Below are 227218 nucleotides of genomic sequence, written 5' to 3' on the forward strand. Positions count from 1 at the left end.
CCAGTCAAGTTTTCCTATGATTAGACTTTCTGCTAACTAACAGATATGCACCACGTATTTCCAGTTTGGCAGAGTTAAAGTTTCATCATCAGATTCTTTCCATTGCTTTATATCCTTTTTCTCCTGCAGCGTTTTGGACCTCTCCTGCTTTGGTAGAGGAACAGATGCAGTTTTCTTCAGGTCAGCTAATATTCTTGCATGTTGCCCTATTCCAAATAATCTGTAAGAGCTGGTTTTTGGATATTTGGATTTGGTTGACAGGCTTCTCTACATGTGTAGCAAAACGGGAAAACTGAGACTACACCAATTTCTGTTTTTTTTCTGGAGAGAAATCCCAATACTTCGAGGAAGGAAGTATTTTCTGCCATAACATAAAGCAATATAAAGTTTCTTACATTTTGGAAAATCAAAAACAGAAGCATAATAAAACAAAAATACTAACATAGTATAATTTTCTCACTGTAAATCCAGTTGACAATAAAATGCAATACAAAAGGCAATAAAATGCAATATAATACGCAACGGGGTCGTTCATTTAAAATCAGTACCCAGGACCTTTCCTTCACACCAGAGGACCACTGCAAACATTCAACATGTGATCAATTTCCTCGGGGGTCATCTACTGCATGGTTTTCCATCCACATCATTTGATATTCTGGATGATGTCAGTCACTGTTCTCCCCACTTTTCTGCTGCTGTGGAAAAGTGTAACACACTTTCTAAGGCCATGCACACACACTGACCCTCAAGACAAGCTGTATCAACAGCCTCCAGCATCTCAAATAAAAGCTGAAAAAGAAAACAAATGTGAGGTGAAGCCAACGCGGGGATGATTTCATTCACCAATGGGGATTCCCAAGCCAAAGAAAAAAAATCCAGAGGACTCCCATCAGTCCGTAACCCATCCATTCCCATGAATCATGCCAAAGCTCCATCACATCTTTGGTATTAAAAGAAAAACTTTCCATCTACTCTTTCTACTCACTTTCTTTACTTTCACTACTCTACATTACAGTTCCTTCAAAAAAAATAAACCTAACTCCTCGACCTTTCCTGTGTTTTACAGGAAAGTCCTTTCCAAGCGTCGCTCTTTCACACTCTCTCCTTCTCCCTCTAGCTATAAATCTCTACATGCCACTGCCTCTCTCTTACTCTCAAATGAAAACAATAGCTGGCTAATTGTGCTTGGTTGACATAATGGACTAGTATACACAGCTGGAGGGCTGAGCGCGGACCGCAGATCCCACCTGTGCTGAGTTGGGCTGGGGCTGATAGAGATCTCTAGCACCGACACGTCTCCAGCCTTTTTGTCTGAGGAATTTGCTGTGTCATCAGCAGGCTAAGCAAACCACCTTACTTGGCTCTTTTGAAGAGTTTCGGGTGAAATATTAACTGGTCTGACGAATGAAACCACCTAATGTGTCTTTGGTAAAAATAAAAACAAACAAAAACAACTGAATCTCGCACTAAAACGGCCTGTTTCATCAGGTAACCTCGAAAATGTGAAACAACCAAGGTAAAGAGAGCCAGGCACATTCCAGGACTGTGAGATGGTGTCTGTGCAATCTCCCTTCACTAAATGCCCCACTAGGTGAGTCCCTCCAGGCTCCTGGTGCTGCCAGCAAATCTGCGCTTAACTAAACCACCTAAACTGCTGACAAACCAAACTATGTGCTTAAACACTGACAAAGAACACAGAGGAGGTCTCTCTGAGGCGGCATATCTGTGTGTGATTCTTCTTGTGGAAGGATCGGCGGGGGGGAGGAGACGAGACTGTTTGATCTCAACTGTCTGAGATTGACCTTTGAACCCCAAAACTATTAAAGCTAGCTGAAGGCCCTGGGTCTCTCCACATTCACAAACAACATTTTAATTAAAAAAGCACAACTGGTGACAGGTTGGCCTGGCTTTTCCCTCCACTTTACGGAAATGACATACATAATTCTTTTTTTTTTTTATTATGAATCAAAAAAGGCACTTCCTACATATTCCCTAGTATCATACACATATATAGGACATACACTTTTATGAAGGTATATTTGCCTGCGTGTTTTACAAGCGCAGACACAGTTATATATGCTGAGTATATATATGTTTCTCATCGCTGAGCAACATAATTATATATGTCAGTTCCACACAAAGAGTTGGAGACACGGACTCTTCCAGTAACAGCCAGCGCCCACCAGTTTTCAACTAAAAGCTACGAAAATATTAATAAATAATCAGCAATGTCAGTTATTATTGGAACAAGACCCTGGTTTGTTTCTTTTTTTTTTTTTTTTTAAAGGAAGTAAAGATCACAAAAACATGTGCTCTGTGTGAGTTTTAAGGTGCTTTTGTAAACTCAAACTCAAAATGGGTGGTGTACAACGAGAGCCAACCAGTTTCTGGTTGCTGCGTTTGTGATTCTAACTTGCCTTCTTGCTGAATATGTAAACATGTTGAACACAGCAAAGTCTATGGGCGGGCCGAGAAAGCAGACTGGGTGGCATTCTCTCGTGCCAGCTGAAGTGTGTACATCTGTGTGTGTATGTATGTGCAAGAAGTATCATTTCCATCAAGATCTCGGCCCCATTTGGAAAACCACCACTTCCCTAAAGGTGTATCCCAGTAACACACTGGTCGTTAATGCCACCTACAGTATTACACATCTGTACACACACATACACACACACAGTCAGTTCCCTCTGCTTCCTCTCTCTCTCTCTCTCTGCCACCCATCTGTTAGGTGAGGTTGCTGCTGATGTCCAGGGCTTGCTGGTACACCTGAGTCATGTCCTCCAGGTCCCCCAGCAAGGAGAAGCTGCCATTGTCCCCCGGGGAGCCTTTTGTTTTGGGGCCACGGCTGAACTTGGGTCCCTGGAGCGGCGGGGCTGCCTGGAAGCCCTTGAAGTTGGCGAGCTGCAGCAGGTTTTCAGCCGAGACGCAGGCCCTGATGTTCGGGCGGAGGTTGTGGGTGGAGGGATGCCACTCGGCCCCGCTGAGGGAGCTGGGTGACAGGGACAGGACGGAGCTGTCCTCCCCAACTATGCTGGAGGGCCGACTCTGACTGCGAGACAGACCAGAGTCAGTTGAGGGAGGAGGCTCGCCAAGGGCTCCAGCCACTGCTGCCGCTGATGGAGGCCCGCTGTAGGTGGAGTATTTGCCGTTTCGCTTCAAGATGCCCTTTCTCCCCATCACTCTCTTTGGTGGAGATGTGGCGAGCAGAGACATGCTGGCACCCCCTAAAAGCTCGGAGGACTCGCTGCGCTCTGGTGAGGAGTAGTACCCTGATTCCCGCTGTTGGTTGTTCTTCAAGATGCCTTTCTTTGGCAGGGAGGGCACCATCTTAGCTGGTGAACCTCCTCCCAGACTCGGCTCCTCCTCCTCTTGATCTGGGCTCGTGGCTTCCTCCCCCACTTCTGCTTGTTGAGGCAGCGCTGCTTGGCCCAACTCCACCTCGTCCAGACTGGCAGACCTCTGCTCCTCAGTAACCCTGGTCTTTAGGATCCCCTTGGGTCTCTTCAGACCTGGCTTGTCCTCTGCTCCACAGTGGGCCTGTCCTGCCTCCACATTTTCCTTCTTGGACTTTTTGGGCCTCTGGCGCAAAATCTGGGGCATGGCTGCAGCCTTGGCTCCAGAACCACGTGGCTCAGTGCGGTTCTGCCAGTCGATGAAGTGGGCCAGCATGGGCGAGCCTCCGTGGTCACGTTGGGTCTCGCAGTCACACACACTGTTCTTCCAGCCCCAGTTTACCCACCAGTGGTTGGCTATGTCCTCCACTGTGGCCCGGCGCTCAGGGTTCACCATCAGCATCCAGCGGATCAGTCCACGGGCATCTGGCAGGAAACAGAATGAGAACAATCTGTAAGCCATCTCATACCACACACCTAGGGTTGCAGCAGTATACTGGTGATATAAAAATTGATGGTTATCATATTGTGTACATTTGCATTTCTTCGATATTGGAAAAAAATGCAACTGGAGAGAGAATCTCAACTTTATTTTAATAATTTTTAAAAGAGAGACTTTTTACACAAACATCCATTTCAAACATCAAAACATCAACATCAAAAAAAAAAAAGAAAAAAAAAGGTTTCAAGTGTGGTTGCAGCGGTCAATCTCAACTTTATTTTACCCTTTTTTTTTTTTACACAGACTTCCATCAAAAAACTGGTGCCAGATTTCAATTACAGTAATAAAACATGTTCAACCAAAAATAACCTCTTTTAATTCCTTTAAGGGTAATTTTGACTTAAAATGATAATAATACTCCACTTTTTTCCACATTTTTTACAAAACTTGTATCTTCAACTGCAAATCATGTCACAGAAGGAAAACTTTGTCAACATCTGTTTTATCTCATAAAATAAAGTTTTCATTGGTTCATCTCACTTCAGACATTTTAATCGCACCACAATGTATCTAGTGGGCTGAAAAAGCAATTGATTTCATTGTTCTATTAGGCTACCAAAAGTTTCATTTGTATTGGTAATATTATTAATTTATGCTTTAAAAAATATTCAATTAAATTTGATTTTATTTAGAAAGCCCACTGTCACAAATCAAAATTTGCCTCAGAGGGTTTTTTACAGCATACGACATCCCTCTGTCCTTGGACCTGACAATGGATAAGGAACAACTCCCCCCAAAAAACCCTGTAACAGGGAAAAAAGGGCACTTGATGAATGTGTATCGATATAGTACTGCAATGCTAAATATCACACTATACTACTATGCAGTATTGTTAATTTCCCCCACCCCTTCTGGATATCGTCTTTTGGGTATCGTAACATCATGAGTGTTGTCTTTTCCTGGTTTTAAAGGCTGCTTTGCCGTAAAGTGGTGTAATTTTAACTGTTTGCCTTCACCTGCTTAGTCATTACATCCACATTATTTATGATTATGTATCAAAAATCTCATTGTGTAAATATTTTGAGAGAGCACCGATATAGTCACAATACTGATAGAGGTATTTGGTCCAAAATATCGTGACAGTGAATTCCCCTGTTATGAGCACTAATGAGAAATGCATTAAGAATTAAACTGTCTGGGTCTGTCTACATTCACAGATGCTTGAAGTGGCCCTGGTTGATGTGGTTTTTCATCAAATAATGGAATAATTAGAGATACATGTAAACATGTGGTGTTATAATTTTTTTGACATGCTACTTTTTTTTAAGCATAAGTTGCAATTATTCAATCTGGAAGCGTTTTATTTTTCTATTGTTCAATGTAAACCACAGTAATGTATCCTCAGTTAAATAACACCGCAAAAAATGACAGTGACAAAACTCACACCATGTGAGCATCTTAAGTTGACAATGAGAACTCAATAATAATGGGAATCAAAACTAATTTTTTCCAACTTCATTTCTGCATTCGATTTTTTCATTTTTAAATTGAGTCCTTAAACAAATATGACTTCAGATTAATAAACAATGAATAGGCTGATATGTAACAAATCAGACGTATGACAGGTTTGTAGCTTAGGCGATAAAATTTACTTTCTTTAAAATGTCAAAACAAAAAGAACATCATCCGTAATGGACCATGCAGATTCTACGATATCTGTTCACTGAGAGCACTCTGATCCATATTCCATTAAACAGTTTATGGACCAATGTCTCAAAGACTTTCGAGTATTTTCTGGAATTCAGATAAAGAAGTGAGTCCTGTACAATTTATAGACAGAGAGACAGGGGTCAATGGTTTCAGTTTCTGACAAACAGTGTACCTCGCTGACTCTATCTGCGCTCCAGCTGAACGAGATTTGCCAGGTGTAGTTTATGATACAAAAAGTAGTTGGATCAGGTTTGTTTTCCTAGCGTGACAAAAAGCAGTAGAAATACAAACAGAGGTTTACAAACAGGAGTACCTGAGGACTGAGTGGGCTCTTTGTACTCGCCGTTGCTAATCTGGCGAATGAGGTTCTTGTGGTCTCCCCCATCAAATGGCATGGTTCCATAGACCAGGGTATACAGCAGCACCCCCAGAGCCCAGCTGTCCACCTGCGCAAAACAACAAAAAAAGGTTATTAATGGTTTCATTCAGTCAGCGCACACACTGCCTATCAAATAAGGCATGTGGGCTGTATGCAGCTGGCCAATAAAACAAAATATCGAGGTGTGTTAGATTGGGTGTTATGTAATAGAAACACAGTCTTCCCAGTCCTGTTTTGATTAGTGATTCATGGCATTAAAATGAATGTTGTGGAATGAGCTCAGCTCTGCTCAGCATCAGGCCTGAGCTGAGTTATACTCTTTAAGTTTGACATTAAGAAGCACCATATCACTTCTTCACGCCAACATCACACAAGAACATCTCTGTTAAAGAGATTGTGATGCTGCGGTGCTTCTCTGGCGAGCTTTTCATAGAAATAATGACAAATGCCGGCACTCTGGGAAATGGCTAGTTTCCACACAGATAAATCCTTTTCCTCCAACCTCCCCCCGAGTCGCTCCTGCTCTGTCAAGCAGAAGCAAGCACTTTCTGACCACCAACCTAATGCAATGTGGCTTCCTAAGTAAGCGGTTACATAAGATTTTGTGTCTGGGGCATGAGGAGGTGCAGAGCCACGTGGGAAGTGGTGGGAGTAGAAGAGGGTAATGAGTCCAACAGAGATGGCAGAGTCGTGATATCCTGGCCCCTGATGACTCGCCGGAGACACGCTGCCATTCAGTGATCAGCAGATGACCGCTCTCAGCGTGTGCCTGTGTGTACGTGAGAGTGTGACAAAGACAGAAATGTGATGTGTGTGTGTCGACTGTGGTTAGGAAAGGATGAGATGTCCAGAGGAATGTGGCTCTGATGGCGGTGGCTGAAGCTTTGAGACACAGTCTGGGAAGAGGAAATCAGATAGGGCCAGTTAAGGAGCTAGTGTACTTCCTCAAAGGATCTGGACCCACATCAAGAATGCTTCTCTCGCCTGTTACCATTGGTCCGTTCCCGAGGGCGAGACAGGGCACGCACTATTGTTTTGTTCTATTTTTGTTGCCTGTGTTTGCTGTAATTTGTGGCCTCACCCCAACCGGGGTTCTGTAATTTCGATTGCAATCGGACTGCTGTAGTTTTTAGCACTCTGGAGTAAATTATAGTGAATTACGCTAAATTGAACGGTTGGACTTGAATATCTAAAAATGCAAGTTTTTCCCCCTCTGTTGCTTTGTTTTATGTAACTGATGCAATTTTAGAGACGACGCCCTTCAGAGTGAGTCTGGAATTGCCAGATAAGTGGCTTTGGGGAGACATTTTCACTCTTTCTTTCACCAAAACTATTTGACTTTGACCATGAGCGTCTCTTTGAGGCTGTGGAGGCTCATTCCGATCCCATTAAGATGAAGAGAAAGTGAGGAAAAACTATCCTCCAGTTCCTCACTTCAAAGGAGCCAGACATGGTAGGCAGGGGAGGACAGGGGAGGGATACAGACAGTATCTGAGCTGACCTACTGTGGAGTTGCAAGAGAGACCTCCCTTTGACTGGAGACTAACAGTAATCCCATCAAAGAAACAGAAATAAAGCCTATCCACTTCTTTGTGTAGGGCCTACATGGTGATGATAATCACTAGTGAGATAATAAGGATGAAAGCTATATAAGGTGAGAAATAACAGCCAGGGAGGACAATGATGATGATGATGATGATGGATACATAGAAGGAAAACATATCCTGGAAATTAAGTTCACACACAAACAGCTGGGGCTTGAGTCATTGTCATTGTTTGGTTCAGTGGGCCTCACCTCTGGGCCACGGTAAGGTCTCCCATTGACAATCTCTGGTGAAGCGTAGAGTGGGCTGCCACAGAAGGTTTGCAGCAGCTTGTCCTTGTGGTAGAGGTTGGAAAGCCCGAAATCAGCAATCTGTGGAAACAGGGGTACGTGTGGAACTTACGTCAGCCATGTGATTGTTAACCCTTCACATACAGATCACTTGAGACAGGATTAGGCCTGTTTAATGGTACAAAATTTCACCTCCAAGCTCAAATCTTTAATTCAAAATTTGGCCAATAAAAACAGTCCAAGTGATGCCTCTTGCGACTAACAGACGAGGTAAGCAAAGCTCCTGGAACACCGCAGCTACCTCCATAATCCTGGGGATGGACAGCAAGGGAGCCAGGTGGTTTGTTGTTGGATTTACAGAGTTGAGGGTTAAGTTGTTGGAGGGTAAAACTACAAACGACAGACTTTTTTGGCTTGCTGCTAAAGGTTGGCAAGCTAACGCCTATCAGGACCGTGTTTCTTCCACTCCGAAAGCACAGCTGCAAGCTTCCGATAAACTACGTTGTGCCGTGTTTGAAGTGTTTTATTTTTCTTCAGACTCATGCAAGTAGGCAGGAACGGAGAGAAAAAAAAGGAGGAATCATTGCATCCAGGTTTTATGATGGTGGGGAAAACCCTGCTGTTTGTGGCATCACGCTGACTAAAATGTTGGTGACATTCTCATGTAAACACAACAGGCAATATTAAGGTCAGCAAATTGATTGAGCTCATGTCCATATATTGTACGGTAACTTGATAAAATAATTATCATGACAGACAGAGGTGGGGTATGATAGTCCTGTGGGTTTAACAGATAAAAGGCCAGACTTACCTTAATATTACAGTTTTCATCCAGTAGCACATTTTCCAGTTTCAGATCCCTGTGCACCACTCCATTCTGAAAGACAATAAGGAAAAAAACAAACTTATGATTGATGTATCTATTGATGCATTATTTACCAGAGATGGATCCAAGTCATAAACAGCCCATTGTACTGAGAGATGATTTACTCTGACAAAGCCAGCCTGTGGCTCTCGGGGGAAATCAAGGCAGCCTGTTGGTCTAGTACTCTTTAATTGGTCCTGTCCCCTCTGGGGTCTTCACGCTGACATCTGCTGTGATTTTGCTTTTTAAATCGGCTCACATGTGTCACATAAACATGAGCCTGTAATTACCACATTGTATGACTGATGTTCTCACAACATCATGGGATTAAAAAACAACTATGCCGTTAATGCTTAGGTTAAAAAAAAAAAACACCCTGGAATTAACATGTGGTATGCAGACAGACAGACAGACAGCTCAGATGCGGAGGAGTGACATCACCCGTCACTCCACCCCCCTCCGGGCTGCGCTCTGCGTGGCATTTCCCATTGGTTAGTGCCTGGCAGGCAGCTCATGTTCACATGATCCTGATTGGTGGATACAAGGAAGAAGTGGTTGTTTGCTTGTTGTGTCAGTGACTCACACCACCCCACCCGGTGGGAGGTTGTGCTTGGTAGTGATGATTCATCATTCATGGCTGTCTGGGACTCTCCTATCTGAGGACCATGACATCATCCCCTATCTCCAGCTGGGAAGAGGATGACATGAGGGGAGCCCAATCCAAACAAGAGCTGAGACCTTGGGGTTTTGATGGGAGTTAGTGAGGTGTGGGACAGGGGGTTGACATGTCATGGGCGTGGCTGGAGCTAAATCTCCGGGGAAAAGCTTTGGGGGTATCTGGGGACATTCATCAGTGTGTCAACAGAGGAGGACCGAATTAATGCAGGGACTGTTTGGCGCACTGTAATCGGAGTGTAAGCCTGAATTAAACTGGCCTGTGTTCCATCTTCGCTCAGAAACAGATGACTCCCTTATACCGGCGCCAAGAAAAGCATACTGTGTAGGGCCTGCAGATTAACTGGCTATATGGATGACTGCGGAGGTTCATGGTTAATGTTACAATAAGCATGCTGTGGCCTAGAAAACAAAATCTGGATGCGTGTGAGAGAGGCAGAGAGAGATTTCAGGTGACCAAGAGAGTGAATGTGTGTGTTTTTTCTCTCTATGTGCACAGCGTGGTATGGGTTTTCTCACCTTGTGGCAGTGGTGCACGGCGGAGACTATCTGTCTGAAGAAGTGTCGTGTCTCCCGCTCGCTCAGGCGCCGGCGCTCGCTGATGTAGTCATACAGCTCACCCTTGCTGGCATACTCCATCACGATCACGATCTTGTCCTTGTTCTCAAACACTGAGAAATGATAAGAAAACAATTGGAGTCCATTAATACTTCCAGAGATGGGAGGACAGCTTGTAAAGTCATTCCAGGTTCATTCGATCATGTTAAAATCACAAATGGACGTTGTTATGTAAAAAAGCAGAATAAACCAGTCCCCCCCCCCCCCCTCTTTAGTTTTGGACCAAGTATATGAATTCCAGAGGAACACATAACATCTCTGCATTTCTCCCAGGGTTACATCACCCAAACCCCACCTCATGTGTCTGGCTCCTTCACAACATTGCAGGGAGGGGCTGTTAACTCAATCAAGCCCACTCCTCAGAGACCGGAGCGAGTGCAGAGCAGCGAAAACAGAGAGGAAGCAGGAACCAAATCAGAGTTAGCTTTGCAGACAGAGAGTACACTGCAGGGTCAAACGATGCCCTTGACACATCACACTTCTACTTCACATGATGTCGACACATTTCACAACACACTCCCACATTCTTACCCCCCCCATACTGAGTGTCCATATCACATAAATTACTGCACAACAGTTTATTGTGGCAACACGGTGCAACTTCCCCTTCTCTCAGCAGAACTAGTCTCATATCTATATAAACTAATGCATGACTCAACTGTCTCATGGATTTCTGTGTTTGAATGATAATGGAAACCAAGCAATATTCATGTCACTGTCTTCTGTTCAGTCACGTAAGTCATACACTGTAGCTACAGTTTTACATTGTTGGATTTTTATATGACCAAAACAAATCAAGATAAAAGCTAGGAAACAACGCTGGATAATTCATCTTCAATCTGACTTTTACAAGAAATGATTTAAACCTTTTTTTACATTAAAGGGGAACAACTAAATTTAGAAATCCATTAGGTTATTTCTGTGGCCGAGGAAAGTTTAATCAATACTTGTGAACATGAGCTTCTCTCTCTCAAAGCCAGTAACCAGAGAAGTGATGCTGCAGTCTTCTACAAGACAGAAGTCAATAATGCCAAGTCACAAGTCTGGACTTCCAATCTAATGCGTCCCAGTGCGTCTGTTCGGGAAAACATGCAAACTAGTGGTTGTATGTCAAGTTAATGAGCTTTAAAAGCATTTACAGAGTAACTACCTCAATTACCACAGCGTCATCAGCAAAGAGAAATGCCATCAAGTACAATTCAGCTGAATATGAGGTTGTTACAGCACGTTTCATAAAACAAACATTACATATAATACTAAGAAAAGGTAATTCTGCTTGTGCTTAACTGTGTACGCTGCCATGTTGCTGTGACTGTCAGGTTTCCGACTTTCATGACTGTCCATTGCACTTTTTGTTGTCAGAGGTTGTTTTCTCCAAGTTCTTCCCACAATGGAGTGCAGGGTAAGCTTTAAACTTTGGATGTCATCAAGTATAAAGCCAGACAATAAATGGGAGCCTGATTTTATGGACCCCAAAAAATATTTGTTTCTTTTATATCCAAATAAGCTTTGCTCTATTGTAGTGTTCCCAGTTCTGAAATAAAAAATGCACCCATGTACTCAGAACAATCCTCATGTGCTCTCAGTGTCATCTAGAACATCTTTCCCAATTCATTATGTAAGGAGCAGCTCCACACTTGATACTTGATGACATCACAAATTTTACTTTTAGATCTAGAAGAGAGTTAAGTTATGATAATAATAGTCATGTATGAATTTTAAAAATGGGTGTACTTCTCCTTTAACTGACAATAACACGTGAATTAAAATGGCGACCTGTTACACATCTGGTGACCGGAGAAAGTAATGTTATTACAGTTGTACTGCTGTAATGCATTCCTGTCCAACTGGAGTCACCAAACATATCATTCTGTGTCAGTATTTAGCCTTCTGGTGTATACTTTCAACTTGGCAACATGCTTCTCTCCCAGCCAGCGCCTTGGCATGAAGGGAATGAAAATGGTTAGGGAGGGAGAAGGGGAGAGAGGGAACACTGAGGGGATGACAACAACACAGTCAGCCATGTTGCTAAGTATTGTGTGGGCTGATTTTCCCACACAGCAGGGTCACCGGGGGTGAGGGCCTCTGCTTTTTGCACCCTTGAGTGAGCACCTTCATAGTTTGTCACACCACTTTCCTCACCCCCCTCCCTGGGTCCTTTTAAAGATATAATCCTCTACAAAAACACACAGTTGCTGAGTGATGGTAATGCTCCCTGATTGTGACTGTCTGGCTACTCTGGAAGTAACAGAGGGGATGGAAGCCAAGCACCTGGGAGGTCGGGATAGATCCAGCCCTCTGATTGGTGGACAGAGTGGTGACCTGGGCTGACATTCGGTGATCCGTGGTGGGGCTGTGCTTGGAGAGCCAATTCTCAGCTTGCGCTCGCATTTACCTTTGACCCCCGGTGGTGAAGTAATTACCTGGCTTACATAACTTGTGTTTGTTTCGGCCCGTTGGGTACGCCAGCCGCCACTACAGCCCTGCTGTCACTCATCAGGCTTTGTTCACAGATCAGGCCCTCATATCTTGTCCTATTGCCTGCACTGATGATTGACAATGTTGCAAGCTTGTAGCAAGAAGAATATGATTACAAAGTGTAATACAGAAGAGAGGTGGAGTACTATTGATGCAGAAAATAAATAAGCAAGCACTGGAGACTTCACACCTCTTGATTTAGAAGGTTTTATGCGGATTACCTAACAGGTTATTTACTGAATTTGTTATTGACTGAACGGAGCTAGCACAACAAAAAGATCCTCAGAGTTTAAATTACAATCTAGGCTTATGTCACCTTTAGAGAATGCAGTATAATGAATGCAATAAAAAATTGTGGTTCTTCGCTCAGAGCAGGGTGAATGGTTTTATGTCTGGTCTAACTTAATATCTCCTCCTTATTTCCCTTTTTCTCCTAAAGTAAAACTTCAACATTTTAGGAAATATACTTATTCGCTTTCATGCTGAGAGTTAGATGGGGAGATGATACCACTCTCATACCTGTATGGCAAATATGATGCTGCAGCTAGCAGCCGATTTGTTTAACTTATAGGGAAACAGCTCTCCTGGCTCTATCCAGAGGCAACAAAATTTGTCTACCACCACTTCTAACACCCACTAATTAACATGTCATGTGTTGTTCGGTTAATCCGCAGAAAAACATGTAAAAACAGCAATTTGTCTGACTATTTTTTTGCCTGGTGGTGTGAACTCTAAAAAGTCCCAGGGTTCGGCTGAGCTAACAGCTGTTGACTACAGCATCAAATTCACTTTACAGACATGAGAGTATTGTCATTTAGGTTTGGACGACATCACAGTGTTACATCACAGGGTATTGAGAAATCCTGACAGTGTAATTTCAATAATGTAAAAAATACAGACACTTCTATTTCTATTAAACTGATACAGAGATGCTGTATTGAGTTGATGCAGTGCACTGCGTAGGCCACCAGAGGTCAGTCTCTACTGGTAGGACAGGCAGGTGAGCTGCGAAGAATGGCGACTGGGAGTGGTGGGGTTAACGTTACAGGACTAGCAATAGCTGACCAGCTTCGTCACAGGAAGACCGTGTAGACAACAGTATATTTTCATATCTAACTCAGGGAATTAAGGGTTTATTTTGATCAAACAAGAGCTTGTGATTTTGGTGATTTTTTTGACTAACTAAGGTGATTTTGGCAAGCTTTATTTTGTTTCTGTAAAGCTTGAATTAAGTGTGGTTTATGATGAGTTGCCATGGCAGTTAATCTAGTCTTAATGTGGCAAATACTTTTCTGTTAAATAAGGAATAAATAGGTGCAAGAATATTTGCTTTCTTAACATTTGTTAGTTTATTTATTTTGTTTATTTATTAGACTTTATTTATTAGACAGCTTGTGGGACATAGGAACTTGCCTGATGTGGGGGTTGGGGTGGGTTACGTCACAGGTACAGTATACTCCTGTGAAATGTCAGGAAGGTAGTATGAAGTAATGAAAAAAATCGATACGACCCAAGCCTAGCAGTAAATATCTCTCGTAACTCTTGCAAAGGAAGCAAATGAGTGTACATTACGCATATACTGTGTATACTGTTTAAGTTATTGCTTTAACTTGTGTCAGTTTTGTCAGGCTTAGCTTTACAGCGTCAGTCACTTCTAACAATGTAGTTGGTTAGATGCATCATTTTTTGCACTGGCAGCATTCTTTGGGGTTGACTATTTGTTTTAAAAGGTGGGTGCTATGTTACCCAGTTAAGCCTGAGGAGTGAAGAGCGAAATCCGCTCTTAAATGCCCCGCACAGCATGCTGATGGATGCAGAATGTGAGGGAGTGGTAAAGACTCAATCTTCACACACACATCTGGTTCAGCTTTGCTTCACACAAGGCAGTTAGCAGGGGCTGTTGAAGAGGGTGTTGCCGGATACACAAATCTCGGGGCCTCCTATATATCTCTAAAGCAAGGCTGGGCGGAGGCCAGGCCACAACAGTAAACGCTGGGTTTGAGGAAACACACCAAAGGGCGAGAGCAACGAGTCTGGTCGAGTTTGTTGGTGGAGCAGTCTGCTTTTAAAGGAAGGCGGCGCACATAGGAACACCATACAGCCTTGTTGAAGTTTATAAAGTGGGGTGTTCACTTAATCGCTCTCATACAAAACACTTAAAGCTTGGCTGCACTTCAGCCCTCCAGCTGACTACTGGCACGTTCCCATGACAAATAGTGATGTTTGTCACTTATTTACATTGCTGATAACAACCTGGGACTTTGACACTGAACAAAGGACAGTGGCTAAGCCAGTTTGGGCAGTGGCACACAACCGGCTGCCATTGTGCCAGAGCAGCTCTCCTGAAAAGGGCAGTGAAACTGTTGCTTTGTTGACACGGGCGTAAAAATAGTCACGAGTCACAAATCATATGAACACCGCAGCGCCTTGTGACTTTAATTGCCTGCACATAGGCCCAGACTATATAATAAGAGATGATTTATTGCCAACGATATGTTGAAAGAATTCAATGGGAATTGTTTAACCTTTACACTGCCCATTAATTCTAATCTGTGTTTTCTCCCAGTAACGTTAAGGTCATTCAAAAGGACTCATATCAAAAAAGGGGGCCATTTAAGCCTGACTTGAAGGCTTTGATATTTAGAGTTGCTTCCTGGGGTAGATATATTGATGTTGCTCCAGGGAAGGCTTAAGGTCTTTCCTCCTTCTGCATAGCACTGGACCAGAGTCAGACAGGGTGCAGGCCTGGGTCACTAGGGTCAATTCAGTGTCTCCTTGGCTACACACAATTGTGCACACAGGCTCATACATAGACACAAATATACAAAGACTCACATATGTGCAAACACACACATACACAAGTACAGTCTGGTTCCCAGCTGCAGTTCTCTCTAAGTATCAGCAGATGTCTGGCCCTGAGATCAAGACCAGAGAAGACAAGAGATGAGACCTCTTAGATGTGGGAGAGGCAATCCCTCCGAATACCACCGCTCTTACACACAAACGTTCAACGCACACACACACACGTGCACACACACATTCAGAGAGATCCAGACGCACACCGTCAAAGCCATCCAGACTTTTACTGGCCCAGGCAGCCAGACGGAGCAGAGAAGATGAATAACATCCCAGAGCTGTAGTCCAGGTCTTATTATGACATCTGCATGTCATAACATGACAATCCTGCAGCTTGGCCACAAGTGCTGAATGAGCTGAGGGAGGGGGTCGATATCGGACATGTGTGTTTTTGTTTATGTGTGTTCAAGGCGAACAAGTGTGTATGATTTGTCATGTGTGTGTTTCCAGGCATGCAGCAAACCCTCACCTTCATATATCGAGATGATGTGTGGGTGGCGGAGGGATGACATGATCTCAATCTCCCGGCGGATGTGAACCATGTCCTGCTCGTCCTTGATCTTCTCCTTCCGAATTGACTTGATAGCCACCTGGAGACAGAGGACAGAGGACGCTTTGATCAGCTGACTTATCACAACGTAAAATTTAGATTTCGCAGTCACAGATAGCTCGGGTGCATCATGTGCAACAGTTCCACCTAAACTGATTACATAAATATGTTGATTTAATTTGGAGCTGTGAAATAAGACTGAGGCACATTCATGTCTCGTTCATTATCTTATCAGTGAACTTTAAAATGTGCATGGCTCTCGCAGAGTACATACTGTACACCATGTGACATCTGCCTGTCTCAGTTAAAACATGTGAGCCAACTCAGTGAGCATTGCTACATATCTTTCCCTAATAAACTCAGTGTACTTCATCAACCTCATTTACCTCCCCTCCGAGGGGTCTCTCTCTATAGCAACCTTCGACCTCCTCACCGGGCCTTCCTGTTATGACAGCCAGATGAGTCAAACAAGAAGGAGGCGTCATCTTAGTCTCACACTGTGTAATTTCCTCAGTCTCTTTTCTGTATGAAGCAAAATGAAGGTGAAAAACAACCTGACACATGATGCTATAATGGAGGCTTGCTTTGCAAGCCCAGGGTAGGCCCAGGGCCTGGGCCTACATTTAACCAGGTATTAGACAGTGTTTGGGCTGAGTCTCTGACCTGGACTCCGAACCTGTCTCAAAAGGCTCTGACACACCAAACCGACATCAAAGAACTAGTGGAGATGAAGGCAGGCTGTTGTGTTGCCCCAGGTTGCTTGCGTCTCGGCGAAAAAGTTGCAGTTGAACACACCGCAAAGACTACAGCTAACGGCTAACTAGCACCTGCGTGAGAGCAAATACCTCTTAATACCAGCAGGGGGTGGTAATCTGTATTCGTCATTCAAAAAGGGAAACCAGAAGGCCATCAGGATGGACTCAAAATTCTAGTTAGCCAGTTAGGACACGTTTGTTTGATCTCACACCCTTTTGACTTCAGCCATTTATTTGCTCTCCTTACTTCTGTTTCTCTTCTCATGCACTGAGTTCAACTGCCTATCAGAGTGATTTCCTTCACCGATGGGCTCCACCGTTTGAGACGCCGATTAAACACACTGAATCGGCTGAAAAACAAAAGCCGACAGGGGCTGATGGTGTGGGGCACACCGCAAAAACTAGGACAACAGACGCTCATTGACAATGACCAACAGCCAGGGCCTTAACAGAGAGATCAGAAGTCAGATTCACATGGTGAAACATAGTGTTTCCATAGCAACCGTCTCTCTGGAAGCAGCTGAGGACGACGAGGCTCATGATAAAGAGGTAAGCAAGGTGTTAAATGTTCACAGTCTCTGGAGGAAGACAGGGAGGTCAGAGTGTTCCTCCATTAATCATATGTCAGTATTAACCTACACAGCCGTGTTTCCTCCCCTGTCAAAAAGTCCTCGAGGAGACACTTACATCACCGCCCGCTCTCTTATTTTTAGTCATTCTGATTAACAACTGCTAATGGCCTACTTTGAAATAGCCTGAAAAGCTGGCCTGCTGGGAGTTTTATGGAGGAATCAGGAGAATGGGCAAGGCTTGAGGAAGTGATTCAGTCTACTTGCATTTCAAATGGGCCTGCTACAGGAGGTTCAGCAGTCAACAAGTACACTTCATTTGACAATTTTTCACTGTCATGGCAATGCCACCGGGGGTAAGAGTCCACCGCAACTGGATGCATTTAAACCTCTACCCTATGTGCTCTTTAAAATGAGAGGTTACCGGCCTTTTCCAAATAAACCCATCGAGAGCACACAGTCTAGCACATGTCACTATAATTGTAGCCTAAACATTCTGGATTGAGTCCTGGGTTCGCTTTGATCAGGCCTCTATAGAGTCTGTTTCGCTCTGAATTCTGTTAGTTTAAACTTTTGTCCTCTCCTAGCTAAGCGGTAGTATTCTGAGGAGCCCAGCTTTATTCCATTCAGCACAAACCACAGGCAGTAGCGAGTGCCAAGCTAATTACCGTGTACATCAATAAAAATAACCCCAAACCGGAATAGTTCCCTTCCAGAGCGTGCCTTGATTACATAGAATTTAGAGAAATGATACCGTAATAAACAAGACGGGGTCCAGGGGGTCCACATGCTGGGCTCGTAATTGGTCAAAGTTGTTTGTGTCTTAACACTGATGTTTTCCTTTACCTCATCAGACTCATCAACATTTTATCACAGATCCCCAAACGGGAGTAACATTTCTGACTTTGGAGTCACCTCCTGGATTTAATGTAGTAATTAATTCAGGAATTCATTAATGTAGGCAACAACTGAGAAATGACCTATGCTGCAAAGGCAAGTACACTTTAACTGCTGCCTTAAAACAAATAGTCTTTTCTCCCAAAAAAAAAAGGGTTGTAATCAATCTTTAACAGCCATGATCTTCATTCCACGCTGTAAGTTAACTCACTGAATGAGCCAGCTCTCCCACACTGGGCTTGAGACAAAGCCAGGTATCTCTTGTGTATCTCCTCATGTTCCCCTGCCCTGACCCTGATGTGGATCATTAAACAGGACTGCAGATCAGCCACTTGCCAGCTGGCGGGGCTGGCTGACACAGCTACGCTTGTCCTTAAGTGGATCCCTATTACTGTCACTCACAGTAAACAGGCGCTGCACGGCTGCCCACGCCGGCTCCTGCCAGGTATGGGGCCAGCCTTGTCTGGGACCCCCCCGCCCCTCCCTCTGGTTCGCCACAGAGCTGTTTGAAGTGAAAGTCCATGTTTCGCTTCACTAGAGCCTGACATCTTCCTGCGCTTTCTCAGGCCATTAAAATAGATGAAGTATTCATCACAAGCTCACTCTTCTCTGCGTTCTCTGAAGATCATGATCATCTGCTGTGTTGAATATCTGTGTGTGTGTGAGTCTGAGTTAGGGGGGGAGAAGGAGAGAGTGAGTGGGAGGAAGAGGCCCGTCACTTTTCCAGAGAACTATATTCTCCAAACACAGCCAGGAATCATAATACCTCATCAGCGGCACCACATATAGCAGAGGAATGTCAGTGTTTTCCCCTCTTGCGTACCTCTCTAGTGAATCCATTGTTGGGGAATGATGTAATCTGGTGCTTTAAGCTCATATTAATATGACTCTCTAACCCCTCTCTTGTTTTGGTGGTGGGCTTCCCTGTGTCTCTGTGCTAACTGCCCACCCCCCTCCCATCTGTGATGGATCCCCCATACAGGATATTAACCTTCCCCTTCAATCTCATTTCCTGCTGTGGATGGCCTTTCATGTGTCACTGCCCATTTTGGGCCTGGCTGTCACCACAACCTTTTTACTACAGTCATCTAGATGGCAAATATTAAGACACACACAGTATCTTTCTGTCTCCCAGATGAGTATACAAACATGAAACCCATCTTTTAGAGCCTTGTGCACATGTCACATACCCGCACTATGATCTCTATGATCAATTGCACTCCATATAATGTTGGGTTTCCATTGAACTGCCAAAGCACTACGACATATGGCTTTGCAGATTAAAGTAGACAGTCACTCAGTTCCACTTTCGCTGACACACTGAATGTGCCCACATCTAATCAATCTTCCTCAAGTGCCTTCAGCTCATTCCACACATGTGCATACAAACAGTCACACACATAACTTCTCTCTCAGTCTGTCTCCTCACTTTGCTCTCTCTGCTCTACTCATTTGTTTTGTGGGATGAACCAGGAAAAGGTGCAGGGATTGCATAACAGTCAACACACAGCTGCATCTGCTGCACGGACACAAGGGACTAACTTTGAGTCAGAGGTCAAGTAAACTCTGGCAACGCAGTGCCAGACACACGTGGCCCGTGAGGTGGCTGACAGTCATGCTCTGTCTGGACTCTGCTGGTACTCCATGTGCAGAGGCGCTGATTCTCAAAGGACTTCCCTAAGATATACAAACTCCCATGTGAAGCACAGTGGTGCAAAGAAGTCCTATACTTTACTGAAATGCTATTTTAAGTTTCAATGCTATGCTCAGGACACTGCAGCAGATTACAGGAGAAAGGAAGCCACTGGGCCACTGAGTTTGACCTACAAAGAATTATTTGTTTACTGACAGGTGTTCCTATCATGGCAACCCTATTTATATCAGTGAAGGCGGGCTAAATAAGAGAAAGAGCTCTCTGTGTAATGCAGCAGAGCTCAGTAGCACCACAAACTACATCCTCCAAAAATGTCCATGCAGTTGAATTAACATCACTCTAAAAAAGTTTCAACAAAAACAATCATTTTAACCCTTACAATGATAGGAGTTGTTGCAGGAGAGTTGTACTAGACCACATTAGTTTTAGATCTAATAAACCTGCAACTGAGTTTGGGAGTACCCCATGGAAGGATTACTTAACAGGCCTAATAGGCAAAGGAACAGGGGCCTAAAGTTGGAGGGGGACCCTCTTGCCCTAACCTGCAAAATATTCCTCAAATTAACACATACTGACCAGGAAGAGATACAAAACGACAACAAAGAGATGCAAAGGAACTGCAAATAGACACAAAATAACTATAAAAAGGAGCAAAACAACCACAAAGAGACACTTAACGACCAAAAAAGACACTCAAAATACAAAAAAGAGACACAAAATTGCCTGAGACAGACACAAAACTACAAAAGCATGCATTGCAACTACAAAGAGATGCAAAGCAATGGCACAAAAACAGGCTAAACACTTATAAAGTGTGTGTATTGCACCCATGTAAGAAAGGTGAGGGGGCCTTTTGCACATCTGTGCCCGAGGGCCCATTGTCTGAATATCAGCCCCTGGTGTTCTTATGTACTTTCTTGAAGATTTTGGTTGAGAGATGTCTAAACAGAAGGGCAAGCTCTAGAGCTTTGTTTTAGGAACACTACAAATGTGGAATCTTGGGTAATTGTCAAATACTCATTCAGACAATCCATTTTAGAGCGAAAAAACCCATCTTCAATTAATTACCCAAAGCCAAAAATCTGAGCCAATTGCTTTGGGAAATAATATCTCAAACTCACTCTAGTCAAAGTAATTTATTCGAACCCTTCCAGACAATATGCATTGTGCAATTTTACAGTTCTAGTGAAAGTAAAACACTTCACATTAGAGCTGCTGCCATGGTAATAATAAACAGGGAAAACATACCGAAGAAAGGACAAGGAGCCAAGTGGGACAGGCCAGTAGAGAGTACCGGAGGGTTTATGGTCCCCCTATCAAGCATGCATGCATTTGCCAGTAGCTATGAAACCATTGGGGGGACATTGTTGACCTATACTAAGTTTCCCCCTGGTATTCACAGTGCACGGAAAGTTCCTCGTGGCCTGCCAGGATGGGCACAGGGGTCAAATTTTGCCACAGGAGGAAATATTTGGAGAGATTTGTTGGTCTGTAACAGCAGATGGTGAGTTTATAATGGCAGACAGCCAATGACTTTTTTATTGTTATAAAGAAACAGAAAGTGTTGGATTGACCCCTGCGAACACACCCACACAGCACAATAAAAACAAAACTGAAAGGATGTGGCCTGTGTCTCAAACACTGTCTTAAAAAAATGTAAGTGGTCCCTGGTAGTATCTCTGGGGGACAGTTAGTTGTTTTCCATGATGCTTTTACTGGAATCACTAGAGTCACATCAGTCAGTCAGTAGCTGGATTTGCACTCAAGCATCCGGTCGTGAGGCCCCGCACAGGACAAGGCGTGTGCAAGCCACAGCTCCCTGGCCCCATGGGCCCTTTTGAGCACGAGGGGGAATTCCCAGGGGACAGGAGATACACACGCCTATTGGAGCAACAAAGCACTTATTTTTAAGACCAGTGCTTTATAGAATTGTGCATGTAAAACAGGCCCCACTAAAAGCATCAAGACAGATGTTTACAGCTGCTTAAGTGGCTCACCTCTCTGCCGGAGTGTCGCTCAATGGCCTTCTTGACTTTGCCATAGGTGCCTCTTCCCAGCGTCTCCAGCAGCTCGTAGCGGTGTTTCAGGTTATGCTTGTGGTGGTGTTTCTTCACGCCCGAGTTCCTCCGTCCATCACTGCTTGCCGGGGTGACTTCGGGTGAGTTGCCGGCAGGTAGGGATGGAGCTTGGGGCGGATATGGATGTGGAGGTGGAGGGGAGAGGTCACCCCCCGCCGGTTTGCCCGCTGAGGTTTGGCCCCTCTGGGCCTCGGGTCGGGTTGCCCCCCGGTGGGGCGATAAATAAGCGGTTTCCATCTCACTAGGGAAGTGTTTAAACAACCTTCCCACTGTTAAATATTTCAAACTACCTACCTAAAAAATAAATTGATAATATAATACTTATAGGTCTAATAATAGTAATAATAAATAAATAAATTACAAAGAATAACACGCAGCCTACTAGTCATATCATTACATGTGGAAACTAACATTTCCAGATTGTCTTGTTTGATCAATTGGCTTTGATCAAAGTGAACAAAGATCTCTCATCCTACCTATTCATGTTATTATCGCTATATAATCAGTCTACTAATGGATTAAGCACATTATCGGTCCATAATTACCTGATACATAGTCCTGTATCACTGGATGTGAATTAATTCTAGTGTCAATATGATAATAAAATATGTATTCAGATTTCGACAGCAGGCAGCATGCCGGAAGCGGAACACACGTTGGATTTAAAGATGATATACTGGCTATAATGTATGTGCAAGCTGTATCCCAATAAAAGAAAAAAAAAAAAGACTAAATCAATCTGTCTGCTCTCCTCACTCCTCAGTCGACTTGCATGATCTAGCTGTGGTTAACTGTAGCTCGTTCACCTCATCTATCGTCCTAAACGCTGCCAACATCACCGACTCACATCTAAAAGGCGAGAAAGCTGCGACGAAACCGGCGTTTTGGATGAAGATGACCCTCATTTTGTCCACGGCCCAGGTATAGCTCCTCATTCATCTGGACTCTGTCTATTGTGCGGCTGCATGCTCCGTGCAGTGGTCGACGGTGGTAGAGGTGCGCTGTGGTCGGACACTATCTCAGGCTGAGACGTTGTGGATATTGCCATGGTCGTTTTGCTGCTCCCCTCTCTTTTCTTCGTCCTCTTCGTCTTCGTGTGTGCCCTTCTTCTTGTTTCTCCCCTTTCTCTCTCTATCTCCAACGTGAGAGGCTGTGAATAAGACTTGCGAGAGGATCCGAGACCGGAGGCGGGGTTTACGCAGACCTCCTCCTCCCCTGTCTTTTCTCTGCCCTTCCTTCTTTGTGCTTTCACATCTCAGATATGACTGCCGCTGATCAGGGGCGTAGCTGGGAATCATGTGCACAGGAGGTGACACCCCCACCCCATCCTCCTCTTCACTGTCTTATCCTCAGTCATCCATCACTGTCAAAAATGTCTAATCATTTACAGCTAAAATATGGATCCAAATATTTAGGCAATTAAACCCCTTTCCCATTGCACAAAAACCTGCTGACACCCACTAACATCTGGCTTTTTAATGCAATATGAAAGGTTTTAATTGGTATTCACACCCAGGTCAAATGACTCCGCAGTAGTTGCGGGTATTTATGAGCTTTGGCTCAGATCAGCATCCATGGGAACACACCCAGGTGAATGTGCTAACGGACATTTCGCCCCTTTGCAAAAGTCTGACAAGCTGTCGCAGTAAGCATGGAGCCCACACTGTAACTAACTGCACTCCCTGAAGAAATATTATCATATTTTGGGAACAATGAAGGAGTGATTCCAGAGAGAAGCAGACAGAGGGGTCTACAGTCTGTGTCTGAAGGATATATCCAGGATGTCAAACTGACTCAGCAGCAACAACAGGTTAAAAAGACAAAGATAGTTAGAAGCTAAAGCCAAACTATAGGCTACAGATCACAGTGTAAAAGTGAACCACCACATCACTGCTGATCGCAACACAAGACAATGAATATAAAGGGAAACTTTGCTGATATTGAACCAGCTGTGTGGCATTGCAGTGTGTGCAGATGAGCAGTGTTTCGCGTCGCCCTTGCGTCACTGACAGCACCCAGATCTCTGCTGCTGGATGGGCAGGGATCTCCGAGGGAAGTCAAACAACGTTCATCTGCACACACTGCGATGACACATAGCTGGTTGAATATCAGCAAAGTTTCCCTGCTTCCCTTCACTGGTTCCTGTACAGCAGGGTCGGTCTTTGTTTCACTGTTATAATCATTAAAAAGCAAAAGCAGCATGTGTATACATTCAGTAGGCTATATCTTCAGTAGCTAGCTAGCTAACCCTACACTTTTCAGGTTTCTATTTTGGTTTTGGAACAGGGAAGAAACAACCTCTCCGATGTCAACAAAACCAGCCTGAAAATGAAGGATATCTGAAACGACTGCATTAGAGTCAATGGGCCACATCTGTGTTGTTGTCGGACCCTGGTCTGAGCCAACCTGATGCTACGTTATATTTGGCTGGTCTGCTTCTGGGGGCGGGACTTAGCGAAGGGTCAATTAGTCTGCACTGAGTGTGAAAGAGAGACAGAGTAAGAGACATGTAAAGAGGTAACCATTGTAAGGTTTTCACAGGCCTCCATGCTCCTCTCTACTGTTTACCTGTTCTCAGGCCAGTCCATGATGTCAAACGCGACACACCAAGAAACCCACACACCCACAGAATGGCACTCTTGTTTGCTGCAGAGCCGTGTACACAGGTCCTGTCTACTGGCAATGGGAAAGGAGTCTACGGCCTATTTTTAGCGGGTTTACCCCCGTTTAAAAAAAAAAAAGACATGTACACACATGAATCAGGGTGGATTAGGGGAACTACACACCCCTTTATACCCCATTATTTCCTTCACCAAAGAAGTGCATGTTTCTTTCACATTTGTTTAAACATTCACATCCTCAAAGGAATAGTTTGACTCTCCCATGTCTGTCCAGTAGATATTAAGCCAAAGCCATCAGCTAATTAAATAAGCATATCAACTGGAAATAGCTAGCCTGGCTCTGTCCAAAGATACCACAATCTTTAAAGCTCACTAATAAAAAAACTACATATTGTCATTGTTGTGCAGGACTATTTCTTGGCATGGAGTCTTTTCTAAAAAAAAATTCTTAAATTAATTTGAAGTGTACTGAAAAAAATCCCACACACTGTTTTATGATCCTAAATATGTAGACAAAATTGCCAGTGGTTCCATCAAAGCAGCACGATCTCATCCCAACTCATCATATTTTGCCACTTGGGCAGAAGCCCTGGCCTTATTATAATGACACCTGGCTTTTGAGTAGCATCTCGTTGCAGACAGAGTCAGCAGTAAACTATGTCAGCTGCTCTGATCGTCTAAGAGTGATGCAGGGTTTACACATAAAGCTCACTGTGTCTCACACAGATGCTAAATGGTGTCCCCCAGTGTCATTATAGTGCCTCAGAACATAATTTGATGCCCTGGGAGTAAGAAAAGACTGACTGAAGATGGTCTTTGTCAGGTAAAGTTGAGAGTGTGAGCACACCTGCACTTTTGACATTTATGGATGAAATTAATAGATAATTGACAATTAAATTTCATGCCTAGTTTTCATTGTTCCACAAAAACAATTGGAAACAGCTACCCAAATGGGTCAGTAATACCACAAAGAAGAAAAGAGTTCAGACTGCTAGATGCAGAAAAGTTAGAACATTTAATATGCTTAATATATGCACACAACAAACAAACACTTAACGGCATGAACACAAGAAAGCTCAGAGTGGCAGCTACGCTGGACTGCGAGGAAGGAAGTGATAAATGTTATAACAGAAAACTGTAAGGACAAAACAATAGTAGGATGCTGACACTATAGGTAAAGAGCATTGTAGGTATGACCCTCTTACATAATAAGTTAGACACATATATCGGTTATTTTCACCAGTGGTTCCCAAGTGGTGGGTCGCAGGTCAATTCAGAATGGACCACAAGTGACAAAAACACACTTTATTTTTAAACACAGTGAATTTCAGGCACAAAGCTTTTATTTTGAAGTGTTGATTATTGATGTAGAGTGAGTGACCACTTGACGGGGAAAGCAAACTAGAAGCTGAAGTATGTTGCCAAATGTATTAAAGTGGACCTGGAACTACTGACTAAGGAGAAGTCTGGACCCTGTGGCCTGACCAGTTGGGAACCACTGATTTACGCTATTCGTGAGAATACTCTTCAATGCTCCACACACTCACAAATTTTGGGATTGTGTGATTATTCCTTAACTTTTTTTTTTTTGTCTTTATTAATAGTTTGCAAAAATGTTATAAAAGTATAACATATTTCAACAAAATTTAGTGGAAATTTATGTAACACAAAATGCAAAAATGGTTTGTTGTTGGTGCATATTCACTTAAAATAAACATTACATTTTAAACCAAATCCTAACCAAGTGGAAGTCAAATGCCAAAAACTGCAGTTCCTCAAATGGCCACTTGAGGCTTACACCAGAAGTGAGTCAATCCCTATAGACCCCCATATTAAAATGCCCAACTTTACAGCAGAAATAAACATGTTTACAGCCTGGTACCAAAACAGTTTTGGTCTCTATACCTAATTTTAAAATTTATGACTACTGTACAGGGATTGAATTTTCATGTAACTCATCAATTTACATTTTATTAAGGCTTAAAAATATGCATAATTAAGGCCTTGGCTGCTTTGATAGGCTATCTGTAAGGCATCAGTACAGTCTGAGTCAGATCCACCACTCACTCCTCGACTGCACCACCCTCTCATCCAAATATGGTCACTTCTGGCTCAGATAAAACAAGTTGGCAACAGCCAAAATGCCAAACTCAAGGCTTCAAAATGTGTGTCTAAAGGCCAATGGGTGACATCATAGTGTCTGTGTCCATTATTTTATACAGTCTATGATCTTAACATTTTAAGACGTGGCATTTTTGAACATTTTTGCTGTCATGAGCTACTGCACATCTTCAAATGAAAAATCTAATTTCCATATTTCCCATTACTGTCAGTCTCTGTGTTTCTTTCAGTTCAGATCTGGGCTGAGATGCAGATAAAAACATCTTTATTATGAAAACAACAGAAGGGTTGTGCAACCGTGGTGAAGGAGTGGGCTCTCTGACTGCTTTAGCTGATAACACAGGACTTGGCAAATATACTGAAACCACTAACTGGATTGTTAGAGGCATCCATAGTTGCATAGTGATCTTCAGAAAAGGAATCTGCTTCCTGTCTCAAACAACAGCTGCTGTATTATACTTTAAAGGGAGCTTGCCTGCAGTTTTATCAAATCTAACCCAGGAAAAGTCAAAGCACTGTGAAACAAAAATATAAAACAAGTGAAATGTATACACTGTGAAAGACTTTGTAGGTATGTAATGCTATACGGTACACCGTTGTGCATTCATTCCATTATAATGAATAACAGACACTGACAAATATTGGCTCTGTTTGCTGTTGCAATGTTCCAACACTTCCCCTGTGTTTTATACACATGCATCATGCCAAATAAATTTCTATTTGCATCTGGTTTCCATACTGGGACAGAACTGAGACGAATCTCAGAAGGGATTATCTAATTAATCCCATTTATTCATGTGGGCTGCACCGCAGACCACTGTAAACACAGATTTTGTTTGTTACCTGAACAAACAATATGCGTTTGATGGACTGTTAACTGAAGAAAAAAGTCCTGTTTAGAGTTTAATAACTCACAGTTAATTTTCTCTCTATACTTCTATTGGATTTATGGGGTGTCTGTGGTACTCATTTGAGTTTACAATAACCTGTCTGTACTTTAGGGCATTTTATAGTTTAAGGTGTACTATAATATAATGATAGTGTAATATAATTTGGTTGTAAGATTTTAATATCCTGTAATAATGTAGGACTAATATAAAATAATATATTTAAAATATTTAGGTTATTTTATCATTTAAAATTTGTCTGAAAGCACTTTATGTTGACATGCTCATTCTCTGCAATTCGGGCAGGAAGCCAACACTTCTACAGGCACCCAGGAAGGTAACCTGCTGTGGCCAAACTCTGTCCAATAATCTAATTGTATTGATTATATTGGTACTTGTTCATATGCTTGTGTGTCTTCGCTGCTAATTACAGAGGGGGGAGTCTAAGCTCATGTTAAGCACCTTCTGATTAAGGAGGGAATCTGTTTTTCCCGGTGCTCCTCAGAATAGCTGGCATCATTTCTGAACATTTGTGCCATTTATTGTCATTAAACAGGGTAAGTAGAGTGTCCAGTTATAGCAACACTGACTCTGAGATTAGTTATCTGATCTGATTCCTCCCTTGGCCTCGATTGCTCTGAGCAGCAAAGACTGGAGTTGTTTAGGTGCAGAAAGAGTGCCGCCACTGCCCTCTTGTGGTGGAAGTAATGTCACAACAACGTCAAGAAGAAAGTGTACAAAATTAAATAAAAAAAATGTTTTTCACCCTTGTTATTAGTCATAACACACACACATGCACATGCATTGATGTGGAGCAGTGGTCCTCAACATTTTTCATGTCAAGGACCTCTAAATTGATACACATTAGGCCACGGCCCCCGCATTTAATAAGCTTTTGCATCAGTGGCCTCCATCTGAAAAGATTTTGGTTATTAGATATGATTACAATCAGAATTCTATAGCTCTCAGTTCTGCAGTTGAGCAGGGGTGCAGCCAGACGTTGTAAAAATTTGGGGCTCAGTCCAAACTTACAGGGGTCCAGGGGTATGCCCCCGTGGGGAGATTTTGTTCCATCCATGGCAGCTATATGCACTGTTTTTCAAGCAATTTGAGATAATAAATGATGAAAAGTCTGTACATTATTTGAAAAAACAAAACAAAAAATACTTAAAGAAAAAAATCCTATTTTGTATCTAATTGTTGCCCAACTGTCTTCATCATTCTGAGACCAAAATACAAGTGTTAAGGATGACTAATTTTCAGTCCTGTCAACTATAGAAAACAGGCAAAATTGTCAGATGTATTATTTTAAAGTTACATTACATAGGTATGGTAGGAATTGGGCATAAACAGGGTGTCTGCAGATGTCAGACACTTAAATTGAATGTTTTTTAAGACCTTTTTAAGATGATCTTAACTAAATTAAATACAGATTTTTCTATAAATTATTTTTTATTGAAGAATGAGGAAAGAAATACACAGTATAAAGCTAAGGAGTAGCCTATATATGTGGTCCCGTGCAGAGGTAGACAAGTTAGATTAATCTACATTTTGCCAAAAGGTCAGCACGAGTATAAAGCTGGTTGAGTGATATTTTTTTTTTTTTTTTTTAGAGATTTTTAACATCAGAAATTTGGACTTTCAATCACACGAAGATCATGACTCATTTTGACAAATATAAACTGAAAGATGGATAAATTAAATATATGTTTGTGGCAATTAAGACACCACAAATTAAAATTAATTCTTTTAATTCTTAATTAAAATGAAGACTAATGGCTAGTAAGACCGAGAATTTATAAAATTTAAGACTTTTTAAGGACCTGCAGACACCCTGATAAACAGCATTACTAATCGTGAAACATATTTTTGTTATACTATGCTGGAGTAGAGTTCACAAAATGAATGTTTAGCTGATAAATCTGATTTATTTGAATCAATTTCATTATAATCTGATTAACAACACCCCCAAGAATGCAAAGTAAATGTGGCCTTTAATACTCAGAGGAACATGTACATGTAGATTTTTAAGGGAATATCTTAGTAGGATTAATAGCCTCTGCAGTTGAGATCACCATGGTCAGAATAGTAACTTTTATGACTCTTACTCGCATTGAGCTCACTTATATAGTGAATTAAATAGTAAAAATAAACTATTTCCCATTTTTCTGGGGACCCTGAACTCCCTCAAGGACCCCTGGGGATCCCCGGACCCATGGCTGAGAGCCACGGCTTCAGAGGGATGCGAGAGTGATGGGGCTGATACATAGTCAGTGCTCCAAGCAGCGGTTCAGTTCCTTACTCAAGAGCACCTCAGCAGTCCCCAGAAGGTGAACTGGCACCTCTTCAGCTACCAGTCCAAACTTTATAACATGGTCTGAGCTGGACTACAACCACCCAAATCAAGTCCCTATGGATGGAGCTACTAATGCCAAATACAAGACAGTGCAAAACCAAAAGCGTCTTGACAAAGTTAAACAATGTATTGAGAGTGTCCTAAAATATATGACAAGATCATTAAGGAGCCTGGTTGTTGATTCACTGTATAAACAGCTCTCATTCAGCACTCAGAGAGATAAACATTAAAGTGTGACTGCCTCAAGTACTCATGAATCTGTGAATGATTCCAGGCAGCACCCGTTTAAATGGTTCAAATAGAAACTTGCAGTGATAATGTGCTATCTCTTGCCACAGTCCGCTGAAGGCACACAATTTTAAACCACCTACATAAAATGCTTTTTGGGAACAGCAGTAAATCAACATAACTGCTCTGCCATATAGACCGTATCAGTGTTTTTGCATGTTTTACTGCTTTTTGCAAGTCCATTAAGTACAAATCATACGTAGCCCTCACTTGACTGCAGCACAAGACAGATGATAAATCACAGTGAACACCGTGCCCAGGTTTGCTTTTGCCAAAGATATTGCTGCATGACAGTCAGGGCACTCATAATAGTAATATATACACTGATCAGCCACAACATTAAACACACTGACAGGTGAAGTGACTAACATCGATCATTTTGTTACAATGCAATATTCTGCAGGTACCCCAGAGCCAAGTCTGATCCACCGTGGGGGCTCCTTGGATCACGCTTGGCTCTGACCTGTTGAGGCATGGACACAGGACCTCTGGGGTTGTCCTGTGGTGTCTGACCCCAGGGCGTTGGTGGCGGATCCTTTGAGTCCTGTGGGTTACAAAGTGGGGTATGGGAATGTCCCACAGATGCTGGATCAAATTGGGGTCTGGGGAAGGCCAGGTTTATAGTTGTTTATCTGTCTCTGTAGTCATTTTTTGTTCCTCTGTGGTTGTTTTGCCTTTTTTTTGTAGTCTCGTTGCAGCTGTTTTGCATCTCTTTGTGGTTGTTTTGTGTCTCTTTTTGGTCATTTTGAATCTCTTTGAGTGACATTTTGCAGGTGAAGGTCAAGGGGACCCCTTCCTTGTTTTTAATAATTTAATAAATTTAATAAAATGTTGAATTCTATTTTTTCTTTTATTAAAACCCTCAGAAAACTTTTGAGAGATTTTTCTGGTGTCTCGTCAAACATTTCTGAATCTGCGCTGGGCCAATTTGGACTCAAGACCTCTGTATTTTTAAAATCCTGGCTACAGCCCTGGAGGCCGTAAAAGTTAATTCAAACATCTTAAAAATATGTGGTACAATTTGCGAGGTGGTTGGCAGTAATATAAAGTATGTGATGTGTAGTAAACGGGTACGGTCCTCAAACATACAGCATGTCTTAACTGACACTAACAGACATCACAAAGGAGCCTATGCTTTCACTGTATGCTTGCATATCATTACATTCAGTTTAAGCTATGAAACTTAATATCAACACACTTTTACAGTGAATGTCAACAACCCTGATGTGTATCTAAATATGTTTTAGGAGACATAAGTTATAACAGCTCTTAACATCTACAGAAAAGCTGCCAGGAGAAAGAATATTTAAAGTTTATAGTCAGTGATATAGTGTATGTTACACCTTGGCAGTGCTGCCCGACATAAATTTTCAAAGTCTTGAGTTCAGACACTGAAATGATTTATCCATGGAGAGTTAGAATCCCCTGGGCCATTGGCATTACTCGAAAAACCTACATATTTGGCAACCTTGGTGGGCACACTGTGAGAACCTGATGTGAAATATGGTTCTAATAACAAGACATAAGAGAGTGAAGGCTGTAGAGATCAAACTTGGCAGCAACAATATATTCAAAAGGTCAATGTGGCCAAAACTTGGTTTGATCTTACACTGGAATAATACGGAGTGGCACAAAGAGTTTTGGGTAGTTCACTTTGACAGTGTCAAAGGAGAGGAGGATAATGGCGGGGGATATTTCACACTATCAGATGAGCAGACTGATGACTCATGAGTACAGTTTGTCATAAATTCAGTAGATCAACAGGCAGATGTGACTGTGATGGCACTAATGTGCAGTGGGGTGTCGCTGAAAAACAGTACAGTAGATGTTTTCCTTCCAGGTGTGAAATCTTCCTAAGATGCACTAAGCGCCAAAAAGCAGCCCATTTGAAAGAGCAGAGAGGTGAATGAGACATTTGGCGGGTACACAGATGGTGCTTTAATGCTCAAATGTGTCGACAACGTGAGCTGGATAGCTGTAGTTTCTGATTAAAATTATACTGCAATGCATTCAGTAAATTTTTACAAAAGCACAAGGGTTCACAGCGGATTCTCTGTATGAATATGGATATACAGCATATGGTGTTTGCCATCTGTTAACAACTTCCAAATCTGTATGTAGGCCTGTGATTTATTTCATCTCACAGAATAAAATGTCAGACTGATCAAGCCAAAACAAACAACCGTGGAGAGTATGGCAAACTTAGAAGTTACTGATTTATACAGACATTTCAATGCCTGTCTGAATAACACTTTCAGGTGTTACAATATATGTCCTTCATTGAAGAGACAGCAAAAGCAGACAATTTGTAAACTTTCATTTTATATTTAAAAGAGCAGTGTGTAAGATTTAGGGGGATTTAGTGGCATCCGGCATTGCAGATTGCATCCAGCTAAAACTAATCCCTGTTAGAATTCATTCAGGAGGTTTTTACCAGGGGCTGAATTATCTGCAGAGGCATCTTTCTCTCTCCGAAACAAACGGACCAGGTGATTAAACCTGGTAAAAACACTAAGTAAAGCAGTTTCACGTTACAAATCAGTTCGCCTCGTTGGAGACAAGCCCAGCACCTGCTAACGTGTGCTCACCTTTTTTCTCTGATAACTTCAGATCCAGATGTTTAGGAGGTTTTAACCAGGAGACAGATAATCCGTAGAGGTCTCTTCCTGTCTAAAACAAACAGAGCTGGTGATTTAAAGCAGTGAAAACAATGAACAAAGCAGTTTCAAGTTAAAGATACTCATGTTTTTCCAAGGCTGCTCGTCACAGCGGGGCTGCTGACTATGGTGGCCAACACGAGGACACTAATGGCCCTATCTTGAGCCAGTGTTTGGTTTGTCCATTCTAGGCATCTGTAGAAACATGGCAGTGCAACATGGCAGACTATGATGAGGACCCCCTCTCTATGCAGATACAAACGGCTCATTGTAATGTGATGTTCAAAACACAACTATTATTATTTTCAAGTAATTATAAACTAAATAAAACATAGCCTACTACTGCCCCAAGAATTAAAACCTGGAAATGAGTTAGCATTTCAGCACCCCTGGTTCCTTCGTCTCAAAGTAAATGGGTTTTTGGTTAAATGCCTGACATAAGGTCGGTGGTTAACAGAAAGCTTTTATGTGTCTTAAAAAAGGTGGTTGCTTCCAATTTAGCCCCCTAAACCCTATAACCTGGACATTAAAATGATACCTAACATAGAAAGGGTTCTCTTGCCTCATGTAGCCTACCTGGTGCGACCAAAGTGGTTTGGCGGTGAATTATAGGAGGCACAGCACACCTGTGGGAGGGTCATCAAATTTCTCTTGGCACCTGCCTTCATCATAGGCTGAACCCAGATGTCGGCACTTTACCGCACCTGCGGACTCGCGGGCTTTGCGGGCGCGTTTCCGGGAATTCCGGAAGTGCTGAGGGCTGTTAAAGCATAGACATATATACATAGACGCCGCATCGACTGCCTGAGCGCGTTCTCGCCGGCCGCCATCTTGGATTGGTCTCGCTTCGCCTCCACAGTGCATTCACTTCTATTGAGGAAGGGTCTGTATGCACAAGTAAAATAGAATAACTCACTGAATTTTCAACTGATTTTCACGCGGTTTGGTTTATTACAAACGGCACACATGTAGTTATGATACAGGATGCTTTCATACATTAAAAATGCGGGATTTCATGCTTTAATGCTTTCTGCAGATAGCAACAGCATGTTATTTAGGTCACAACAAGTTCTTTTATTCACCTCAGCCCCAGAGTGGTGTATATATATATATATATATATATATATATATATATATATATATACAGTATTTATATACTGTATAAACATACTGTATAAACACCATATACACAATACAAAACACAGTATAGCATATTATGTATAGCATAATATGTAGATCTGAGGTTTGCTCAAACTGTCAGCTCCTTTAAATCAGGGCTAAAAACACTATTGTTTACTGAAGCGTACTCTTAGATTAAATACTTACCTGCTGTATTCTGCTGCCCGTACTTTTTGACTACACACTGCTGATTTATGCCTTTTATTATTTTACTTCTTTTCTAATCCTGACGGTTCAATGTATTGAGCCTGTTTTTATTTTATGTTACTGTATTTTATTATTATCACTATCATTCTCAATTTCTATTTCCCTTTTCAATCGACTGTTTTTATTGTTTTAAATTGTGTCTTGTTGCTTTTAATGTCTCTGTAAAGCACTTTGAATTACCTTGTGTTGAATTGTGCTATACAAATAAACTTGCCTTGCCTTGCCTTGCCTTGCCTAGCACACCTTTGTGCACATATTCACTTTTCCACCAGCTGTGCTGCAAATATCCCCTGCTGCTCATCCTTCTGTATCTTTTTTCAAATTATCTTGACCACAGTCCCATTTTCATAGTTATAATAATAATAATAATAATAATAATTCAAATGTGCATCAACATTAGGTGTGCAAAGTCATCTAGAGGGTCAGATTGGACCTCTTGGCAGGCTGGTTCTGGCTCCTGGGCCATATGTTTGACACCCCAGGGTTAGATTTAAACATAGGCCTCTGTCACTGCTCAGTCTAGCAACTCCCAGTACCATAACAAGACAGCTAAAGAGATGCATCAACATTTGGACTCTGGTTATTTGATAAATATGGGGCTTATATACAAAGTGTTGTATGTCCTGTTACACCAAACCCTAAAAAACAAACTTCACTGACACAAGGTGAATATAAACTGCATATTGTTTGCAAATTCATGCTGGAGCAAAACACAGGATTCTCACCCTCAAAGCTTTCCATCCCCCTTGGGCACCACCTCGTACTGCTATGCAGTTCACCACATCCCCTTCTTTCATTGGCATCCCGCCCAGCACCTCTCCACTGGTGAAGTAGATTGCATCGTCTATCATGCCATAATCGAGGCACAGCTGGGTTACCACACTGCCCCGCAGGTGGCGAATGTCCTCCATGTCTGACAAGCATAAGAAATTTGGACCAAAGAAGACATGACGTCAGTCCTGCTGGTGTGTTGCTACAGTCATGTGGAAATGTGTCAACTTTATCAAGATGACGTTACACTTAGTGTTGCATTTACCTGCTGTACCGGAGAAAATGCCTTCTCCATCCACCTCCACATTCCTCCACAATGGAGACACCAGCTTTGACAGCATACACTTCACAGCTGTTAGCATATCTGCAAAATGGTGGCTGAAGTTGCTGGCTATGGCTATCCACACTAGGATAACAGAATAAAGCAAGTTTTTCAACAAGCATTACGTTATTTAGATTAAGTTACTTGTTGTGTATCATTGCTAATGTTTCCCTCCTGGCTAACACGTCCACGATGCGAAAATAGCTAATTAAAAGATAAAGTCATCTCCAAATAATCAAGTTCCTCAACTTGCATAACATAACGCTAGTTCGTTAGCTCAAATCAACGTTAGCTGAATGCTAATGCTAGCTACAAGTTGCCTTACCTAAAGCGCGACAGGAGGTGTGAAGATGAAAGTAACGAAGAACATTATTTAAGAAACAAAGGGCAGGTTAGGTCATTTCTTGAGTTGCCGTTCTCAACACAAATGTAAGCCGAACTAAGGCTGTAGTTCACGTGTTGGGGAGGAGACCTCTTCACTGTTTCAACCAACCCGAACGCAAAGGGCTTCACAAGTACGCGTACGTGCGCGGGAGCGCTGCGTCACACAGTCAAACTCACTGCTCACTAGATAGTCCACTATATAGTGAGTTCGCCATTTTGTAGTGCTGTTCATGTATTTATCATAAATATGCATATCAGTATTTGTTATGGACGGATCACCAGCATGTCACTGCTGTCACATTCATATTTCATGAGTTGATTAAAAGTGCCTACTCATCTGTCCCAGCAGATAACAAGCTATAAATCCCATATAGCCTTTTTGTGACTAAATAAAAATGTATTAACATATCTTGCAATGAATTGTGGGTTATTAAATAAGTAAAGTCAGAGATATTGGATGATCATCAATATCTCTGGTAAAGTCAACGACGGTGGCTAAACCAGTAATCCAGTATCTTTGGTACAGTCCGCTGAAGTCTGCACCCGAAGCGGAAGTCTGCTTGAGACCCCTTAAAGGGCCAGTGTGTAATATTTGGCATGGTTTATTGTCAATCTGAATCTGAATCTGAATATTCTACCCATAAATATGTTTATACAAGTGTATAATCACTATAAAATAAAATTCGTTTGGTTTTCGTAGCCTTATAATTATGCTTTTACATATATATATAGATAGCAAGGGCCTTGCTTTAGAGAGGTTGCCATCTTGCTCCGCCATGTATGTATGGCAGACCGAGCGGACAATCCAGCCAGCCAGAGAACGCTTTTGGGACCGAGTCTTTTACCCCCTGGAGTGTTACCGGAGTTTTTGGAGTGCTCAAATAAACTGGCCTTTTTCCTGAACGCTCTTCTGGTCTCCTGCTTGTGAGGGATTCATTACAATATCATAATATGGTTTAGATTTCTAAATAAATATTCACCTCGTAGCTAGATAGACCTACTCCTGAAAAACTCGTGCGCACGGCTTTTTGTCCCTACGAGGCCACCGTCATTTACCCGACGGGAGGGGTGAGTGAGTGAGCCCTGCAATCTAGAATTTGACCACTGATGTCACTGTTTTCAACCCATTTTACACACTGGCCCTTTAACACATAGACATATATACATAGACGCCGCATTGACTGCCGCTGCCTATTGGAGCCGACGTCCTCGCCGGCCGCCGTCTTGGATTGGTCTCGCTTCGCCTCCACAGTGCATTCACTTCTATTGAGGAAGGGTCTGTATGCACAAGTAAAATAGAATAACTCACTGAATTTTCAACTGATTTTCACGCGGTTTGGTTTATTACAAACGGCACACATGTAGTTATGATACAGGATGCTTTCATACATTAAAAATGCGGGATTTCATGCTTTAATGCTTTCTGCAGATAGCAACAGCATGTTATTTAGGTCACAACAAGTTCTTTTATTCACCTCAGCCCCAGAGTGGTGTATATATATATATATATATATATATATATATATATATACAGTATTTATATACTGTATAAACATACTGTATAAACACCATATACACAATACAAAACACAGTATAGCATATTATGTATAGCATAATATGTAGATCTGAGGTTTGCTCAAACTGTCAGCTCCTTTAAATCAGGGCTAAAAACACTATTGTTTACTGAAGCGTACTCTTAGATTAAATACTTACCTGCTGTATTCTGCTGCCCGTACTTTTTGACTACACACTGCTGATTTATGCCTTTTATTATTTTACTTCTTTTCTAATCCTGACGGTTCAATGTATTGAGCCTGTTTTTATTTTATGTTACTGTATTTTATTATTATCACTATCATTCTCAATTTCTATTTCCCTTTTCAATCGACTGTTTTTATTGTTTTAAATTGTGTCTTGTTGCTTTTAATGTCTCTGTAAAGCACTTTGAATTACCTTGTGTTGAATTGTGCTATACAAATAAACTTGCCTTGCCTTGCCTTGCCTTGCCTTGCCTAGCACACCTTTGTGCACATATTCACTTTTCCACCAGCTGTGCTGCAAATATCCCCTGCTGCTCATCCTTCTGTATCTTTTTTCAAATTATCTTGACCACAGTCCCATTTTCATAGTTATAATACCAATACCAAAATTAATTTCAGTGTTTATGTAAATACTGAAAATGTTTTTTACTACTTTTGAGGGATCACAGCAGTCAGTGTAATAAGAATAACTTTACTAATCCCCGAAAAGAAAATTTCAAAGAAGTCTGTAAGATCATCTATTTAACAAAGAATTATGAAGTCTGATGGCTGTGGGTATAAAAGAGAGTGGGTGTGTGTGAGAAATAAACTCAATCAACAATAGAGCTTTTTCTTTATTAAAATATATTAATAAATTCATTAATATGCTATACTATGTTTTGTATTGTGTATATTGTGTTTATACAGTGTATATACAGTACAGGCCAAAAGTTTGGACACACCTTCTCATTCAATGCGTTTTCTTTATTTTCATGACTATTTACATTGTAGATTCTCACTGAAGGCATCAAAACTATGAATGAACACATGTGGAGTTATGTACTTAACAAAAAAAGGTGAAATAACTGAAAACATGTTTTATATTCTAGTTTCTTCAAAATAGCCACCCTTTGCTCTGATTACTGCTTTGCACACTCTTGGCATTCTCTCCATGAGCTTCAAGAGGTAGTCACCTGAAATGGTTTCCACTTCACAGGTGTGCCTTATCAGGGTTAATTAGTGGAATTTCTTGCTTTATCAATGGGGTTGGGACCATCAGTTGTGTTGTGCAGAAGTCAGGTTAATACACAGCCGACAGCCCTATTGGACAACTGTTAAAATTCATATTATGGCAAGAACCAATCAGCTAACTAAAGAAAAACCAGTGGCCATCATTACTTTAAGAAATGAAGGTCAGTCAGTCCGGAAAATTGCAAAAACTTTAAATGTGTCCCCAAGTGGAGTCGCAAAAACCATCAAGCGCTACAACGAAACTGGCACACATGAGGACCGACCCAGGAAAGGAAGACCAAGAGTCACCTCTGCTTCTGAGGATAAGTTCATCCGAGTCACCAGCCTCAGAAATCGCAAGTTAACAGCAGCTCAGATCAGAGACCAGATGAATGCCACACAGAGTTCTAGCAGCAGACCCATCTCTAGAACAACTGTTAAGAGGAGACTGCGCGAATCAGGCCTTCATGGTCAAATAGCTGCTAGGAAACCACTGCTAAGGAGAGGCAACAAGCAGAAGAGATTTGTTTGGGCCAAGAAACACAAGGAATGGACATTAGACCAGTGGAAATCTGTGCTTTGGTCTGATGAGTCCAAATTTGAGATCTTTGGTTCCAACCGCCGTGTCTTTGTGAGACGCAGAAAAGGTGAACGGATGGATTCCACATGCCTGGTTCCCACTGTGAAGCATGGAGGAGGAGGTGTGATGGTGTAGGGGTGTTTTGCTGGTGACACTGTTGGGGATTTATTCAAAATTGAAGGCACACTGAACCAGCATGGCTACCACAGCATCCTGCAGCGACATGCCATCCCATCCGGTTTGCGTTTAGTTAGACGATCATTTATTTTTCAACAGGACAATGACCCCAAACACACCTCCAGGTTGTGTAAGGGCTATTTGACCAAGAAGGAGAGTGATGGAGCGCTGCGGCAGATGACCTGGCCTCCACAGTCACTGGACCTGAACCTAATCGAGATGGTTTGGGGTGAGCTGGACCGCAGAGTGAAGGCAAAGGGGCCAACAAGTGCTAAACACCTCTGGGAACTCCTTCAAGACTGTTGGAAAACCATTTCAGGTGACTACCTCTTGAAGCTCATGGAGAGAATGCCAAGAGTGTGCAAAGCAGTAATCAGAGCAAAGGGTGGCTATTTTGAAGAAACTAGAATATAAAACATGTTTTCAGTTATTTCACCTTTTTTTGTTAAGTACATAACTCCACATGTGTTCATTCATAGTTTTGATGCCTTCAGTGAGAATCTACAATGTAAATAGTCATGAAAATAAAGAAAACGCATTGAATGAGAAGGTGTGTCCAAACTTTTGGCCTGTACTGTATATACACTGTATAAACACAATATACACAATACAAAACATAGTATAGCATATTAATGAATTTATTAATATATTTTAATAAAGAAAAAGCTCTATTGTTGATTGAGTTTATTTCTCACACACACCCACTCTCTTTTATACCCACAGCCATCAGACTTCATAATTCTTTGTTAAATAGATGATCTTACAGACTTCTTTGAAATTTTCTTTTCGAGGATTAGTAAAGTTATTCTTATTACACTGACTGCTGTGATCCCTCAAAAGTAGTAAAAAACATTTTCAGTATTTACATAAACACTGAAATTAATTTTGGTATTGGTATTATAACTATGAAAATGGGACTGTGGTCAAGATAATTTGAAAAAAGATACAGAAGGATGAGCAGCAGGGGATATTTGCAGCACAGCTGGTGGAAAAGTGAATATGTGCACAAAGGTGTGCTAGGCAAGGCAAGGCAAGGCAAGGCAAGTTTATTTGTATAGCACAATTCAACACAAGGTAATTCAAAGTGCTTTACAGAGACATTAAAAGCAACAAGACACAATTTAAAACAATAAAAACAGTCGATTGAAAAGGGAAATAGAAATTGAGAATGATAGTGATAATAATAAAATACAGTAACATAAAATAAAAACAGGCTCAATACATTGAACCGTCAGGATTAGAAAAGAAGTAAAATAATAAAAGGCATAAATCAGCAGTGTGTAGTCAAAAAGTACGGGCAGCAGAATACAGCAGGTAAGTATTTAATCTAAGAGTACGCTTCAGTAAACAATAGTGTTTTTAGCCCTGATTTAAAGGAGCTGACAGTTTGAGCAAACCTCAGATCTACATATTATGCTATACATAATATGCTATACTGTGTTTTGTATTGTGTATATGGTGTTTATACAGTATGTTTATACAGTATATAAATACTGTATATATATATATATATATATATATATATATATACACCACTCTGGGGCTGAGGTGAATAAAAGAACTTGTTGTGACCTAAATAACATGCTGTTGCTATCTGCAGAAAGCATTAAAGCATGAAATCCCGCATTTTTAATGTATGAAAGCATCCTGTATCATAACTACATGTGTGCCGTTTGTAATAAACCAAACCGCGTGAAAATCAGTTGAAAATTCAGTGAGTTATTCTATTTTACTTGTGCATACAGACCCTTCCTCAATAGAAGTGAATGCACTGTGGAGGCGAAGCGAGACCAATCCAAGACGGCGGCCGGCGAGGACGTCGGCTCCAATAGGCAGCGGCAGTCAATGCGGCGTCTATGTATATATGTCTATGTGTTAAAGGGCCAGTGTGTAAAATGGGTTGAAAACAGTGACATCAGTGGTCAAATTCTAGATTGCAGGGCTCACTCACTCACCCCTCCCGTCGGGTAAATGACGGTGGCCTCGTAGGGACAAAAAGCCGTGCGCACGAGTTTTTCAGGAGTAGGTCTATCTAGCTACGAGGTGAATATTTATTTAGAAATCTAAACCATATTATGATATTGTAATGAATCCCTCACAAGCAGGAGACCAGAAGAGCGTTCAGGAAAAAGGCCAGTTTATTTGAGCACTCCAAAAACTCCGGTAACACTCCAGGGGGTAAAAGACTCGGTCCCAAAAGCGTTCTCTGGCTGGCTGGATTGTCCGCTCGGTCTGCCATACATACATGGCGGAGCAAGATGGCAACCTCTCTAAAGCAAGGCCCTTGCTATCTATATATATATGTAAAAGCATAATTATAAGGCTACGAAAACCAAACGAATTTTATTTTATAGTGATTATACACTTGTATAAACATATTTATGGGTAGAATATTCAGATTCAGATTCAGATTGACAATAAACCATGCCAAATATTACACACTGGCCCTTTAAGGGGTCTCAAGCAGACTTCCGCTTCGGGTGCAGACTTCAGCGGACTGTACCAAAGATACTGGATTACTGGTTTAGCCACCGTCGTTGACTTTACCAGAGATATTGATGATCATCCAATATCTCTGACTTTACTTATTTAATAACCCACAATTCATTGCAAGATATGTTAATACATTTTTATTTAGTCACAAAAAGGCTATATGGGATTTATAGCTTGTTATCTGCTGGGACAGATGAGTAGGCACTTTTAATCAACTCATGAAATATGAATGTGACAGCAGCGACATGCTGGTGATCCGTCCATAACAAATACTGATATGCATATTTATGATAAATACATGAACAGCACTACAAAATGGCGAACTCACTATATAGTGGACTATCTAGTGAGCAGTGAGTTTGACTGTGTGACGCAGCGCTCCCGCGCACGTACGCGTACTTGTGAAGCCCTTTGCGTTCGGGTTGGTTGAAACAGTGAAGAGGTCTCCTCCCCAACACGTGAACTACAGCCTTAGTTCGGCTTACATTTGTGTTGAGAACGGCAACTCAAGAAATGACCTAACCTGCCCTTTGTTTCTTAAATAATGTTCTTCGTTACTTTCATCTTCACACCTCCTGTCGCGCTTTAGGTAAGGCAACTTGTAGCTAGCATTAGCATTCAGCTAACGTTGATTTGAGCTAACGAACTAGCGTTATGTTATGCAAGTTGAGGAACTTGATTATTTGGAGATGACTTTATCTTTTAATTAGCTATTTTCGCATCGTGGACGTGTTAGCCAGGAGGGAAACATTAGCAATGATACACAACAAGTAACTTAATCTAAATAACGTAATGCTTGTTGAAAAACTTGCTTTATTCTGTTATCCTAGTGTGGATAGCCATAGCCAGCAACTTCAGCCACCATTTTGCAGATATGCTAACAGCTGTGAAGTGTATGCTGTCAAAGCTGGTGTCTCCATTGTGGAGGAATGTGGAGGTGGATGGAGAAGGCATTTTCTCCGGTACAGCAGGTAAATGCAACACTAAGTGTAACGTCATCTTGATAAAGTTGACACATTTCCACATGACTGTAGCAACACACCAGCAGGACTGACGTCATGTCTTCTTTGGTCCAAATTTCTTATGCTTGTCAGACATGGAGGACATTCGCCACCTGCGGGGCAGTGTGGTAACCCAGCTGTGCCTCGATTATGGCATGATAGACGATGCAATCTACTTCACCAGTGGAGAGGTGCTGGGCGGGATGCCAATGAAAGAAGGGGATGTAGTGAACTGCATAGCAGTACGAGGTGGTGCCCAAGGGGGATGGAAAGCTTTGAGGGTGAGAATCCTGTGTTTTGCTCCAGCATGAATTTGCAAACAATATGCAGTTTATATTCACCTTGTGTCAGTGAAGTTTGTTTTTTAGGGTTTGGTGTAACAGGACATACAACACTTTGTATATAAGCCCCATATTTATCAAATAACCAGAGTCCAAATGTTGATGCATCTCTTTAGCTGTCTTGTTATGGTACTGGGAGTTGCTAGACTGAGCAGTGACAGAGGCCTATGTTTAAATCTAACCCTGGGGTGTCAAACATATGGCCCAGGAGCCAGAACCAGCCTGCCAAGAGGTCCAATCTGACCCTCTAGATGACTTTGCACACCTAATGTTGATGCACATTTGAAGGCTGAGAGGCTTCAGGAGCAATTTAAACAGTGAGCAGATATGTCATGTAAAATACTGCTTTAGGGGCTTTTCCACTCTGACCAGAATACAGCTCTCTTTCTGTGGCCATATTTAATGATATTGAACATAATATTATAACAAAATATTGTCAACCAGCAGCTTTAGTACAAAAGAATCTGTGTCAGACTTCTGTCTTAAAACAATATCAGTGGAACCCTGCTGGTGAGGCACTGACAAAACTTGAGATTGTAAGGCAGTGGATGAATTAACCTGCTTCTTCAATAGCTTCCACCTAGTGGAAAATTATGAAGAAAGTCACATGTAATGACAGTGAGTAGTAGACTGACTGAAAGTGGAAAAACTAAGACATACTTTTGGATTTGCACATAATTTTTCTTTCTTCATTGTTTGTTAAACAGATGAACGTTTTCAGAATTTAAAAAAAATTGAAGGGGTTGATATTTTAGGTTCTTATGCAGTGGTTTCAGTGGTCTGGCCCACTTGAGATCAAATTGGGCTGTATGTGGCCCCCTGAGCTACAGTGAGATTGACACCCCTGATTTTACTCATACTTGTTTATTGTTTCTTCTACTTCAGTGAATACTTAAGGAAAATGATGAACATTTGTCAGACATACACCATTTAATCCTGTCATTTAGGTGGAGAAGAGCGCAGATGCCTGGGAGGAGGGAGGAAGAAACTCCCTAGAAGATGACACTATGCAGCTGCGACCGCTCATTGGAACAGTCACATCATTTGATGGAGATGGCGGCTACATAAACCAGACAACATATTTCCCACGCAGCAGTCTATGGGAAGGTACCGATACTCACTCTACTTCACACACTAAAGTTGTGAGCCTCTTGACCCCATGATGCCTTGCACAGTGGTTTTTCAGTCCCAGAACTATTCAGTATTTTAGACAGATTTTACAGCTATATTTTTACAGTTGATGTTTGGTTAGCTCTCAGACAGAGTAGATTAGACAAACTAACAGCCATACTAAAATTTATGAGTACTTGGCTAAAGACTGATGTTAATGTTCCTGCCTGTTGGCACACTTTGTGTATTTTCTCTTCTTTTTTTGTCAGGTTATGAGCCAATGAAAGGAGACTGGGTCCAAGCAAAATATTTTATCAATCCTAACCAGTGGACCACCCAGGCTTGTTCTGTGGCCCCTTTACGCTACTGCCGCCTAGATCAGGTAATTGCATCGTTGAACATTTCTGGCTGTACCCAATCATTACAACGACGTCCTTTCTTTAGTACTTAAGTTGCATTTGTGAAAGGCATTGTGCTTAATTCTGAGAAAGTGTTAATGCTTAAAAGCCTGTCAAATCCAATTGAGTAACATTAAAACCTCATTAAGTTATGAATCTAATGATTTTTTTCTCACTCCTCTGCTGTCCTCTGAATGATCTTGTATCTCCAGGTGCAGGTAACTAGTGTGTATGGTAAAATTGGAGTGGTGGACGACAGTGTGTTCTTCAGCCTGGACTCTCTGCTGCTGCCTGCCCACTATCAGCCTTTACCAGGGCACCTGGTCAACCTGGTAATGGTGGAAAGCAGTCAGTCCTTCTACTGCTGGAGGGCCCTGTGCATGGCACCCTGCCTTCAGAGGTACTGGACTTAAATCTTTTATAGGGCTGCAATTAAGGATGGTTTTCAAATGACAGAAAAAGTAAAAAACAAAAAAGCCAGTCATAGCTCTGAAGAGCTGAAGAAGATGCCTGGAGATGTATTATGTAGTCTGAGTAAAGGTCCAAAACTGGCGAAGCTGGAACCTGATAGATGGATGGATGGATGTAACTTTATTGATTTAACAGTGGTCAGCTGCTCTCACACACAATAAAAAACATATATTCAATAGAGATCAAAATATATGATATTTATAAAACTTTTTTTCACTTTTTTTAGCTTAATAAATGATCATAATCATCTCAGCTCTATTTCTTAATCAGAAGTGTAATCATATTTTCCATATTTGTTAAAACTTTAGTGTGGGTGATACAGATCATAATGTTGATGGCTTTTTTTGTCATTATTATTGCAGTGGGAATTCTTCAGCTACATGTTTCCCAGAGGCTGAACTCCAGAGCATTTTGGAAAACAAAGGCGGGCTGGATGTAACAGACTATGGCCAGTTTGGGGATCTGATGCTTGGGGAGACACAAGAGCTGGTGCTCTGGATACAGTGAGTGACCAAAGAACCAAGAAAAAATATTCACATCCAGACTGAAGCTAAATTAAAGCACTAGTTACAAACCCCTGTAAAGTATAGGTATAGTTCTTGAGATAAGCATTGGTTATTGTCTAAGAACATTCTTTATACCTCGTCAGTCTCAAGAGCTGTGGAGGCATTATGTTTTTGGGTTGTCTATCCACATGTTCCATTCTTGTGAATGCAATGTCACATGAAAGCCCAGAGGGGATTTTCAAATTTGTCACAAGCATCCACTTGGACTCAAGGATGAACTGATAAGAATTTGGTGTTCACAGGTCACATGTTTTTGGCCACAAGTCAAGAATTCATAAGCTAATTATGACAAAGTTTCACACAAATATCTAGTAGGATATAATGATGAAGTGATGACATTTTAGATTCAAAATATCAAAGGTCAACTTCACTGTGACATCATGATGTTGTGCAAAAACCCTTTTCTGGCCATGATTCAACATCTTAAGTCAGGGGCAGAAGGTTGGATACTGAAGTGGAAATACTAATCTTTGGTGTCGACCTTGAAATTGTGCTGATTGCATGGATCTCCTGTGCTGCTGGGTTGAAGATGTATGTTTAGAATTTGTAGCGTCTTTGCAGCATCATCCATATTTGAAGCATCGTGTACTTTAATAGCCACAACTTGGTAATTCTAGTGTATCTTTGCAGCATCATCCATATTTGAAGCATCATCTACTTTAATAGCCACAACTTGGTAATTCTAGTGTATCTTTGCAGCCTTCATTGGAATTCTAGACACTTTTTGTACAAGTCTTTCAAATCAGAGAGAAAATGAGGACATGTTACAGAGCAAATCACTATTTCCCCACATAGCACAATGTATTGTGTAATCTTGATCCTTTTTCTCGTCACAGAAACAAAAGTTCAGAGAGCCACAAGCTGAAGTGCTGTGACTTTGCTGGCTGGGACTCAGAGGAGCAGTTCAACCTGGTTACAGTCAAAGGCCCCACACCACTGACACGGACACGACAGCCTTTGCAAGAAAACTGCTCAGAGTCTGAAAACTGCTCTGAGTCCTCAATAAAACAAGTCAGTGATGCAAAAGAGACAGACAATGAAAATGGTGAGGTGCTGAAGGAGACAATCCATCCCCCTGCTGTAAGGAGAGAGGAAAGAGAAGTGGATATTCCACCAGGAGAGAGGTTGTCTGTTGTAGTCGCCTGCCAAGCAAAGTAAGTTATTCTTTTAAAATGGTTTTAGTGATAACACAAGCAGATCAGAATAATTAGATAGATAAAAATCTTGCTATATAAAATAAGCTACAATGAGGTGGGAAGTGTAAGTGTGAAACTCGGTTTACTATGCTGTCTGTACAACTAAATTCCACGTGGGAAATTGCTCAGGAGTCTGGGAAGCTGTGCGGAGCTGCTGTTGCTGCACTTCTCCTCTTTCACCATCGGGAGGCGCCTGGATGTCACAGTGGGTAGTAAAGAGGAGGACCTGCTGCAGCCCTCGGTGCCCTACAGTCCCAGAGATGCTCGGCTGGAGCCTACAATGCCTGCTCACGTGATCACTGTCACTGCTCCAAAAGAAACAAGGTATCAAAACAACCTGTTCCATTAACACCTGGGGAACTGAATTGCTTACCAATCTATAATGCATAAATCTAACCCTGATATGAAATACCAGTATAACCTTGTAGTGTCATCGTTGCTGCCATTAACAAAGATTTTTAATGTCATAGTTTGATTGACTTCTGTGTGTAATATTGTTTTGTTATCTCTAAAACAAAGAATGATATTTTATACAAAATTAACTCCTGATGTCAGCTCTTGTTTGAGAATGAGTTTCCCACCTGTAGACTTACCAAGCGGCGGCTGCCAAACTTCCTACCTAACTACCCGTTGCCTCAGGCTCTCAGAGACTGTGTGGAGACACAGAGCGACGTGCTGGCAGTTCAACCCTGCTTAGGAGAGGTGAGCATGCCTGTGCTAAAGTTTAGTTGATTATGTAGAATAAGATAATACAAGTTGCAGGTTAAGAATTGGATTATTAGGGCTACCTGCCAATATTAATTTACTCTTTAAATACACTGCTTTCTGAATCAGCAGCCTTACAAAGCAGTGAATATCTGGGATATTTCATGAGCAGGGTGATGTGTGATGTAAAAGATTATTTGGAGGACACAGATTGACAGAAAACTGGCTCAAGTGGCTGCTGTTTTGTGTCTTGTTTCCTGTAGTAATAGAGAAAAAAAATTTGCCTCCAGGGATCAACTGAAATATCACATTTTCTTTCTGCTGATGTGCCTGTTTGCTCAGGTGCTGTCACCATCCAACATGCATTCGCGTTTCTCAGTCCTTCTGTGGCTGGAAGAGCTGAATGCAGAGAGGGAAATGAGAGAATTCACAATCAGCGGGGCCCTTCTCAGGAAAGGCGCGGTCTACCTGCACCTAGAGGTCCTTGGGTCGGCCGAAGGCAGACCCAGTCTCAGTATAGGTGAGGAGGCCTTAGGTGTCTTTTTTCAGCATTGTTGAATTGCAAAAGTTCATGTTGGAAGTTTTTTGTGCAACACGAGGGGTTTTGACAAGTTTTTTTTCTCTGCAGGTGACAAAATAGTGTTGAAGAAACCACAAAGTAACAGTGTGGTAATGGAGTACGTTAGTTATATCACAGAGGTACGGAGATGTTTGATACTCTGAATCATCTTTTAAGTTATACGTTATCAAACAGAAACGTTATTTAGATCCAATCTAATGCTCTGCTTTGACTCAGATCAACGATGAGACTGTGAGTTTAAGGGTGAACTCAGAGTTTCAGCGCAGCTACCTTGGAGAGCCTCTTGATGTTGAGTTCTCTTACAACAGGTTAGAAAAGAGATTGTGTTTTTGATTTCATAAATGCAGTTTACTCATGTTTTTCCCACAAATAATGTGTCAGACTTGTAATACAAGCATTTTGACTGCTTGCATTTCCAGATTGACCATGAGGCGCTGTCACAATGCACTTGATCAGACGAAACAGTTTGGGGAGAGTAAGTTAAGGTTTTATTCGTATTGCTTTAAGTCTTTACACAGTGTGCTTCCTGTCATTTTAGACATGATAAGGAGGACAGAATGTCATTTTCATACATGATATGGCATGTTTTAATCGTTTGACAGCAACAACTTATTTAAAAGTGCAGAGACAATGACCCAAGTAGTGGTTGAAAGGTTTTTCATGATGGAGATGAGCTCACTATATAGTCCTATGTAAAACTATACACTATATTGAAAAATCATCCAGAGCACACACTGCCACTGCCACAAACATGCCTCTAGAGGATGCTGTTTGTGTGTCACCTCGGTTTTTTGTTGTCCCTAGTGAGAATGAGAGAATGTGATTGCCTCCAGGGATGAATTAATACCACATTTTACTCTTCCAGCTTCTCTGACTTCCTGCTCAGGTTCTCAGAATTTTTTTGACAACCTAAAATTACATGCCTTGATAGCTACGGAGTTTAATAGCCAAAATCCCAATTTAAAACTGACAAGGTTAATAAGTCTTTGTTTACACCTCTGTTTTTTTTAATACTGGAGAGCTTAACACAAGCTTTCATGGTGGTTAGTTTTGACAGAAGTCCATTAAGATTTAAATTGCTGTCACTTTCACATTGTCGTGCAGTTCTCTTCCCCTCCAAAGTGACTGTTCAGACCCCTCAGTGGACAGGAGAGTGGATAGACGAGCCAGACCGAGACAAAACAGTGGAGGACAATGAGGTAAAAGAAATAAAAATAAAAGGCATTAATGTCAGTGAGTCTAATTTTAATTAACCCCAAAAGCCTCTGACCCATCTCTACACTGGGAGGACAAGGAGGAAAGTGAGGAGAATCCTGGCAGATAGCTCCCATCCTCTCTTCAGCCAGTTTGAGCTCTTGAAGTCTGGGAGGCGCAACAGAGTTCCTCTGGCTAAACTCTACTAAGTGACTAAACAACAGATAATGACATGAACTGCTCTACCGTACTTTTATAGCACTGTATTTCATCTTATTTATTCATCTTTTAAAAATGTATCTATATGAATTTTTATCTTGTGTTTTGGCTTTGTTCATATTTTAGCTCTGTTATGTGTTATGTTATGCTACGTCCTCTATGTTGGTGAGCCGAAGACAATTTTCCACCCTGGTGGACAATAAAGATTTATTCTGTTCTATTCTATTCTAATTAAGTGTAATTGTATCCGAATAACAGGCTCCAGCCATGGAAAATGGACAGGCGTCAAGCATTTCCATCGACATGAAGTCAAAGGCCACACAGACGAAAGGTACGCATACAAAATGTTTGATTTATTACAAGCTTTGTCTGCACATATCAGATAATACTGAGAGCACCAATGACAAATGTGTAATTGCTTCTAGATGGTAGAGTGCCATCCAAACCCATCCCCAGCCAAGGGCACTTTTTTAACCCGGACTTGAACCCCCCTCAGAGAGAGGCAGTGAAGAGGATCTTGGCAGGGGAGTGTCGGCCCATTCCTTACGTTCTGTTTGGACCTCCAGGCACTGGAAAGACCATCACCCTCATAGAGGCCATACTACAGGTACATACAAATTCTCAGAGTTTAATTTTAAAACTCTGTTTGTGGCCACAGTTATAGGACACTGAATTCGTAAAGAAAACTTCACAACAACTTATTCGCCTGTCATGTGAATTCAAATTCTGGTCCCCTGCTTGTGTGACTTCATAAAATCTTTCCACCCTCAGGTTTACCACTTTGTGCCCAGTAGTCGGATACTCGTATGTACCCCTTCCAACAGCGCTGCTGACCTCATCTGCATCCGCCTCCATAATAGTGGTTTCCTGCATGCTGCAAGTTTGGCCCGTGTCAATGCATCCTCTCGGCAGGAAGAGGTACTTAACTGCATCAAGGAAAAGAGATTCACTGCAGTTTCTTTGGCAGCATTTACAGTGATTAATAATTTACAGTGTGTATGATCAAAGGGAAAATATGCATGCTCCTGTGTGCAGTAAGGTCGGTCCAGATGCCACTGCCATTCGGCACCGTGTTGGGTGGTACAGTTGCCAGTAATACTTTTTAAATAATAGATGAGGTTGTGATACTGTGCCTTGTCTGCATTTACCTTTCGCACATTGCTTTATCATCTGAAATTCATGTGCCATGTTGATGTTACTATTTTTATCTTAGTCTGTCCCAGAAGTGCTTAGACTGTACTCGAAGGCAGGAGAGGACATCCGTCATGCCTCCTTTCACAGGATCGTGGTCAGCACCTGTTCCAGCGCCGGCATGTTCCATAATATCGGACTACAGTAAGGCCCACGCTGTAGTAGGGGAAGTTGTGCACAGTTTAAATGAGCAGCTTTTTTCTTCACCTCTATCTCCTGCTGTCTCAGTTCATTAACTGTGGATTTGTTTTTCCTCAGAGTGGGACATTTTACCCATGTGTTTCTGGATGAAGCCGGCCAGGCCACTGAACCAGAGTCCCTGATCCCCATGAGTTTTGTATCAGAGAGAGATGGACAGGTCAGCAGGAACACACATGCACTGACTACAGTCACACCTTAAAGGCTCTCTCCAGTGCCTCTGTCTTGTGTGCAGGCATGTCATCATTAGATATCGGATGTAATTTACACCAGCCATGTTTCCGGTGTGGATCAAGTAGAGCCACGGTTGTACTTTTTAAAATTATTAAGTCTTTTCTCTAGTGAGCCATAACAGTCAGATTGTACATTTGTGTTCTCACACTTTGACTTTTTTTTTAGATGAAGAGAGGGTTGCAAGCCACAAACAGTTATTTCTTTGCCCCTTTCCAATCAGGCTCCTTAGATCAAATCACTGACTGTATGGAGTCACCCCTAAACAAAACAACACAAAATTCATTATCGAAAACCTGCCTGAGCTTTACAGATTTAATAATGACTTTTTTCCCCCTCACCTGCTTAGATAGTGTTGGCTGGAGACCCCTGCCAGTTGGGTCCAATAGTGAAGTCCAAGCTGGCAGCTGCCTTTGGCCTGGGGGTGTCTCTGTTGGAGAGGCTGATGGCCAACCCACTGTACTCCAGACACGAGTGGGGATACAACCCCAAGCTGGTTGGTGCACTGTGTCCAAAATCTATTTTTTTGGTTTGTTTTTTAAAGCTTATTTAAGGTGTTATTGGAATCAAGTTATTACAGTGACATATATCAAGATAATAAAAATGTTTCACATGCATGTATAGCATTTTTACCTTTCTTAATATATTTTAGTGCCATTGTTGATAACAGTTAGTTTCCAGTGTAACAAGGTTAGCACAGTAGAAGTGCGTAGAGGAATGTTTCGGAGAATACTTGCATGTACTGTTTGCATAATTGTGGCTGATCAAGCTGCTCTCTTACTACCACAGGTGACAAAGCTGATCTACAACTACCGTTCCCACGAGGCCTTGATCATGCTGCCTTCCAAGCTCTTCTACAAGAATGAGCTGTGCTTTAAAGCTCAGAGGGCTGTAGTAGAGTCTCTCTGCCAGTGGACATCCCTGCCCAAAAAAGGCTTCCCGCTCCTCTTCCATGGAGTCAGGGTGAGTGGTCTTTACACTTACAATGAATTATAAATATTTGCATCCACACTGAGTCACCAGTTTATCAGGTAGGGCCCTATCTTACAGAAGACTTCCTAGTAAGAGGAGTTATGCAGCGTAACTTCATTGATTATTTCAGAAGCTAAAAGTTTAGCTCTTTTTCCTCTGTCAAGTTTATAACTGCACTAAGTTGTTTTTTAGTTTTGCTGCTTAAATGTCCCATGGTATTCACTGCAGTCACATTACTGCTCTTAAGACAGAATCTCAGCAGAAAACTGCTTGCTACTCCAATTTGATGAATCCGCCATGTAATAGTGATGTAGGCACACCAGACTGTGTAAGCGAATGAGAGATGACAAGTCATGTTACACCCTAAACACACCTATGATTAATTAAGGAACTAAATACAGCCTCTTTGCTGTTTGTGCCTTACTTTGCACCCAGATTATGCACCGTTTAACTAGCAAAAGTAGAGTAGATGAGCCTAAATGCATGTATGCCATGTACTTTATAGCACCATGCACTATACATAGTTTAAATAGGGCCCTAATCCTTAGACTTATTAAATCACTTAAGTTACTTGGATATTTGGCTGCCACATTTATTCCAGTGATTTTGCTCTGCCCTAGGGCACAGAAATGAGGGAAGGTAACAACCCATCATGGTTCAACCCCATGGAGGCTGTACAGATCATGCTCTACTCCTGCCAGCTGGCCAAGAAGCTCTACAACCCTGTGGACGTCTGTGACATTGGCATCATTGCCCCCTACAAGAAACAGGTAAGACTGTACTGTACTGTGTGTTAGGTCAAGTCTCCTATCAAAGCTTTAACACACTTAGTTGCATTAGTAAGATATCCTTTATTTTTCCATCTTAGTAGAGTTAGAAAAAAGCTATTTCAGTGTCATTTCACATTCAACTCCAAGGAAGCTATAATGGCTTCAGATTTTTTAAATGCCCTTGAACATTGTAACTCAGTAGTGTCCTTGTTTTTTTATTACTCTCCAGTGTGAGAAGATACGAGTACTGCTGGGTAAGGTGGGCCTGTCTGACATCAAAGTGGGCACTGTGGAGGAGTTCCAAGGACAAGAGTTTCTCGTCATCATCATGTCTACGGTAGGCAACAACAGAGTTTGGTTAATACAAGTTACAAACATTAGAATGTGCTTTCTTCGAAATGAGAGATCCATTGTTTGACTTTGAGTGGCATCTACTTTATTTAAGTGCAGATTCTGTACAGCAGTGCATCACTTTTTGTGATTACAAGTATCAAACTTACATTTAAATACATTTTTTGGCTAAATCCAGACGTCTCAGATGTGGAGGAGATTGTGTTCTGAATGCTGTGAAAACCAATTGTGTTTAGTACAGACTTCAGGAATGGTGGTATATCGGGGCGACCTCTAGCTGGTATTGTGCACCCCAATGTAGTCCTTTGCAGCGGCCTGGGTTCCATTCTGACCCATTGCCCTTTTCTGCTTGTCATCCCCACTCTTTCTCCCACCTTTCCTGCCAGTCATCAGCTGTCCTGTCGATAAAGAAAGAACAGAAAACGGCCAAAAAAAATCTTTAAAAGAGAGACAATGGTGGTACATTTTTAAATTGTTATAGCACCACCATGTGGTCAGTTCATGTATTTTTTTTCTGGGGAGGGGATATTGAACCTACCTCTGCCAAATTTGGCCAATGTAGGTGTTGCAGTTTCTGAGATCCTGATAAATTTAGTGCAGAGGAAAGGTTTTGTACTAATATCATATACAGATATCTTAGTTGTTGTGGTCAGATAAAAATCCATCTTTTGCTTTTGCCTAAATCACAGCTTGTCACTCTATTAAAAATGAGTTTGCTGAGTTTGGGAAATGAAATGACTTAAGCTGTCCGTCCTGAGTGTTGGAATTTGTTGATTTGTCAGTGTTCCCCTTTTCCCTGTTTTAAACTCTCAAGAAAGATGTTAAGTGGGGTTGGGGTGTAGTGACTGTGGCGGTAGAGGGGAACAAGGCAGCACCTATCTCTGTTGCTTGTGCAGCCAAATGATGCGTGAGCTTGTTGCTTCACATACAGTACAATTTCATCCAATAATTTTTGTATGTTTTCAGTATTCCTGAGAAATCACTCATCACCTTTGGCTAACTAAAACCAAAACTATGCCTTTTTTATCATATTGGTAGTGTTTGCTTATATGCAAGATGGAAACTAATCTTCCAGGAAGTTGGTGGCTGGTGAGATGACTGAATTCCTTTATTGTGTGTTTTCTTCTTGGTCGACTTTGGTGTGGAGCAGCACACTCTGCGGCATGCTGAAAACATTCAGAAAACATGTTGGGGTCGGGTTTTTCTTTTATTGAAAATGCAAATGACGCCATCCATTTCAGATTAAAAAAAAAAAAGTGTGGAGCACAAACATCAATCATAGTTTATTCCCTATTTTAGCAACTACTCAGGTCATTTCATTCTCTTATAATATAGGTGCGCTCTAACGAATCAATACAGAGCAATGATTTGCAGAGTTCGCTCGGCTTTCTGTCCAACCCCAAACGCTTCAACGTGGCCATCACTCGTCCTAAAGCCCTGCTGTTAATCGTTGGAAACCCCCACCTTCTCATCAGGGTGAGTGACAAACACTTCATTTGATCCTGCATTTTAGAGAATATATATTTTTATTGATATATGCATGTTATAAATCCAGCCTTTTAAATGTCCTAATGTCTTTGCAGGATGCATGCTTCAGGGCTCTACTGGAGTACTGTTTCATCAACGGGGCCTATCTGGGCTGTGACCCCCCTCCCTCCCTAAGGGACTCTCAGATGTATGTAAACTGATCAGCCATCATAAAGTCTTTATCCATAATGGATATTTACACTCAGAGGCTGCTTTAGTATCCCCACATGTACAAAGTAATGAAATCCAGTACAACTGTTCCACTAAAGTCTGCTACTATAATGTCCAGTCATGTTGACACTGTCACAGGTGTTAATAAATAATGTTTTAGCATTAGTTGATGTTGTACAGTACTGTACTGCATTATATCCAGAGTTTCTAATATTCTGTCCTCCTCATGTATGGACATCTAGAAGGACAACAAAGGGTAAACGTGTATCAATATAATATAGTCCAGTATAATGCCACCTTCTAACTGTGACCTCAGTGATAAACATAATTGAATTTACACATTTCTGACAATGTCAACAAAGAAAATGAACATTAATCTTCACATTTGTAGCATTTATGGCAGAACTGTTCCGATGAATTGCAATGGATTGAAGGGGGGTTCCTAATAAAGTGGCCCCTGAATGTATGATTATAATGCTATACAGATTAGATCCTGACCCTAATATTAATTGACCTTTTGCTAAGCCCTGCCCCTTTGCAATGGTCTGACAAGCTCTCACAGTAAGCATGGAGCCCACACTGTAACTAACTGCACTCCCTGAAGAAATATTATCATATTTTTAGAAAAATGAAAGAGTGATTCCAGAGAGAAGCAGACAGAGGGGTCTGCAGTCTGTGTTTGAAGGATATATCCAGGATGTCAAACTGACTCAGCAGCAACAACAGGTTTAAAAGGCATAGATAGTTAGAAGCTAAAGCCGAACTATAGGCTACAGATCACAGTGTAAAAGTGAACCACCACATCACTGCTGATTGCCACACAAGACAATGAATATAAAGGGAAACTTTGCTGATACTGAACCAGCTGTGTGGCATCACCGTGTGTGCAGATGAACGGTGTTTGGCTTCACCCTCGTACCGCTGCCAAAACCCGGACCTCTGCTTCCGGATGGGCATACAGTGCTCATCTACGCACACTGTGATAACACATAGCTGGTTTAATATCAGCAAAGTTTCCCTGCTTCCCTTCACTGGTTCCTGTACAGCAGGGTCGGTCTTTGTTTCACTGTTATAATCATTAAAAAGCAAAAGCAGCATGTGTATACATTCAGTTGGCTATATCTTCAGTAGCTAGCTAGCTAACCCTACACTTTTCAGGGTCTGATTTTGGTTTTGGAACAGGGAAGAAACGTATATCTTTTTCCAACCTCTCCAGGTAACGAGTATCATTAATACACAACGTGCCCCAGGCACAACATTTAGCTCCAAATCCACAAAACCAGCCTGAAGATGAAGGAAATTAGAGTCAATGGAGCACAGCTGTGATGTTGTCGGACCCTGGTCTGAGCCAACCCGATGCTACGTTATGATTGGCCAGTCTGTGTCTGGGGGCGGGACTCGGCAAGGGTCAATTGAAAGCATGAATTGCTGACAAACCAGTGTTTTGTAGGAACCAGGTTCCAGCCAGGTTCTGTACTTTTGGTGTTTTTAATTCCATTAACAACTAGATATACCGACTGTAAATATATTTTTGTTTCGGTGAAGTTAAATCTGCTTTAGGTTGTAAACATTTCCAAGACAAGCATTTATTTAGCATACTTTATGTGACCCAAGTAGTGATGAACCCACGTCTATATTTTCACCCACAGAGTTGCAGAGGAGCAAAGGACTGCATGAGAGGACGATGTAATCATGGATGGTGCACCCCAGCTCCGTCAGCCTGACTGTCTTATCGTGTTCTAAGTTTATTTTCCCGTCACATTTTGTTGCCTCTCTTTTGACTGTTTGCAAAGTGATCTGAAAGCTGTCTTAATCAGTGCTGACTGAACTGGTTTGAAAAGAGAAATTTCTTGTTTCAGTGAAAGCCAAACGCAGTTCCATTCGGGGGGGGGGGGGGGTAGGAATAAAGATGACGCTCATGTACACGGCACAATTATTTCTGTGTCCTGTGATTATTAAGTTGATGTGCTTGACTGTGCGTAAGATTTTTTTTTCAATTAAACTGTCGCAGATTATGGGTATATTATTGTGAATTGCGTCATAGCAGCTCTGCATTGTTCATCTGCCAAGGCTGCACAATAATGCTACTGAAATGATTTGAATGGCAGTGGCCTGGTTTTGAAGAGCGGCAGCAGTTTCCCAGAATGAGCTCTCTTGAGAGTTCAATATTAGTCACACAAGTCAACATTTTATGTAGATAAGAGACTTTTATTGAACCCATACCAGGGGGATTCACTTGATACAGCAGCTCAAGAGACAAAAGCAAAGGAAAATGTGATTGGGAGAAATTGAAACAAGATAAAAACACGCCAGAAATAAGCTTAAAATATTAAAGCTACACAGACTATATCCACATTTTGCTTATACAGACACTACACAGATACTATTTGTCCATGATGAATGTCAGACTTCTTATGTTCAGTGTGTTACCCTGGGTTAGCATATTGAGTCGATCCACAGATGTCTCTAGTTTCCGGGGGCAAGTTGTCTGCTCGCCTCGGCGTGGCAGCGTCTGCCCACAAGGCCCGGAGACTGGATGTGACAATTGAGTGCTACTGACAGTCTGCACAGGGACTGTCAGTCCTCCTGGAGCCCAGCAGGATGGAGAGAGGGGAGGGGGCGGGTTATAGGAGGAAGAGAAAAGAGGCAAACGGGGGTTCCACCTCTTAAGTTAATGAGTCTCTTATGTGCAAGGAGAGCTTTTATCTGAATTCACTGTGTTGTAAGGCAGGCCAGCTCAGACACCTTGTCCCCCCTCCTTTCCTTCTGAAACACACCTCTGTCTTTGATGTGTGTCTCAGGTGTTTGTTCTGCTGTCCTGCTCTGCCAGAGGAGACTGTACTGTAGAGGGAAAATACTCCAAACAGAATTTATGTTATTCTTTTCAAGTGTTTTTGGCAATAACTTGCATCTCTACAGACATCCTTTTTTAGCTGGGTATTGGAGCAGTAAGAGTAGAGTTGACAAGATCTTCAAGGGACATGTTTGAAGTTGGTCAAATGTCACTACTGTGGGGACTCACTGCGCTTTTAGAACCTTTTAATATAGCCCTTTCAAGGCTTTATTTTAATGTAAAATTACTACCTGTCTCATCGTGTGCTTTTTAAGATGACATTGTTTTATAATTTACTATGTATGGAGCCGCCACAAGATTTCTCTCTAAATGAAAGCACCACATCTTGCCTCTCTATTTTCACCTTAAATGGAAAGTTTCTCAAAACTGAGCCGTGATGGTGAATGATTGTCTTGTTTACACCGTGCAAAAACAGACATTTTTGTTGTTGTAAATATGACACATTTAGCAGCTATCTTTGCTAAAGATGACTGAATTTGGAAAGGATGATGTGCACCAGCAGAAAAGATCCCTGAATGTAGTGAATACATTGACTTTGTAGTTGCAGAGAGAAGCATAGACGTGTTTTGGTTCAGTGTTTACCGGCCTTATTGTTTGCCCTGCCCTGACCTGTTCCCACTTTCCTACTGTCTTCTACCTATACCTGCCCAGTTCCTTTGTTCTTTGATCCAGCTCAAACCCGAGACTGGATTATGTGATCTAACTCAATTTCAGAATCCTTTTTTTTCCCTTCTTCTTCTTTTGAACAACCCATTTTCAGGATTTGATCCCATCCGATAGCTGAAATCCGATCAGATTGTTTCTGAACAACTGACACCATCTGCTTATGTGCCCTTGTGGTTTCCCTAAGTTCTTGGTTATTTTCCTGCTGATTGTTCCTGCCTGTTTGCCTGTCTATCTAATGTTCACCTCATCTACCTGTAAGCCTGCTAGCTTCACGATAAGTATCTTTTTTTTTTTTTGCATCCACCTGCCTGCTGTTCTGCATTTGGGTCCTCCATGCCTGTGTTGCTCCAGTCAGCTGTGACAAAGATACACACCGACATGGAAATATGTTATATGATAGCAATTAATTAATTTTAGGGTGGATTTCTTTTAAGTTAAAGTCCTGATGCAACTTCTGGCAGCGCTGAATCCAAAGAATTACTTCATACAGGGTTCCTGCCAATCATTAAATAGTTTTAAAAAGCATTATATTAATTGATTATTACAAGAGTAAGGCCTTAATTCAGTGGTTCCCAACAAGTGGGTCACAGGCGGGCCCACTCTGAATGGACCACAAGTGACTCACAATTGTGTCAGATTTGTAAAAAACACTTTTTTTAAGTACAGTAAATTTCCAGCACATAGCTTTTATTTTGAAGTGCTGTTTTCTACTGTAAAGTGAGTGACTAACAGACAGCTACTTGGCAGAGACAGCAACCTAGCTCGACAACACGGCCAAACGCAAGTATGACGCTAAATGTATTAAACTGTGGGACCATTAAAAAGTCTGACTTGCCTTTAGTGGTAGCAGCCCTGTAAGTACAAAGTCTGTGAAAATTAGTGTCTTGTATGTATAGTGAAAAATGGCAATGCAGTGTTGTGATTTCAATATAGATTTGGCCAGATTTTTAGCCCAAAATATACAGTTTTATAGCTATATGAATTGGAGTGGGATGACATTCAGTAGCAAAAAGGCCAACGCATAAATCCAATGTATATGTTGACTTTGAACCTGCAAAAACAATGTTTGATTCCGTGTTAAGTAAGATGCAGCAGTTCTGTCTGTCGTAGGGGTGAGGCATGTTTGACAGACAGGTGCCTGACCATTCATCTCATACTCCTATCACCTTCTCATTAACTGCGGCAGGGGCAGGCAACACATTACCAAGACAGACACAGTGTCTACAGGGCAGCCATTAGGCTCAACAACAGACCCCTGCTGGGCTCCTGGCAGGGGGAGCTTGTTAAATGTGTGGGCCTATTGTTCTCCTAAATTGGTCTGTGACTCTAATTGCCCAGTTAGTCCCCCACTTACAGGCTGCACTCGTCTACCCGAACTGGAACCAGCCTCCACTCATCAGATCAGGCTGTAAAAGTTGGCTTCACTGGGGCCGATGGAGGGCTCTGGCTGGCTGCGAGAGCACAGACCCTGCTGCAGACAGAGCCGGTATACAGGCGCAGAAATGAGAGCAGGGCCAACTTGAATGGGGTTTACTTTGGCATGTCTGAATCCACAATAAGCATGGCAGGCTGGGTGGGATAGAGACCTCTGATTCATGAGGGATAGGCCTCAAAAGGCCCAGAGGCATTGGCCCCAGATACACATCTAAATCTGGAGACAGACGACATCCAAACAAATCCGATGATGCTGTAATGTAGTTCTATTGTTAAAGAGAGAGCGAGACAAACTAGCACTTAAGTCTGTGCCTCTGGTCTGCATCTCAGGACGAGATCTCTGGTGTCTTGCATGGGATGTTGGCATGTCATGACTGAGTGTGTATGCGTCTGCGTCACAGCAGACTGGCTATTTGTGGTGATAAGTACCATCCAAGTCATTGAAATCTCGTCTAAAGGACATTTATGTGTACATTACTGCATTAAGTCATCACACAGATCTTTGTGTCGAGTGCCATGTGCAGTACAGTGGCTGATGATGCATCAAACACATCAGCCTAAAAGGTAGCCTAATAGTATTTTGCATATGTTTGTGTTATTGGCAGATCAAAGCCAGGTGAGCCAAAAGAGACGCTGCTTTGCTAATGAGAACTGGAGGCTCTGCCGATAAAGTCCTCCAATTAGAAAGCAGGGACACATGAAAGAGACTAGCAATATGAAAGAGACTGCCTGTCTGTCTACAAAAACCTCAGATGCATTTTGTGACCCTCAGCAAAGCCTCTTCGTGGGATTTGGTTGTTTTTGAATATCAGCCAATGTGAAAAAAGAATATTTCACTTATTGTGCTCAAAGCACACATAATATAGGGAGTGGAGAAAATATCATTCACTTATGAGGTAACTGAGTCACTTTGAAAAACTGCAAAGATTGTGTGCCAAGTAGCAGCACTTAAGTTAGACACATATTGTAGATACTTTGAACACCACGGGTTAGAGTTTTCAGTTTCTTTTCCATGAGGTGTTCACATTATAAGTCCTCCTGGACTTACAAAAGCAAATGAAGCAGATTCTGTGACTGTACTTCACTCAGTGAAAGCTCTGTTGTGATTGCCCATTGTCCCCCCTCCCTACCCACTCCTCACACACGCCCTCCATCTGCTTATTACCCCCCCACTGTCTGCAGTCATCACAAAACAAGCCGTTGTCTCCAAACACATCGTCTCTGCGTCTTTGATAGGTAGTTGATAACAGACTTACAGACTGATGGGGCTGGCTGACCTTGCTGTATATAAAGCAGGGAGGGAGCTACACAGTCATTCAAGGACAGAAGACACTTCTGACAACAAGGCTCATCTGTCTACCTTGAGGACTCTGTGGATTTTGCGAACTCGTCAGCATGGCTGTGTTCTTCAGTGTGGTTCTCCTGGCTATGGCATGTCCCTCGATTGCGTTTGACATGGGTCAGTCGACTCGTTGCGTCACCATCCCCAACCAAATGAAAGTCTGCAAAGATGTTGGATACTCTGAGATGAGGCTGCCTAACTTCTTGGGTCACAGCAACCTGGAAGGCGAGGTGGTGCCTCGTTCGGAGGATTGGAGACCCCTGCTGCAGACAGGCTGCCACCCTCAAGCCCAGGCCTTCCTCTGCTCCCTCATTGCTCCTGTCTGTCTCGACACGTAAGGAGATTCTACATTATGTGTTCTTTTAACTCTCTTTATTTTCTGTGAACAAACTTTGCTTTTATTATTACAGAAATTTTGAGTACACTGTGTAACAGTCTGTCTTTCTTTCCTTCAGTTTTATCCAGCCATGCCGGAGTCTGTGTGTGGCAGTGAGGGACAGCTGTGCCCCGGTGCTCGCCTGCCAGGGTCACCCATGGCCCGAGGCACTTGATTGTGACCGCTTTCCTGCCGAGGAAGACATGTGCCTCTCTCCTCTTGCAAAGTTTAGCCACTTTGCCAAAGGTATGCATGGATCACAGACTAATTACTAGAACTCTGTTTTACTTTACTGCCTTGTCACTTCATTGCCAGAGAGGACTACCAAGTGCTTTCTCTGTTAGATTTTCTGTAATTACTCTGCCCTGCAGTTTTGTTAAATTATGTTTAATTTGTTATCGCAGACTTACCCAAACCTGCCTGCCAAAACTGCCCGTCTGTGGAGGAGGCTCCGGCAATGAAAACAGTCTTGGATGCTTTTTGCCAGAATGACTTTGGTAAGTTTCTGAATTATTTCACTGTGCTGTGGTTTGGTGGTGTGGATTCTGTTTGTGCATGTTTTTTTTCACAATTGTGTGTAATTTTCCAGGCGGATGATTAATTTGTTTTCCTCCTCTCCACAGCTGTGACTGCCAAACTTCATCGCCATCGCCTACCCGTGACAGAGCCAGAATTTGAGGTTGAGGGCCGTGTTGAGTTTATTCGCCAGGGACCTCTCCTGCCTTACGACACACAGCACCTACTCCAGCAGTGGCTCCTCATCAACCTGCGATGCGCTAACGCCCTCGTGCGCCCTGGACGCTCACAGCTGTACGTGCTGACTGGTTCTGTGCAGCCTGATGGCACCCTCGCTATCAGCCAACTCTTCCCTTGGCACAAAAGAGATGCTAACATCGCAGTGGCCACTCGCAAGTGGAAGCACCATAGATGTTGAGTGAACTGATGCTTACATGTAAAAACTGGAGCTCTGAATCTGTGTTTGAAGTGTAGACTCGCACAAGAACAAATACGATTCCACACCTGAAACACAGTTGATTTAAGACAAAATCAAGCAGCAGTTTTGAGATGGAGAGTGTAAGCTAAATGGATATAAGAGCAGAGCTGGACATCATCATCCTTTGCCTCCCTCAGCAGCTCAACATCTCATCCCTGCTCTGACAGCACACAGTAATAGAATGCACTCAAACCTGTACATAGTATTAATTAATGTAAATTGATTGTAGAATATATTTTCTATAAGAATATTGGTGTATTTATGACATCTTTGTATGTGTAAAGATGACAATAAATGTTTTTTTTTTTCTGCAAAATAATACCATTGTATGTGTCATGCTTAACAGTAACACTTTCGCTGACCTTACTGCTCAGCCCTCTATAGACCTGTGGCAACTCTGACATACTTTGTACAGCAGATGGTAGGAGTGATGAGACTGTTATCACTCATTTCTCCACAAGGGGGCACACTAATGGAGAAGCAGAGCAGTGGCTCATTATAATAGTACCATGCCCCCTTTTCATTGCAGGTATTGAAAAGGTTCAGAGATAATATATAATGCAGTATAAGAAAATTACAAAATGCATGCATTCATTTAAATGTGAATTAAACTCCCTTTTGCCTCGATACACTTTAATAATAATAGTAATACATTTTATTTATAGGCACCTTTCAAATCACTCAAGGTCACTTTACAGGTATAAACTGGTGGGACAGTGAGGGAAATTTTCTGCTTTGCATTTACAAATTATTCATTCCATAATATAGAAAATGGCTCTGTATAAGAATTGAACCTGTAAAGTGACTCATGACTGTATTCACTGTAGATGGCCTGTGGTCTTGGCCATACTATGCAGCACTAATGAGAAGATAAATCACCCACTTTGCATTTGAATAGCCTCGTTTTCACTACTAGGCTGAACACTTCTACCATGGGTTGTTAAACAATGGGGTTATTCTATACCTTTGTGTGCTACTATTATTTTTATTGTTCTGTTTTGCTGCTGATGGATGAGCTGTCTTTTAGTTTACAATAAATGCTGAAATGCTGAATGCTTTTAAGTGATTTAGATATTGTTAGTTGACCAAATTGGGCTACAAATTTCTCAGATATGAGTTAGTAACAGCTTGATTTATCACATCTATTATGCAGGCATACTGGTAAAACAAGACAGGACTTCTATGCAAATAAATCAGGAGGTTTTTACTGGGTGCTGACGCATCCACAGATCTCTTCCTCTCCAGAAGAAACAGACCCAGTGATTTAAACCACTTTTTAACACTGCTCATCATAGAGGGGCTGCTAAATATGCTGGCTGGAATGAAAACATGAATGGGCTTATTAAGAGCCAGTGTTTGGTTGGTGTGTTTTGGGCTTCTGTAGAAACATGGCGTACTCCATGGAGGAAGAGCAGCTCCCTATGCAGATATAAATGGCTCATTCTGACAGAACAAATCCACAATGATTCTTATTTTCAGGTGATTATACACTAAAGAAAACATACATGACAACATATTCCATTTCTGCCAATACATCTCCCTGAATCAGGGGTAGGCAAGCTTCTGCTCTGGAGCTACATGCAGCTCTGAGGACCCTCTCCAGTGGCTCCCTGTGGCTTTGATGTTATCTATATTTTTTAACATTCAGATTTTCATTTTTCATTGTCAAAGGCCTAAAGTGATTACTGCATTATACAGTTGTAAAATGTGTAGCCTTTACATAGAATAAAAGAAGTTTTAACGTTTCATCGACTAAAATGTGCGTCACACCTCTACAACCTGGTGCCATTTACTCAAAAAAGGAAAAGTTGTGGATTTAATAATATGTGGACAGATTAATTTGCTTTCACCACCAATGCTGCACGGTTAAAGAACTAAATAATTATAAGTAGCTCACTGCAAAGTAGCCACCTTGTAGTAAATCGTATTAATGACTGCACATTTAGACGTACTAGTAATATTGATGGGCTAATTTAGACTTCACAGGCTGTTACCTTTATTCAAATATGTCTTGCAGCTCCACACTGATTTTTTTACTTCTTTTTTTTTATCCAGTAATGGCTCTTTTAATAGTGAATGTTGAACACCCCTGCACTAAATCCTACACACTGGAGCCTGTATCTCCTTTTGTAGCAGATTTTATTACACTTAGAGAGAAGCACATTTGGACGAAGAGCTAAGCACAGTTATACAAGTTTTTGTTTATGTCATACACTGAAATGCTTATTACTTATTATTTTATTATTGCCTACTATGCCTGTCTACAGTGTGTAGTATCTTTTGCGCCTGGGTTCCCTTTGACTGCTCATGACTGAGCAGTTAATTAAGCGAAGCATATGACGTACAAAGAGAAGAATTTATCCTGTATAAACCAATTTGTTTAATCAGCAACTCCTTCACTGTGTGAGTTGGCCTTGGCAATAGTACCTCTGGTGGGAAAGGAGCTCTACTCATCATCTGGTCCTCCACTGCAAGAAAGGAACCATGAAAAAAGGTAAGATGTCAAAGTGACATATTAAATGCAAAGTTTTTATTTATATGTATTGCTATGATCTTAAGTGACTAAAAGTTTTTCCTTCCAGTTTGGCTTGCTGTTCTTTCGCTGGTGTACCTGGAGCTTTCCATGACTGTTGTCACTGCTCCGATCTGCGCCTATGGACAGGCTACATGCCATGTTCCTTCCCTGGCAGATCTCTTTGACAGGGTCATACAACAGTCCTCAAGAATGCACGGCATCTCCAGTGATCTGCACTCTGAATACGTGAGTTCTTTTAAGTCAGCCGTGACATTGACTATCCGTCACCATCCATCAATCCTTTCTACTGCCATTCATCCATCATCAGTCACCCTTGTTTGTGTTTTCAAGCACTGATATCACCACGTGTGATTCGTGTGTCCGTCTTTGCAGGAACAATATTTCTTTCCCAGGAAGAATCTTGTAGGAAAACACAAGTGCCACACATATGGCATCCTAACACCAGATGATAAGGAGAATGCTCAGAGGCTGGGGGTAAGCATTCGTCTTATTAATATTAGATATGATGATATCACTGCATGTTGTCAGAGATAATATAAACTTTACCGTCAGCTTATTCAAGCAGCTCTTTCATGTGCAGCGAGAACAACTGACGGAGGTGATTCTGAGTTTGCTGGGGGCCTGGGGCGACCCCCTGTCCCAGCTCTACCGCAGCATGTCTCAGGATCAGAATCAAGACTTCAACCACCACAGCAACAACAAGGCATTGGAGATCAGTGATATGGTGCACGAGCTGAGGGAGGGAGTGGCAATAATGGCTGAAAAGGTAAGGATCCACTCATGGTTGTAGTGATTAAATGTTACATCTGCAGTTTGTAACTTGTATAAAAATACGCTTTTGTCATATCTAAGACAAGTGTCCCTATATCCTGACAGTATTATACGAGACAGGTAATCTGTAGAAAGAAATCATGCACCCTTGCCTCCTCCTAGTGCCTTTAACAGTATTTGCAAGTATCCACTGCAGCTGAAGTAAAACAACCAATCAGAGCTGACAAATCTCTAACCCATGTCAGTCACCTGCTGCCAAACTCTCAAACTAGGCAGTGCTGATCAAATTTGAATTAAGATTTTGTGACTGCATTGCCTATTTCTCAAATCAAATGTTTTCAGAAACTTATTTTAGTGTACTGTATAACTGTAAAATGAGAAAGTTTGGTACCTGTAGCTAATCAGTACTAAAATATAGGCGAGAAACAGGCAATGCAATAACAGAATCTCGATTCAAATTTGATCAGTGCTGCCTAGTTTGACAGTTTGACCGCATCTCATGTGCAGTGACTGACGTGATTGATAGCTGGCTTAAGGATCAGGCACACTAAACCGACGTCAGAGAATGAGCAGCAACTAAAGCGGGATTTATACTTCTGCCGCAAATCAACGTGAGCAATAACTCATGCAGTTACAAAACATTTCTGCTCAAGAGCTCAATGGCTTAAAAAAATCTGATAACAACTCTGTCTTGACTCAATCTGTTTGTTTAATTTCCTCACTTGATTTGTACTTATGCCTTGAGCTGAACTGCCAATCAAAGTGACTTCATTCACCAACGGGGTCTACCGTCTCTGGTGGAAAAAAAAAAAAGCTAACAAGGGTCGATGAGAGCCAGCAGTGCGGGACACACCTGAAAAACTACGGCGACAGGCTCTCACTGACGCCCTGACACTGATCAACAGCCGACCTTCAGCTTGGTGCGACAGGGACTTTAGAGACTCCTCGGTTCTGATTGGTTGTTTTCATTCAGCTGTGCTGGGTTCTTGCAAATGCCATTAGAAGGACCAGAGGGAGGCAGAGGAGCATGATTTTTTTTCACAGATTATCCGTGTCATGTACCATTGTGTGGATATAATGGCAGTTTTAGCAAGTATGACAAAAGCTATTTTTTATAAACGTTACCAACTGCAGCATTAGGGCTTGTTTATTTGCAATGTATCTAATTTTACTTGAAATATATGACTTTATTCAAGTTTTTTTTTTTTGTGACACTGTATGTGTCCTAATGCATTCCTTTAAAACATTAATTATGTACCTGCAATGTTTCCTCTGTCTGCCTCAGATGAAGCTATCGGGAGTGCTCAGTAACACTGTGGGATCCATCGCTCCTGAGAGTGCAGTCCCGTCCTCTGCCTTTTCCTTCTACAAACAAGGAGAGCTCAACTCAGTGGACCATCATGACCTACTCCACTGCTTCCGCAGGGACTCCAACAAAATCAAAAATTATCTCCGTATCCTAAAATGCTCCATCCTTCCTGGACTGGACTGTTAATAATGATAGCAAAGCAGTCTAGTGTAGTATCTTCAAATATTAGCTGACTATAAGAGAGTCTTTTTTTGTCATTTGCCTTTAACTACATGTCATGTTCTCACTGTCCTGTAATGTGTGCATTCATTATAGAGGATTGTCCGTGCCTCTTGCAGTATTATGTCTGTATTATATTTGTCATAGGTAATCAAACAATTTTGCATTGAAGCATCGAGCATGAAAAGGCCAAAAAATAAATTTGAAGCAAGCATTATCGTTTATGGTCATTTTCTTTTTGATGGGGAGCACACGCTCTGTGTATTTATAGAAATGGTAGATGGTGTATACTGGAGTGTTCATCAACATGGAAATGTTTTTTTAAGCACAGTAAGAATAAGCAACATGGAAATGAGGATTCAGTGAAACACTTTATTTACAGTTGATCTAAGAATCCATGATCATGAAAAAATATATTTACAAAATATACTAAGTGAAATTTAACTTCACTTTTGGATCATGAGCAGAGCATTACTGTAAAGCTGACCATAACATGAAATAATAACATAACAGTCTGATATGCAGATGCTTGAAATGACGTGACTCATTTGCGCATTTAACTGATTGCAATTACAATCGAAGAGTGGGAATCTTTCCTGGAAAGACTTGTCAGTGTAATAACTAATAAATTGCTTACTGAAGCCAGCAAAACGCAATAAGATGATTGACTCAGCAGTTGAACCTAATTACATTTATGATGCAACAAGACGTCTACATGCATGGAAACGTTAATATCATCAGTGTTAGTCTTCATAGAAAGTGTATTCCATCCACATATTTTTAACACCCTCCCAGTATCGTAGCCTTTTTACTGGTTTTTGTGGATTTGAGGAAGTCCTTGGTTTACTTTCTGCTCATTACAGCCTCTCATGTGTCCCTGACACTCTTCTGTGATGGCGACCTCTCTGTTTTTGCGTCAGCGTGATGCTGTGATGGTTCTTCCTCTTCCTGAGCAAGACCTCGGGCCATGAGCTCATCCATTGGGGAACGGGTGTTATGAACCTCCTTCTCCTTACAGTTCCTCCACTTCATTCGACGGTTCTGAAACCAGATCTTCACCTAAAGCAACGGGAGAATGGAAAGGCATTGAGTTCAGCTATTGTCACGTCTGAGCTGTAAAATTAAAGGATGTATAGAGGTGTTTCTTTTTTCTGCTTAACATCTTTTAGAATCAGAGGTTAATCAGGCAAAAATGAATTGATTCCTTCCCTCTTTGTCTAACCTGTGACTCTTTGAGACTGAGATCAGCTGCCAGTTTGTTCCGGTCTGTCTTGCTGATGTATTTCTGTCTCCGAAAAGTTCTCTCCAGCTCCTTCCGTTGTTCTTCAGAGAACACAGCCCTCCTGAGGATCCCTCTGCGTGACTTAGGACTTATATCGGCAGACCACATTCGAATATTTGCTCCCTCTGAAACATAAATCATATGTTAAAGTCATACCCTTTTCCACCAGAATAAGCAGGTGTACAAAGATTTTCTTTTTAAAATAGGAGGCTTGCTAAATATAGTCAGTAGACTGCAAGGCTCTGCAGCATACAAGCATGCCTTTCTGGGTTTTTTTTTGTTTTGTTTATTATTGTTTAGTAGTGTATTATGTTCAACATTTGGACAAGCCTGAAAATAGGTTAGTAAACAGCAGGAAGCAGTGTGGAGGCAGGTGAAAATGTGATGGTGGTTAATTATTTTTATATTATTTTCCTATTAATCTCTCTTTCAGACTTGGTCGATGTTTGAGTATTGCTTGGGGCGGAGATGGATGGTATTTTGTGGAGCAGTGTTTTGATCCAAGCTGCCATATTATCATCAGCGAGATATGGGTCTTTGATCAGAAGTTGTCATTTGTGGACTGCGCAAAGTGAAGTAATATATATAACGGGGGTACAAATAGCAGTCAGGGGAATACAGAGGTTGTGTGTAGTGAATTGAGATGAGACAGCACATTACTGGCTAATCTGGCTATAGATCGTTTTGTCAAGGGTTTAATGATATAGACAGTGAGGCACAAATTTCAATTCTATCCGCAATCAGTATGCACACTTTACCAACCATACCACATTTCCTACCTTTTCAACCCTAGATCATGCCTGTTATTGTCACACTCACTTTATCACTCACATTTGATTTCTCTTTTTTCTATTTGTCCAATTTAACAAACTGGGGGTGACTAAAGAGAATAGAAAGCCTCTTCAACTGAGAAAAAGGGATTTGGTGAACTGTGAGGAGCAATCCCACGCTACTTCACTCACAGGTGCACGCACAACAAAAGTCAAGTGGAACAATTTATCCGATCCATTCAATGTTGCCTTTTTAATCTGTACGACAAATCTGCACATAGACCACCTCTGGGGAGCACATAACAGGTTTGGACATGCTTCTCACTTCTCTATTGGGACTCAATGGCTTTCACTTAAATAGCTGATTACCAGGTCATCCCTGGGCAACGTGTGTGTCTGCCCTAGTGGGCCAACCATAGAGCCCTGCAGGACACCAACAATAGAGCCGTTCAATGGAAATACCATTACTCGATGGCTCAGTGGCCCAACACTAAATCTTTTCACTTGCAGGTATGAAGCCAGTTTGTATGTGAAGATGAGCTCGAATAAGTCTATAAAAGTCACTTTCATTGAATGCTTTATGTCCTAGTCAAGAAGTCTCCAATGGGCAGGAATGAGAGTTGAAGGACAGGAGAAAGGAGGGGGGTTGGCGGACCAAGCTCTTTAGCCACACAATGGCCGGGGGATGTTCCTGGTCCAGCCCTCTTCTGTAGAGAAATGGACAAGTTTTTTGTGCTCAGCGGAGTTCATTGCTGCAGTGAAAAATTGCAGTGAGGTCGCGTGTGGATGGTGGAGTGAAAGTGCCAATTGGTCACGGCCAGACTTGGCATTGTTGTGTTGCTGGGCACTGTGGGAAAGTGTCAGCCTACTAAGAGGACTCCAGGGACCTGGGGGATGAAGGCTTTCTGATTTGTGCTGTTTTCCACAACATCTGACAGTCATCATAGGTTGCAGAAACTAATAACTTCCAATTGCTGTGGGAGAGTGCCAAAATAAGACAGCTGCTTGTCTTAATTAATTAACACTACTAGAGTGCGATGTAGCACTCTACTCAAGTCTTACGTTATATGAACTGAAACACTTCAAGCACAACTCAGAGGAAAATTTAAATATTTCACGTGCAATTACAGGTTTTCTGAAAGTTTTCAAAATTCATGAGCCTGAAAATTAAACTTGAAGCTGCTGGGATTCTCAACCAAACTTATTAATGTGCTGAGGGAGTGAGCTTTGAAACAATCTGCCCTATTCAGCAGTAGGAATTCACACCTGGTAATTATAATCTTAATATGACAGAAGACAAGATGTTTATTAGCTCTGCATATTTGTGCTAGTAAAAGTGTGTATTTGCAAGTACAAAATAGGGGGCCCCGGGGACTCTTAAAAGCCTTGCAACCCACCCCTCTTCCCCATCCTAAACAGCCGTGAATGGTTATGAATAGAGCCGTGCAGAGTTGAGCGGAGAATTAGCTCTTTGGCATTGCATCAGTAATTAGCTGTGGAAAGCATGGGAGACCCTGCTGCTAATGCTTAGAGAGTAGCTGAGGCATTGCTGATGAGGCATAAAACACTCACTGGAGAAGACAGGAGGGGGGCTGGACCCACCGCAGCATGCCAGGAGATACTGTGGGCTCCGCAGGAAAACACTGCTCAGTACACCTGCAAAGAGAGATAGGGACAGTCGGATATGGTCGTGAAGTAACCAGGTGAGGCCTTTATGATCCACAAGGGACTTTACCTGGATCACCGCCCACTTCTGAAGACACTTGGAGTCATGTCTTGTCTAACTTTTGTTATCTCAATGTTTACAGCATGAGCTTTAAGTGATGCATACTGACGCAACTATTTTTGTTTGATATTTATGTTTTTAAAACCGTGTAATCTAAGAGACAGACTCTATTTACAGATTCAGCTTGAAAATTAAATGTTTAAAAAATAACCCAACTCTGTCAGTGAACACGCTATAATCTGAAAATTAATTTAATCACATAGCTTGCACAGGTTTATAGTAATTTAATTTTAAACATTTATCTTATTTTTCTTTGCAGTCATTATTTCTTATCAAGTATCATGAATAATCTTATATGTATAATCAAAGCATTTGATCTGTTATCAAATATCAAAGTTAGAAAATGTTATTTGTCAGATTTTCTTTTATAAATTATATTTAATATATTTTACATTAAATTTCAATACATTTTGTTACATTTAGATGTACACAATCATATCAGAAGTTAGATTTCACAAAATTCTTACATCAGTGAATAAGATCTATATTCTCATTTGAAAATATGGTTCATAATGTAAGGTATAAGTTTTTCTTACTTTGGTAGTACCTGGTAATATGTACTAGGAATTTTTGCAAACGCAATGGAGGGAAATTTCAGTGGTTAATCATTTTTTTAAATCATCAAGTTATTTCATAAAAGTTGCAAAAATGGCAGCGTCTCTGTGACTTATGCTTATCTCTAACATCCTTTACCAAGATGCATATAATCTATCTAAATTCAGCTTTAGATCTATGAATAATTTCCAGCCTAAAATTGAAGAATTTATGAAATTTAACAAGTTGAACAATATTATCCTTTATATGAATATAACGAGTTAGAATGAAGAATTGTGGAAGAACAAAACCATAATTGCTATCAGCATGTCACACAGAGCAACTTTGTAACTTTTATCACATTTAAAATACCTGACATTATCTAAATATATTAGATTTAGTTTGAGGTCTGCTTGCATTAAAAAAAATTGTTTACCTTGCGGCACAAGTGGTCCTCCTAAATCTTTCCCCTGCTGGGGACTGTGGGCCTGGCTTTGGTAGGCTCCATGCTCAGACACCCAGGTTCTCCTCGGACGTTCACACGCTGCTCGTCTCAGGTATCCACCTGCCGTCCCCTCTGGACGGGCTGAAGGTGTCTGTGACTGCAGCAGATTGTCAATAAGAAAACTCTTTCCAGAGTTCCCAAAGCCTGGTAAAGCAGGAGGAGAGCCAGCCATATTCCTCCTGGTGCAGCTCTGAACTGAGACCATCCTGTTCACACAGTGACCCGAACACTTGAGTTCCCTCTTCAGCAGTCACAGCTCAGTGACACTAAATTCTCCTTTAATCCCTTCTTGAGTGACCAGGCCAACTTCATTAAACTCTGAGGAAAACAAAAGTTCTCTGCTCTTCCTCTTTCGGGCCTGCACTTTGCTACGGGGCTGCGTCGTGATTGGCTGAGAGGCTCTAATGTGCTTCTCAATTCAGATAAGGCTGGGGCCTTTCTGGAGTGGCAGAAGGTGGGTCTGGCTCATTCATTATGTCAACTAGCCTATTAAATGATAGACACCAGAGACAATGAACTGCTGGCCAAAGTTTAACATGCACCAAACAGTCTTCTCCAGTAGTAAATAGTTTTCTCTTTTCTCCTGCCTCCCATTGTGCCTCATTCAAACCCCTGAGCAGTTCATTTGCAATGTGCTTTTTTTCAGTTTCATTCCAGAAACATTGCTCTGTGAGGGTTTTCAAAATAATTAAAATACAGGCCGTGTTGGTGTGAATAAATATGGGGAGACAGGATAATGTAATTGAATTTCAAAACAGGACATTTTCTCCTGCATGAAGCTGATGAAAGGGAAAGTTTGACTTTCTTTTAAGAAATATGGCATTACACAGCCTTACAAGATGACTACATTATTTTTCAAGTAATTCTTCACCCACAAAATGACCATTTGTATATCAGTTAATCACCCAGTGTTACCCTTAATTTGTAAAGAAAACTTTTTTCTCGCCTGCCTTCATGGAAAACAGCACATGTATTATTGATTGATTTGGGACCACATTTAACAACAGCAAACTACATCAAACGTCCCTTTACAAAGTCTTACCCAACTCGTGCAGTATAATCCAAGTCTCATTTCTCCAGTTGTGTGCTTAGTACTTCCCAAACACATGCATTTTCACTTGCACTTTAGTATTTGAGTCAGGTGTTGAAGAAAGCAGAGATAAGTTTCACTTTCAATTTGGTTTAAATAGTAGTGTTTAACAAAAATCTTATTTTATTTATTTATATTTAACCTTTATTTAACCAGAAAAAACCTCTTGAGATTAAAAATCTCCTTTTAAAGAGTGTCCTGGCAAAGACAGGCAGCAACATAAGTTACAGACAGACAATGTGGAAGTAAAATACAGAATAAAAATGTAAATCTCTAAAACAAGCAATATAAAACACAAAACCAAAAAGTGTTAATATATACTAGAAATAAACCATAAAAATGAGAGGAACCAATGAGTGCAACTTTAAGCCCTTCTGCAGAGGATTCCACACATGAAGAGCTGCATACATAAATGCTCACTTGCCAAACTGAGAGAGAGAGCAGAGAGCAGCCATTTTCATTTTTTGCTCAATAGCTTTGTGAACAAGAAAATGCCAATGAAAAAGTCTACGAAATTGTAAAGAGAGCCAGCCAACCTGAGTATACAGGATACAGTGATGAGTTAGGGGCTTACAGTTGGTAATGATCTCTGAGTCCAAATCATGCAAAAATTCCATAAATTTCATGCATTTGGAAAGGACTGACCATACGATTGGATAAATTAGACTTGGATTATCCTGCAGGAGTTGTGTCAGAGTTTGTAAATGTATGTTTTGATACAGTTTTGCTGTTGTGAAAGTGGTTCCCAATCAATCAATAAATCATAAGGTTCCGTGGAGGCATGCAAGAAACAGTTAAAAATTCTTCACAAATTCAAGGTAGCACAGCATGATGGATTTACAAATGGGCATTTGGTGAGTGAAGTATTCCTTGAAAGTTTAATTTCTCAATCAGTTTAGTGTAAACCTAGCATTTTTCACTTGTGTGCAATGGCCACATAGGAATGATATTTATAATTCCATATGACATACTAAATTCTTTAAAATGAAAGTTATAAAATTGAACATTATATAGAAATTAAAATGTTTTTGTGGATGCAACTGTGCTTCACGTGATAGTCACAGACTCAGAGACAGTTTTGACATTGTGTGATGTTTCTATATCACAACAATATTATTGTATATTGAACAACACCATGTCACAACAAGATCTATTTAGGAATTAAAAGCATAATTGGTAACTTTTGGGCTATGTAGTTAAGTTTCCAGTCAGACAAAAGTTTTATTTTACCTTTACAGAGGTCTTTAAGTCCTGATAGGATTCAGTTCTAGGTTGGCATTGAGAGATCCATGCAGCTCCACAGGCAGCGGACTCAACCACTTAGATATTCAGTGCCAGTCTTCAGTGTAGTGGGGGCATATGCTCAAGGGCGTAGGTTTTGTTTCCACTTTGGAGGGGCACATATGGAACAGGGGTTGGGGGTCCTCTGCCAGAAAAGTTTGAGCATCTTACACTTGATTTTATGAACTCTGGTGAAATTTCATGCACTGATTTGTGCCTTTTCTGCATCAAATGTACTATTAATTGGGGAGAAACAAATGCACACATTCTAAATGTTGAGGAGGATGTGTCCCTGCAGGCCCCCCTCCGAAATCCACACATACACATATGCTGCATATTTGAGGTTTGCAACTGTAAAATAAAACCGGTCACGTGAACACACACACATGCATGTAGTAATGTTTTGGTACAAACACGTCCAATGAGAGGCTTGTGTAACCTTTCACACTGCAACTAATGATCCTCAGCATCATAATAGAAAGTCCAACAAGAGGGGCGACAGACCCGGAGTTTAGGCACAGTAAACAGGCATATCCACACTGGTCGGGGGGGTTGTTGAGGGGGGGGGGGGGTGTCAGGGAGCTCCAGTCTGCGCGTGTAGATACCTCATGCTGAGCATGGAAATTGGCCCAGACAGCTCGGCCTATTGTGCGATGGCCAGGGAGCCAAAGGTTGCTTGTAATCAAATTTGAGGTTTTATTCCTCAGACTGGTGGAGAAGGCATAGCACGCTGTCACATGATGAGTGTTAGCATGACTGTGCGCTATCTACTTTTGTTTAGTGAGTGTGTGTGTGTTAACATGCTCCACATGGAACGGTGGCTGTGATAGTACCCCAGGGCTTTTTGTTTGGTGGAGAGTCATTTGTTTATATGACAGAGCAAACAGAAGGGAACCCCAGACTGCTCTCTGTGCCTTTATTTACAGTATTTGTTTACACTTTGAACGGACCCTGATAGTGGTCAACATATGTTTTATGTGATAACATTGAGGATATTTGCTTAGTTCATTCTCACAGCCACAGTTTCTTTCCACTTCAGATAGCCTTTTAGCAACGATAAGAACGTGTAGAAACTTTAAAAGTTGTAACAAGCACTTCAAAACCAGCTAAAAGCATAATTAATTCCTTGTAGAATCATATATTTCTCTGTGTTCATCGACAATTTAGGGAGAACCGGTCTCACACAACTTCTGTGCACATTTTAAAAGGCATCGCTAAGAGCGTATCATCATTAAGATTCACCACTTTGTAATTAGCCAGATTCCAATAGGGCTCTCTAGGAGAGGGAGGTATAATTAGGCTATTCTTAAACAGTGGGTCTTGGAAACACCCTGAAGCAAGTTCATGTGAATTTATTTGATGTCCATCTCTTTTCAGAAATGGAGGGAAAAAAACAGGGGTCCCTTCATTCAGCATCCTCACAATGGCCCTGTTGAAAGCAAGCACTCTGCAGACCGGCTGAGATCCCTTTTCTCTCTTTTTTAACCCCACTAAAGCTCTTAAAAAGATACCGGCCCATTGCACACGCAATTGATATTCCACCACTCGAACTTAATATCGTGAATGGAGGGCCAAGCTCTATGAATCAGGAAGACAATGCGCTTAGCTTAGCAGCAAACTGGCACTTTGTGTGCGGTGTCTGTGCCTCAGAGGAGGAAGTTTCTAATGTGAGCCTCACAATTGTGTGTCTATAGAGTTCTAATGAGCTTCTGTATGCTGAGTGAATGGCTGCTGGCCATTCACCATGAGGGCCCAATGAGCCAGCTCACTGCACCCATTCACAATAGGATCCAGGGGGAATGGGAGTGGCTGTGTTGAGCAACTGCACTGCGTGGACAGTCTATAAAAGATCAACGTACGTGTAACCATGCTTCGATTAAGAGTATGTCCATATTAAGACGCTTACATTTAAAAAAATCTTTTTAGCTCACTTGCAGCCCTCTGTCCGTGCTGAACTAGTGTTTTTCCTCACCCAAAAAGGGAGCCTTTTCATAAAGTCAACCAGAGTGGGTAGATGTTAAAATGCCAGCTTGTTCTTTTAGTGTGTGTGTGGGGAGAAAATGGAGCTTTTCCCAAACAATGACGTAAGCCTGCCCACTCACACTTTGGGGGGGTTGTGCGATAGTAAAGTTGGGAAAAGTAAAAAAGTACATCAGCATGTGGCTTTTGGAGCATGTTAACGTCAAGCTCATTAGTGATGTGAACTTTCAAGGAAATGTAACCATAATTACTGCACACATTATATTATGGGGTTATTTTTAATTACTTAAGTTACAGTACTATTAATAATGGGTACAGTATTTATATTTAAGCAGCAGCATTATTGAGTTACTGGTAAATTATCATTTAATTGTCAGTGTTTAAGTGGAGTTAAGTGTGTTCCCTTGGGTATGAGCTAAGTGGTTCCTACCTGCCCTTGTTTTGTGGGGACAGGTATGAGTGATACTCAACAGTTACGAGACAGTGAAGTAAAGTTGCTGTACCCCAAAGTTGGGATGTGCTAGCACTGTCTTGTCGTGTTGGTAAAAATTAAATGAAGAGGAGGAAACAAATGTTGTAGCCTCGCTAATTACCCACAGCCCGGAATAACTTGGGAACACCAACGATCAAGAAAAGAGGGTTACAGAAATATGGAGTTGATATTTTACTGGATATCTTTGGTTTATTTTCATTCATTTATTTTAAGAAAAAATGCTCCTTAACCAAGAGAAAACATTTTTAGAAAACTTCATCCATTGTCCTGGACCACAATTTTATTTTTTACATTGAAACTGATTGATTGACAACATGAGGTTCCGCAAATTGCTCCACTGACATTTGGAAACTGTTTGCTGTTACACAAAGACACATAACCATATATGAAATGCCGGTACATGGCATTCATCAGCAATGATATCCTTGTGTTCCAGCATGATACTGCACAAATGATGTCATCAGGGTAAAGGTAAACCTTCTCTTGAACCGGTCCAAGCATCATCTAACCTTTAAGGGAGATCCTGGAGCACGCAGTCTAATTCTTGTCATTCTCTCACTCTCTACCTCATCCCTGCAGTTACTTTGTGTTGCCTGTATCTCAGGTCATCAAGTAGTTAGCCCTGGGATGGTCCAAGGGTGCCACTGTCTGTTTCACCTCAGTACTGCTCCACTCTGGTATCGTCACTGCAGTTCACCGCCATGCACACAAGATGGCACTGAGAGAATGAGAACCATGTGTATCTCAGTGGAGTGAATGACATGGCATAACATTGTTTTATATTGTGTATTTCTTATACTACATCTTGTTTTAATTTTCCCACACTTATTTTAATATTATTAATGCAGTTCTTTGTATTGCATTGTTTTGTTGTTCTTGTAGTCTTGCAGTGACCACACAAAATTATATACAACTGGTGGCTGTGCAATGACATCACCCATGCTTAAAGATATACTATGCAGGATTGTCAGTCAGTGTTTGTAGACACACTCGCCAGCAACAGTGAAGTAAAAGCCATCTCGTATTTGGCGTTTGGTCTCGCTTTATTTGTGTTCTTTCGGTGCCGTGTCTCTCGGATGCCTGCTGCTTACAGTCTGGCACCTGGTCGCTACCTTTTTATAAACCCCCACCTCACCTGAGCTCCATAAATGTCACACACACAGAAAATAAGGAGAAAATAAGACAATACAGGCAGAGGGGAGAGACTCTGCTGAACAATACACCGCCACAAGTGATAATTGAGAGGGATTACTGTTTGAATCTATACATTGTTCTTAGTGAAATCCAGCAGAGTATGTCTTAAACAGTGAGTCGTAATGTAGTCAGTTGTTAAATGTACAGACTCTCTTTTGTCAGCAAAGTTATACTTTTATTTCCACTTAAATTGATCATAAAATGTCAAAATGGTGACAATGAATATGAAGCACTTTATTGAGCAGGCAGACGTAATGAACCATTAGAGCGTACAGTTTTTAATATGACTCATGAATGTCTGATTTGAAAGACAGGCAAGGTCAATATAACATGGAATTATGAAACCAGTGAATCCCAGGAGAACCCTGTGGGAACAATAGGGCCAGTTTCTCTGCAGTTCATTCCAATTCTGGCACAGATACTGAAAGCAATTCCATTTTGTCTATGGCATTAGTGTGTCTATATGGCGCAGTCATGGCCAAAGTGAATAAGCCTTTGAGAGCTTTGCAATGCATCACCCATCTGGATCTTTTAGAAAAAAAAAGACTTCCACTATTCCACTGCCCTTGTCCTGGGAAATTCAGTGTGTGCATGTCTGTGTGTGTGTGTGTGCGCACAAACAGCAGGAGAATAGGTGTGTGTTCATACTGTGTGCGTTTATTACTTTTCATTCTTGGCTGGGCACATGCTTTAATGACTCTTATTTTCCTGATGGCACTTTAGGAAATGACAACTTGTGGGTAATACAAAGTAATTACATCTCCTGTGTCTGTACCCAGAAGAAATCTAGTATTATTAATAATGAATAGAGGGTTGGAGGCCCTCTCATACACCAGATGTGACACTCTGCCACTGCAGAGCCATTGCCTGCCTTTGTTTTATTGACAACAACCGCCTATTAGCTGCACACTGTGGACCTATGAACAAGTATTGGAGACAGATAAGGGCCTATTTGTCAAAACATGTCCGTTCTACATGAATCATTATTAAAACAAAACATGTTATTGGCATGAGTGAAAACCGGATCGAAGGGGAGGAAGGGAGGGGAGGACTGATATGGTGTTAATCTGGAGTCCTTGGGAAGGAGCTGAGCACCACACAGGATCTAGAGCTGTTCCTATAATCATATCTGCTGGCCTGCACTTGTTAGCCTACATCAACAGACCAGCACAGCCAACAAAAGACTTTCCCAGCAATCCAGGGATTGGCTGGGGTTTGTTATGGGATCGTCTCTGAACAGGCCATTACGAAGAGGCTTCGATTCATGTCCATCTGGCAGGAAATTTATTAGCATTCAGGGAAATGTAACTGTTCATCCTCCTCTTTTTTTTTTCTTTTTTTTTTTTTTTAGGAAAAGAACAAAATCATCACTAGCGTGGCATGGCCGCTGATAAAACGGTTATGTTTCAAAATGGTAATTGGTCCCTTGGATGAAGAAGATGCAAGACGCATAAACAAATATTCAAAGCACAAAGCATCTGTGCTCTATAAAAAGACATTAACAAGGCTGAGTCACACAGACAGCCAAGCACTTCATTTTAATTCATTTTCATGCCACCTGCCGAAAAGCCAAACTTCAGCTTTACTGGATGATTTAAGAAACTGAAAGAGCAAAACTGTACGCTTACAGTAGGTCATAACTCTGATCATAGGACAATTTAAATGTTCAGTGTGTAGGATTTAGAGGATATGTTGGCAGAAATGGAATATATTATAATAAGTATGTTGTTGTTTTAAGTGTATAATCACCTGAAAATAATCGTTGTGCTTTTGTTACCTTAGTATGAGCTGTTTATATCTACATAGGGAGCGGGTCCTCATCCACGTAGTCCGCATGTTGCATCGCCATGTTTTAACAGTAGCCCATAACAGACAAACCAAACACTGGCTCTAATTAGGGCTATTTGCATTCTCACATTGGCCACTGTAGTTAGAGCACGGTCTCACTCCGAAGTCGTCGAAATCTGGCGCTTGGGCAGTGACTTGCCACGCCAGAAACCAACGTAAAAAGGCGTCCTTTAACGTCAGCATTATACGCGGCCGGTTGCCTTTAAAGTTTAACGCTCCCCTGCATCAGGGGGAAACGCAGCAGGACAAGGACCAAAGTTAAGATGGCGAAAGTGTGGCTAGGGTGGGCAGGAGCAGTGGTGGATGGGTCCAACAAACACCGGCTTTCACCCAAGAGAGCGGTGTTTGTGTCCTGTAAGATTCTAAAGCCAAATCCTGTTCTTTTTTCCTAAACCTAACCACTCGCTTTTGTTGTTGAGAAAAAAACCCCCGTCAATTTGCAGTGTTATACCGATGTGGTGCGTTTATTTTGAAAGAGACTGTATGTAAACATTAAATTTCCTGTGAAAACGGAAGTGTATTTTAAAAAGAAGACAACGCATGTAACAGGCAGAACTTCACAGGGCGGCCCAGAAAGTCAACAACCAACGCACCCAGGGAATTTTACACGTCGTATGTGGACGTGGAAAGTCCATGAGCAAACATCAATATGTGATGAGGTCGGAGTGAGAATGTGTTTGTAGTTAGCAGTTCCTCCAGGATGAGCAGAACAGTCTTGAAAAAAACACTGTTTTCTTAATGTGAAACTACTTTTTCGATGTTTTTACTGCTTTAAATCACAAGGTCAATTTGTTTTTGGGAGGAAGAGGAAGACCTCTGTGAATATTTCGGCTTAGGGTAAAAACCTCCCAAACAGTTAACACTGGGGGAATCCTCTAAAAGGGAGTTCATGCTTGGCACATGGGAGAAGTTTCAACTGGCTGCAATCTGCAATCCTCACCACTAGATGCCACTAAATCCTACACACTACTCCTTTAAGCATTTATGGCACACTGGTAAACTTAATGCTTTAAGACAGTTGGTATTTTTGCTAACGATCTCTGTGCTTCATATGAAGACAGATGGTTGGAAAGATGAGTAAAGGAGGCCGTCTACATCAAGCTGGAACAACTATTCCTGAGCAGAGGAGGGTGTGCTGCAACACCACTTACCTCCTGCTCATAATACTGTCTCAACATTCCTTCTTTTTACAGCAAGTTCGAATTTCATTCATTAGACACAAGGCTATCATAATTGCCATTTGACTTTGACAACTTCCATGACCTCATGTAACATCAACATGAACCCAAGAAAGAGGTTTAAATGCTTGGCGGACTCTCCACCTGTCGGGAGAACAGGTGAAGCGTCTTGGATTAATGCTGGAACGTCTTCAAGAGACAGCAAACCCACCTGTTTATCACACTGAAACATACTCATAGAAAATAAAATGTGAATCAGAAAGACAGAACATTGTAGTGAAGGAGAAGTGTGTGCTCTCCAATTAAAGGCCTTTTTGGTCTGCCTCTCCTTCAGCAACTGCACAAGGCGTTTCACATTTCTGCTTTACAAGACATGACTCCCAACCCATGTCCCCTTCAGTAGACTGCTTTGCAGTATATTTATGCAACCCAAGAAAGCACCTCGTGGCTCGACTCTGGATAGTATTACTGTCAGGAGCATCCTTAAAACCTCATACTCCTGCAGCATAAAATAAGATTGAGCCAAGCCACTGAATCATGAAGGTTTGGAAATGTTGAAAAAAACAAGGTCAGGGCAAAATTTTATTCAACATGCTTCCTGCTGACTCCAGTACTGCCAATTTTTTCTCTCTGGAAAGCTAATATTTTTTTTTATTAAAAACAAGATATTTACTGAATGAATTGGTTTACTTAAAAGGCCTTGACTCCAACTGAAACAGGTCACATTTGAGCAAGTTGTTTCAGTTGCAATGCAGCAGCTGACAACTAATCTCTATGTGATAACTGTGTGGTAGGCTAAATTTAACTCATGAACAAAAGCTTGTAACTTACACCCCTGGCTTCATAATGTTTGCCTTGTCTGTAATAAGTCTGTGTTTTTACCCCCTAAATTTAACATTTGAACTTTAAATATTGTCATGAATATTAAGTTGTAGAGACATAATTCAGACTTCAAACTGTGCCAGTTGTTTTAAATACAATACAGTGATGCCAAACAATTATTTTTAGGTCCCTACTTCCCTAAAAACCTCCTAATATATATTTTTAAATATTACCCAAAAAATCTGGTACTAATGAAAGGAAAAGAGAAATTGTTATTTTAGTCACATAAAATTAGTTAGTTGTCCTGAGTTTAATAGAAATTGTTGCTATCCAGAAGATTTTATAATCGAAAGAACTTGATTTAAACCCAACTGAACGCTTTTCATAACTAATTTATTTTTGAAATGTGAGGATTTAATGGCATCTGGTGAGTTTACAGAACTGAAACCCTTCCTGTGCGCCAAGTGCAAATGTGTGAATCCTAGAATAGCAAAGGAATGACCCGCCCTACTCTTCCTCTGACTGGCTTGTACTCGTTGCCTTCATAGGTGGGATTGGTTAGGTTAAGGCCCCGTTCATTCCTATGAGAGTTGCTCAGTGGCACATGAAGCCAAAATAGTTCAACTGCAGTGTATAAAATTACCTGGATGATCGGTGCTTCTTCTGCATTGTGTGGCCCATAGAGCAGGCACACTAGAGACTTACGGTGGCCAAGTGCAGCCCAGCATTATACTTTTGCTGGCTGAACAGCTAACCTCTTGTTAAGTGCTTTAGTAAGTTGAATGGGGATAGCATGATTTAATCTAAATCGACTCTTCTAGGCTTTAGAAATCTTATCGGACCAATCTAGTCAAATCCTGATAGTGAAACGAGTCGAGATAAAAAGTATTTTTGGGCCGCAGGGCATCATGTGACAGACCCCGGAAATTACAGTACCACTTTTTGGCCACAACAAAAATTGGCTTCAAAGCCCTGAAAATAGAAGCCCTGAAATTCTACACACTGGACCTTTAACTCTTCATATGTTGGATTATATTAGCTGTAGACAAATGGCACACTTATACCAGTGGCGTAAGGAGGTCACAACGGGCCTTAGTGCACACTATCATGCATCTATTGTCTTGACACAAGTAGAGACTTGACATTAGACATCATCAACATATATATTACCCAGCAGTCATTGTTGCATATCTGACAAACATATCAAAGAAAGTAGGAAATTAATCATTAAATGTAAAAGTTTTTATGGTATATTCATAGATTTTGAGCTTATATAGAAAAAGCATGTAATTTTGTTTTACTGACTTTATAAAAAAAAAAAGATCACTTGCAAGGGCCCGCTCTCTCTATGGGCCCCTCCACCCCAGGGGCCCCTGTGCAATGGCACTGACTGCAGACTGTCTGTCTACACCCCTGCCTACACACTCCTCTAACCTGCTGTGCACTGCATTTAACTGGAATTAATCTGTCTAGATGTTATCATTTTGCCAAATCACGTAGTTGTTTCCAGGAAACCATTAAGGAATTTACCAGGAATTTACCGACCCGAAAATTATTTTCCCCATCGGGGACTGAAGTGCCCTGTAAATATTTTCTCCTCTTGGCAACAGGCGTGGCTGCGATCAATACGAGCAGCATAGTTTGGATTAATCAATGTTTTTTTCTTCTCAGGCCACAAGGGGGCTTCATTGTCCCTCTTTCTCTCTTCTTCCTCCTGTCTGACTCCTCGACAGGTTTCCCTCCCTTCCCCTCCTCCTCCTCTCATCCTCTCCCTCCACTCCTCCTTCAGCGGCCGCAGCTCTTCATTCACGCTGCTGTAGGAGCGTCTGTTCAGCTGGTGAGGCAGCGGCAGCTCGCTTTGTGCATCCTCTGTTACCCACCTGTGCCGCGGACGGTGCTGATGGAGCAGACCCTGCGTTACATGGAATAATTTGCACACTGTTACAGCTTTCTTCCTCTATCCGGATTTGCTTCCTGCATCATCGGGCATCTAAAGTTGTGATGATGCCTCCGCTCAGCATTTGGGATTGGTAATAGCCTTCTGCGCGAGGGTGATACATCATTCGCGTGTGACTGAACAATACTGTCTCTCGGAAGTGGACAAAACATGGACTAATTTTTTTATACATTCACCATGGGATTATTACAGCTATTTCTGGTTCTCGGCATATTTTGCGCCTCCTCAGGTAGGACACAGGGCTGTCACTGTTTAACCATCTCTTGCAACATGTAGCTGATAAGATGAGATAATTGCATGATGTGTTGTTTTGGATAATTTGCCACTTAGGTTTCTTAGAAATAACCAGACCTACTTGATCTAGCAGCTTGTACACAGTACAGTAACCTCCCATCTCTTCCCCTGACACCACCAGGGGATCATTTTTATAGCATCACAGGTGTCCTTGCCTGCTAATAACAATGACAATCTTGTTTTTGTGTTTGCAAATTAGTTGTAGGCTTTGGGGTTGACCCTGCCCTGCGCATCAGCGTGTTTGATGAACTAACGCTTGGAGAAGGCTTTGATGGAGTTACTCAGGTCCAGGGCTTCCACAGCGAGTCTAGAGCTTTCCACTTCCAAGGTACAGTAACACACACTCCTTGTGTTTTTGTTCATAGATGGAGAGATAAAGCTATCCAGGTGAGGCAATGTGCATATGAAGCAAAGCTGCTTTTAATGAAAAGTCACAAACACTGCTTTCCTTTTAATATGTCTGTTTAAACAACTTGTATGACTGACAGAATGCAACCCATTAATCCACAGATCAGCCCCTGTAGTGAGATGTTAAAATGTCACATCATCTGATAACACTGCAACCCTTATGCTTGTATTTAAGTCTTACTGTCCGTGGCACAACTGTGTAAGAGACTGTCAGCAGCAGCATGGATTTTCCTCTATAACGGGACTAAGCTCGGGGGCCCTCAGATTGCCACCTGCCTGAACAATAGGCAGTGTTATGTCTTCATGAAAAAGTGCGGGTGAGCAGGGCGAGCAGAAGGGGAGAGGCGGGTGAATCACGCAAAGAATCATTGACAGATTTAGCATAATCTGATTAGGCAGGGACAAAACCCTGCGTTCACGGAGACGCATGATGTGAGTCAATGGGCCCCTCGCTAGAATTTACCCACTGGTGATCTTCTGGAGTGTTAAAGCGGTCTGAACACTTACACTCTGTAACCAAAATATGAATGGGAAGAAGAGTGAGTCAGATGTCCGTGTTGTCAGTTGTAAGGCGGTGTGTAGGCTAAATACGTTATCATTGGCATTTAGTAAATGGCACTGTGCAAAATGGAGTTGTCAAAGCCGCGGTCGTGCTTGACTTTTCTATGCACTGTTTTTGCCAGTGTTACATCTCTGTCGCTTGATGTCAGAACTCTCATTACAGTCCAAATGAGACTGTTAACAGCTCCCATCACAGGGATGGAGATGTCTATCGTAACCCAGCCAAAAGTAGCGACAGAGGAAATTGCTTTTGGCTCCCCGGATCAGTGGCAAAACCAAAGACGTGGCAACATTCGAGTCTTCACAAGGAGGATCTCTCAACACAGATCACCAAAGTGACAGTGTTGTTGTGGGACAGAGAAACACCACAATCATTTGTCGACATTTTTTTTCTCCCTCCCTCCTCCTTCCTGATATCTTCTAATCTCCCCGCACAGCCGCTGAGACAGCAGCACTTCTGCATGGAGCAGCAACTCCAGCATCTCTGTGAAGGCAGGCCATTTGATGTCCTCTGTGTAGACAACACTCAGAAGTGCGCTACCCAGGCAGGTAGCAAGAGGGAGGGAGGGAGGCTACAAGGAAGAATTGGAGAAAAAGAGAAACAAAGACAGTTATAGGAAGAAGCTCCCACAGCTTTTGTCACGAAATAGAAAAAAACACGACCGGCACCTCTCTGTCATTACGCTCTCTTATTTCCCTGCATTACCTTTGCTAAGTACATTCAGCCACCCCGTGCAGAGAAGGCGCCGTGTTATTTATGGCAGTGCTTGCCTCCATCCTTCATTTGGGATGTCTATGTTAAGTCAGTGATGTTGGGTGAGGGGGAGGCGTGCCGGCAAAGCAGACCTGGGCCTCTGCTTGTTTGTGATCAGAAATAGACGGGGAGAGGCACATACTGTAGAGGTGCGGAAAGAGTGAGGGAGATATATGGAAAGAGAATGAAAGGAAAAAAGAGAAATGGGGAGCAGAGCTGTCTACCAGCTGTTTGATAGACTGTGCTGATTCCACATGTATGGATGCTCGGCTGGTTGGGACCAGCAGACAGGCCCACGGTGACATTCCGACGCTCATTAGATAGCAGGCAGAACACATCCATGGCTGTCCCCTCCACTGCCTGCCTGCCTGCCTGCCTGCCCGAAGGGAAGGCTGTTATCTGTGGGTACTAGGTGGAGGCAGGAGGAGGGGTAGCGGCTGAGAGCTGAAAGAGAAGAGGCAGGGGGAATATAGATATGTGTACATGTGCATGTGTGTGGATAAGCAATTGTGGTGTTCACGTTGCTGTATCTTTGTATCTCTGTCTGCCACAGTATGTTTTTGTGTATCTGAGAAAGAGGAGAGCAGTGAGCAGTGGGGGGATTGCTGTTTAGCGCCCCCCCTGCTGATGCTTTTGAAGGTAGCTGTCAGCGCTACATTTCATGGCATTAGGAGAGGTGGACCTCAGGGACGGGCGTAAAAGAGAGGGAGAAAAGCCCCCGGGCTATGCTCCTCTCATGTCCTGACGCCAGGTGATGCTCAGCCACGCCACAGAATCATCAGATCATTAGCACTCCCTCCCTCACCTCCCACTGTTTTTAATATCTAGACATCCAGATATCTATCTGTCTCTGTATAAACAAGCACAGGGGCCACACCCAGAAGCACTCCCTTCCCCCAACACACACACCAATACTCTCTCCCTTCTCTGGCTACAAGCGTATGGACCAAACTCATTCGAAGTGCAAACAACACAATTGCTAGAAGCATCCTTTCAGCTGCAGAGCAAGACTCCCCTGTAATTGTATCTCTGTATGTGTATGTGAGCCCTGTCAGAAGCATGTTCCCTGCTCAGACTGTTTGAACACTGCCAGCGAGGTGTTTCTGTGTATGTTGTGGTGATTATGTCCCTGGCTGCAGCGACACTGAAGTGTAACGGGATGGAAGAGACTCATTTATAATACAGCAACACTGTGTGTGCGAAGGAGGGAGGAAGACAGTGGGGAGTATGTGTGAATGTGAGTTTGTTATCCTGCATTAATATGTGTGTAACAGATTGAATAGGAAAGACAATCATGTGTTCCCACTGTAGGGGCTACACTTGCCAGCTGCTAGTAACTATACGATACACTGGAGTATTGGGCTGTATAGCAGGATGTAATGCAATGGGGTGGGAGGGCAGCTTAGTCCTGCAGAGCCCAGATTTAAGCGTCTGTATCAGAGAGAAGCTTCTGTACTCTGCTGAATTGTATTGAGCAGATACAGAGGGAGCTGTTTTGGAGCTAACTCAACACTAAAAGGAAGCACAAAAAAAAAAGCAGAATTAGCATTTACGTACAGGAGTCAATAAGGTAATTAGCACTGACAAAAGCGGTTAGTGTAACATTCATGGTAAACTCTTTTTGTCCTGCAAGGTGCTTTGGATTAGAGCCGCTACTGCCAAATGTCAGTGCACCTATGGTTCCCATGTTTAGTACATTTTGTCTTGTTGCAGTTCCTGTTGCACAATGCACTTTGAATACACAGAAAAAAACTCTCCTTATAGAAAGAAGCAAAACATAACTGAATGCGGATGTGTGCTAGTATCATTCAAATAAATATGTACATACAGTGAATAAGAAAAGATAAAGATAGCACAGCACTCTAGGCCTTAAAACTACTGTGTTAAATGACTTACTGCTTCAGGGATTTGGTATCCAACCTCCATAAAATTGGGTGAGTTGCAACAGAGAAGTTAAAAAAATAGCAGGAAAGGCTGCTAGTTTGTAACAAAGGTTTTTATTTGTATTCTCCAAACCCAAGTGACTCTGCTGACATCACTCAGGTTATCTTCTTTTAAACTTTCCCCTCCTAAACAACAGGCGGTGTCGTATTTGTGACGAGTAAATTGGCTTTGACTTGTTCAAATAAACACAAGAAATTTGTGCTCTAGATAAAGGATCAGCACTCAGGAAATAACCTCCTAAGCCCTATGATAAGCTATTATGGCAAGGCTTAACTATACAGACCAGTGAGCAGTGATAACTAACACGTCTTTGGGGTCATCAGGTGGGAACCTCCTTTCACTAGTGTTTCACCTAGTTGGTCCCACGACACCTCCAGGAGGCTAGACAGGCTCTGGCGTCCCAGAGACACTCCCCTAATGCCAGCTGTCACTGCTCCCCGCACCGACCCAACAACCTCCTTTACCTTACTTACACATGGCTTTCTCAGCCCAAACAGCACTGCCACCTTCAACAAACCCAGGCTCCGTTTATGTGAGCTCCAGGTAGAGACAGTGCCGATACTACCTTTCCTAGCACATTCACCATACTCTATTTCACATGCTACATATCATAACTCCAATATAAGCTAAAGTTAAAGGAGATAGACACTCACAGGCTTTCTCAGGCTTTTAAACTTTCCCCTCCAAAACGACAGGCAGTGTTGTATTCACCATGACGAGTAATTGGCTTTGACTGTCAGAGATTTAGCGTCTTTTGTTCGATATGAGAAATACTCAAAACAATACTGACATGCCAATGTTTACATCGAGGGATTGTTGATTGCTGATATTGTTCGTCCTGTCTATACTGTCTGCAAAGAGATCCATTCGATTTCAACACAATAGATGGGAATGTCAAAACCTACAGCTCTGTGTAAAGATTCACTCCAAAGTTTAGCTGAAGATAATGTGAGGCGTCTGCACACTGCGTCAGACAAATCAGTGATTTTTTTTTTTCTCAAAGTTTCAGACTTCTTAGTATGAAATTCCCTCTATGTGCCTCCACAGACAGCGTCTCCTTGCTGAGCTGCAGCAGAGGGATAGTAATACAAAGTGAGAATTTGCGAGTAAAAAGACTAACTTTTGAAAATACCCAACAGATTTGTGTAACTCATACTGCTGAAGCCTTGCGTTAGTTTAAGCTGATCTGGAGGAATGTGGATTTTGTCCCCTATCTTTTACATTGAAATTAACTTTCATTGTTTTGTGGCTAGTATGGGCAGGACAAATGTTAATAGCGACTCATTTCTGTTTCAGTGCACTTACAAGCATGTCAGTAATGTATTAGGATAGACTTGAAAAAATCGAAACAGGAGGGTTTAATGAGTGCAGAGGCTCATTGTTCCACAAATTGTAAGAATTAAATGGGACAGTGTGGCACAACTCAGTCGCCAGAATAAATGTTGGCAGTATTTCTTTGATTAGTCGACTAATCATTTTATAGAAAAATGTGTTAAAATGTTGAAAAATGTCAGTCTGTCTCTTTCAAACCCCCAAATTATATCATCTAATGTCTTGTTTCGTACTCATGGCAAACGGTTTCAGTTCACCGTCATGGGAGAGTGTGTAAAGCTGCCAATATTTGAACGTAAGAAGCTGCAATAAGAGTATTTTGGAGTACCTTTATAGTACTGACAAATGACTCAAACCGATTAGTCGTAGTTACCGAATATTTTAATAGTCGATTAGTCATCGATTAGTCGACTAATCGATCCAGCCCTAGTTATGTTTAGGTACAAAACCACTCGCATGTGGTTGGGAAAAGATCGTGTTTTGGCTTAAATACCTGGTTTTGGTTACACAAGGAGGGCTAGAAATGCTGCCAGTGCCTTCCTGAAATAAATAAATAATGTTTTGTTGTTTGTTGGTCCTGAACAGTGGTCTACCGTTATCTCCTCCTGTTGAGAAACTTAGCTAATATGCTTGTATTTATCGGTGAAGATTCTCAGTCATCCAGATCATGGTAATCGGAAGTGCTGTATCGTAGGCAACTGGACTTGCTTGCGTTTCTTGACGACTCACATTGTGACCTTAACGACTCTGAAGCTAAGAGCTCACGTGACCCCTATGACTCTGCAAGGGTTCCTACCCTCACAGGGTTTATAGTCTGCAATTTCGTACCAGTCATGTAGAACTGAAGAAGCTTCTTGGATGAGAGGCGAAACGTCTTCAAGAAACGCAAGCAAGTCCAGTTGCCTACGATACAGCACTTATGATATGCTTGTATTTAGCACTACAGAACTTTAGAAACGCTGATATGATAGGTATAAAATGTAAAAATTTAACATATCTGTGGTCTGCAGCAACGTGCAATGCCTGGTGACTGGGCTGTGTAGTAATCTGCCTTACTCTGTCACCCATTTCCACAATATTCTTGTCAATTTGTCTTGGGAACATGTTGAAATAATGGCACAGCGTGGCAGATCCGTTCAATTGTTTTAGGAGAATAAGACTTTAAGGACTCAGGGGGAGACAAAATGGCTTGAGGTTTCTCTGTGTGAGCTTGTGGTGGATGTTTAGCAGACAGCACATTAATTATCTAGTTAAAAAAGATAAGGCAGGTGACATTTACCTGAATTAAACCAGGTGCTTAGTCAACACTAAATAATCCGGTCCACACGGATTTTTAAAAATCTCAATAAAGGATTATCCACCTTACTTCAATATATGCTGTAGTTTTAGCAGTGTATTCTTTTGCTTTGCCCAAAAAGTTACCCAACCTTTCCCAAACTGTTGACTGACATTATCCTCAACTCCCTGTGGTCAGAGTCTGCTTTGCTTGCTGCTTTCTGAGGCGAGCCTGATCCTACGCTCCACACAGGAGCACCGGTGACCATGGAGGGAGAGATATTTCTATCCCCCCCAGGGCAGTTATACAGTTGGGTGGCTGGAAGGCTGTCATTAGCTCTGTGTATGTGTGAATGTCAGACAGGCGGTCACAGGGGAGGTGATCTGAGAATTGGGGAGAAATTGCTGGCCAAAGCAGTCCTGGAGGTGCCCTTGGCTCGGTTTAGTATTTGTTCCAGGAGAGTGGAGACACAGTGGGGGGAGATGGTCCGCCGAATGCAGATTGACTGAGCGCGGCGGAATATTCAGGAGCTCTTAAGATCCAGCTTTTGGGGGTCGGCTTGTGTGTGTGTGTGTGTGTGTGTGTGTCCATCTTTGCGTTAGCCCATATTTCTGCATACCTTTGTAGGCGTCTCTTTGTATTGACTCAATGTTTAGAGCTGTAGGCTAGCCAAAATGTCTAGTGTATGTGTGTGTGTCTGTCAGTGTTGCCGTCTACACCTGTTTGTGTGTGCGCATATGTTTTTGCGCGTGTGTTGACAGTAATGAAAGGTTTGGAGTTTGCTGCCGGTGGAGAGTTTATCATTACTCTAATCCCTCTGGAGAGATATTCTCTTGCCTAACCCTCCCACACATATCCTTTTCTGCGCTCAGACCGGCAGATAAAATGTGTTGTTTGAAATATGCTCTGTCACTTTTTTTTCAAATAAAAAAACATTACGCAATAAGAAAATAGTACACTTTTACTTGGTTTACCCTGGCATTGTGTTCCTTCCTCTGCTGATCGGATCACTGTGTTTATTCAGGCCCCTCTTGGCTCTGTGTGTTTTGTGCATCTCATGGCTCGCTCACTCTTAACCGGTCGTGAGATGGCTTATTTGCAAAATGTTGTTGAAGAGTTGTTGCAAAGACGTAGGAGGTGTTATTTTGTTCTGGCAATCCACTAGAGACCGAAGAATGAAAGTCTTCATTATTCATGTACAAAAGTGTCTATGATCTTCTTATCTAATATCCGTAATGCTGTTTTTAGTCACAGTTTCCTTTGGGAAATAATTAGATTAGAAGCCGAACATGTATTGAACATAGAAAATATACTTCTGCCTGTCCTTCAGAGTATGTTCTCTTTGCTGGGGGATAAAGGAGGAACTCTACCTCTTTCCAGTACAAGAACTTTCAGTAAATACAGGTAGAAGTGAAAGGAATGTGTGAGAAAAGGATTGTTGCAAAGCTGGGTGTATCTGGACTCTCAGGCTGTGCTGCAGGGCACCTGTTCTAAATGCTGAATGTGTGAGCAAGTGATTGGTGCAGCGCTGCCAATATACTTTGTGAGAATGCAGTGATGGGAGTGTGAGGGGATTACAGCTGTGTGGGTACCAGGGGTCAAACAAAATAAGACCACATTAGACAGTTTAAGATTAGAAATGAAGCCGAGGGATGGAAATCGTGGCCTGAGTGTAGCCATTAAAGCACAATGTACCCAGGAGATAAGATTAGGCTGTAGCCGAAAGCTACGCTTCCTAGGGATGCTACTGAGCCTGAGGCTTTTGGAGATCTCTAGTCAGCTGATAAAACTCTGTATGTCTCAAAAACAGTTTTCTCACAATCAGCCGCTCCTCATAGCCTGTAAACAACTAGGATGGATGACAAGAGCTGTGTTATTGTGCTGGAAAATGTGCTGATTGGAATTTTATGTGCTAGATCATCATTTTCAAGCTATTTTGTGTCAGTATCTCACATCAGAGTGGTAGTTAGGAGCAGGTGGTTGCCCCATCCAGGCGCCTGCCAATAGATAATCGACCAAAGGCCCCCACAGCAGGGCCACATTGATTTGGCAGAAGGGAAAGCTGGCCCTCTCATCACAGCAAAAACTGCTCTTTCATGTATGTTTTTAGGAATGCAGAGATGTTACCGCTATAGCTGTCTCAATCTTCGTTCGAGTGCCTGTCAAGAGTGTTGGAGTCATCGTGCTTTTCGTACAGGCAACTCTACACAGACCAATCTCATCACTCCATCGAAATGAGGAGATGTCTCCTCCCTCCAATCCCCCAAAGCCCCATTTGAAGCAACCCCATTCCCCTCTAAGTATAAAGACTGGTGATGAGAGTCATCCACTCATAGATCAAAGCCTCATGGTCGCCAACATGGGGAGCAGCCCAGTGGTAGAGGTTCCACTGTCCTCACCATCCCCCCCCTTTCCTCATCAGCCTCCTCTCAGTATGGACCCCGCCCTGACACCTGCTCCCACTGTGCTCATTTCACTCATGATTGAGATGTCAACGTACTCTCTGTTCAACACATGGCATGGCTAAAGACTGACCAGTGCATATTTCCATAAACTGTAAACTGTAAATCCTGCTTGGCTTGAAAATGACTAACTGCATTGAGCATTTTTCTAAAAAAATAAAATAAAAGACACCCAATTCCAGTTTTAATTACTATTCAGCAATTTGGATCAAAACATCCCTAAAAACCAAACTAATTTCTGAGATTATAGTCAACAGTGGTCATTTGGATTTGGTTATTAAGTGGGATCTGTTGATGGCAGCAGATTATTGCTAGGCAGAACTCCTGTTGCAGTCATTGGACCATCTGTCCCACCTTAGCCAATGACACTGGAATGATACTCCGCTGGCAATGCAAAATGCATGAAACTGTGCCCTGTGCTTCTCCTCTGGTGAGCGTCACATCTAGTGAGCAGTTTTGTTTAGAGAGAACTGACTCAGAATATGTTTTCCATCCGGAAAAGGCTAGCACGGCAGCAGCACCGTAAGTCCACGGTGAAAGCAGACATATTAAAACATGCTCCTCTCTTCAACATGCCGTCATTGCGTCCTCTATAACCGATGAGTACACAGTGAGCGGCAGTTGTCGTCATGACATTTTGCTGTTTCACATTGCATTGTGTTAATTGGTTACTCCCACCAGCTGGAAGTAATGTTAATACACTGAGGAAAAGCTGCCACGCTAGCTTCCTGGAGCGCCTAAGTGTGCCAGGGCATCTTGCATGCATCCCGTAGCTGGAAGTGAACTCTTTGATGTGATTGCTTCTGAGAAACGTTATCATTTATTGATGCTTCCATTAAAGTAGCATAGACGTCTGTGTGGAGTTGGAGAGGGAGTAAGGGGGCACGGTGGTGCAAACAGGAGCTTACGAGCTAACTACACAGAAAATGCCCTCCCATCCACACTGGCACCATTAGCCTTTCACTTCCTGTCCTCAAATCTGTAGCTCCATATCTGTAGTCCGACACCAAGCCAAGGAGAAAGTATCTGATCCACTGATCCAATTTTGGGATATCTGATACGAGCTACCACATGTTTGGTACAATGTTTGTTAGCATTAAGTTGTTATCTAATGATCTTAGCAAGTGGACGACTTCCAGTCTCGTTTGAGCTGAATGAGCTGACCTGATCTTGAAACCACTTAAGCTTCAAAGCAGCTCACTAGTTTCCTAATGCCTTAATTTGACAAACATCCTCATCATTATTTCAAGAAGTCTTGAGGCTACATCTACCATTTATCAAAACAAGTTGGAGATTAAAATGGTCAACCAACTTGCAAAACTGATTTTAATAACTTTAGTGCACAAAGTGTTTGGCCTGTAGCTTCCTAAAGTTTAAAGGGGACCTATATGCTCATTTTCAGGGTCAAACTTATATTTTGAGTTTCTACTAGAACATGTCTACATGCTTTAATGTTCAAAAAATACTTAATTTTCCTCTTACTGTCTGAGCTGGAACACCTGTAGCCACTCTGTTTCTCAGAGACTCCATTATAGCACCTGTCTCTTTAAACTCCCCTCCCAAAAAAGCTCTTTCTGCTCTGATTGGCCAGCATTTTGGGGTCTTCCGTATTTCTGTGTCTCTCCCAAGCCCCCGGGAACAGTGCCAGGCTTTAAAGCCATGTTGACATAGTGGCCAAACTGTTGAATTACACCTTCATGTAATGCCAAGGGGCCCAAAATGTTTTTTTTCCCATAGACTTACATTGTGAAAGGCACATCTGTAAATCAGTGGATACATTTTTTTGAGTACCGCCCCCATAAAATGACTTATTTCACTATCAGAATTTGATCTATTAGGTCCCATAACATTTCTAAAGTCTAGAAAAACTGCATGATGAAATAATTGTATCCTAATTTGAAGTAGCAGAAGGCTTAAACTGAAGTTAGCTGTTTAGTCAGCGCACGTTTCTAGCGGCTTGCTCTTTGGGCCCACTGATGCGGAAGATCCGGGGATTTTTATACCGGGAAGTTGAACTTGTTTGGTGTCATGTACCACTGAGCAACTTTCATAGGAATCAATGGGTTCCTGCCTCCAACACTGTGATTAAACTAAAATCTCTACAGCCCAGCATGTTGCAGCAGGATTATGATCCGAAATCAGAGAGAAATGACGTTAGCATGTAGCTACATGTAGCAGTATAGGCTACATGTAGCACACTTTGCAGTAGCATTGCCTGGAGCAGATGACCATGTAAAGACATCAGTCACGATCTAACATCAGCTTATGTTAGTGTAAAAATAAAGTAGAAACAGAGTGTTCAGAACGGTCCGAAGCCTGAGGTTTTTCTTACATACGTTTACCTCATTATTTGAAACTTGGGTCATGATTAATATGAACATAAGACATAATAATATTGTGAAAAAAAGGAAAAGCATAATAGATCCCTTTTAAATGAACACTGATTCGAGTCTTGTCATATATGTCATTATATCAAATGTTCACTGAGGCTATAAACATTTTTTAAAAGGACATATGAAACATTATGAAACATTAACATTACATTTTTATGTAAGAATGTGCAGCGTCTTGTTTTATCATTCATAAATTAAATTTCATTAAGACTTTATGTGAATACATCAAATATTTACAGCCCATGGCCTGTGACATCCCAACTGAATAATTTTCTTGTTTGATCATTTGCATCCCTAAAATGTCAGCACAACATTTCACTTGATCACAACATATTTCATACGCTACAACATATGCAACAGAATATTTTAAGATTGCCTAATTTTATAGCTGTCAGTTGCTATTGCTCATCAGTGTTTTCATTCCACAAATTAATGGGTTAAATAAAGAACGATCACTGGTGTATAAGTTACTGAGAGCAGGGAAGTTTAGGTTGACAACGTGTAGATTTTGTCTCTGTAAAATAGACATCTTACTCCACTGTAATGTGTGTTACATGACAATTCAAGTCATCCTGTCTTTATTATATTCAGTAAGTGTCTTTGTGAGAATAATAAAGCATATATATTAAGGACACATTGTTAATTCTAGTTTTTATTGCCATAACGGTAATGTTTTGAACCCTAAATTGCTCCAGATGGTCAGGGCAGCACCTTGCACGGTAGCTGGCTGCTGCCCGTGTGTCAGTGTCTGTGTGTGAATGAGAGGCGAATTGTAAAGCGCTTCTGGATAAAAGCGCTATATAAATGCAGCCATTTACATTTAGCCATTTGCATAATATCTGATATTTTCTGTCTCCACTGCAGGGTCTGCCAGGGAAGTGATGGCTCCTGTTGAAGTCTCAGAGCAAATGGTCCAGAAGCTGAGAGGCAAGAATGAGTTTACTGTGCTGGCGACCCTCAAACAAGATCACCTTAACTCTGGGGTCATCCTCTCTATTCATCACTCTGAGCACAGGTATGAATGCTTTACATTTCACATTATAATGTGGTTAAAACATGTTTTATTAAACACAGAAAAAGGCGAGCCAATGCCAGTCATTCAAGTCATAACCACATCTTTTATTTGGATGTACTTGCTAATATATAACAGCAATGCATATAGATCAAATTTTCAAATCCGTGTTGTATGCAAGGTGAAAATACTTCTTGAAAACATTAATTAAAGATGCGTATTTTAGCATGTGTGAGACAAAGCAAGAGCAGAAATGTCACATGGAATACGGTAAAGCTGTTTGTAAAGCCCCACTGATAAACCATAATTAAAGTTGTTTTCTAAATTTAGTACCACTCTCTGTTTTGTCTTATCAGCAGTCTGTAATATGTTGATTGAAACCTGAATATTTGTATTTGATGAGCATTTAGATGTTTTACACGCCAGTTGAGTAAACAAAGCAAATCACCCCGTATGCCAACGCATTATTCACAGTCCATCAACGATCCAAACATTGAGTCTGTAATCGTGGATCGAAAACTGATGAGACACTATCTGCAGTTAGCATGCTAATGTTTTCCATTAGTTTGTGGTAGCTGAGCCGTTGGATGATCAGAACGGCAATCTGAATCCCCGTAATGCATTGATTGAACAGTTTGTACATTAAAGTCAGTCCTGAGAAGAGAGCTCGCGGGGATGTTATTGACTTTCCCCGCTGCTGATTAGCTCTCCCAGCCATTCATATGCAACAAAGCAGCACTGCATGGTTTCATTTGAAAACACGGGAAACACTAACTCAGAGTCAGAAGTGTTAGCCTGTGCGTTTATGGAGCCGGGATGATCGTGCATGCATGCATGGCTGGGGGAGAGTAAATCTATTAGATTTGGTTTGCAGATAAATCAATTCTATTGCCACACTCGCATGAGTGTCTATTTTTCTTTTGAATAATGTTTCAAGCAAATGACTCCAGTTTAAATAAGTCTGTCTTTAAAGGCAGAGGGGATGAGTGTGTATTGGCAGCTCTTTCCATTAGTGTCACTATGCTGGGTGAATCTCAGTGGTGTGGAGAAGGAGATTCTGTAGGAATACTAATACGCCAATGTAAAGAGTTGAACCTCTACATGTGAGCTATTGTTGTGTGTTGCTGACGTTGCACTTAACAGCCATATAGTGCCATTATGCTTGACTAGTGATGTGATTAAATTCTAAATGGTGTTGCAAATCGGAGTGCACTGCTTGGAAATGAGTGACGTGTATCTCTCTGCACTGTGCTTAGAGGAGCCCTGACTTTGGTGATGCATGCATGTTTTTGTGTGAACAGAAATTAGAATGCGGTTCCAGTAATGAGACTTTAATGCAACGAGACGTGGTGTACAATGCAGCGACTGCAGATCCTCAGTGAAACTGTCATTCTGTGGCTGTTACTAGAAGCAGGTTGCTCGCACTTTGCAGGTTCTTGGAGCTGGAGAGCAGCGGCCAGCGCAGTGAGGTGCGTCTTCACTACCGTACCAAAGGCCAACAGCCCCACACTGAGGTGTTCCCGTACAGCCTGGCTGATGACCAGTGGCACAAGGTCTCCGTGGCTGTCAGCGCCTCTCATGTCATACTACATGTCGACTGCAACAGGTAAGATGCAGGGGATGAATTTACATAGTAGATGTGACAATAAAATGTTGAATAAATGTGTTGTAATTTAGAAGAGTACAAATGTAGAACATGATCCAGAAAATGCAAGTGTGTTCCCAAACTAACTTTAAATTCTGGATGCACCAATCCCATATAATGCACTGGTATCAGCCCCAATATAGATCTTATTAAGTGGATCAGGTATTGGCAGTGATGTGATCAATCCACATTATATTATGTTTTTTTGTCATTACCATTATATAAAACAGTGTCTCCGCTATCAGTTACATTCACTGAGTCATGAAAACCTATAGTGATACCTCCCCCTGTGTTACCTTAAATAAATCATTCCAGCGAGTTCTACGCAGTGAGTTAAATTTGGGTACCGGATTGGCACTTGTTATTGGCAGATAGCCTGAGTTGAGTTATTGGAATCAGGAGAGGGACATTTAGTTTGCTGCTACTTTAAATGATCGTCTATAATGGCCACATAGCATCTCTGTTTTTGTTCCAAGCTTAAAAATTTCCATGTCTTTGGTTAAAACATTTTTTAAAATTGATAAATGGAAACATTTTAGCACAGAACACTTTGCTGTTATACAGTGAATAGGAACTTTAAGACCCAGACACACCAAACCGACATCAAAGATATTTAGTGTTGTGTTGCCTCATGTTGCCTGTGTCTCAACCAAAAAGTTGCACACAAACACCGCAAAGACTACAACCGATGGCCAACCAACATATGTGCTCTGCGCCTGCGTGAGAGGAAGTAACTCTCCACACCAGCAGACGGCAGTAGTCTGTAATCATCATTCAAGAAGGGAAACCGGAAGGCCGTCTTGATGCTAGTTAGCCAGTTAGCACATTAACGACACAATCCAATGCTGAAGGAACAGAGCATATTTACTGTGTGCCAGTGAATAATAACACAAACCATCAGGAAACATTTCTGCTAAAGAGTTCAATGGCTAATGAAAAATATTCTTACCTTATATGACAAGCTTGTTTCAGTTTTCACTCCCTCTTGACATTAGCCGTTTGTTTGCTTTCCTTACTAACACTTCTCTTATGGTGTGCTGAGCTGAACTGCATATCAGTGTGATTTCATTTACTGGCGGGTTCCGCCGTCTCTAACGCTGATTCAACATGCTAAAGAAGGATGAAAAAAACTGACAATGGCCGACAAGGGCCAACGCTGCAGGACACACCCCAAAGACAAGGGCGACAGACGCTCACCGATGACCCGACATCAACCAACGCTCACTCATGCAACACTCCTGTTCTACCTAAGTGGCAACCTCTGGGACTGAAAAAATAAGCCAACATGGAAGTGCCGAAAGCTGCAGTTCTTCTAATGGCCACTTGAGGCTCATTTTGAAAGCAAAGCACAATCTCCATAGACCTCCACATTAAAATGCCAGACTTCACAGCAGAAATAAACACTGTCTACTGTGTGGTACAAGGAATGTTTTCGTTCTCTGTAGCTAAGTTCCCTCTTCATTACAACTGTACAGGGGTGATTTTTTTATATAACTCACCTGTCTGCATTTTATCAAGGCTTATTTGTATGCATTATTTAAGGACACTGAGTGACAGGCTGTCTGCTGATGGTGCCCTCGGGCTCTCAGTCAGATTTACCGCTCGCTCCTCCACAGATCCAACCTCTCGTTCAAATATTGTCTCCTCTGGATGGAGACAGCCAAAATGCCAAATGAGAATGTATGAAAATTGGAAGACTGAGAAGACTGGGAAGCCATTCACACCGTCTCAGTGACGTGGGTCACAATCACTGATCCAAAATAATGAGTCAACTCGCATCAGGCAACTCTCCTTCACTACCCTCCTTTTCGGGGTGTAATGTTGGCTGGATGCTGCCCTGCTTTTGTGAACTGGCTTTTCTGTCAGGGATGGAAAAATAATTTAATGATGCAGAATTTTAAACATAATTTAACCAACTCCTGGAGAGGAGAGGAGAGAAAGAGGGAAGAAGGAGAGAAGACAGGATGTGGGTGGAAAGAGATGAAACTGAGACTTATTTGCTAATTATCCTCTGTAATTAAATGTAATTCTGTGGTTTAGCAACTGCGCCACAGACTGGAGTCTTTGCTGACAGTGACACGTAGAGTGTAACCTCATTTAGCTGTCACATATAAATGGGTTCAATGCAGGTCAAACGCACCTTGAGTCGACACGCGTCGTATGTGCATCTGCTGTATGAAAGGAGTGTTGCTATTTGTGTGCTAAGAGCCTCCTTGGCACAATAAAAGAAGCAGACGGCAACACCGTGTGTATCAAGGAAAGCATGTGGCTATCTATACCCTCCTCAGGGAAAGAGTTAAAAGAAGGATTTAACAGGACAGGACCTGCAGTGCGGGAGGGACTTGTTATTCTAAATGGATGAAAATAGCTTCGAAATAAAAAGAAATATTAACAGTGATGTATTTGTTTTGCAGGATCTATGAGCGGGTGGTGGAAGCCCCCTACATGGACATACCTGAGGACGCTTCCTTCTGGCTTGGACAGAGAAACGCCGCTCATGGCTTCTTCAAGGTTGGCCCTGGCGCACAAACTTCCCTCTCAGAGTATGAATTTTGATGCCCGTCCCGATCTGCGATAAATAATACAGAATGGCAAGAGGGAGTAATGCATCTCAGCTGTTGCATCAGCTTCTCTCCCCTCACTCAATCTTGGTTTTATACTGTATCTTCTCCCTCTTTGTTTGGCTTGTTTGGTTTTATTTATTGTAGCTGTTGGATTTAATTGCGTGCATTTCTCAAGGCTTACCATTTTAATTTGAGGGTTGTTCTGCCCACCCTAGGAATTGACTTCTTTTTTGTGTCATTGTTTGTTCCCTTTCCCTTAGTCTGCAGCTAAGCCCAGTGCAATTATCTCAGCAACCCCCACAACGCTGATTTGGGAGAAATCATTAAATAGCCTCTGGACTATGCTCATTAAGCTTAGTCTATAGTATTGTTTATCAGGCGGGGAGACATATATCGCCTCTCCCAGACTGGACTGCACTCTAAAATTTCCTACCTGGGGAGACATACCGGGGCAAAATGTCAGCTTACTGGCGACTATAACTATTTTAATCAGTCCGCTGGTGACTGGATCTGTGTTTGATGGAGTTGGTGATGGTTGTGTGTGTGTATACCTGTGTGTATGTGTGTGTATGTGTGTGTTAATGCTTCACACATTGTGTCCCGGCTGTTGAATTTCCTCTGTGTTAATTGGTAGAAGGAGGAAGCCTTGGAGGTCACCCACTAATCTTGTCACGTAGCAGCATCTCTCCTCGCCACTCTCTGAAGCCTTGATTAGTCGCTAGGAAGACTCGTCTCCCTTTAAAACACGCTGCTTCATTAGCGCATATGCACTCACACACACACACAAACAGTTCTGTACGTGGGTGTCAGCTGAAGACGAGAAAACCTCATCCCTAACAGTAATAGTAAAGACTTTAATCAGAATGAGCGAATCTGCAGTTCTGCTCCACAGCTCGATAAATATCTTCTTTACAGTCCACACACATCGCAGGAGGGGCTAAATCTATTTTACCTCACTTATCTAGTGACAGAATTTTTGATTTTCATCAGTGGTGTGTCATTTGTAGTGGATTTGTATGCTGATGTAGCAAATTGTTCTACACCCCAACTGCAAAGGCTGAAAACAATTTACTTTTAATTCGGGCAAATCCCAAATGCGGCCACAAACAGAAACAGTTAAAACTTGCAAATCAGGTTTGATTTCACAGTCACATTTCATTCTAGAGTTATTTTTCAATCTAGCTGCGATGTATCGCCTCATAATTGTTTGTGTTTCGTAGAAAATGTATGCTCCTGCATCAGAAGTGATTCAGCCTTCCCTCTGCCTCTTGTTTTTCACAAATTCACATTTCAGGTACAGATGGGAAAACCGTCAGCATCCCACATGTTGCAGTAAACAGAGTGTCACCGACACAGAGGAATCACTTTGGAGAGTTCAAAATGTCTCGCTTTTTTACAGTTGCCAGAAGGTGCAAAGCAAAGTCTAGCAACTGGTTGTTTTGATAGTGCTGCATTCAAACACATCCTCGGCTTAAACACACAGGGAAATGAAAAATACATTTTTTGAGTTTCTAATCCTGTATCCCTTTGTTCAAATATAAAAATAATTTATTTTAGAGTATTGCTTTCCTTCCTGTGAAACATCAAAGTATTCTTTATAATCCACTCTTAACTCAGGGGTGTATACTTACATTTATCCAATCAATGTGATCAGGGGCAACTAGCTAATGCTGCCTATCATAGAAATCCACACTGGACCATTAGCTAGTTGATTGTAGGATGTAAGAGGTGAGTTTTCAGTTGGCATTTTTTACATTTCTAAATGAACGTAACTGACTTCTAATTTATTATAAGATTAGTGACAGCTCCTTATCTCTCTTCAGCTCTGCATCATGCCGTCTTCGGCCATTAGTAAGTATTTCAGTACTGCAAAGATGGTCCTTTCATAAAAAAGGCTGTCTTTGCAGTAGAAAGACACACATTTTTGTAATTGGTGCTACTAGAGACCAGAGGAAACAGAGGAAAAAGGCTGTGGCCTACAACTACCACAAAGCACTGCACCACACTGGACCAATAAACGCTCTTACTGGTGGGTGAGGTAATGTGAGCTTGTCCGTTTTGAGATAGGAAACAATATGGCTGCCACCTGGTGACAAGCGTTCTCGAATTACAGTTAAATGGTAACCTTAATGAAGTTTCTGAATATGTTTTAGGTGAAAAATAGGGAAAGCGCAACAGAATATTTGTCTATACTTTATCAGCACTTCTTAGTTTTGCTGTTTGAGCTCACATTTTTCAGTTTTTATAATACAGGAAGCAGTTTGGTGCCCACTTTCTGTTCACAAACTCTCATATTACAGCCAAACAGTGCACTAAATATGTTTCTGAAGACGTTTTAGGTTAGAAATAGACAACACAGTAACAGAATCTTGGTTTATATTTGATCAGCGCTGCCTAGTTTCGCAGTTTATGGAGTTTGGTCTGAGTTTTAGAGAGACAGGGTGGGTTTCTTTCTCGATCCACTTCTATACCCTTTGTGGCGGGCGAACAAAAATGAGGAAGTACAGTCTGTAGTTCAAGCAACAGCCAGCGAAAATCTGCCTGTTTTGCATCACCTGGTAAATTTGAGCTGGGAGATGAACGGGGAGATCTGGGTGCTTGTAAGATGGAGGGAAGTTTACCACAGTTCATTTACATGAACTACTGACACTGTTATGATACAAAGCTGGTTGAAAATCTGTGAAGCATCCCTCTAAGTGATCCAATCAAATTTAAAGGATCTTGCAACTTCTGTATGTCACATTACTGAAGATAAAGATGCATCAAATGCTGTTTGACTTAAACATCATACTCTCCAAAAAGCCCACATGTAGGTAGCATTAATGCAGTATTAATCACAGATTACTGTAGATGCAGGATGGAAAATATATGCGATGGCTGCAGATAAACGTAAAGTCTGATGGTTTCATTGCAAGTTTGACAGACACAACTCCAATCTGCTTCCATTTCAGCGTGTTGCCGTGAAAAATCAGCAAATCATTTCCGCAGGATTTTAAATTTATGGCCGGTAAATTGAAGTGGCAAGACAATTTAAAAAACAATTTCTCCTAAGTTGCACCGCTCCACTTCTGTAAGGGAAATAAATGCACTCAAGGAATGAAATGGCCCAGGTTGCCATGGCGACAGGGCACCCGTGTGCGTATGTGTATACGTGTATGTGTTTCGGCCACAGGACAAAAGGCTATCAATTGGGTGTTATGGACCAAATTGAATCTGTATCTGCTGTTTATGCTTATCAGAGGAGATTGTAGGGAAAAAAAATAAAAAATCCATCTCCCCACTAAAAGTCCCCACATCATTGGGTCACTTAACTTCCTGCTGGTGTCCGGTTATGAGATGATTCATCCGAGCGACAACATGGGAGACATATTATCTTACAACTAACTCCGCTGTCTCTCACTCCCCAGACTGAAAAATAAATTTGCACTCACTCTCAGATTTACTGCTGTTTCACTGTGTTCAGTTTTATGATTGCAGCAGTTATCAAGGCTCTCATGTACAGGGTTGTTGGTTTTGTGTTTGCATGTCTTGCGCACGCTCTGGTTTCACGTTATCTCATGTGGAAAATACACCATAAGCACACTTAGACACCACTGCCCCTCACGGTCCTTATCCACTTACTACACATTAACATGCTTCATCACATTTTTATTGCCCGTCTGCCTTCTGTAAGGTGTTGTTCTCCTTGATTGAAATGTTGGATGTGTGTCCGCAGGGGGTGATGCAGGACGTGGAGATCCTGGTGATGCCACAGGGTTACATCTCACAGTGTCCAGACCTGAACAGAAGTGAGTGCAGCCTCTTACTTAACACACTAAAAAAGCATTTCACTGAGTGTTTAGTTTAATTTAAATTAAATTACCTCTGGCACTTATTTTGCAAGGCACTTGATTACACTGATTTGCTTTTTTATTTAAATTTTTGAAAGGCTTTTTACTCACTGGATTAACACAGCCTTAAAACAGCTTCGCAATCGAGAAACAATTTTTCCCTCGATGAAACTTTGGTTAATAAAATGTTTTGCAAATAGTCAATCAGTCGGTATAATGGAGGATTTCCGCAGTCTGTCCTTAGGAGGTGTGAAATGTCTTTTTTTAAGACAACTTAGACAATGATGCAGCTTCTTTTGAGTTCATATGGCGAAAGTTCAGAGCAAAGCAAACTCTTATGTGTCCACAGCCTGAAGGTTATCTGTATAAGGTACCCATCTTACTCATTTAAGCAATTAGAATCATTAAAGAAGTGTATTACTTAATGAAAATCTCAATTCAGCATGACTTTAAGTATGTGGTAATTGGTGAATTTTTTTAAACCTTTATTTTATGATTGTCAGTATAAAACAAACGCTCAGTACACCATCTTAACAACTCGGTCACAAATATCTTAACAGGTAGAAAAACAAAAACAAGTGCTGGGACTTCAACATTACTTGTTAAATAAAATACATATATACAGCGACAGAGGGTGTACTGCTAATTAGGGCTGCAACTAACAATTATTTTCATTGTCGACTAATCTGTCGATTATTTCTTCGATTAGTCGACTAATCATTTTATAGAAAAATGTGTTAAAATGTTGAAAACTGTCGGTCTGTCTCTCACAAACCCCAAAATTATGTCATCTAATGTCTTGTTTCATACTCACGCCAAAGGGTTTTAGTTCACCGTCATGGGAGAGTGTGTAAAGCTGCCAATATCTGAACGTAAGAAGCTGCAGTAAGAGTATTTTGGGGTACTTTTATAGTACTTTTCTATGAAAAATGACTCAAACCGATTGGTCAACTACTAAAATAGTCACCGATTATTTTAATAGTCGATTAGTCATCGATTCGTCAACTAATCGTTGCAGCCCTACTGCTAATTAGTTCGATTATTTCAATTCACTACTCTTGAGATACTCGAGTACGTGACTCCAAATTCTGACAAATATTTGAGTCTTATTTTTGTTAGAGAGCCATAACCCTTCTCTCATCTGTTCATTTCATTTAAAATATGTCCCTTAGCAGCCGACTCTTAAGTCTGAGTTGTCCAAATTTCCCCCAAGTACCTAAACGCACCAGCAGTGGAGCCTGTCCCTGTTTTGCAGCTGTGTTGTCGAGCACGTTCATGTCTCTGCAAGTTGATTTTTATACTGAACTGACAAAAACTAAAACCAAATATTTGAAACTTATTCTTATTAAAAAAATGTTAACCTTTCTCAATACAATACATTCATCAGCTCTCCTATCCACATATCACATGTTGGTGTACAGTCTGACTTCCACATAAGTAGAATAAGTTTCCTTGCCACAACATACTAAATAAAACGGCCTGAGTTTCGTGGCACTCGTGGCACTTAGGACAGCAACTAGTGGGTGCTGCCATTTTTGACACATTGCAATTACCAGAGATTAATTTCTAGTGCAGCAACGCCCGTTTTCCTGGATGTTATCATGATACTTCACAGGTGGCACTATTTCCTCTGTCCGTTCCACCACAGTTTGCCGCAGACAAACTGCTTCTCCTGCTGACAGGAAAGACACACAAACATCCCACGGTTTAAAATGATTTTCACACAGATTTTATGTCCCCCACGCATCCAAAAGTTGCCAGAGGACAGCACTTAACTGCAGTTTACAGTAAATGAGGTGCTCTTGCAGAGAGGATGCCTCAGAATATGTTTCCAGTAATAGAAAGTGAAGAGAGAAATTGCAGCGAGCTGCTGCTGATGTCACTTGGAGTTAATTTGTGAGTAGATAAATAAAACAAATAGCTGAGTTACATGATGTTTGTGCTGTAGATAGTATTTATATACACAGATTTTTGACAGAATTTTTGTATTATTGAGTTTTAAATCCTATTTTTTTATGGAAGTTAATGCTAAACCGCTATGATATACGACTATGCATGCTAAATTACAGTATGCTGTCTTGTCTTTTGTATCTTAGCATGCCCAACCTGCAATGATTTCCACGGACTCGTGCAGAAAATAATGGAGCTGCAGGATATCCTCGCTAAAACATCCAGCAAGGTAATGTAATGTGATATAACGTGTCTTAATTTGACATTTAGCCCACAGATGTTGCATTATATTCAACAAACAAAACAGTAATTACAATTTAAATTGACTGTTACCATTGCAAATTGTGCTATAGCATAAAATATCCACTTGTCAGCGTGCTGCTGTCATTAACATTCATTGCAACAGGCGGTCAGTGACATCTTACCATTAGATGTTGGCTATTATTCAAGTATTTTCTGTTCTGATGCAGAGACTCTGTGTAAATGGGGTTAATGGTGCCTAATGACTTACCTTTGTTATGCCATTGGTTTGCTTTTGAAGCTCTGCTTTCTACATGTGAATATAGACACACCACGAGGCTGACTCTCATCTTCTCTCCTTCTTGCCTTTGTGTCTTTTTGGGGGGGGCTGGGATGGCGTGAGCAGCTGTCCAGGGCGGAGGAGAAGATGAATGGGCTGGATGGCTGCTATTGTGAGAGAACCTGCAGCGTCAAGGGGGTCGTCTACAGGGAGGACGAGGGCTGGACAGATGGCTGCAGGAACTGCACATGCACGGTGGGGTTTTACTGTGTGGGTGTGTGTGTGTGTGTGTGTGTGTGTGCTGGGTACATGGGTGTCTATGTTGGAGTAATAAAGAGCAAGGGAGGGCATTCAATTTTAATTAAGTGTGTGTGTGTGTGTGTGTGTCAGTGTGTGTAAAGGGAATACTGGATCTGAAATTATGTGCCTGTCATCCTGTGTGTGATTGTGTGGCTATTTCATGCATATAAACGTGTTTACAGGCATGTGTCATAAAATAAATAGTTATGTGTGAATGTGTGGGTGAATTTCCTCGTGTGTATACATGTGAGCCTGAGAGAATGGGAGAACATGCATTTTTCATCATGTCTGCAACAGTGTGTGTTGTTTTGTGTCTGTGTGACACATCAGTTGTGTGTGTGTGTGTGTGTCTGGGTGTATGTCTACATTTACACATTCGTCGCTCCCATTGTAGGTCGTGGCTTTTGTTTCGCTCCCGTGTTCATCAAGTGTGTGAAGGTGGGGGTGTGTGTGGGTGTGTTTTGGTGGGGTGGAGGTGCAGAGTGCAGGGGGCCCCATTGTCGGCAGCTTGTATTCTCATTATTTCCTTGCGTTAGAGGCGGGTTGCCCCAGTTACCCGAGAAAAGATACTGTATTGAAAACCTCCACAGTGCTCAGGATTAGACACATTAACAACAGTACTTAGTAATGCTCAGTTCTCTCAAGGGTCTACTTTGCGCTACATAAAGTGTGAATAATTGCCAAAAAAAGAGAATTAGAAGCGATGGGAGATCTGGGGCTTGTACCACATCAGCAAACAGATTTCACCCCCTGTCAGTCGACTCAGCTTTGGAACATAAAACTCATTCGCTGCTACTGAACTCCTCCAACCAGCCAATGGGATGCCTTTGCGCACCGCTACCTCACATGCAAAAAAAAAAAAGGAAATCACATATCTCTCAGTGCACCGCACCTAATTGCTCTTGACAGATGATAATTATCATCAGGGATTTGTTCTGCCCACTCATCCAATGAAATCGCTTCATTCCCCGGGAACGGTGCGTTGCGATTCCTGGGCCGCAATTAAAGAATTAGATGGGATATGTTCCTTACCTTATGTGTGGCAATTAGCTGTGACCTTTAAAATTCAAAGGTCATGCATTAAGATGTTATCAATTATGTGGATCAGGTCCATAGATGTTGCTGTCACAGAGCTTTCATCCGTGGAAGCAATGTTAATTACAGACACAGCCGGAGAAACACAGATTGTATTAAAATATATTACATTTACAGGTTGTGAGCAGGTTTACGACACAGGGATTCCACTGTTATAAAGAGAAAGCATGCCGTGATTTTTGCCATATACCTTGGGAATGGAATAATCTGCAAAAAGATCTAAAGGTAGAAACTTTAATATCCACTGATGAATTTAAGGGCTTCATAAAGACTGCAGTGATGGAGGCATGTGGTTGTTTTTCTTGAGAGGCCTCTGTGTTTAATAGCTTCAATTTTATTGTGCTTTTTGTGTATAATGTTGTATTTTAGTATGCTGTGATTTTGCACGGCTGCAACCTTGGCCAGGTCTCTCTTGTAAAAGATTTTTTTTTTAATCTCAATGGGGCTTCTGGTAACATAAAGGTAAAATAAAACTTTTCAAAATGCAACACAATGAGGGAGAAGCAGAGGGCCTGGTCAAACCAGCTTTTATTATGCTGAAATCAAAGTCCAGAAATTCAAGTACAGAAATGCCAAAGATATATTTTACGCCGGGAGCTATTATTATTTCCTGTTAGCCTATGCCTTGGGGCCTTATAATTTGATAACGAGCACCCCCAACTCGGGGCCGTTTGGTCCCAGGGGGCCCAAACCTCTTTTTTTGGGATGTGTTTTTGTTGAAATTATGTAAATGCAAATATTAGGGCACTACAATGGCATTAATAGTCATACAAGTATGAAATTTGGCAAGGAGTATCCTGACACAAAGGGAAAAGTAGCAAAATAAGATTCTGGTGCTTGCTGCCATTTATTTCAAAAATATCACACACAATGTCTAAAAAAAAACAAAAAAAATATGTGTGCGTTTGACACATTCTTATTAAAAATGATTATTTTTCATCACTTTGTGTTTAATATCACTGCTTCACTTGTACATTGAAAACTTCCCATGTTGATAAGCCTCATTTTGAGCCCAAGTTGACCTTTCTTTTAAAAACGAAACGCTGATCCTTACATTAAACATTTGAGGAGCTATAACAGTGTGCGGACTTCACCTTTTTTAAAAGTCTGTTTGCTTGTTGGTCCCGCACCTGTGATACTTTGGATGTGCGTGCTCTACCCTACTTTGTGACTTCAAGTTGACCTTTCTACCTTGAAAATTAAACTTGCTTTGGCCTAATTTGTCACTATACCTCATATCAGAGGAAACTGAATATTCAGTCACTGGCCTTCCAGAGAATCTACTTGCCAGCAATGTGAACCCAGAAGTGTTGAGTTCCCCAAAGTTTTAGGTTAGAAATGTACAGAATGGGTCCCCAGCATTTGGAAACTGGCAGATACTAACTGGCATATGTTGGGAAATTTGCATAATTAGCACTGATTAGCATAATCACCTATGTAGACTATATTTCAGCAAATGCTTGGCTGATTTGCACAGCATTGGAGTGGTTAGGGGGGTTATTGAGGATGCTGAATCCATCTCTGACATTCTTAAAATTCAAAATAGCTGTTTGAACCAGATGTATTCTTATTTCAACTCCCAGGGGGCTCATTTTGATTCATTTTAAGTGGATTTAGGCATTTTAGAGGTTGATTGGATTGGACAGATAACTTATGCATCTGAAATAATTAACTTTAAAATGGTTGTGTGTTACAATGAAAGCAATTCACTAAACGATGCAGAACATGTGCAGTTTTATTCACCGAACATTGCACTCTGAGGTGACTTACAATTGGCTATCAGAGGCAACAAAGGCAAGTACCACACCAGACTAGAATAATGTGACTATGGCTATAAATACCATCAGAAAAAGACAGATAGTAGTGTAAGTTAAAAATGATAAACAGGCACTAGTGTTGTCAGAAATGCTGATTTATCGATTCATACCAATACTGAATATTTGAAAAGGTTCATTTTCTGCAGTATTGATGCACCAGTACCAGCTCTTATTGCTGATGTTTACTACAGTCATTTTATTTGGCATCTTTGTACATAAATGATGTCTCCTTTACATTGTGTGTCCACCACAGTGAGAAGCTATTTTTCAGTTTTAAAATGTCTCAGTTAGTGCTGTAGACAGTGTGGTCACAGCTCAGTAATTACCAGTTTTAGTATTTATCAGTCTGAATGGTTTTGGTGTGAGTTGCAGACTGTTGGAGATATCGGCTGTAGAGACGTCTGCCTTCTCTTGAATATAATGAAAGTAGATGGCACTCGGCTTGGGGTGCTCTGAGTGCCAAAAAATATATCTGAAAATCTCAACAGCAACATCTCTCTCATGAAATCATGAGATAAGATAATCCACAGATCTTGTTGGTGAGCAGTTTTATATAGGAACTATTTTCTTTCCACCAAACTACACCTGCCAACCGTATCACTGTGCAGAGGGAAGCATGCATCTACTCATGGCCGAGAGGCTAGTGACAGCAGGAGATGTAACCATTAATGGCGCCCCCTTCAGCTGAGCTGTAACGTTAGCTAGCTCAGTGGTGCTAGGTGAGCTGACAGTGGACGTGTACTACCTTCTGTGCAGTTATAAGGTTTGTGGTTGTGGTTTGGTGGAAAGAAAATAGTTCCTACAGTGTTTCCCTGATATACATTAAGATGTTGCTGTATAGAAATCTCCCCATACGCAATTAAGGCTATTTCTACTGTAAGCAGCCACTGTCGGGATGAGCAGGATTTATAAACTGAGCACCCCAACCGATCGGCCACTGGTTGTTATTGTCCAATTTTTGTTCTAAATAGTTTGAAAGCCAATCAGAAGAGCCACTCAGACGAGCACACAAGACAATACCTGCCATTAAATTGGCTTCACTGGTCCGGCGGTTCTGATAAACTGTAGCTCACATTCATAGTTTACTGCTAACCCGACGTCCGGCTCACCTGCCGCCACGCACACACCACACTGAACGCTTCTGTAGAAGCTGCGAAACACTCCGCTGTTTTCTGATACAGCTTTGTTTTTACCTGTATGATGCCCACATGGTCAACATGGCATCTTTATGTTTACCAGCTGTATTTCATCTGCGTTTCTCCTGGATTTTGACTCATTTTGTCCCTGGCACGCAGGGTCAATTAGGGAAGACAATTTTTGGTTTTTATGTCATTACTCAAAAACCTCTTGAACTAGGGGCGTCCAGTAGCTCAGTGGGTAGAGCGGCAATGTCCCTGCCACAGCAGTCGCAGGCTTGAAAGCCCTCCGCTGCATGCCGTCCTGCCAAAGAAAGCAAAAGCCAAAAAATAATAATCTTTAAAAAACTATTTGAATACACTATTTATGTAGGTAACTTGTCTTGTCTTTGTTGTACTTGTAAACAGTCATAAATTGTTTTAACAACCAATTCATTATATTGATTTAAACACTAGATGTTACATCTGCCCCCACATGTAGGAGTGACTGTAGTGTCATATATGGTATAGGAAGAATTTCATTGAATGTTTTTTGACATGTACAGCTGTATAAAAATATGCATCTAAAGCCCTTCTCGCGTCAGCGGACGTGCTAAATATCCTCCGGCAGTGCCAAATAAAACTATGTGCATCAGCACCGCTGCTGGAAAAAAATCAAAGGGGAAACACTGGTTTTACCGTGAAACTGAAGGTCTGGGATTATCTTGAGTAACCAGGTCATGGTTTCTGGAAATAGACATTGCTGTTGAGTTTTTTCAAATGTATTTCTTTGGCACTTTGAGCACCACAAGCCGAGTGCCATCTAGTTCCATTATATTGGAGAGAAGGCAGACATCTCTGCTGCCGATACTCGGCAACTCACACCAAGAAATCTATGTTGGTAAATAACACTACAGGTAAGAGGAAAAATTCGTATTTCTATTTTGGAGTCAACTGTCTCTGAAAGGGATTCTTGTCAGAAACATTTATGTGTCAGAAAAAAAGAGAATATCTGCAGGTGTCTTCAGATTCTTTCACTGATATTGATGTAACATCAATATCAGCCTGAAATATCCAGTATCTGTTGGCCTGTAGTAGTCACTCTTTAAACAGCGTGTTGTGTTTCTCTCTCTTCACCAGAATGGCACGGTGCAATGTGAGGCCATCTCCTGCCCTCCCCCTCAGTGCCCGTCGGGCACAGCGCCTGCCTACGTAAAGGGTGCCTGCTGCAAGGAGTGCCAGCGTGAGTGGAGTACCCTTAACCTCGTCACCCTCCTACACTCATACAATCATGGACACAATTGCAGCACAAACACGCACACACACAACAGCAAAACAACCTCCACCACCACCACCACCACCACCAGATTTAGAGCACACATCACGCCTCCACAAGGGCTGCCTGACAATTGACCAGGCCTCTGCTGTGTTGCTAAGCTACCTCCTAACATGCCTCTTGAGATGAGTCCATCCTTTTGCATATACATGGACCAATCAATTATTCACTAGCTGGCTTCAAAACACAGATGGCCACCAGTCACACAGACATGAGCCAGTAAATCTTGGGATTGCTGCATGTGATGTAAAGTAGTTCCTATTTATGGCAGACATGTTGGGGCTGGGAGAAAAGTGTAGACGTGCGTAGAAATGTTTAATACCGGAGATGATGCGCGCTCTAAGTGGCGATAGTGTCGTCTAAGTGACCATTTTTTAACTTTTGAGCCTTCGTGTGTTCTTGCTGGATAAATAATTCTGTTTCATCACATATCTACATAGAGGATCTGTTTTTTTTTTTTTTTTACACAAGCCTCTGAGTTCAGCAATGAACTCTTATTAGCCTCCTCACCGCAGCACTCTGCATCTCATATTCTCTCAATTCCCCTCTCAATAAAAATGGATTTTAGAGGATATTAGCTTTCCTCACCCCATTATTCTTCTGGTATTAACCCAAATGAAACTTAAAGAAACGTAATGGATTTGCTTTTAAGAAGCCCGACAGAGCTGCCTGTTAATGTATAGAACAAAGGAATTAATTAGCTTAATTCAGTATTAATAAGAGCGTTGTCACCTGCGACAGTTACAGAGCATATGAATGACAGAAAATTACAGTACGCTTTATGCGTGTATATTTCCTAGTAGCTCCCGCTGCACATCTTGTGCAAGCTTACTTCACTCGATAACTTTCTCACCACACACTCCCACACACTGCTGCCGTTGCTCTCCTGCTTCCCTTGCAAAGCAAATAATAGACAAGATTTAAGTCTTTATCAGCAAGAAACCATTAGTCTTCGATTCTAATCAGCTTGCGTCGGCATCATTCCCACTGACCCATGGGTCGCGGCTGCAGCACAGGGGTTTTAAAATATGACTCCAAACCTGCTGCTGCGTTACACAAATATAAACACGTAGCTGGTAATCCCCTTAAACTCAACACCCCTGTGCTCACTTATCTCAACGAGGTAGACAAACACACAGCTAATTACGCATGCTCTGGCTTTGGGAGAGAAGAGTGCTGCAAGTTTCCTCACTACAAAGACATGATTCGCTCTCCAAATTAAAGCCTTATCTGGCAGCACAAGGCCTTGCAGGGAGGAGTTCTGAGTCTGTGGTTTTTTTTTCCTGTTTTTTTTTTTTGATGGTCTGTCAAGTACAACGTCAAATGGCTGTTTCAGAAGTCCTCTGCTTTCATGATACACCGCTTTGTGATAGGGCCTGACCTGCAGTGTCAATCATTTCTCTTCCTCATATCAGTCTGAATCTGTCTGACCCCAGCCGCTCATCAAACACAGACGTCCTGCCCATGTGATTATTTTTGCGCCCCTCCCGCCCTGGAATTATATGAAACGGATTCTCCTCAGTGCTGCAGTGAGGAGCGCTCTCTCTCTCTCCACGTGTTAATTATTTCATTACTTCCTTAGTTGCTTAATTGGGTTTGATATGCTTGATTTGGTTTGAGTCCATTTACCTGAGGACTTTTAAGAAGCTGTAAATAACAAGGACAGATTGTATCATACATGTAAAACAGTCCTGTTAGATAAGACCCCTGCTGGTCCGACAGTGGTCACAAAGAGGAGGAGATTTGGGTTAAGTATGAATATATTTGGGGGGGACGGTGGGATGAAAATGTGTGTAATTTATTTGAGAAGTTGCTTATTAAATCGCTTGACAAAATAGAATTGATTATGAATCTATTAATTGGGTAATAAATCAAGTAATTTGCTGTTGTTTTGTAAATTAATACAAAGATCTCACATTGGAATCTGGGACATGATGTATTTGTCATATTTTTTTACATTTCATAGACAAGACAATTAATCTTTTTTTGTTGTGAACAAAAAACAATAAAACTATATCGAATTAAACTGAGAATTTCTTCAACAACAGATTTAAATCACATAACATATATAAATCTTAAAGCAATGCTTCACCCACAAAATGATCATTTGTATATCAGTCACTCGCCCTGTGAATTTGCTTCTGTTTTTCTTGCATGCCTCCACGGTGAATAAAGAATCCCCCCAAAAAAGTAGAAACTTTGCAAGGAATTGGAGTCAAAGGAGGCAGCATTTGACAAAACTATATCAAAACATCCATTTACAAACCCTCACACATCCCCTGCAGTATAATCTAAGTCTCATTTATCCATTCATATGCTCAGTACTTCCCAAACATGAAACATGCATTTTCGCAAAAACGTTGCTATTTAAAACAATTCAGCATAAACAGTCTCAAACACAGACGAGCAGCGCGCCTGGGTGAATGTGTACATTTGAACTCTGCTCAGTGGAAGGCACGAGCAGAGTTTTGTAGTACTATTATTTTACTGCAGGAGTTTCTGTAAGTTCTCTGCAAGTTCAACGTCACATGTTGATGATTAACTGATATACAAATGATTATTTGTGGATGAAGTATTCCTTTAAGCTTCTGACAGCAACATGCATTTTAAATGTATTCCATCACAACATTCTTGGAGGGGTTATTTCATGTATTGCATTCACATGCCTTAAGATAAGATAAAACAATCTATGATATGAATGAAATGTGTTATTTTATGTGTATGTTTATCTTTGATGCGTCTGTGTGTTTATCTGCGCGTACGCTGATGATGTTTCTGTGTCTCCTACCAGCTGTCTGCTTGTTTGGTGGGAGAGAACTGGTGGAGGGGGATCAGAAGGCTGTGCGCGACTCCTCTGGCAGGTGCCTGCTGTTTGAATGCAGGGTAAGTCATGTCAGCGCTCACACATACAGTACACCTAGAGAGAGAAAGCGCGCACTTTCACATACTTATTCAAAATGATTTTATCAATCTCCCGCAGGAAGAGACACCACAATAACTCATGTAACCAAGCACTTCAGCTCTGATCATTTCCATGTAGCGGCACATGACAGCTCACTAAATACTCACTCCACAGTTACCTTGGCCCAACCTGAGAGGATAAATCAAGTCTCGATGAGCCAGCGTGTGAGATCGTCCACTTCAGCTGAATATCATTGATCTGGCTTGTCAGCGTTTTCTTTGTCGTGTAAAGAAATTGGGCAGATCCCTCTAATTAAGTTTACATTTGCAGAGCAGAACAGTGTACCTGTCAATCACAGAATGCCACAGCCATTCTTCAGAACCAATCATCAGATACCACAGTGGTCCCAAATGACAGTCATTTCCCAATTATTCAGAGTATTTGCTTTTGTCTGCCTGGCACACCAGATGGGTGGGTCGCTCACTTTTGGGAGTAATTCACTTGATGACATTATGCCAGGCAGGCCCAATCAATCACAGAAAAGTGATTTGAAGTTTTTAATCACCCAACTCAATCGTATCAACCGGCTCCTCCATGAATTCTGCAAAGCTCCATTAGAATCTGCAGTTTCAGACAGCTGTCTGGCTTGCTTGCCCACACCTGGCCCATCTGTAGTCCCAGCTAACTGACTGGCAGTCCCAGGCAGATCAAAGAAATGGGGACGGGGAGTGCTGTCAGTCAGCCCCACTGCTGCAGACTCCTGCAGGCTTCCCCTGACAGCTGCTTGTCACGCCTCTGATCTTCTGTCTGCCTGCTGGCTGCAGGAGGGGGTGCAAGTTTCGGGTGGTGGGTGGCAAGAAGTAGACGGTGCAGCTTGTTTGGAAAGTTGTTTGGGGACTTTTAGGGGAAGTTGGCCCAGAATTTCATGCGAGCATACTCTGTGTACCATATGGAGATGGTAAATGGCATTGCATTTGTATAGCGGTTTATAGTCCTGCGACCACTCAAAGCTGTTTGACAGTACATGCCATGTTCAGTCATCCACACACACATTCATAATTTGGTGGCGGAGGATACCATACTGCAGAGCCATCAGGAGCAATTTGGGGATCAGCGTGGGCACTTAAACATGCAGACTGGAGGAGCCAGGGATCGAACTGCCAGTCTTCCAGTTAGTGGAGTAGTTACACCTCCTGAGCCACAACTAGGGCTCGATATCATTTAAAAAGTCACAATACCAGGATTTGATACCCATTTTTTTTGCCACCACCGCTTCTCCCCATCAAAATGATTCTTACAGGAATACATTTTGAATTATTTAAACATTTATTAGCTAACTGTACTGCAACTCCATCAAATACACCACACTTGACTTCACCTGACCACAGACTGTATGGGTTGTAGCTTATGTGGTAGTGAGCCAATCATACATCACATTGAATTGAATGCTTGCAGTGATTTAGCTGCAAACAAAACCATACAACAAACATTTTTGTCTGGATGTGAGTACAAAAAGGATCAAATGCAGCTATCATTTGACTGGAGAAGTTTCAATACTACTTGGTACAACGTATTCAGTCGATATCTTAAAGGTGTCAAGTACGGATACCCAGCCTGAGCCACAGCCGCCCCAAGCACAAGTTGAGGTCATGACACCTTATGGATCTGTAGACCGAGTGGCTTTAAGATTATCCTTAAGTAAAATATTTGTGCACTACCAACAGAGGGAAGAAGCCTATTGTCTTTGTCCAACTGCGTTTAGTGTTAATGACTTTAAATTAGCATCAGTCAGAGGGACAGAGATGAGATCATTAGAGAGACCTGCCAAAGGCATGCTGGGAAAAGGAACCCCCTAATCAGGTTTTACACTCTGACTAAACACACATGCAGGGATAATCCAGAAGATTGATTCACTGTTTGTATAATAAAGATGCGTCATGAATCATGATGTAACTCATTGAGGATAGCAGGAGGAGAGAAGAAGACAGCTTTTATTTCCTTCCTAGAAGTAGTTTGGGAAAAAACTGCTATTGACCAATGGGTAATTGGTTTGTAATGAACACACAGGGGGGGCAGACAGAGTGGGAGAGTGAAAGAGGAAACACAATAGATGAATAATTACCTTTATAATTACATCCAGGCCCTTAGCAAATGAAGGGGGGCAGAGTGGACCTGAGAGGTGGCTCATGAGGATTGTTTCTCTGCCCATCACAGGACAGGACCATGCATCGAGTTGTCCCCAGTGAGCCTTGTCCCGAGCTCAACTGTGCAGAGTCGGAGCAGATCACTTTGAATGACAGATGCTGCAAAGTCTGCAGAGGTATGACGGAACATAACATCTTCCTATATAACATTAATGTTATGCCTTTTTATATTATGTTTTTATGTTGGAATATGATTATTCATTAAACATAGAAGTTATTTTCTCATTTTACAGGTTGTGTGGCAAAAACTTAAGTCAGTTGCCTGTAAAGTAGCAGGTCATTGAAAAATATGCAATAATACAAAGCATCTGTGATTTGTATCCAGTATTCTTATGATTTATTTCTCTTAAAGGGACCTATTATGCTTTCCCTTATTCCCTGTCATATATATAATGTCGGATGTTCATTTTTAAATGTGGCAAAAGTTTCAAATTTTAAGGTGAACGTATTTAAAAGTAATCCCTGTGAGGAAAATCCTCAGGCTTCAGACCATTCTGAATCCTCTGTTTTCAAGGTTTATTTCTACTTTTGAGACAAGCTGACGCCAGTTTGTGAATTCTTTATATGGTAATCTGCTTCAGGCACACTACTGCAAGTGTTTATGTAGCCTAAACTATACACTGCTACATGTAGCTACATGCTAACATCAGGGAAACATGAATCTTGTGTTGCTGATGTTGTTAGTCCAGCTGTGAAGATTTTTGTTTAGAAGTTTTTATTGGTGATTTTTTTCACAGCACAAAGTGGTGCTGTTTACTGTTACAGTTGTCACCTGGCTGCAAGTACACTGCCACATGTAGCTACAAGCTAATGTCAGGAAAAAATGTTATCTTGGTTTTTCCCGGTTTCAGATCATATACCTGCTGGAAAATATCTGGCTGTGAAGATTTTCATTTGGTAATTTTTTTATGGTTGAAAGTGCGGCTTTATGGCATCACAGTATTCGCCAGGCTGTAATGATAGTACAAAGAAGACAAGAGCGAGAGTGCAGATATGGAAGATCTGGAAATGCTGACCAGTCAGGGCAGACTGGGTTTTTTCTTGGGAGGGCTCAAAGAGACAGGCGCTAAAATGGAGTATCTCAGAGAGAGGGTGAATACAGGTGTTCCAACACAGCCAGTGTGAGGAAAATAAAGTGTTTTTTGAGCATGCAAACATTTTCTAGTAGAAACCCAAAATACAAGCGTAAACCTGAAAATGAGCATAATAGGTCCCGTTTAAAGGGAGTCTTTGCCAATTTGGATGTGTAAATGAACTGTCGTAATGGCTCTCTGGCTGTTGCTTGAACTACATTTGTACATCCACATTTTTGCATGCCTGCCATTACAGACACAAAGAGCGTACAAGTGGATCAAGAGAAACACCTGCCTCCACGCCCCTCAAATGTAGATCAAACTCAGATCAGACAGTAAAGCTAAGCAGGGTTGATCAAATATGAACCAAGATTCCGTTACTGCGTTGCCCATTTTTCACCTAAATGTCTTCAGAAACATATTTTAGTGCACTGTATAAATGTAATTGGAGATTGTTTGCTATGAGCCACCCACCATTATTTGCTGTGGAAAATGCCCCAAGCTGGCATCCAACAACTACCAGTGCAAGCGTTTACTCGTCTGGTGCAGTGCAGTGCATTCTGGTAGTTGTACGTTTTCTACCTCTTGAGCAAAAGCAAATGCCACAGCCTTTTTCCTCTGTTTCCTCTTGTCATAAAGCACCAATTTAAAAGTATTTGTGTCTGTCAACTGTATAGGCAGTCTAGTTTTATTAAAAAAACAACTTCCCAGCAGTGAAATTCTTCTTTAAGATCATTAAGTCAGACGCTTCAGAATGAAATACATCAAATTAGTGTCATTTTGTCCTAATACGCCGGAAAAAAGCCGCAGTGTGGCTGCTCAGAGAAAAGACTGCGATACTGTGACATAACCTTTCCACCAGCCCTGTATGCGTCCATCACTCCTCTCCTCTTCTCTCCTCTGGGTCTCAACCTTTTCCTCTCGTTGCCTCCTGCAGGTCATGACTTCTGCTCAGAGGGCCACGGCTGCGTGGAGCACTCCGACTGTGTGAACCTGGAGGCAGGAGACTGCTGTGTTTGTAAGGATGGCTTCCGCCCACTGCGGGACGATAATGCCTACTGTGAAGGTACAGCATGGCTCTGAATAACAAACCGTGACTTTTAGCTCAAGTTTATTTGCCCTCCCAGAGTGGATATGTGGTGTTTTTTTGTGATTGTGCCCATGGCGCATCAAAGGGGTCATAAGAGAAATCTGTTCTTTGCCTTTTAGGAGACCATGGATGTTATTTTTCAGTGTTATTTTTACACTGAAGATTTTACAGTTGTCATGGTGCTCTGCCTGCTCGGTCTCAGCCTGGTTTGATTCACTTTTATGAAATGAACTCAGAGATATTACACATATCTTCAGCATGACAGCGGCAGGCACATATGCCTCCATCACAAAATCATTACAGACAAGGAGAAAAACATGTTTGACCTTGAAAAACCATGGTGTACATGTGTAACATATGTATCTGTATATATAATGAGTTTATTTCCTTTAGCCATGCCCATATAAGCACAAACAACACCTTGCCCCAACCTTAAACAATAATACAAGCGATTTCTTTTAAATATTTATTACCATTTTCGTTGTTTCTTTTCCTCCTGCCGGGGTCATCTCACAGTAAGCATAGGAAGAGATGTGATGGCTTATTTTCCACCTTTCAGACTTAAGTGTTTTCTTCTTTTCATTCTGGAACAATATAAAGAACTTCCACAGACTTGCTTCAGGCCCAGGTTGGATAATCCAGCACAATACACTTTTAGTTATATTTCTTTGTTCTTGGATTTTTATTTTAATTAACATGTCACATTACTCTGCTGATCTGACACCTAAAAGAATTCCCTCCAAAAAACGTAATTGTCACTGTAGTGCCGTGTTTTTATATTTGGCCTACTTTTGTTAGTTTGACTGCATTTTAAATGAAACAACTGAGTGTTTAAAACAGAAATACGCACACAGTGAATTGTAAATGTAGACATTTTCTAAATACCCATGAAAACACTTTGTTGAATTCATGCATTTATCGCGTAATCCTTTTGTGATGGCAAACTGTAATCCCCTCATTATGTGTGTCCACGACACACAGTAACTGCTTTTCAGAACGCTTTTTGAGAGACTAATGTTTGTCCTCTCAGTCAGTTGATCAGTGTGCAATATAGAAACATGCTCAAGGCCTTCGTCTTTGCATGTACTTAGTGTCACCCTGCTAGGGGAGTGATTACTCTCATGGCATCTATCATCACTGAGGTCATTCACTACTTATTGCCAATAACGCTGTGGCTACATTGAAAACAACGGATGCGGACTGTACACAGAGTGGCTGCTGCAACACTACTCCTCCACTCTAAAGGCAGGGTTACACATGCACGAAATTAGCATTAGCGAATACTCACCACATTTACTTCCATTCAATATGAGTAAAGTGCCGAATAAAACTTTTGCTTTCGGTGGCAAGCAAATCGCATCTTTGCATTGCGTGGAGTTCAGCTTTGGTGACCTTTGACCAGCAAAGTCTCAGTCTCAACACTTAGCAAAGACATATGTGTGGTGAAGACACACCTGCTGATATTGAATGATATTGGCAATGAAACATACAAACTGCCCCACGTAAGAGATGCTGCCTGGCTGGCAGTGAGTTAGGAGACAGCCGTGGAATGTAAGAAAATGGAAAATGTACCAATGACATCATATTTCCTGGTTTTATTTATTGTCAAGTTAGCTAACATTAGCTAGCAAGCTGTCTTCCATGTGCGTCATACTCGGCACTGGCAACATTCAGCATGAAAATCGCCCCAGCAGGTGATTGTCACTCACCTGCATTCGCTCATGTGTGACTGTGCAACATGTAAGTGGTGCATTTTAGCTGCAAAAATCCATTCTACAAATGTAAAAATAGGCCAGTCCTCTTTTCTTACACAAGGTGTACACAGCCCTGTTACACAGAAATGGCTCTTAAAGTGTCTATATATATAAAGTACCAATATACATAAAATGACGTAATAATAATGGCAACAACAAGTTGATAATATATCTTAATTTTAAATCAGTATTTCCCATCAATTTATTATTATCTTACCATCGACATTTATTTTGCCAGTACCAGCTGGTGGTTGCTTAGTAACTTTATCACTTACAAAGCGTACTATAGGCTGTGTAGTATGAATGTTGACTCATCCATAGTACACAAACTTGATGAAAAAGTTCAAGTTTCCCAGCGCTGGCTCCAAAACTAAAGAGCAATCCCACACAATCCCAACGAAATCTTACTGTCTTGTTTTTCTTGTTACTCACACAATCCTACCCTGTATGTGTGCCGCAGGTGTAGTGAGCAAAAAGATACGTTCCAAGGCACATCTGCTTTACGAAAGGTGTGTACCTGTTGCGTCTTCAATGTCGCCAAAGTGTAAGGCCCAGATATCTTCAGCAGAGTCCTGCACAGGTCCATTTTTGAAAACCCCCACCCACCCATACCCGTAAAGCTCAGTACCAAAAGCAGCCGTTACCTATCATTACGTCTAAGTCAAAGCCACATCTGCCTGCACCCATTAGTAAAAGTCCCGTGGCCCGACTTGCACATGTGATTAAACACATAAAGGCTACATTACGGAGGAAAAGTCTCTTTCACTCGTTGCACTCGATGCCGGGATGGCGAACACGTTCTGCACAATCACTGCCAGGTTAGAAAACATTTTAGCATGCTCCTTCCACCGCCATAAAACCTCAGAAGGATCCACCTTGGGTTTCTTGAGCTCACTGTAGGCTGTAACCTCATCCGTGGGCTGCAAAGTGTCATCTCTGGAGTCCTCTGAGTCGATGACAAATGTGGAGATGGGGTCAAAGGTTCAACTTGCGTCACTGACTTTTAAAATAAAAGGAAAGGGAAAGGAAAGGTGATTTAGATGTCAAAATATTACACAAATACTGCACATCTTTTTTAGTTATTCCGAAAAATCCAACTGTCTCAGATGCAGGTGCATTGGAAAATATTGCTTCGGTCCTTGAACAGAAAATCCCGCACACTGCTCTTGCTCAGCTTCACAATTTATTTGTAACACTTGAAATTGTGATGCTGAGCAAGAGCAGTGTGAGGGATTTTCTGTTTAACGGCTTTTTTCTGAAAATGAAAAGATATATTTTTGTTCTCATCAGCTGCCAGCCGGCATGTAGTTCATTTTTACCTGTGCCCGTACCTGTATTTTGACCTATTACACAGCTTCTGGGGGGTTACCTGACCCGGTGCAGGACTCTGATCTCCCCCATGTTGCACTTTAAAGTGAAACCAAATGTGATTGATTATATCAGCACTGCTCTCTTATAGAAACAATGTTTCACTTGATAGCCTTTAAAATGTCCCACATTACATGATTGAAAAACATGCGCTATACCTCATTGAGCAGGTCATTTCACGTTTATAGTGAAGCTCTGAAAAACCTGCACAGAGTTCAAACGTTCACACACTAAATTGATGGTGCTCCAGCCGAATTCCTCCCATCACATCTTTACTGAATTCTACCAGATGCATCGTTAAAAAATGATAACTATCATCTCCAATGCTATCCTGCAGTAAAATATGTAGTAAACATCGTGTCATAGCTGCTACCCTCTGCATCTCTGGTATTAATGAGCAAACATGGCATCAAAGTTATTCAGATTCGTCTGCATATGACCTTGACAGCTGCCTTGTCAATATACAGCCTTCTTGATCTTCCTCCTGCATTGTGTGTGTGTGTGTGTGCAGTTTTTAGGGCATCTGTTTGTGAGTACATGCCTTGGCCTGTTTTTTTTTTTTTATCTACAGTCTACACACACACACCCTGTAATATATTTTCTGTCACCTTCATCAAGATGAGGTTTAAGTGTCAGTTGAGCTGCAGAGCGTTTTGTTACTGTAACCGGGGTGCTAAATGAAAGAGTAGCAGTTCACAGCTTCTGCAGCCCTCACATGTATTTACAGATATGCGCAGTTGTCCAGGTAATTAGACGGTCTCAGGGAATCTGCATAATTGAAGATACTATCTGTGTTAAATTAATGGGAAATTATGCTGTTGGTTGTAGGTTTTGATCAAATGGCAAAATGCTGGCCCCATTTACCATAACAGTGTTAAATAATGGTCTCTCTGAACACATCATTTAGACAGTGGTGGAAAGTAATTAACATTTACCCAAGCACAGTGCTAAAGCACGACTCTGAGGCCCTTGTAGTTTTTTCTCTTTCATGCTAATTTAAATTTACTATATATAGCGTACTCCACTGCATAGCAGATCTTCTTCAGATGCAGTGTTTTTACTGAATTACATTCATTTGACAGCTCCCCTAATTACTTTGCAGATTAAGATTTTATAGACAAAACATCTGTGAGAAAATGCCTTGATTTTCCGAGGGTATAGTATAAGTGGTTGAAAATTAGCTACACCTCAACCAACACCTTGAAACTGTTGCTTATTTGTATAATAAAATACATATAATGATTTAACGCTTAAAAACAGGAGCAATCCCGCATGTGTGCTTTTGCTTTTGCCACTTAAGTCAATTTTGCTGATAATCTAAATTTAAACTTTTCCATTTTTGAATGCAGGTATTTTGATTGTAATGCAGTTTTGTTTTTTTTGCATTGCAGTGTTGTTGCTTTTATTTTAAAGCTGCACTAATCAATACTGACAGTTCATTATTGCTTCATTATCTCTCAGCTCATTGTTTCAGTTCACTTTCACCACTTTCATCAACACATTTTCCACTTTCAGCAGGCAAAGGTTTAAAGTGAAAACCCTCTGTTAAACCGACTGTACACTTCTACTGTACAACACAGCAACTAGCTGGTGAACATAAGGGATCATTAAGCAGCTGAAGAGCTAGATATTTCCCTCAGGAGTTGGTGGATCTGAAAGCAGAGCTTGAAGGAGGGAATATTGGACCTACATTTATCATGTGTCCAGAAACACGACTTCCAAATGGAAGCTAATGCTCTCTGTGTCTGCTGGATATGGAAATAGGCAACTGCTAAAACATACACCATAGCAACTTTATAATGTTGGCGCAATGCAATGATCGTCCGCCATAAAATACCATCTGTCTCCATCTAAGCAGTGCTCACACATGGTTCCAAATTTAGTTGGCACCAAGTTTGGAAGAGATACTGAATAAGTAAGAAACATTAACATTTTCTATGGCCTCCATGCAGCTTTCCAATGTTTACTGGCCTGTTTGTGGCGTCTTTATAGAAAAGAAGTGTCGCACAATCTGGCGCCATATGCATTTCTTTTATTTTGATGATGATGATGTTTCGGCCTTTGGGCCTTCGTCAAGACCAACCATCATACTGAGATGCAGGTACACTGATTTGTTATATAGGCCACACCTTTGTCACACAGCTGATAATGATTAGATGATCATGCTACACCATGAGGTTGAGCAAATAACAAATCAAAGGTCCGCGTACACAGCTCTAGTCTACTGGCAATGGGAAAGCAGCTTATCGCTTATTTTTAATGGTTTTTTCCTCCTTTAAAAACTCATATACACCCCTTAATTTTGGTGGGAAAAGGACATGAGGTTCTGTCCATTGTTTGATTGAAAACTCTTTATTTATTTGATTTAACATGTGCAATTGTTGTCTGGTCACTAACACAGTGCTACAGTGCTACAACCAGCGTGGCATTTGTAGCACTGTGTTAGTGCTACAAATGCCACGCTGTAGCACTAACACAGTGCTACAAATAAGCATTTCTATTCTAACCAGCGTGGCATTTGTAGCACTGTGTTAGTGCTACAGCGTGGCATTTGTAGCACTAACACAGTGCTACAAATGCCACGCTGGTTAGAATAGAAATGCTTATTTGAGATAGGTCTAAGTCCAGATACAATGGCATCTGGAGACTCGTGGGATGGAGAGAGATGGCTGGTTAAAAAGGGGGATGCATTTTAGCCATTTGGCTAACACGGGATGGCTTCCCCACTCAAATCACCTACTGATTATAGGAACCCAATCTTAACACAGATAACTCCAGAGACATGCAATTGTGCAGTCAACATTATCTTCATAAAGATAAGTTAAAGCAAAAACTTTACTGTTTCCACTTTAATTGGTCCTGAGTCAAGGCTAGATTTTTGTTCCGCTCGCACATTAAAATTGCTTTGCCCTTAAAATGTGCTGAAAACAACCATTCAACATTCTAATAGACTTCTTTCCAGCTCAGTTGCTTTTTGTTCCATTGTTATCACGTGTAATATCCAAGGTCCCAAACATTTCAAGCAATTCATTGTTGTAGAAATAAGCATAGAACAACCCATTCCATTACCAGTGTGAAACTAAGTACAAGCAGACAGACTTGTGCCTCCAACATCAACACTTCAGACCCACACCTATTCATCTCGAGAGCAGCCTGACTTTCGCTATGAAATTGGATGGCAGTGTTTGTGGTGAGTGTTTGCATCAGAGACCGCACAGTGAAACCTGAAATTGACTCAATTTGCTGATGGAGTTCTCTCAAAAGCAATTGATTTTATGTGTGTCTCTGTAACTTACTTACTACATGATTGTGTTTGTGTCCTGTGTGGAAAATGAAAGAAAGTGTCTTGCCAAAACACAGAGGATCCTGCAGATTGAGAGAGTGTCTTCATATAATAGGTACACTACTTTGTGGCTGCAAGGAGATGTACAGAAAGATGAGTGAAATCGGCTGCTTTCAATTCTAGATGAGCTTTGTGCCGGCGAGATGAGATGAGAAGTCCGACTTAGATGCAATTTTGTGTATTGAACACAGCAGAGATATCATAAAGCAGAATCACATAGAGGCCTGCAGGAACATAGGTTTTTATTTACACACACCCATGCCCACACAAAAAACGTTTTTTGGGGTCTTGTCAGACGTAATGACAAACATCACAAAAAGCAGAGACAGATACTAGCTCTTTAAAACATTCCTAGGTCAGAGATGGGCCTAAAATAGCCGATGAGATCACTTCTGTGTAAATTTTTCATAGAAGCAGCAGTAGGGAAAACCCAGGGGGATACTAGCCCTGCCTTTGTGTAAGTCTGTGTGTGTATGTGTGCAGGTGCATGTCTGTGTGTGTTTGAGTGCCAAGTTCTCCAACAGAAAAAAAGAGCCCAGTTATTTCTCCGTCCTATCCTCCCGGTGCAGTCAGCCTGAAGGCCTATTTTGCTACATGCGTGCGTGTGTTTAGGACGGAATTAGACAGAGGGGCGAGCAGTGGAGAAGTGACAGACTGTGTGATTGTCTCTAAATTGAACAATCAGTATAGTTCAACGTGTTGAGATAATACCATTATTCATCTCAGCATTGTAGAGGACTGCAGACAGAGAGACATTTCCCATTGTTGTCTGGTTCTGAAATGCCCTACTTTAGAAAGTCTCCGTCAGGATTGCTCAAAAAGAAGGGCTGCTCGGGTGTTTTGTGTTGCATCCATATGGGAAATGTGAAATACAAAATGATATCCTGTAAAATCGAGGAAATGGAAAGAGACAAAGCATGCACAGGATTTTATTTTGATAGAAAGCATATCCTAGATAGTGTTATTTTACCAACTCAGTTTATCAGGGCTGGTGCACATTACTTGAGTTATGATTTCTGTGTACCACATTTAGATAGATAGTGTTAGACAGTTTGATAACAACATGAACATTAAAGGGTTGGTTCACCCAAATTACAACTAAGCATTTTTACGTCATGTCAAGCCATTAGGCCTTGGTACTGACCTCAGTTCTTTTAAAGGTATCAACTGAATTTCATCTGTACTACCAACTACTGACTCATGTTAAATCCATCTGTGCCAAACACCTACTTGAAAGCGCATCTGGGTTAGAAAGTCAAGTTTACACGAGGGGTGGAAGTGCCGTGAAGTGCCCCAACACCTGGAAGCCAACTGCGGAGCACTGCAGGCCACTCCATCGGCTTGAAAGCGTACCAACGCTATTGCTACAGAGCTGATCTGCTGCGATTATTTCGGCATCTGGCCTATTTTACTTTCTGTATCATTTTAGTAATAGCTAGTCACTGCTAGAAAAGCACATACACACATCGTTTGGGGCAAGGTGGTTATAAAACTCATGCTGTGTCTCAAATCGTGCTCTTCTGTACTTACACTTACTATTTTGAGTGCATAAGTGCGTTCACACTGAGAAGTATGGAAAAATGCAGTGCACTATGAGTACCCAGATGGTGCGCTCAAAACGGTCAAGAAGTTGAGTGTGGAACTATGGACACTTCTCGCCCTCAATGGTTGCCATCTTGGCTACGTAGCGGAAGAGGAGGGGCCACTTTTCAAACTGGAAATAGAGGCCAAGGACTGTGCGACTGTGAATGTCGCTGCATTGTAAAAATACATGTGTTTTTTGCACTAAGCTCCACTATACTGTTGTCGGGTATAAGCCAGCAGTATGTTTATTGGGTTAATTTAGCGGTCTGTAATTATTTGGTACCGCGAACGATAATGCGAATGCTAATGCTAGTTTGCTAACTAGCTAATTTGCTTTCGTCATTTCCGGTGAGTGCACAACGGCCGTGTTTGGTTTGAGACAACACTACGCTGTCGAAATTTGCGCACTACGCCAGTGAGTACATAGTGCACATAGTATACTACATAGAAGTGTACTAATGGAAGTATGTGATTTGAAACACACCATCAGTCTAAGCTGTCTGAAGTCAGTCTGTTTCTGGTCTTGACGTTCTGATAAAATCAAACGTGTATTGTATATTATCGTAACTTTTTAGTTTTGACTCATGCAAGTAGTGAAGTTCAGTGACGTGAATATTGTTGGCAACCAATAGCTGTTCTCTCTTCAGCACCAAACAAGAACCAGCAAACTGGGTAGACAGTTAACATGGAGGGGACTCCAAGGAGCCGCAAGAATGTGGGCAAGACTCTCTTCGTATGAACTGTGGAAAAGGAGGAGAAATTGGTGGAGCTGTTGAGTGAACAAGAGTCTGTGTTTAATTCAGCAGTTATGTGTACCACCAACCAGCACTTATTTAATGACAAATCTCAAATTTTGAAATGGCTTTCCTCTCATTCCCACAGTCTCCTCCCACTAACATAGTATAGCTAACCAATGTGGGCTGGTTGCTGAGGTGACAAAATTCAAACTAGGTTTATACGTAAATACAATTTATTTTTATGGATAATATTGATGTCAATTTGACAAGAATACTGTCGACATGTGACGCCTTCTGTCTTGTGTTTCTGGAGTTATGTGTTTTTGTGGACACATAAGGAATTGTTGGTAGGTCGTATTTCTTGAAGGGAGTTTGGTGTAATATTGGCGTAATGTTTTCTACCAGGAGCCAGATGGAAATAATTTTAAAAGGAATGTAATTTTAGTCTTGCATGTAGTAACGCTGCAAAGTCTTCTAAGGCATAACATGCACAGGCTGATGATTTGCTGTATTTTTATTTCCAACAAATCACACACAGTCCATCATTCAGTACTGCCTGACTTCCTGGACTGTGTGTCACATTCAGCTCCAAACCCATTACATCATACTGAAGATAATTATAAAAACAGAGCAGTTTCCATTTTATAAAAGGGTCAGTAATCTCCTGAAACAGCTGGACACCGAAGTTTAAAGCAGACGTTACTCAAACTGGACTAAAATGTGCAGTTGCTGGGGACTATTTTCAGCTGTGGATTATTAAACATTTAGTTTTCTGGTACGTATTCAGAGCACCAGGATGATGTATGTGGGATTGACTCAAAATAAACTACAGTGCCCATTTTCACCATAATGAAAGCCAGAGCATTCCTCGTGTGTGTGTGGTTCATTGAAGTGTTTTTAATAGATTTTAGGACATTAATTGAGCTCTGTGGCACGGAGCAATAAGTCATATCAGGCCTTGACTTCACAGGTGGTACTTGTTAGCAGAATCAATTAATTGTTGGTTTTGGTTGAGATTAAACAGTCAGCGTTAACTGGAAAAAAACTCCAGTCTGCTTTCACACAGAGTGGTTTTACCACCTCTAAGCCACATCTGAGTGTCTTTGTGCTTTTGTGTGCGCATATTGTGTGCGAACATGGACTGTTTGATTGCCGCTGCTGTCTTTTGAATGTCACAAGGTGGCAGCAGGCTAATTGGCACTGACTGAAGAGCACGGCCTACTCCAAAACCCAATCACTGCCGGGATGAGCCTCAAGCCTCTGGGCTCCCCACCTGCTCAGGCCCTGACCTCCCACACACACACACACACACACACACACACACACACACACACACACACACACAGATGAATCACACACATGTACACACAGGCAAACATATACACATTCTGACTGGCTGTGTGTGCTCATAGACACCTCACCTCTGTGACCCCGTTGAAATGTCACCCAAAACAGACAATCCCACCATCATCCAGACAGTCTCCCCCCAGTGTAAATAACAGTATCTGAGCACTGCTTAACCAATGTCCTTCAAATGCCACATAGCAGAAGTCTCCTTTCTGCTCCTTTTCCAGATGGGATCACAGTTAATTCATTGACTGCTTTATACTGAGGTGGGGGTTTCTTCATTTCACATGCAAACGTCCGTGACTGCTGGATGATTCTGCTGTACATACTTAAAAAGCGTGTTTATACCTGGTTTTAACATGTGTCTCAGGTGATCAATCACAAGTGGACAGTGCTTAATACAAGTATAACAGACCACCAAGATGTATTGTGATCCCATCAGTCAAACCACTTGTAGGTCTGGAACGCATTTGACCACATATCTTATGCAGTGTAAATGCTAAAAGACGACATCATCAAGGTGATGGTGTGCTAACGCTCTACAATTTGCGGATTTATGACGTGTTACATGAAGTGTTGCGTGATGGTCCATTGTTTTGCCCAGTGGAAGGAGACATGTTGGCTTCTGCTGACAGCGGTATCTTCAGCTGTATCGACACACCTGCTAACATGACTGGCAAGCATGCTAACAAGCAGCTAGCAGAAGTGTTGATGCAATAATAACTGTGCATGTGGCCCTGTGACCTCCTAGCATAAGTGCTGCAGGCAATAACAAAATCTGAACACAAGTGGTGAGCTGGAGATGCATGATAAACAGGTGTGAATAGCGATGTGTCTTGGCTGTCCACCTGTGTTCAGATCACTGTAATGCATGTTAATACCAGGTGTGAACAGGCTCTCTGTCATGATTAAGGTGTCATAGGTTTTGTGTAGGAAAAATTAAATAAATGAAGTACATGAAGAAAAACCCATAGACAAGATCAAAGTACATTTACTCATTATAGTTCTTAAATACAGTTTTCAGGTCCTTGCACTTTATTTTAACTGACAAACCTGCAGGACTTTTACTTGCACTGTAATATATTTTCCATGGTGGTGCTGCTACTTGTACTTCAGTGAAAGCAGTTGTTTATTGCTATATTATTGTGAGGAACTGAATATCGAAACATCTCATCGATGAATTAAGAATTATATAATGTAATTTAATCCTGACTAAAAATGGTCATCCTTGACCAATAGTCGTCATTTAGGGCCATTAGTCGACAAGTTGTCCACATGTTTACAATATTAATTGAATGATTAAATTATAAATTTTGGGCGGGGCAACACAATGGTTTGAGTTGAAGGTGTGAGAAAGAATAGTATCAGTAACATTGTTAACACTGTGCTACATTACAGAGAAATACAAAACCGTACTAATGAACCTTCATTAATATAGGCCTATATTTTATCTACAAGTGCACGTCACACACTGAGCGAGCTGCCTGTTAATGACGCTGTGGGCTAATGGGCATGTAGCTACTTCCATGTTTCATATGATACGTCATGTTTGTAGTCGACCAATGAAGATGAGTTTACATATCACCTTGGGTTCGTCCTTCACCTTCTCAAAATGATCCCACACTTTGGATTTCCTGCCCGACATGTTGTTAACTAGCCTGTGGAATAACCGCAGGTACCAGCCCTGGAAAATAACCTGACTCCTGTCTGACTGCTGAGCGTGGCCACTTCCTGTGTCTGTCCTTTCAAAATAAATTCCCACATGGTCCAGTCATATAGGTTTTGATTTCCTTTGACAAGATGCAGCTTCTAATAGAGTTTCACATTGAATTTTTTTTCCTGCAACTTGGCAACCAATGAAATCTTGCTGACTAATGACCTTTCTGGGTGACTTATGTTTGGCTGACTATTAGGGGGCAGCCCTAAATGCCATACAGTTGAATTTTAAAATGTAGTTGAGCTCCTTGGTGGAAGGGTCACCTCACCCAGCTATTTTCTTGCATTTCACCTATTAAAGGAGCACTTCACCCACAAAATGACTCCTTGTAAATCAGGTAGTCATGCCTTGTTCCCTTAAATTTGTGAACATTGTTTTTCTTAAATGGCTCTACGGAAAAAACAACGAACATATTGATTATTGTTTCGCTGGGGACTGCATTTAACAACAGCAAAACTATATCAAAACAGCCATTTACAAACTCAAACAAGTAAGTATCTGAGTCTGGCTGTGAAGAGAACATAGATAAGTTTCAATTTCAGTTGTGTTTTAAATAGTAAGGTTTTGATACAAATGGCCATTTTGTAGGTGAAGAATTCCTTTAATAAAAACCTCTTAGTTTCATCTCAATGATTGCCTGCTCCAGATATAATCAAAAATATTCAATAAAAAATTACATATACACTCAGGAATGACTATAATAAGACTAAATTGCCTCTCGATTTATTAATTTTATTTATCTATTTATTTATTTTTTCTCTTCCTCTTTGTCTTTCAGTTTGTGGGTGGGTTGGGGAAGGGGTTTGGAGTTGTGTGTTTGTGTTTTCATGTATATCTTATTGAATTGAAAGCTGAAAAAATAAAATATTCTAAAAAAATTATTCAATAAAAACTCTCTGCAAACAGTAGGCAAGGCAATTTCATTTATAAAACACAGTTTATCACAAGTAAACCCAGTGTGCTTTACATCAATATGTATGCAGCAATGAGTAACATACACAGACACATATCATCAAAAAAAGAAGAGGCAACAAAAACAAAAGAGGAGAAAAAAAACACATGGCAACACATGCATTATTGAACCAAGTGTGATCTTGTCTTGGTGAGGCAAATTCATTTGTATAGCGCCTTTCAGCAACAAGGCAATTTGAGGGCTTTACATAAGACATAAAGATTTTAAGAGAAGAACACAAGGCAACATAAAAAGATACACCTAATATGATTTTAAAAAGGAAGTGTTAACGTATAAATAAGCTAAAATAGAATGAGACAGATCAAACAGAATAAAAATTACACTGCAGTGCGAGATATGAATAAATACTCCCAAGTTTACCTTTTATAAAATGCAGTGGTAAACAAATGTTCTGAGAGAGAGCTGCGGAGTACGAGCCTGTCACAGAGCTCTGATAGCTGTGTGTGCTGCATGTTACTCACTGTTTAGACCTCTGGCCCACAGTCTGCACTCAGTCACAGATTGACTAGTGATGGATGATGACGCTTCATCGATTTATGCCTGGTGGAAAATCTTCCCCAGTTAAATGCGAACCGTGATGGAGCGCAAAACCTCATTCATGCCGCCGCGTGTAAATAAGGCCGTTTTGTCTATGAGATGCATCAGGCTTCATTTGAGGCATGCCAGAATCGAAGTGTGCTAAGTGCATGTTTAATGTGACATATGGACACACACCCCCACAGACACTTGATGTAGTCATTCAAGGGCTTGTGGATGTTTGGAAGGATCCACGTTTGGATGGAAGTTTATGTGGAAATTTTCAGGCTGTCGTGTTGAATATGCAGGGACTGTGTGAACGCATTGACAAGAAAAATACATTGACACACTTGCAATTCCACCAGCAGACACACACACACCGTCTTGGTTTGTCTTTCCACTGGTCCACCAATCAACAATGCTGGTTTGGTTGAATTAAACCCTTAATTCACCCAGTTAGATGAGAAAATACTGTAAGAGGAGTGAAAGGGAAGTCAGACATCAGAGAATCAGTGAGGGAAAACAGTGTGTACAGGCAGCATATTTTCACATCTTACACTGTGAACACAAGTTTATTTATTTAATTATTATTAATATTAAGGTTATTTAGGGTTTATTTTGACCAAAATAAAGTTAGTGATTGTGAAAAGATGAACTTAGATGTTTTTTTGTGAGTTTTTGTTTCTGTCGACTTTGAATGTCTGTTTTACAAGGATGACATCATTGTTTATTTAAATGGAGTCTGGTGGGTTTGGCAATGGTGATTTCGGGGCTGTTTGTAGCTAAGCCAAAAGAATCTAACTCTCTAACAAAGAGGTGTATCCTTGTAGGGATACTTTCCATAATTTTGTCAGACATTCAGAAGAACAGTCTGAGCTTGTTGTGGCAAAAACAACCACTTGTAGTGGATGTACATTAATGGTGCATATGTTCTGAGTACTTACATTGTAGCTTGTTTTGTGGCTGCTGGCTGCAGGGCTTAAGCTCAATACTGGACCAGTTTCAAAAATTGTTGTTCCCATTTGCATTGGGTTGGGTACCTGTGTTTACCCGGCAGTTGGCCTGAGAAAAAGGTGATTTAAAGGTGGTATTTTGTCTTAATTTCATTTCCAGGTTCAGTTCTGGTTTAAACAAAGAACATGTGGGTAGGGTTATAGGTGTTGGATGATGAATTTATTAAAATAAAATGACAATAATTTTGATTTGATTGAGTGTGTTAACGTTTTAATCCTCTGACTGCTGACTTTGTGTGCCAGCTTTGTCTTCCAGCCAGCTGGAATATGAGAGCCATTTCAGTCAGGTGCATTACCACAGGCCCATTAACAAGGCTTGATCAGTTCCTGTTTTTTCATATCTTAATACCTTCCTGGCATTTCACCAGGGTATATGGTATATGATGGTGTAAGTATGTGGCGCCACAACCCCCGCCCCACACCCCCAGAATTGCTACGTTCCACTGGTCATCTTAAGAAATAACAAATGCACACTCTCAGGAATCCCAAGGGAAACCCTTTCAAAACCATGTGACGTCTGCTATGATGACCACTTCATTCACAAATTTGGACCCGTGTCAAAATGCGCTACTCACAAGCCAATCAGTGGAACAAATTGCACCCAAACAGTCACAAACAAACAGTCACATAACACATACTAAAAATATACAGTACAGGCCAAAAGTTTGGACACACCTTCTCATTCAATGCGTTTTCTTTATTTTCATGACTATTTACATTGTAGATTCTCACTGAAGGCATCAAAACTATGAATGAACACATGTGGAGTTATGTACTTAACAAAAAAAGGTGAAATAACTGAAAACATGTTTTATATTCTAGTTTCTTCAAAATAGCCACCCTTTGCTCTGATTACTGCTTTGCACACTCTTGGCATTCTCTCGATGAGCTTCAAGAGGTAGTCACCTGAAATGGTTTCCCAACAGTCTTGAAGGAGTTCCCAGAGGTGTTTAGCACTTGTTGGCCCCTTTGCCTTCACTCTGCGGTCCAGCTCACCCCAAACCATCTGGATTGGGTTCAGGTCCGGTGACTGTGGAGGCCAGGTCATCTGCCGCAGCACTCCATCACTCTCCTTCTTGGTCAAATAGCCCTTACACAGCCTGGAGGTGTGTTTGGGGTCATTGTCCTGTTGAAAAATAAATGATCGTCCAACTAAACGCAAACCGGATGGGATGGCATGTCGCTGCAGGATGCTGTGGTAGCCATGCTGGTTCAGTGTGCCTTCAATTTTGAATAAATCCCCAACAGTGTCACCAGCAAAACACCCCCACACCATCACACCTCCTCCTCCATGCTTCACAGTGGGAACCAGGCATGTGGAATCCATCCATTCACCTTTTCTGCGTCTCACAAAGACACGGCGGTTGGAACCAAAGATCTCAAATTTGGACTCATCAGACCAAAGCACAGATTTCCACTGGTCTAATGTCCATTCCTTGTGTTTCTTGGCCCAAACAAATCTCTTCTGCTTGTTGCCTCTCCTTAGCAGTGGTTTCCTAGCAGCTATTTGACCATGAAGGCCTGATTCGCGCAGTCTCCTCTTAACAGTTATTGTAGAGATGGGTCTGCTGCTAGAACTCTGTGTGGCATTCATCTGGTCTCTGATCTGAGCTGCTGTTAACTTGCGATTTTTTGAGGCTGGTGACTCGGATGAACTTATCCTCAGAAGCAGAGGTGACTCTTGGTCTTCCTTTCCTGGGTCGGTCCTCATGTGTGCCAGTTTCGTTGTAGCGCTTGATGGTTTTTGCGACTCCACTTGGGGACACATTTAAAGTTTTTGCAATTTTCCGGACTGACTGACCTTCATTTCTTAAAGTAATGATGGCCACTGGTTTTTCTTTAGTTAGCTGATTGGTTCTTGCCATAATATGAATTTTAACAGTTGTCCAATAGGGCTGTCGGCTGTGTATTAACCTGACTTCTGCACAACACAACCGATGGTCCCAACCCCATTGATAAAGCAAGAAATTCCACTAATTAACCCTGATAAGGCACACCTGTGAAGTGGAAACCATTTCAGGTGACTACCTCTTGAAGCTCATTGAGAGAATGCCAAGAGTGTGCAAAGCAGTAATCAGAGCAAAGGGTGGCTATTTTGAAGAAACTAGAATATAAAACATGTTTTCAGTTATTTCGCCTTTTTTTGTTAAGTACATAACTCCACATGTGTTCATTCATAGTTTTGATGCCTTCAGTGAGAATCTACAATGTAAATAGTCATGAAAATAAAGAAAACGCATTGAATGAGAAGGTGTGTCCAAACTTTTGGCCTGTACTGTATATCCACAAAAACGGGCCAAAGGACAGACGAGCCCCCTGTTTGTCATGACCTGGCTCGAGAGCCATGACAAAAAAGAGGGAGACACAGTCTGAAGGCAAAACAATGAATAATTTATTTGCATAAAAAGAATAATTTTAAACGCAGGAAACACAAAAACAAACCAAAGTAACAATAACATGTGTTCATCAGTAGAATCAGTGGTGTCTGCATGGGTGCTGCGTGTACTGTGGGGTGTTGAAAGTGAGAAACTAACAAACAATGCGTTGAGGGAAGAAAGCGTGTCAGTCAGAGTGAAAGGGTTTTAGAGTCTGAGGGCACCAGGCCCAGATGATCCTGGCAGGGACAATCACTCTGCCCACGAGGTAGCCTACCTGCTGCATGAAAGAAACAGAACACAATAGATAAAAAGGTCAGAGGACCGTTACAATGCAGAGAACGGTATATATTAACCCTACACCTTTTGAATCCAATCACCAGTCTAAGCTCAATTGGCTTGTTGATGCTTGTTGTTGCTCACCATGAGTCATACTTCATTCAAGCTAGACAGAAGCAAGTTTTTGTTAGCCCTTTATTTATTTATTTATTTAGTCCACTGTTCCAACCATCACCAGCTCTGCTTTGGTCGCAATAACCCCTTAATGCGCCAAGTTAGATGTGAAAATATGGTCATTTTCCCCTGCAGTCTCTCTGCTCTTGCTGGCCGGCTGTGTACAGTCCTGTAATGTTATCCCTACCACAGGCAGTCGCTTCTTAGCTCAGCTGCCTTTTCCATGAGTAGAGACTGACCTTTGGTGCAATACATCCTCATTCAGCCTCTCAGTATTAGTGTAATAGAAAGATGAGCATCTGTATTTCTATTGAAAATCATGCTGGCTGGGTTTCTAAATACCCTGGTGCACTGCAATACTGTGAAACTGCCCAAGCCTAACGTTAACTGTGGATATGTGCTGCTCAGTATTATGAGAATAAGCAAAAAATGTTTATTGTATTTTCTGAATTACCTTCATTTTAAAATATCACTTCTTAGTTTCACTTGTAAAGAAAGTCCCAAAATGATCACTGACCAAATTAGCTGTACAAAGTGTGTTTATTATAGGATTTGTGGTTTTGGGTTAGGTCGCAGATCTTGTTCTGGCGGGTCAGGTTGCAGAACTAATCGGTCATATATGCCACTGGTGGTCGGGGCAGTATTGCAAATCGCAGTGCTGGTTCAGGAGCTTGTCTTAAAAATCAGACCCTTGCAGTTCCCATTAGTCACTTAGAGACAAAAACATGGGAAAATACACTTAAAGCTAAACCTAACCTTGCTCTAACCTTTACCCAAATCTTTATGCTACAGTTGTATGATGTATGTTACGGGGACTTGGGTTTGGTCCCCAAAAGGAAGGTGAGTCCCCACAATGTGACTGTGTGACCAGATTTATGTCACCACAACATGAATAATACATGTAATACACGTACACTCAAACACACACAGAAGCACACACACACACACACACACACACACACACTACACAATCCTACTCCTCCACCTTTTCCTTATTTGATGTTCATTGTTCTAAGCCAGGTAGCAGGCTTCTAAGTGTTTACAGTGATTGATCACAGTGTGAGTGTCTGGTATTTAGACAATGACTGCGCTCTCAGTATGCAGATTTTCACTCTTGTTGCTTCCTAATGGGATTCTTTCCACTCACTCATCTTAATTGGCTCCTGCTCCTGTTCAAATTGGCAGTGACGTTTTGCATATTTGTTTGGGGTCTTTTTACAGGCTGTTTATTTAGAAGTGATTGTCCAATTTGGTAAGTAGAAAAGATATCAAAAATAATTTGCTGTTAAAAAACTCTGTAGTTCATGTTTAGATAATGGCTTGGAAAAGACACTACGCTACATTTCAAAGAAACTCATTTTGTCTGATTTTTTTTTTTCTCATTATTTCCATTAAAGCACGTATGAAAATGATCATTGTCCCGAAGGATTGTCTCAATAAAGGAGCAAGCTGATTAAAAAACACCCCACTCCTTTGTCAATTACAGCAATTTTCTTCTAAATGAAAGAATGAGGAGAGGTTTTAGACTAATTTCGCTTGTTGAACTGCCGTTCCCGGACACACCCTGCAATACAACTTGAGGCATCACACTGTGCTAATAGCCCTAAATACCCCCGCCCTCAGCAAATAGCATAAAAGGTGAATCTTCTCCTGCACTGTGAACAAAACAAGAAATTTCAAGATATCATTTTAGCCCTGCTAACTAAATGAATAATCAACTAATTTAAAACCCAATCAGTGGATTCACTGATATGTTGCAACCCTAATTAAAACCTGAGATTTTAGAAAAGAAAAAGAAAAAGAGAAAAGAGATTTCTGGAAGAAAAAAATTACATGTGCAATATCACTGTTTCAAATAAATACAGTTAAATTTTAAAGGAACAGTTCAGTGTTTTGGAAAAGAAGCTTGTGCATTCTTGATTAGAGTTCAGTGCACTCTTACATCTGTCCGTTAATATGAAGCTACTGCCTCCAGCCAGTTAACTTAGCATAAAGACTGAAAACAGGGGGAAACAGCTAACCTGACCTCTAAAGGCCCAAATGCACTGCAACCGTCCAATGCACGCATTTTGAACTGCACCTGTTGTTTTAAATGGCCAAAAACGCACCAAAAGCATTGAAGAAGCACGTCAAGCTGCTTTGTATCTCTGCTCTGACTTTGATTGTGGAGCGTCAAATGAGGACTCAGTGACCATAACTGTTTGGGAAAATTAAACTAAAAGGAATAAAGAGGTCATTTTTCCTCCAGAGGACAATAAAGGCCCGCTGACTGTTTACTGTTACTATGGCAACAGCTCACAGCAGATGTTAACTCTAGCCCCTTTTACACTGCCAGATTTTCCGCGAATGTTGGGCCGTTTTGCCGGCAAGCTGAGAGTGTTTAGACACACAGAGCTGGATTGGCGAGTTGATCTGAGGTACCCAATTTTCCATCTCGTAGGGTAGACATATTGGCGGAACCCTTTAGTTTAAACAGACTGAGGCGGCCTTCCGCAACGGGAGGGGCTGTTGAAGGTTTATGGGAGGAGCTGTTGATGACATACACGTGTGACCCACTGGTGGTGGATAAACAGGAAACAGCTGATAACAGGAATTAGCGAGCAGCTAGTAGCAAGAGGGAAGCACAAACCTGACAGACACTGTAAAGATGAGCAACTGGGGAGACAAGGAATTGCGCACCCTCCTTGCCCTCGCAAACGAAGAGGCCACTAACCGTCAGATGACGGGAAGGGTGAAGCACGGGCCGACTTATGAGAGAATCGCCGAAGGACTTACGTCACTGTTTCAACACACGCTGAGCTACATGTTTTGTTACTTGCTCACGCCCCCCATTGCCCTGAAAAAGGCACATTCTGTATAAACAAAAGTAGGTAGGCGGCATTTTGCCGTACTCCCCGATTTTGTTTTTATACTGCCAATGCTGAAAAAAGACTGATTGGGCTTTCCTGCAAATTTGCACAATTCCTATCTAAAAAGGGCTTCTGTTAGCTTAAAAATGTATGAACAATACAAATGTAATTCTGCAAGGCTAAACAGAAACAGCTACCACTGCCAACGGCTATAGATCCCAACCATTGTGTTGTCACATTACAGAAACTAAATATTAAAAATATATAATTGCGTTAGCATTAGGGTTAGCTGTAATAATATTTTTTATCTTGATTTTAACTTTGGCCTTCCTTATTTTATCTTTTACTAGATGACATTTTATGACATTATTTGTTTTATTGTTTTAAATGTGTGTAGTTTTATTGTACAGCACTTTGTAACTGTGTCTGCGAAAGATGCCATATAAATAAAGCTCATTATTATTATTATAAAATAGAAACATTTTGCCAAAGTAGTGACCTTTTTCTACTGGTTCTGTGGCATTTCAAATCTGATGCCTGCAGTGCGCCGTAGGAGCAACAATTGACACATGTCAAAAGAAGCACGTCGTTTATCAAGTTCAGTGTGTTTAGGCCTTAAATTTAATTTGTCCTCCAGGAAGTCACTGTGCCTGGTCAAGCGATATTTTTTACCCACAGACAGAGCCAGGCTAGCTTTTACCCCCTGCTTCCAGTGTTTATGCTAAGTAAAGCTAACAATTTACTAGCTGTAGCTTCATATTTATATAGACATAACAATGGCATCAGTCTTCTCATCCATCTCCCAACAAGACAGCAAATAAGTGAATCCCAAAATGTTAAACTGTTCCTTTAAAGTACTAATAAAGCTATGTGTATATTATGTATAATATATGTATAAATTTCCTCCTTTAAAATACAATTCTTGAGACACAAAAAGGGCTTAAAGCAACACCAAGCACCAATTTCCACAAATATTGTTTAATTTTATAAAAAAAACATTTAAATTCAACATATAAAAATTCACCTGTCAGCCAACTATAATTCAATATTTGATCCAGTGACACTCCCCTAAAACCAATACAGGCATCCTGTAACAATCCTGTAATATCCTCTGACACCTTTCTCCACCCATGAGGAACCAAGGCCAACAGTGGAGATTATTTGCTGAGTGGGACACTGTTTGGCCAGCAGGGACAGCTCTTTGTCTCCTTGCTCTTTCCTGTGACTGCCATTTATCTGGCCACGAGGGAACTGGCTACTGAAGAATATCAGACAATGTTTTGGCAACCCTTGTCCCTGTGCCGTTTATTGAAAGCCCATCTGCTCGAGTAAGTGAGCTGGTTAGGGATGGATAGATGAGGAAAAGACAGAATAAAAGAGAGATAAAGAGAAGGAGAGGGACCGCTGGTGGAATGGCACTGACTCGGGTGTCTTTGTGGGACATCCAGAGGCAATGCCAGTGTTATCTCCCTACTCCCAGACCTTGGTATACTGCAGTATGGAACACAGATAATGAGGACGCACCCTATTAGAAATTACATGTTATGCAAATGGAGAGGGATAAGCTGGTGTTTCCTATCTACATAGTTACAGGATGACTTGCATGAGCAATAGTGGGAATATTAAAAATGTCAATGAAAAGTTATGACCTCCGATGATATAACAGCACTTGGCATGTATGGCATACATTTTAATATAAACATATGGATGAATTGATTTATGTGCTGGGTTGTCATACTTCAAGAAAGCAACACTTCCAAGCTAACTTGTCCCACTGGCTCCTGTGACGCAATGCAATCTCTAAATTAGGATTTGTTTAAAGGATAAGTTTGGTATTTTCCTGGTTTTTCTATTTTCGTGTGCTTAAATGACTAATAGGACGAGTTATGAGCGAGTAACTACTCATGGCATGTTTGTACCATCAATTTACGTCCATTAAAAGTGCTTGTTTTTGCCACTGACAGGCTCAGATTGTTATTCTAAGTGTCTGGCAACTTGTGGAAAGCATCCCTACAGAGATAGACCTTTTTGTTAAGGAGTAAGATCCTTTATGTTTAATCCTGAAACAGCCCTGAGATCGCCAACTCCAAATTCACCAGACCCCATTTAAAGTAAATAAACAGGACTTTTAGTGTGTATAGAGCCGTTATATTTTCACACCTTAACAAGAATTAACAAGAGTATTTTTTCCACCAAACCAGAGTTGGTAATAGCTGGAACAGTGAAAAGACAAATTAAGACGGTTTTGGTGAGTTTTATTTTGTTTCTGTCGACTTTGAATGCAGTGTTTTTATGGGAATAAAATTAGTGCATATTCAAATGGAGTCTGGTGGGATTGGTGAGAACAATTTTATTATAATAAATCAAATTTTATTAAAAAAACAAAGTTACAAAGTGCTTTACATTGTGGATTCTGGATTTAAAACAATGCAGGATTCAAGAAAACTAAATGAGGCAATTTAAGAAACTACAAAGAACAATAAAAATAAGATAAAGGTAAAATACCATCACTGAAGCAGAGAAGCAAAGTTGGCAACTAATTGCCTTATAGATTGCACTGAGGTACAGCAAATCAAACAATTAGAGAAAAACGAAATAGAAGAATACAATAACCAGTAATTGTATTGGCTTTTTAATTCTGTTATTCATTTTAGGCATGTTTCTGGTTTAAAAAAGGATTTTACTCTTTGCCAAAGAATTCGACCTCTGTAGGGATCCTTGCCTCAAGTCTTTAGACACTTAAAGTGAAAATCCGAGGCTGTCAGTGGCAAAACAAGCACTTTAGTTTGATGTAAATTAATGGTGCAAACATCCCCGAGTAGTTACCCTGCAACCCGTTTCCCCGTAGCTGTCTGCAGCACTCTCATCAAAATTGGACCAGTTTCAATATTTGTTGTTACCATTAGTCACTGAGAGTGCTTTCAGACCCAGAGTTGTCTTGCTTTGGTCTGAATCAGGGACTCATTTAGTTAGAAAGTTGCATAATTGCCGAGAGTTGGTTCGTGTTCTCACGGCAGCATTTACAAGCGGACCAGATCAAATGCCTTGCACAAGAAAGCTGCTCTTGATTGGTCAGAATTTCCATGCGGGAAAAATCCAGGAAGTAAACAAAATGTTGAAGAAGAGTACACTTGCAAGATAAATGTGACACTTTCTAATGTCACAATGGAGGGACAACTACGCAGGTTGATTTTAGCGCTGCTCATCGTGGACTATATTGCTGTCATTGTTCATTTTAGTCAAACCATACAGTTTGAAAACGAGGCGCGGCTCCAACTAGAAAACAATGTTTTGATGCATTGGATGTGCTGAATGTGCATATTAAGGCAGTACAGGAGGAGGTGCACATTAATAATCCTCCAGGACTGTAACATGCTCATGTTTAACCCAAACAATGTGTCATGTGACTACAGTTGGTTCAGATCCAGGTCGGAACACGTTCTCACCACAAACGAACCGCACCAGAGTTCGTTTGTAACTGGACTGAGACCACCTCTTCAAGAAGGTCTTGGTCTGGTTGTTTTGGTGCACACCTGAGTGTGATTGCTGTGTTCACACCTGCCCAAACAAGCCACACTTAGGGGCAAACAAACTTGAGTTGAATTGAACCGAACCAAACAGGGCAGGTGTGAAAACACCCTTGAAACACAAAAACATAGGAAAATAAGGTCCATGTTGAAAAATACCAATCTTAACCTTTAATTGTCTTTCTGAAAAAGTGAATAATGTTTGTGAAGTTTACTGTTTATATTCCAACATAACTGAGTACAGCGCTTGCTATTACAATTTGAATCCTTGGGGATTTTGACAGAGTTAAACAATGATTCATTTGTTGGTAATTAAAAGCTACAGCTCCCATAATGTAATTTTCAGTCTGGCAGCATAGTATGTTTCCTCTTTATCCTTTATTATCCTTTATTATCCTTATGCTCGTCTGTTTTTAGACTATATTTATAGATCCACTTAACTGCAGCAGAACATCTTTTCTTCTTAGCTGAACTGTTTACTGCGGAGTTAGTCAGTTCGCTGTGACGTCACTGTTAGGTGTGGTTAGAGAGCACACTTCTGACCATACCAACCCATCAGTGATGCTGTGTGTGGTTACATATGCAGCACACATGAGACTTAAATCTAGAATGGGCAGCGAAACACTGCGTTATAGCCTTGAATCAGGTCACTGTTTAAAAAGACATAATAGGGTTTGCTGTAGCCATGTGTAGACGAGGTAAATTGACAAGGCCATACTCATAGCTCCCACTAGACTGGCCTGTGATGGTCTCGGCTTGTGGGACACGGAGTTTATTGAAGAGTTACTCCACACTAGCTTTTGGAAGATGAGGAGTAGTGTTAAAAAAGCACCGTCAGTTTGCAGTGCATGCAGGATAATTAGAATGGGTGCTGTTTCTATCGAGAGGTGTATGAGAACAGAAGTATTACATGAACAACAATGTCACATTGCTTTGTGAAAAGCTACAATCCCTTTCTGGATAAATGGAGTGAACTGCGCAGGAGTCATCCTGTTAAGCAAAATTATGCCGTAGTGCTGGGTTTTTAGTAGTTGGATTATTAAAAAATGCCAGTGTGATTTTGAATGAAGGTCTTCTTACACCTGGAGCTAAACCAGTGAGTTCTGATTTCACACAGCTCTCTAAATACTGAAGTAGTAGCTTGCTGTTATTTTTTTCTGACAGCAGGAACTAGAGAAAAGCTCCCTCTTTATGCATAACAAGGACGTTTTTTGTCCTGATAATACAAAATTACCCACCCTCCTCAGGTATGACTATGATTGATTCAGTAGTTATGCAGGAATGCACAAAGGTGATGGAGAAAAAATAAAAACGACAGCTATTTTCTAGCCATCTATCGTGGCGTGGCAACAGATTGACCCCAACCACTCCATTCAGCGATAAAAGCCGCTGCTGACTCTTAGCCAGCCTTCTTTGCTCGGCACGTCACGTGTGTCCATGTGACAGGCCAATCAAGAAAATGGAGTGCGTTAATGGAGACGGAGATGGTCACTCTCCCCCCACGCGTTCGTGCGGCGCCCCTCATCATCTCACCTCCTAACATATTGTTTTAGCAAACGTAACTGCTGTCACCGGGGGCGGGATGGATGGTGTCTTACAGTTAATAGGCTCTAAATCAAAGCTGCAGCATGGACGGCCAATCGCGAAGCTGGAAACACTGTCACCTAAGACCTCCGCTCAAGGTTACCATTGCGATTGCGGACGGACTGAATTTGTTCTGTTGCTGTCTGTCTCTTCAGTGACAGTTAATACCTTTCACTGCTTTCTCTCCTCTTCTGTTCCTCTGCCATCTAAATCTCTTTCTCCTGCTATCTCAAATGTTCACTCTCGTACGCACACACTCCACACTTTTCACCACTTTTACTTCACACTGGCCTTTTCTCATTCTATAATCTCTCTCTGTTTAATCCACTACTTTGCCTGCCCTTTTCTCTCCACCTCCTTCTGTCCTCCCTCTGTATCTCTCTCTCACATCACTATCTCAGTCATTCGCCCTCTCCCCAGCTGTCCCATCTCCTTTTTCTGTCTAGCTCTACAGTACAGCTTGTCGTGACTCTGTCTTTGTCTCTAATTCAGTTCTGCTCCTTACCTGCCCTGCTTTCTGCCCTTCCCTCTACTTTCCATTTTCTCCCTAACCTCTCTACCTCTCTGTTTCTCTCTGTCAAAGCCAGTTGCAGGGTTTAATTAGCCTGCCTTCATTTGGTGAAGGACATGTGTACTTTCATAGGTGGTCGGCGATTGTCTGTCTGCCTCATTTATCCATAAAGCTTTTGAATAGCTGGAGGCAGCAAGTATTGATGGAACCGTGAAAGGAGGAAGACCAAGGAAATGTGAATGCCACAGTTGTAGGCAGATGCTGTGCTCTTAGTTTGTGGGTTGGTGGGCGGTGCTCCACCCAAGGACATGCGAGCCGAGTGAATGCCAATGCAAATCTATTGAAATTCAATTTCAAGTGCACTTCGCAAAAACACCTGCCACAGAACATATTCAGAGGTGAATGTCCTCTTGTGCTCCCACAGACACTGAATACAGTGAATGAATAATAAATTGGTAATGTCAAGGACCATGGAGCTTGTCTCTCAAAAAGTGCCTACGTTTGACCTGTGCTATCAACAGGAACAAGGCCCCGGAGCATATCACACAGCCGGGTTTGTTCAGATCAACTTGTATTTGCATCGAATTGCATTTGGTTGCATCACATTATCAAGATTATTTTGTTTACCCTGGCAGTGTTGTGCATCTTCTGTCTGATGGTTTGGCATGCAGTTTAGAACCCAGGAATAGCTGTTGCTAAGGCAACAGCTAATATGGATCCAAATATGGAATCATGAGAGTGAGAAGGAAATACAAAAGACAATCTAATAAATGATATTCTTAAAGCTACACAAACTGAGTTTTAATTAATAGGGTGCCGAACGCCTTCCAAACAATCTCACAGAGACACGGTCCCGATACAGCAGTGATTTATCAAGCTGTCATGCTAACATGTTAGCAACCAGTTGCCCACTTATATATCCAGTGGAGACAGAGCAACATTAGCTATAGCCTGTCCCAGACATCTGAATCACCGCCTACAGATTTGTTCTGTGATTCAAATAGCATTGGTCGTTGTGCTCATTGATGGCTGTTTCCCACGTTTAGAGAAATGATTGACTGATCAAAGCCTAAAGATTAAGAATGGGTACCATCTACATTCACGATAAAGCAGCTATATAGGTTGTTGCAGTGGTATAGTGGAGAGTATACACCTATCAGCCAAAAAGCCATTTTAATATATAGGAGAGTATACCCACTATCTCCTCAGCAACCTACCCATCTACCTCAAATATTAACTGCTCCTTGCGACCACTAGTGCAGCTTCTGTGGCAACAGGCAGTGACACTGGCAGGACAGATATGTCACTCTACTGATTGGGTCAGGAAAACAGGAAATCAGTTGACAAGGACACAGTGTCAGGCTGAATGAATGAAGTGAAACAAAACAGAAATTCAGTCTAATTATCAGGCTACATGAGTGCCCCATTGAAATCTTGAAATCACATTTCTGGCCACCTGATGCACTCATTTGTGTTTCGGCTCCAGTGTTTAGCTTTCTGTACTTAACTTTATTCACCAGTCACTCATTTCCTTCCTCCTTCAATTGTTTCATGTTAGGCAAAAGCTTTTCCGTTGGCACTTTTGGCTGCACTGAGCGAAACCATGTTGCTTTGATTTGCGTTATTACCACTTTAAGCCCAGTTCAGACCAAAGATTCATGATGAGACGAGTTGAAACTTGCAACTACTAGCAGTGTGCCCTTCTGCAACATTCCGAAAGCCTGCCAGTTCACACCAATGCAACCGGATGAGATGGTGTATCATCTCTATGCAACAACTCTCTGTACTTCCGTTCTGGTTCCCAGCTTTTCAGGCTTATTTTATAGCAAAGTGTGATTTGTAGCTGCTTAGAATATGAAGGAGGATGGTGAAAGTGAGATACTGGCTACAGTTGCATTTGTAGTAGTGATGAAATGGCAAAAAACAAAAACAAAACAAGCATGAGATGGGGATCGGTGGGGACAGAGCACCAGCTGCAGCAAGCAAACATGCCGTCTGTGGTCATTTTGACTCGACCAGCAGACTTCACTACAAGCCAATTGACTGTTGAAATGGGTGACGAGCTTTACACTCTAAAACTAGCCATGGGCAATTTGACTAGCTGAGTTGCAGGTGACACTATCAGCCGTCTTGAGTTGAGCTTAGAGTGGCCAGTTCACACTGCTGCAACTTTTCTCTGTAACAAATCATTGGTCTGAACCAGGCTTTAAATGTATGCCTGAGATGGAGCATCTCTGGAGTCGGGTCAAAGCGCACCCCTCTAAGCAGGTTGCGGTGACATCAGATGGGCTTTGTCATCATTCACGGACAATGTAGCATCAGCATTCAGTGATGATTTAACTGATTTTCAATCGATAAATGGTAGATACTAAGCAAAATTGTAACATAAAACTGAAAGTCCATGGTAGCCGGCTACCAATAACTGTTGCACAGCACAAGAGAAAACAGTGCTGAAAAGGGCACTGCTTTTAAATGTCATCAATTCAAGACGAGTGTGTCATCAGTTTAAGACACAACTTTAAGCAGGTAGCCCTGTTGTAAAGAGATGCAGCTCCCTGCTGCGCTGGGATGAAGCATGAGTGAAACTGAGTAAAACCAAGATGCATATTGTCCTACTTTAACAGATGCAACAGGAGAGTGAGCGAGATGCATGCAGCCACACAAACCTCAAAACAGGTCTAATCAGGCACAATAATTAAAAACACTTGTGTGGTTTTAACATGGGTGTGTAGGGGGTTAATATGACACACTGTATATGGGCACTTCAGTACATAGGACTCATATTTAAGAGCACAGTTAAAGGGCTCACACCATGGTGTACACACACAGGTGTTCTCACTTATTTTTCCTGATTACACCTCTTAATCAGGAGTGTGTGGACATGTACAGACTGTGCTGATTGATCTCCTTCACTTCCCTGATGGACCTCATACACCTTTATCATTGTTTTTATACATGAAATTTGTTGACCTCATGTAAGTCCCAGCATGCCTCTGCCAGACCGAGCAGAGGTTTAATCATCTAGAATGATTAAAAACACCTGTTTGTGTGCAGAGCCCATTAGATTAACTTCTCCAGTGGCATAATTCTTGCTCTACAGTATCTACTTAAAGCAAATAATATTTAAAGTATGCTCAAGCACACAGATGAACTGAATGACCAGAAGTGATCTGGAGAAAAGCAGCGGAGCCGCTGTGTTGGAGTGCTTTACTTTGAATAGATTGAAAATCGAGTGGTGCAACCTTAAGTGCTTCACTGCCCGCCTCTCATGGACCCTCTGCTTTTCGACCTCTGTCTGCCTCTGATGAAGACAAATAGCCTTTTCCCACTGGCAACCAGGACAAACTGCAAAAAAGTGGTTCCCAGGATGAAACACCTGAACTAGGCCACAATATAATGATAGGGATGTCATCATAACAGTGCTGTGCTTTTTATTGAAAATCAAGTCCTCCCAAGAAGAACGACAGCATTGGTTGTCTCAGCAAGTGCCCCAAATTAACATGTTTACGCTGAAAAAGCCCCCTAGTGGTCGCAGTAATTATGACGATAGCGAAGTTAAGTGGCAATGTTGAGGAGACCGTTGTTTGTTTCTTGTTTCCAACCTACAGTAACCTTACCCCCCTTTTTTTTAGAAGACATGACCACCATCATTTTCTGACCTTAACTCTTTGAAACCTGAGCAAATTGGTTTGATTTCTTTAAAAAACATGAGAAGGGAGCGTCAGTGGCTTAATGGATAGAGCAGGTGCCCCATGTACAAGGCTGTTGCTGAGCGGCTCGGGCTCGACCCCAGCCTGTGGCCCCTTGCTGCATGTCATTCCCTCTCTCTATCCCCCTATATGCTCAGCTTTCCTATCAATTAAAGGCAAAAATGCCTCAAAAAATATCTTTAAAAAAAAAAAAAAAAAAAAAAAAAACATGAGAAGAAGGCAACAAAAGAAGTAATGACCCCAAAATTTGCAGGACATTAGTAAAGAGAGGAAATTAAAAGGAAATCACCTGGAAAAAGTGTTTAAAAATAATAATAATTCTGTATTTTAATTTTAAATATGCAATAATAATAAATATAAATATAATTTTCTTTTTTTCCCTATTTTTCAAAAATAATTTTCTAAATCTGTTATTTTTTTGCCATTTGTGGGGCATTTTTTTACCAGGTTGCTCACCGCCTTATTTTCCAAGTTGTTTTTTAAAGAAATCACACTAATTTGCGCAAAGTTCAAAAGTTTAAATACCTGTGAAGGGCGTCTGAAAGCAGCACAAGTAATGATGTTGCTCCGGGTTTCGGGCTCTATGAAAAATTTAGAGCAGAGCGATTCTTTACATGGAGGTGGCTGAGGCGGCAGCTAGCAGCTAACGGTACTAACTTCACAAACAGCACTAAACAACAGCAACAGTGCTGACAGAGCTAACAGTGTTGACCAGGAGAGATCAGAGGGTGGGCGCTATGCAGTGGTGTAGTGGAGTGTATACACAGGTATAAGGGGTATACTCACCTGTCTCTTTTGGCTATTTCTCACCTATTAGCCAAAAGCCTCTCCCCTCTGTATAACCTACCCATCTATTTAGTAGTGCACCCAATTAATCAAGTACCACTACACCACTGGCGCTAAGCTTCTGTTACGCTGCTGTACCTGTATCAGCAGTAACTGCTTTATGAGCGTGGTGCAAAGTGGCAGCAATGTGGCGACTGGTGTTACTGAATTCTGTGACCCAACCCCTAAAGCCAAACCACTCAGCAACTCACAAAACTCAGTGTTTTTTAAGGGAGTCTGGTACTAGGACACAGAATGATAAATAAATGTTGCATACAGAACATTTAACTACGTGTTTATTACTGTAACCTGACAACAAAGCTCCCCTTACCTTGTTTTATCCCACAATGATCTTTCCCTAAAACAAATAACCTACAGTCATTTCTGTGCTTAAATCTTACCAGACATAATTGTGGCATTTTCATCATATCATAAAATCATAGAGCACATTTATCAACAGTGATATGTGACAGTGTTGGAAGGCACAGACAAATGATGTTGCCCTGCTGATAGAAGACTTGCTGTGAAAATCACTCACACAAAGCCGGATCTTTTTTTTTTTTTTTTTTTTTTTTCTCTTTATACAAACCACCAGTGACTACATGTTAATGTCTTCTTATCTCTAATTAGAAATTAATGAAAGCCAAAGTCAATTATGGCCCGCTCCACCATCTTTGATGAATTCAGGAAGCTCCTAAACATCAACACCAACTTTGTAGAACCAGACAAGACAACAAGCTCGGCCAGCTAATTTATTTGTATAATCAGAAGGCGAACTGGTGGAACACCAACAAACGTGCATCAGCAAATAAGATAAGTAAGCTTAATGTTTGTGCCTGCACATCAGAATATTGTAAACAAATTAAGGCTTTTTTTCCTGTACATACACTCGCTGTCACAGCCTTTTCAAACGTTTCTGTGCTGTCGGATGAAGTAAAAATTATTAATTTAATGGTGGCTGTCTCCCAGATGTATTCAGGCCTACACCTAAAGACAGGCCAGACTTTTCTTCCACAGCAATTCTGGTTTCCCATTCCTTTCTCCACACAACTAGGAAGCATTATACAGTCCATCATGAGATGCACTTTTCACAGATTTAGCTTGATAGTTTGGAAAACATACGTTCCACCATTGTTGAAAATGTTAACGTACGTCAGAAACAGTAATGCCTCATTATGTTAAATTAATAATGAGGTCATTTACAATGTGTTTCTGTAGGGGAGGGTGATGAAGCTGTTGAACGTCACTTAATCAACGCAAATCAGAATCGATGTCTTGCTCTTGAGGTTTGACATATCAATGCAGACAGCATTGTTTGATCTGCACCACAAGAGAGTGTCTACAATCTGCCAGCAAATATTGTATTTTTTATATAAAGGTCTGTTGATATCTATGACATCATTAACCCTATACTTACCTTTTGAGGTGAAGAGTTCAAAAGCATCACCTGGAAACGAATTACATTTGCAGACTCTGATGCACTTGATAGAAACGTTGAAAGGAAGCCACATCTAACCCAGCTTTGTTCTCCTCCCTCTCTCCTTCTCTCTCCCGTCTCCTCAGATATTGATGAGTGCGCTGAAGGAAAGCACTACTGCAGGGAGAACACCATGTGCGTTAACACCCCCGGCTCCTTCATGTGCATCTGCCATACAGGCTACATCAGGATCGATGACTATTCCTGCACAGGTGAGTTCCTCCGCTGACCTTTTGACAGGCTGGAATCACGTGGAGAAGGCACTCTGTTTTTTATTCTGGCTTTGTGAGCTTCAGCCAGAGCAACCATTTTGTGTAGGGAGTTGCTAGCAGACATGAAGTAGGTACAAATAAGGAGGATGTTTTGTCTTAATGGGCGTGGAGAGGAGGAGAAACAGGCAGGTATAAAGAGATTTAATTGTAGGTTTCTACTACAGGAGCTTTTAAAGCATTTTATACATCTACAGTGGGTTATTGCCAGTTAGAAATGATTTTATTAGCATCTTTAGTCATACACTGGAGGATGATGTTTGATTTCATTATGATAAATGCTGCAACCAAGAGACACACAGACTTACAGAGACAGAGAGAGGAACAGGCATTCAGATATAAACACAGTGAGTTATCAGTGTCAGAGTGCAGCGTGAGACAGAACAAGGAAGCTGTGTGATAGAAAAACATGCTACGACAGAGAGACATAGTTATAATACAACACCTGTAAAACACACTGTTAACCTTAGCAACGTGCTACACCTCCTCTCCCTTTTTTCCTGCTCGTCGTATTCCAGACGGCGCCCGGTTAGACACACTAGTGTGTGAATCTGTCACCCTGCAATTATGCACGGTCTGTTCATTTGATATGCATAGGGATGAACATCTCAGTTTGATTTGCTCCTATTGGTTTTGCTCTGATTACTAGCACCACATTGAAATAAAACACACGCAAATCAATACCAGCTTCACTGCTTTATGATTCAGCATAAGCTAGCAGTGGAGAAAAGATTGAACACTGAGGGAAAGTGTCGAATCAATTTGGGTTTGCTTTGTGTAGATTACAAAGAGCATCTTAAACTCAACAATTTCAGAAATTTATTCTATAAAAAAAGCATTAATATGAATCTCTAAACTCTATTATATTGTGAGATAAGCCAGTTGTTTGCTATGTGACATATTTGTAGCTGAAATCTTTAAAAGCGATGCTGATACTTGGTGTGAAGACTTCTGTGCTTTGAAAACTTTACTTTGAAAAAGAAAAAGATTAACTTCAGGCCTCTTTGGAAATGTAAAAATGTCTGTGGTGGACTTTCGGCCTTTTTTGTGTGTGCGTGTGAGGGTACAGTCTTCTTCTGGCGTGTGAAAGTACTGTGTGCGTGTGATAAGGAGAGGGAAATTCACTGAGAACCTGAGAAACAGACAGACTGTGAGTGGAGGCGGCAGACCCATTTGTTCCTGATCAAAGTTGAAGCCAAAGTCAATTTCAAAAGCAAACCAAATCAATCTGAAAAGATTGCGTGGATGATTCACAGTCTTTGTTCTCTGTCTGTGTTGTGGGTGATTGTGGTAGTAGCCCTGCTTGTTCATAATAGTGTCTTCCACTATAGGTTGCCATCAGGTTATATAAGGCACATTTTTATAGGTAGGAGAGAAAATACCTGTGTTACATCACCCTGATTGATCTAAAAAAAACCCATCAGATTCAGGTGCCCACACTTTCAGTATGGTACCTTTGGAACTAAAAGTAACCCTTCAGACATGGTACCTAGATCTCAGGTCCACTTGGCGTTTCCACCACAAACAGTGCTCTATTATGTGAGCAGGGTTGTTTTCAGTCACTGCTCCATCCAGCACTCTGTATTTCCTCATTTATCAGTCTCCGCCTGGTTTATCATCCACAGAGCAAGATTGCACGTCAACATTTTCAGAACTAAACAGAGTGCACTTAACATAATCTGATCGATCCACTCATTGCTAAAAGTGTACATGTAAAAGTAACGTTTCACCTTAAAAGTTGCCGGCAGTCAGCCCAGTAAATGAAGTTATTTTGTCTCAGACTACAGCTGCTGCAAGAAAACATCCTTACATTTTCAATTTCAATTTTTCAGTCAATTTTAGCCCAATATCACAAATCACAATTTGCCTCACAGGGCTTTACAGCATACGACATCCCTCTGTCCTTTGGACCCTCACAGCGGATAAGGAAAAACTGTCACAGTACAGGGGTCAAGTGTGGTCAAGTGCAAGTTACACCCAGAAACCTTTAGCTTTACGCTGTTACCACCTTACGCTGAGGTTAACGCAACAAGTAGATTGTCATGTGAGTCAGTCACACTATGACAAGCGGTAGGCTATAACAGCAACAGAGAGACAGCTGTGCAACGGATAAGGACGGTGTGTGTCAGCGTTGTTCTTCTGTTGTAGGATATGTAACAGATGTGCTGATAACCAGGATTAAAAATGTCTGGGTGCTTTGATTGTTTAACTATAGCCATGGTGGAAATCATCGAAATATACCTTCTTATGCAAGTTTTATTTTTATTGGTTTTATTTATTTTATATTTTCACTTTGATGGCATAAGAGATGCTTTTCAATTTTGTAGCTTATTGTGACCTGTAGTTTGGGAAATTGTTTATTCAGTGTAATAGAGAAGTGTTTGAAATGTTTCCTATTGGAGAATTGTTTCTGTCTTTGACACTTGGACTACTGTCTGTTCTAAATTAAGAAAAAAAAACCCAGAACATATCCTTATGTATTTGGGTTTTGTTCTGCTGTACCAAACTCACACCAAACAGGAATGAATCACACAGCTTGACATTTGTGTCACACCCTTACACCCTCACCGTTACACCTCTACCATGCTTGCATTTGGTAAATGGTAAATGGACCTGTACTTCTAAAGCACCTCTCTAGTCTAGTAGTTTTTACACTCAAGTCACATTCACCCATTCACACACACATTCACACACTGGTGGCCAAAGCTACCATACAAGGTGCCTACTCAGGTTTTTTTTTTAACACACTCACACACCGATGGAACAGTCATAGGGAGCAATTTGGGGTTCAGTGTCTTGCTCAAGGATACTTTGACAAGCAGACTGGAGGAGCCTGAGATCGAACCGCTGCTCTTCCGATTAGTGGACAACCCACTCTACCTCTGACAGTTGACAGTTGTTGTTTCAACAAGTGTAAAAGCAGCATATATCTGCTGCGATTGAAACACTACAATAAGAGCGTTTTATTGTGAAGTAAATTAGTAACTTTGATATAAGAAACAAAGCTATTTCTAAACAGGAAAACACATCCCACTTCCCTAAAGAGGCCCAACAGGGAAAGGTTCAAATGGCTGAACACGCCACATGCTATTGTTTTGGTATTAAAAGTCAGATAGACAGTCACAACAGTGAAACAGCTGTTGTGGATAAATGAGGCAACAGCATCTGTGGTTTTAGCCATAAAGTCAATGAGATAGTCCCAAATGGGGCCAAGCTACTTCACATAGCAGATGATAATGTATATTGTTTTTTTAAATTATTATTATTTGGGATATTTTATGCCTTGAGTAGACAGTGATAGTGGAGAGATGATGGATGGATTAATACTTATTAACTCCTCCAATAATGTATTTGATGAACTCAGCCAAAAATCATATGATGCTCTGCGGTTGTTCAGGTGGGGATTCCAGCACAAAGTAATTTTAACTTGAAGGAATCAAAGTCTACAAAGTTCTCGCACGCCAGAAATTCTTCAGCAGGTGCTTTAGAACCATACAACAGAGAAATCCTGTGCTCTGATGATTATTTTATTCGCCTAATCAGATAAAAAATATATATGGTGTTTTAATGATTTTCTCACTTGTACTTCTCAAACCCTCACTGGCTTAAATACATTAAGACAGTCTATAATTTTTTACCTGATGAAGGTCTGAGGAGTGCTCAGCTGTGTGCAGGATTTTTTAGTTTTTCATTGTTAAAGTTTTTGGCATTGTCACCTTATTAAATAGGAAAGTATGGAGGCAGAGAGAAAACCATAAGGACTTTGTAAGGACTGTTTTAAAGTCACCTGTCTCACAGTGTCTATTTAAAGTTATGGCTTTGTTATAATGCCAAATACAGGACCACACGTAGAGTAAAATACATAAAAATCTGAGTCAGTAATCCCTCCATAATGTAATGTCTCTGTCCTTCATCGAGAATAATGCAATGTCATTCTGCAGTGATGAGTAGCAGATCCGCCTCATTCCTTACCAGTTGTTTGCAGCTTGTGAAACACGATGCTAAGTAGCTCCCTGTGTGCATCATCTCCGAAGAGGAGGCACCGCGCTGCATTTCCTCAGTGTCAGTAATTAAAAAAGCAATTTGCACCAATGCAAACTAATTCAGCAGCAGCAGAGTGAAGGGGCTGGCTGCCGCCTGCGCTGTGCGCCGGAGGATTTAGGCCCACAGCCTCCCTCCCTGCCGTGCCATTGGAGTTTGAATTAAAGCCGTAAGACTCAGCAGCACAGCGAACACCCGGCGAAGACTCCCATTTCCTGCTCCATCTGGGACCCCTGTAGAGTTTCTCTCTTCCCCTGTCAATGGAAATCAGGAAATAATAGAGCATAGTTGAGGATTTGTGACTTTGTGTCTTTTTTATGAGCAGGCTTCTGAAAAGCATAAACAAGTTAGAACTGAGATTGAGGAATAGATATTTAAGGGAGTAACAAATGCACATTCATCTCTTTCTTGTGCTGTTTTGATTTATTTAGAGAAAGAAACCTCCTTGCTTACTCAGTCCTTTTCCATATTATCTTTAGACTGTACCTTATGTGATTTCACTCACTGCGTTTTCTGTAATCTTCTGAACTGCGGGCGAGTTTTATTGTTTTACTCATTTGTCTTTCTTCCACTGTGTGCTCATTCCTCAGATTCACAATGAAGATTAATACCCTAAAACCCAGTGGATTAAACTGTGTCACTGTATTTTATGTAGTTTCCTATTAAAACGTCTTCAAGTCACTGCAGCGGAATACACAGCTATGCGTCTCCTTATAAAAGTCAATTTGTGTGATTAAACCGAGGCTTATGCAGAGGCTTGACGTAATGACTTTTTCCCTGCTTCGGTCAAATTATCGTCGCAGCCTCCTTACAGAGTTATTGGACTATCATCTCCCACACATTCGCCATCAGAGCGAGCTTGATACTCGCCACAATCACTACTGCGGGCGCATCTCACCTCTTCGCCAATATTAGGAAGATGAATTACAGCCAAATTACATGTCAACAATAACATTCAGGGCTCTTAAATGAAAAAATTAATAAACGCTGGAAAACACAGCAGGGTGCTTGTTCTTATATGTGTTCATATGCAGGTTTAGTGTCACCACTCTTGTCCTGGTGGCAGTAATTGACAATTAAAAAAGGGAAGATGCTAAGTTTGTAGCTGCAGGAATCTGCTGCTTATTAATAGCGATTGAACATCTGCTTCTGTTTGAAAAGAGTCCAGAGGGAGTGCTGGTTCCTCTAAGTTGCCCACAGAAGAAATATTACAGCTGTGGAAGGAAACATTAAACCGCCCCCTTCAGTACCTATTGACACTGTACATTCGCTTGATATACGAGCGTCTTTATCATCCTCAGTGGCTTTCACCAATTAACGAGTCGCAAACTCAGCAGAAACAATGTCCCGGTATTGATAGTCATATTTCCACATGCATTACAGTGTCGCCTGAGAACCAGTCTGCCTTGTAAAGAGGATTAAGTTGACTGTAGTTCATTTCATGGCTCAGTGTTTATGTGCAGAGTAGTGGATTAAAGGACTGATCCACAGATTTAAGCCTGGACGAAACAGCATGGAGCCCTGGTTATATTTCTCCTCAGCTTGTCAGGGGGTCAGCGAGCTCAGACAGAAGTCTGTATTTTACATGAAGACCACCTGCAGCGGAGGAGGTCGCAGGTTCAGATCCCAGCTGGTGGTAGACTTGAACACGTGGACTTTATGTACTTGTTTAAATGAAATATGTGCAAGTGAATGTCCTGACGTGGCCTGGGCTCCACATCCAGTGGAGCCTTTAGCAAAAGAAACATCCCCCAACTTTCTTTGCCCCTTTCTTTGACTAGCACTTTATCCTTGATCTTGAAGGTCAAGATTCCTCCTCTTTCTTCCCCTCTACACTTCGTCTTTTCCCCAAAGTGCCCGAGGTGCTCCTCGCTCTGTGAGATTAGCAGCTAATCCATGAAAGGTAGCGGATTGGTTGTGCTCTCCCTTTGAATGTTATTAAAGGAGAATGTCCTGAGGTGTGCGTATGTGCTAGGTGCACATGTGCATGCGTGTGCTTGTGCCCGAGGTGTGTATATGCTGGGTGTGTGTCCTTGTTCTAATCCTGTGATAACCAGACCTGGGCCCCTGAGGCAGAAGAGATGGAGGGAGGGCTGGGCCGGGAAGGGGATGAAAGGATGGACAGGGGCCAAAGGTGGAGCAGGGGGTTTGACAACAACAGAGATCAGAAAAGAAGACTTTCAGCCTGACGACTCAAAGGGTATGGCATGAGGGGGAGGATTCGGATAAACAGAGTTTTTGCCTCTTTTTTTTCATGACATCTAAGTATTCTGCTCAAATAACAGCATCGCATGGGCAGATGGACTCACAAGACTTTAATTGCTGCTGATTGGTGATAAGTATTTGGCATTTTAAAGGGAGTTTTCTTGTAAACAAACAAAAGTCATGCTGACTTTTAGTGGCTCTCAATAAAACACATTGTATGTATTCTTGAGGTCTAATTAATGTGCCAAAATAATTTTCTTATGCATAAAACATTTGCAAAGCCATTTAGAGAAAGAAATACTGTGTTTATCTATTTTTGCCAGCTTGCAGTGTTCTTACGTGCCTTTGTTGGAACCATACAAGGTATAAAATAATGGGCGTAGCCATGGTGACGTCACCATTGGTTTGTGGACCCCCATTTTGAGACCTTGAGTTTAGCATTCGGCCATCTTGGATTTTTGGAGCGAGAGGTGACCAATTTTGGATGAGACGGTGACACTAACAAACTGCTAGCTTGCTTAGCATGATGCAATTACAGCAATGGTTAACTGTGATAATGCTAATGCTAATTTTCGCGAGTAAAAACTAGGCTCAGGCCAATATGGATGCACTTACTGGAAAAACTGAATATTTAATTCCTTAGAGGTTGTTTTTTAATACAACCAAGCACTTAACAAGACTTTTTTGTGCGACCAAAATGTTACAAATAACATTAATGAACTGAAAACGCACTGAAATAGCAACAGCTACAGCTCTACCTAACCAACGCTGTTGCCATGGTAGGTACTTGTCAACGGATGGTACCCACTTGTCACTCAAAGCGGCTACACCCTTCATGAAGCATAACTTTTAAGCCTTAGTGGTATTTTAAATGAGTGAGTTAAACCCAGTTCAGACCAATGATTTGCGACAAGACAAAACCGTTTTAGAACGTTGCAGAAAAAAGTTGCAACAGTGTGAACTGGTCGTCTAAGCTCGACTCAAGCCAGTTAATGGTGTCACCTGAAGTGAAGTCTGCTGGTTAAGTTAAAATGACTGCAGATCCGTGTTGGCTTGCTGCAGCAGGTGCTTCGTCCCCACAGAGCCCTCTTTTCCGTCCTCACAGTGTGCCAATGTTGGACCGTGGGTAGCTGCTGCTGCTCACTGTATGTGCTCATACCCCCACACACACCTATTCTCACTGACTGATAAATTGGTGCTGGTTTTTAATATTATTGTGGTATATTTATGATGAATACAGTCCATCTGATGCTCTTTTGTTTATGTTTTTGCCGTTTCATCACTACTACAAATGCAACTGTAGCCAGTATCTCACTATCGCTATCCTCACTCATATTTTAAGAAGCTACAAATTATATTTAACCATAAATTAAGCCTGAAAAGCTGCAAATAGAGTGGATGTAAAGAGAGTTGTTGCATAGAGATGATACACCATCTCATCCGGTTGCATTGGTGTGAACCATCAGGTTTTTAGAACGTTGCAGAACGGTGCATTGCAAGTAGTTGACTGTTTCAACCTGACTCGTTGCAAATCTTTGGTTTGAACTGGGCTTTATGTAACAATTCACCCCCCATACAGTCGTCATGATGGGGGAAATTAGCTTTCGAGACCAAAACCGATTATTGTACCAGGCTGTAAACATGTTTATGTCTGCTGTAAAGTTGTGAAGACTGACTCGCTCTTGGAGACAGCCTCAAGTGGCCATTTAAATAATTGCAGTTTTTTGCACTAAACGTTGGCTTCAGTTTTCAGCTGCAGACGTTGACGTTTGGCAAGTGTCGATTGAATAGCGTGAAAACAATTACATGCACGGCCAGGTGTCACTCTTTTTGTGGTTTTGTGTATTTTTTCCTCTTTGTCGCCCTTGCAGACAAGTTTTTCCCCGACACACGTATCATAAGTTTGTCGTACTTTCAGTCCAGTAATTGTGAAGTTGCAGTCGAGGCTCCAGTGTTTTCAGGAAAGCAGCCCAGCCAGGTCAGACCTCGGTGAGGCTGGTGTTGTTTTGGCAGAAGGTGGAGGGAGCCAAGCAGGAGGAGAAACGGCCAGCTCGAAAGAGAGAGAGAGATCCCTGGTGACAGGCTGTACATAATTGATTGTTTATCTGTCTGCAGCCTGAGCAGCAGCAGTCAGTGAGGAAATACCTACATACACACACACACACACACGCACATTTAGGGGATTTAGTTGGTGATTAAATTTAGAGTGCAGTAGTGTAATAAGCCTAAATATCCTAAATAACCAATAGAAAAGTAACCAATACTAAACTCAAGGGTCATGGTGATAACACACACACACACACACACACACACACACACACACACACACACACACACACAGAGCACCTGGTGGCTCTGCTGCCCTGTCTGTTCAGACTGACGGCTGGCTGTTCCCTCTGGCAGATGTGACCTTGTGAAAAAATAAAAAAAAAACTCCACCTTATTCTCCTTCCTCTCCCCTGTGCTCCTATTACTGTTTTTATATGCCTATGAGCAGACTTTAATTCTGCCCAACAGCAGGTGAGCGTGTGTGTATGTGTGAGATGCAGCTACAAGAGCAGCAGCAGCAGGCCCTCCTAAGTGCCCTTCAATCCATCTCACACACACATGCACACATACATCATACCCTCGATGGAGGAGCTCATCACAATGTCACTTTCAATTTGGATGAGCCCACGGTCTGTTCAGGAGATATAATGGATTGGATGATGGCAGGGAAATGGATGATGCGGCTCAGGTCTCCTGCAACAAGCGTTCACATTTCTGATCCTCTCACTCTTCAGGTGCCATCTTTCAGTCCTCCAGCCTCACTGTCTTTCACAATTGCACACATTTAAAAAGTCCCAAGTTGTGGGGAAAATAGCTATAAGTTGGTACTAGGCACACATTATTGTATCTCTGCGGCTGGGGAAGGCTCCTGAGATCTGCTAATGTCTGAACAAAATGTGCATGAGCAAACAGCTGAGAGAAATGAATGTATTTCCGTCTCCTGCCAGGCGCAGCATGGCCCAGAATTCCACTAAAATAACGAGAGGCAGTCCTAACTGTTGCCCTCAGATTAACAGCAAAGTCTTTGTGTTTGTGTTTTCGGGGAGTCTTAACCTTTTCTAAGAGATTTAGTTGACTGCGTGTCCTTTCAGCCGCCTTTGAAAGTTCTCTCTGCACTGTAAACACACGATAATACAAAATGAAAAAAAGTTGTCTGGCTAAATTACTAAATGTTTTCCCAGTACTCGTAGGAGAGAGAGCTCTCTTGCCAAAATACTTTTCATGACTGTTTTATTTTTTTATTTTTTATTTTTGCATCCTTTTGGGTCCTGACGGGATGCAGAGCTGTTAAATAAAGACGAGAAGATTTCAGAAGGTTAAAACAAGTCCATAAAGTTTTGTGCACTTCAGCTGAAGTGGTGCTCGGTAAGCAAGTACTTATCAGAAGGCAATATTTATGTGAATCTCCAGAATACAATAGACGAGTATTCTTTTGTGTGTCTCAGAGGGATAAAGATCTGCCTTTGTGTTCAGGGGCAGACGAAGGGCGTGCATTTAAGTCCCTGTTAATACAGCAGGGGAGAGGGCTTAAATGATGTACAGTTCTATAACTTAAGCTTAAACTTCAGATGAGATTTTCAGTTGCTTCTGCAGTTCGAGTATCTCGGGTGTAGCAGGGGTTTGAAATAAAAAACATAGGAGACATTTCACCATGTAAACAAACAGGGAGGCACCAGAGAGTAAGGCCAGAGGGGTTCAATAAGTCAGCTCAGTGTGATGGACTCCAGTTTAAAGAGGATAAACATTAGTCGGTAGTGCAAATGGTTTGTTTGCAACTTTGAAACACAGCAGTGGAGTCAGTGCGGCTGGTAGTAACAGAAAAATGGAAAGTTATTCAGAAAGAGTTAGCTGTGGAGTCGCGTGTAACACAGGCTATAAACCACTGACATCATGCACCTTTACAGCAGCTAAACATAATGTTATTTTAAATCAGTAAAACGTTCCAGATCCAGCAGCCTCCGCAGAAATCAAATCACATTTATCTGAGCTCACGGCTTCTTGATAATAAAATCTGAAGCAGAAACACGGGGGTCTGATCTGATCGTAAAAAAAGAAAGAAAAATTCTCCCCTGCAGCTTCAAATTGGCTGCAGCATTCAATATTTTTAAAGAGGCCTCTTAATAAATTCAGTTCTTTTCTGTAAAAGATTTGACAATTAAATGTGAGAGTCCTTATCAGCCATTATATTTCTGTCTTATAAAGGTGTGGGCTCTATTATGACAAGAAGACCACTTTAAAATTAAGTTTTATCCACCATTAGTAACCTATAGCCTTAATGTTCTACTCTTCATTATTTGGGCTGCATTATCCACCCTGCAGGATATTATGGTGACAAAATAAAGATACTAAACAGTTCAGTTTGTGTGTTAGAGACACACATTAGTCTGTGGTGAAACATTAACATGTATTGTGATGACTTTATAATCCCTCATTCTGTATAATCCTTTAATGTGCCTGTATGAGCTCATAGTAGATAATATCTCGATTTATGTTGCCATTAATGTATTTAAAATCATTTTTACACACGCATAACATCACAAAAGTGATATTTAAATTTGATTTCTTTAGTAACTCATGTGTCTCTGTCACTTAATGTTGATTTTATTGTATTTAATCGCACTTTTCTCCCATTTTGCTCAAGCTACAGCAGTTTGAACTTGTTTCCTGCTTTACTCACTACTGACTTTGACACATTTTTTCATGTGGTATCATAACAATATTTGTACTTGGATTGTTTGATTTGTAGGCAGTAAGTTTCAAATCTTTGCATTCAAGTCCAAAGTGAAGTCCCAATTCAAGACAGACAAGTCCCAAGTCAGGTATCGAGTCCTAAACTGTGAGTGAAAGGTCTTGGAGAAGTCATAATGTGCTCTTTAATGAATGTAATGCCATTTTAACAAGTAATACTATATTAAATTTACAAAAATCATGAATGCTTTTAATTTAAAAATCTTTTATCTGTAGAGTGAGGTTGAAAGTTGTGTCTCCCGAATATTTTGCATATTGTAATTTTTTTTTTTTTTTTTTGCTGACCACTGCATAATAATAATAATAATCTTTATTACGGACTCAAATGGTCCACACACACACATACACACAACCATTACATACATTTAAAATACATCATTTTAAAAATAAAAATAATATAAAAATATATACTTTCATATAAGTAATTCATCACTGTTTGTTCAAAAAGAGGTGCAAGCTATCATGCCAATGCTTTCAAAGCCTGGATGTGAACCGATAGCCCATCATAGGGCAGGTTAAGGCCATAATAATGCTATTTTCTGACAAATCCAGTCGACACATAAAATTAAACATTAACTTTCGTAACAGTGCCTGACACGTTGGTACATTAGAGGACACAAATAACTGGCTGGCACTGTGCCACCTAGGAACATGGAGCAACAGCCTCATGGCATCATTATATGCCACTCTAAGCCTCTGCATACTTTTCACTTTGTAAGAGGACCAGAGATGAGCTGTATACAGCGGGGTGACATAAGTCCTGAACAGAGCACATTTAACATCTGCAGAACACATAGAAAATTTCCTCAACAGCGTATTGGCCTGTGCATATATTTTACAGCACTGAAGATGGATGTCACTGTCATCCATAAGATCATCTGAGAAGACATGTCCAAGATATTTCAATTCCTTTGACATGTCTAAGGATCCATCTGAAAAAAATAGTTTGTATACAAAAATTAAATGATTTTCCCAGCTGGTGCTCAGTAACCTAACATCAGTTCTTCATGGTTCTCTCCTGCAATTTAATTGGATGCTGCCGGATTGGTTCGAACAAAGTGGATGTGAAAATGAAGTGTCAGCAAGCTGGGAATGAAAAGCAACATTAGTTGATTCAGGAAACAACTTGATTTGTGTCACACTTTTTAGAAAATATACTTTTTAATCTTCGGGCTTGGGAGAGGGTATCAATTATTTTAAAGTCAAAAGGCTCAAGTCCAATTTAAGTCCGAGTGGAGTTGCAAGTTTTTTTTTCATTTTGTCAAGTCTAAAATCATAGAGGATTTGTAACTCAGGTCTGACTCGAGTCCTCACCTCTGCCATTTTGTGACCTTTACATTAGTAGTTGGTTTTAGTCTGCTTTGTCTCATTCTAATTTATTTCCTGACATGATCAGAAAAGCAAAATATGGATATGTCTGTGTTTTCGCATCTCCTCTCACATGACCTCCCTCCAGCCAGTCATCCTTGGTGTAGGCCACATGCAGCTCTTTAGCCCTTCTCCTGTGGTTCCCTATAGCTTTGACAAAAAATTATATGGAAATAAAAAATTGTTATTTTTTAACATTTTAATTTAACCATGTTGTAAGTCTTAAGCCATTCTTGCATTCTCCAGCTGTAGAAATGTGAAGCATATATACAAAATGTTTTGACATTTCAACAACTAAAATGTATGAAATACATCTACTGCCTACCAAACCTTGATAGTGGTGACTAGTTTTGAGTCCTGCTAGCCTTGATTAGTCCTTGATTAGCTCTGGATGCCAGATCCAAAAAAGTAAAAGTCTCAGTTCAAAATAGTCTCGCCACCAGACAATCAGAGATCTCCGCCTTCTGATAGTCTGGGGACACTCCTTTCTAAAGTGTGTTTAACCCACCGGAGAAAACGGCTGGCAACAAAGCAACGCCTCTTGCATTTTTTTAAAAGGACACGCCGTCCTGGAAATGTGCGCTCCCCCTTTTCTCGTCCGAGCTTGAAAATGGATGCCGAGAGATTTACCTCCGTTTTATCAAACGTGTGCTCAGTCCACAAGATTGTGGAAATGAAAGACTTACAGGGACTTTGTTTAAAACTTTTAACGCAGTCAGACTATAGGCCCGTTTCCACTGAAGAAGTTCCTGGTACATTTGGGGGGCAGGAACTACTACAGGAACGTCCTCTCGTTCGCCCCTCTCAACCACCGTGTCTCCACTGAGAGAGCAGAGTACGAGGAAGGTTCCTGTAAAGTTACGGGCTGCCTCTGGATGTGACGTAATCGTTGCGCGACCATTTTGACCGGGGCGACGTAGGGACGCCGTTAGCCGATAGCAGTGTCTGTAATAACTCACTAAATGGCCCGTGAAAAAAATATTTTTTCCAGCGGATGTCTTAGTTACAACGTGATTGAGCTCACTGGAGTAGTTTCGTGTCGTATCCGACAACGGGAGGCTTTTAACAGATGACATCCTGATGTTAGCTTTGCTGCTGCTGTTAGCTGTCCCTGTCAGCTGCAGCCACTGATGCTCTCTAGACATCGTGATTTCCCAAAACTGAATAAATACCACACATATCAACACAAAACTGCTTTGCTAGCTCAATCATGTTGTAACTAAGATATCCGCTGGAAAGAATATTTTTTTCACGGGCCATTTAGTGAGTTTTTTTACATGGCGGCGAAAGCTATATGAACGAGCTAACCCTTGTCTGCTGAGTTTTAAAAATGCCGGCTATTTTGTTGCTTTCTGTTGTCGTCACATCCCCCCTTGAGTATATCCAATCAGCACCAAGTAATCCCCAAGCCCCAGCCAGGAGTCTTTCGGGGCCGTTCTGAGTACCTACTCCGAGGCAGGGACTTGTTTAGCCCCCGTAAAAGTTCCGGAACTCTGTCCCTCGGGGGTGGTTCCTGCGGTGGAGACACGCACCAACGGCCCCGGCCCCGTAAAATTACCCCGAAGTTCCTGCGGTGGAAACGGGCCTTATGTTTACGAGCACAAGAGTTCAGCGAACCACCGAAGGACCGCCCTGCGGATTTACTATTGGTTCTGCAACGTAGGGAGTTTTTTTTTAACTCTGAAATTGTATCCGCCCATCTAAACACAAAATCAGGGAGAAAGACATCAGTCTTTAGTTAAGCAAAGCGTCTAAAGACTGACTTGTGAGTCTATGCATGGACAGATTTGTTTGCTTTCACTGCCGGCAAAATTACAGTACCAGATAATCATAAATAGTGTCCTGCACAGTCGCCACCTTGTGGTAAAACATATCAATGAATGTTCATTAATTAATTTAGAACTGCCTATGTTACCTTCATTATAAGGCTCAAATGTGTTTTGCGGCTCCACACAGATTTTTTAAAAATTATTTTTGAAAATGGCTCTTTTGATAGTAAAGGTCGCTGGCCCCTGGTGCAGGCTATAGTGAACATGACTCAGGAGTGCGTTCTGGAGCCTAAAATTTCTCCCTAAGGTATGTTGTGTTCAAGTTGAGTTGTTTTGAATGCACCAGTGAGCCTGATTATTTATTAACTATAGCTTATCTTATGGCCTTTACTGTTACCATGTGGAATACAAACAGACTTCCAATTGTGCTTCCTTGTAATTTAATTTTGTAATAGTATTCTATAAAGACTGATGGACTAATGGACTCATACCCTCTTAGCATCATAGCTACTTCAGCTCGCTTTAAAAGAAAACATGATGTGAATATATCTGTAGGCATGTCAAAAAATTGTTAAATATGTGTTTCACATTTACACCTATTTGTTCTGGTGGTTATGACTCGTGCTAGATGACTTTCCTAGAAATATGATCGCTTTAAACCTCTGGTAACATAGTTTAACATTTCCCATCTGGCATCGCTCTCTGTATGGTAGATTACTGGTTACCTCCGGGCCTTCATTACATTTTTTTTTTTTTTTTTTGCCACGTCAGTCCCCTCTCCAGATAGAGGGGAACAGAGTTGTTTGCCAGTTAGAGACAGTATGTTGTCATGGGCTGTAGCCATTAGTCAAGCTTGTCAGTTGGATATTCATAACAAACCATATCACTAACTCCACAGCAGCAGCAGTGATGAGAGCTCAGGAGTCGCAGTCCTAAGGGGACGTTTTCTTAATGCTTGTGTGAAACTTACAGAAAACATTTCTCTTGGTTCTTAACGGCCAATTGTGCCGTTTTACAACGCTCTAACTAAAGGCCAGTGGCTCATAAACAGGAAATACAACACCTCATTAATGTATACATGTGTGTGCAAATGAGTGAGCTCATTTTCAGTAGTGATAAAACTCAGATTCATCTTTGAGATTGTTCCATCCCCCCATATTGTGCCAAAAAACAACAACAAATTACAGCAAAACATCTGAAACAATTTTTTGTGACAGATCACGGTGGGAGATAGAGAAATGGCTCGTCCTCCAGTCGGCTGTTTGTCACTGATGTCTTATTACCAGACTCACAGCTGTCTAACTATCAAGTCATTTAATCCAAGACTGAGTCACAAATTGCTTTTTCTTAATGGAAAGTAAAACAAATTACCAGCTGGGTGCGATCATTCCTCATTTTTACAAGGAAAATAAACATTCAGTTTTCTTTAATCAAGTGTTATTTTCTTGATAGTGGTCATGTGCAGATGTGAATGTAATGAGTTTTTGAACTGTGGATGCAACTACAGTGGAAACAAGTTTCACTGCCACATTGTTCCAAATGTATGTGACAATAGAGAGCTTGTTTTCATTGATGTCTGTTGTGTGTGTGTTTTTTTTTTTTCCTCAGAGCATGACGAGTGCCTCAGCGGGCTCCACAACTGCGATGAAAACGCCCTGTGCTTTAACATGGTCGGAGGCCACAGCTGCTCCTGTAAGCCGGGCTACACTGGCAATGGGACGGTCTGCAAAGGTAAGCAACACCATGTCAGTTATGTTATTGTGTCAAGTACATATAAGTGCCCAGTGCATGTGGACTAAAAATACCAGAAATGAACAATCTTTTTTACATTTCATTTACAAATCTTTCCAAATAAAATCTGCAACAAAAAAAGTTCCTTTCCAGAAACACAGCCTTTAGCATTTACAATCAAACATCCAGAAGAACGTATCAATCCTGGCATTCATGTAGATGCCATTCGACACACACCACTCACCCAAACACTGTTAATACCAAGGCTGAGATAGTTACCCATGGCAACAGCACTGGCCAATGGCAGTGACCACCTAGCAGGAAAATGCACCATGCCACACCACTAAAACTGCTCAGGAACGGCACAAGGGAGCAAAAAGAAGACGTCAACCTGGCCTCTAAACTCCCCAGATCCCAATCTGATCGAGCATCTGTGGGACTGTCGGTTGTTTTTCATAAGGCAATGTGTGCGTAATATGGGTTTCATACCCAACACCAACAGACCGCCTTCACTTTTACAACACGTACAATTTGCATTGAGCACAATGGCTGTATACAAAGATGGACAACACGTCTCCCACTGTACAAAAATGAAGCCAAAATATCCTGCTGCCATCTTTTGTCCTGTTGAAGTCATTTGGAGTCAGAGTTTGCATACTAGCGATTGGGAAGTGGAGCCTCAGTAACAAGTTCAAGCTACTCACACTCCAGGCTTTGAAGCCAATTTTCATAGTGGCCAAACAGTGACATTACATCTTCTGAAAAAAAAAACTTTTCCACATAGACTTACATTGAAAAAGAGACGTCTGTAAATCAGTGGATATGACCACCTGAGACATGACTCATGATTTACCATTTGGATTTGATCCATTTGGTTTGATATGATTTTAAAAGTCCAAAAGAGTCGCAGGATTAAATCATTTTATCACCATTCAAGTTAGCAGAGAGCTAGACCGGAAATAAGCCACTTGGCCAATGCAAGTCTCTAGTGTGCTTGCTGTTTGGGCCCAACTATGTGGAAAATCCAGGTAATTTTACATCTGAGAAGTTTTTGACTTCACATGCCACTAAGAAGCTTTCATAGGAATGAATGGGGCCTGGCCTCAAACGCTGTGTCCATTTCTCCTCATACATCCAACTTTATATACAGTCTGTGGTTGAGCATCATGTTTATTACACTGTAATCTGTTTTGAAAAAATAGGAGATAAATTAATAACATAAAATACTCAGGGTGTCCAGGCAGAGTCACAAATCAAGTTCCAAAGCTTATAATCCTCTGGCCTTTACAGTACAGCTGATGTGTGGAGGTTCCCAGCCGCATATCACCTACATATAAACTGCATTATGGTGTTGAAAAACCCTCTGTGATGTGACCCAGGTTTAATAAGTGCGTCTGTGTGTGTGTGTGCCCTATGTAAGTCCATACTAATCCTTTGATTAGGCACTGATTATATACTGTACACACACATCAGTTTACTCATTATGGAGAGCACCACACACAAGGGTATTGTTTCAGCAAAAGCCATGGTATAGCAATGTAACATGACGTCAAGGACCCTCTATGATATTGCAGACTGTTTAAACAGACATACAGCTGTCTGTAATATTCACAATATTTAATGTTCAGAATTAATAAGAGACTTATTTTTTAGAGAGCAGAAAAAAACGTGTTTCATTGTATCTATTTTAAGTGCATAATTCAGCACCATGGACAGAGAGCAGAGGTCTAATTATCATTCGTCATTTGTGAAAACTTAACAGAAAATAAAGGAATGAATTGACTTATGTTAATTTGTAATAGGCAACCAAGGGGTGTTTAAAACACAGCAAAACAAAAGGAAGAGATTAGGGATTTCAGTCTAACATGTTTGAATCCATTCGTTACTGGAAAAAACACCCACAATCATGGACATCATTTGTACAGGCTGGGGGGCGCTTAAATAAGACAGCTTGGCAAAATGCCTTCATACTGTAACACACTGTTTTAAATCACAGAGGATGATGATAAGTTTAGCTATGTGATACTGTATCAGGTTTTCACGAACGCACACACATGCAACCGCTCAAAATGTGCAATAATAACTGGCTGTGTATCTTTATCTACCCAGGGAGGCTTTGCTCAGCTCAAACGATCCATTTTAAGGCAATACAAGTGAAATTAGTTTCTTATTTTTGGTTATTTATTAATTTTTAAAAACAGATTCCAAACTATGGCAGCTGAGAGATGCAAATGGCGCCTACACACCCTGCGAAAACAGTTTTACAATAATACATTCTGTGGCTCATAATTTAATAAAGCCCAAGGTGATGTGAAATTGCTTCTTCTCTCACAGGTCAGAGCCTAAAATTATTTAGTTCTCTATGTAATAAGAACCAAAGAAGTGAATTAAAGTCAGAATATCTCAGCCTTTTTTTGCTTCAATTTCTGTTTGTATACGTCCCCCAACCCTGTGGAAGTCCATACTAATTTGTTGTAGTGTCCCTTTAACAGAATACGAGGCATTGTGTGGTGCTCTTTGTACTGAACGGAGCCTCTTTTGTTTTTCTTACTCTTTATTCCGAGGAAGCAGGGCATAATTTGTGTATATATTTCATTTGTTTCCATTGCATTCTGTCAACTTCAATGACTTCTCTGTGTTTTGGGGACACATTAACTAACAGTCTACCCATGGATAATGAACATTTTTGAATTAACCTTGGTGGGATGCATTAATCACTGGAAATAATATCGTGAGAGCCCCGTAATGAATCACATCACCAAATTAGCTCATATTCTGTATGCAAATACATATGCTGCTGCTGGTCTAATTACATAGTTAATGCTCGTTAATCTTTGTGAGTAATGGCTCTTCTCCTCTGGTCTACCTCTAGCTATGTGTGACGGATTGTGCCAGAACGGGGGAACCTGCGTTTCACCTAACAACTGCGTTTGCCAGCAAGGATTTACTGGAAAGAGATGCGAGACAGGTAAGAGTTCATTTCAGTTCCACTCCTACATTTCTGTCTTGAAAAATAGCTCGAGGAAGACTTTTGACTGAATGCGCATGAAGGGACGATAAGCAGAAAGAAGAGGTGACGTAAAGTGAGGGGGTGTTTTATTTTCCTGAGATCTAACAGGAAAAAGGACAGAAAGGAAACAGGAGGGGAGATTACCGTAGAAAGCTACTTAAGATTAAAGTTGTTGCTTTAGTTATCTTGGCATATCTGGGCTCTTGTTTAAAAAGGCAGCGATAATTCTTACTTTGTGGTGCTGTCTTTGCTTTGACCCCGACAAAACAGCTGATCTGTAAATGCTGCGATGTTTCCAGTGCTATATTTCACTGTGTGTGTGTGTGTGTGTGTGTGTGTGTGTGTCCGTGGGTGCGTCTGACTGTGTGGGTCTGCGCTCCATGGTGAATAATGAGCTTGTACCTCTTCCAATGGCCCGATGAAGGATTTGAACTGCAGTTGCAGCAGTATGGGAATTACCCCGTATCACAGCCTGTATTAATCAGCGTGGCATTCCTCCTCATAGGCTCCATGCCACATCCAAATTACAACCGCACAAACTCCTGATGCACAATATCCGATAGGGCACGATAGCTTAACCGAGTATTAAGTCAGCCTGTGTTTATAGCAAAGACCATATCACCGCTTGCTCTCATGCATGGAAATATGTCAAACACGACGTGCCGATAAGACTCAGGGCTTTGGATTCTATTCAGTGTGTTTTCCCCCTGCAGTGCTGGTGATTTAAGGTAACCAAGAAAGACTGTAATCCTGGCTGTTGACGCACTGTGTGTCTAATCTATAGCAGCGACACCTTTCTCATAACCCGTTTCAACCTTTTCTTGGAGTGTCCTTGAGGAGACAAGCGGCCGCGCTAATAGAAAGTCAAGTCATGACAGGTTTCTCACTCAGTGTGTGTGTGCGCTTTTTTTTGTTTGAGTGAAGCAAACTGAGCCTCTCTGCTTGCTCATTGGTTCAGGTATTGATTGCACATAAAGGACCTTTTTTTTTTTTACGAGGCGTCCTTTTTACTGCCTGTCTTAAAGTAAATGAATTTCCTCACGGTGCTGCTATGAGATGCTGAGGAAAGGGGAGTGTGTGTGTGTGTGTGTGTGTGTGTGGAGATACCAAGAATGTGTTAACACACCTAACCATAATGACTTATCCTCCCCATTTTGCAGCAGAGAGGGTTCTGAGGACCTCGTCCCTTAGTAATGGCACAGTCCAGGCAATCACACATTTCATTACCTTCTATAGTGTTTTAGATCCCCGCCTCTCTCTCTCTTTGTCTCCCTCTTTCACTCTACTTTCTTTTGTGAGTGTCCTGCGTCTCAAAACACATTGACAGAATAGTCCTTCAAAGGAGAAATCTTACAAAATGCACGCTGGTTTTGTCCAAGGTGATTCTATTCATCAGTCGCTATCTCAAAAGCTCTACAAATGAGTAAGTTTTGTAGGAAACATGTCTTTGTTGTAGAGTAAGCTTTTTATTTTTTTTTCACACTTCTATTTTCATCAGATCAATCATATCAAGGTTAGGTTTGAGGTAGGTTTTTGTTCTTAAATAACGGATATCTCTGTCCACAAAAAAAGGGAACAAATTTCCTAGAAAGTCAAAGCGCATTGCTTCGTTAAAGCGCTGGATTCAAAAAGCTTTTTATTAAAGTGTCTACTCGGAAAACAAAGAATGGGACCAACATGTGTCGATTGCAAGCCCGTCTTCCTCAGGGTCAATCTGACACACAGACAGTCAATTAAGAAGAAATTTCAGTTGTAGCTACACATGGGAATAGTCACAAGGACACAAATGCGTTTTTTGTGGACACTGATTGCCTATCCATCCATCAGGGCATCAGCATTTCTGTCAGATCTAAAAAGTTTTTAAATCTATTTGATATCGTTAATTAAAATTCCCCCCAAAAGGAAATGGTAATGGTATCTAGTCATGCAAATTCTTTTGGTTTTATTTGTCCAGGTTTTTTAAGATATCCATCTTTGAGATTTCTGCCTTCACCTCAGTTTAATACAGGTTAATTTAACTTTATTTATGGTGCTCAAAGCATTGAAAAAAATCCATTTAAACCTGCACCACTCACTTGTATATACAAATGTACTGATAGAATACACTTCTCTTTTGTGTCATTGTGGTGAGTTATCTACATTCATGGGCAATCATACAGCTTGAATATTCAGAGAAGCAGAAACAGTCCAACAATGCAGTAAATCCTTGAAAACATTATTTCCAAATTCACTGCAAAGGTAGAATGTTAAAAAAATAGTCAATTTCGTGATGCCATGAATATGCAGCTACAGCCAGGAGACAGTTAGCTTAGCTTAGCATAAAGACTTAAAGCAGAGGGAAACAGCTAGCCTGGCTCCTTTCCTGTGTAAGAAGAAAGACATACCAACAATCAGCTCTGAAGTTCACTATATTAATCTTAAGTGCTGTATCGTAGGCAACTGGACTTGCTTTACATTTCAACTCTCATCCAAGAGGCTTCTTCAGTTCTTTACAACTGACATAGAGACATACTTTGCAACAACCACCAGGATTACAGTCATCACAACTGAAGAAGCCTCTTGGATGAGAGGTGAAACGTCTTCAAGAAACTCAAGTCCAGCTGCCTATGATACAGCACTTAAGATTATCATGACCTGGATGACTGAGAATCCTCACCAACATGTTCACTACATTAACACATCATGTCTTGTATCTTTATACAAAAAAAACAAAATGTAAAAAGGATAAGTAGTGACTTTAGGGGGAGTTGAGTCTTTGTGCCTGGACCAGTGAATACACCTTGCTTTAAAAAGCGTGATACATGTTACATGTTAATTAGTGAGATCTCCCAGCCCTGGCACCTATAAATTACATTTGTAACTGCTTTCTTAATTACGTTGCTGTGGCCACATAATCCCTGACTGGATTATGTTTAGATACAACGTGTGAAGTATCAGTTCAGGAAGGACCCAAATGCAGAGCAGCAGGTAGGTTTGAGGTTAAACAAAAAGCGAGCTTTAATAAAGCTGATAAAAAAAAACACCCAGAGCAGGCAGGTAACAGAAAGTCCAAATGACAGAAAAACCAAAACTAAAAAGGAGGGAAATGGGGATTGGCTTACAACAAGGGTGTGGTTGGGAACACTAGGGTGGAGCAAACAAGACTAATACAGAACAGGTGTGAAGGAAAGACTCTGGGAACAGGAAAGGACTAACGAGACCGAAGGAAGACAGGTGTGTTAGAAATAGACAGAGACAGGGCTGGATTTACAGGTGTTAGGAGGACATTTTTGTAACCTTTGGACAGAGCTATGCAAGCTACTTTCAGTCCCTATGCTAGCTAAGCTAACTATCTCCTACCTACAGTGTCATATTTAACATACCGATATGAGAGAAGCATCAATCTTCTTATCTCATGCTTGGCAAGAAAGTGAACCGGCAAAAAAAAGTTGAGCTATTCCTTTAGGTATCTTTTTTTTTTTCAGTGCTATGACACGAGCATCACAAACTAAATTCCATTCACCTCCATTGTTCTCAGATGGAGGCAGATATCTCAAAACTGTCTGCATGGATCGATACCACAAAAAGTAATTGAGAAAATATGTTTTTTTGTGGTTTTGGTGAACCAGACCTTTAATTCTTTACTCCATTAAATGTGACTGATAAAAGACAACTGCTTGCAAACAATTTTCTCCATAAATACTGTTGTCTATTTGTTAATCACATCATGAGAGGAATCAGGGGATGAAATCTCGGTGGTGGCTCAGGGATCAGTTTGTTTCTAGGCTCGTCTACGCTCATCATTGAGGCTGATTAGAATTCGAGGTTCGGGGACGCGAACACAAACAAGCACTCGCATGCACGCCGAATCTCTCGCACGCTCCTCATGCCTCAGGCGACAAGATGTTTGTCACTGCAGCTGCTGCTTCAGTGTGCATGTCTACCTCTCTCCTCCCTCCCACAATCCGACTCCCTCCCAACTTGTCCGAGTCAGCGCCGTGACAGCTACCATCCTCTTTTTTTATTTATTTATTTTTTTCATTTTAGGTTTTATAGTCCAGGACCACCGCCAGGGCCCCATGCTACGGGGCTAAAGCCTCTGGCACCGTTTAGAGACTTCACCAGTCATTCAGTGTGAAAGGGGGAGTCCGTCTTATTGTCTCCTCACAGTATGACAGGAGCTCCCAGTGAGGGAAGTGTCTACTGGAGAAGCTCACAGAGATGTATGGAGGTTAATGTACTGTTGGATATGCTGCTCTACTAGTGGGGAGGAGGGGGATGAGAACGAGGGTTTGGGGGGAAGAGATGGAGATGTACGAGGAGACTGACAGATGCAAAAATTTGTGGAGGGAGAGGGAAGAGAGGTAACGACCAGGAGGGGGGGGGTGAGAGGAGGTGAAGTGGAAAGGAAGATACAGAGATGTTGGGGAAAAACTGACAGATGCGGCGGTGGAATGGGAAATGCAAGGAGGGAGAGATGGGCAGTGGGAGGGCAGGGGTTAGTGAGTTTTCTCTGCATTTGGATGCGGGATGATGCCGGCGGAGTCGGTGCAGCAGGAGGAGGAGAAGCGGAGCTGGGTGGATGAACATGGAAAAGCTTTCACTAAGTCTGGGCTCCCCACCCCCAGAACCCTGTGAGCTTTTAGAGGCCTCCCCGGGGACTCCACCACTTCTGCTGCTGCAGCAGCAAACTGACGGTCTGTCATAAGACACTGAACAGGAGCTCTTCAAGGCAGTGTGGAGAGACACACGCACACCTATGAGCACACACTTACGTATGAGAGGATGCTAACAGTTTGCATATTATCAACCTGCTTCCACATTTTGGATTGCTGTACATGGGTGTGCTGTGGTGTAGTATTTTATGTACATTTCTTTCTGTCTATTTGTAATTGTACGAGCATGTGGATGCGTGTTAATGTGTTTTCAGTTTTTGTTATCATCTTTTTGGGACTCTGTGTGTGTGCGGTTGGTGGCTTGTCATTACCATTCAGGGGGAATGGATGGGGAGGGACAGGGGACACGCATTGCTGACAGACAGACACCAGCTAGTGAAGAACTCTGACACATCATGAATTATGCAGGACACAGCTGCGCCAGGGCACATACACTTCAGTCGCGGATATAAATGTACGCAGGGCCAGCCATGTAATGTGTGCCCCGAACATGCCGCATAGGCAATGTGGTAGCCTCGGGCTAGCATCATTCCTTATATGGCTCGGGTGAGAGATGGGCGAACACTGGTATATTAGGTTTATTTTTCAGCAAAATGGACGTCCATTTTCTTCTCTGTCTTGGAGAAATCAGAGTAAAAATGTGCTGCTATACCTATTAGGGTGTTTCAGAGTAAAAACTAAAGCTGTCTGTGAAAGCCTCTGATGTTTTTTATAACCTACAAGTGCTCAAATGCCAGATAGAGAGAGAGGTCATTATTTTGCGTGATTGATCACCTACCTGTAAATGAATTCCTCTGATGTGGTAAAACAGACACATGTTGAAGTTGTAGCCGCTGTACTATTTGGCCGTGAGTTTGTTTCCTGTTTCATTTGGCTGTATGCTGCAGGTAAATTTATTTTCCTCATAACGTTCACTTAGTGCAGAGAAACACAGCTGACCCAATGTTTTGCTCCAGGACATATCTCCCAGTATAGATTTAAGAGGTTTTAAGACTGTTTTCTAAGAGTGTATCCACCTGTAAAAAAAATGTACACGCATTTCTGAAAACAGGATTTAAGACCAAATAGAAATGCTTTTTAACCTTTGTTGTCCATAGTTTATGGTATGATTTAAAGATATACTATGGAGGATTGTCCTATAAAAATCACTCTCAATCATAACCCTAACCCACTAGAAGTGTGTGGTGATGTATTTTTCTTCAGAGACTCTGCCCTTTGCCTGTATCTTCTTGTTTTCTTCTTTTTCCCGTCTCTTCGGGATGTCCCTGGGCACAGTGCAGGTGAGGTTGGGACTTTATAAAGAGTAAATGCACCCCAGAGGTTTAGCTGAGGTGCTCCTGACCTGGAAATTTAAGAAAATGGCTCTACACTGTGAAAAAAGTATCAACATGGCAGGGCTGCGAGGGGGAGCGAAGACACACCCATACCCTTTTTCCATTGTCAATCCTGGCTGCACAGAGTAAAGCCGCGCCGCGCCAATTTGGTTTCCATTATCAGTTTAGACGCGCCATGCCACGCCAAGCCGTGACAGAGATAGACGTTCTCTGGAGTAAGTGAAAAAGCCGGGCCACCTGCCCTCAAGCGGGTAGCTGTGACGTCTCGCTGACTGCAGCCAACCCCCAACAACCCCTCTTCTCCCGTGTGCGTGCGTGTTGCGAGACTCTACTCACCTCTGTCTGCAGAAGACCAAAGAGAAAGATGCTTTTAAGTCTCTGTGTGTTCACCTCTCAGTACTTTTGCAGCTTCTAACTGAATCTCTGTGGTTTGGAGTTTAGTTTCTCTACTGTTTCATGATGTGTGAAGCTGCTGCTCGAAAACTCAACATTTCCTTAATTTTGGAGCTTCACAATATAAGTTTATCCATAACAAAATAATGAGGGACTTTTATTGTGAAGAATCTATAGGAAATGAAATGCGTTTATCACTGAATTAGCGGGACTTTGTTTGCAGCTTCTCTTCAATAAAGGCAAGTCTAGGAGAGCGAAAGCAGAAACAGCCACAGTGAGATGTTGATGAAGAGCTGCAGACAACAGGCTCTTACTGCACCTCTGCAAACAGCTCACCTTCAAGACAAGCCATCATCACTTTAAGACACACCTACAAGAAGGTAGCTCTGTCGACATGGAAATGCAAATCCCTGCTGTGCTGGGCTGACGGCTCAAACCAAGCCAATCCAAGCCGGCCCATGACTGTTGAAAAGAGGCACCAGTCACTCCTTAGTGCTGCTTGGAAGAGTGGAGGGGGAGTGGAGGAGAGGTTGATTGGTGACAAGAGCTGCCACCCGAAACATCAGCTGCTATCCTATCAGCCAACAAGACAATTCAATTGCAATAACTCAATCTATAGAATTCAAATGCTTCGCATTGAAATGTCAAGATTTGGACCTGAATCAATACACAACACTACTGAGTGACCACATACATTGGTTTTCAGCTGAAAAAAGTAGTTTGGACATTTAGTTACTTTTTAAAATCAGGTAGCAACTAGATGCCAGGCCGCAAGCAGCTCGCATTCAAGAGGAAGCTATCAAAATTGTAGACACAGCACCGAAAAGAGGTATATATAGCAAGGCAAAACGGCAAGCAGACAAAGTTCGTTCCAAAATGAGAGTTAATCCTGGGTTGGCTTTCACTTTCACTTTGAGTGCAGCAGTAGCTCAGTCCATACGAGTACTTCACTGGTTCAGGTCCCCGTATGGACCAAGCAAGGAGCGTGGACTGGTAGCTGGGGAGGCGCCAGTTCGCCTCCTGGGCACAGCTGAGGTGCCCTTGAGCAAGGCACTGAACCCTAAACTGCCAGCTGTCCAAGGCAACTCCCTCACTCTGATATCTCTCCATTTAATGCATGTATAGCTCCTTGAATTTGCCCATGGGATTAATAAAGTACATCTTCTTCTTTTTCTTTTGCTTCTTCTGCTTCTTCTTCTTCTTCATCTTCTTCTTCTGTAGAGAACTTTGAATCACTGGGTGCATCATGTAAATGTAGCCTAACTTAAAGTCAACAATCAGAGCTTCCAGCTTGCTGCTGTTAATATGATACGTGTTACTGGGTGGAGGTGTATGAAAGTGAACCTGGTGTATTTCAAACAAATCAGTTGCCAGACGTTGCACTTAGGCCCAAATTGAGCTTCAAATTGTGTGGATAATTAAAAAAAAACAAAAAAAAAAAAAACAGGCGACTAAAAGCATCACAATAAAAGAAGAGATATTAAAAGAGAAAACAAAAAAGATCAGGAGAAGTCGCACATCTACAAGATAAAATTAAGAGAATATTAAAAGCATAGGTTTCGGCATATGTGAGCAAAAACCTCTTTACTTCAAGGATGAACTGTAAAACGGATGTAATACATTTACTGTATATTAAGCTGGTGTTGCCAAAATCCAATGGCTTACACCTCTGTCCATCAAAGAGGAGTAATCACTGTGAAGGTTGTGCTGGATATCATTGCTCCTAGTGCTTTTGCATAACTGATGAAGAAGAAAATGGCAGTGGAGATTCACAGATGAAACCATACACAATTCATGGACATTTGATACAAACCAACGATTTTATTTTAAAAATATATTTATTTTGAAGTATATCCTTGAAAAGCAGGTTAGAGAAGTTCTTATCGCTTGCAATTTCCATTTTCCTTTTCTTAGCCCATAGGCCTATTGATTTATTTATTGTTTAAAGATCTTCACTCCTGTTTCATAAAACAACACTTTATATACAGCGAGTATCATAGTGATCTTGATAGACGCGTAGGCTAAATGCTTGAATGATGTAAACAAAACATAAATGCTTTAAACACATCATGTCGCTCCTCCATCTGAAAGATAAGTAAGCAGGAGGAACTTGACTTTATTTACGATGCTTTTACAAAATACCACGCAAATATAAGAGGGTTCATAACAAGGGCTTTATGGTTCTTAGCATAAAGATGCTCTTAGGGAAACAGGGCCCAGGACTGTAAAGACTTCCTCAGAGCTGATAGCCCCTCTGTGAAATAATTGGACATAACATCTGTGAACATCCCCTTCTGTTTTGGCCTTAGATGTGTGTTTATTGACTGAATTGCTGAACTGCTCCTATGAGATGAATGGGGAGGTAGCGTTTGTATTTCTTTTATTTTCAGCTCATTATCTTCTCCTTTCAAGCCCCTCTAAGCTTGTTAGGGTGCTTTGCCACCAGTTAAAATTTTCTGTCACTGTGCTGTCAGTTCTGTAACTAATGGCCATCTCTGCTGTCCTTGGCTGGCCTCTTGCTGCCTTCTCAAAGGACGCTGCGGGCTGCTTAAGGGAGAGGAGCATTTGATCAGATGCTGTGGATGGACACCTCTCCCTTTCATCTTTCAATTCATCTGCAGTCTCAAAATCCTCACAAGCACTTTTAATCATCGGTGGCTCGGAATCACACGACGCTACTATAGCATCAACAATGATCTTTAAGGACATGGAGGAACAGATAAAAGATTTTTTTTATGTTTGGTGTTAATGATGCAGTTTAGATTTTTGACTCCTACACACTCCTGGAGGGTTATGTTCAAGAGCACCATCAGGGACCCCTGGTGTATTACACCTACACAGTAAATTGATGTTTTATTGGAAGGAAAAAAAACTCTCATTTTCTCAAGTCATGATCACTTACCAGGACACTTCTTCCTTCGAAGTGATACTCTCATAAAGAGACGTGATCTAAAGAGGGGAGGGTTCTGTTTGTGTGTGTAAAAACGGCGCCTTTTCATCACAGCTTCCATTTTCCATTCAATACTTAATGAGTTTTTACAACCTTTTCTCCAACTTTACATTTTTTCAAGGAAAAGATGGAAGGAAGAGAATGAAGTGGAGTCTGAAGAGGACATATGTAGAGAAAGACAGCTGAGAAGTGAGGAAAGGAGAGTGTATTTAATTATTGGATAATAGCAGATGAGAGGAGATAAGATGAGAGGGAAAAGGGACGAAAAAAGGAGGTGATTTATTATGAGATGTAAAAATGGAACAGGAAAAATAGCAATGAGGAAGGGGAGGCGGATCAGCCAGTGAGTTCATGAGGAAACTTTGAAGGCAGTGAGAGAAGGAGTGTGGAGCCCTGCAGGTCACGCTGGCATATTGACTAGGACAAAGAGCCGAAACGGGGCCAGACAAACAATTTGTTCCCTCAGACCTCATTTACATTGATGTCGAGCTCCAGGAAGCTTGTCAGGGTTTTAGACAAAAACACAGACTAGACGGATAAAAAAAAGAAAAGAAAAAAAAAGCAGCAGATTGAAAGACGGACAAAACAACAGACAGACAAAAGAACAGACAGCCGGAGTCAAACAAGCAGCAAGATTAATAGTAAATAATGAGACGTACAGATGACGGGGTGAATTTGAACAGGTATATTAACAGATACAAGTAGATAAGGATGGGCTACATGTGCATGACAAACAGGTCTGTCCAGGTTAAATTACACAGGACAGAGGAGTTGGCAGCAGTTGTTGATGCTTTGCTGGTGTGTAATTTTAAACAGCGAGGGCCACAGCGTGTATTACACAATGGTAAAAGAAAAAAAACATCACAGCCTCATCATAGTTGAAATCTCCCCTGAGCACCACCCACCAGACACACAGGCACAGGTAGTGAATATTTAAAACCATATTAATTTTTTCACCCCTTGACAGCTCCCATGATGCATCACTGCAGCTCTCCCTCTCTCCCTCCTTTGCTCCACGATTTACCCACAAGGCCCGGGGGCCTGTGACTGTTGAAGCTCAAGCGGCTTGTTTAAGCACAGTGATTATGTATTAATTATTTATTTAGAGACGGCCTTACAAAGCACTCACTCCATCACCCGTAATTAGTGTGTCTTAATTAGACCCTGCTAATGGCCGGAGCTGTCGTTTAGCTGAGCGCAACCTGCTTCTACCTAAATGACACATCTCCCAGGGATAGTTTGCCGCTGTAGCTGCTGCAGTGCAGCGAACTGCACCGGCCACGGGACAGCTACATTGCTGTAAAGGCCAATTGAAAATAAATTGCATGTATTTCTCTGCTGTAGCACACAGATCAGCTCTGTTAATTACATGCCCTGTGCTCTCCTTTGGAAAAAAAAAGTCAGTATCCAAAAGTGAACTATACATTTTTTTGTTTCACGGTTGAACTGTCTATCAGTGCAGATTACCGTTGTTTCTCTGTGGATTAATTCTTTGCATGTAGACACTTCAAAGTGTATTTGCAGAAAACCGTGACAGTCTAGGTTCTGTTATTGACTGACAGTGACACTGACCAACAGCCACACAGCAGCCTGCTACACAACACAAGAAGAGCCCCAGAGACTTTGAACCGTAACCTGCACTAGCTTCTAACTGTGTCATTCGTATCTGCAATCATGGACACACTGACTACGTTTACATGCACAAAATACTCAGGTTTTTGCCCTTATCCTCTTGTACTAAAATGACATACCCAAATTAAAATGACTGTAGCTTATTAACCGCTCTGACTACATGCATGCATGAGGTCTTGCCAGAAAGAAAACTCCCTGAAGTTTCTTGTGAAAGTGTCAGAAACACTCTAGGTGATACAGAGACAGAGTAATGGGCCTCTGAAATCAGTAAAAAATTGAAGATTTTGCCTAAAATAAAATAAAAACTGTTTTTCAGGATGAATAACTGTCTGTGGCTTCATCTGAGCAAATAAATGACACCGTGAGGCTGTAGGCACACTATCAACGAACACTTGTTTCAAATTTGAAGAAGACTGCTCAAAGTATGACTATTCTACAGTGTTTTTTCATGAACAGATCCAGGCGGAGCTCCAAATGACAAGTCGGTCACTCGGCTTCAAAACAGTACTATCAGTGATCAAACAACACTCAGCCAGCTTAAAACATTGTACCTTATCGAAATCAGGTGTGATTATGATAGCTGATGTTGTTTATGACACAGAAGCGCCATAAAAGATCACCAAATAAAGCCATATGAAACATGAAAGTTATGATCCCACTTTCTAGACGGTATATCTCAGCCAAAAATAGTGGTAGGAGTGAGACTCTTACCTTTTATAAATCATAATAAATAAAAGAAAAACAGTGTTATTTTTGAAAAGTCGAGAGCTTCCAGAATCCGGCAACACTGAACATCACATGGTTTGATGACGTAGTGCACCTGGGAGATACCATTTAACAGAGGAGGAGGGGAGCGAGGACGTTGGCATCCTGGCTGCCCTTATTCAGAAAAAGACTATTTCTACCAAGTTGTTTACATGGCTAATGAAACATGCAGCTGTGCATGCTCTGATTAATATGCCCAACATTACATTTATTATCTCAGAATACGGAAAAGGGAAACAGCTGGCGACACTGGTGCCATTTTGCTTATTTGCATCAAAATAGGATTACTCCAGAGTTTTCCACCAGTGGTGAACGTCTTTAACCGTGTGAACACAGACTCCCTCTTTCATTCCTTCAACCACCTTCTTGATAAGGTCAACTTCAAGATAGTTGCACATTTCCAAAAACCTGTTGATATCCAAGTCTTTCATAATGTTTAAAAGTGTGTTTCTTATTCCTACCAGAAACATGGGCTTTTCTTTTGGGCATGCATCCCCACAGCCTTGCAAAGTGTTGGCTAGTTTGTGTACAGTGTACCCATGACAATGCATAGAGCTGACTGTAAACCGTAACTGTAAGCCGTGTATCAAAAACTGTGGTAAAATACCAATTGATATGCAAATTCTCAATGCGCTGTATACATGTCTAAAGAATGTTCCAAAGAACAAAATAATACAGGCATATCCCCCATGTCTTAATCTGAAAATGCTACATCCAGAAAAAGGCCTAATGTCCAAACAGAATATGCTGAATCGCATATTCTGAATAATAGTAGAATATTATTGTGCATGTAAATGTAGTCAGTGTGTTGCCCCTTGACTTGCTGAATGAGCTACCACACAGCTATCAACAGTTTCAAGTGCACTGCTAACATCATCCGATTACAAGTGGACATCTCTAAGATCCTCACAGACCCTGAGGAAGACCTAGAGTCGATCCATTTTGGTCTGTTAGTTTACCTATTCTCAAAGAATAAACACATAAGGTAATTTCATCTGAAGGCATAGAGTCTGGATCTTGTTTTTTGTGGACACCTGTAAGTCTTTCTGTTCGCACCAGGCACTGGGATGCATTTCCACATGTCTCGAGCGACCACTTGTGATCGAATCTCACTTCCCCACTCTGTGTGCAAATATACACGCACATCATTTCAGTTTACAAAGACCAAATGGGTTGTTGTCTTTTCCAAAATGTCCTCACAAATTGCCAGGTTGTGATATGATTCATCCAGGCTCTATTCTTCTGACTCCACAGCCCAAAGGGAAATCAGACAGCGTGTTTTGTTTACTCCATCCACAAGAATCCATTTTGCCTGTTGCTGTGGCTTCTTCTCCTTCTTCTTTCTCTTTTGGTGCTGTAGCTTTTTCTTGTTTTTCTCATGTTGAAATAACACAGTTGGTGCACAAATGAGTATGCACCTCTGCCTAGGCATAGGAGACCAGACCACCTCTGATCAGATTTCAAAATGCGCTGAGGATGCTTTGGATGCATTCACTTTTGTATTTAGAGCTGCCCACTTGCGATCCAGTCATCCTAGACACATGCTCACATCAGTGTAAACAGGGCCACAGTTGCACTTCAGTGTGCTACAGCTAATTAGCCAGCAAAATGATGTTAGCAGTGCATTTTTCAAACTGTTGACTGATGTTTGGGAGCTCAGCTTCTCTCTGTGAGATAGATACCTGGCTCTTTAGCGGCTAAATGCTCCACTCTGCTCGGCAGCAAGAAGAGGTGCTGTTGCTGCTCCAAATGCCGCTGCCTAACAAGGTGGTTTACAAGCTACAGGTAGCAGTTACCATCACAAGTTTGTCAATCAAGCACATCATCCTTCTTCTTTTTTCTTGCTTTCAAAAATAAAGCAATCGTTCTGAAATGTCCATGTTTTTTGACCGCAAAAATCAGATTACAAATTGGGATTTTGGTTGCACTTTAAAGGGTGGAGGAATTTTACAGCCATAGGTAAGTGATACAGAGTGATTGCATTGTGTATGCGCCTGCAGCTCCCGATTGTTCACAAGGCTTGTTTCCAATTTGCCATGATTACTCATCCACTCTCCCACTCAAGTGCTTGCAGATATGGATTTGCGTTTCAGTGTCTGTTTCATCTTCAGGAACCCAGTGTGTAACTCAATTTGCCTCGGGTTTCATGGTGATTGATTGATTACTTGAGTTCGCTCTCTCTCTTAATGAAGACTGAGGACCAGCGACAATCACTCAATTACACTTTACTGTACATAAAAGAGCAGGGTTCAGAAATCCATTTCTTACCTTATCGCCGTGTCACGTACATGCCGATAAAAAGCTTTGCGCACACTGTTATCGACTTAAAGGTTCTGCAGCCTTTTTCTCAGCCGTCATTGTTAACGTGATCGGACATGACAAATTCAGGTCATTTTAAAATCCATTTATGGTCAGATGGCATCTGACTTGGGAGCAGAAGGGATGGTTCAGTCGAGATCCAGAGTTGTCTCTTGAATAATTCCTCCTGGAGCCTATCAGCATTAGCAGGTGGACCTCTGTGGGAATGGAAATCAGTTTGAATTAGGTTACTGTACAGGAGATGTACGTGTGGTAGCAGTAACAGTGATGCAACACAGCAGAGCTGCACCCCCAACCCCCAGAGCTATCTGTCAGTCAAGGAAGAGAAAAGACATGGGGAAGGGAAGTGAAAGCGGTGGAAGCAAGGAAAGAAAGACGGCGTAAGAACAAAGAACTGTACCTGTCCGGGATCAGAATAGGAAGCGAGGATGGAGTAAAGAGAGCAGGGACAATGAAAGCGAGGGATGAAGAGGAGAGGGCAGGGCAAGACTAAACTCTAAACTCTGCCTTTTGGTTTGCTCAAAGAGAGAGCAAACTGCAGGGAAGGGGGAAGGTGATGATGAGGGCACCTATGTTTTTTACCTCAGCTTTGAGACAGAGATAGGCAGGCGGAGTGAAAAACAGAGCACATGGAAAGGTGAAGGCAGAGGATGAAGAAAGAAAGGATGGGGGTGGTCATGGCAGAGTGGCATAACAAGCCCAGGAGGGTGCGGAGGAAAAAAATCGTCCGCTTGTTCCTCACTTTGTCCTCAGAGAGCTGCCTTAATAGAGCCCTTGTTTCCAGGCTGCCACTCAGGATAACGAGTAGAATGACTGCAGTCTGTCTCATCGTCTCTCCGTCTCCTCCTTCGCTTAATCCTCCTCCATCACCTCCTTCTCTTCCTGCTTCTTCCTCCTACTCCTCTCCTCCTCCTCCTCATCCAAACCATCCTCATCCTCCTCCTGTGTAGGTTTTTCTCTGTCAGTTTTCACATCTTTCACTCAGCCCGGTAACTCCAAAATAACTGTTCTTCCATGGCCTTGACCTCTCCAGGAGATAGAGACGGAAAGCCAGATTTTATTTTGTTTGTGCAGGCTTTTATTTTTCCAGAGCAGAGAGTGGAAAAACATGACATGATTTAACAAGAGAAAGTACTGCGCCATCCACATCTATGATTCCACTAAAGCCTCATGATACAGTAGACTCGGAGCTTTCAGGCGGCGCCCTTGTCTGATTGTCACCGTTGATGGTTTAATTACAATGATCTTCCATTACCATTTACGTGAGATGATAAAAGAGAAGGAGAGACTTTTGCAAGCGTGTCGTATCCTCGCTGTACCTCACACATTCAGTCTTGTCAAGTCCAAGGTGCGACTACAGTGGGTTTCAGTATCCTGAAATGCGGCGGCACTTTAAAAGTTGATTTGACAGCAGGCTGGGAAGCGATGGGGCGTAATTGTAGCTGACAGGTTTGGCTCAGATTAAAGAGAAAACAATGAATCTTCTGTTGAGGGTGTAACCCTCTGTTGTTACAGCCAGACAGACAAGTTTTTAAAACACGTGAATGAATCTGGCTGAAAATAACCCATTTGCATATTTTTAGACTAACTTCATCATCAGTGTCTGTTATAAATAGTATCTGACTGCTCGGTGGTACTTTGAACAATTTCATACAGCCTTGTTGGGGAGAAGAGGATGATTTTTTTTTTTTTTCTATACTGGCGATACACCTCATGAAGCTTTTCCCTTTAAAAGCTCCCAGCGCTTTTATCACACTGAAATTCACAGGCAACAAAGAGCATTGGATATTTCTCTTCAGGAGTGGGGAGAATTTATATTAATTTTCAAAGATAGGCTAGTTATAGTATTTGCTGTAGACTCATGATTTTAAAGCAGTGTCCTTTTAACCCAGGACTGCTGTTCTAAAGGGAGAAAATGAGGTGCTCTGCTCCACCAGCCTGATGTGATTAGAGAAATGTAAGCTTTGGCTTTAAAGTCTGCCACATCGAAAGAGATGAGCTGTTTGAACCTGGCCAGTGTGGACAGGGTTCCTGTGGCTCCTTAAAGAGTCTTTAAAGGCATTGAATTCATTCATCTAAATAATAAGGCCTTAATTTGTATTAAAATGTCTTAAATACGTCTTTCAAAAGCCTTAAAAAATGATAAGACGTGAAGTAGGATTTTATTGATTATTTTATTGATCGCTTTTTTTCTGAAGTTACAACGTAAATGTCAAATTAATTGGTAACATCCATTTCTTGGATTGAAGAGGGATATTCACACATCCAGCTGTCTCAGATGCAGGTGTGTTGGAAACTTACTTGAGTCTTTGGACAGAAAATCACACACACTGGGGCAATTTTATGATTAAAAAAAAAAGAAAAAACATTAGGGACAGTTTTGCCCAAAGGCTTATTAAAACATAATACATGCCTTTTTTGTCTTGTGGCAGAGATGAAGGTAGAACAGAACTGGGTAAGACCTAGCATTTGTTGGCAAGTTTTTCCCATCATGCCAGCTTTGAAAAACGTATTATTAAGTTATTAAACTAAATTTATTAGTAACACTAGTAACGTTTCGGTCCTTCTAGACCTTCATTAGGAGTGTTGACCTCCTGACGAAGGTCCAGGAGGACCGAAACGTTTGCGGGATTTTCTGTTCAGGAACCTCAATTTTTTAAAATAGAATTTACCAAATGCCTCTTTCATTAACGTCACACACTCATATTTTGTTTCCAGCCAGGATGCTCAGAGCAGAAGATCCTCTGTCTGCTTGCTAGCTGTCACTGACTATGTTTACATGCACAAAATATAAAGTTTTTGCCCTTATTCTGAAAAAGACCATATTCTTGCTAAGCTGTTTCAATCTCTGATGATACTGAATATTCCACTAATATTCCTGTTTACATGCTGCTGTACAATTAACGTGCCCTAACTCATGTTGTTTATCACGTCAAAATATGGAAAAGTAGAACAGCTGGAGCCACTTGTGGATCAAAATAGGATTTTTTCACATTTTTCCGTCAGTGTCCAACTTGTTGCACTGTGCGAACAAAGCCTCCATCTTTCATTCCTTTAACCACCTTCTTGAAAATGTTGGCATTACAATATTTGCGCAAATCCAAAAACCCGTTGATATCCAAGTCTTTCATACTGTTTTGAAGTAGGAGTGTTTCGGGGCGTCAGTGGCTTAGTGGTAGAGCAGGTGCCCCATGTACATGACTGTTGCCGCAGCAGCCCGGGTTCGACTCCAGCCTGTGGCCCTTTGCTGCATGTCACTCCCTCTCTCTCTCCCCCTTTCACACTCATCTGTCCTATCAATTAAAGGTTTAAAAATGCCCAAAAAAATATCTTTAAAAAAAAAAAGAAGTAGGAGTGTTTCTCCTTTAAATGGCAGTACAAACCCCAGTTGAGATGCATATTCTAAATGTCCAAAAAATGCTATTAGAATCCACAAACACCAGCATATTCCACATGTCTTAGTTGGAAAATCATAAATCTGGAAAATGCCTGTTTTGAAATATCCAAATGTAATATGCTGTTTACATGACCCACATCAAATTCAGAGTACTGTCATATTCAGAATAATAGTGGAATTTTAGTTGTCAAGTTCAACGAAAATTGACTAACCAAGATTTTGCAGCATGGCTGAAACCAGTATGCAAAATTTTTTCAAAGCTGTCATGATGGGAATCAAAGCAGTAAAATTCCACATGCAGACCGAGACATACAAAATCGCCTAGAAAACTTGCCAAAAAATGTCAGGTATTTCCCAGTTCTGTTCTACCCTCGTCTCCGCCACAAGAAAAAAGTCAAGTATCATGTTTCTGTAAACATTTTGGCAATTTTGGATACCAAAATTGGTCTTAAAGGTCCGGTGTGTAGGATTTAGGGGGATGTATTAACAGAAAGTGAATATTATATGTAAGTTTGTGTTTTTGTTACCTTAGAATGAGCTGTTATGTGTGCATAGGGAGCAGGTTCTCCTATATGCAGTCCGCCATGTTGCTCTGTCATGTTTCTACAGTAGCCCAAAATGGACGAACCAAACACTGGATTTAGACAGGGCCATTTGTGTTGTAGTGTTGGACTTTGTTAGCAGTTGATGAGAGTGTTGAGAGAAAAAAAAAACAGATTTTTAGCCTGAAACTGCTTTAGTCAGTGTTTTTAATGGTTTAAACCACAGGGTCTGTTTGTTCTGGAGAGGAAGAGACCTCTGCGGATAATTCGACTCCTGGCACAAATCTCTTAGCAGGTGCTGGGCTAGAGGCACCTTGTCCATTTGTTTTGGAGCAGAAAAAATTTCATTTTGAGTAGCTTTTAAAAAGTCTTTAAAAGTCTGAAATCTAACTTGCCTTCAGCTGCAGGAACCATGATTTAAAACAGGGAAAAAGAAATATGCTAAAGCTTTTTTTTTTTTTTTTTTTTTTTGCAAACCTGCTACTCAGACAAACGTGGGTCATTTTTGAATAGATAAGGCCCTAATCTGTGGGACATTTCATCAACGGTTAATCTGCTGCAGAAATTCTATTAAAAGGCTGAGGGCTCATTAGCCAATAGATCTTAATCCCATTACTGCCTTGGCGGTGGGGGACCGTGAGCCCGTCTGCCTGTCACTCTATGGGGGATACTGTTGCAGGCAGTTGTGGAGAAGGTCACACACGGCACACTGCCATTTTCATAATGAGAGCAGAGCATCATGCATCATGCACAATCATAAAAAAGCCATCACTGACTATACAGACACATTTAATCACGGTGCATGTCTGGGCCCAACATATTTAGCCCCACTGTGTAATAACAGGCTTTATTTCCTCTCTCATGCGGGCCTGGCCCTTAGTTTAATTAAATGTTAGCTGAAATATCAGAGCGGTCCGTCTCTCCCTGTGTATTATGCTCATTGTTGAAAATTATATTAGATTTGTTCTTGGTTGACGTCTGCTGGAAAGTTGCAGGGTCGCTTGTTGAAATAAAAGGGTTGAATGTTGGCCTGTTGTAAACAGAAACGAGGAGTAAGAGAGGGAAAACGAGAGACAAGGAAACGCAGATGAAAAGAGCTGAGTAGAGGAAACAGGAGGGAAAAAATACAGAGAGGAGAACGTCAGAGCATGTAATCAAAGTCTTTTATTAAAGACAAGAGCTGAAGGAGGAGGCAGAGTCAAGGATATTTCTAAGTGGAGCTCTGTGAAAACAAACATCAGCTCCATCTATTGACAGCCACCCACGAGATGTGTTAGAAGGTGTGTTAAAGCCTTTTGCTGAGCCTCTTCGCACGTCACCTCATAGAAAGTCCTGATGTCCAGGCGAAGTTCAACAAAAGTATGCATACACACCTCAGAATCTATTTGTTTGCCAGCATGTGTTGGAGGATTACACTGTGTAGGATGTTTACTGGCATTTCAAAATGCAAGCCTGTTAAATCCCTGGCTTCTAAGAATAGACTTGTTATATTAGAATCATTCATTCCCTGCTATCTTTTATTGATACAGATGTCCTTCTCTGGCTGTGCAACTACGCTTGATCAATAAAGCCTACGGACTAGATTCACCCAGAAGCTAGACACGTTGTTTTATCAATTATAAATCAGTCAATGTTAAAAAATGCCCACCAGGCAAGAATCGGGTTCAATAGTCCATTCTCTGTAAAGAGCGTACTTTGAAACTGACATGACACTCACACTGTATGTGGATGTCTTCTTGTTCCTTCACATCTCCTCAGATATTGATGAGTGTGCGGACGGCTTCGTCGAGTGTGATAGTAAATCCACTTGTGTCAACTTGCCCGGCTGGTACCACTGCGAGTGCCGTGATGGCTACCATGACAACGGCTTGTTTTCTGCCAGTGGGGAGTCATGTGTAGGTGAGTGGTCCACCTTCACTTTATTTACACATATGTATAAAAAGAAGTAATATATTTATTTCCATTGTAGGAATGCAGCTGAATCAAAAAATTTGTCACTTGTGATTTATCACGTGTAAAACAACATCTGATGTGTTAGAAAAAAAATCACATTCAGGCATGTGTGGATTTTTGGACATGAAATGAAAACAACAGACATTTCATGAATCTTTCATGCAGTGTTAATTTTGGCAGCTATTTTGGTCTTAGTCACTAGATGAAAAATGCTTATTAGATCCAGTCACGTTTTGGACATTTTTATGCTTCATAGTTCAACTCAAAATGTGTTAGTCCAGTTTTAGTCGACAAGAAGTCATTACATTTTAGCCAACTTTTACTTGTATTACTTTAAGTCAAAAGGTTTTCTCTCTTTAAACTAAACTAATGAGGCTAACACAGGTATCACAAGATGGAATCAAGGTAAAAGGTTGTATCAAGTGTTGAAATCAGAGGTTGGTTTGGCTGATTAATCACTGCCGATAGGACTTTATATAAACTATCATTAATGGCGGAATGGGGCTCCGATAGTGGCAGATAGCTGTAACCTCCACTGGTCACATGAGTACGGCTGTAAGGCTTTTGAGTACCCCACATGCAAATACAAGGTAATGTGTTCTTTAGATTATTTGTGTGATTTAAATGAAAGTGAACTAATGTAGGAGAGCTTTACTTCTTTATTAGGGCCATAATAAGGTTGCTTTTGCTATATCAAGCATGGTCAGTATAATATCGCTAGAATTAAGTAGCAAGCCACTAGCAAAGTGTGTGAAATTAATTTCTGATAATCTGAACGACCACTAACTCATTATTATTTCAATACCGGGAGGGGCAGGCACTCACTGCACTCCAGTCATAAATGCACAACAAACTTTCCATCTCAATTTTCACCAAACCTCAGATATCATTTTCTCAGAAAGAAATTATCCCCACATTTTTCTGGCAATATAGAAATGTGACTTTGTCCCAGGGAACAGCTGATTTTACAAGACTTCAGTCAGTTTCTCCCCATAATAGTAGCTTTAATGCTGTTCTTACACTTTTCAAGTGCAGCCAGGGAATAAAGTCCCACATAGAACTATAAAATATATATACTATATACTATAAATGATATCGGCCATTAAAAATTATTATTATTTCCGAGCACAAACTTACTGATGATCATTTAAAAAGCTCAAAATCTTAAACTTTGAGAACCTAAATTAACTAATTTGAGAAAACCAGACAAACTACTTGTACTCTGTCAGAGAAAATTCCTCTAAGTTCAGACTGTTTACGTACAGCAGCTACACTCACATAACTGAGCCTCCTAATGATAGCTGCTAACAGCCACTGCAGCAACAGACAAACTCCACAATTCCATTAAACAGCTTCATCATCCCCACACAGCTGCTTATTTACTGCTAAATTAGTGCTCGCAACTTGCGCTAACAGCTGACACGGCTCCGGTGTGATTGTTTTGCAGGCTAGCAAAATATCCTGGCACAGACTATTTACTGGACGGCATCAGAAAATAATTGCAAAGATGGCTATTCTGTTCTGGGCTTCCTCGTTTTAAACATTTTGCTGATATGTTTCATAAAAAACGTATCATTCTGTCCTCCTCTCATCTCATTTTGAACATCCAATAGCTCACCACTAACATTTTAATCTCGTCTCTCTCGTCGACAAAAACAAAACATATATTTTGTCATAGTCTGTAGCTTGTAAACGTCTTGTCGTAGTCATGGAGAAAAAAGGGGCTTTTAACATTTTAACAATACACAAACATGGACATAAGAAATAAAGGGCAGAAAAAAAGATGACTAAAACAAAATAATAAAAAATAAAGAAATAATACTAATAATATAAAGGAAAACACACTGCCAGCTAAAGGACAGAAAGTACAAATACATGCCAGGTTGTATTATGGATAGGTTGTCCACAGGAAGGTTAAAGGTTGAAAGCATCCATGGGGTAAAGACCATGGGTGGTCAGGGAAGGTCCAACAGAGACATAATGTCCTGGCAGATCAAAGCACAGTGTACAGTCTAGTGCAAAGAAGCAGTCCACTGTGCTTAGTCAGCTTAACTCTTTGTGCTTTTTATATGTTCAATAAAGTGTTCCCCAGATTTTAAGAACTTGATGAGAGAGTTCGACAGAGTGTACCGGATTTCTTTAAGATAAAGAACATTTAGCCATTTTGTAGAGCAAGGAGGGGAAGCTGATTTCCATTCTCGCAGAATAACCCTTTTTCCTATGACTAAAACCAAACGTAAGAGCTTGCTGTAAAGCAGGGGAAAGAGTCAAAGAATAATTAGAACAGCCCAGTATCACAGCGAGACAGTCGGGGTCTAAATGTCTGCTATATATGTTACTATACAGTTGAATAATGTCTGCCCAGAAAGTCCTGAGTTTGGGGCAAGACCAGAAAAGGTGACCTAAGGTCCCCACGCTCAATTTACGCTTGTCACATGCAGCAGACACAGAAGGGTATATTCTGTTCAATTTGGCCTTGGAGAAATGCAAGCAATGGATGACTGAATAAGTTGAAGTCGAGCATTAATGGAACATGTTTTAATCCTTTGTAACCCTCTCGCCTATAATTCATCTGAAATCGCTTCACCTGTATCCTTCGACCAAGCCTCTTTAATATGGAGAGAAGAGGTTGCCAAAGTAAAGAGACGAACAAAACGGGAGATCAAATGCTTGTGTGTGGGAGCTCTAGTCATGAGGTCATAAAAGTCGTGTTGTGTGGGCAGTGTGTCCAAATTAGGTAGGAGCTGTCGGAGGTAACAAAAGAAGTGACCAAGAGGAAGACTGAGATGGGCAAAAGATTACAAATCGTTCATTGCTGTAAAGATCTTTAATTATGGATCGGCCCTTATCTGCCCATTGTTTTAGTCATAGTCTAAAAACGTACATTTCTAAATGTGAATTTGAACTTTTGAGGTTGTGATGCCACTTGGACACAAAGTCTGCTCAACAGGAAGTGGCACATGTTTTATCAATACACTCTTTTACTGCATATTTTAGAGTTCTTGCACTCCAGTGAGGTTAAATCCTGTTTTTTAAACCTCTTAGTGTTGCAAGGAAACCATTCCTCCACCTTAAAGCTCCACAAATTAATGAAAAACACCCCATTCATTTTCCTTTGAATGGTCCCTGATTTTCCATATCAGTCCCATCATGGATTTAAAGGTCTTTTTGATTTCTAGTTTCAGGATTGAGGGGTACGAGTTATATGAGTAAGCACTAAAAATAGTGACTTTTCATTAAGTACAATTTTGTTGAAATATATGAGTCACCCGCCATGAGAAACTGACTCAACTTTTGTTTCGTAAGATGTGTCGTTCCGCTCCTGTAAGTAATGGTGTGATTGGATAGGTATGTCATTATCAGTGTGTTTTCCTCCCGAAAACGTCGGTTTGCTTTTTGCAGCCTGTTCATTTTCTGGAATATTCTCTTTGATACAGCCTGTCAGGAGAAGTGTCAGCTGTCAAAATGGAAACCCTCAATCTACAGCAACATCGAAGCATTGCCTGTAACAATAGAGCTACCGCCGCTCGACTCGTTGACCCCATCTTGGCTGTCAGTTTGAGTCGGGAGAGGCAGAGGGAAGAAAGAAACACATTAAAGGCACTCTCAAAAAGCCAAACCTGTCCGGGTTTCACAAAGCAAAGTTATAATTTTGCCAAAAGTAGGTTTCTGGGTTACATTACAGTTGTGTACTGTGTGTTTCTCACGAGATCTGAAAAATGTTGTAGTGCTGCATTTTACGGCTACATCTGAGCCGCAGCTCACAGGTGCAGAGAGCAGGTCGTAGTCTTAAGAGGGAAAAGATGTGGGTGTTCATTACTACACATTGCTCTTTGAACCGTTCTGTGACAGGGCGTGCTCCTTTACCTTGTCACCATGCTACTAAAACAAGTATTGTGGGCTTGTAATTAAAGAAATCCCTTTTTCCAAAAGCCATGCATAAACTGTTACCTGCACTGAGCATATGTATGATGTCATCTTTTTTCTGCTCCCTGCAGATATTAATGAATGCAAGACGGGGAGGAACACCTGTGCCAACGATACAGTGTGCTTCAACCTGGACGGAGGCTACGACTGCCGGTGCCCCCACGGGCACAACTGCACCGGTGACTGTATCCATGACAACAAGGTCAAGCACAGTGGGCAGATCTGGGTGCTGGACAGCGATAGGTGCTCCGTGTGCTCCTGCCAGGTAAGAAACAGAGGGAGCAGAGACTGACACAGACAAGCCAAAGCAGAATGGACAGATTGGATCAAAGAGACACAGATAGACAAGTTGTTAGATGGATAAGATAAGGAAAGATAGAGAGGCAGATAGAAACAGAGGATATGTGCTCAGTGCCATAGATAGTTGAGTAATGATGCCCCCCCCCCCCCTCTGTTACTGCGTGTGCACCCAACTGGTCTATGATTGGATTTTCTGTTCTTTGTTTATTCTCCCTCCGCTATCTGAATGTCTAAACAAAGAAAAACAAAGCAACTGTAAACTTGTTATTGCCTATGAATGATGACATCCCCCATGGTGCCAATCAACAACAAACGTCACCTTTGTTTGTCCTGAAATCATACCGCTCCCCGTGAACCAGTCAGGGATATTTTGAAAACATATTGAAGCACAGTGGTGCAAAGGAAGTAGAGTTAAAGTTGTTTTTTCTTTTAAATTAGACATGACAATAGATAAAGCACCATTGCCGTGCCACCTTTGTTATAGTGCCATGATCCAATGACATCAACATTTGTGACATTGATGGTAACATTTACGGGATATTCTTGAGTTTAAATTTAGTAACTCTGATGCACAAATTTGCCACTTTCAAATGTTATCAGCTCATTAAATGGCTGTTATTTGTTGTCTTCACCATTATAATACTTCGCACAGGGCAATATGCACCTACCAGTAAGCCAGAGGGTGCATATCCAATGTTGTGAAGAGGTCACAGTTTAATTTAAAGCCCAGTTCAGACAGAGGATTTGCGACGAGATGAAACTGTTTTAGATCGTTGCAGCGGTGTGAACTGGTCGTCTGTGCTCGACTAAAGCCGGCTGACTGTGTCACTTGCAGCTCCACTGGTCAAATTGTTGGCGGCTGGTTTTGGAATCTAAAGCTCGTCACCTGTTTCAACAGCCAATCAGCTTGTAGTGAAGTCCGCTGGTCAAGTCAAAATGACTGCAGACTGCGTTTTCGCTTGCTGTGGCAGGTGCTCCGTCCCAGCCGAGCACTCTGTTTCTGTCCTCACGGTGTGCCGGTGTCGGATGGAGCGTCGCTGCTGCTGCTCGCTGTATATGCTTATGTTCCCCCCACACACACATTCTCATTGACTGACCAATTGGCGCTGCTGACTTATATTATTGTGGCGTATTCATTATGAATACAGTCCATCTGATGCTCATTTGGTTTCTGTTTTTCCAGTATCTCACTATCACTAACCTCATTCATATTTAAGAAGCTACAAATTATATTCAGCCACAAACTAAGCCTGAAAAGCTGAGTACAGAGAGTTGTTGCATAGAGATGATATACCGTCTCATCAAGTTGAGTTGGTGTGAACCGGCAGGTTTTTAGAACGCTGCAGAACGCTGCATTGCAAGTAGCTGCCTGTTTCAACTCTTCTCGACGCGAATCTTTGTTTTGAACTGGGCTCACGGCACCAAAACCACTTACATTTAGGAAGTTAGTTCAGGAAAAGATTAAGATTTGGGTTAATACTTACATACATGACATAAGTAAAAGATATGCTATACAGGAATTGTCGGCTACTTTTGTAAACGGTATCACTGGTGGAAGTCAAAGACGAACCCTCACTTTTAGCTTATTGTTTTGACTTTTGTCTTGACTTAGTTTGTCTAAGTGCTGACTGTACTCTACCTTGTTAGCACCAAACAGCAGACAAACTTAGTGACTGACAGGTTAAAGGCGGAGTCTGCGATTCTAATCCAATACAGATTCAGTGAATATCTCATCATGGTCTGCGATCAGTCTGTTCTGTGTGTGCACTGAAAAAAGATATCAGTGTTCATACACAGCCCTGACTCTGTAAATAGGAAACGAGCCACACAACACTTTCCCAGCTTTTCTCCCACTTCAGCATCCTCTCCCATGAAGAACGGAGCTACACCATGATAATAGTGTGAAACATAAGTAACATCAGAGATATTACTGGAGCTTCTGAAGGAGCACTGACGACAGGGCTGTAGTTGTTTGAATGTTGCGATCAAATATCCAAAATCTTTCCTCAGAATCGCAGACCCCACCTTTAAATTCATGGAGCGTTTAGCAGCTGAGGAGTAGATATTTCCATCAGGAGTTGGTGGAGACCAAAACAGAGGTAAAAGCAGGGTGATACTATCAATAATATGTCATTGTTGTGTTTATTGCTTGTTTGTGCAGCTCCCAAGTAGCCAAACAAAAAAACCCTACACTAAAAACTCAGCTCTGGACTAACTTAAAACTTCATGGTATTTAAACTTCATTTAAGCGTCGTCAGGCTTGCTTGTCTTGCACATTGTTTTTAGTTGAGCAGCAAGCTACTGCAGAGGCTAGTAATGTAGCTGGTGACCCCTTAGGGCCAAGTAATTTTTGGAAATATTGGAATGCAGTGATGTGATTCATTTCCACAAGATTAATCAAATTCTGCTCAAAATGAAAGACTGTCCCCCTCTACACCCGTTCTCCTTTTTTAAACGAACAGGAAAATGTGTAGGATAATGTGTAGGCACAGACAGGAGCAAAAAAACGAGTGCAGCTGGGAAACACTGGTACAGTAATCCTTGATGTTACGGTGCTGTTGACATTGATGCTGTTGTGATGAGCAATTTCATTAAGATGCATGAGCCTTAAGTAGTGATTTTTAAAGGTCTAACAGAATGACTCAGGCTTTTGATGTCATTGCTTTGATTGACACCACGGTGACAAGGCATCTGGGAACAGTTGGTCCTGAAAACTCATTCCATCATCCCAAACACATTTTCTCTCCGTGATTATCAGGTCACGGACCAGTCATACTTTGCATTTCAGCGTTTCACTCAACCTAATGCCAAGTGTCTGGCAGTAGTGGAAGGTGATTATAGTGGATTAGTGTCGGTAGTGAATGATCAAGCAGCAAATTATTCATTTGATTACAAAGGACCAGGGCAGAAATGGCTCCATAATTAAATGAGTCATAATAATTGATTTGAGAGATTGAAGAGCTGCCTGTCAAAATTAGTTGCATTGAGCGATTGAAGGAGCAGTGGAGTAAACATGTTATTGTTTTGGAGTTACATGGACACAGCTGGATATTAGACAGAGAGCTGCGACTAACTGGGGGGGAACCAAGGTCAAACATCACAGAAGTGACAAAGACTGGGATGTGTCCAGACTGAGGTCGTGCAATATGCAAACAGTTCATTGTTTGAGTCTGCTCGGAGCAGCAGATGGGTGGGGTTTAGTGCATGAGTGCATCTGTCTGGAGGGACGCTAATTTCTAAAACATTTACAAAATTAAAGTGTTTTTATGTAATTGGTGGGAAAATTCAGTTTACAGAAACTCAAGGTATTGCTGCAGCTCCTGGGCATTGGACTGGTCCAGAATCCTAAATGAGGCCACAATAAAGAAAAACTATGCATGACTGAAATTAATATTTGGGCACCGAAGAAGCTGCAGGCGCAAATGTAAATTTTTATTTGTCATGCATTAGGTAAATTTTTGTATTCATTAATACTTATTTTGATATATTTTGCCCGAATATAGGTTGTTAAATTATAACTCAATTATTTAAATATATATGTATATTTTTATTTCACCAGTCTCTCTGTGATTTAAAAAACAGCATTAAGCAGCAAAAACTGTATAATTAATATACAAAAATATAGATGACACAAAGTATGTCACAGGATTAGAATTATACAGTGATGACATCATCATCATGATTAAAATTGGCAATGAGAATCTAAAGATTGGGAGCACCTTGATGGTGTAGAGCGACTATGAACAGCAACATCCTTGGTTCGTGTCCAGCTTTTACATGTCGTTGTTCATCTCTCTCCTCTCATTTACTGTCGTATCTCTTCTTTAATGACCTAATAAAGGCATACAAATGCTGGAAATAAAGAAAAAAAATACAGAATCACATTCAAAACAACCTAAAATGGCACCAGAAGCAGATACAGTTGAAACCAGAAGTTTACATACACCATATAAAAAGGCACATAACCTTTTTTTCTCACCGTCTAACATTAAATCAGATTAAACTTTTCCTGTTTTTTGGTCAATTAGGATTACCAAAATTATTTCTATTTGCTAAATACCAGAATAATAAGACAGATCATTTTTTAGACAATTTTTTATTACTTTCTTGAGAGTCAGAAGTTTACATACATTTCATTAGTATTTGGTAGCATTGCCTTTAAACTGTATGACTTGGGTCAAACGTTTTGGATATGCTTCCACAAGCTTCTCACAATAGTTTGCAGGAATTTTGGCCCATTCCTCCTGGCAGAACTGGTGTAACTGAACCAAGTTTGTAGGCCGCCTTGCTCGCACATGCCTTTTCAGCTCTGCCCATAAATTTTCAATAGGATTGAGATCAGGGCTTTGTGATGGCCACTCCAAAACACTGACTTTGCTATCCTTAAGCCACTTTCTAACCAGTTTGGCAGTATGCTTAGGGTCATTGTCCATTTGGAAAACCCATTTGCGCCCAAGCTTTAACTTCCTGGCTGATGTCTTGAGATGTTGCTTCAGTATGTCCACATAATGTTCTTTCCTCATGATGCCATCTATTTTGTGAAGTGCACCAGTCCCTCCTGCAGCAAAACAACCCCACAACATGATGCTGCCACCCCCATGTTTCACAGTTGGGATGGTGTTCTTAGGCTTGCAAGCTTCCCCCTTCTTCCTCCGAATGTAACGATTGTCATTATGGCCAAAAAGTTCAATTTTAGTTTCGTCAGACCACAGGACATGTCTCCAAAAATTAAGGTCTTTGTCCCTGTGTGCATTTGCAAACTGTAATCTGGCTTTTTTATGTTTCTTTTGGAGTAATGGCTTCTTCCTGGGAGAGTGGCCTTTCAGCCCATGTCGGTACAGGACTCGTTTCACTGTTGATAATGACACACTCTTACCAGCTTCAGCCAGCATCTTCACAAGGTCTTTTGCTTTTGTTCTTGGGTTGATGTGCACATTTCGGACCAAAGCACGTTCATCTCTGGGACACAGAACCCGTCTCCTTCCTGAGCGGTATGATGGCTGGACATTCCCATGGTGTTTATACTTGCGTATAATTGTTTGAACAGATGAACGTGGCACCTTCAGGCATCTGGAAATTGCACCCAAGGATGAACCAGACTTGTGCAAGTCCACAATTCTCTTCCTGATGTCTTGGCTGATTTCTTTTGATTTTCCCATGATGTTACACAAAGAAGCAGTGTGTTTCAGGTGTGCCTTAAAATACATCCACAGGTGTGCCTCTAATTAACCCACATGTTGTCAATAAACCTATCAGAGGCTTCCAAAGACATGACATCATCATGTGGGCTTTCCCAAATTGTTTAAAGGCATACTAATCTTAGTGTATGTAAACTTCTGACTCTCAAGAAAGTAATAAAAAATTGTCTAAAAAATGATCTGTCTCATTATTCTGGTATTTAGCAAATAGAAATAATTTTGGTAATCCTAATTGACCAAAAACAGGAAAAGTTTAGTCTGATTTAATGTTAGACGGTGAGAAAAAAAAGGTTATGTGCCTTTTTATATAGTGTATGTAAACTTCTGGTTTCAACTGTATGTAACAAAAAAAAAAACACAATAAAAAACAGACAGGACAAAAATAGCAGCATCCAAAATGGAGTCCTTTCCTAAATTTTTTCTTTTAACTCATATGTTATATCAAAATTTCCAAATTTACTTACAACTAATTTACAACTATCCCCAGTCTATTTACCACCCAATTAAATAAATAAATACTAATCCTAGTTTATTCACAGTCCAAGTACCACCCAGTGTTACAAAATAAATATGCACTTCCCTAACACAACCTCACCTCATCTATATATCTGCCAAAAATATATTTTTTGTGTATTTTTTCCACCCCATATACTGAACTACACAGACTCCTCTTAGTTATACGAACACGTTGTTTTTTAAGATTATATTCTCCTCTTAAATTATAACCCCCTACCCAGTAGTGACTTGTTTCTCGCTAAAAACATGATTATTGCAGCTTTAAATTTGATCAGATCTAAAAATTTCAATGCATGTGACTTTAAAAACAGCGTGTTTGTGTGTTTAAATATTCTATTTTGCTCCAAGTTAAAGAATGGATTAACCTATCTATTTTTTTTCTTGATTCATTTATTAATTGTTTGGTACATAAAATGGCAGAAAACGAAAAAAAACATAGCCATTACATTTTTTATTTTCTTAAATCTTCAAACCCCAAGTTGACATATTCAAAAGTCTTAATGATATCTTTAATATCATATTAGACTAAGAAAGGTCAGGTTGAGTAAATTTCATTTATATAGCACCAAATCATGTCAGAACACTTTCCATATAGAGCAGGCCTGGCACCATACCCTTTAATTGAATTTACAGAGATCCAACTATTCCCCAATGAGCAATCACTTACCCACAGTGGTGAGACAAAACCTCCTTTTAAGAGGCAGAAACCTTGAAGAGAATCAGGCTCAAGGTGGGCGGCCATCTGCCTCGACTAGTTGGAATTTCATTTCATTTCATTTATTAGAAACCCCATTAGCTGCAGCTGAACCAACAGCTATTCTTCCTGGGGTCCATGCGAAGTAAAGGGTAGCACAGCAATAACAACAGTAACAAAAACAACTATAATAAGAACAGACTTATGACTAATACCAATAACAGTATATGAAAGTATATTTACAGTGGCATGCAAAACTTTGGGCAACCCTCAGGATGATTTTCAACATTTTAAGCAAGATCAGTAAATATTTTTTGTTATGTACAATTTGGGAGTGAAAAAAGTAAAGGAACACCATGCAAAATTTTGGGCACCCCAAGACATTTGAGCTCTCGGACAACTTCTACCACAGTCTGAGACCATGATGAGCTTGTTAGGGCTCTGGCTTGTTCCCAGTCATCGTTAGGAAAGGCCAGATGATGCAAATTTCAAAGCTTTATAAATACTCTGACTCCTGAAACCTTGTCCTGTCAATCAGCAGCCATGGGCTCCTCTAAACAGCTGCCTAGCACTCTGAAAACTAAAATAACTGATGCCTACGAAGCAGGAGAAGAATATAAGAAGATTGCAAAGTGTTTCCAGGTCACTGTTTCCTCAGCTTGTAATGTCAATAAGAAATGGCAGTTAACAGGAACTGTAGAGAGCTGCTTGTAGGGTTGCAAAAGAGGCGAATTAAACAACTCTGTTACCTGCAGAAAGATTTAGCAGACTCTGGAGTGGTGGTGCACTGTTAAACTGTGCAGCGACACCTGTACAAATATGACCTTCATGGAGGAGTCATCAGAACAAAACCTTTCCTGTGTCCTCAACACAAAATTCAGCCTCAGGTGTTTGCAAAGGAACATCTTAACAAGCCCTGTGGACTGTTAAAATAGAACTTTTTGGATGCAATGGGCAAAGGATGCAGTTTCATGAAAAGAACACCTGTCCAACTGTTAAACACAGAGGTGGATCAATCATGCTTTGGGCTTGTGTTGCAGCCAGTGGCACGGGGAACATTTCACAGGTAGAGGGAAGAATGGATTCAGTTTAAAAGTAAACTAGTCCATACCCATTGAGTGCACAGTTGCCCACGTACAGTTTCACATGGTTTGTGTTTGGGATACAGGTCATAGGAAATTGCAGATTAAATAGTCAACTGAACCCATTAAGAAGAGCAATGTATTCAGACAGAGTTTTTGTGAATTTGATAGTACGATTGCTTTATTGAAAGTACAGTAGTACCATTGCCAACAGTGGGATAGTTAGTGGGCTAAAACTGTACATTAGTAGTTGAGGTAGTACGTTGAAAGGCAGATAGCTAAAGTGTTTATATGAGGGGGCGCACTGGTAGTTCACATGGGAAAGGTGCGGCTAGCCCTTGTTGCGGCGGTGGGGGTTGGAATCCGGCCTTCGTTCATTTTTCTGTTGTTATAGCGCCACCCAGTTGCCAATTAGAGTTAAATTTCTCCAGTCACCTTGAGGCGTCCTGTTCTACATATCTACCAGTAGTAGATAGATAGTAGTCGGACCAGTAAAACCATTGCATAGTAACCTGTAAATAACAACACCTTCGAATTTTTCCCTTTTTGAGTGCGTAGAAGTCCCTTCTGAAAACAAATGATAGACTAGTCCATACCCATTGGTAGCTTTGTCACCTTCTACCTATGCCAATCCTCAATGCCTATGTGCAGTTTCGCATAGACTGACCACGTCAGTGAGTAGAAAAACGTGGGACTGACAGAATGACACACTGACAGTTTCCGTGATTATGTACAGCATACCATACCATGACTTAGCCATACCAAAAAGTAGAAAACAAACAAACAAACAAACAAAAAACATTGGGCCACAGGGGGAGCCACAGCGATCGGTCACATTTTAGCCATTTTTAAGCACTGTTCTGTTGTTATAGCGCCACCCAGTTGCAAATTAGAGTTAAATTTCTCCAGTCACCTTGAGGCGTCCTGTTCTACATATCTACCAAGTTTAGTAAAAATCCATATGGCGGTTAGGCCTAGATAAGAAATTAGCTCTCTAGCGCCCCCATTTTGTTTGATGGGGTCAATAATGGAGGGGTCCCCTCAGATTATGTGTGGTCATATGCCTACAAAGTTGCGTGGTGATCGGTGAAACCCTTGAGATGTTATACACCTTTATGTGATGAGCCACGCCCTCCACAATATTCATTGCCTTATAGAAGCTCAGTTTTAGTAAGTTTTCCAACTTTTGCCAAGAGGGAACTTTAGATATTGGTCCCTAGATTATGTTCACCGAGTTTCGGTCAAACTTCCTAGGAAGAGATCGATTTTAAGTGTTTTTCAAAAAATTCAAAATGGCGGAAAATTTGTATAACCAGAAGTTATGGGTTCTTGAGGCAAATTTGTTCCTCATGAGGAGAGGCATCTCTGTGCTAAGTTTCATGTCTGTGCGACATACGGGGCATGAGATATGCCCATTCAAAGTTTGCAATTTCAGTCGGTTGCTATAGCGCCCTCCTTTGGCCAATTGATGTAATATTGCTTCATTTGCATCCTCCCATGACCCTCTACCACTGTGCCAAATTTCACATGGATTGAGTTTTCATCATTATATAGTAAGATTAAAAAGTAATCTTGCTTATAATAGTGAAGAAATGTGTCATCTTTAACTTCATGCCTTTTGGATATCAGTTCATCTTCTACTTACTTTACTACTCAGAATTGTGTCAGTCAAATCAGATTTGGCTGTTCAATACATATTTTGACTATTATAGAGTTTGAGAGTTTCAGCTGGGTCCTGGAGCCTATCCCTGCTGACCTTGGGCGAGAGGTGGGATACAACCTAGACAGGTTGCCAGACTATCACAGGGCTAACAGATAGGCTAGAGATGGACATCCATTCATGCTCACATTCACATGTACGGCCTATTTAGAGTCACCAATTATCTTAACCTGCATGTCTTTGGACTGTGAGAGGAAGCTGGTGCACCCAGACAAAACCCATGCTTACACAGGGAGAACATGCAAGAATATAAATATGACTGATATATGAGGAGCACATCAGCAGATATTAACATTTGAGAAGCTGGAACAAAAGATTTTTTTAAACAGTGAACAGCTAGTCAATTATCAAAATAGTTGCCGATTAATTAACCAGAATGTCAGTCGACTAATTGATGAATTAACTAATCATTTTCATGTTTCTGGAAAAAGACATTATACATTTATTTCTTTTATGGTTCAGACAGTTACTCATTGAAGTGGCAGCAGCAGATGTGAGTAGGAGAGAAGTATGTGACAAAGGTAATGAGTTGAATTCAGAGCCACAGCAGTTCTTGTTTGTGGAAGGCACCTTAAATCACTGAGACAACCAGACAGCCAAGTCGCAATTCTTCAAACAGCACACTGATGAACAGGAACTCCTGAAGAACCACTGAGCTTAAGTATTCATAAAATATATTTTTATCCATTGTGTCTTACCCGCAGTACGAGCTGAGACTGCATAGCCATAAAATACAGCTTCAAAACGGTTGCTAGGCTACACAGCCTTTATTACAATATTTATTATCAACATGCATGTTTAATGATCCCATCACACAAATGGCCTTGTCTTTGCATGCGTGCATATGTGCGCTCAGGTGATGTGTGTTTTTGTGCTCCTCGCTCAGGCTGGCCAAGTGATGTGCCGCAGGATGGTCTGCGACTGCGACAACCCCAACGCCGACCTGTTCTGCTGTCCCGAGTGTGACCCTCGCCTGAGCAGCCAGTGCCTGCACCAGAACGGCCTGCTCACCTACGGCAGCGGCGACACATGGGTGGAGAACTGCCAGCAGTGCCAGTGCCTGGTGAGTCGGGTTGGATAAATAAAACCCCCACATGTTTATAAAAGTTACATCGCAGGAATTTAGATGAGGCTTTTATCAAGAGCAATTTACGGTGAGAGGGAAAACAACATAAGCGTTCATTGCCGTGCCACAGTGCCCACACAAGACACGGAACAAATACTCCAGTCTCCATGGAAATGCTCACGAATGAGAGAGGCGCTATGTAAAGAAAGTCAAGGAGAGAAGTTTTGTGGAAAGAGAGGGGGAGTGATTAAGAGGTGAATAGGAAGGTTGAAGAGAGGAGAAGCTGAAGATTGCTTTTCAACTCGTGGCAGAAGAAAGGGAGTGAGTGATTAGTGAATTTTTTTAAAGAATTCAAAGGACTCTCTGCACTGTTGTCTGCTATGATGGAATTACACGTGTTATTGAAGGATACTTCCAAGGTTAAGAGAACAGGAGAAAATGTGTGTGTGTGCCTGGAGAGTGGGAGGTGTAACACTGTGTATCATCTGTGTGTGCTTTGAGAAGGTTGTGTTGATTGATGAGTATTTGCAGCATGTGTGTTTTTCTGGTGTCCTCTACATGCAATCCTATCTCTCATACAAAACACAATAACACAGTGCTCACCGCATGAATCTTTCACAGTAAGACATAGGCACTATTTTCTTTGCGGTCACATCCTCTTCCCTGTCGACCTTTCGCCAAGGTTTACACGGTGCCGCTGTTCAAACAACAGGGAAGCATTTCGTAAGTGTTTCCCAATAAACCTGACAAAAAACACACTAAATCCTTCTACCTGCGTGATGCCCGCTCACCATGTAGCCACATGCATATTAAATGCAAATGTCATCCTTTGCATTCCACCACACTGCCTTGTCTCACCCACACTCAGCTGTACCACACACCCACACCAGTGTCACTCCTTCTGTTCAGTGACTCACAAATCATCTTCACTGTGGATCTCAGACAAGCACTTTACAACTCCCTTTTCTTCTTTTTTCTCTCCTGTTTGTTGCTTTTAAAGAGCAGCCGTACTTGTAGCTAATATAAGTTGGCTCCAGTCTGACAGATTTATGGTCTGAGGAGCAACAGCACCGCCGTTTCCTCCCCTCCCCTCCCCTCCCACCATTGTAATGCTGTCCTGATGCTCGGACCTGAGGGTTGCTTTTTGAATTTCTTATAGTGAGCCATTATAGCGGAGCCTGGAAATCACTGCTCAGCTGAGAGGCAGCGGGAAATCACAGTCGGCTGAAAATGGGTTTGCTCGGCTTCACTCTCGCCGCGGCTGTGCTCACTGTTGGCACTTATATATGTTGACACAAACAGACACAAACCCGATTGAGAATGCAGGCACGCCGGTCTCAGCAGCAGAGCACACGCGCGGTATACAAACACGAGTATGTACACAGTATATACACGTGTACACACACCATGTTCTGTGTGTTTGAGATGGTAGGCACACCTGTCACCACGACAACACATGCTCTTCCTGCATCCACGCAGACACACAGTCAGACATAAAACGCACTCAATTAAAGATGCAGGGAAACACACGCAGAGCAAAAGACCACCAACCACACAGTATAAAGAGCAGCACTTGAAAGGGCGAGGGAGAGGGCTGCTGCGCGATACCGTACAAGGGCTCCAGTAGCGTGACAGGGACGTGAAATGAACCTTGAATGCTGCTACACTTAGCAGAGCCATGGCTGTCCGGGCTCAGCAGGGGCCTTAAAATACACAGTGACAGCAGCCAGATGGGCAAATCATTCTCCCAAGACCAAGATGGGAATCCTTCTCCGCTCCCCGGTGCAATCATTTGAAATCAAGAATGTGGCCTTTGCAGGATGTGCGCACATGGGGCCAGTTGTGATTTGCTATCTTGTTAAATCACCAGGAGATCAAAGAAGCAGATTCCTTCGCTATAGGTTGCACTGTAGGTCGAGGCGAATAAGAGAAGAAGCGTGACTACTGCCGGCTGAATCCCGGGCAAATATAAATGTCAGTAGTTTTAATCTCCTGGAGGCATTTTGTAACATGTACACAGTGAATCCTTACATCTGTCCATGTAAAAGCGAAGGGATTAAATCACAGGGAGATACCGTGGCCGCTGAATGCAAAGCCAGATTAAAAAAATGACCTCCTGTAATGTAACAAAGAAATGAAAGATTGGTTTTAGGCTGATCAAGTTTCAGCTGCACACCGCCCCGTATGAAAGGCAAATAAAAGCTGATTGTATAGCAAATCTGTCTCTCCTTTGTGATCATAGGCCACATCTGCATAGACAGACAAAGACGACAGTGTCCCTTTTCGCAGCGTGGGACAGATACCTGAGGCTACATCCAATCTCTCCCTCTGGCTACGAGCAAAGAGTGCCACTCGGGGGGATTTCCCACTTCAAATGTTTACACACTACATGGAGGCATGGAGTGGGCATTAGAACCGCGTGAGCCTGTGCTTTATAGCCAGCCTAATTTACTACAACATAGCTAAAATGCTGAGCCAGACGATTTTCAGTGATATTAAATATCCCCAGCGGGACGCTTGCATCAAGCCTCTTGTAACTTAATGTGTGTGTATTCCTATTGCGTGCGTGCTTGAACATATACAGTCTGGGGCCATATTTCATATCCAGGAGTAGGTGTGGAGCAGAAACGCTCATGGATGGCAGTGTAAGCAGAAGTGGGTCAGGCCGGAATGATATAGCGTACAGTCATTAGGATGTGTAAAGTTGGCCAACATACTGTATATACGACCTGTTTTCTCAAGCCAATAGAAAATGGCAGCAGGAGAAATCCAATAAGGCTCTCTGTGCTGAGAGTTTGCTGTGAGATTAATATGGGAACAACAATGAGAGAGGGGGGCTAGAACAAGTCAATTAAAAAAGCTGGAGCATTTACTTCTACAGTCTGAAAAAAAAACTTGCTGACTGTGTTGGAAGATTGCTCTGCTCATCTATATTTTCTAGGTACCTTAACAACTTTTTTTTTTCTCATCAAGTGGAGACGCTCCCTCTAGCATGCAAATACACAGCGTCAGGAGAAATATGTGTATTTGCATGAATAACTTCTTTAGGGCTGGAAAATGCAATAGTGCGTTTGCAGAGATTATTTTTGAACTGCCTGTCTTTTTCTTCTCTGTCCGTCTGTCTCACATTCTCCCTCTCCGCCTCCGCAGCAGGGGCAGGTGGACTGCTGGCCTCTGCCATGCCCGCCTGTGGACTGTGAGTTTACCGTGGTGCCTGAGGGCGAGTGCTGTCCCCGCTGTGTCACCGACCCCTGCCAGGCAGACACCATCCGCAACGACATCACCAAGACGTGCACGGACGAGCACAACATCTCACGCTTCAGTGGCTCCTCCTGGATTAAACATGGCACAGAGTGCACCTTGTGCCAGTGCAAGGTAAGGCACCAGCCCCGCCGGCTGCCTTGAAACAGCAAATTACTGTTGGCCTAGATCGGTGGCAGACAAGACACCAAAGAAAAATGGTTTAGAAACTGAGAACCCTCCTTGTTTTGTCAGACAGAGAAGAACACACTGTGGTCCAGACTTTGCATTGTGGACACATTTTTGTGCATTTGTTACACCTCATGAATGTATTTATCACACCTGGAGGTAAACACGTGTGTAGGTGTTGATGCAGCTGTTTGTGTGCTAATTCTGATCTGTACACAAACCTTTTGCACATGGAAAAGAGACACAGTTCACCTCATTTTAAAGAGCTGTAATAGAAAAGGACACAAATGGAGATTAATGAAATGAATAACTAAGAATGTGACAGCTGCTGCATCTTTGGTTCAAAAGCCCAGTAAAGCACAGAGAGTATCACAAAGAAGATGTGATGTTTCATTTAAGAATTTCACTTTCAAATGTCTACGTTTAATCTTGTCATGGATCATAGATTGCTATGTCCAATTTGTATTTATTAACAGGAATACTATCACTTATCTTTAAAGCAATAGTTCAAATTCACTTTCTTGCCGAGAGTTACAAGAGAATATTGATGCTTGGTGTCCACTAGCTCCCCTGGTAGGACAGGCGCCCCATGTGCAAAGGCTGTGTCCTTGCTGCATGAGCCACAGGTTCAATTCCAACTCACAGTCCTTTGCTGCATGTCATGTCCCCCTCCCTCACGCCATAGCTGCCCTATCACATAAAGGCAAAAAGCCCCAAAAAAATCTTAAAAAAAGAGAATATTGATGCTCCTCACATCTCTGTTCGGCTAAACATGAAGCTACAACCAGCAGACAGTTAGCTTAGCTTAGCTTAGCTTAGCTTAGCTTAGCATAAAGACTGAAAACAGAGGGAAACAGTTAGCCTGTCTCTGTCTGGCCAACAAAATATGCTTGCCAGCACCTCTAAAGCTCACTTATTACTATGTTATATCTCATTGTATGCGTAAAATGTGAAAATGAAGAGGTGCAGTTTTACAGGGGGGCGAACAGTTTCTTCCCTGGGACCGATAACTTTGTGGGGCCAGATGCATAAAACTGTAGATTCACAACCAAAACTGTGCACACATACAAAGACAGTTTGTTTTATAAATCTAGATTATTGTGGCACTGCACAAGCTTCATATCCACACCCACAGTTAGCCATTAATAGATGTAGAAATGCCCCTAAACATCTGTTTGCATATTGATAGTTGTGCCCGCTCCACCATGCATTAGAACTGTCAATAAGAACTACAGTAAAGAAAGTTTGATTTCACTCACTGTGTCGTATCCAACGGTGCCAGAGCAGCTGTCAGTACGCACAGCTGGGGCCATTTGTAGCGTGCATACCACCAATTAATCAAATGTTTCTGCAAACCATCATCACAGTAAAATCTCTATCATCAATATTAAACATCAGGGGGATGGTCAGTGATTCACTCATATCTCTCATGTTGAAACTGACTTCACAAAGGGCTTCACAGGATAAAATTATACAATCATTAACGGGGAGATTGTGGCTTAAATGTAAATAAAAAGAAATATTTTAAAATAAGACGCTGAATGTTGTGCAGCCTGCGTGAGTTGCGCACATTCCTCCTGTATAAATACCAGTTAATGTGTGAAAAAAAGGCGTGCGCATATGCATTGCATAGGCATTGTTTTTACATCTGGCCCCTGGAGTTATCGCTGGTTGCCTGGCAACCTCACAGTGACGAAAGACTCACGTTTCTGCTGTCTGTCTGCTTCATATTTAATGCACAATCTTCTCATCTAACTCTCGATCGGTGTATTTCCCAAAATGTTGAACTTTTCCTTCAACACAAATGACCCTGGACCGAGAGAAACGCACACTGAGAAAACATCTGTCAGCCCCTCATCTCCTGGCTTCTGGCTCGGCTGCAGCGGGGAATCACAGCCTGCGCTCTCCTCTGCACGGTGTTAAACAAGCAGACATGTTTGCACACGCAGCACTTACAATGTATAGAGCCTCAGATATTCTGTCCAGAAAACTGAGGCGAGCTCGCATAATTGCTTCACGTATATCAGGTGGAGGAAGCTGCTGTCCAAAACTTTTGTTTTAAAACTTGTGGCACAGAACAATCACAGAGAAAGTAAACTCATTAACAATTGTGAGCATAAATTGTTTGCCTCAGCTTTAGGGACTAATCCACAAAGACTCACTCCCTTGCCTGAGTTTCTGGGGTGGAATATTTTCTCTCTTCTTGCCTGAAAATGATTTCTACATTTTTCAGAAAATATGGCAGCCATTCTCAATAGACAAACTGATAAATATTCAAAGTTGCTATGCTATCTTTAATAAATGTCAAAAACTTGCATTGGATTCAAACACATGAATGTGACTTTAATCTTTTTGAGAAGTGCTGCTCTCAGTACAATTGGTTTTTAGTTGGAGCCAAATTATTCACCAAGGTCTCTTTCTCTCTCCAAAACAAACAGACATAGTTAGTTGAACCGGTAAAATCACTGAATAAAGTAGTTTCACATTAAAAAAATTGGTGTTTCGCGACACTGCTCATCACGGAGGGGCTGCTGACTACAGAGGCTACAGTGAAAACACAAATGGCTCTATCTAGAGCCAGTGTTTGGTTTGTCTGTTCTGGGTTACTGTCAATGCAACAGCGATCTCTGTAGAGGCGGACCTGCTCCCTATGTAGATATAAACAGCTCATTCTGAGGCAGGGGTGTCAAACATACAGCTATCCTATCTGGCCCTCTGGATGACTTTGCACACCTAATATTGATGCACGTGTGAAGGCGGAGAGGTTTCAGGAGCACGTTTACCAGTGAGTAGATGCTTCATGTACAATGCTGCCGCAGAGGCTTTTCCACTGCAACCAGAATGCAGCTCTCTGAAGAAACAATGACTACTTATTGAGGTCTGATTTAAAGATATTGAACATAGTGCAACATATTGAAAACCAGCAGCCTCAGTCCAAAAGAATCTGTATCAGACTTCTATCTTAAAACAATATGGGTGGAAGCTTTTGTCAGGCAGTGACAAAACTTCAGACTATAAATGGTTTGTAAGGCAGGGGATGACTTAACCTGCTTCTTCAACAGCTTCCACTTTAATGGAAAATTCTGGAAAAAAAATGCACATGTAATGAAAGTGAATAGTAGACTGTGTGAACGTGGAAAAACTGAGACATACTGTTGAATTTGCACATAATTTTCTTAGGCAACTGCGGGCTGATCTTACTATATAATGATGAAAACTCTGTCTGTGGGTGTGTCTGTTCCACGTTTTTCTCCTCACTGACTTGGTCAATCCATGTGAAATTTGGCACAGTGGTAGAGGGTCATGGGAGGATGCAAATGAAGCAATATTACATCAGTTGGCCAAAGGGGGGCGCTATAGCAAACGATTGAAATCGCAAACTTTGAATGGACATATCTCATGCCCCGTATGTCGTAGAGACATGAAACTTTGCACAGAGATGCCTCTCCTCATGAGGAACAAATTTGCCTCAAGAACCCTTAACTTCGGTTATACAGATTTTCCACCATTTTGAATTTTTTGCACTTAAAATCGATCTCTTCCTAGGAAGTTTGACCGATCTGCATGAAACTCAGTGAACATAATCTAGGGACCAATATCTAAAGTTCCCTCTTGGCAAAAGTTGGAAAACTTACTAAAACTGAGCTTCTATAAGGCAATGAATATTGCAGAGGGTGTGGCTCATCACATAAAGGTGTATAACATCTCAAGGGTTTCACCGATCACCACGCAACTTTGTAGGCATATGACCACACATAATCTGAGGGGACCCCTCCATTATTGACCCCATCAAACAAAATGGGGGCGCTAGAGAGCTAATTTCTTATCTAGGCCTAACCGCCATATGGATTTTTACTAAACTTGGTAGATATGTAGAACAGGACGCCTCAAGGTGACTGGAGAAATTTAACTCTAATTGGCAACTGGGTGGCGCTATAACAACAGAAAAATGCTTAAAAATGGCTAAAGTGTGACCGAATGCTGTGGCTCCCCCTGTGGACCAATGTTTGTTTGTTTTTTTTTTCTAATTTTTGGTATGACTAAGTCATGGTATGGTATGCTGTACATAATCACGGAAACTGTCAGTGTGTCATTCTGTCAGTCCCACGTTTTTCTACTCACTGACGTGGTCAATCTATGTGAAACTGCACATAGGCATTGAGGATTGGCATAAGTAGAAGGTGACAAAGCTACCAATAGGTATGGACTAGTCTATCATTTGTTTTCAGAATGGACTTCTACGCACTCAAAAAGGGAAAAATTCGAAGGTGTTGTTATTTATAGGTTACTGTGCAATGGTTTTACTGGTCCGACCTACCTGAGATCAAATTGTGCTGTGTGTGGCCCATGATCTAAAATGAGTTTGACACCCTTGTTCTAAGGTAATGAAAACACAACTATTCTTATTTTCAGGTGATTTTTACTAAAGAAAACATACTTATTGTATTATTATCCATTTCTGCCAGTGTATCACCTGTAATCCTGAACACTGAACCTTTAAAACAAAACGTATGTGAGATCATTCATGTTTGTATTCTCAGTAGAATAACTCTACCTTGGATCAGTTGGTGCAGAAATACCACCCAGTGGAATTGTAAATGCCAAACTGAGTCTGTATGCTGCAGCGCCGCCACCTGAAAATATTAACCGTTGAGCTTCAAAAAGACTTTGAAGAGGTTAAAGTGTAACGATAATCCACTCATGTGTCTCTTTGCCTTCTCTCTCCTCTCATTTCCAGAATGGACACATCTGTTGCTCAGTGGACCCCATGTGCCTTTAGTCCCGGCAGATCTGAAGGCACCTGTACAGTGTTCTCCATGTAAAAAAAAAAGTAACACCACCCCTTTGTCTCCTCACTGTCCTCCTCACAGGTGTGGGTCAGATAGCTTTTGCATTGTTAGGATTTTGTTTTAGCCTGCTGAACCAGATGGATGGGGGTTACCGATCAGGATAATTCATACAATTACACATTGTCAAATACAGACAGTTTAACCTTCAGGTACCTTCTGATTTCTAGCTCTTATTGTATGGTCTATAAGGTAAGCCCCGCCCATCTGGTACCTCATGTTAAGCTTAAGAGTGTTCTGCAAAGACTCTGTGACCCGCGTCTGCCTCCTCAACTCCTCTTTATACCAAATGCAAACCTATATCATACCAAACAGATGACAGACTACAGTTTCCTCAGACCCACTCTCTCTGTTCTGTCTCACCACGTAAGAGTGAACCTTTAAGGATCACGGCTCCCCACTCCGAATCATCGCTACATCAATCTGTAAGATATTACTATTACTGGCATGACTGTGCTTGATGTCCAAAACATTTTTGCTGATTTCTAAATTCTCAGTGATGATGATGATACCTTAGATAGCGTAAAGGCAGTTAGCATAAGGTTCCGTTGCCACATTTATGAATCGTCTATATTATGTGGTGCTTTGTAGCATTTTGTTCCATTTCTCTTTTTTGTAAGTTTTTTCTTTCCAAGCTTGTTATTGTGTAATAGTGAAATAAAGTATTTCCATTTACATTTAATTCTTGTCTTGGCTTATGTATGAGTGAGATTCATTGTGTTTGAAAGCTACACTCAGTTGCTAGTTTATAGACCATTTGTTTACAGTGACTTCTGGGTAGAAAACTCATGTGTCACATACATAAAATGAATGGCGCTGAGCAAGTGCTGCCTCAATTTGTTACTTTTTAGACACCTAAGGAAAGGCCCACCTAAAAAAAATAATTTCAGTTTAAGTGTATGCTTTATTTAGACTATTTTAACCGCTTTACCTCGCCATCAGACAGCCCCTTCCGACGGGGAACTAAAGCCATTATCTCAGAGCCACCAGACTCTATTGACAGTATTTTACTTTGCAGAACACAAGTGTTGCTGGTCTACCACTGCCTCAGTCAACTTCAACTTTCAACTTCTATTATTAAAGTCCCAGAGGGCAGACCAAAGATGACAATATAAACAACACAAAGGACAGTACATAAAACTCAACACTTAAAATATTAAGACAAAGATTTACAGACATACAGGTCTGTGGCACCCTAAAACGGGTACCTGAGGGAAGAGTCTGGATTCTGTGTGAAGTGGGTGAGTGTCATCACAGTGTCAGTTAGTGTGTAAGTCAAAGCCAAATTAAGTGTGCACTTAAACTGATATTGATTTTTTTTTAAGGTGGGTCTTTTTAAGTGGCTAAAATACGTTTTTCTGCGACCGCCATCCACAGCAGTACATTGTTTAGCTACCATGCCCATAGATGTGGTTTATATGTCACAGGTGAGCTGGAGCCAATCCCAGCTGACATGAATGAAGAGAAAGAAAGCCAATTTTTAATTATGGCTTTTTGTGGAGCAATGGCTGCTACTTCTGTACAGAGGTGTGTGCAGATGCGGACTCAGAGCTAGGAGTGGTGGGAACGTGACATGAATGGCTTCACTGAAACAGATTTCATCCAAAATATTAGATTGTCAAGGGTAATTTTTTTACTACATCTGTCAGCACCTCTGCAAGACTCACATGGCAAGACACTCAGGCACTCCTGGAGAAAATGTATGGGTCTTAGGTTGTACTGGCTGGGGACAGAGGCAGGTTACCACACAAATGTCAATCTAAAGTGACACAAAAGTCCCATCAGTTCCAATATGACTCTTCAAACAGTAAATCTGATTTAGACCACATATGAAAGTAGCCCAAAGCAGAATTTAAAAGATCAGATCCCATGTGATTTGTGCTGTTCACACTGTAATAAAAAAAACAGGTCTGATTCACAGATGAGCAAAAAGAAAATGATTTGGGGGTGAACTCTAGCTGACCTGTATGTGGGCTAATCCTTGGCAGCTGCCTGGGTTTGAGTCTGACCTGTGGCCCCTTGCTACATGTCAGTCCCTCTCTCCCTCCCCCCTCTCCTGTCACTCTCCAGTTGTTCTAAAACAAAGGCAATAAAAGCCCCCGAAAATAACATATATAAAATAACTTTGCCTGCAGTCTGACCGTAGCCATCGTTTCAAAGTTTCTTCTTGACGTTGGAAACAACAGACAAAATAATCTCATCTCTACCTAAGTGTGCTTACTTGTCACACTATTGTAAATTTAAACATGCGCCTTGAGGTGAGAATATTTTCTCAACACAACCATACTACCTCTGTTCAGTCACCTATATTGAGTGCTGCAGGAATGAGCCCTAAAATGGGGCAATGAATGAGCATTTTAGCACTCCTGGTTCCCTTGTCTTGAAGTCAGTGGGTTTTTTGAATGGGTTTTTGGTTGAATGCCTGAAATAAGGTCTGTGGTTAACACAAGACAAAAAGGCATTTGCTGACAAGTGGCTAAATGAGACTACAGAACGCCATCACACCGAACACTGCTTTACAGCCTGGTTGTGGTGGCAACACTGAACATGCAACAATAGTGTAGATCATTTATAGCCTGCCGTTAGCTTTTAATTTCTGGCAAATACATTTATGTTTCAAAACTGATTGTGGCGTCTGTGGTAAGCATTGTCGCCTCACAGCAAGAGGATTCAAACCTTAGCGTGGGGGAGCCCTTCTGTGTAGAGTTTGCATGTTCTCCCTGTGTCAGTGTGGGTTTTCTCTGGGTACTCCAGCTTCCTCCCACAGTCCAAAGACATGCAGGTTAATAATTGGTGACTCTAAATTGTCCGTACAGTAGGTGTGAATGGTTGTCTGTCTCTATGTGTCAGCCCTGTGATAGTCTGGTGACCTGTCCAGGGTGTACCCCGCCTCTCACCCAATGTCTGCTGGGATAGGCTCCAGCCTCCCCCCCGCGACCCCTGGCAGGATAAATGGTAACAGAAAACAAATCTTGCTAAACAAAACATGTAGGTATTATAAACATTTGTTTGCCACAGAGTATATTTTCTGCAATAATCCAAAAAATCCAATGGAAAAAATCCCATAGGATTTTTGTCAAAGGAACCAGAGCAATGCTAACTTCCACATCAGCCTACAAAAAAATTCATCCCTGCAGCACTCTATTTGTGTTTCCTTTAAATTGAACACAGCAATCTGCAGATATCAGAACAGCAGTTGGGCTCATTCAATTGCAGAGGTGCAATAGTTTGTTGAGATGATCTTAAATACTTAATTATATTAGCAGTCCACTCATCATTATCATATTATATTCATCAGGGTGTAAAGGTAGCGTGTGTGGCCTCATTCTTTATACAGTATGTATATGAAACCAGTCAGTGGGTAGTCACGCAACCTAAATTAAATCTGGATCAGATGGGCTAACTACATATTAATAGGTTACAGTGAACCCAATGCTTTACGTGTACCTCTGGTAATCTCATACTAGATTAAAAGTGTGTGTGTTTTTTTACAGGATTATCAATATTCATTACCATCTGCTGAGACCAGAGATCTCGCCTCCCACCATCAGACACTAGCCGAGCCATACAGAGCGTTTGATTGATTCTGTAAATTGAGTAAGTAAAATCAAATTTGCGGCTTTCACCGATCCAATACTAATACGGTTGTTCCATGATTGGGATTTTAAAATGAGGCCTCTTGTGTTGAATACACTTCGACATCCTCATATTTGGATGCAAAGCAAAGACTATGCGAGTTGTAGCACACAGATTCCTCTCCTCCTTACTTTGTCCTGTGCCTCTGGAGATTCTAGTAATACTTGTATCGCAGAAGAGCACTTAAAGCTCCTAATATAATTATCTATCAGTTCACAGCCACGGACAAATGAGTTCAGCCTGGAGATGGCTTTATTTCCCTGTGGAGCAGCCGCTCCCCCACCAACTGATTCCCCGACTCTACCTCGCAGCTGCTTACATTAACAAACACACAACGTAATAGGGCCCATTTATATTCCAACACTCTCTCCGCTCACTCCAGCTTTTTCTGCTCCCCTCTCCCCCTAAAAAAACTTTTTACCTCAGGTTATCCTGACTCCAAACTCATTCCTGAGTTGAATGATAGGGCAGGGGACATGGGCAGTGGACAGTGGGCAGTTCGCAGCGGCTGCTCGTAGGTTGGCAAGGGCACCATCTGGCCTGCTTTGGTCCAGTGGCTTCTAGCTGGTGGTGGCACGGAGCCAGTGGGCACCTGAGTAGTGGTGGCACAGCAGGGCATACTGGTCCTCCAGCTGGCTCCTAAATGTCCAATTTTCCATGGCAGTGCTGAACCCTCTGCAACAGATGCCGGGACCCACAGGGAGTCCACTTCACTGCCTGTCCTATATTCTCCGTTAATGACCACACATATAATTGTGATCGTGGCTAGCGAAGCAAGGCAACAGAAAAAAAAGTCAGTTTTACTTTAGCAGAGAGTTTAAATTGACTGTGCTTTATGACAGTTTTTTCATTACGTTTCAGTGATCTTCCATTCTTCAATTGGCTCTAATTGATCTGTAAAATTCACTGCGCTGTTAAAGAGATCTCTGCGGAGAAAGAAAGAGAGAACAGGAGCATGCAATCACTCAAAATTATTCATATGCATATGCTTTGAATTGGCAATTATCATCTATGCAGTAAGTATAGGAGAGTGGTTTAAAGCATTTGCTCGTCGAACATTATCTCACATCACTGCAGTGTAAACGCACGCTGTGCTTTTTGTTTATTTGTCACACATTCCAGAAATGTGCAGGATTGACTGAATGCACAAACATATAGAGCCTCAGCCAGAACAAGGAGAGAAGTCACCGTGTTTGTCTGTATGAAAACAAACACGCAGACAAGTACAAATGCTCTACAGTCCCACAGTGCCTATGGCTTTGTTTCCCAGATTTAACTTTGGCTGCAGCTGAAGCTGAAATAATCGGGATAGCCACCACTTCACCAAGAACTGATTCACCCTGCTTACATTTTACAAATCCAATGACTTGCCTTTCCTACAGCTATTAAATGGATTGCAATTTAATCACGAACAGACATTGGTGGTTCACAGATGATGATGCAGTGACATATTTGGTTGTTTGGTGAAATATCTCAACAACTGTTGGATGGATTGCCATGACATCTTCTTCACACATTTATGCCCCTCTTAGGAAGAACTGTAATAACTTGACCTGCTGACTTTTCACTTAGCACCATCAAGAAAAAATACCCAAAGAATGAATGACATTCCCATCAGCCTCAGGTGGACTTTATGTCTCGTGCTAATTACCAAATGTCATTTCGTATGAGCTAGTTCTACCAGAGCACACCATGACCCTTATTCCTCTTCTCCTTTGTATTGTAATTAAAAAGAGAGATATAACACAATTTAAAATAGGGAAACTGAGGTAATGAAAGCCACATTTAACCTCTGCCAGATTATGCTGATGATAATGCTCATAAACAAGAAAAAAAATGTAGTTTGCTGAGGGAAACCATGGAAGGCAAGCCCAGATTCTTAGGACAATGCAAGCAAACAAAACAAAATGTGGTTTGAAAAGTCTTTACCAACAGTCTTCAACCCATTCACCAGAATAAATGTTGGCGTTATATGTTTCTGCTAATCATGGATATGTTGCATTTGTATGTTTCATACATATGATGTGTTGCAGTTCAGATTACATTTATATGAGCTGAGTTTCTCATTAGGAGGAGGGGAAAGTGGATGGCATGACACCAAGAGGAGACTGCAGCAGAACACTGTTCAAGACAACAGAAGTGATCATTTTTCAACAAGGGGTTGGGACAATTTTCGTTGTATTTGTAGCAACAAAAGCAGGTATTTTTCAACAAGGGTTTGGGACATTTTCAGCTGTATTTGTGGCAACAAAAGTAAGTCTTTTTTTAACAAGTTAGGGACATTTCTAGCCATGTTTGTAGCAATAAAGAGCTTTTTTTTATCAAGAATTCAGGGCTGTGTTTGTGGTAACAAAAGCAGGTATTTTGTAATGAGAGGTTGGGACATTTTTTTTCTTTTAGTAACATAAGTGATTATTTTTTATTGAGAGTTCAGGACATTTCTAGCCGTGTTTGTAGTGATAAAAGCAGGGATTTTTAATAAGAGTTTGGGACATTTTTGAGCTGCATTTGTAGCAACCAAAGTGAGTATTTTTTAACAAGAGCAAGGTACATTGCCAGCCATGTTTGTGGTAACAAAAGCAAGCATTTTTTAATGTCAGTTCTGGACATTCCCAGCCATGTTTGTAGCTTTAAAAGCAGGAATGTTTAACAGGAGTTTGGCACATTTTTAATTCATATTTGTAGCAACAAAATCAAGTATTTCTTAACAAGAGTTCAGGACATTTCCAGCTGTATCTGTAGCAATAAAAGCACACATTTTTAACAGGAGTTTGGGACATTTAACACCATTTTAATCTAAAATATAATGTTTTCCTCCCCCTAACTAAGTGGTTTTGTGCCTAAACCTAACCACACATTAACCACAATATAAAATTGAAAGTTGAAAACATAAAGAAACGTTAAGACTCAACATATCCACAATATATGAAATGTACAAAGATAATATATCTGTGGTTTGCAAAAATTTACAACGCCAACATTTATTCTGGCAATTGGGTTACAGATGCAGAGAGAAGCTAGTAAGTTAATAAGAGCTTTAGTTAAGATTTTTCAAACTACATTTTGTTTCGTTGCCTTGCATTGTCCAAAGAATCTCACAACTACTTCAAATTCCTCCAGCAAGGTTTCCAAGGTCAAGAATGAACTTTCATGCTTAAAAAATGTGTTAAATACTGTTAGATATCTTTTATTATTGTGCAGCAGATCTCTACTCTGTTCAGTCCTACACATAAATACTCACCCTCTCTTTTATCGTGTGCCATGCCTGCCCATTTAGTATGGGTCAGTCCAAAGGTATTACACGCACAAAACATATCTGATTCAGATGAAATATAAACATGATTTGCTTGCAAACGTAGCTGTATTTTTTGACAGTGGATTCTCTCACTGGCAGTGACGAAGCCTTTCAGCCACGCAACAGTTAGTCTTAATATTCATCACTGAATTCTTCACTTGATTTGACTTGAGAACAATTAGAATAAAACCAAATCCCCTCTCCCCCACAGAGGAATAGTAAGGCAGACATCATTATCACAAACCCATGTCCTGGGATTCAGTCCTCCAAGTGAGTAGTTGGATGTGTTGAAAAATATATCTAAGCCACATGTTCCTCTGTAAGGTATCAGAAACCTGCAGAAGGACTGAGAGATGAATTCTGTTTCCCTTGTGGCCACTGGGGACAGAAACCATCTCGGGCACGGTGAAAGGACTGAGGGGGAAACCTGCTAGCTGGCTGGGACTGACTGCACTGATAAATTTCACAAGGTCTCTCAGAGTCACGGAGCTGTCAGCACAGAGTGATGGGCCATGCCAGGACATGATACACTGATCTAATTGGAGGATAGCTCAAAGACAGTAGACGAGATTCCAGTTGATCTGTAGCTGAGGCTCGACTCCTCTGGGGGAATTTTCTGGTTTATATTTAGCTGCAAATACAGCACAAGAAGTTGATTCTGTTTTCAAAACCATCTCTTGTGTCTTTTTTGATTTGGTGCTTGAAGATATGTGAATAGAGCAGCTTGTAAATAATGCGAAATGTTTCAAAAATGCCCCCAGAAAGAGCCAAAGAGATGAAAAAAAGAAGCATCTTAAAAATTTGATTAAAAGCCGAATGCAATCGATCACGAACGCTGCCAACACAAATGCATCCACTGCATTGAAGAGGTAGTCAATACACTGTTAACACAACATAGGGCATCAGGCTTCAACACCCTGCAAACATTTTTGGAACTCCGGTTTTCATGTGTTCTCTCAATTATTGCATGGTCCTCCAAAAATCAATATCTCATCTCTCAGCCCGATGGCAGACTTGGAAGAGACCCCAGTCAAACAGCTAATACTCTCTGACAATGAAATATATTTTTCCAGACAAACAACAAGCAACAGTAAGACCTCAGGTGTTCATACAGCTCCTTGGTTTTCATTCAGTGGGTATTTTTTTTTCATTTAATAACATGAAAAGCACCTTGCTGATGCTGTTATTAGGGATAAATTACAACAACTGGTGAGGCACAGGTTCAGTGTTTTGAATGAAACCACAGGAGACATATTTGCCTATTGAGGATGGACTGCTGCAGATATTTAACCTGTGCTATCATGGTCAGGGGGTAATCTTTTTAACTGCTGCTCCATTAAGAGTCTTTCATATCTCTTTCCTCTGTGCAATCCCTTTAACCATTGGTTTTTAACCCTTAAAAGGAAGTAATAGCTACAGTAGATAGGCTGTTACTTAGGTAATAATAAGATGCATAATCTACTTTCGGCCCCTTGTTATAGATGTCATGCATGAGGGGTGTGAAGTTATACGACGAAATAATTTTCTCTTCTCTGTCAGACTGTTTTGTTTGACTATTAAAACACAGGGTTTCATCCAACTGGGCGTGCAGGATCTAGCAGGCTCTATCACCGTCTCAACCCCACTCAGCTCGTGCTCTGAGTACATGTTCATAAGCTTTACATGATGGAGGAATTAGAATTAGAAATACTTCATCGGTCCCTGAAGGGAAATTATGATTCGTTACAGTTGCTCCGATGTAAAGAATAGAGAATTATAAGAAGTAAGAATTAGAGTCTGAAATAAAAGTGTGTACATATAAAGCAATAAAAAAAATAAAGTTGAAATGAAATGTGCATTAAAATAAAAATAAAATGTGCATTATGCTGCCATGTTTAACAGTGGTGCTTAAGATACAGTAATTAAATATTAAAATAAAAATATATCGTCACTGTGCTGAGGCTGTAAGTGTGAAAATTTAACTACAATATATAAATCAGGAGAATAAAACAACAATAGAATAAAAATAAACATAAGAAATATGAACAGAAATGTGCATTGTATGTTTAATTAATGTATACATTCAAGAGGTGAGAAATATTACACAGCTAAATAATTGCACAGAATATAGCGGCAGTTGAATTACTGCAACCATTAGATAATCATGAGTTATAAATGCAGTTGGTTAAAAAGTCCAAATGCCAGTCTACTGACTCAGAGCAGCTGAGAGTTGATGGCAATCAGCAGGAATGACTTCCTGTGGTGCTCTGTGGTGAATCTTGGGGGGATGTTACATAAGTTTTGTACAAATAATATAGGTTACCACTTTTAATATGACCCTATCCAGTGATGCTAATAATAAAATGTCATATCATGTGCCATGAAAACACTGGATGAGATTTATTGGCATGCTAATAATACATGCATACAATATAAGATCAGTTTATTTGATGCATGTTAAGTATGAAGGCATACAGCATATACCATCCATCCTATAATTTGTATATTTGGTCTTGCACCTATGCACATGGAAACTAGTAGTCTTACTGTTAAGCCTGTTTGGGCTGCACATCTACTGAAGCAAGATGCTACACTGGTATCAGAATACAGACACCCCACTGAGTAGATTTTTGTTCTTGGACAAAATTTATTCCATCTAAATGTCAATATATTTTAGCACTGTTTAGCTGTGCATCTTTCTCAGCATAACATTATGATGGTCAGCTGGAGAATTTATCAGCAACCAGATAAAAGTCATTTGAAAACCAGCAGGGAAGTTTGTTAGTCGTGCCAGCAGTACAAAAAGCAAAAATCTAAATGAATCTTTGTGAATTAATGATCACAAAAATATCTTAAAAATAAAGTTACAGTTAGGCCTGAGGGCTGCTGTAGGTTTAGTCTTAGGGTTAAGGCAAAGATTAGGTTAAGAAACTTTTAAGGGTACAATTTTGCTGGCTTATCCAAAATGTGACGAGACAACTCAATGCCGGCCGACAAGACCACGCATTGGGCACACAACACTCTGTGTGACATAGGATGTAAGGCACCGCCCTCGGGTGAAACCTTTTGTTTAAGGGAGTCCCATTCTCGCTCCAATATGGCGGCAACGTCGATGTATCTCTACAACACGCAGACGGCGCCTATGCTCACAACCCTCGCAAAGTGATTCATTTCATAACCTGACTTTATCCACTCGTCCAATAGCAGTTTGGAAATCTAGAGGAGCTCCCTGATTAAATCATTCTATCCCCATTCAAGTTAGAAGAGCGCTAAACCAGAAGTTGCCAGCTCAACTGGCCAAGTCTCTAATGCGCTTGCTCTATGGGCCCAACGATGAGGAAAATCCTAGTAATTTTATGCCATGGAAGTTGATCGTTTTTGGCTTTGTGCACCACTGAGCAACTGTCATAGGAATAAATGGGGCCCCACCTCCAACACATATCCAGTTCTCTTTATACATTATTGTTCTATACATAGGCACAGTGGTGCTTTGAGCTAAATGCTAATATGCTCACGATGACAGTGCTATCATGCTTAGCTTAGCAGGGAAAGTGTTGTCTTATGCTGTGTCTCAAATGGCATACTTCTGTACTTACACTTAATATTTTGAGTGCATAAGTGCGTTCACACTGAGAAGTATGGAAAAATTCAGTGCACTATGAGTACCCAGATGGTGCACTCAAAACGGTCAAGAAGTTGAGTGTGGAACTATGGACACTTCTCGTCCTCAATGGTCGCCATCTTGGCTACATAGCGGAAGAGGAGGGGCCACTTTTCAAACTGGAAATAGCGGCCAAGGACTGTGCGACCGTGAACGCCGCTGCATTGTACAAATACATGTGTTTTTTGCACTAAGCACCACTATGCTGTTGTCAGGTATAAGCCAGCAGTATGTTTATTGGGTTAATTTAGCGGTCTGTCATGATTTGGTATGGCGAACTATAATGCGAATTTGCGGTCGTCATTTCCGGTAAGTGCACAACGGCCATGTTTGGTTTGAGGCAACACTACCCTGTCGAAATTTGCGCACTATGCCAATGAGTACATAGTGCACATAGTATACTACATATAAATGTACTAACGGAAGTATGTGATTTGAGACACAGCATTAGTTTTGCACATTAGCTTGCTAATTATCACTACACACGACTGAGGCTTGTTAGTGTAAGGTTTACAAGTTAATGTGTTGAATAATTTGCTAAAATACATATAGTGTTTGTACAGTTAACTATTTACACATTTATGTTTACAGTTATTATTTACATGTCAAAATATTCGCAGCAGCATTGTTAAAAACCATTAAATAATTTGCTACATCTGCCTCAATAATTCTCACACACAGTTACCTCAGTCTTAGTCCTTCTGGCTTCTCATTGGTTGGTTATGAGACATGTGACCTATAACAAGGAAGTGTAACCAGGAAATGTGAAGCTGCAGAAGTGTGGAGAAGAGGCTTTGGTTTTATTTGTCTGATTTGAAGGTTTATTCTGCTAACAGAATACATGTTGTGTGACTAATGGTGCCCTTGAAAAAAAAAAAAAATCTGTCCTAAGGCCACAGTGGCCTTGATGCCCCGCCCGCACTGCACACTCCAACCCCCGCCCGGGGGGGGGGGGGGTTGGAGCCTGAAGCGCTCGGACGGGCTGTAATGATAGTTTGACACCAATCTATCACCGGCCTCCTGTGATGTCTGTGATGTCAGGAGGAAAATTTATATTCCAGTGAGATATTATTGGGTTTTAAATAGTGACTTTGTTGGTGTAAACATGGCTGTTGCTGCCATGGACTATAAAACTATATCCTGTGTAGCTGACCTATAAGGAAAGCATCAGGAGGTGAAGTGTGTGCACGTGTGTGTGTGAGAGATAGTGTTGTTAGATACTGTTAATGTCACTTATTATGCTTCTGTGCATTGACAGCTCTTTTTTAGTCTGTTTCTGCATCATGTTGAGGAGGGCCATGCCTGTATATATATAAATATATATATATGTATGCAAAAAAAAAGTGGATCGGTTGCTTGCTGCTAAAAATGTGGCCCATCAACATTATCTGGTTTTGAAATGTGGCCCAGTTGAAATAGTAATTGAATAGCCCTGCTGTAGTTTGTTTGTTTGTTAGCTATCTAACAACACATCAGAAACAGGCTAACTGTAAGCCATTCTTGTTCAGTGAATCAGTTTATCATGTACACTCAAAAAATATTTAAGCCTAATATTTAAGATTGTTTGCTTATAAATACATAAACCTGGTTGTTCTATATTTAAAACACATTGGGTTTATTAGTGCTATGAAATAAATCACATTATTACTTATTATACTTATTATCATTACTTGAGCTTGTTTTATTTATTAATTTCACAGATAGTTATACATCGTTAGTCCTTAAATTCATTATGACATTATGAACGTGGACTTAAAATCATTGTTTTATTTTATGGCCTTGCTGCCCTGGCTTTTAGCCTTTGTGCCCTCAAAAAATTGACAACACGAAAGACCAAGTGGCCTTGCCCCTAAAATGATGAAATTCCAGGCCTGCTACTGTATATTAACATTGAACTGTTTTAATAATTGCAGTATTAAGCATCACTGCTGGTCAGTGAGATGTGAGGATTCTTAAAATAACATCTGTAAAGATGTGAAGTCCTGACTATATCTGACTGATCTTTAATTTATTTAAGATGTTTGTTTTTTTGTGGAAATATTAATCTATCATAATTAAAAAAGTTGGAGACTGAGATCAAACTGATATATAATTCTGACAATATTTTAATAAATCAACATCGTATCAGACAGGATGTGAGTGTTTCTGTGACTTCCTGTATGGACTGAAGGGTGCTGGAAACTGTCAGGAAACTGTCCGACTTAACTGCAGCTTTTTGTCACTGTCCCCTGCTGCAGGTGCCTGATCTCGTCTACTTTCCAGGCGAGGTGCAGTTCATCTCGAATGAGCCTAATTGTAAAGTGCTGCTTAAGAAGATATCAGTCTCCATCTTGCTGTGTACTCTCAACAAGAGTGATCCAACTACCACACATCGAACCCTCATGTTACCTTAGGGATGGGGGGCTTGTGCCATCCAGGAACATTAACCATGATTAAACTAGCTAATTTACAAAAAGGCAGTGTACGAACTTCTACATGGCAAAATGAGCACTTCGATTTTTTTGCGTGTCATTCCACACAAAACCACAAGTGTCAACCTCAAGTTGGTGCTAGAGTAAATGTCAGGGGATTTTAGGGAATTCAATAGTTGTTGGGATACCAACAATCTATCTCCGGCGCCACACCTCTTGCATTTTCTGCAGCAGAGCAATTTTTTCCTTATTTCCCAACTTGTTAATCATCTCACGACTCCTCAGATTTATACGACAACCCCTTGGAGATGCTCCAACCCTGGTTTGAGAACCACTGCTTTAAACCAATTCTGTCTGTCCACTTCTCTTTCCTGAGACGTTTTCAATCCAATCCATAACTCATTTACACATACACAAGTTCTGTAAGCAAATCCTGCTGGGGAACAAAACACGAAACAAATTTAAATTGTTTCCCATCGGCATAAATCAAAGAGCGGACAGGCCCAGAGCAGGACTCATACTAATCTGAGCCGGGTGTCATGTGTATGCAGGCTACATATTCAAGTGTCCTTGTGAAGATAGTATCATTATTTCTCATATCGCCCATATTAATTGGGTCAGCAGCTGCAAGAAGCTTGACCTGTGCTGTTGCTTGGCAACGATTTCCCAAGCATATAGGAAAAAAACGTAAGCTAGAACTTTTCTCGGTGGGAATTACATAATCAGATCAGCAACCTTCTTCAAAAACATCCTGATATTGTTGAGACTCACAAAGTGGCTGAGAGAAAACAGAGTATGTAACAAATGTATTAATTTATTGGTAACACAA

The 227218-nt window shown here is 41.3% G+C and overlaps 7 protein-coding genes across 7 annotated transcripts; 4 read left to right on the forward strand and 3 right to left on the reverse strand.

Moving 5' to 3' along the window:
* Positions 1-2258: 2258 nt before the first annotated feature.
* Positions 2259-22978, reverse strand: nuak1b (NUAK family, SNF1-like kinase, 1b). Its single transcript, XM_033635023.2, has 7 exons — positions 21672-22978; positions 15719-15839; positions 9817-9968; positions 8569-8634; positions 7719-7838; positions 5858-5990; positions 2259-3818 (listed from the first exon to the last, which is right to left on the reverse strand). The coding sequence occupies exons 1-7, from the start codon at positions 21987-21989 to the stop codon at positions 2725-2727; spliced, it is 2004 nt and encodes a 667-aa protein (XP_033490914.2). The 5' UTR covers positions 21990-22978; the 3' UTR covers positions 2259-2724.
* A 5722-nt stretch (positions 22979-28700) lies between these two features.
* On the reverse strand, positions 28701-35697 carry LOC144463599 (RNA helicase Mov10l1-like). The gene is made up of 5 exons (XM_078168362.1): positions 35487-35697; positions 35105-35245; positions 34794-34981; positions 32614-32695; positions 28701-30569 (listed from the first exon to the last, which is right to left on the reverse strand). The coding sequence occupies exons 2-5, from the start codon at positions 35199-35201 to the stop codon at positions 30472-30474; spliced, it is 465 nt and encodes a 154-aa protein (XP_078024488.1). The 5' UTR covers positions 35202-35245; positions 35487-35697; the 3' UTR covers positions 28701-30471.
* A 6229-nt stretch (positions 35698-41926) lies between these two features.
* Positions 41927-56618, forward strand: mov10l1 (Mov10 like RNA helicase 1). Its single transcript, XM_033634755.2, has 27 exons — positions 41927-42134; positions 42376-42516; positions 42640-42827; positions 43835-43994; positions 44267-44379; positions 44608-44795; positions 45229-45369; positions 46269-46586; positions 46758-46952; positions 47216-47330; positions 47676-47853; positions 47962-48032; positions 48130-48221; positions 48333-48388; positions 49018-49112; positions 49585-49657; positions 49752-49933; positions 50098-50244; positions 50540-50661; positions 50776-50875; positions 51296-51442; positions 51736-51909; positions 52539-52688; positions 52918-53025; positions 54375-54515; positions 54623-54714; positions 56387-56618. Exons 2-27 carry the CDS (start codon positions 42420-42422, stop codon positions 56412-56414), a joined length of 3471 nt encoding a protein of 1156 aa, XP_033490646.2. The 5' UTR covers positions 41927-42134; positions 42376-42419; the 3' UTR covers positions 56415-56618.
* Positions 56619-61086: 4468 nt separating this feature from the next.
* szl (sizzled) lies at positions 61087-62584 on the forward strand. Its single transcript, XM_033634756.2, has 4 exons — positions 61087-61367; positions 61489-61655; positions 61814-61906; positions 62033-62584. Exons 1-4 carry the CDS (start codon positions 61087-61089, stop codon positions 62341-62343), a joined length of 852 nt encoding a protein of 283 aa, XP_033490647.1. The 3' UTR covers positions 62344-62584.
* Positions 62585-64887: 2303 nt separating this feature from the next.
* LOC117262852 (prolactin-like) lies at positions 64888-67405 on the forward strand. The gene is made up of 5 exons (XM_033636015.2): positions 64888-64897; positions 64986-65164; positions 65312-65413; positions 65520-65705; positions 66996-67405. Exons 1-5 carry the CDS (start codon positions 64888-64890, stop codon positions 67203-67205), a joined length of 687 nt encoding a protein of 228 aa, XP_033491906.1. The 3' UTR covers positions 67206-67405.
* A 185-nt stretch (positions 67406-67590) lies between these two features.
* dbx2 (developing brain homeobox 2) lies at positions 67591-72445 on the reverse strand. Its single transcript, XM_033635745.2, has 4 exons — positions 72047-72445; positions 70863-70946; positions 68461-68645; positions 67591-68297 (listed from the first exon to the last, which is right to left on the reverse strand). Exons 1-4 carry the CDS (start codon positions 72318-72320, stop codon positions 68106-68108), a joined length of 735 nt encoding a protein of 244 aa, XP_033491636.1. The 5' UTR covers positions 72321-72445; the 3' UTR covers positions 67591-68105.
* An 11338-nt stretch (positions 72446-83783) lies between these two features.
* nell2a (neural EGFL like 2a) lies at positions 83784-214089 on the forward strand. The gene is made up of 20 exons (XM_033635465.2): positions 83784-84187; positions 84452-84580; positions 96247-96397; positions 97827-98000; positions 100454-100550; positions 104319-104391; positions 106530-106612; positions 107030-107158; positions 112371-112473; positions 115358-115449; positions 117683-117788; positions 119683-119811; positions 151585-151710; positions 167556-167678; positions 170551-170646; positions 190434-190574; positions 194627-194820; positions 204952-205128; positions 208282-208506; positions 213299-214089. The coding sequence occupies exons 1-20, from the start codon at positions 84136-84138 to the stop codon at positions 213338-213340; spliced, it is 2442 nt and encodes an 813-aa protein (XP_033491356.1). The 5' UTR covers positions 83784-84135; the 3' UTR covers positions 213341-214089.
* The last annotated feature ends 13129 nt before the right edge of the window (positions 214090-227218 follow it).

This window comes from Epinephelus lanceolatus, chromosome 5, assembly GCF_041903045.1.
Source record: "Epinephelus lanceolatus isolate andai-2023 chromosome 5, ASM4190304v1, whole genome shotgun sequence".
NCBI classification, from domain to species: Eukaryota; Metazoa; Chordata; class Actinopteri; order Perciformes; family Serranidae; genus Epinephelus; species Epinephelus lanceolatus.

What these genes read in the sequence shown, in the direction of transcription:
- LOC144463599 (XM_078168362.1), bottom strand. Translation starts at nt 35,201, where the DNA reads ATGCTAACAGCTGTGAAGTGTATGCTGTCAAAGCTGGTGTCTCCATTG. An exon ending in CATTTTCTCCGGTACAGCAG is followed by an intron (nt 34,982 to 35,104) that starts GTAAATGCAACA and finishes TATGCTTGTCAG; the next exon opens with ACATGGAGGACATTCGCCAC. An exon ending in GGGGATGGAAAGCTTTGAGG is followed by an intron (nt 32,696 to 34,793) that starts GTGAGAATCCTG and finishes TGTTTGTTTTAG; the next exon opens with ACAGGAAGAGACCTCTACGG.
- nell2a (XM_033635465.2), top strand. Translation starts at nt 84,136, where the DNA reads ATGGGATTATTACAGCTATTTCTGGTTCTCGGCATATTTTGCGCCTCC. An exon ending in GCAGGAACTGCACATGCACG is followed by an intron (nt 107,159 to 112,370) that starts GTGGGGTTTTAC and finishes TCTCTTCACCAG; the next exon opens with AATGGCACGGTGCAATGTGA. An exon ending in GCTCCGTGTGCTCCTGCCAG is followed by an intron (nt 194,821 to 204,951) that starts GTAAGAAACAGA and finishes CTCCTCGCTCAG; the next exon opens with GCTGGCCAAGTGATGTGCCG.
- mov10l1 (XM_033634755.2), top strand. Translation starts at nt 42,420, where the DNA reads ATGCTAACAGCTGTGAAGTGTATGCTGTCAAAGCTGGTGTCTCCATTG. An exon ending in GACGAAACAGTTTGGGGAGA is followed by an intron (nt 48,389 to 49,017) that starts GTAAGTTAAGGT and finishes ATTGTCGTGCAG; the next exon opens with TTCTCTTCCCCTCCAAAGTG. An exon ending in TCCCTAAGGGACTCTCAGAT is followed by an intron (nt 54,715 to 56,386) that starts GTATGTAAACTG and finishes TTTCACCCACAG; the next exon opens with AGTTGCAGAGGAGCAAAGGA.
- LOC117262852 (XM_033636015.2), top strand. An exon ending in GTGATCTGCACTCTGAATAC is followed by an intron (nt 65,165 to 65,311) that starts GTGAGTTCTTTT and finishes CCGTCTTTGCAG; the next exon opens with GAACAATATTTCTTTCCCAG. An exon ending in TGGCAATAATGGCTGAAAAG is followed by an intron (nt 65,706 to 66,995) that starts GTAAGGATCCAC and finishes TGTCTGCCTCAG; the next exon opens with ATGAAGCTATCGGGAGTGCT.
- szl (XM_033634756.2), top strand. Translation starts at nt 61,087, where the DNA reads ATGGCTGTGTTCTTCAGTGTGGTTCTCCTGGCTATGGCATGTCCCTCG. An exon ending in GCTCCTGTCTGTCTCGACAC is followed by an intron (nt 61,368 to 61,488) that starts GTAAGGAGATTC and finishes TCTTTCCTTCAG; the next exon opens with TTTTATCCAGCCATGCCGGA. An exon ending in GTTTAGCCACTTTGCCAAAG is followed by an intron (nt 61,656 to 61,813) that starts GTATGCATGGAT and finishes TTGTTATCGCAG; the next exon opens with ACTTACCCAAACCTGCCTGC.
- nuak1b (XM_033635023.2), bottom strand. Translation starts at nt 21,989, where the DNA reads ATGGAAACCGCTTATTTATCGCCCCACCGGGGGGCAACCCGACCCGAG. An exon ending in AGCGACACTCCGGCAGAGAG is followed by an intron (nt 15,840 to 21,671) that starts GTGAGCCACTTA and finishes CTCTGTCTCCAG; the next exon opens with GTGGCTATCAAGTCAATTCG. An exon ending in CATCATCTCGATATATGAAG is followed by an intron (nt 9,969 to 15,718) that starts GTGAGGGTTTGC and finishes ATCATTTCTCAG; the next exon opens with TGTTTGAGAACAAGGACAAG.
- dbx2 (XM_033635745.2), bottom strand. Translation starts at nt 72,320, where the DNA reads ATGGTCTCAGTTCAGAGCTGCACCAGGAGGAATATGGCTGGCTCTCCT. An exon ending in CCCCCCTCCTGTCTTCTCCA is followed by an intron (nt 68,646 to 70,862) that starts GTGAGTGTTTTA and finishes TTTATGTTTCAG; the next exon opens with AGGGAGCAAATATTCGAATG. An exon ending in TCAGTCTCAAAGAGTCACAG is followed by an intron (nt 68,298 to 68,460) that starts GTTAGACAAAGA and finishes CCGTTGCTTTAG; the next exon opens with GTGAAGATCTGGTTTCAGAA.